The sequence below is a fragment of the Erpetoichthys calabaricus genome, chromosome 5 (assembly GCF_900747795.2).
Source record: "Erpetoichthys calabaricus chromosome 5, fErpCal1.3, whole genome shotgun sequence".
NCBI classification, from domain to species: Eukaryota; Metazoa; Chordata; class Cladistia; order Polypteriformes; family Polypteridae; genus Erpetoichthys; species Erpetoichthys calabaricus.
Window position 1 is genome coordinate 234,831,695 of NC_041398.2, and position 288,358 is coordinate 235,120,052.

General features: G+C 40.8%; 1 protein-coding gene across 1 annotated transcript; it reads right to left on the reverse strand.

Moving 5' to 3' along the window:
• Positions 1-50,332: 50,332 nt before the first annotated feature.
• glrbb (glycine receptor, beta b) lies at positions 50,333-184,420 on the reverse strand. Its single transcript, XM_028802666.2, has 10 exons — positions 184,093-184,420; positions 158,644-158,792; positions 154,650-154,756; positions 135,557-135,624; positions 126,872-127,098; positions 105,184-105,266; positions 101,212-101,352; positions 88,157-88,309; positions 78,603-78,892; positions 50,333-51,240 (listed from the first exon to the last, which is right to left on the reverse strand). The coding sequence occupies exons 2-10, from the start codon at positions 158,763-158,765 to the stop codon at positions 50,944-50,946; spliced, it is 1,488 nt and encodes a 495-aa protein (XP_028658499.2). The 5' UTR covers positions 158,766-158,792; positions 184,093-184,420; the 3' UTR covers positions 50,333-50,943.
• Positions 184,421-288,358: the final 103,938 nt, after the last annotated feature.

The following is a 288,358-nucleotide window of genomic DNA, read 5'->3' on the forward strand; positions in this document are numbered from 1 at the left end:
GGGCCAATTTAGAATCACCAATCCACCTAACCTGCATGTCTTTGGAATGTGGGAGGAAACCAGAGCGCCCGGAGGAAACCCACGCAGACATGGAGAGAACATGCAAACTCCACGCAGGGAGGACCCGGGAATCGAACCCAGGTCCCCAGGTCTCCCACCTGCGAGGCAGCAGTGCTACCCACTGCGCCACCATGCCGCCCATGATGACATACATTTTGAAATTTTTTCACCTTCTTGTGGGTATCATAAATTTTCCACCCATGAGCCTAAAATTTATTTTAAAATGGGAGACCCCCACTGCAGGAGCTGATGGTGGATTGGGGCACTGGTCAACGACAGTGGAATTTTTAGATACAGTTCACCCCAATGAGATATTTTTATTCTTATGCTAGGGGGCTTGCCCCCTGCATGCTTCGCTCACCAACCCCCCCAGCCTGCGCTACGTGCCAGCCACTTCATGTCACATTTTATAAACAGCTGAGTATAGACTGAAGAAAACATGTAAATTTCTATCTGATATGTTTATTTATGTAGATGTTTTAAATTGCAGATTGTCATTCATGAATAAAGGTTTGTGTGTTATTTATGAATTGTAAAATAAGTCTAACTAACTATCTTAACCTTCATACCAAATGGATGGAAATACAAGCATTATCAGCTTGCACTGACTACTGCCTAGTTTTCCTGGTTCCAGTATAATTTAGGCTAACTAGGGGGGTTTTGCCCTTTGTTTGCTTCACTCGCCAAAGGCCTGCGCTACGCACCAGCCACTTCATGTCTCTGCCGCTCGCGTAAGTGGATTTCACTTTCACCAAACAACAAATCTTTTAATTCTTGCAGATACGCCTCTTCATTGTGAAGAAACACTACTTTTCCCTGATAGCCACACGAATTAGGAAGATCTACAAGTCTCCGACTTAAAGTTTAAATCTGAACAATATATTCAATCTCTTTTCGCTGTTCCGTTATTTCACCGAGTAATAATTTCCATTTGTTTGCGCTAATGCAATCTTTACTATAATTTTTTTGAGACTTTTGAATTTTAGTACTATCATTATCTCTAACCTGCTCTGCATGTGTATAGTGCCAATGTTTTTGAATTCTTAACAACATTCTACTTTGTCATCTACTCTTTGTCTTTTATTTCCGGCCCCGGGTGTGGTTAAATCTCTTGGCACAAAGTCTTGTCTAGCAGGATGTGAAAGTATCTTTCTGAAAAAGTCACGTCCAGGGTAAAATGTCTCGTCTCATCCCTGGATTTTTTATTATAATAGAGAGACAACATTAAATCACAGATTACACGTTAATTTGGCTTATGATACCGATCAACGGAAAAAGACTTGTGATATCTTCCCTTGTTCTTAGGTTCCAAAAATAACCCACCTTCACCACATCTCTTTTAGAAAAGTTATCTAACTCAATTTTAATCTTTAAATCAATTTTATATAGAAAAAGACCTGCCAAAAATGAAGAAATTGATGAATAACTGTTTTTTTTTTTTAATTTTACAGTACGGGGGAGTGTCCTTATTCAATATACATTGCTTACTTATACTACAGAACAGTCAATTATTTTGCTGTTATTATTATTATTATTTTTATATCCTCCTCTCAGCACTCTACAGTGTGCTGGTGCATTTGCCAGAGGTCAACTAGACCTCTCAGGCATTTAATTCAGCTTGTCGTTCAGCTGAGGACTCATCAAAGAATGAGGGTCTTACCGAGGAGTGTGATCTTCTGGATCTGCTTCGCTCTGACTCTGCATGGGAGTTTGTCCAGACGCTGTTGGAACCAGGTCCTGATAGTTCCCAGTGCACCTACGACTACTGGAGCCACTCTTGCCCTCATGTTCAACATGTGTCTGACTTTGATCTCTAGGTTTTTAATACTAGACATTAAGCCCGTTACAATATTGGGCACTAGAACAGTAGTTTATAAACATTAGGAGGAACAGTCTATATTAAATGGCAAGGGACCGTGACCTCATTCTGTTTCTTGTCTTAATTTTTTTTTGTCAAAAATATTTTTGCAAGAAGCCTTAAGTAAAATAATAATAAAAAAAAAATAGAAAATGTATATGACAATACAGTAAGTATAATTAATATTACATTTATCCTCTCCTCTGTGGCTGTTGATTGATGTGTTGTGTCTGTTTGAAGATCTCCTATCCTGCCTCTCCTTATTTTAGCTTGCTGTGGCGTCACTCCAGCAAGTACTGTGCATTTGCCCAGCAAGTATTTTAATCCGTGCTGGTGTGCAGCTGATTATTGTATGTGTGGCGTCTCCCCAGCAACGGATTTTATGTGCGCGAAAATAAATCTACTTTTAAAAGTCATCCTATTATAATATCATGAAAATTCGTATATTTAGGAAAACCCCTTCAACGACTGACACTTTACACTTTACCGGGCCAAGTTTGTTAATCACAAATCTGACATCCTCCGAGTGAACACTTGCACAACAACACACACTAATCTCGCCTCTTTGGGGAAGCTGGTATCCGATTGGATTTTTCGTGCCTTATGTTTTAGGTGTTGCTTCATTTACCGAAATCCGATTGGATCGACCGTGCGATATTTTATAGTTCCCGCCCACTCTGTCTTGTGTGACGCGTCAGGCAGCCTTTGAAGCGTCGCACCATACCCCGCACATGCGCACTTCACCAGAAGACACATGGACGCACACAGGGATTTTATTAAAGAGGATTAATATCATTATTATGTTTCAAAGTTGATTGGTGGCAATTCAACAAGAGGAACACAATCTGGACAATGATCTGCTGCTGTCCCACAGAAATTAAAGGTCACAAAGACATGCAAAATTGGGTCGCAAGGAAAAAAACTTCAGGAACCACTGTCTTTGGGAAAGAGTGTATGCCGGCTCGTCCCATTGCCACCATTCCCACTAAAGACTTCTGTCTTAACTGAGATTCTGTCACCTCAAGTGCCTTGTCTGCCCTCCATTTTCTGCAAGTCCATACTTCTATGCCTGCTGAGGCCACCTTTGGATCTTTGGAACATCCGTATTGGAGACCTTCGCATGTATGTGACACCATGAATTCTGGCACAAGGTTGCTGAAGTGAAGTTGCAGAATTTTGCTGCTTCCATACAGAGCTGTGCTTCTGAGGCAGAGTGGCAGACAGAGCAGCCTATGGAGGAAGCTGCTAATCCTCCTCTGAAGGGACTCAAAGGGACTCGTATAACACCTCTCTCTGTGTGTCTGTCTGTGTGTGTGAGAGAGAGAGGGAGAGTTAAATACTGGAATTCTGTTTTATGTTATTCATGTTTTTGTGCTCGTAGGTAATTATCACTAAGACAAAATTGGCTTGATTTATTTATTCTATAATTCATTCATGAAATATTTGAATTTGCCTGTAAATAATTTTGGTAAAACTTTACATTGTGTCCATAATTACACTGTAACTACTATGTAATTACCTGTATAAGTACAGTGTAACTACAAGTTATTACTCCGTGCTTACTGTGTAATACAAAGTAACGCTATAGTTAAATGCTCAGTTGTCATTGTTATTCCACAGTTTATATAATTTCAGTAACAATCTATCACTAATCAAAAACAAGTGTACTTACATAGTTACATTGTATCTATACTTTCAAAATGTAATAAAAACATCAGGGTATGTAACTACAACTATGTAATTAGTTGATAAATTGTTACATTGTAATTATGTAAACTGTGGAATAACAATGACAACTGAGTAATTAACTATAGCGTTACTTTGTATTACAGAGTAAGTACGGAGTAATAACTCATAGTTACACTGTACTTATACAGGTTATTACATAGTAGTTACAGTGTAATTATGGACACTTAATGTAAAGTGTTACCAAAATGACCCAAAGACAATGTTTGTACTTTGACTGTGATCAGCATTCATGAAAATGCAATAGTTGATTTTTTTTTTTTTTTTTGTAGTGGTCGGGTCATTGCAGGAAAAAATCATCAAATTTCATGCTGAAAGAAAATCGTTTGGGTTCCTTTTACACTGTGTCATACACATGAGCATGGGAGGCAGCTGAAGGGCCTGAATGAGGGTAATTCCACACTAGACCAGGGGGTGGCAGAGGGTACTAACCCTTTCTCTCTTTCCACTGCAGAACTATTACGGGAAATTCTGCCTGGTCCCGATGACATCACTTCTGGTTTTGGGGCCAATGATGTCACTTCCGTTTCTGGGCCTAATCACCACATGTCCAGATCTGGGTCTAATTACGTCACGTCCGGTTTCAGCTCTGATGACATCATTTCCTAATCTCTGCCTTAAAATCTTTGACTCCCATCTTTGCCTCATCAAGTCAGTTCTGTTTTGGACTCCAATCTGTACACATATGTACTCCATATTCAACTCTTTTGCAGCCAGGACAAATTATACTGGTGGCTGCCCCAAACCTTTTTGTGACTCTTTTGTCTCAGAAATGGGTCAGTTTTGACCCTCCTAACAACAAAAAGGTTAATGTCGAAGGGAAAACAACACTCTGGAAAGTGGTCTAAATAATATACAAATAAAAAAAATAATTGATGTGTATGTGAGCACAGGTGTGACTTTCAAAATCGTGTTCTAGTGCTTTCCTTGGACACAATACACTGGCACCTGGCCATCATAATATGGAATAAGTGCTTGGAGAAAAAAATGAATGAATAAATGAATGAATGAATGAATGATTACAATTTCATTTCTCATTATCTTGTGCTGAAGTGCCACAAATCGATTCCCTGCAAGCCTAAAATTAGATTAAAAAGGTTCAATAAATGAATGGATAAACAAAAAAAGAGAAAAGAATCTGGGAGCCATTAGACTTAATACTTAATTGATGCAGGCTTATGGTGATGAGAGGTGGATCAGGTTTGAACTTTGGAATGACTTTGGCTTACCCTGCACAGGACATATCTTTTAATAGGAGCTTTCAGTGCCTGGAATCAATGAGAATATTTATGGAGACGTGTAGGAAACTATTATTAGCAAAATGGCGCCTACACTACTGCAGGAGTGACAGTGACATCATAAGGTATGGACGTGACTGGATGACCCTGCACAAAAAATAAAAAAATATAATGGTGAATTGTAAACTTTCATGGCTGAGTTTGTTTTCTTAGGGAAATGCTGATTGCTTTGTTTACTATTCCAAGTTTATTATGCTTTGTTGCATTGTTCAGGATATTTAATACATGCCTTTATTATTTTTGATTTGGATTATCCTAATATGATACATCATCACATGATGGTAAGTCAAGAAGTATTCACAATGTACATTGAATTCAGGAAGTATTCAGACCCCTTCATTTCCTGCACATTTTATTGTGTTGTCGATTTTTTTTTAACGATATGCTTTGTGAAAGAAGCAAGCAGAAGTGCTAAGAGATGTACAGATAGACATAAGAGAAAGTGCAATGGATTCAGAAAGTATTCAGACTCCTCCACTGTCTACACACTTTATTGGGTTGTACATTTAATTTTTAAAGAAGTGGTTTTCCATTTTTGCCTATCAATCTACACCAGGGGTCCCCAACTCCAGTCCTGGAGGGCTGCAGTGGCTGCAGGTTTTCATTCTAACCATTTTCTTAATTAGTGACCTGTTTTTGCTGCTAATTAACTCCTTTTAATTGACTTGTTTTTTTAAGATTTGCTCCTCTGAATTGCTTCATTTCTTTCCTAAAACGGCACCCAAACAGAAATGTGAAGTGAGCGAGCCAACAGAAGACCAGCTAAGTCAGGGCCTTAAACTCCAACCAATTTCACTCCAACCAGTTGCTTAATTCTTGTTGTTAATTAAACCCGTTCTTTAATTCCATAGCTTATTGCTGGACTCATTGTGCAATAGCAGACATTTCTGAAATTGTTGATTTTCTCTTAAAAGGGTGGAGTGCCCTCTCAGGGTTGGTAGCGAGATCCTGCCCCAAGTGGAGGAGTTCAAGTATCTCGGGATCTTGTTCACGAGTGAGGGTAGAATGGAGCGTGAGATCGACAGGCGGATCGGTGTGGCATTCTCAGTAATGCGGGCTCTGCATCGGTCTGTCGTGGTGAAAAAGGAGCTGAGCCGCAAGGCAAAGCTCTCAATTTACCAGTCAATCTATGTTCCTACCCTCACCTATGGTCATGAGCTATGGGTAGTGACCGAAAGAACGAGATCGCAAATACAAGCGGCTGAAATGAGTTTCCTCCGCAGGGTGTCTGGGCTTTCCCTTAAAGATAGGGTGAGAAGCTCAGTCATACGGGAGGGGCTCAGAGTAGAGCCGCTGCTCCTCCGTATCGAGAGGAGTCAGATGAGGTGGCTCGGGCATCTGATCAGGATGCCTCCTGGACGCCTCCCTGGTGAGGTGTTCCGGGCACGTCCAACTGGGACGAGGCCCCGGGGAAGACCCAGGACACGCTGCAGGGACTATGTCTCTCAGCTGGCCTGGGAACGCCTTGGGATTCCCCCGGAAGAGCTAGAAGAAGTGGCCGGGGAGAGGGAAGTCTGGGCATCTCTGCTCAAACTGCTGCCCCTGCGACCCGACCTCGGATAAGCGGAAGAGGATGGATGGAGGGATGGATGGATGGATGGATGGATGGATGGATGGATGATTTTCTCTTTTCTAAGAGCACTGGTCAAATATTTTGTGGACCTGAGCACTTAACATTCCTGAGACCTTCATATTTCCTTATTTTCAGATATTGTATGAAGGACTCAGTTTGCTGGTCACGGTTTGGCTCATTTTGTATCTCATTATTGTTTTGCTGCTATTTAAGGAAAGAGAAACAATTAAGGGGTCTGAGTCTTCTAGAGCAAGTTAAATGAAGTTAACTCTTTTAGGGCGGATGTCGACTTTTGTCAACAGGAGGGGTTAAGGGTGGTGATCAACTGTAAACGGTGACAAAACCCACTGTTACATTTTAGTTTGACGCTTTTTGCTAGAAGAAAAGTTAGCTTGGTTGGTCTGACTGAGATTCCTTGTGCTTGCACGAGTAGTGAAGAGCAAACAGCAAAAATGGTATCGTCATCTGGTGAGAGATCAAAACGAAAATACTCAGTGGATGACATTTGGATTCTTATCAGTGAATTGGACTCCGATTTTGATGCAAGTGATCTGGAGATCGAGATCAAAAATAAAAGTCAGGTATCCGCATCAGCTGACCAGTCCCCAGCTGATCATGGTGTTCAACACGTACCTGTAGCTAATGCACCAATGGCAACGTTCACCTGGGTAGACCGTCACTTACAGTATAATGACAAGAGGTACAAACCAGATTGCATTGCACTGTGACCGTGACTGCTGCTGCCACCCCTGCCACACAAAGACAACTTGGTAGCCAGCCTGCTGCACATCCCTGCCAGCCATCATACCGTCCATGAGTGGCTCAAGCCACAAGAGATGGCAAACTGGTGGCCATAGCACACAGCAACAGACATTTTATGTTGATTTACATGTGAAACTGTTGCTTTGTGTGCTTTTCAGAAAGCTGCATTTTTTGGAAAAAATATTCTGCCCTCAAAGAGTTAATTCAAAAGAAATTCATTAGGATCAAAAACAGGTCACTAATTAAGAAAAGTTAGAATGAAAACTTGCAACCACTGGGGACCTCCAGGACCGGAGTTGGGGACCCTTGATCTACACCCAGTAAATCACAATATCAAAGTAAAAATAAGCTTTCAAAAAGGTCTGAAAATGTATTAAAAATCAAACTCTGAAATCTGTCATTCATTGACAATGACACTGGACTCACACTTGGCGGTGCAGTCATGGGTGTATCCAGACCCTTTCCTTTGTCACTCCAAATTGTGTTCAGGTACTTTCCTGTTTGCTTTAATTCTTCTTGAGATGTTTCTAGAACTTGACTGGTGTCCACCTATGGAAAATTGAATTAATTGGAGTTTTAGTAAAGCACACATGCATCTGTGTATAGAAGATCTCACAATTCACACTGCATATCAGGACAAAAACCAAGCCATGAAGTCCAAGGAACTCTCTGTAGACCTCTGCAATCAAATTATGGTGAGTTATAGATCAGGGCAAGGGGATCAAATAATTTCTAAAATGTTGAATGTTCCCAGGAGCACAGTGGTCTCAATATTTGTGAACTGGAAGAAGTCTGGAACTACCAGGACACTTTCTAGTGTTGGCTGAACATAAAACCAGGCAAGAAGGGCTTTGGTCAGGGAGGTGACTAAGAACCTAATGGTCACTCTAACAGAGTTTCAGAAGTCCTTTGCTGCAATGGGAAAAACTGTAGGGAAGGACAAGCATGTCAACAGCACGCCAGTGGATAGAGGGAAGCCAATATTTACAGCACCCTGAGAATCTGATTCTCAAGTGTGATAAGAGAAAAATTTAATTTTACAGGCATAACTCCTTGTCTGGTGAAGACCAAGCACTTCTCATCACCTGACAAATACCATCCCTACCATGAAGCATGGGGTAGCCAAACTCATAATATGGGGATGCTTGTCAGCGACAGGGACAGCAAGACTACTCAGAACTGAGTGAAGGCTGAATGCAGCCTAATACAGAGAGTTCCTTGAAGAAAACCTGCTCCAGTGTACACACCACCTCATGCTGGAGTGACAATTCACCTTTCAGCAAGACGATGACCCAAAACATATGGCCAAGACAATGCTGGAGTTAAAACGAAAATTTGGGTGTAAGTCTCTGCCTTTCCTTGAGTGGCCCAGCCAAAGCCCAAACGTAAACTCTTTAGAACATCTGTGGAGAGATGTGTGGATGACCATTCACAAACGTTTCCCATTCAATCTAATGGAGCTTCATTGGATCTACCAAGAAGAATGGAATAAGCTGGGCAAATCCAGATGTGCAAAGCCTGTAGAGACTTACCTAAGAAGACTCTAGCTGGACTTGCTGCCAAAGAGGGGTCTACAAAGTACTGTATTAAACGTCTGAATGCTTTTATTGACGAGACTTCAGCTGATGATTTCTCTCTATTACAAAAAAAAAATCTTGGAAGGAGACGATGCGTGATCTTCTCGGAAGACAATTTGACATCCCGCGAGAGACACTTTAATGTCATGCAAGACAAGGCAGTGAGACAAAAGGACAGCTGCTGTAGAGACTTTTAAATGATCGACACGCAGCGTGACAAGCAGAACACGCAGCCCTGCAGCAGCAGCAGAAAGACAGCAGCTGATCAGACCGCATCTCCTTAGCGTGTGTTCATATTTCCCCCCACCCCCTTCACAACTTTAGCGGCAGAGACACGATATGTACGTAGCGTGCCCCGGGGGAGGGGGGGAGGAGGGGGTGGGCAAGCGAAGACAGCATGCCTAGTTTAATAAATCTGCAAACATTTCTGAAAACACATTTTCATTTGTCATTATGGGTTAATTGAGTGTAGATTAAATTTTATTTAAAATGAAATCTACGACAAAGTATGCAGAAAGCAAAGGGGTATGAATACATTCTGAATGTGCTGTACATCTGGAATCATAAGGGAAAAGTAACTTATTCATATAATTTTTTTTATTGACGTAGTCTTCAAGATGTCCTGATAATGCAGCCAGGTAGTCCTTTTTGTAGGAAATCAGAGACAGAAGGTTGCTGCAAAATCGAGGAGACTACAAGCAGACTATTGGTCAATAAAGCAGCCATTTTTATATTTTTCACTAGGACTGCAGACTTAAGTGACCTCCGGTGTCTGTCTTAGACAGTTCAGAGCGGTTTGTCAGCCATCTTCTGTACAGACTTCACTACACTCTGTAGGGCTAAGTAGGTGCCAAAGTGAGATTGAATGGAGTCAGCTGCAATGAACCCCACTGGACACCTTTCCTCTGGTATTATTTTGCCTTGTGGAGCCATATTTGTCTCCCTTTTGTTGTAGTGGACCCTTCATTATGTGAGTCAGGACGCCTCTTCTTTGGAAGGACTGGGGAAGCAAGTGTGGTGACTAGGAGTCCCACAGGGCATCATGGGAGATGGAGTTGGATACAGCCCGGTTGGGATCCGGGGGCACCGCCAGGGGTAACTGCAGCTACTCCAGAACTGGTGTGGATGGTTCTTCTGCCACACCTGGAAGTGCTGCCGGAAGTGGGGCAATCAACACCTGGAGCACTTCTGGGTGACTTATAGAAGTGGCCTACAGAGACTACTTGGTGAGCCAGAGTCAGGTGGTAGTGGAGAAGAGAAAGAAGAATTATTGTGTGGTTTTGTACTTGTGGGACTGTTTGGCCTTTAGGAAATGTGGAAGGTATTTCCCACGAAGAAAAGAAATAAAAACATCGGGTGCTTTTATCAGTGTACCTCTAGCATCTGTCTGTGTCAGGTTGAGTGGCTGCTACACCCTCTAGAGTGGTCACAACTGAAGCAATTGAGAAGTCTAATAGGATCTTTGGTTATGTAGTGCCTGATGTAGGGCATAGACTTCAAGGGAGAACATGTTTAAGTTGGAGTGCCCAGCGCAAATGAGTACAACTCGAAAGGTTTTCCAGAAAATTCTCCATCTCCCTTTAGAATGAATACTCTCTGCTGGATCCTATAACATAAAACAGTCCAGCAAATCTGGTTTATCGGTTGCTAATAAGAATTGCCAGAGAAAAAAGTGATACTGGAACTCCACCCCAACAAAGGTCTTAGGAATAACACTTGATCAAATATACAGTCGTGGTCAAAAGTTTTGAGAATGACACAAATATTAAATTTCACAATGTTTGCTTCCTCAGTTTTTATGATGCCAATTTGCATCTACTCCAGAATGTTATGACGAGTGAACAGACAGATTGAGGAGATCGTTCCTCCCCCAAACTATGCGACTCTTTAATTCCACCAGGGGGGGTAAACGTTAATATTTAACATTATACATAGTTATTGTCTGTTTTTTCACCTGTATTATTATCATTCTTTAATTTAATATTATTTATTGTATCAGTATACTGCTGCTGAAGAATGTGAATTTCCCATTGGGATTAATAAAGTATCTATCTATCTATCTATCTATCTATCTATCTATCTATCTATCTATCTATCTATCTATCTATCTATCTATCTATCTATCTATCTATCTATCTATCTATCTATCTATCTATCTATCTATCTATCTATCTATCTATCAGATGAATTGCAATTAATTGCAAAGCCCCTCTTTCCCATGAAAATGAACTTAATCCCAAAATACCCATTTCCACTGCATTTCAGCCCTGCCACAAAAGGACCTGCTGACATCATTTCAGTGATCCTCTCGTTAACACGGGTGAGAGTTTCGACAAGGACAAGGCTGGAGATCACTCTGTCATGCTGATTGAGTTACAATAGAGAGGTTCAATTGTTGTGAAGAAGGCTTCAGGGCACCCAAGAAAGTCCAGCAAGCACCAGGACCGTCTCCTAAAGTTGATTCATGGCTCGGGATCAGGGCATCACCAGTACAGAGCTTGCTAAGGAATGGCAGCAGGCAGGTATGAGTGCATCTGCACTCACAGTGAGGGAGGCTTTTTGGAGGATGGCCTGCTGTCAAGAAGAGTAGCAAAGAAGCCATGAAAAACATCAGGGACAGACTGATATTCTGCAAAAGGTGCAGGGACTGGACTGCTGAGGGCTGCTGGGGTCAAGTCATTTTCTCTGATGAATCCCCTTTCTGATTGATTGGGGGCATCCGGAAAAAATAAAAGGTGAGCGGGCGGTACCATCAGTCATGTGTCACTCCAACAGTAAAGCATCCTGAGACCATTCATGCCAGCCAAGGCAGTACAGGGCTCACTCACAATTTTGCCTAAGAACCCAGCCATGAATAAAGAATGGGACCAAAACATCCTGCGAGAGCAACTTCTGATAACCATCCCAGAACAGTTTGGTGACCAACAATGCCTTTTCCAGCATAATGGAGCACCGGGCCATAAGGCAAAAGTGATAACTAAAAATGGCTCAAGGAACAAAACATTGAAATTTTGGGTCCATGGCCAGGAAACTCCATAGACCTTAATCCCATTGAGAACTTAATAATACATTTTATTTATTTGTAGGTGCCTTTCTAAACACTCAAGGACAGCGAACGATAGATAAAACACCGATTATAAACAAAACTAAAATCCAAAAATTAAAATCAGACAGAACAATTGTAATCCAATAGAAAAGTAGGCTTAAACAAATGAGTTTTAATTTTAGATTTGAAAAGTGAAAATGATTCAGTATTTCTAAGCTCAGATGGTACTGAGTTCCAGAGGTGGGGAGCAGAGCAACTGAATGTTCTGCTCCCCATAGTGGTAAGACGGGCGAAGGGGACAGTCAAGTGGATGGAGGAAGAGGATCTAAGGGTGCAGGAGGGAATGGCAACATGGAGGAGATCAGACAGATACGGAGGGGCAAGGTTGTGGAGAGCCTTAGAAGTTAACAGAAGAATTTTGAATTGAATGCAGAACTTAACTGGAAGCCAGTGAAGCTGCTGCAAGATGGGAGTGATATGGTGAATAGAGGGGGTTCTAGTAATGATGCGGGCAGTTGTAAAGAGATTTGTGAGAAAGAACAAAGAAAAGGGAATTGCAATAATCTAGATGACAAGTGACGAGGCTATGAACGAGGGTAGCAGTGGTGTGGGGAGTGAGGGAGGGGCGAATACGAATAATGTTACGCAATTGGAAATATGCAGACCGGGAGATGTTATTGATGTGGGACTGAAAAGATAAAGTACTGTCAAGAATGACATCCAGACTCTTAACCTGTGGGGAAGGGGAGACAGAGGTATTATTAATAAAAAATTATCAGTTTTGGATAATGTTGATTTTGTACCAATGAGGAGAACCTCAGTTTTGTCACTATTTAATTTAAGATAATTTGAAGAAAACCAATGCAATCAATAAGCGAGGGGGGTGGAAAGGAAACAGTAGGTTTGCTAGTGAGATAGAGCTGGGAGTCATTAGCATAACAGTGGAAGCCATCCATCCATCCATCCATCCATTGTCTCCCGCTTATCCAAGGTCGGGTCGCGGGGGCAGCAGCTTGAGCAGAGATGCCCAGACTTCCCTCTCCCCGGCCACTTCTTCTAGCTCTTCCGGGAGAATCCCAAGGCGTTCCCAGGCCAGTCGAGAGACATAGTCCCTCCAGCGTGTCCTGGGTCTTCCCCAGGGCCTCCTCCCGGTTAGACGTGCCCGGAACACCTCACCAGGGAGGCGTCCAGGAGGTATCCTGATCAGATGCCCGAGCCACCTCATCTGACTCCTCTCACAGAGGAGCAGCGGCTCTACTCTGAGCCCCTCCCGGATGACTGAGCTTCTCACCCTATCTTTAAGGGAAAGCCCAGACACCCTGCGGAGGAAGCTCATTTCAGCCACTTGTATTCGCAATCTCGTTCTTTCGGTCACCACCCATAGTTCTTGACCATAGGTGAGGGTAGGAACATAGATCGACTGGTAAATTGAGAGCTTCGCCTTGCGGCTCAGCTCCTTTTCCACCACGACAGACCGATGCAGCGCCCGCATCACTGCGGACGCCGCACCGATCCGCCTGTCGATCTCACGCTCCATTCTTCCCTCACTCGTGAACAAGACCCCGAGATACTTGAACTCCTCCACTTGGGGCAGGATCTCGCTCCCAACCCTGAGAGGGCACTCCACCCTTTTCCGGCTGAGGACCATGGTCTCGGATTTGGAGGTGCTGATTCTCATCCCAGCCGCTTCACACTCGGCTGTGAACCGATCCAGAGAGAGCTGAAGATCACGGCCTGATGAAGCAAACAGGACAACATCATCTGCAAAAAGCAGTGACCCAATCCTGAGCCCACCAAACCGGACCCCCTCAACGCCCTGGCTGCGCCTAGAAATTCTGTCCATAAAAGTTATGAACAGAATCGGTGACAAAGGGCATCCCTGGCAGAGTCCAACTCTCACTGGAAACGGGTTTGACTTACTGCCGGTAATGCGGACCAAGCTCTGGCACCGATCGTACAGGGACCGAACCGACTTATCAGGGGGGCTGGTACCCCATACTCTCGGAGTACCCCCCACAGGATTCCCCGAGGGACACGGTCTAATGCCTTTTCCAAGTCCACAAAACACATGTAGACTGGTTAGGAAAACTCCCATGCACCCTCCAGGACCCTGCTAAGGGTATAGAGCTGGTCCACTGTTCCACGACCAGGACGAAAACCACACTGTTCCTCCTGAATCTGAGGCTCGACTATCCGACGGACCCTCCTCTCCAGGACCCCTAAATAGACTTTTCCAGGGAGGCTGAGGAGTGTGATCCCTCTGTAGTTGGAACACACCCTCCAATCCCCCTTCTTAAAGAGGGGGACCACCACCCCGGTCTGCCAATCCAGAGGCACTGTCCCTGATGTCCATGCAATGTTGCAGAGGCGTGTCAACCAAGACAGTCGTACAACATCCAGAGCCTTGAGGAACTCCGGGCGTATCTCATCCACCCCCGGGGCCCTGCCACCAAGGAGTTTTTTGACCACCTTGGTGACCTCAGTCCCAGAGATGGGGGAGCCCACCTCTGAGTCCCCAGGCTCTGTTTCCTCTTTGGAAGGCATGTTAATGGGATTGAGGAGGTCTTCGAAGTACTCCCCCCACCGACCCACAACGTCCCGAGTCGAGGTCAGCAGCGCACCATCCCCACCATATACAGTGTTGACACTGCACTGCTTCCCCTTCCTGAGACGCCGGATGGTGGACCAGAATCTCCTCGAAGCCATCCGAAAGTCGTTCTCCATAGCCTCCCCAAACTCCTCCCACGCCCGAGTTTTTGCCTCAGCAACCACCGAAGCCGCATTCCGCTTGGCCTGCCGGTACCTATCAGCTGCCTCCAGGGTCCCACAGGACAAAAGGGTCCTGTAGGACTCCTTCTTCAGCTTGACGGCATCCTTCACCGCCGGTGTCCACCAACGGGTTCAGGGATTGCCGCCACGACAGGCACCGACCACCTTACGGTCACAGCTCCGGTCAGCTGCCTCAACAATAGAGGCACGGAACATGGCCCATTCGGACTCAATGTCCCCCACCTCCCTCGGGATGTGGTCGAAGTTCTGCCGGAGGTGGGAGTTGAAGCTACTTCTGACAGGGGGCTCTGCCAGACGTTCCCAGCAGACCCTCACAACACGTTTGGGCCTACCACGCCTGACCGGTATCCTCCCCCACCATTGAAGCCAACTCACCACCAGGTGGTGATCAGTTGACAGCTCCGCTCCTCTCTTCACCCGAGTGTCCAAGACATGTGGCCGCAAGTCCGATGACACCACCACAAAGTCGATCATCGAACTGAGGCCTAGGGTGTCCTGGTGCCAAGTGCACATATGAACACCCCTATGCTTGAACATGGTGTTCGTTATGGACAATCCGTGACGAGCACAGAAGTCTAATAACAAAACACCGCTCGGGTTCAGATCGGGGGGGGCCATTCCTCCCAATCACGCCCTTCCAGGTCTCACCGTCATTGCCCACGTGAGCATTGAAGTCTCCCAGCAGAACGAGGGAGTCCCCAGAAGGTATGCCCTCTAGCACCCCCTCCAGGGACTCCAAAAAGGGTGGGTACTCCGAACTGCTGTTCGGTGCATACACACAAACAATAGTTAGGACCCATCCCCCCACCCGAAGGCGGAGGGAGGCTACCCTCTCGTCCACCGGGGTAAACCCCAATGTACAGGCTCCAAGTCGGGGGGCAATAAGTATACCCACACCCGCTCGGCGCCTCTCACCGGGGGCAACTCCAGAGTGGTACAGAGTCCAGCCCCTCTCAAGGAGATTGGTTCCAGAGTCCAAGCTGTGCGTCGAGGTGAGTCCGACTATATCTAGCCGGAACCTCTCAACCTCACGCACAAGCTCAGGCTCCTTCCCCTTCAGAGAGGTGACATTCCACGTCCCAAGAGCCAGCTTCTGTAGCCGAGGATCGGACTGCCAAGGTCCCCGCCTTCGTCCACCACCCAACTCACACTGCACCCGACCTCCTTGCCCCCTCCCATAGGTGGTAACCCCATGGGAAGGGGGACCCACGTTGCCTATTCGGGCTGTGCCTGGCCAAGCCCCATGGGTGCAGGCCCGGCCACCAGGCGCTCGCCATCGAGCCCCACCTCCAGGCCTGGCTCCAGAGTGGGGCCCCAGTGACCCGCGTCCGGGCAAGGGAAAACGCCGTCCAAAATTGTTTTTCATCATAGGAGGTTTGTTTAACCGCTCTTTGTCTCATCCCTCACCTAGGACCAGTTTGCCTTGGGTGGCCCTACCAGGGGCATAAAGCCCCGGACAACAGAGCTCCTAGGATCATTGGGACACGCAAACCCCTCAACCACGATAAGGTGGCGGTTAAAGGAGGGAGAAGCTAATGTTATATTTACGAAAGATATTACCAAGGGGAAGGAGGTAAATAATGAAAAGGAGGGGCCCCAGGACATAGCCCACCTGAAGTAACAGCAGTGGTTTGGGATGTGAAAGTTTTAAGCTGAACAAACTGAGTGTAGATCTGAACCAGTCTAGTGGAGTGTGGGTAATGCCAATCGAAGATAATCTATTGAGAAGAGTAGTGTGACAAATAGTGTCAAAGGCTGCACTCAGATCAAGAAGGATGAGAATAGTAATTAAACCAGAATCAGCTGCCATAAGGAGGTCATTAGTCATTTTTATAAGTGCCATTTCTGTACTGTGGAGGAGATGAAAACCAGACTGGAACTATTCATACCAATTATTTTGAGATAAATGAGAATGAGAAACTTGTGGTCAGACAAAAACTCACAAATTCTGACAAACTCCAAGATTATGCAAGAATGGGCTGCCATTAGTCGGGATTTGGCCCAGATGTTGATTGACAGCCTGCCAGGTTGAACTGCAGAGGTCTTGAAAAAGAAAGAAGGGCAAACACTTTGCATAAACTTCATGGAATTGTCAATAAAAGCCTTTGAAACTTGTGAAATGCTTGTAATTCTACTTCAGTGTACCATAGAAACATCTGACAGAAAGATTTAAAAACACAGAAGCAGCAAACTTTGGGAAAACCAATACTTGGGTCATTCTCAAAACATTTGGCCACGACTGTAATATTCAACAACAGATGAGTCCAATCAATCATCATGCAGGTGAATACCAGATAATTGACAATTAAGGGTGGTATTTACCAAGTAAAAACCCCTCTCATTCTATGCTGACAATAATGGCACCCCATGGTAGAGAAACATCATAAGAATTGAGAAAGAAAGTCATTCCTTTATACAAAAAGGTCAAGGCTTTACTAATCAGTCAGAATAGATTTCATAAAGAATGGACTTGAGGCAAGCTTTCTGAAACGTCCAGGCTGTCCATAGAAGCAAACACCTCGACAGTAGTGTTTTGTGATCAGAAGAATTGAGGAAAATCATCACACAAGTTCATCACAGTTAGCTAAAGCAGTGGAAAGACACACTAGGGTGACAGTTTCCTGTGACACAATATGACTATCACTTCAGAAGAGTGGCATGCAAGGGTGTCATCCACAAAGGAAGCCACTACTAAAACCCATGCACAAAATGACCCATTTAGCATTTTCCAAGGCCCATGTTGACAAAGGTGAAGACTATTTTGCATGATGAGACAAAGGTAAATCTTTCTGGAACTGATGGCATTCAAGGGCGAGGAGTACAATGAAAGATGCTTGGTACCCACAGTAGAGCTTGGTGGTGGCAGTGTTCTTCTATGAGGCTGTTTGACTGCTGTAGGTGTCAGGGAATCAACTTCATTGATGACATCATGAATTCACAGATGTACTGTGATTGAAAGAGAAGATACCACCATTTCTGCATGCCTTGGGTCGCCAGGCACTCTTTCAACATGATAATGACCCAAAACAAAGATCCAAGGGCCACTGCTACATTTCTGAGAAAGAACAGGGTATAAACGATTCAGTGGCCAAGCATGTCACCCGACCTCAACCCAAAAGAACACCAGTGGGGAGTTCTGAACAGACAAGTTGAGCATCAGTCTCCATCCAGCATTCAGGCTCTGAAAGAATGGAGAGAGACCGACGTGGCAGTATGTCGCCCACTTGTTCATTCCATGTCTAGAAGAGCTGGTGATGTTCTTAAAAAAACATGGAGGACATACAAAGTATCAGATTTGGTGGAATTTGTTGCAGAGTGCACTCAATTTTACAACAACTCATTGGAATAAGAATTGTAATTTTGTTATCCTAATGATGTTGGTGACCAAGCGTTTATGTTGTTAATAAAACAAATGTTTAATAAAACTCAAAATTCTGCTAATTGTTCTGGTGTTCACTGAGAAATTCATAAAAATCTTAATTTTCGTAAGGGCTGTTGCTCATTTATGCTGACTGTTGTATATAAAACACACATTTTTCACTTTATGAAAGAATCCAAACTCTTCCTAAAAGTAAATGTAGTGTTAGTAATTTCATTGTTATTTGATTATTTCAACAGTGTAAATACTTTAAATGTTTTCAAAAAAATGAAAGATCAGACTTTTAATGTACTTCTTAACATAAATGGCAGTCACATAGGGCAGGAGCCTGTATTGAAATAGACAAACATACAAAATCAGGTCAGGCTGGGGAGCATGCACTGATACAGCAGGTTGCCGCACCTACCACACAATGAAACAGCTCAGGGTCCTGGCTGGCAAACCCCCAGGCAGGCACAATCTATCTTCTGCAGTCAGGTGTTACGTGGGCGTCCCTTAGGCCTTGTCCAGCTGCTTAGGTCATCAGCAATGAGTGAGTCGGATCACCCCTTGAGAAATCGCGCCACCTGGCCGTAGTGCAGTAACTGACGCTCCTTCACAATGCAGGTAATGTGCCTCATTCAGTACTCCATGAGCAACACAAAGTCAGACCAATGGTACCCAAGGATTCTCCAGAGACACAGTACCAAAGGAGTGCAGTCTTTCTCTCAGGTCACTGTATAGCATCCATGTCTCGCAACCATATAGCAAGACAAGAGGCACCAGGACTCTAAAGACTTGGACCTTCGTCCTTTTGCAGAGATATTGGGAGCGCCACACACCCCTTTCCTGTAACTTCATGACCCACCTGTGCTCTTCCAATCCATCTACTGACTTCACAGGAAGAGTCACCAGAGACATGAATGTCACTGCCGAGGTAAGTAAACCTCTCGACAAGGTCTACACTCTCTCCGCAAACAGACACACTGCTGATGGCCGTGCCCAAGAGGTCATTAAAGGCCTGGATCTTTGGATTTTGTCAAGGACCCTCTTAAGCCCAGACACTCAGACTCCTCGCTCAGTCCCTCGAGAGTCCCAATCAGACATAATGCTTAGCATAATCTAAAAAGTGTTAAATTACACAAAATGAAAAGGTTTGTAAATTAGTGTGACTCATTTAGAGCATATTTAAAATAAATCCTGCAATGTTTGCTGCAGTGCTTGGGCTCATTAACAATTTTCTCAATGGAATTCACCTCCAGACCAGTATCATACATATTGGTCTACATTTTTTCCTAGCAAATGTTTTGTTTTGTTTTTTTTTCCCCACTATAGGGACCCAGCATTCCCAATTATGGTTAATGTGTCTTTGTTACATTACTGCAGACCATGAAAGACTTTTAATGTGTTTTCCTAAAAGGATGAGACTTGCCTTTCTGAAAACGTATTTTTCATGTGACGCGATTCCCCGAGGGTGATCCAGCTTATTGTTGAGGACCCAAGTGGCTCGACCAGACCAAGGGGATGCCTATGTAACACCTGGATGCGGCAAATAGAGAGCAATTTCTGGAGGTTTGGACTGGACCGTGTATCTATCAGGGGAGTTGCCAACCAGGACCCTGAGCTGTTTCGTTGTGTGGCTGTACCAGTGCATGCTCCCCAACTTGACCTGACCTGATACTTGTAAGCTTACAGGAAAAATGTGTTAACCAAGATTATGATAGTTAATGGAAAACTAAAATCAAAACAAACTATTATTAAAAAAATATTTTCGTAAACTGAAATAAAACAATTAACAAAAATGAAATGAAAAACTAAAACTAAACAAAACAAAGTAGCTGGAAAGACTAACTGAAATAAAATAATTTACTAAAAATATTTTTAGTTTTCGTTTTTGAATGAATATTCTTGCCATTAGTTTATAGCTCTTATAACTTTTAACTCTAAAACAGAAAGTCATCCCTCACGAGCCGTCGGCACGTATTCATCCAGTGAATGGCGGTTGGTGATGGAGGGAGGCTGTTCACACAGCATTTGTATTGACACAGAAAGCTGACTGCATCTGAAATAGAAAGCGATTTACTGTGCCACATTTCTTTGTGCTTGTTGTATATCAAGATGTAATTCAAATGCATGAAATTGGAATGTGCTGGTCAACAAAACCTTTACCATATGGACAGAAAAATCACGAGTGAGTAACGTTTCAGTTTACTTCTCAGGTGTGTGCATTTTGTTGACAATAATTCACCTGCCACTCTGCACAGGAGAAATCCTTTCTGAAAATAAAACAGCACCGATCAAGACACTGACTAGGTCATCATACAAGTTCAGTATATTGCTGCTGACCAATCGCTTTTGCTTTAAAAAAGTAGTTTAACAACGAAGCAATACAAACATTGTAAAATTCCAGAGTTGGCAATGTCTCCACTGAACTACAGGTAGGTAGGTGAAAAACTAAGCACACTAATGTGGTTTTGTATTTATTCTATATTTATTAATTTATCTTTTTTTAGTTTATATTCACAACTCAAAATACCTGATATTGTGAAAATAATTCAGTAGCAGAATTAAGTTTTAAAATATCTGTCCCCCTCTCTCAAAGTAGATAGTTGAAATATCATATTCTTTCTGTTCTTAATATCAGCCATATCATGCATATTCCATACCAGGGATTTTTCCTGCCTTGCATCCAAGCCTGCTGCTGTAGGCTCCAGGTTTCCTGCAGTTCTGCTCTAGATAAACAGGTTCATATAATGTATATATTTTTCTTAATCTCAGATGCTGTCTCTATCATTTTGTGCCCCTCCATATACCTTTTACCTGCTGTTACTCTGCTCATTATGGGTTTACTGTTCTTATGATGGAATATTCAAGTCTCAGCACCTCTAACCTTCATACTACATGCTTGTTTTTCTTTGTTTCCCTCAATACAGCTAAGTGGGGTCTGCACACTGATTTAAGCCTAAGAGCCCTGTTCTTCCTAAGCCCCCATGATTTTCACATCTGTCAGAACACAGTAGAATCGATTTTCTGATTTTTGATATCTTTTCAGGCCTGTAGGTGGCAAAATTCGGTCTATAAATTCTATGTGCCTGAGATGGAATCAGAGATCAATATTGCTGGTAGAAAATAACAAAGCGCAGTATGGGAGATTTTTGAATGCAATATTGAAGGCATTAATCGTAAGCATATTGTCTTGGAGCAGGATATGTTGTGTGAGTCTAGAGTAAAAGTCCCTCAAACCTTAAAATTCACTTAAATTTCATTACAGATTGGCCCGTTCTGGGCAATAAAAGGAAAAGATGAAAAGTGTCAACAGTCAGCATGCATTTGTTCAGCACAAATAATATAGAAAATATTTTTAAAATTGTTCATATTCAGTATCTGGTTTTGATTATGCTTGTTTTTAATCAGATAGTAAACCTTGTAGTTTGCTTCCGCAAACATTAAACTAATATTATATCCAAAACCATTAAGTGTACATTTCTGATTGTAACAGATGGAGAAAGAGAGAGAGAGAGAGAGGTTAGGAACACACACTGATACAGCGCATTGCCACACCCACCACTTGACAAACCAACTCAGGATCCAGATTAGGACTCGAGTGCAGCCATGTGGCGGGTGACACCTCAGCACTACACTACTTCAGATGGAATAGAACAGTGTGAGGTTTTTTATGGTGGCTGGAGTGCCAATTCTGCCACCAACCCCCAAGTTTTTCCCTGCAGGTTGAAGGGCAATACATGCATGGCTAGAAGCAGATTAACGTCATACCCAGGATGGAGCAATTGTAGGTTAAGGGTCTTGCTCAAGGGCCCAACAGAGCAGAGTCCCTTTTGGCATCTACGGGATTCGAACCAGCAATCTTCTGATTGCCAGTGCAGATCCCTAGCCTCAGAGCCACCACTCTGCCCAGTTCTGATTGTGAAACAAAGATAAACTCCATAGTTGCTCTTTAACCATTCCATAATTACTAAAACTAAAACTGAAACTAAAAGATATAAAAATAAAATAGAAATATCTTTGTGAAATAAAACCTAAATTAAAACTAAAAATATATGATGAAGGAAAACTAAAACTAAACTAAATTTCCAAGTAAGGTCACAAAAATTGTAGATATAAAAACTAATACGAAAAGACAAAACTATAATAACCTTGGTGTTAACTCATTCCAGTCTGGGTCAAGAGGGGGGACTGGAGTTAACCTTATTCTCTGTTTTCCTTCCACAGTACTGATTAAACATTGTCTGCCTCTTCCGGTCCCCCGCTACATATCCCACAGTTGCTAGAAAGAGTCATCACTTGTTGCAAAATACACACTGCCTGACAGAGCTCCTTCCCACCGTGACTATCAGGGGCTTTACCAGCCGGGAAAGCTTCCTGGTGCTAGGGCCCTGGTTTTTGTTTGGTTAGGGCCATTGTGTGCATGTTGTGTTTTTGAACAATTATTATAATTAAACAGGGACATCTGGGTTGGTACCTCAGCATTTTTAACTTGTGGAGTTCCTTCCAACGACCACACTCCATAATAAATTTTAATGTTATCTGACCTGACAGAGTACAATGAAACTCTTCCTTGCATACCCAATCAGCCTGTAACACGACAATGCTCTCAGCAAGAATGATTAAAAATACATAACTGCATTAGCACTTCAGTTTAGATTTTAACATTTGGAGCAATAACGGTGGCTTTTGCTGTCTCTCGTTGGACATTGATACAGTAGCAAGGAACACAGCCTCAGTCTGTTGGACACATGTGTAAGACTCTCAGTTCCATTTCAACATTCTGCATTTCTGGGGTAGTGAAAGTACACCGAGTCCAAATTCTTTAAAGTGAAAAGAGCTGCATCTGGAATGAGACACTTCATTAGTTAAAATGACTCATAAAACTACAAATAGCAGATTTTAATTCATGCTGCATGGTATGTAACCATCTCTCATCAGGAGAGACATTAAGTATTTCATAGAAAAAGTGCCAATGAGCATTCACAGAATCTCGCAATGTGAGAAGATGCTCTGCAATCGTGTCAGTTACTTCTTGATTATTGCATTTTAATGTGAAAAACACAGCAAATCTTTTCAAGTCACAGTCTCACAACTGCACACTGTGTTAAGGCTTATTATACCAGAAAGTGTCATTCAGTATTTGTGGAAATGTAAAAAAATAATCCACCCAATATAATTTCCTTTATTATTGCTTGTTTTTCTGATGCCTAAATTAATGCGATTTCACTACAATTGTATTCATTACAATTGTACATATGCTATTTATATTTTTCAAGTTGGAGCCCAAGCAGGTTAGGTGACTTGTTCAAGTCACCGAGTCAGAGAGAATGGGAGACATTGACATTTAAAGTACAACACATCTGATGCTCCACCACTCGGTTTCCTGGGCACTCTGGTTTTCCTCCCAAAGCTGTTGTCAATGCTGCCTCAAAGTTCTGGGTGCCTCTGCTTAAATGCCCGACTGGTCAACATCATGAGTTGGAGTCATAACCATAAAGAGAATGGGGACCCTAAAAGGCTTCACTGACCAGGTCAGGCCTCCTATGCCTGCCTGGAAAAGGCCTTACCCCAGTGGGCCTAATCCCAGCTCTACTGGCCTGCCTCATGCCTGGCAGGCCAAAACAGGATTTAAGCTTTAAAAATATACTTAAAATGTCCCAAAAATATATCAAAAAACCCCACAAGATGAGGATGATCAAAACCTGTGGATTGTGTCGATAAGGGCGACAAAGAATCTTTATAAATGAAAGAGTTAGTTTTCAAGCATTTCAAAAATGCAAAGTAAAACTCACAAGAGTAGAAAAGAGGCACCAAGGAGTTCCCAAAAAGCAATCTAAAGGCAATACTCAAATCCAGACACAGAATCCAATATATACAGTAGAGCAAAACGATTAAAAAAACAAAAAAACACACATTTAAATAAACACAGTACTCACTATAACTCCGTCAGACTTTAATACACCATGTCTGAGCTCTCCTTCTTCTTTGACTTAAATAGCCAGTGGGAGGGCTCAGGCGTGGTGATGTCAGAGTTGTCCCTGCCTCTCAGGGCTCCTCCCACAATGTACAGTGAACATAACTAAACTAATACCTGAGCACAATTGTATCCCCTTCCTACTCCTACTCCTACTGCGCTTAACCTCCTTAGCTTTACATTTTTCTCTCAAAAAAAACATTTAAAAAGTGTTGCATTTTTTGGCTTTGTACAGTAAAACATGTAGAACACTAAAATGACAAAGTCAGAGGTGTAAAAAGCATAATAATGATACAAATAATAATAATAATATACTTCTTCTTCTTCGGCTTTTGGCTGCTCCCGTTAAGGGTTGCCACAGCTGATCATCTTTTTCCATAAAATAATAATTATAATAATAATTAATAATAATAATAATAATATGGAATTAATAATACTATGAAATTATGATTAGTATTATTACAGTAATCCCTCACTACTTCGCGGTTCACTTTTCGTGGATTCACTTCGCAGATTTTATATGTAAGCATATCTAAATATATAACGTGGATTTTTCGCTGCTTCGCGGGTTTCTGCGGACAATGGGTCTTTTTACTTCTGGTACTTGCTTCCTCAGTTGGTTTGCCCAGTTGATTTCATACAAGAGATGCTATTGGCGGATGGCTGAGAAGCTACCCAATCAGAGCACGCAGTTAAGTTCCTGTGTGCTGCTGATTGGCTCAGCGACGGAGTGCTGCATTAACCAGGAAGTCTCATCTCACTCATTCATCATTAACGTGCTCCTGCTTCAGGGGCCGTGTCCAAGCGCCAACAGAAGATGCAAATGATTGCAGAACAGGTAAAAGTTTTGGATATGTTGAAGGAAGGGAACAGCTACACCACTGCAGTGTCCTTTAACCAGGGCGCAAAACGAGTTGCTAGTGGACGTGATAAGGCAGTAGTCTGGATGGAATCTGCTTTAGGAATCTTTGCAACAAGGTCGAAGACATCATGACCGCCTACAAGCTGCTACGTGTACTTCGCTATACAGTAAGTGTAAACTTATCTACTGATTTCATATTGCTTAGCAGTTGTCCCTGTTATTAATAGAGTAAAGGGTGGGTTGTAAACAATACAGGGAGGGTTTAAAAACGTCCAAATACACGTTAAATATTTAAATAAATATGGTGTCCCTACTTCGCGGAAATTCAGTTATCGCGGTCGGCCTTGGAACCTATCTCCTGCGATAAGTGAGGGATTACTGTAATAATAATAATCATCATCATAATAATGATGATGATGATGATGAAGCTAATACAAGATATCATCACCTGCTACCAGTTCTCCAGTGGGAAAACTGCTTAGGTGTACAGTCATATATCCGACACTGTTCAGCATAACAGTTCATTTCAAGAACCAGGGGTGCATTAACCAATGTCCTTCCACTGCTGCAGCGTAAATGGCAGACTCTACACATTGGGCCCCCACTCCCAAACTGGGTTTTTCCATTGGCTTCCTTCGTATGTTATGCAGCCTAAGCCGTCATTAAACAAAGCTGTTATTTATCCTATGTGATTTCTTACCGCCCTATCACTAAGGGAGGGATATCACCTTTTTATATGATATCTATATAGTTTCGGGTTATGTAACATGCCACAATTGCAAAAGAACTCATTCAAAAGGAACTAATGTCCCCTGTTGGATACAATCCATTAAAGGCTTTATAAATTAAACCTCTGAGCTCTGACTTGGCCTCTTCAGGACATCAACACTATTGTCTTTTAATCCATTCCTGTCTAGTTTTGGATTTATGCTTGGGGTGGTGGCCAAGGAGCAGGTTTCTTGCAAACTGCAACTAGTTTTTCTCCAGGAATTCCCTGAATTTTGCTGCAATCGCTTTACTCCCCACTCTTGCAAGACTCCCAGGGCCCGCTACAGAGAAGCACTCACACAACACCATAGTACCACCACCGTGCCTCAAGTTTTTGACAATCCCAAACATGGCTCTACTCTGATGGATCAAAAGCTCAGAGCATAGAAGGTCCTTCCAGCTGACTTAAGGGTCTCCCATGGGCATCCTAGTAAACTTTAGCACACATTTGTTCTTGGCACATTGTTCATCTAAAGACATCTGGCTGCACAAGTGAGGATTTAAGGATGTCATATTGAAGGCTGAATTCTTACACAGTTGATTATGTTGTGTTTTGTCTTCTATATAAACGTCTACGCATGGAAGTGTGTGTGTCTGTCTGTCCGGCCCCGGAAGTGTGAGGCTACAGCATAAAGCTCAACGAAAGTGACTCTGTCGCCAAAGTGAAATCGCCGAGAAAAGAGAAACTCGCTTAGCCATTAATATACAAGCGAGGCGAGCACATTGGCAAAACAAAACCTCCGAGGACAGAGAAACTCCCTTAGCCACTGATAGACAACAGAGGCGAGCACGTCTGCAAAATGAAACCACCGGGGAAAGAGAAACTCGCTTAGCCATTAATATAGAAGCGAGGCGAGCACATCAGCAAAACGAAACCTCAGAGGAGAGAGAAACTTGCTTAGCCACTGATAGACAACGGAGTCGAGTAGGTCGGCAAAACGAAACTTCAGATGAGAGAGAAAATCGCTTAGCCGCTGATACACAAGCGAGTTGAGCAAAATCGGCAAAACAAAGCCTCCAAGGAAAGAAAACCTCGCTTAGTCACTAATGCAAAACCGATGCGACTGATTCATTGAAATGCCAGAATCCATGGTCTCTAGGAGCCCAGGTGTTTTACAGCATGGGCTTACACAGCTAGTATTTATGTAATTAATTTTATAAAACTTTATTCTCACCTTCCCTTTCAAGAGTCTTTTACTGTTTATCAGGGTCAAAAAAACCCAAATTAAATCCACTGGGATTCAAGTGTTGCATAACAATGAAATGGGAAAACTTCTTCTTCTTGATCTTTTCCCACTTCTAAGTGGGGTTGAAGTGCCTGATCAGCCTTCTCCAATCAGCTTGGTGCTGAACCTCCTCTCCATTCAGGCTCCTTTCTCTCAGATCTTATTTCCTACACTTTATCCATCCACCTCCACTTTGGCCTTCCTCATTTTCTCCTCCCCTGGACTTTCTCTCCCATCACTCTTTTGCCCACATATTCACTGTCTCTCCTCATCATATGTCCAGACCACTTCAACGTTTCCTGTACTTTCTTAGCTATCTCTCCCATTTTTGTTTTACCTCCGATGGTCTCATGTCTTATTCTGTCCTTCTTTCTAACACCACACGTCCATCTCATTATTCTAATTTCTGACACATCTAACATTTTCTCCTGTGTCCCCTTTACCATGTCTCAGCTACCTCCATCATTGGTGGTCTTCCAATTGTCTTAAAAACCTTTAACCTTCACTTTAATTCTTCAATCACACAATATTCCTGAGACTTTCTTCCAATTGTTCCATCCACACTGCACTCTCCGTGTCATCTCTGCATCTAATTTTCCATCTTGGCCTACCACTCATTCTAGATATTTAAATATATCCATTCTTTTTAGTAGCTCTCTTTGCAAGCTAACTTCTCACTCCTGATCATCATTAAACCTCATACAGTATATTCTGTCTTCTTCTTCCTATTTATATTCAATTCTTTATCTTCCAAAGCCCTTCTCCATTCTTCCAACTTCCTCTCTAGTTCCTCTATTCTGGTGCTACACAACACAATGTCATCAGCAAGAAGCCTGCACCTGGGGGCCTGGTCTTTTATCTTACGAGTCAACACATCTCTAAACAGATCAACGAGGTAAGGACTCAAAAAAGATCCCTTGTGCAGACCAACTCGAACTGGGGTCTTATCTGTTACCCCAATACTGCTTTTCACTTCCTCATTCATATCACTACCATATTCCTGTCTTTAGAGTCCTGGTGTTTCTAGTCTTGCTATATAGTCAGATAGCCATGGACGCTATCTAGTGACTTGAGATGAAGAATGGACTCCTTCTGTACTGTGTCTCATCAGAGAGTCCTTGGGTAGAACATTAGAACATTAGAACACTCTAGACGAGAACAGGCCATTAAGCCCAATAAAGCTCGTCAGTCTTATCCACATATTTCTTCCAAAAAATATCAAATCGAGTTTTGAAAGTCCCTAAAGTCTTACTGTCTACCACACTACTTGGTAGCTTATTCCAAGTTTGGAATAGTTTGGGTACAGCTGCTTTGACTTTGTGTCAAGAAGTTGCTCACAGAGTCCTGAATGAGGCACATTACTTGCATTGTGAGGGAGCATCAGTTATGTCACTACAGCCATGAAGGTGATCTGACTGACATGATTGTTATTACTAAGGACCTGAGAGGCTGGACCAGGCTAAGGGGAGGCCCACGTAACACCTGAGACAGTGTCATTTCCAGAGGGTGGGACTGGACCATGTGTCTGTCTGGGGGGTTGCCAACAGGGATCCCGAGCTGTTTCGTCATGTGGTGGGTGTGGCAAGGCGCTGTACTAGAGCATGCTTCCCAACCTGACCTGACCTGATTCATATCATGGACAATCCTCACAAACTTCTCTGGTCCTCCTTTGTCTGTCTTGCACCTCCAGACCTCTTGACGTGGCACTCTATCATAAGTCGTCTCCAAATCAACAAACACCATGTGTAGATCTTTCTGTTTTCCTCGATGCTTTTTTATCAGCTGTCGCAGTCAGTCTGTTGTCTGTTACCCCAGCACTGCTTTTAAACTGAGTCCTCACTCCCTCATACATATAATGGACAATCCTCACATCTCTGGTACGCCCTTCTCTGTTGTGCACCTCCAGTCCTGTTTATGGATTGTGGTTACTGTTTTTATTTCCATCTGTCCGCCTTTTTTCTGAACTGTCAGAAAAGTTACCACAGGGATAACTGGCTTGTGGTGGCCAAGTGTCGCTTTTTGATCCTTCGATGTCGGCTCTTCCTATCATTGTGAAGCAGAATTCACCAAGCGTTGGATTGTTCACCCACTAATAGGGAACGTGAGCTGGGTTTAGACCATCATGAGACAGGTTAGATTTACCCTACTGATGATGGTGTTGTCGCAATAGCAATTATGCTCAGCACGAGAGGAACTGCAGGTTCAGACATTTGGTGTATGTGCTTGGCTGAGGAGCAAATGGTGCGAAGCATCTGCGGGATTATGACTGAACACCTCTAATTCAGAATCCCTCCTAAATGTAACGATACCCTAGCGCCACGGAGCCTTGGTGGGCCAGGGATAGCCGGAGGCCGCCCTCCCTGTGGGGGCGGACTGGCACGGAGGGCTGTTCGAGACGGGGCTGGGGAGTGGCCCGGATGAGTAGCCACTCCCTCCTCCTTCTTCCTCTGTGTTTTTCCCAGTTAATTCTGGAGTTCATCAGGGGTGTGTTCTGCTCCTTCTGTGTACAATGCTTGCATGGAATGGGTGTTGGGTAAGGTCATGGTCCAGTGGCTGTGGGGCATCTGTTGGTGAGTAAAGATTCACTCATCTTGACTTTGCTGACGATGCTGTGATCTTCGCGGAGTCAATGGAGGCTCTCGAGAGACTGAGTGAGGAGTCTTGTGAGTGTCCTGATAAAAACCAAAGAGCCAGGCCTTTAATGACCTCTTGCTCACGGCCATCAAGTGTGTCTGTCTGTGGAGAGAGTGTCAACCTCATCAAGAGGTTTACTTACCTGGACAGTGACATTCATGTCTCTGGTGACTCTTCCTATGTCAGTAGATGGATTTGGAGAGCATGGGGGGTCATGAGGTCACTGGAAAGGGGTGTGTGGTGCTCCTGATATCTTTGCAAAAGGATGAAGGTCCAAGTCTTTAGAGTCCTGGTGCTTCCTGTCTTGCTATATGGTTGCAAGACATGGATGCTATCCAGTGACCTGAGACGAAGACTGGACTCCTTTGGTACTGTGTCTCTCCAGAAAATCCTTGGGTACCGTTGGTTTGACTTTGTATCGAATGAGCGGTTGCTCATGGAGTCCTGAATGAAGCACATTACCTGCATTGTGAGGGAGCGTCATTTTCGGCACTACAGCCATATGGCGCATTTCCCAGAGGGTGATCCAGCTCGTAAGATCCTCATTGTTGAGAACCCGAGTGTCTGGACCAGGCCAAGGGGACACCCACGTAACACCTGGCTGCAGCACATAGAGGGTCATTTCTGGAGGGTGGAACTGGACCATGTGTCTGCCTGGGGGGTTGCCAACCGGGATCCCGAGCTGTTTCATCATGTTGTGGGTGCGGCAATGCATCCTCAACTCGACTTGACTTGACTTTCTTATCCAGCTATAAAGATTCAGGTCCTGATGTGGTTCTAGTCCATTGGAGGACACATTCATGTGCACACACACCCACAATCACACTAGTGAATAATGAAATGGAAAGAAAATTCATAGCCTTCAAACCACATTTGAATATCGTCTATAAAATCATTTCATATTCTGGAAGGCGTTAAACTTTTCTAAAGTAATATGCTTTTTCAAAATTACTATATTAAAGGACGTAGAATATTTTTTTATTAAGTAGTTTACATATAAATTCAATAAATACAAAAGTGTCAGCAAGATATTAGAGGGTTGCTTTATGAGTTTATAAAAATATGACTATATTACAGTTGGAGTGTTTGTTATTGGTATGCCTGGGATGTAAATTATTCATAATTCTTCATATAAATGCAAAACTCCCTGCATGGCAGGGTCACTCTGAGCTTTGCTTTCACTGTCCATGCCACTAGAGGACAGCAAAGTGTTAAAACACAATGCCTTTAATTATTTTTTATTCTGCGTCTCTCAAAGGGTATCCCTTTTGCACAGCACGGGCCTATCAGTATATCAGACGCCTCTTTTTTGTGGTTGTGTCTGTCCATTTTTCAGAACTGCTTTCTCTGCTTCAGAAGGTGAACCACTGAAGTCTCTTTTAACAGCATTGGATTCAAGGAAGGATGAACTGAAAGTGTATTGCAGTGAATATCATCAGTCAGTCATCATCCAACCCGCTATATCCTAACACAGGGTCACTGGGGGTTTGCTGGAGCCAATCCCAGCCAACACAGGGCACAAGGCAGGAACAAACACAGGCAGGGCACACACACACACACACACACACACCCACACACCAAACACACACTAGGGACAATTTAGAATTGCCAAAGCACCTAACCTGCATGTCTTTGGGCTGTGGGAGGAAACCAGAGCACTCAGAGGAAACCCGCACAGACACGGGGAGATCATGCAAACTCCACGCAGGTAGGACCCTGGAAGCGAACCCAGGTCTCCTTACCGTGAGGCAGCAGCGCTACCACTGTGCCACAGTGCCGCCCTGAAGTGAATATTCACTCACACATCCTCACTCATTCATAGTGGGTCACATTAATGCCACCATAGTGGATAACCCATGTACCTTTGGCATGGGGGAGAGAACCAGTGGACCTGCTGAGAAAAGAGGTCATTTGCAAAAAATACAGTGGACCCCATCAGTTCTGCGCACTTTATTGTGTTGTAGGGTTAATTATAAATGGATAAATTTGACATTTTTTCCCCATCAGTCTACACTGAACTACCCATAATGACAAAATGAAAACATGTCTCAGAAAGGTTTGCAAATTAATTTAAAAAACAAAAACTGAAATCTTTCAGTTATATAAGTATTCACACCCTGTGTTGAAGCCCCTTTTGGTAGCAATTCAAGGTTTTGGGTCTTCTTTTGTAAGTATCTACCAGCTTTGCACACCTGGCTTTGGGCTGTTTATCCCACTCTTCCAGGTAGATCCTCTTAAGCTCCATTAAACTGGATAGGAAGTGTCTGTAAACTGCCATTTTAAGGTTTTTCAACAGATATTCTACAGGGTTTAAGTCTAAGGTGTGGCTGGGCCACATCAGAACAGGCCTTTTCTTGGCTATTTGCTTTGGGTTATTCTCATATTGAAAGGTGATGGTTAATGGTTTCATGCTCTCTGGAGCAGGATTTTTTCTTGAACCTCTCGGAGAAGCTTCCCCTATAGCATGATGCTGTCACCACCATGGTTCACCAAAGACATTACGTTAAGCTGGTGATGAGCAGTGGTTGGATTTCACCAAACACAGTGCTTAGAGTTCTGCCCAAAGAGTTCATTTTTTTGTCTCTTCAGACCAGATATACTTTTTGCTCCTGCTTTAAGAGTCCTTTAGTCTGTCATATGCTTTTTTACTCAAGAGTGGCTTCTGTCTAGCCACCTTATTATAAACACCTGATTGATGGAGGACCTGCAGAGGTGCTCCACCTTCCAACATGTTCTCCCATCTCAGAGCTGTGTTAGAGTAACCACTGGGTTCTTCTTGTCCATTTACCAAGAATGGCCATCCAGCCAACTCTAGGAAGACTCCTGGTAGCTCCAATCTTTTTCCATTTCGCAATTATTGAGGCCACTTTGCCTCTGGGAACACTCAAAGCTTTAGAAATGGTTTTATCCCTTTGCCCTGATCACAACAATTTGATCATGGGGGTCACACACACTCAGAGACTTGGTTCAAATCCACTCTGCATTGCCTTAGCTGTATGCTTCAGGTTATTGTCATACTGAAAAGTGAACTGTTACCCCAGCCTAAGGTCACAGGTCTATAGAGAGTTCCTTGGACTTCATGGTTTGGTTTTTGTTCTTACATGCATTATGAATTGTGGGACCTTCTATATACAAGTGTGCGTTTACTAAATGATGGTCAGTCAATTCAGTTTGCCGTAGGTGGGCTCTAATCAAGTTCTAGACACATCTCAAGAAGAATTTTCCTTGAAAGAAATCCTGCGACCTCAGGCCGGGGTAACAGTTTCCCTTTTCACTATGACAATGACCTGAAGCATACAGCTTAGGCAATGCGCGAGTGACTTTAGGGGAAGTCTCTGAGGATCCTTGTGCGGCCAAGCCAAAGCCTCCTGGGTCCAGACTTAAATCCAGCAGGACATCTGTGGTGAGCTCGGAAAATGTCAGTTCACAGATGCTTCACATCCAATCTAATGGAGCTTAAAGGGATCTGCTAGAAAGATTGGGAGACATTGCTTAAATCCAGGTGTGCAAAGCCTATGGAGACTTACTCAAGAAGATGCAAAGCTGTTATTGCTGCCAAAGTGGCTTCTACAAAATACTGAATGAAGGGTCTGAATACTTTGTGAATATAGCAGTAGCAGTAGAGTGTTGTACCGTGTTAGTCATAGATTGATACGGGAGAAGGCTAACTAAACAGATTACAAATGCAAGCTTTCGAGGCAGCTAAGGCCCCTTCATCAGGCAAGGTTGTGAAGGTTCTGAACTTCCATGAATGATAGACTTCTGTTTTTAATTTTAATAAATCTTCAAACATTTCCCAAAGGCGGCACGGTGGCGTAGTGGGTAGCGCTGCTGCCTCGCAGTTGGGAGACCTGGGGACCTGGGTTCGCTTCCCGGGTCCTCCCTGCGTGGAGTTTGCATGTTCTCCCCGTGTCTGCGTGGGTTTCCTCCGGGCGCTCCGGTTTCCTCCCACAGTCCAAAGACATGCAGGTTAGGTGGATTGGCGATTCTAAATTGGCCCTAGTGTGTGCTTGGTGTGTTTGTGTGTGTCCTGCGGTGGGTTGGCACCCTGCCCGGGATTGGTTCCTGCCCTGTGCCCTGTGTTGGCTGGGATTGGCTCCAGCAGACCCCCGTGACCCTGTGTTCGGATTCAGCGGGTTGGAAAATGGTTGGATGGATGGACATTTCCCAAAATGCATTTTTCTTTGTCATTATGGGTTATTGAGTGTAGATGAATGGGAAAATCTTAAAAAAATCTTGTGACGAGACGAAACTTTTTCAAGAGAGATAATTTGGTGAAAGTGAAATCCACAGACACTACAGGCAAAATATCCGAATCGACAAAAATCTGTTCGAGTTCACATCATTCAATGCTCAAAACGTAGATTTACACGATTCAGGATCATACGCTATGAGAATCTGTGGTCCCGCAACAATTAAAGCTAATACAAGTTTAATTTCAAAGAAACCACAATTCGGTCAAGTTTATATTTATGATCACGAAGAAGCGATGCAACATAGAATCGAAATTCTACACTCAATAATGGATACAAATTCATACGTCCAAAAGTATCGCACTTTACACAAAATTTATCCGAAAAACACAGACAAAGAAGTTTTCTTGGATTTCTATATGAATCCGAAAGATCACACTCGCATATATAATAAACCAACATGTGCCGAATTGTCAGCGATAATAGTTTCGAAAGACGGAGATATCAAAGACAGAGTTGATATTCGTGTTTATCCAAAAGCACAGCACGGTTCGTCGCTGGCTGTAGATCCGGGAAATGACGAGCACGTATGGCCCACAGGGGAGTTGGCGAGCCAAGCGAGCAGGGGGGAAAGCCCCCTAGTCTATTTAAAAATTAAACCTACAGCGCAATAAAAGTTTGCAGAACGTGATCGCTTTAGAAATGATTGACTCCAGAATTCAACTGAGATCGCCGGAAATAAGCATCACTGGCAGTAACTTCTGCACCTCCATGCCATTCTCAATGGACCCTAATCCTTGGGTTTCTTATTATGCCGTGTCTTTTTTAACCTGTGTAATCCAGACCAGGGTCAGAGGAGCCTAACGCAGCTGACATAGGGTGCAAGGCAGGAACAAATCCTGGTGCCAGTCCATTGCAGGGCCCACACACCAAACACCCATAAGCGCCAATTTAGTGTCGCCAGTTCACCAAGCCTGATTGTATTTGGATAGTAGGAGGAAGCAGAAGCACCCGAGGGAAACTCACAAAGACATAATAATTCATTACATTTAGCGCTTTTCTCAGTACTCAAAGCGCTATCCACACAGGGAGGAACCGGGAAGCGAACCCACAATCTTCCACAGTCTCCTTACTGCAAAGCAGCAGCACTACCACTGCACCACCTGTGAGGGGAGAACAGGTAAAATGCACGCAGGGAGGACCCAGGAGGCAAACCCTGATGTCTGTACTGCGAGGCAACAGTGCTCCCACTATGCCACTGTGCCACCCTTTTTATCAACTTTACAAACACGTATTGTAACGGGACGCCTCCGTAATGGAAGGACCGGGGGAAGGAGCTTGCTTGGGACAATACCTCCCCCGGCGCAACAGAGGGCAGCCCCCTTGGCTTGCTACAGTGCAACAGGGTAGGGAAACTCAACCCTGCTGGGGACGCGGGCACCACCAGGGGGCATATGGAAAACGGCTAAGCCGTCCTCTACAGGGCTGCCATCACACCCGGAAGTGCAGCCGGAAGGAGATCATGGAACAGCTGGAGTGCTCTAAAAAAGGGGACAGCTGGCACAACTCGGAAAGGTGGAAGACGAAGACTGAGGGAGGAGTGGAGACAGAAGAGAAAGGAACCGTGTGCTGTGTGGTGGTTTATTGACCAAACTGGAAACTGCGAAATAAAGTCTGTGTAGTGCTGGAACTTGTGCCTCTGTGTCTAGTGAGTCGGGTGGCTTCACTCTTTATTGTGAACGCGTATTTTTAATGATATTCAAGCTATATGTAATTTACATGTCTATTCATAACTTAATCACTTCAGCAGTCTTAAATTCCTGAGTTGTGCCTAGAAGCACGCTGTACAGGACAACTCTGTGTTTCACTGGTGGCATGGGACAGATGCATTTCAGTTGGGGTCTCTCATTGTGAAGACATCCATTTCAAAGACTTTCAAAGGATATTAACTCTTTCAGGGCTGATGTTGACTTTTGTCGAAATTTAGTGGGTACAGGATGGTAATCGGCTGTAAACTGCAACAAAACTCACCCTTATGTTTTAGTTCTACTCTTCTTTGCTTGAAGGAAAGTTATGTATCTTTGTTGATTTGACATTGTGCATGAGTAGTGAAGAGCAATCAACCTCTAAAACAGCAGCAACATCTGGCAAGACTAAAGCAAATGTGCAAAGCAAAATACTCCATGAACATTTTACGTATTATATCCCATATCGCTTTTTCAGACTGTGAGTTTGATCCAAGTGATCTGGAGATGGAAAACGAAAGTGAGGTACCAGTATCAGTCTATCGGTCCCCAGCTAATTGTGGTGCTGAACACGTTCGTGTAGCGGATATACCTACAGCAGCATTCGCCTAGGACGACCACCACTTATGATGACAAGAGGTACAAACCACATTGTGTCACATTGCGACTGTCACTGTCACCCACCTGCTGTGTGAAGACAGAGAGGTAGCCAGCCTGCCGTGCATTCCTGCTGGCCATCGAGCAGCCACTGCTGCCAGAGATGCTGAACAGGCACTAATAGCTGTGGCCACAGCATGTAGCAACAGACGTTTTATGTTGATTTATGTGTGAAACCAGTGCATTGGGTGCTTTTCAGAAAACTGAGTTTTTTGGAAAAAATATTCAGCCCTCAAAGAGTTAATGCTAATCTGCCTTGTTGCACGTAGAGGCACATCTGAACCCAACAAATGATTTGTCTTTAAGCCTTATCTATAATATTTATTCTGGAAATGTATAGTACTCGTTTCATAGCAGGTGACTTGTAGATGTTAAACCTTTAATACTGGATATCTGATGCTACACAAGGATTCACTTTGTTGCTTTATTCAGAGTAACTGCCATCTTGTTGGTTGAAGATTTGCCTAGGCTCCTATTTGATCACTGGTGAATTTTTTACTGAGGTCATTCATGTAGATAACCAAGTTTTTAATTAACCACTTTTAGGTGACTTACACACCAGTGAATGAATGACTTAAAGGCTAGGAGGCAGGAGTTTGTCTTGTTTAATAGTTTCCCAGCTGAATAAGAATTAAGAGAGGAGACTGTGCTAAAAACAGGAGAAAAATACGAATAAGAGCAGCTTGTGCTTCGGCGGGTAATGGACAGGAATCTGAATTATAAGTAATGGCAGGAGACAATTAACCATATGGCAGGACTGCTAAGTTAAGTCATGCTATTATTTAATCATGCCATTCACATTATGAACATGGAGAGCAATTAGAGTCTTGCATGTGAAGAATGTAAAAAAGATGAATACATTTAAAATCACTATAAGGCAAAAAGGAATTGCCTAATACAGGGGTGTCGGACTCCATGGCCTGGTGGGCTGCAGTGACTGCAGGTTTTCATTCTAACCCTTTTCCTACTCAGTGACCAGTTTTCACTGCTAATTAACTCCTTTTCCCTTCATTTTAATAGCTCTGTTTTTAAGGATTCAGTCATCTGAATTTCTTTCTTTCTTTATTAAATGGCAGCCAAACAGAAATGAGATGTGAAATGAGCCAACAGATGACCAGCTAAACTGGGATTTTAAACTCCAACCAATTTCACTCCAACCAATCTCTTAATGAGGAGACGATTCTTGCTGGTAATTAAACCCGTTATTTAATCCCATGGCTTGTTGCTGCTCTCATTCTGCCACAGCAGACATTTCCAAAACTTTTTCGAAGAACATCGTCAAGATGTTTTGGTGACCTGAGGGATCAACCTTACTGAAACCAACACCTTTCTTTATTTCTACATATTGTGTGTGATGGGCACATTGTTACTGTTTGGCTGCTAATTAAGGAAAAAGAGACAACTAAGGGGCCTGAGTCAAGTGAATTAAAGTCAAGGCAAAAGAAGTTAATTAGCAGCAAAAACTGGTCACTAATGAAGAAGATGGTTAGAATGAAAACCTGCAGCCACTGTGGCCCTCCAGGACTGGATTTCGACACCCCTGGCCGAATAAGATCAATTTAGAAATTTCTTTAAGGTGTGGCATGTGTGTGCACCAAGGGGTAAGCTGAAGGGCTCTAGTGACAGCAATTCCACTCTAGTGGTGGGAGCTGGGCCATAATGGCATTTTTCGTCCCCCATCTGCAGACGGGATGATTGAAGGCTTCTGACATTACTTCCGGTATTTGTCTACCTGGACCCGCGTCTTAATGCCGTAAGGATTGAAAACAGTTTGATCCTGAACTGGCGTCTGAAAAGACATTTCCACAGTTATTGTGCATTTTTTCTTTTGCTTTGCAGTCTAGTTATACAGGTTTACCAGGCTGGTACCCCAACACTTTATCGTTGTCATCTCTTTTCTCTTACAATGGCGTAGTCGGCAGGAAGAGGCGAGTCCATGTCAACAGACACAGGAAGTGGTGACTTTACGCTGTAGGAAGATAAGTAAATAAATCAAGGTAAATAGGTAAATAAAATTCAATGTAGCTTTTACATAAGTAACATGTAAATATTTTCATATAAAGACCATCAGAAAACATAATCAAAAACAGGACTTCGCACCATACCTTGGCAAGCTCTGTAAGCCCTGCTGTTTCTTTGAAGGACATGTGTGTGGCACATTCACTGGCAGGATGACATCCGACCTCTTGCTGCATCCAAATGGTGCCATCTTTCGCCTTTACGCCTGGTGCAGCTGCATTGTTCTTATGTGTGAGTGGACGTTTCTTGCAGGGAGGGCTTAAATTCTCTTTCTCTGATGTAGAACCCTCATCCTCATCTGAGTTCACCTCTGTTATAGCATGTCTTTATTTGAAAACAGCAGTGTCAGATCGGGGGGAGCATGAATGCGACTGAGAGAATAAAACTGAATAAAAAAAACTAACTTTTACAAGTACCCTAAATTTACACCGGCTGTTACAGACTCAACTCAAATGTATGCTTTTATTGTATAGTAGTAACAATAAGAGCAGCTCACTACTCAAACCGAGCATGCTCAGAATGAAACTGGCGACCTTTTTATTACCAGTCAGCAGTTCTTAATGCTGCGCCAACAAAGCTATCGTGTCAGCGTTGTACCCTAAACCGAGTTCTTTTTCTATGATTATATTCTTGAATAAAAGTACACTTGTTTTGCAATACTTGTATCTTTTGTGAAACTGTTTATTTGATATTTGGACTTCAGTCTTCACACATTATAAACTTCATGAGTACATTTTGTCAATAATTACTAAAATAGGAAAAATGTTTCTTTTTTAGTTACGTGTTCAATGATTCCTGCCTTGCACTTCATCCTACAATTTACCCAGATCGTTGTAGACATGGAACACACATGAAATGTATGTATTCCAAATAACGATATATTTTTTAGCCTATACAACTCCAGGCACCACACGCAGATAAGGAGCTGTGAGCTGGGAGAGCTTTTTGCCCAAGATGAGCTCCGATGGTGGTTAGCAGGCTGCTTGCTGCTTGTGCTGATCGACACATTTACAAAGCAAAAGACGCTGGTGGAGAGGTGCAAAGGGATTTAAGGTGGGCTGGGATTATGAGTTTTTTCATAGGTTTCAGGAATTCTAGTGTTAAGTTACATTAAATGTGTGCCTATATATTAGTGCATAGTCTATGGGAGGTTCTTATAAGCCCCACAAGCTGAATTAAATTGGTATATACTAACGATTTCTTGACTCTCTGACTATAGAGAAGCCTCAGTTAGTGGCCTGCCTTGCCGAGAGTAGCGTGCCCAATAGTATGTAACGTAACAAGCTCTATTGAACATGCAGTGAACGTACCGAAGGCAAAATAAAACATCTTTAAGTATAGAAACAACTGAAGTTTGACAAGAAAAGGTTAAGTTCAGAGAAGAGACATTATTTCCAATTTTTTTGCCTTTTATTCTACGTGTGTCTGGCAAAGGCGCTATATAGGCGTCGACCCGACACAGACTGACATGGCATGTAAAAATGAAACAAAGGATTCATTTTTCTTCAGCCATGGGGCATGTCTTCCCCATGTACCACAGGCCCTACACAGTACCCAAAACACACACAAAAGAAAAAACACCCAAAAACACATTCTTCTTCCTTCACTCCTCCCAGGCAGCTTTGTCCTCCTCCTCCCGACTCTGGCGCCCTGAGTAGTGGCTGCAGGCTCCTCTTATAGAACCCCCAGAAGTGCTCCAGGTGTTTGTTGACCTACTTGAGGATGCACTTCCGGGTGTGGCTGCATCACAGCCCACACGGACTCAGGAAGCCGTGCAGCTCCCACAGGCGGTGACCACGGAGCCCAACAGGACTGACCTCCGGTGTTCCAGGATTGTGGCCCTGATGCAACCCAGGGGGACTGCCCTCAAGCATTCCGGGGAACGTAGTGTGCAGCCCATGGCTGTTCCCCCGGATTCAATGCCAAAGGGATGTCCCGGCTGGGCATGAGTCCCGTCCGTCCTTCACAGTGTGTAACAACCTTTTTTCTTTATTCTTGTGTGGACTGTTTGCTTTGAATTTTCACTAAATCTTTTGAAACAAACTTCTGAACTGAGAGATTTCTTTCAGCACACGTTTGACCCGGCCTTGATCCTGCCTTACTCACCCACAGCTACAAGAGCACTTGAGCTCTCCCCAATGCACACACACACATGACAGGTGCTGCGCTCTTTTGTTCTGCAAAATTTCATTGGTTTTAAATTATCAGAATAATATATTGATTAGAACCAGACATGGTTATGCATTGAAAGTTCCATCAAGGGGTGATTTTCAAATCCCCCTTTCCAGCAACGACTAAAAATAGGAGAGAGTACAGTCCATTAACCCTTTAACCGCCAACTCCCTAAATATTCCCCACGCCAGGCGAAATCTGAACAATTTTCGTTTTTTTACTTTTTTACATTTTTTTTACATTTTTTACATTTATTCAAGCAGTATTGACCACTAAATGTTGTGCAAGTTCTAGAAATGGGCAAACACATAATAAAGCACAAAATGTACCTTTTCTCAGGCTTCTGGATTTATTGTCAACTACAAAAACGGAACAGTCAAAAGTAATTCAAAAGTCAAAAGTAGTTCAGTCAATCATAGTTTCATTCCCAGTATTTGAGTTTGCTGTGCCACAGGCCAAAGCAGGGAACTGCACAAAGTCCTGGATTGCTGGGACACTTTGAGCAGAAGGTCTTGACGTCTCTACGCTGACCCTTCTTTGAACAGACATGACAGCGTTTTTCTGAAAGTCCAAAGTCCTTACATTCATCTGGCAACACTGCTGAAATACTACTCATAGGATCCTCTTTGCCAGTGTATACACGAAATCTATAAATGTAACCTGAATTCTCAGCTAAGCAAAACATCTTGATACCAAACCGTGCCCTTTTCAATGGTAGATACTGTCGAAACTGTAAGCGGCCCTTCCACGACAATAAACTTTCATCAACTGCAACTGACGGTCCTGGCATGTAGGGCAACTGAAATGCTTCAAATAAATGATCAATCAAAGGACGTAGCTTGAACAAGCGGTCGCGGTTTGGATCTTTCTTATCTGGCTCATTTCTGTTGTCATTCAAATGAAAGAATTTCAGCAGCAAAGAGAATCGGTTACGTGTCATGACAGCTGCAAAAACAGGTGTTGCATACATAGGATCTGTAGACCAGTACATCTCAATATCTGGTTTTCTGATTATTCCCATCAACATCAAAATCCCAATGAATTTTTTCATTTCGTTTTCATCAGTGTCAAACCAAGCACGAACACGGGAATGTGGAGGTAAATTGGGATTTTTCTCAATAAACTGTGCTGCATACAGATTTGTCTGATGAACAAAATGTCTGATCAAATCAGGTGACACAAACAGCTCATAAAACTGCTCAGCAGTGTAATTGTTTACATCAACAATAAAGCCACACGTTCCCTCAAATGAATGCAGAAAAGGTAGTTCACCTCGGGCAGCAGCCCAGTTGAGATGCTGGGGATACACCCACTCATCGCCATCATCCGATGCGTCTTCATTCACAGTATCATGCAGCGCACGTTGCTGCTCATCACTGTCGCTAAAATCTTCTTCAGAACTGCTAAAATCATGATCAGAACTGTCCAAAATCGCCTGCAAAGCCTCACTTGAAGTCAGTTTACGTTTCGCCATATTCACAGCTGTTACATGCGAATCACGTCACATGACTGGCCAAAACAACCACAGACTTGTCGAAATACAACGTAGTAATAATACCCACGCCAAACCGTCAGTTATACTACTTGCCAGGCATTCATATAACCACAGGCAAATGTGCCGGATAATTCCGGCAGTATGGCGCTAGCAATAAAACAACGGTGCCGGATATATCCGGCAGAGGGCGGTTAAGGGGTTAAAAAGTAACATAACTTTACCAAACCTGTTTAAGCCAGTTGAGGGCTGCAAAAAGGTTGCAAATTGTAGTCTAGAAAGGTGTAAGGAGTGGACACAGCCACAATACAATATGTGACAAAGAGTGATAAGCAAACCCTGCTGAATTCATTCACTTCACCTTGAGTTTGGCGAAAACATGAAAATGTTCAGGATTCTCAGGGAACTCAATGAAATGCATTGCAGTCAATGAGGAAGGAGAAGCTGAATTGTTTTTTAGTGCCATCACAAGAATAACACAAAGACATCAAAAAGGTTTGGGGGCAGCCACCCATATATTGTACCCAGGCTGCATGGAAAAGGGTTGTTTTTTGATGAGTTGTATTCAGGTTTGAGTCCAGAACAGAACTGATTAGAGAGTGAGAATATGGTGGCTTTAAAGGCTGGGACAGGAAGTGACATCATCAGGACCGGCACAGGAAGTGATGTTTTTCAGGACCAGAAGTAACACCATCAATAGCGCCAGTCCCGGAAGTGACGTCATCAATGGTGCTGGAAGTGATGTCTTCAGAATCAGAAGTGACGTGATCAATGGCACCGGAACCTAACGGGATTTCCCATGGATGGTCTGCAGAGGATTGAGAGAGAAAGTCAGTGCAGCTCGCCTCCCCCTGGTCTGGCATGGTACTACTATTATTCAGGCTCTTTAGCTATCTCTCAATCACATGTGCGTGACAGTGCATTATAATGTGACAATGCACATTTAATTGTTCCTGAAGGCTAGGGAAGTATCTGAAAACTATGCTGGACTGATTGCTGAGGCCAAAAATGTGGCCCAAGGTGTGAGGCAACAGTGCTAATCCCTAGACCACCATACCTCCCTGAGGTAAAATTATACTTTGAGTCCACAATACTCCGAGTCCTTTATCTCTCTGTGTGTTTCCTGAGCTCCTATTACTACAACTAACTAGCATATACTGAGTTAGAACATTAGAACAATCTGGATGAGAAAAGGCCATTCAGCCCAACAAAGTTCAATAGTCCTCTCCACTTAATTCTTTCAAAATAACATCAAGTCGAGTTTTGAAGGTCCCTGAAGTCCTAATGTCTATCAAACTACTTGGTAGCTAATTCCAGGTGCCTATGCTTCTCTGTGCGAAGAAAAACTTTTCAATGTTTGTATGAAATTCACCCTTAACAAAAACTGTATCCCCATGTTCTTGATGAACTCATTTTAAAGTCACAGTCTCGATCCACCGGACTGATTCCTTTCAGAATTGTGAACACTTCAGTCAAGTCTGCTCTTAATCTCCTTTTGCTTAAACTGAAAAGGCTCAGCTTTTAATTGAAGTAGATGATTATCTTTAAACACTTATGTATGAAACCTACAAACTAATCCATGTCTATGTATGCAAATAATCAGTATCACCATCCAATCAGTGCACAACACTAGTGAGTCTTTTCCTAATAAGAGGATATGGAAAACATTTAGTCCTGCCGGTGTCAAGCTTACGTTCTCTTCATGTCCATGTGGGGTTCTTCTGGGTGCTTCGGTTTTCTCCCACAGTCCAAAGACATGCAAGTTAGGTGGATTGGCGTTGCTAACCTGGCCCGTGTGTGTGTGTGTGTGTTCGCCCAATGATAGACTGGCACCTTGTCCTGCCTTGCATCTCATGCCTACTTAGGATGAGGTGAAATAGAAGATGGATGGATGGATTGGTTTATAAATCATCTGACAAAGCAACGTTATATTTAGGAGTAGATTAAGTGAAGAATGAGAGCAGGCATGCAAATGTTCTTGACGGGCTTCGTAACTTTCCTACAAGCCCCAAATGGGAAACACTAACTCTTCCTATCGCAGGCAGTTTGTATCAAATTAATTAAAAAAATCTTTTTGTTGTTCCTTGCTATCTAATTGAAGACATGGCCCTCTGTCACACATGGTAATGCATGGGTGGGTTATGTCATAAGTTCAGTCAACCAAAAATTCAAGGAATAAAAGTCAATTTTGAAAGGCAAATGACTGTGGTTAATCTCGACCGAAGGAGGATTTTTCTTTTTTTTTATTATTTTAATTTAAATTTCCAAAAATGTAATTAAAATGAAGGCAGAGACCATTTTGATTTATAAAGCCATCAGTAGCAAGCCAAGTAGCAGTTAGGAAAGTCATTTGTCTTGGCTGCCAAAAAGAGTTCTGTGGCAGCTGGCATCAAATTATTTAGTCTTGGATCTAAAGGTGGGCTGAATGAAATTGTCAGCTGGACATGAAAGCTTATTAAAGCAAAAATAAATAAGTAATAAAAAAAACTGTTATCTTTGTGGGCTTGGCGTGGTGTCACAGTGCTGAGTACTGATGTCTCACAGGTCCTAGACTGCTTTTGTGTTCAGATAAAGACAACCATTTAGTCTGCTAAGTGCCAGTTGAAGAATACTTTGACTAGGGAAATGTATTGGAGACCATGCCATTACAGGCTAGTTGAACATAATACTACTACTCTGATTATGAAAAAAACATTAAACAATACACTACTGGTCAAAAGTAGATCTCTTCTTATCAGAGTTTCTTCCAGTTTCCAATTGACTTTGGACTGTGTAGGACACTACTGTACTCACTGACACTTTGGTTTGCATCCATCCATCCATTATCCAGCCTGCTATATCCTAACACAGGGTCATGGGGGTCTGCTGGAGCCCATCCCAGCCAACACAGGGTGCAAGGCAGGAAACAAACCCCGGGCAGGGCGCCAGCCCACCATAGGACACACACACAAACTAAGCACAATTTAGGATCACCAATGCACCTAACCTGCATGTCTTTGGACAGTGGGAGGAAACCGGAGCACCCTGAGGAAACCCATGCAGACACGGGGAGAACATGCAAACTCCACGCAGCGAGGACCTGGAAAGCGAACCCAGGTCTCCTTACTGAGCAGCAGCAGCGCTACCACTGCACCACTAAATGAAATGTTTATACTTCTAAGGGTAATAGCGCTCTGTCTCATTTAATTTAATTGTTAATTGATGTTTTCTGGCCATTAGAGCAGGGCTCTCCAACACATCGCTCGCAACCCCTTTCCAAGTAGCTCGCAAAAGAGTTAATGAATCCTACATAAATTTGAAAACTTGATTAGTCAAATTAGGGGTGGGCGATCTTTCCAAAAAATCGTATCACGATCCTTTTAACACAAAATCACGATCCACAATCTGAATTGTAATCTATCTTTTCAATGTGGCATACACGGACTCAAACTCATCAAGACCTATGTAAGACTTTATTTTAAATATCAAACGAAGTTGAATTCAATTTTTCTCTCGTTCATTAGCTAAGCGGAGTTAATGTTAAAATTATACAAAGTTATTGTCTGTCTGTATACCTGCATTGTTATCACTCTTTAATTTAATATTATTCTTTATCAGTATGCTGCTGCTGGAGTATGTGAATTTCCCCTTGGGATTAATAAAGTATCTATCTATCTATCTATCTATCTATCTATCTATCTATCTATCTATCTATCTATCTATCTATCTATCTATCTATCTATCTATCTATCTATCTATCTATCTATCTATCTATCTATCTATCTATCTATCTATCTATCTATCTATCTTCTTTGTTTGGGTCTCCATACCTTGGTGAGTCTGACATGAATGTCATGAAATCAAACGAACATTTGAATGACCTCCATAAGAGTGACCCTGAGTGGCTGCACTCCACCAGACACCTGCCTCTCTTGTTGACTCCATGCAGTGCCAGTCATCTCACTAACTCAAAAACACATCACACATGCAACTGGACCTGTGAATAAAGTGAAACAGTGACATGTGACAAAATGATAAATGAATAAGTCATATCTGTGTATTTGGAATTGCATTGTTTTGTTTTGACAGCACTCATGTTTTAATTCAATAGTGTGAGACATATTGGAAAATGCATACAGACATACAAAATGCACTTGCAGGTGAACTAAATATTTTTTGTGATGTTTTAATGCAAAATGTGAGTTGTGGACACCAACATTTTGTAAATGTTGAGGCAAAACAAGCTTATTCAGTGTGTTTGGGTTGAAATAAGATATGAGAATAAACGTTAGAAAACACGAGTAGCTCTCGGCCTTTTCATTTTGTAAAAGTAGCTCTCAGGTGAAAAAAGGTTGGAGACTCCAGCACTAGAGTATTGTCCAAGTCGTACTTCTGAGGGTGTAGTAACACAGTCAGTTCCAACAATTCACATGGAGGGTTTTTAAGTAATCAACAGAAGGTGGGACACCTGCGCAAACTGTTTGCTTCAACTTGCAAGGCTTCATTTACTTTAATTGCTGCAGAACATCTGTAGATTGTAACCTATTAGTTGTTCCCTGGAGAAGGTCCATTTGCAATACAGTGAAATTCCCTTTTTTCCCAGTTTTGCTAACCTAAACTCTAAATTTAAACCTTTGGCAGTTTGTAGCACTGCCACATAAATAGAAGTAATGTGTTTTTCTGCTGTCAATCGGGTTTGCTTGTGTGGATAGTACTTACAGACTGTGATTGACAGTGGTGCCCCCAAAGGTGGGACATCCGGTTTTCCTTTTTTTTTTCTGGGAGCAATTTGCATAAAGTGCGTCATTTTAAAAGGAGAGGGAGACAGCCAAGAAGAAGAAGGAAAAAATTAGACTGAACAGATCAACATCTACCCGGGCCTTGAGTAGAGGTCCTGTAGCTCCTAAACACCTGACTGTTAGGTGGAAGTCGGTGATTCACAGTTGAGTTGTGAATTTGGTGTTCTGTAATTTCCCGCAGACTCAGGTGAGCTCACGAAGACCTTATTTTTCTTTATCATGGTGCAAACTGACTGTGGAACATTTTACAGTTAATACTTTCATTGTTTGGGGTCAGCATCCAATTATACTCTTCGTTTCACCTTCTGCCAACGGGGGCTGGAACTTTGGACTTACATGTGAACTTCAGAAGGGGAACTGGGGGAGTGATATTCCTACTGTATATATATATATTTTTTTGCATCGGCATGTATAAGGGTGATTTTTGGGTTGGATGGGGTGGATGAAAGGGATTGTTATTCTTCTTTTCTCTTCCTGTCTTTTCTTATTATAATACATTTCTCAGCGTTTATGGATATTGTCCTCTAGCTATTTTTCTTCTCTCGTACTGTAAATGGTCAGTGTGTACGGTGTAAGGTGTGTACGGTGGTGTGCAGCAGGGTGTGATATTGGCCTATCCTTTTTATCATCTGCCTTAAAGTAGGACAGGTTAGCAGTAATGATTGACCGGTTTCGGTGTGCCGGGGAGATTTGTTACAAGTTTACTACTTACCTTTTCCCGATTTTAAGTCATTCATCGTATTTCAACTGATTAAATTTGAAGAATAACTGAAAAAACCCATGACTGGTAGTAAACAGTCACCTGTACACCTGCATAGCCACGCAGTTATCTAATCTGCCAAACATGTGAAAGCAGCACAACGCATACAACCATGCAGGTACAGGTCAGGAGATTCAGTTAATATTCACATTAAACTCCAGAATGGGGAAAAATGTGATCTCAGTGATTTCAACCTTGGCACACTTGTTGGCACCAGATGGTTGGTTTGAGTTGGTATTGGCTGATTGCCTGGGATTTTCACACACAACAGTCTCCAGAGTTTACTCAGAATGGTGCAGAAAACATCAAGAGAGTGGCAGTTCTGTGGACAGAAATGCCTTGTTGATGAGAGAGGGTCAAAGGAGACTGGTTGGAGCTGACAGAAAGGCTATGCTGATGCAGACATCCATTCTGTACAACTATGCGGAGAAGAAAAGCATCTCAGACAACAGCAAGAAGACCACATTGGGTTCCATTCCAGTCAGCCAAGAACAGAAAGCTGAAGCTGCAGTTGGCACATAATCACCAAACCTGGACAGCTGAAGACTAGAAAATCATATCCTTGTCTGATGAATCTGTTTCTGCTATGGCACACAAATGGTAGGGTCAAAATTTGTCAGCAACTTATGAATCCGTACACACAGGGTGCCTTGTGTGGACAGTCCAGGCTGCTGGTGCTGGTGGTGGTGGTGTAATGATGTGGGGAATGTTTTCGTAGCAGATTTTAGACAATCCATCATCGTTTGAATACCATGGCTTATTTGAGTATTGTCGCTGACCATGTGCAACTCTTCATGGCCGCAATTTACCCATTTTCTAATGTCTACTTTAGAACAACTTATTGTCCAGGCTTTGGTCTTGCCATGACAGGATTACAGCAACTCTCAGCTGGCAGGAATACTGGCATGTGTTACCAAGCTGGAGCACATTATTCAAATTGCAACCGGATGTCTGGTGTTCAACCGACTGAGACGTGAACATCTAACTCGTCTTTTCAGATCAATACGTTGGCTCCCAGTAGCAGCACGAATTAAGTTCAAATCCTTGATGCTTGCCTACAGAATGGTCAATGGTGGTCAATGTGGAGACACATTAGAACACTCTAGACGAGAACAGGCCATTCAGCCCAACAAAGCTCGCCAGTCCTCTCCACTTATTTCTTCCAAAAATACATCAAGTTGAGTTTTGAAAGTCCCTAAAGTCTTACTGTCTACCACACTACTTGGTAGCTTATTCCAAGTGTCTATCGTTCTTTGTGTAAAGAAAAACTTCTTAATGTTTGTGCAAAATTTCCCCTTAACAAGTTTCCAACTGTGTCCCCGTGTTCTTGATGAACTCATTTTAAAATAACAGTCTCGATCCACTGAACTAATTCCCTTCATAATTTTAAACACTTCATTCATGTCACCTCTTAGTCTTCTTTTGCTCAGACTGTAAAGACTCAGCTCTTTTAATCTTTCCTCATAATTCATCCCCTGTAGCCCTGGAATCAGCGGAGTCGCTCTTCTCTGGACCTTTTCTAGTGCTGCTATGTCCGTCTTGTAGCCTGAAGACCAAAATGGCACACATGACTCCAGATGAGGCCTCACCAGTGTGTTATAAAGGATGAGCAGAACCTCCTGTGACTTGTACTCCACACATTAAGGCGCTATATAACCTGACATTCTGTGAGCCTTCTTAATGGCTTCTGAACACTGACTGAAGTTGATAGCTTAGAGTCCACTATGACTCCTAAATCCTTTTCATAAGGTGTACTCTCAATTTTCTGACTGCCCATTGTGTATTCAAACCTAACATTTTTACTTCCTATGTGTAATTCTTTACATTTACTGACATTAAATTTCATCTGTCACAAATCTGTCCAAGCCTGTATGCTATCCAAGTCCTTCTGTAATGATATAAAGGATTCCAAATTATCTGCTAATCCACCTATCTTGGTATCATCTGCAGACTTAACCAGCTTCTTACTTATACTCCTATCTAAATCATTTATAGATATTAAAAATATCAGCAGCCCCAGCACTGACCCCTGCTGGCCACACTCTTAACATCGGCCAATTCTGATGAGGTTCCTTGCACCATCACCCTCTGCTTCCTGTGTCTGAGCCAATTCTGCACCCATCTAAAAACATCACCCTGAACTCCCACTTCTTTTAGTTTGATGCCCACCCTCTCATGTGGCACCTTATCAAATGCTTTCTGAAAGTCAAAATAAATAATCTCATCTGCTCCACTTTGATCGTATCCTTTTGTTGCCTCCTTATAGAATTCCACATGTGAAGTCCTATGCTCCTTCTCACCCACCGAGGCCTGCTGATGAATGGAATCTGGTGATGCCACCAAATCACATTCCAGTCTCCTTTAAAGTGTAGCTCCTAGCAGGTGGAACAAGCTGCCCACCTCCATTCGAGATTTGGAACCCCTCATTACGTTTAAGAAGCATTATAAGACTCTCTTGCTCGGTTCATTTCTGTCTAACTGATAATAGTTTTGTTAGGATTTCTGTAACCAAGGAAGTGTAACAGGCTTGCAATTTGCTCCACGCTCCTCACTTGTGATGATTATTTTTGCAAACCTTGATGAGGCCTCACCAGTGTGTTATAAAGGTGTTATAAATGTGTTATATACACTTGTTCCCAAACGGTCCCCCCCTGTTTAGCGATTATGTTGATCCCTTTTGTAATTCGCTTTGGATAAAAGTAGCTGCTGAGCCAATAAATGTAAATATAAATATTGGTAGGTGTTTCCATTATGTTGTCCACCCTCTGTATGTTTTATTAAATTTATGATGTTGTCTTTATTCTTTATTTACAGAACAATAATCTAAAACATGAATCCAAGTAAGTGCAGGCAAGACAAACATTTATACTCCTCCATGGAAAGGAAAGGCATGGCCTGAAATTAAGAACGCAGACTTTACATTCAATGAAATATATGTGTATAAAAATGGGCCCTTGAAATTCAATTTCAGTGTTGCAATATGAACTTTATTTGTTTATTTTCAAGTTGTACATTGATAGAATAATGTAATACTTTTATTACAAATTCACATAAGATACAACTTGTGTTCATTCTAAGATATCTTTCATGGGGAGACAATGCCATCAACCATTAAAGAAAGAACAAGATGGTCCACCATTGCTTTAAAGATTTACTGTTTTTGAGAATATTACATAAAATGTATTAGACATTTCTTCATATATATTTATATATCTCTTATATATATATTTTTTCATTTGTTAAACGTGCATGTTATCAGAAACTGCATTTATTTTTAAATAGAACAAAAGAAAATCTTCTCTTTACATTACAAGTTGTATGCAATTTTCTACCCAATGTTCCCAAGCATGGGATCTGCTGTACATCTTTTTCTTTTTTTACAACAAATTCTGGCTTGAGCTTCGACATTGCAAAGTCATGCTGTCAACTCAAATACTGATGCTTCATGTTTTCCTTTGTACCCAACTGTACAGCACCTATAATATACATAACATGATGCTTTACAGATGCAGAACAAGTCACACCGGCCTTAGGGCAGAACATCATGAAAGCCAATATATCGTACATGAATGAAATGAAAAGAAAATTATCACAAGTATACTGACCAGTATATTACATTAAAGAAGAGAAAGGAAAAGGGAAACAAAGCCCTTGCATAAAGGTCAATTCGTTTAGCCTCAGAGGGTATGACAGGTTTCGGTGGAGGAGGCTTTTTATTGTTTTTTGCTTGAGACTTCCCCAGGCCATTGTTAACTTCTATTGGCTTCCCATAACAGTCATAATTTGAGAGTTCAAAATCTCTTGGCAAGGATCCAACTATACTAAAATCATTTGACCTCAGGTCAGACTTGGAAGTGCAAACCTTTTTGCATCTTGTCTCTGCGACCTGAAAGAAAGGAGAAAAACAAATAAAAATGACAGATATTTCACAAATGATTTCAGTCACTAAAACAAAAGAAAGAAAGAAAGAAAGAAAGAAAGAAAGAAAGAAAGAAAGAAAGAAAGAAAGAAAGAAAGAAAGAAAGAAAGAAAGAAAGAAAGAAAGAAAGAAAGAAAGAAAGACCTGGTGGCTTTGGGGACCATGGGAACAGAGCTTAGAAGCTCAGTGCTATAGGGGCCCGTGGTCACCGTAAGGGGGCACCCCAATGCCAGTGGAGCCCTGGCCCTCAGCACTTCTGCCATACCCGGAAGTAATGGGGGGAAGAAGACCAGGGACACCCGGAGTGCTTCCAGGTGCGCAGCCGGTACTTCCACCACACTTGGGAGTGCCGGCGGAAGCTAATCGGGAGGCACCTGGAGCACGTCCGGGTGAGCTTAAAAGGGGCCGCCTCCCTCCATTCATAGATAGATAGATAGATAGATAGATAGATAGATAGATAGATAGATAGATAGATAGATAGATAGATAGATAGATAGATAGATAGATAGATAGATAGATAGATAGATAGATAGATAGCAAACAATATCAAAACATTCATAAAAATATTGTATGTTACTTGTGTCACATAATCTACAAGTAAAGTCTCCCAATTGTAGTTTCATATCATCACAAACATGTGAATTTTTACTGAAGTCTTGTTAAATAAACTTCAGAAAATATTCTCATTGACGTAAATAGCATGTGCTAAAATATATGGGAGGTGGGTCTACAATTCAAATGCTCAGTCATGTATGAGTGTGTTCCACTTTCATTTGTCAGAGCACTTTCTGTATGTGGCTTCTTCAACAAACTGAATAACTTGACCTGTGGATTATACGACATGAGTAACGTGAGATCTTTTCACAGAAACGTTTGATGTTGTCTGCGGTTGTCAAGCATGGGTCTCCATAGCCACCTATTCTGTCAGAAAATTTGTTAGCTCTGTTTTTCATGAAAACATAAGAATACATTTTTATCTTGGCAACCACTACAAATTACATGGGGTTATGGTGATACATCTACTGATGCTAAGCTAAGGCACATCATAAGTTATATTACCTGGGGTCATTGAATGTTCCGTGTTTTAGAACATCAGACACTCTTAGCAGCACTAGAAATATAGAATGACTTGATTGGTCATTGAAGTCTGTTTATCAATAATCTGATTTATCAATCATTTGATGAACAGATAGATAGATAGATAGATAGATAGATAGATAGATAGATAGATAGATAGATAGATAGATAGATAGATAGATAGATAGATAGATAGATAGATAGATAGATAGATAGATAGATAGATAGATAGGCTGCAGTTGGAGGGCACAAGAGGAGGAAATCTGGCTTTTTACTGAAGTTCAATAAAATAAATAAATACATATTATAGGTCGAGTATCCCAAATTGGATATGCCTGGGATGAGAAGTGTTTCAGATTTTGGGTATTTTTTGGATTTTGGAATATTTACATATACATAACGTGAAATCTTGAGGATACCCTTGATCAAACAGGGAAATGTAGCCAAAGCAGCTAAATGACAACAAATGCATATAATCATTCTGTGTGTTGTGACAAACATATTAAACATTCTTTTTTCTGTCTAATGGTTATGAAGCTCCTTAGCTGTAGTCACTCTAGTCCTTCTGGGCAGTCGTCTTTTTATAGCCCAGGGACAGGAAGAGATGTGGTCAGTTGCCCTCACTTGACAGTTTCTCTGTACTGTGGAGGAAGAAAAAGACAAGACTGTTTGTGGCAGTGCCCCCTCTTGGCCCAGGGTGGCATCACATACTGGAGAAGAACTTGGATCCTATGACACGCATGTAAGACAATTCATAGATAGATAGAAAGGGTTTCAGTAAGAGATTATTACACATCAGGTCCCATATACATACTAACTTTGAATACATTGAAATTGTGCAAAAATTAAAACATTTGCATGCATTGCACAGGAGGTATTATCTGCAATGCATGCGAAACACAACTAAAGAGCTAGGAACCTGGCAGATCAATAGGCTGTTATTGCTGCTTGGTTCTAAACAGCTCCATAATATCTTGTATTTAAATACTAAAATTCTGATTACCTGACAACCTGTCTCCAGTACCCTCAGTTACAGATGATGCAGGTTACTGACTCTCATCGGAGAAGCAGGAAACAGCCTTTTAGAAGAAAGTCTACTCCAGATCTTTACATACGTCCAAGAGAGCTTGGAGGCAAGAGACCCCCATGGGGAAGGCTGCCTGATTAACGATGTAACGAACTGTGTAACTGAAATGTCGGCTGGCCTTTCAATTATTCAGCTGCATTACTAAAGCATGAAGTCTGCCTTTACTATCCGTTATTAACTTCTTGCAACTCTGCTGTCTTTTCTCACGTGCAGAAAAGCAGCAAGATGTACTACAAGGATGTAAGTATGACAGCATTTCTTGTTCTTTTACAATCCCCATTGAATTTATAAAAATGAGGCTCTTTGTTATGTCATTTCAAGGAGTAACGCATGCAATGAAAATGTTAATTTCTACTGCTGAAATGTGCATAACCTTTACTAATATAACTATGTAAACTGCTCAAAAAATTAAAGGAACACTTTTCAATGAGAGTATAGCATTAAGTCAATGAACCTTCTGGGCTATTGATCTGGTCAGTTAAGTAGCAGAAATTAACAACAGGTGCACTAGAGGGGCAACGATGAGACGACCCCCAAAACAGGAATGAATGGTTTAACAGGTGGAGGCCACTGACATTTTTCCCTCCTCATCTGTTTTGTTCACTAATTTTGCATTTGGCTACGGTCAGTGTCACTACTGGTAGCATGAGGCCATACCTGGACCCTAAAGAGGTGGCACAGGTAGTCCAGCTTCTTCAGGATGGCAGGCACATCAATACGTACCATTGCCAGAAGGTTTTCTGTGTCACCCAGTACAGTCTCAAGGGTTCTGGAGGAGACTCCAGGAGACAAGCAGTTACTCTAGGAGAGCTGGACAAGGCCCCTCGTAGAAGGTCCTTAACCCATCAGCAGGACTGACCGGTATCTACTCCATGAGAACTACCAGAGCCTACAAAATGACCTCCAGCAGGCAGGCCACTGGTGTGAATGTCTCTGACCAAACAATCAGACACAGACTTCATGAGGGTGGCCTGAAGGCCCGACGTCCTCTAGTGGGCCCTGTGCTCACTGCCCGGCACTGTGGCAACCCTAACTACAAAGAGGACTATTTCATTTATATTAGGTAGAATGCCCAGAGGGGACTGGGCGGTCTCGTGGCCTGGAACCCCTACAGATTTTATTTTTTTCTCCAGCTTTCTGGAGTTTTTTTTTTTGTTTTTTCTGTCCACCCTGGCCATTGGACCTTACTCCTTTTCTATGTTAACTAATGTTGCCTTATTTTAATTTCTTATTTTGTCTTTTATTTTTCTTTTCTTCATTATGTAAAGCACTTTGAGCTACTTTTTGTATGAAAATGTGCTATAGAAATAAATGTTGTTGTTGTTGTTGTTGTGGAGCTCGATTGGCATTTGCCATAGAATACCAGAATTGGAAGGTCTACCACTGGCGCCCTGTGCTGTACACAGATGAGAGCAGGTTCACCCTGAGCACATGTGACAGATGTGAAAGGGTCCGGAGAAGCCGTGGAGAACGTTATGCTTCCTGTAACATCGTTCAGCATGAGCGGTTTGGTGGTGGGTCAGTGATGGTCTGGGGAGGCATATCCATGGAGGAAGGCACAGACCTCTACAGGCTAGACAATGGCACCTTGACTGCCATTAGGTATCGGGATGAAATCCTTGGACCCATTGTCAGACCTTATGCTGGTGCAGTAGCTCCTGGGTTCCTCCTGGTGCACGACAATGCCCGGCCTCATGTGGCGAGAGTATGCAGGCAGTTCCTGGAGGATGAAGGAATTGATCCCATTGACTGGCCTCCACGCTCACTTGTCTGACCTAAATCCAATAGAACACCTCTGGGTGTGACATAATGTTTTGGTCCATCTGATGCCTCAGACTGTCCAGGAGCTCAGTGATGCCCTGGTCCAGATCTGGGAGGAGATCCCTCAGGATACCATCCATCATCTCAGGCATGCATACAAGCATGTGGGGGTCATACAAACTACTGAGTATGATTTGGAGTTGCTGCGATGACATTTTGGTAAAATGGACTAGCCTGCCTGCTGCATCATTTTTTCACTTTGATTTTCGGGGTGTCTTTGAATTCAGCCGTCTGTAGGTTGATAATTTTTATTTCCATCAAATGATGTTCCATCCTTTCGTTCCTAACACGTTACCCAGTACATATCAGTAGAGTTAGCCAGCAGGATTTTTTTCCCATTGAGATCTTTTTCAGAAGTGTTTTCAAAGTGTTCCTTTAATTTTTTTTAGCACTTTATTTTAATATACACTTTTATGGCCAAATGTCTGTAGCCATTACACAGCTTGTTGGACATCCCATTCTAAACCCATGAGCATCAATATGGAGTTGTCTCCCCTTTACGGCTATATCAGCCTCCACTCTTCTGTGAAGACTTTCACCAAGATTTTGGTGTTGGTCTGTGGGGAGTTGCACTCATTTATCCAAAAAAAACAAAAAAACACACACCTTTGAGGTCAGGTACTGATGTTGGACCAGAAGACCCAGAAAAAAAAAAAAAAAAACAGTTGCTGATGTAAAAGGATGCACAAAAAATATGTAAATAATCCTGTGACTAAACAAATCTAATTATGAAAAATGTGAAGATGAAAAATAGAAATTGCAAAACACAGAGGCTCTTACCCTAATATATATACAGTCACTTTTAGTCCATGTAAGGGCATCAGCTGCCTTAAAATAAAACAAAACTGGACTTTGTTTCAGCCCAGGTCATAAATAAAACTCCTCAATAAAACAATCTCAGGAGTCATTTTTGGTCCTCAGGAGCCTAAAGCACTCCTTAACATCAACCAGCTGCTCAGCCACCAGGCACCTCTTAGTCTGGCGTACAATGCACTACATAACCCTCCTTCTCAAATCTTTCTGAACGATCGTCACCCCCTTTTGCAGCCACAACTGTACTTATAAAGGCTTCTCAATTCCCAGGGTCGGCTTGCCTAAACACAGGGAGATACCATTTCGGGCCTGCCGGGGAAATCAGACACTTCAAGTAAAAATCAAAATATCTGACAGCCAAATAAACATAATAAAACACTAAATAAAATAACAACAAAAACATTTATATCTAACCTCGAGGATACTAAGATACAAACGGAAACATTATGGTACACCTACACTGCTAATCCAACATGGACTCCCCCTATAGCTGTCTTTTGACCTTCCCAGGCACCCGTGACTGCATTTAGATTTGGCGCCACCATTAAAACACCAGTCGGTACATGTGGAATGTTACGTGCAAGCCTTGCACCCAAAACAAATGGCGGAACATCCGAAAAAAAAAACAAAAGTAACAATGTGATGGTAAGTCCAAAGACCTCGTTAAAGTCATTTTTTTTTCCCCCATTATAAACTCGCTGGCATATTGCTCACTGCAGTTCATACCTAAAGCTTATTGAGAATCTTGCCCCAGTATCTGACTGTATTATACTGTATTAGCATCACGATGAGGCTTTAGCGTCACACGGATCGCCTCGGAAAGAGACTTGTTGTTTGCATTTGGCAGAGCAGCAATAAAGTTTCTATTTCTTGGAAATCCTCCTGTACGCTCCTGTGCAACTTTGTGACCCAAGCTTGACACAACGCTATGTTTGAAGTCACTGAGCTCTTCAGTACGACCCACCCTTCTGCCAATAGAGATCGCATGACTTCATTTTATGCACCTGCTAATAATGTAACTACCTGAACTCAATAATTTGGACTGGTCTCCATATACTTTTGGTTATTTAGTGTACATGTCCCCACGATAATAAATTAGATTAACTGAGTCTGAGAATATTATGTTATATCGTATAACATTTTTATAATTTCCATCAAGCATTAAGAACATATTATTTTTTGTTTTGATTGGTTACTGGGAGACATGGTGGTGCAGAATTACATCTCCTGTTGCAAGGATCCATTGTCCTGGATTTGGATCCTACACCTTGTTTCTGCTTGTGCCTGGGAAGCACCAGGACTCTAAAGACTTGGACCTTCGTCCTTTTGCATGGATATCGGGAGCACCACACACTCCTTTCCAGTGACCTCATGACCCATGTGCTCTCCCAATCACTCTACTGACTTCATAGGAAGAGTCTCCAGAGACATGAATGTCACTGCCAAGGTAAGTAAACCTCTCGACAAGGTTGACACTCTCTCCACAGACAGACACACTGCTGATGACTGTGCTTAAGAGGTCATTAAAGGCCTGGATCTTGGTTTTTATCCAGGACACTTGCAAGCCCAGACACTCAGACTCCTCGTTCAGTCTCTTGAGCACCCCGATCAGAACCTCCATTGACTCCGCGAAGATCATAACATCATCAGCAAAGTCAAGGTCCGTAAATCTTTCTTCACCAACAGATGCCCCACAGCTGCTGGACCCCACAACCCTGCACAACACCCAGTCCATACAAACATTGAACAGAGCAATAAATAATCCATAAATGGTAAAAATCCAAGTGTTTCAAACCAGGCTAAAACGAGACTAAAAACCTGCAGCAGTCATTGGGGCAAGTGAGCCAAGCACAACTCTTTCCACGTCTCCCCAGCTCACCCATGGCTTGCTCAGCTGGCGGAGCCTTCAGCAGCTGCGGCCCTCTCGCTACCAACCCCCATCTTGGTTGCCCTTGTCAGCGTCTGCCAGACTTCTCAGGGTTGGTTGTCCTCTCTTCTCCTTCTCGCACATGCAGTCCTCCCTTGGATTATAGGAGAGGATACCACCTTGATCGTTCCCACTCCTCAACACATTCACTGGGCGCGATCCAATCCCCTGACCGTGCTGACCTCTCCCTCTCTCTTCAGCCATCCGGTTTATCCTTGTTCATTGCTCCAGTGCTGCACTATCACTCTCCAAGCCTCTCTTGCGTTTTCTTTTTCCTTCCTTTTGTTTCCTATGCCGGCCCATACTTATACGGCCCCGTGGGTGCAGTGGCTCAATCACGCAATGAAGCAATTGAGAAAGATTGCATCTTCATGTGAAGGTGCGTCTCGCCCCAATTACCTCATCAACTCTCTGCGGCTGCATGAGGAAGTCCATGGAGACAGACACGGCCAAATAGACTTATTTAAAAAACTGGTCATTCATTCAGAGCCGCGGACCCGCTATATCACATGCCTCAATATTAAACCACTCAATTCATAATACCAAAAGCCCAAAGAAAACCTTAGATGTAAGATAATAAGAACATGCACAGGTGTGAACTACATAAAACTGACTTTAAGATGAGAGCCACTGCAAGGAATTTCTACCAAATCAATACATCTATGAAGGGCTAAAGTCGCAGCGGCTTCTTAATACTTTGAACTTGAGGTACGAGTTAACTTGTGTTGAGCCTGTTGAGGAGTGACATACAAGATAACTCATACCTCAGTGTACAGCCACTACAGACGCAACCAGCATGCTGGCCATCTATGCTGCTGCATCTCAGTTATTATCTACTACAGGGCTGCCATCTAGTGGATAGCCATAGATTTTTTTTCCCATTGGTACAGCTTGTGGAAAATACAGTGATCCCTCGCTATATCGCGCTTCGTCTTTCGCGGCTTCACTCCATCGCGGATTTTAAATGTAAGCATATGTGAATATATATCGCGGATTTTTCACTGCTTCGCGGATGTCTGCGGTCTACAGTACGTGTGCTTCCTCAGTTGATTTGCCCAGTTGATTTCATACAAGGGACGCTATTGGCGGATGGCCGAGAAGCTACCCAATCAGAGCACGCAGTTAAGTTCCTGTGTGCTGCTGATTGGCTCAGCAACGGAGTGCTGCATTAACCAGGAAGTCTCATCTCACTCATTCAGCATTAATGCACGCTATTGCTAATGCTTCAGGATTGCAGAAAAGGTAAAAGTTTTGGATATGTTGAAGGAAGGAAACAGCTACACCGCTGTAGGACACAATTACAGCATCAATGAGTCCACGATTCTTTTTATTTAAAAAGGAGGAAAAGCATATAAGATCTACGGCCGCAGTGTCCTTTAATCAGGGCGCAAAACAAGTTGCAAGGGGACGTGATAAGGCAGTAGTCTGGATGGAATCTGCTTTAGGGATTTGGATTGAAGAGTGATGGAAGAAGAACAACGGCGGTGCTAAACAGTCGCCTGAAGAGGCTCCTTTAGAAGAGCTGTAACGCTATCCTTTGTTGTGCAGTAAAATGAAACTCATCGTTATCGGACAAGTCGTCGTTTCATTGTTGGTGAGTAACCATAATTAATTATCTACGTACAGTACTTATTGCATTTACATAGTTTAGTGTCGCTGTACACACATTTTACTGTATACAATTTTTCTTGCATTGTACGTATTTATTGCTGGTGGCCTGTCTGTTGTAATGGCTGTAACGTATGATATCGGAGACGTTCGATATCTTTAAAATAATATTTAGGTTTTACTGTATGTAAACTGTGTTTACATACATAATTTCAACGAATCTTACCTAATATCTAAGAGAATACAAAGGGTTTATGCTGTATAACTGTGCGTGAAATGTTTATAATAGTGTGGGAGAGTTTGTAAGGGCTTAAAATATATAAAAATAACCATATAAACATATGGTTTCTACTTCGCGGATTTTCTTATTTCGCGGGTGTCTCTGGAACGCAACCCCCGCAATGGAGGAGGGATTACTGTAGTGTTATATATAAATAGTCTGTAGTTATGCTGTTGCGAACAAGGTATAAAGTTCCTGATGTTTTGAAACAACCAGATTTGCTGCAAGATGAATATTTTAATGACAACAACAGAGATCAAGATAGCGAGAAACAATTGAACGATATCTATCCTGTAGGCTCTGGCACCAATAGTTGACCCAAAGACATTTCTTCATCATAAGGCATCAAAACAACACTACATGGACATCCTGCTACCTACTGAGCAGCTATCAACTACCGAATGTGTTGCGTGTAATAAGAAATGTGTTATATTTGTGCTGCTAAGTCTGGACTCAGTGAGGTGCCATGCTTCAAGGACTCTCATTCAAATGCAGGATTCTAGTCACATTGAGTGTGAAAATAAGTAATTAACAGTTTCTTTTCATACTTTATTTATTTACATTTTTAGAGTTTTGACAGAATTACTATTGATAATAAAACCATTGTGGCCGTCTAATGCATTTCTTTACATTTTTTATGAGTTTTAATAGAGTTCAATATTTATATCTGCATAGACTTATACTGCAGCATTCTGGTAATAAATGGTTCAGCCGTCAATGTGTTATATAGAGCTTCAGGCGACTGCTATAATTGGCAGAGCACTCGAGGGACAAATAATAAATGAACCATAAGGACAAGCAGCAGGAAATATGTATAAAAAAGGCAAAATATGGGATGAGGCTACAATTAAATATGACAGGAAGGTTAGGTTTAGCAAAGCAAATCCTAGTGGGCCGTTCTTTGGAATACTGGTGAGATCCTTTTTATTTCTTCAGCTCTAAGGTTCAACATAGATTTTACATCATATGGTGGCCAATGGCCAATGCTAGAGCAGTACAGAGGAGTACTGCGGGTGCAACAACAGATGGAGTCCTCCAGGTGCACAGATGAGGCGGATAGATCAGGTAGCACTTGCATGGAGCTGCAGTGATCTACCCATGAAAGAAGCCTTTCCTGAACAAAAAGCTGAGTGGCATAGTTAGTCACGTATGGTGGAATATTTCAGACGGGCAAATAAAGAAGTGTATTATGAAATGTGACAATAAAAAACTGAAAACACAATGATATATGAGCCTCAATAATTAAACATTTCATTAAATATCTTTTCTGATACTTATTTCTTTACATATGTGTTTACAATATTGGTCAAAAGTTTTATAATATCTATATAATATAATATATCTCAGTTTATCCAGTTTTTCAAATTTAAGCAGTTGAAATGCAATGAATAATCTAAAATGGTTTAAAGGTAAGTAGTAAAATGCCAGAGGTTTAAATTTAAAGTTTAGGTTAGCAAAAACTGAAAAAAAAGACATTTTAGAATATTACGAATGGGCCTTTCATCAGCGAACAACTAATAGGTTACAACCTTCAGATGTTCTGCATCAATTCAAGTTAATTAAGCCTTGCAATTTGAAGCAAACAATTTGCACAGGTGTCCCAACTTCTGTTGATTACTTAAAAAATCTGTCTGTCTTAATAATAAACTGTGGTACTACTCCCTCTGCCGTACTACTTTGACCATATTCCAGTGATAATGGTATTAAAACGGCAAATAACAAAGGAAATGTGACAGAGCATTATTACCCTTAGAAGTGTACGTAGGCCTTTCATTTACAGAAATTGCAAAAGAAATCAATGTGTCATTGAGTACAGTGGTGTCCTACACAATCCAAAGGCAATTGGAAACTGGAAGGAGATCTGGCCGAGCCAAAGTCACCAGCCAATCAGAAGACAAGTTTCTGAGGGTCCGCAGCTTGCATGATTACAACACAACCACTTCAAGCACAGGTCGGAAAAAGTCAAGTGTCAGTTTGTACTGTGAAGAGGAGACTTTGTGCTGCAGGTTTAATAGTGCCAGGAAGAAAGCCATTCCTTAAAGGGAGAAAATAGGGCCTTGAAATACCAGCTGTTAACTACTGCAGAATGGAAGAAAGTCTTTGGGGCCGATGAATCAGAATTTGAAATCTTCAGTTCGTCATGCAGGGTGTTTGTACGCTGTCGAGTCGGTGATGGTGATGGTTCCTCAGTGTGTGACACCAACTGTCAAACATGGAGGAGGAGGTGTGATGGTCTGGGGTTCTTTTGCTGGAGGCAGAGTTGGTGACTTGCACAGAGTAACTGGCATTCTGAATCAAAAGGGTTACCACAGTTTGGCTGTTATATCAGCAAAAGGGGGATACTTAGATGAATTTGATGAATTAAAATTTTGTACACTTAATGATTCCTTGACTTATTTTTTATTTGCCATTGTTTATTTTTTCTATGCCTTGTTTTCATGAAACTTTAATACAGGGGTGTTGAACTCCGGGCCTGGAGGGCAGCAGTAGCTACAGATTTTCATTCTAACCCTTTTCCTAATCAGTGAGTAGTTTTTACTGCTAATTAATTCCTTTTCCCTTCATTTCAATAGCCCTGTTTTTAAGGATTCAGTCCTCTGAATTGATTCCTTTCTTCATTAAATGGCAGCCAAACAGAAATGAGACGTGAAATAAGCCAACAGATGACCAGCTAAACTGGGATTTCAAACTCCAACCAATTTCACTCCAAACAGTCTCTTAATGAGAAGCTGATTCTTGCTGTTAATTAAGCCCGTTGTTTAATTCAATGGCTTGTTGCTGCTCTCATTCTGCCACAGCAGACATTTCCAAATCTGTTGATTTTTCTGTTTTTTCTAAGAACATTGTCAAAATGTTTTGGTGACCTGAGAGATCAACCTTACTGAGACCTTCACCTTTCTTTATTTTCAGATATTGTGTGATGGGCACAGGAGAGCTGGTCATATGGTGGCTTGTTTGATGTCTCATTATTGTTTGGCTACTAATTAAGGAAAAAGAGACAATTCAGGGGCCTGAGTCAAGTTAATTAAAACTAAAGCAAAAGAAGTTAATTAATAGTAAAAACAGCTCACTAATGAAGAAGATGGTTAGAATGAAAACCTGCAACCACTGCAGCCCTCCAGGACTGGAGTTCGACACCTGTGCTTTAAGACATTAAACTGTGTGCATTTCCATAACAACTGAAAAAACTGAGGTGGTCCAAAACTTTTGACCGGCGGTGTAATTATTTCTTGATTGAAAATATAACATACCAGTAACGGCACACTGCACAATAACGTGCAGTGAATACACTTGACTTGAACACTCATAGTTTTCATCCTCTTTCTCTGTACGTTTAGCATTCGTTTGCTCAGAGGTTGATGCGCTTGCTGCTTCCTGAGCAGCTCTTCTTCTTTTCTCCACCCTAGCGGCCTGCTTCTTCTTTTCTCTCGTCAGCATCTTTTTGCGTTTAAACTGATTAAGTCAGTGTTTGTGTTGCAATTACTTAGTACGTTTTCCTTAATTTTTCACTTACACTGGCACTTAAGTCTTCAATCTGCCTCAAGAATGATTTAAGATATGAAGAGGTAGAGGAAGTGATGGCGAAGGAGGTAGGGATGAGAACAGTGCCCGTACGCATGTGCCCTGCTGGCTGCTGCCGACAGTTGATTCTACAATAAAATAAAATAAATATAATAAGAGCAATAACCTTGGAGGTCAATCATCACCCCAAAAGCGGATAGTAGATGTCATGTAGTATATGTGTACCAAATTTCAGGTCAATAGGTCAAATGGTTTGCGAGCTACAGGTGATTTAAAATCCTGGACAGACAAATGGACAGACATGGAAGCATATTATATAAGAAGAAAATGTGGCATGAAACTAAACCTGTTATTTCATATTGTGATGGTAGGCTCTAGAAAGTACTGTATTTTGATTGCTATGTTAAAAAAATCAGGTGTCATTGTTTCACTTCAATGTCACTGTACATAGCGCAATGAAATTGCTGTCTTCATGTGTGACCTTGCCTAGCTGCCTAAATCTTGGTCCACTGGTTATAATATTAACATAACAAAATATTAGGCAGTGGTGAGCAAAACAACCTTCTGAATACAGTTTTGCAAAAAATGATGCAAAACTTCATTTCACATACAATTTCACAACCAAGTAACTCAGTAAAAAGAGTGTTTCGAGTTCTAAAAGTGTCTTGATGGTGTTGAAAAGTAAGGAACGTTGCTTCTTAAGGATTTGGTAACACCACACACCTGTTTTGAAACCTTCTCAGAAAAGAGTCTAGATGAAAATAAATGGGGGAAAACTGTCTTTTGAAAATTCAACATAGATAACTAAAACTCACGCTAAGACAAAATGACGTTCTCTTAGACAAAAGCTGTAATCAGGTATGACAAGAAATTAGAGATTAGTTGGGAAGAAATCCCTGTATCTGTGAAATGAGATCTCGCTTTGACTGGTGGAAAACTTTGTGCGCACTGTCGATGACATCTCCTTCCCATCAACTCCATCACGCTCCTGCAGCCTGATGGGAACTGTAGTCCCCATGTCAGCACTAGTTTTTTGGGCTGTCTCCTTCATCACCTTCTCCGTGATAAGCCATATACACTTATATTTTAACTTGGACCAATGACAATGCACAAGCAAAATTTCATTAAAATTGGTTCAGACTATATGCAACCCAACAGATGGCAACCTGTGACCCGTACTGTGGACTAAAGCATTGGAGTGCTCCTACTTTGTGTTAACGTATCCTAGTTATGCCAGTGAGGGGTTGTCTCTTCTGGGGTCGGTGTATCTGCGGTATGATTGTGTACATACTCTCCTGAGATGGTTAGTTCTTTTTAAAAAGATACTTATTTTAAGAAGACGTATGGATGATTTATGATTTTAATACTTTCCTGGATTTTACCCATTTTAGTTTTTTTAAACTAATTTCAATATTTTAATGCTTTATTTATCGATCTGGTTATTTCATTTATTTGCCAATTTGCACAATAAACATTTTTGCACCTGATTTATAAAGAGTTGTGTTTATGTTTCTCAGTCGCCACTCTGCCCATTTTTGGTACATGAAGTGAAGTACTTGAGGATCAACCGTCCCCTGGCATGGTGACCCCTGACACCATATCTAAACAAAATGGAGGCAGGGACATTAGAAATTAGTTAACTCAATTAAAAAATATAAATTAAATGAAAAAACTAACAAAAAAAAAAAAACAATCTATGCCCCCCCCCCCCCCCCCAAGGGTTTGTTTTGATGACTACTGTTGTTATTAAACTAATTCTGTCAATTTTCATGTAGTGTTATTTGGACAAAAGTGGGACCAGGCTTTGGTCTAAGGAACACTTAAAAATGATTTCTCATTAAAATTATTTGTAATCAGGTTATGAAAATTAGGGTTAGGGACTTTGAAGAGGTCGCTCAGTTTAGATGGCCGGCCAGCTCTAGGAAGAGTCCTGGTGGTTTCGAATTTCTTCCACTTACGGATGATGGAGGCCACTGTGCTCATTGGGACCTACAAAGCAGCAGAAATTTTTCTGTAACCTTACCCAGATTTGTGCCTCGCGACAATCCTGTCTCGGAGGTCTACAGACAATTCCTTTGACTTCATGCTTGGTTTGTGCTCTGACATGAACTGTCAACTGTGGGACCTTATATAGACAGGTGTGTGCCTTTCCAAATCATGTCCAGTCAACTGAATCTACCATAGGTGGACTTCAGTTAAGCTGCAGAAACATCTCAAGGATGATCAGGGGAAACAGGATGCACCTGAGCTCAATTTTGAGCTTCATGGCAAAGGCTGTGAATACTTATGTACATGTGATTTCTCAGTTTTTTTATTTTTAATAAATTTGCAAAAACCTCAAGTAAACATTTTTCACGTTGTCATTATGGGGTGTTGTGTGTAGAATTCTGAGGATAAAAATGAATTTAATCCATTTTGGAATAAGGCTGTAACATAACAAAATGTGGAAAAAGTGATGCGCTGTGAATACTTTCTTGAGGCACTGTACATACAGCATAGAGAGATATTACATTTATTTGTATGTTTTAAACTTAAATACACTTAATATCAGATGCTTTAAAACTTCTGCTTGAGTAATTTTCTCAGGGGCAAATTTTACTTTTACTTGAAAGGTATCTCTGGTTTTACTAGAGTAGATTTGTTGGGTACTTTATATGGCACTTCACAGAAGGAAACAAGATGTTGGAAAACATTGCGTGAAAAAAGGCAAAGGAGGATACATGCCCTCTCCCCAAAACTCTTTTGTCACCCATTTGAAGGGAGGCTGTGCTGAAAAAAGCACAATGAAAAAATCGGTAGATTGAAAAGTGAATGGCTAGATGATTCAAAGGACTGACTTGTTTTTTTAAAACTCCATGTGCCTTTGCAGAAGTAGTACCATTTGTGTCTTGGTTTAAAAAAATGAAAATATAAATTTTCCATCAGCTCAGTGCTGCACATTACTGCCAACTACATTCTTGATTGCCACAAGACTTTGCTGCCAACTCTCTGATTAAAGATTTCAAAAACATATTTGAAGTGAAATTCTCATTCCATATCTGTGTAATGCTGTTTGCATTGTTGGTTTTCTGGTGAGACCAGATTGAGTATAAGTTTAGGATGTGGTCACGGGCCAGTGATCAGTCATTATGATCCCATTCGTGAATTATAGGCAGCTGTTTCCAAGATTTTGGGAGGATGCCATTTACTTAAAGAATATTATGAGATTGCTGCTATAGTACAATCTGCTGCATGTGTCTTCCATCATAGGTGTGCACTTTAATTTCCATACTCTATCCTTGGTAAGGGTTAGGATCACAACATGCTTAGGTGGACAAACCACCTCACCCCATTTCCAGCAATACTTTATAGTGCCTTTTGGAGAATTCCAAGGCTTGACCAAGTCAAGCAAAAGATATAATCATTTTTCCAGGATTTCCTTAGCATGGTCTAGTTCATCTCATAATGAGCCATGTCTGGTACCCCTGATCCATATTATTGACTTAGGCTACCACAGCATGAGGCTTAGTGACTTCCAAATTTCCCCTGACACAAACACGGACAGTTGCTGCATTGCAAACAGTGCAACATCTTTGTTGTCCTTATATCTGATCAAAATGATCACAATCATTTTTAATTTTTGCCATGTTGCACCATGGTGAACCTTCATGCAACTGACTTGAGCAGTCATATCAGTTGTACTATCTATGTCAACATATGATGACCGATTCACAGTCATCACTATCACTCTATTCAACTAATAGTTCAGTTTCAGTTTGTTCTAAAACTGGCTTTACAGCTTTTAGATTACATGTCATTGGGTATTTTGTTTAAAGATTCCACCTCACTCATGAACATTGATGAGTTACCATAGAGTGGCAGAACACACAGAAAAATCAGTGATATTTTTGAACTATGATGTTATTTCACCCACATGACTGCAGCAGAATATCGTCCAAAGTGTTATTCAGGCTCAACATTCCACAGAAGTTGGATGTGGCAGAAATGAAAATGTTGAGCTGGATGTGTAGAGTTACAAAAGAAGGACAGAATAAGAAATGAGACAATCAGACAGACAACAAAAGTGGGAGAGATATCTAAGAAAGTACAGGAATAGAGGTTGAAGTGGTATGAACATATGACAAGGAGACACAATGAATATGTGGGCAAAAGTGTGATGGGAAAGGAAGAGGAAGAGAAAGCGATGGAGGCCAAATCAGAGTGGTTGGATAAAGTCAAAGAAGATCTGAAGGAAAAGGGCCTGACTGGCGAGGAGGTGCAGGACCGAGCTGTTAGGAGAAGATTGATCAAACACATCAACCCCACATAGAAGTGGGAAAAGATGAAGAGAAAGAAGAAGAGTTTTGGTACAAAAAAACACTTGTAGGATTTACACCAGCTATCTTCCAGCTTCACATCCAGACATATCCTCCAAGCTGTTGTGCAGCTTTCTCTAATTCTCTTTCTTTCTCTCTGTCCTGCTCACTTTACTGGAAATCTGGTTAGAGCTCTAGCCATTCATCTTGACTCTCACCTTTTGAGCACTCACTCAATTCTCATTTTCCTTTCTCCCGATTTCTCTTTCTTCTTTCTTACCTGATCCCTTTTTATTTATGCGACTAACCTGAACTGATACTATGCAACCGCCACGCTGGTAAATATCAATAAACTTATTAAGTCGAGTGAAAATTCGTGCTGGCACTGGTTGACCAGTGGGGTAAATAAAACAAAAAACTAAAAGCAATTACTAAATGAAATCAAAAAAATCCCACGGACACGCACCATACTGCATTTAAAAGAGCTGAAGTATTATCTATGAATTTTCTTCCGCCCCTAACTTTTACCACTGGTTTCCCGAATGAGGCACATTACCTGCATTGTGAGCGTCAGTTACGGCACTACGGCCATGTGGCACAAATCCCTAAGGGTGATCTGGTGTGCAGGATCCTCATTGTTGAGGACCTGTGTGGCTGGACCAGGCCAAGGGGACATCCACGCAACACCTGGCTGCGGCAGAGAGATGGTCATTTCAGGAGGGTGGGACTGGACCACGTGTCTGCCTGGGGGGGTTACCAACCAGGATCCCGAGTTGTTTTGTTGTGTGGTGGGTGCAGCAACACACTGTACCAGTGCATGCCCCCTAACCTGACCCAACTTTTGCAAAAGTGAAAGGGTTACCTGGTACATACCTCACAATTTCCGTAGAGATAAAGGCTTGGCTGCTTATTTGGTCTTTCCACAAGTCATGGCTTAATGTGGTTTAGCTGTATCTTTGAGTCCACATTCATTATTTTGTCAAATCAGAAATTACAAAAAGGGCTCATTTAGCTTTTTTGAAGAACAGATCTGCATTTCTGTGAAACTAATTCTCTTTTTTGAAGTGACATGCTCTTATTTAATTTGAATTAATCCACACCTACAAAAACATTAGGATTCAAAAGGCCTTTCAGTTTTTCTTCTTTTTTTTTTTCTGCGCCCGCTCATATATTCTGTACTTTCACTAAGCTGTGGATGACTCAGTGCTCCTTTTTTCTGCCTGCTTTAGAGGCACAAAATCACTACATGAATTTTAAGTCAAAGCAACTGACTTATGTAACCTTCAGATATCCCTTCAAACCAGCAAGAGAACATAACCTTGAGCTAATGACCTGAGTCAGAGAGTGTCGCCAGGAGGCACATGCCATTACAGCGTGGGGCAAACCAGAGGGAATCCTAATCCTCAGCAGCAGGATTTCTACAAGTGGGAAGTGGACCTTCTTTGGATAGGCATTGCCCTGTGGCTATATGGGTAAGGGGCGCTATGAAGTGCTACGATCATTTGGGCTTTATAGAAAGCTTACAGGACACTGGGGAACTAGGAAATGGTCACCAGATCAGAAGCAGTAAGAGTGCTTGATGCTTTAAATTAAAAACATGCAGTACAAGACAATTAAAAAGCAGCCAAATAAATCTGACAAATACCAAGCACTACAGAAAGAAGTTTTTGAAAGGTCAAAAGAGAAAGTAAAAAAAAAATGCTAGTGAAGCAAAAACAAAACACCAAGCAATTGAGTGCTACTCTAGAAAAATGGTAATAAACAAGAATTTAAGGAACTCAGGGAGACAAAAGGAGAAATCATTGAAAATGAGAAAGTAACAGCAAATGAACTGAACAAAGATTTCACCCAAATGTTTGTAAAGAAAGAAACAAATGGAAAGTTTCATGTGGAAGTAAAAACAACTTCTGAGCTCATAGATTTCAAGATATCCTCTGCAAGTGTAATGTTTCAAAACCTTTCTTATTTCATGATGTTGTCGTATTCACTACTTACTGTGCATCTATAACAGTAGCAGCTACACTACATATCTGTTTTGGCACATTGCTCACGGAGTATAAGTAGCCTATTCTCAAGGAGAAAACTTGAATTCAATGGTAAACTAAAATAAAAAAAGGTTACATATGCTGATAAACATGTACTGGAGTTGCATATTTTACTAAAATCTCTTTGGAAAAAAATGTTTAATCATAACAATGTGAATTAGTAGGTGATTCATGATTCATAGGTGTAATGTGTGGTTCACGCTGTAATTAACGTAGATGGTGCTTAATTATATTTCTGCAAATCATGTCATCTATTAATTAAAACACTTGAACCAAGGTCACCACCACTCTTAAAAGGATTTATGATTGTACCCCTACTGACAAGATTTTTTTTAATCTCTGTAAATGTATAAAACAGAGATAGATAGATAGATAGATAGATAGATAGATAGATAGATAGATAGATAGATAGATAGATAGATAGATAGATAGATAGATAGATAGATAGATAGATAGATAGATAGATAGATAGATAGATAGATATGAAAGGTACTATATAGTAGATATATAAATATATATGAAAGACACTGTATAATAGATAGATAGATAGATAGATAGATAGATAGATAGATAGATAGATAGATAGATAGATAGTCTCATTTCTTATTCTGTCTTTTTTTGTAACTCCATACATCCATTTCAACATCTCGTTTCTGCCACATCCAACTTCTACTCCTCTGCTCGCTTTATAGCTCATGTTTCAGCTCCTTCCATCATTGCTGGTCTTACCACTGTCTTACCTTTAACCTTTGTCTTAATTCTTCAGTCATGCGATATTCCTAATACCTTCTTCTAATTGTTCCATCTACACTGCACTCAACGGGGCATCCCAGCATCTAGGTTTCCATCTTGGGCTACCATTGATCCTAGATATTTAAATACATGCACACTTTACAACCGATTTCTTTAATCCCCTAGGGGTAGACAATAAAAATACCAAATAAGGGTCTGAAAATTAGAAAATGGGTCTTACTGGTTTTATCTTATTGTCCGATGTTATATTTCGGCAACAGCAGCGTGGAAATGACTTTATTGCTCAGGCCACATGAACAAAGTTTAGAGCTGCAAAGCTAATGACTGATAAGTTTGTGTGGTGGGGATGTATGAGTGTAAATAACGCTAATCAATGCACACGTCGGAAATCCAAAGCCCCAACATGACTAGATTGGAGTAGCTAAACAAGACTAATGTGGTAGTGACCACCGTCACATTTTCCCAGCAAAACATTACAACTATAAGAGTGTGCAATACAACAAGCAACACCAAGAGGAAGGGGTGAAAAAAGGCAACTCTATATGAAGAGGAAAAGGCCACCATGATGGAAAGGGATCAGGTGCATATTATTATACCGGACCAAATGGACAACCAATGTATCAAAAAAAAAAGTAAGGTCTACATTAATTAATTAATTAATTGATTGATTTTAAAGCAAATAACAATTCATACAATCCAATGAAACCTAACCACACCAAAATTATCCCCGACCCAAAAGAAAGAGAGGAGAGCCAGCCAACAAGCAAATCTTTGAGGCAGCAAGCAACACAGAGTATCCTTTTACCAAACGCAGAAGCTTATTCTAAAATCTTATTGATTAGATCCTGCCATATTTTTAAAAAGTTTTGAACAGACTGAGTTAGAATTTGATTTTTTCCAGTTTCATATACTATAGAACATCACATACCCAATGACTTAAAAGTGGTGGGATGTATTCTTCCAGTTGAGCAAGACAAGTCTACGTGCTAACGGTGAGGTAAAGGCCGTTACAATTTGTTTGTCCTTCTCCTCCTTCTCCAAAGGTCTATGTTTATTAATTAGATTTCACACAACAATAACTATTTATTTCTTGTATTACCCAAAAGTACATAAGGAAGGCCTCAATGGGCTTTAACAGGCCTTGTTTTTTGACAGCCCCCCAACCTTGACTCTTTAAGAAGACACAATAAAAAACTCCTCCCCCCAAATAAAACCTTGTACGAAAAAAAATGACGAAATTTTGGGAAGGGCAATTCAGAAAGGTAGGTTGTACATGCAATGGTGTCAAAAAATGAGGTACATACAAATCATAAAACAGAACACAAGTAATAGTAGAATAATATCAAATACTTTGAGGGGTAACACAATTAGTATTCCTTTAAGATTTTTAATAAAGGTATATGAATGAGGCACTTGATATGTATGTTCACTCTTATGATTCACACAGTTTTTTTTAAGTGTCGTGTAATGTTAATGTTAAAAAAAAATGAAACTCTTGTATGAAAATGTCACCCTTTGCAAAGGTCCGCCAAAAGCGATTGCCTCGTTACCTGACCTCACGTGTCGGAGCTGGTGAGTTAGCATCATTTCTGCTCCTATTGGTACTAAAAAAGCATTGTGAATGGGATGGGAAGAATGGGGGGACACCACAAGGAGTTTTATTTCATTATTTTTACTTTCTCGTATACAATGTATAGGGAGAGAATAGTAATCGTCCAAAAATTCGACCTTGAGATAGTGAGGAATCTCGACGTTTTAGACTTCCCTGAGTCCAATTTACTTTCTTGTAGGGAAAATATTGTAATCGTCCAAAAATAAAACCTCAAGATTTTGATGAATCTCTATGTCTGAAAATACAATTTTTGGAATTATGTCTGTCTATGTGTGCGAACGTAAACACGATTTCAGGTCAACCAAATTTTGCATAACAGTATTAGGTACAAAACGTAGATTTCTATCAATTTTTGAGATATTTCTGCTAACCAGAAGTGGAACTGTTTTTATTCATTAAGCTGTTGAGTCCGATTTATTCAACTTTACTTTTATAATAATTGTTCAATATATTATTAATTTGATTTGATTTGTTGTTGATGTTTCTTTAATGTACATGATATAAAAGATCATTGATCTGTCGAAACACAGACTTCTCCAGTTTCCACAAACACGACGGGTTTTACTTATTCCTCTTTCCATCATAATGTTCACTTCTGCTGCTGAATGCCATTCTTTTACCACTATGCCACCACTGCCATGCTTTACAGGGAGGCAGGTGTGAACTGCTGGTGTGCAGACTCATCTGTCACTCACAATTCACCCCTAAAACTCACTATTTGGTCCTATCAGACCACAAGGCTTTCTAGTACATCTTAGCTATCCTCAACATGATGTTTGTGTCACCAGTTTGCTGACACAAGACTTTTTTTTTCTCTCCACTATCTTATTAAGGCTTTTTCATAGAATGCCTTTTAGGAAATTGATTAATGAGCAGTATCTTTAATGACATCTACTGTCTTAGAGCTATTCGAGATCCAAAATCCCCATGCAATGTTTCAGCAAAAAGGGACTTTATAAAGCTATCTGTCTTCATTTTGAAACCTTCATTTGAAAGTCTATTGGACAACAGAAAGAAGAAGTGGGGGATTTATCCTCATTGCTTTATATAAAAACTGGTCATCCACTTTCAAGAAGGGTGACAGATCTAAATGTGGAACTTACACTGGCATTGTCTTTCTTTAAAAAGCCTTATTAGGAGGGGATTGTTTTACACCAGGAGATGGGGTAAAGTAATTATTACCAGAGGACCTCCAAATCACTCAAATGATGGAAATTGAATGCCATTTTGATTCGTACGGAACAAGTTTAACTTGGGGACATTTTATAAAAGGCAAGAAGCTCCATGAACATGCAGACTATAAAAATGAATGATTCAGATGGGACTAAAATAATTACTTTACTTACTCCACCTCCTGCTGTAAAACTAATCCTGGCCGAGCAGAGCTTAAGTCTGGAAAAAATGTTTGCCTGTGTGTGCATAAACTTTCAAATCTCATTTTTCAAGGAAAACTTTCCTGTGTCCCACTGTAGCTTTGGACACTGCTGATATACAGTAATATAATATCATAAGCTGCACATACTGAGGCTTCCATTGACCTGAAAAAGGCCATCTCTCCATCTTGCGAAATCGTTGGTGTATGGGGGAGACCTGGGGTACCTAAAGGCCAAGATTTGAAATTACAACTTAAATTAACTTTGGGGTATTTACTAAATATACTAAAGTTCTTTTATTTTGACATGATGAAATTAGTTAATTCATATATACATTAATTCTGTAAAATTAATCAATGTGTTAAACACTCAAATACCCATTAACAATATATCAACCTAAACTATAAAGAATAAGAATCACTTGCTCATTTATTTTGGTTGATTGGACTTTCCACGTCATCATAACATTAGTTACCATGGGTGTATTTGAAGCAAAGATAAAGATGCTTATGTAGTGTAGGATGTGCCAGTGTACCAAAAAAGGGGTTATAAATCAATGCTCACAACTACACAAAACTCCAAAAAAAATCAACTTACAAAAAAGACTAATTTTTACAGCTGTACAAAGGTGTGGGGATCCACAATGCAACAAAAGGGGTGGGGCTTTATGCAAAACGTTATTCTTTATGCAATAACTAGCTGTATAAACCCATGCTGTAAAAAGCCTGAGCTCCTAGAAACCATTAATTCTGGCACTTCAATCAATCAATCGCATCGGTTGTGTGTTAGCGGCTCCTCGTCAGTTTCGTTTACCGACCTGCTCATTCTCCTTGTCTATGAGCGGCTACGTGGGTTTTTCTCTCCTTGGAGGTTTCGTTTTGTCGATGTGCTCACCTCGCTTTTCTATTAGCGCCATTGGTTTCACTTTAGCGAAAGAGTCGCTTTCTTTGTACTTCACACTGTAGCCTCGCACTTCCGGGCTGGACAGACAGACACACACACTTCCATGCGTACACGTTTATATATAAGACAGGATAGTCACTGACACAAAACGTGTTATTTTATGTTAAATCAACTTAATTCAACTGTGTATTGGGAAAACTGAGCTATGCTTTGAGTAAAATTAACATAAAATAGGTGAGTAATTACAACAGTCTCTAAGGCTTATTACGCTTCTGTTTAAAAAAAAAATCACTTAATGGCTTTGTTTCAACCTCAATCAATTACTGTATATTAATGTGACATCTGAGAAAGTTTTGTAACTAGAAAAAACAATGTAATAACAAGAAACAAGATTATTTTAAGTTAAATAACCTTACATTATATGCATAAAGTAAACTCCTTTGGTAAAAATTGTTTTCAGTTAGCGGTACCCAATGGGTGGAATGGTAACTGAGGCTAGGGATCTGCACTGGTAATTGGAAGGATGCCGATTCAAATCTTGTAAATGCCCTTGAGTAAGGCCCTTAGCATTGCAATTGCTCCGTCCTGGGTATGACGTTAATCTGCATCCAGCCCTTCATGTGGGCCCTTCAACCTGCAGGAAAAAACCTGGGGGTTCGTGGCAGAATTGGCACTCCAGCCACCATAAAAAGCATCACTCAGGTTCCATTCCATCTGAACTCGTGTGGTGCTGAGGTGTCACCCATCAGACGGCTGCACTCGGGTCCTAATCTGGGATGGTTTGTCAAGTGGTGGGTGCGGCAATGTCAGCGTGTGCTCCTAACCTCTCACTCTCTCTCTACCCAATGCAAAAAATGCATAATTTTCAGGCGTAATTTTAGGATGTGGAAATCAATTTTGATTGTCCATAGACACTGAAAAAGATGGCCAGCAGCCTAACCTGGCCAAGATGCTCAAGAAGTGGAAGGATTGGGGAAGGCAGCCTCTTTAGAATTTAGGGGTAACTATCGACTCTGACCTGAATTTGAAATCATATATTAATCAGATTACTAGGACAGCATTTTATCACTTAAGAAATATAGCAGAAGTTAGACCTCTTATAACACTGCAAGATGCTGAGAAATGAGTTCAAACTTTTGTTTTCAGTCGGCTAGATTATTGTAACACACTCCTCTCAGGACCACCCAAAAAATACATCAATCGACTGCAACAAGTGCAGAATGGAGCTGCTAGAATGTTAACTAGGAACAGAAAATCCAAGCACATCACACCAGTCTTAGCGCCGTTACACTGGTAACCTGTGCCATTTAGAACTGACTTTAAAATACTGCTTATGGTTTACAAAGCCTTAAATCATCTCACTCTATCCTATATTTCGGAATGTCTGACACCTTACACTCCAAATCGTAACTTTAGATCTTCAAATGAGTGTCTGCTTAGAATTCCAAGAGCTAAAGCCCGTTATCTACCACTGTCCTATTTGTAGGACAGCGACATATATGCCTATATCTGTCGCAACGAAGCAACCACGTGATCTGGGGTACATTCACAGCAGACTTGAGGTTGTGCGTCACAACACTTCCGCGAAAGCGGCCATGTGCCATATAGCGTGTGGGCGACAGGTTGTGTTTTGTGTCTTTGAAGGCAGCTTCTGACGTTCCCTACCTGTGACGGCGAGTCTGGACATTTTGTGCTAGTTTGCTGGGACGGAGAGATTGACGCAATGTAAGTAAACTAACTCTCCGTATTACTTGTATTCTAATCGCACTTACATAGACGTTATTCTGCGACATTTCCCACTGTCCTGTGAATAGGACATTGGGATGATCGCATGCATATAGTGCCTATATCTAAAACGCACCTTATTTATCTTTTTTTGCGTAGCGAGACATGGCAAAAAGGTGCATCACCCTAGATGAAGTGTCACAGCTTCTGGAAGACTGCGAGGAAAAATACTCGGAAGCTACTGTCTGTGTGCTACCGCCAAATACCAGTCAATTGTCAGACGAAGATGAAGGGGATGAGGACGTTGCCAATGCAGGAAATGTAACTGTTGCTGATGTTCCGGGAGAGCTAGAAGTCGAAATGGTTGGAGAAGACATGGAAGACGACACATTGTTTGAAAATGAGGGGGATGACGCTGAAACGGAAGAGAATCAACCATCAACAAGTTCTGCACCTCCAGCGAAACGGCCAAGGAAGAAGAAATGTCCTGCGCCGTCCTGGACAAAGCAGAAGAAGCCAGTCTTCCCAAAGACATCTGCTCTGAATGGACAGGCCGCCGGTGGTGCAGAAAATAATCTGAGACAAACTTTAGCCCAACATAATCCTGTGCAACTCTTTGAGGAGTTCTTTTCGCCAGAGATATATGACCTAATCTGTAAAGAAACAGTTCGCTATTCAACGGATTTTAGGAATGATCATGAATTTCATACATCAACTGAAGAAGTGAAGGTCTTCCTTGGGATTTTGATTATAACTGGATATCATAAAGTCCCGTCAGAAGCAGACTATTGGAGTGATGCAGAAGATCTTGTCGTACCTATTGTCAAGAATGCTATGTCCCGAAACTGATTTCAGAAATTGAAAAGTTATATTCATTTTGTGGACAATTCTACTGCAGACAGCAACATAGGTGACCGATCATTCAAGGTGATAATTGTGAGCAATAAATGTATATGTTCTCATATTGTACATAGAGCTTCTGTTATGTGAAGTCATCCCAGTGTCCTATTTAGAGGACAGGCTGTATCTACATAAGTAAACAAAAAGAAACATGATTACATGGTTTTTCTGTTCCAGGGACTCCAAATGACAATAACTTTACAACGGAAACAAAAAAATTTTTAAAAAATTAATTTGGGAGATAATGGGTTTTAAAAGAAGTGGTGAGGCGGCCTTCTGCTGTTATGCACTTAAAATCTGGAATAGCTTGCCAGTAGGAATTTGCCAGGCTAATACAGTGGAGCACTTTAAAAAAACTGCTAAAAACTAATTATTTTAACATGGATTTTTTATAGCTTTATTTTTGTTTAATCCTGATACACTGTGTAGGCATTTAATTATCGATCTCATTCCTGACGCCGCCGTAATCAGTACTAACCCCTACTTTCTCTGCTGTTCTTTTTCCGGTTTTCTCTGGTGGTGATCTGCGTCACCACCACCTAATCAAAGCACCGTGATGTCCCTACATTGATGGATTGAAGGCCAGAAGTCCACATGACCATCATCATCAAGTTCTTCCATGTGAACACTGAATACGATGAGGACTGATTGAGGTCATTAATGTTAGGTAGAATACCTATAGGGGGCTGGGTGGTCTTGTGGCCTTGGAACCCCTGCAGATTTTATTTTTTCCTCCAGCTGTCTGGAGTTTTTTTTTTTTTGTTTGTTTTTGCTGTCCTTTCTGGCCATCGGACCTTACTTTTATTCGATGTTAATTAGTATTGCCTAATTTTATTTTTATATTTTGTCTCTTTTCTCTTTCTTCATCGTGTAAAGCACTTTGAGCTACATCATTTGTATGAAAATGTGCTTTAGAAATAAATGTTGTTGTTGTTGTTTAGGGCACTGCTTACCCCAGAATTGCAGTGGTGCCCTGGATTCCCAAAGGGCACTATGGGACATGAAGTTCTATATCTCAGCCCTGTTGGGTACTATGGGCACCGCCAGGTGGTGCTGTAAAAATGGAGGAGCCACATAGCATGGGGTTTCCATCTCAACCGGAAGTGCTTACAGAGCACGTGTTCAGAAGAATAGTTGGACAGTATAAAAGGACTTGCCAGCCTCAAAGCGACGGAGTCGGGAGGTGGAGGATGAAGATTTCGAGAGGAGGAATAGAGAATTGAGAGAGAAAAGGAGTGTGTGTCATTATTTGGTGTTTTGTACTGCCTGTGTACTGTGCTGTGAAGAGGGGAGCAAAGAAGACGCTTCCCCACTGACGACTAAAATGTGTGCTGTATTGAACTTGTGTTTAAGCCTGTCTGTCTCGGGGTTTGGGGAGCGGTACCCCCCTGGTGGTCCACAACACACATAGAGTCACCATTTTCTGAATGTTTTGAACATCGTAGAATCACAATCTCAACTCAACAGTGAATTGTCCCTTCATATGGAAGTAAAAATGTATATAGCATTTGAAATGTATTCTATGTGTTAAACAAACAGACAATTTTTTCATACTGTTGGATTTTTGCATTAAAAACTATAAGCCTACCTGTAAAGTGCTGATATGAACTGGCGTGCCTCCGGTTCCATTAACCGTATTCTTCTTTGCAGGGGCTTTAGCTTCAGCTTTTTCCTTGCTTACCATTTTGGCTTTTTCAGCTTCAATTCTTTTAGGGCTGTTAAGAAACACTTGAACCACTGCATATTCGACCAGGGATGCAAAACCAAACAAGAGGCAGACGATGAGCCAAATATCAATGGCTTTTACGTAGGAAACTTTTGGCAACTCTGAAGCAAGAGATGTGCATTCTGATGACAAGCTCAGCACTGAGAAGATCCCTGAAAAAGCAAAATGCAATGCAAATTAAAACAAAAAGCCACACTGCCAAACAGAAGAAGTAGTAACTCCTTTCATTACACATTAAAAGCTAATGTTTTCCATCTATGCTCTCATTTTAATGACTCTATAAATGTGGCACAGGCTACAAAACACATGGTCACTACAATAAATCCTCATCTGAACAGATCATTCGATGCAGGACGGCGGGGAGCTGGGGCCAATCCCAGCAGTTATGGTTACAAAGCAGAACTGAACTCTGGGTGGGCCACCAGTCTAAGCAAAGCTCCATTCATAGCACATACTCAGAATCACTAATACTTGTCTATCTAATCAACATCAAACATTACTTCAGTATATGGGATGAAAGAGGTACCTGAACACAAACAGAACATGCAGATATTTGAACCGAGGAAGGGTTCGGTGCTACACTTTATGGTCAAAAGTATGTGGACACTTCTCCAAATTATTGAGTGCAGGTGTATAAACTCAAACACATAGCCATGCAATCTCCATTTGCAAATGTTAGCGGTAGAATTGGTCATAATAAAGAGCTCACTGACTATAAACGTGGCAAAAAGTTTGAGGAAACCCTGGAGAGGTGGAGATATGCTCTAGAGAGGAGAGGAATGAAGGTCAGTAGGAACAAGACAGAATACATGTGTGTGAATGAGAGGGAGGTCAGTGGAATGGTGAGGATGCAAGGTGTAGAGCTGGTGAGGTGGATGAGTTTAAATACCTGGGATCAACAGTACAGAGTAATGGGAATTGTGGAAGAGAGGTGAAAAAGGGAGTGCAGGCAGGGTGGAGTGGGTGGAGAAGAGTGTCAGGAGTGATTTGTGACAGACAGGTCTCAGCAAGAGTGAAAGGGAAGGTCTACAGGACGGTAGTGAGACCAGCTATGTTATATGGGTTGGAGACGGTGGCACTGACCAGAAAGCAGGAGACAGAGCTGGAGATGGCAGAGTTAAAGATGCTAAGATTTGCACTGGGTGTGACGAGGATGGACAGGATTAGAAATGAGGACATTAGAGGGTCAGCTCAACTTGGACGGTTGGGAGACAAAGTCAGAGAGGCGAGATTGCGTTGGTTTGGACATGTGCAGAGGAGAGATGCTGAGTATATTGAGAGAAGGATGCTAAGGATAGAGCTGCAAGAGGAAAACAGAAAGGCCTAAGAGAAGGTTTATGGATGTGGTGAGAGAGGACATGCAGGTGATGGGTGTAACAGAACAAGATGCAGAGGACAGGAAGATATGGAAGACGATGATCCGCTGTGGTGACCCCTAACGGGAGCAGCCGAAAGAAGAAGAAGAAGTGACTATAAACGTGGCACTGTCCTAGGATGTCACCTCTGCCACAGGTCAGTATGTGAAATTTTTGCTCTGTTAGATTTGTCATCTCTACATTAAGTGCCATTATTGTGAAGTGGAAGGGTCCAGGATCAACAAGAACTCCGCCGCAAAGTGGTAGACCGCACAAACTCATCCTTCAGCAGAGCACAGCATGTAAAAAATCGTCCATCTTACACTGCATTGCTCTCAACCGAGTTCCAAGCTGCCTTTGGAAGCAACATCAGCACAAGGACTGCATGTCGGAAGGTTCAAGAAATGGGTTTCCATAGCTGAATTCACCAAACCAAAGTGTTGGCTGGAGTCCACCATTGAACTCAGGACCACTGGAAACATGCAGTCTGGAGTGATGAATCACGCGTCACTATCTGGAGTCTGATTGAGAAATCTGGGTTTGGTGGACGTCAGGAGGACGCAAAGTGCCTACTGTAGGACGAATAATGGACTGGGGTTTTTCAGGGTTAGTGCTAGGCCCATTAGTTCCAGTAAAGGGTCCTGTTAATGTTGCAGCTTAAAAAGGCATTTTAGGCCAATTGTGCCCTTCCGACGTCGTGGCAACAGTTCAGGGAAGGCCCTTTACTGTACTACCATGACTGAGCCCCGTCCATAAAGACCTGAAAAGAGCCCTGAACTCAACCCTATTGAACTGTTCCAGAATGACCTAGAGCCAGGTCTTCTTGTTCCACATCAGTAACTGGCCTCACAAATGTTCTGTTACCTGAATGGGCAGAAAATCCCCCATACACACTGCTAATTTTCGTGAGAAGAAGTGTGGAGGCTGTAAATGGGGACCAATTCATTATTAACACCCTCAGTTTTGGAAGAGGATGTCCAACAAGGCCATAAAGATCTGACGGCCAGGTGTCCACAAACTTTTGACTATATAGTATATATTCTGAACAAAAATAAAATTAAATTATGGACACAATGCATCCTACTGATAAAAATTATAATGATGGATTAAAATAATCATTTGAAATAAAAAATGTTGCTAGTAAAATACTGATGAAAATGACAATCGTAACAATGCCAGTTTCTTCATATTTCTATCATTTAAAGCAGGGGTGTCCAACTCTGGTCCTGGTGGGCCGCAGATTTTCATTCTCTTTTCTCAATTAGTGACTGACTTTTGCTGCTGATTAACTTCTTTTGCCTTGCTAAGACTCCAACCCCTTATCTGTTTTTTCGTTTTCTTAATTATCAGCCATATCTTAATAATGAGATACTAAAGGAGTCATCACATGACCGGCTAACCTGTGTCCTTCTTACAATATTTGAAAAGAAAAAATGATGAAGATCTCGGTAAATGTTGATCTGCTCAGGTCCACGAAACATTTTGACGGTGCTCTTAGAAAAAAGACAAGCAACAGTTTTGGAAATGACTGCTGTGGCAGAATAAGAGCAGCAACAAGCCAAGAAATTAAATAACGAGTTTAATTAACAGCAAGAGTCAGCTTCTAATTGAGAAACTGGTTGGAGTGAAATTATTTGGAGTTTGAGGCCATGGCATAGCTGGATAATCTGTTGGCTCACTTCACATCCCATTTTTGTTTGATTTGATTAGATATACCTTATTAATCCCCAAGGGAAATTTAGTGGCTGCCTTTTAAAGAAAAAAGAAGCAATTCAAAGGACAAAGTTTTAAAAAACCAAAGGGAACGAAGGCAAAAGTAGGCAGTTAAAAGGAGTACTTGGTCACTGATTAAGAAAGCGGCTGGAAGGACACTCCTGATTTATAGTATTAAATTTTCAAGAGTCTTAACAGTGTTAGTAAAAATTAAATGACTGAATACATGAATTAACTTTACGGAATGAGATGTCGATTGAACTTAACGATTTTCAGCCACGTAAATGCTGCACTAGTACAACGATGCAGGAGTGCTGAAATCCGGTCCTGGAGGGCCGCAGTGGCTGCAAGTTTTCATTCTAACCGTTTTCTTAATTAGTGACCAGTTTTTGCTGCTAATTAACTTCTTTTGCCTTAGTTTCAATTAACGCGACTCAGGCCCCTTAGTTATTTCTGTTTCCTTAATTAGTAGCGTAATTATAACGAGACACAAAACAAGCCGCCTCATGACCAGCTCACCTATGCCCATCATACAATATCTGAACATAAAGTAAGGCCAAGGTCTCAGTAAGGATTACCTCCCAGGTCACCAAAACATTTTGACGATGTTGTTAGAAAGAAAATACAGAAAAATCAACACTTTGGCAAAATGAGAACAGCAACCAGCCACGGAATTAAATAATGTGTTTAATTAACAGCAAGAATCGGCTTCTCGTTAAGAAACTGGCTGGAGTGAAATTGGTTGGAGTTTGAAGCCCCAGTTTAGCTGATCATCTGTCAGCTCGTTTCATATCTCATTTTTGTTTGGCTGCCATTTAATGAAGAAAAGAATCAATTCAGAGGACTGAATCCTTAAAAACAGGGCTATTGAAATGAAGGGAAAAGAAGTTAATTAGCAGTGAAAACTGGTCACTGATTAGGAAAAGGGTTTGAATGAAAACCTGCTGCCACTGCGGCCCTCCAGGCCCGGAATTCAACACCCCTGATGTAATGGGATACAGAAGAAGGTGATCTCTTTAGAGCATTGTTGCAATCCATACTTATCAGTTCACTTTTTGTTACATACTGTATAAGCATTTGGTGGGTGGAGTGGTGGCACTGAAGCTAGAGATCTGCACTGAAATTCGGAAGGTTGCTGGTTTGAATCCTGTAAGTGACTCTACTTCATTTGCCCCTTGCTTCGTTCTGGGTATGGCATTAATCTGCATCCAGCCCTGCAAGCAGGTCCCCCAGCTTACAGGGGAAAAATCTGGAGATTGGTGGCAGGATTGGCACACCAGTCACCATAAAAAAACCTCAACACTGTTCCAGCTGAGGTGTCACCCGCAGCACCATCCATCCATCCATCCATCCATCCATCCATCCATCCATCCATCCATCCATTCACCCATCCTCTTCCGCTTATCCGAGGTCGGGTCGCGGGGGCAGCAGCTTGAGCAGAGATGCCCAGACTTCCCTCTCCCCGGCCACTTCTTCTAGCTCTTCCGGGAGAATCCCAAGGTGTTCCCAGGCCAGCCGAGAGACATAGTCCCTCCAACGTGTCCTGGGTCTTCCCCGGGGCCTCCTCCCGGTTAGACGTGCCCGGAACACCTCACCAGGGAGGCGTTCAGGAGGCATCCTGATCAGATGCCCGAGCCACCTCATCTGACTCCTCTCGATGCGGAGGAGCAGCGGGAATTAAGTTTATAACACAATAAAGTGTTGTGCATGGGGGACAGTTTACAGACTCAGATAGTGCTATTCATCAGCCAGGCCAGGAGTTGGCGCTCTCACCTGATCCTCTTTCCTCTTGTTCCTCTACAATTCAGCTGTAGGCCCTGCCTCTCAATGACATCACCACCACTCCACCCACTAACATCACTTCCAGTACCCAGAATTCACCTTCCTGCCACCTCAGTTCCTGTTCTGGCTGCCCTGACTCCACCTCTTCCTCCTATCCACCATATTTATAGAGCAGACTCACCCTGTTAGTTCAGTTCAGTTGTGAACTCTTTTCTGTAAAGGCAGGTCCCAATCCAGGTGGTCTGTTGTGTCAGCGCATGCTCCCACCCTAAGTATTTTGTAAACTGAGCTAACAGGCACCCAACCACTAGCTGACGTTATGGAAAAGCTTTTAGATTAAGGCCTTAACAGTTTAAGGGATATAATGAAAAATGTTAGGCCTGTCAGATAGCTATTTCTAATTTGCTCATTTTAGTTTCAAAATGGAACATTTAGAAAACACCAGGTCATGTCATTTTGTTTGCCATTTGCCATCTAGATTAAGTGTTCAGTTATAACAGACTGAGCAGACATGATGCTAGGGGCTTTGCTCCAGGCGCGAGTCCAAGTATGCTTATGCTGGCCAAGGTCTTCTTGATTTTTATGTGAACATTCTTTTATTGTCTCAGCCCGACAGATAAATCTGACAACTGCACTCCAAATCAGGACCACAAGGCTCCCAACAATGTAGCTCTAATGAAACCTTGGCACGTAAACCTGTCCACCATACCTTAGTCGTTACATCATTATATTTAACACAAAATATGGTTGATTCGTAACTCACTCTTTATATAAATGTGTATTGTAAAGATGTTAAATGTATTGGTATGTTTACTTGTGCGACAATATAAACTTTGTAACAATTTGCAATAAAACATTTTATATCGGGTGGCACGGTGGCGCAGTGGTAGCGCTGCTGCCTCGCAGTAAGGAGACCTGGGTTCGCTTCCCGGGTCCTCCCTGTGTGGAGTTTGCATGTTCTCCCCGTGTCTGCGTGGGTTTCCTCCCACAGTCCAAAGACATGCAGGTTAGGTGCATTGGCGATCCTAAATTGTCTCTAGTGTGTGCTTGGTGTATGTATGTGTGTGTGCCCAGCCCTGTGTTGGCTGGGATTGGCTCCAGAAGACCCCCGTGACCCTGTGTTAGGATATGACGGGTTGGATAATGACTGACTGATATTATTATATCAAGCTCACTAAATCCTACAGAATACCAGAGTCTACCCTAGCAGCATCTGATGGTAAGCAGAAATCAGCCTGGGACTGGGAAACAGTCCATCGGAGGTCCCACTCATGCATACACCCAAAGTTACACTCCCACTGGACAAATGTGAAGTCCCCAATTCACCTAATCTACTATACATGGAGTATAAGGGTGAAAGGAAGGGAGGCAAAGACACATAGAAATAAAAATATACAACCTACATGGGCGCTGGATTGGTAAGGCAGCAGGTGCTCTGCACCCTTCAACCCCTAGCATAACATGACATTCTCAGTTCTGCTCAGCTCATTTCAGGAAGCATCCCTCTATGCCACTGACGCACACACTCACACTAACAAATGGCCAGTCTACAGTCAGAAATTAATGTAATATTTTTGAGCCTGGAGATGTGGAAAGAAACTAAGAATACCTGGAGGATGATCTACACAGGCTTGGGGAGAACGTGCAAACTCCACACAAACAATGGTCGACATGTGAATCAACTACACACACACACATGCAGTATATATACATCGTCTGAGGTTCGATCCATGCAACGGGAAGCAAAAGTGCGCAAATAAGCAAAACAGCCACTGTGGCGCAAGGTTCTGAAGTCTGAAGTTCAATCCACGCAAGGGGAAGCTGAAGTGTGTACACCTGATAAGCCCCAAATAGGGTGAAACTCGTGTTGTGTACTCTTTGTATTATTTGGCAGGTACTATATATATAACTAAGAGGACATGATGGATGTCGGCTGGGTGGCCGACCCACCACACGTGTTACCTGGTAGGTACCCACCTAATAATCAGATTGCTATTAGACCTATGCATGTAATGCTCCAATCTACACCCTGTCAAATAAGCAAACCAGCCACCGTGGCGCATTGTCTGAGGTTTTGCCTCAGTGCTGAAGTCTGAGGTTCGATTCCCGCAAGAGGAAGCAAAACTGTGTACACCCGATGAGCCAAAATAGGGTGAAACACGTGTCATGTACTCTTTCTATTATTTGGCAGTTACTGTATAAAATGACTATGATCTGCTTCTCAAAACTGAGACGACGTGATGGATGCCAGCCCGGGTGCCCGAGCAACCACACACGTTACCTGGTAGGTAACCACCCAAATATCAGATTGCGATCAGACCTATGCAAGTAATACTCCAATCTACACCCTGTCAAATAAGCAAACCAGCCACCGTGGCGCATTGTCTGAGGTTTTGCCTCAGTGCTGAAGTCTGAGGTTCGATTCCCGCAAGAGGAAGCAAAAGTGTGTACGCCTGATGAGCCAAAATTGGGCGAAAAACGTATCATGTTCTCTTTGCATTATTTGGCAGGTCCTATATAACATGACTATGATCTGCTTCTCGAAACTGAAATGACGTGATGGATGCCAGCCTGGTGGCCAACCCACCACACGCGTTACCTGGTGGATAACCACCCAAATCTCAGATTGCGATCAGACCTATGCAAGTAAAACTCCAATCTACACCCAGTTAAATAAGCAAACCAGCCACCGTGGTGCATTGTCTGAGGCTTTGCCTCAGTGCTGAAGTCTGAGGTTCGATTCCCGCAAGAGGAAGCAAATCTGTGTACACCTGATGAGCCAAAATAGGGTGAAACACTTGTCGTGTACTCTTTGTATTCTTTGGCAGGTACTACAGCAGGGGTCCTCAATCACGTAATACTCCAATCTACACCCTGTCCAATAAGCAAACCAGCCACCGTGGCACAATGTCTGAGGCTTTGCCTCAGTGCTGAAGTCTGAGGTTCGATACTTGCAAGGGGAAGCAAAAGTGCGTACACCTGATGTGCCCCGAATAGAGGGAAACACGTGTCGTGTACTCTTTGTATTATTTGGCAGGTACTATATAACATGACTATGATCTGCTTCTCAAAACTGAGACGACGTGATGGATGTCAGCTGGGTGGACAGCCCACCACACACGTTACCTGGTAGGAAACCACCCAAACCTCAGATTGCGATCAAACCTATGCATGTAATACTCCAATCTACATCCTGTCAAATAAGCAAACCAACCACCGTGGCACAATGTCTGAGGCTTTGCCTCAGTGCTGAAGTCTGAGGTGCGATCACCGCAAAGGGAAGAAAAACTGCGTACACCTGATGAGCCCCAAATAGGGCGAAACACATGTTGTGTACTCTTTGTATTATTTTTCAGATACTATATAATGCCTCAGTGCTGAAGTCTGAGGTTCGATCCCCATAAGGTGAAGCAAAAGTGTTTACACCTGATGAGCCACAAAATAGGGCGAAGACACACATGTCATGTACTCTTTGTATTATTTGTCAAGTACTGCAGCATATAACATGTCTAAGATATGCCTCTGAGAGGACATGACGGACGTTCGCTGGGTGGCAGACCCACCACACACGTTACCTGGTAGGTACCCACCTAATAATCAGATTGCGATCAGACCTATGCATGTAATACTCCAATCTACACCCTGTCAAATAAGCAAACCAGCCACAGTGGCACAATGTCTGAGGCATTGCCTCAGTGCTGAAGTTTGAGGTGCGATCCCCGCAAAGGGAAGAAAAACTGCGTACACTTGATGAGCCCCAAATAGGGTGAAACACGTGTTGTGTACTCTTTGTATTATTTTTCAGATACTATATAACATGACTATAATCTGCTTCTCGAAACTGAGAGGACGTGATGGATGTCAGCTGGGTGGCCAACCCACCACACGTGTTACCTGGTGGGTAACCACCCAAATCTCAGATTGCTATCAGACCTATGCATGTAATACTCCAATCTATACCTTTTCAAATAAGCAAACCAGCTACCCTGGCCCAACATTTGAGGCTTTGCCTCAGGCACTGACATCTGTGCTTCGAACCCTGCAAGGGGAAGCCACCGTGCCACCCACATAACATTATTCAGTTATTGTTAAATGACCGATTTAAAAAACATTTGCTTCTTTCAAGCCAGTGCTTCTAAGATTGATCCTTCTTATACTTTAAAAAAACATTAAATAACTGTAGAAAGATTCCACTGACAACTTCCTTAAATTAAAAGAATTCTTCAAATTACTGCAAATGTAGATTTACTATACTTGTCACTTGTCATCTATAAACAGCAAATCAAACGATGCTGTAAAGACACATGGGTCAAGTTTAATATTTGAAAATGGAAAATGAAAAACTAACCTGATATGAAATCATTTCCTATGATGGCATGAAACAATGAAGGAAAGACAATGAAGTATGTTATCATGAGAAGACTGGAACACAGTTATGATAATGCAGACAGACAGGTAGTGCAAAAGATGAATTTCTCAAAAAATACATGGACAGTGCCTTCATGGTCCTAAGACTAGACTTGATATCCACGGTGGTCTTTGATGAAAATACAAGTTTCAATGTACCCAATGGAACTCTGGCGGCACTTGCATCAGGATTGATCCAGAAGGAAAGCCAGGAAAGAACAACAATTAAAAGAGTTGGAGCATAGACACCCATCATGTAAAATCCAACTTGTCGTCTTAAGGTGAAGATAACTTCTACACATGTATAATATCCTATAAAAGAAAGGAAAATTAAAGTTATAGTTCATAGCTGTAGCATCATAGAAAGAAGACCATATTAAATATTCACACATCTATCCATTTTCTGAACTCACTCAGTACATTTTAGGGTCATTTGGTGCTGGAGAAAGATGCAGCCCTGAATTGGGCTCCAGTCCGTTCCAAAGCACATCCGTGTATCCACCTCAAACAGCACTGATTAAAGGTTGGCAATTAACCAAAGCTACATGTATATTTGATGTGGATGGAAAAGAAGCATAATGTGAAGATCTACAAATTTTAAATATGCAATGAGAGATGTGTAATAAATGATATAAGGCAATTTATGATATATTACTAAAACAATCAGAAAATGGATACATAGAATTTTAAGAAGCATAGCTGTTTCTACACAGTAATACATCACTGGCTGACTACAAAGTTTCAAGCAAGCAGAACTGAGGAACATTAAGCAGTTTGAGAAAATGTGAACAGTGAATAATACTATTGATTAAAATACTGAATTACGTTTCAGGATTTTGCTAAAAACACTAAATTGTGCACGTTAAATAATATATGTATCAGTAGCAAAATACCTAAAATATGAGATTTCTTTTACCTTTTCAGTATTCTCACTTCCACCACACCACTTGATGAGTAGCTGTGATTAAATCAGGACATTCTTTCAGCTCTCGCTTTATTATCCACTTTGCTTTGAGTTGCGTGCTGCTCACTTTGGCTTCATGCGTCCCATTGTTATGTTTGTATAGCCGTCATTTTGTTTGCGTGCTGCTCCTTTTGCACTTGTTTCTGATTTGGATTTGAGTTTTCAATTCGATTTTACATATCTAATTTGTTCTTATATTTTCTGATTTGTTTTTCAGTATTCAAATTATTTTTGTATTTTCTGATTTGTTTTTGCGTATTTAATGTTTACATTTTCTGGTTTGTTTTTGCATTCCCAGTTAGGTTTTGTGTCTTGTAATTTGTTCTTGCGTTTGCATTTTCTGATTTGTTTTTTGTATTCCATTTGTTTTTTTGCATTTCCAATTTGTTTGTTATGTTTTCTGACTTAGCTTTGCATTCCCAATTTATTTTTGTGTATTAAGAATTGTTTTTATGTTTTACAGCTTGTTTTTTGTATTCAATTTGTTTTTGCATTTCCTAGTTGGTGTTACATTTTGGTCTGTGTACATTTTGGTATTTGAAATTTCATTTTAAAAGCAAAAACGAAAATGAAAGGAATTTTCAGATTTTGATTTTTGATTAAAGAATAAAATGAGGGAAAATAAGGTATTTTTTAATTCTATGGTAACAAATAGCAGTCATAAACTTAAAATTGGGCGGCACAGTGGCGCAGTGGGTAGCGCTGCTGCCTCGCAGTTAGGAGACCTGGGTTCGCTTCCCGGGTACTCCCTGCATGGAGTTTGCATGTTCTCCCCGTGTCTGCGTGGGTTTTCTCCGGGCGCTCCGGTTTCCTCCCACAGTCCAAAGACATGCAGGTTAGGTGGACTGGCGATTCTGAAATTGTCCCTAGTGTGTGCTTGGTGTGTGGGTGTGTTTGTGTGTGTCCTGTGGTGGGTTGGCACCGTGCCCGGGATTGGTTCCTGCCTTGTGCCCTGTGTTGGCTGGGATTGGCTCCAGCAGACCCCCGTGACCCTGTGTTCAGATTCAGCGGGTTGAATAATGGATGGATGGATGAAACGTAAAATTACACCTACTTTTCTGGATGCATTTGTGATTCAAATAATGAAACTGTTATAGCTCAAAAACAATAAAACAGACACATTTTCGTTGTCTGAAACTGGAGGTACTTCTTCTTCTGCACGATTTTTGACAACACGTGCGAACAGTCCTCCTCACAACACATCGACCGACGGCCTTGAAGTTACACTGCATGGCATCTGCAGAGGATGGACCATTACGTTGTTTTTCGGAACAGTAAAAGAGTGACACTCCGGGACGAGGACATGACTACAGAAAAACTGAGTCGCATCTTTCAGGTAAAAATACAATCTTTGCAAACTTTGCTTCATTGATGTAGCAGTTCTTTTAAGAAAGTTATTGTTATTACTTACTGTGAAACAGCTAACATTTGGTGATTTCATTTACTAACACTAAGTCTGGCAATTTTTATAGTGCTAGCATTTTGAAAGTGTGTAAATGTGTGAATGGTCGCTCACTGACAAGTGTGACACATGTTAAGAAAACTTTCTGTAAATCACGTTGCTCTCCTAACGTGTTACACTTTGTGCACTGTTAATACTCGAAATGTTTACTAGCTATAGTAGCCGGTAAAAGTCAATGAGCAACCATTCAAATTCTTGGCCCAAGAAGAATCGTTCTCAATTGCTTCATTGGCTTCCTGCGGCATGTGATTAAGGCGCTGTGCCCACGGAGACGTGTGTGAGTGTATATATATACAGACCGGCACAGTGGAAAAGGGGGATCAAAGAAAAGTAAAAAGACAGAAAGGAAAGAGAGGTTAAAAGATGTGAAAGGCAGTCTTGCCGAGGATCTGGCCACCTGAAAAGAAGAAGCAGTAAGAGCTGGGGTCCTGCAAAGGAACGCTGGCTGTGGTGCTCTAGGGGCTAGTTCGCCCCACTGAATATTTTGGTGGAGTGTGGCGAGCAAGGCAGGTGCCCTCCCTAGGCTTCTGAGGTGTGACCAAGTGAGCGTGAAGGAAGAAGATTGGAGAGCCGACCTCAGACGGTCTGGCTGCGGTGTCTGGAGGCAGCCAAGATGGGGGTCGGAAGAAAGGAGCTTGTGGCTGCTGAGTCTCCGCCGGCTACGCGAGTAATGGGTGAGCTGGGGAGAATGAGAAGGAGGTGGACTGAGATCAGGAGGAGTTAGTCTGCATTTTAACCTTGCATTTTTAATGGATTTATTTGTTGATTTTTATTCCCACTTTTCATTGGATTTTTATGGATTTATTTATGTACTTTTTTATAACACTGCACAATTGGCACTTGTTGGTTTTACTTTTGTGTTGACTGTTTTTTAATAAAAGCACTTTGGCACTTTTTCCACCGTCCTCTGGCTTTATCTGAGAATTGTCCTCATTTGTCAGCTCATCTCGGTCATAACTATCGATGGTGTTGGTTCAACAGACTCCCATGTGGGAAGAGGGAGTCTATAGGGGACTGGCATCGTCACACTTGTGCCAGTTTAAGACTGGTGTAAAGGTATTCACAAGATTAAAACTTTCGTTTACACAGAGACTTGTGTCCGTGTGTTTGTGTCTGGAGTTTGGAGTCCTGTAACGCCCCTTAGTGGTCACAACCCCTAATTACTCTTCACAGTGCGGCAACTGTCAGTGTTCGTGTCAGGGCAAATTTGGAAATCACTAAGCCTTGAGATGTGATAGCTTACAATAGAAGAAGGGGCACATCAATTTTGTGAATCAGGCACTGATATTTAACCCACTCATGCGCAAGCAACAGAAAAAAATATATAAGAAAAGTGTGCAAAGATACACACTTCTGCATTCCTGACTGCCATGTTGAGCAATGTGTTGGTGACTGTTCCAAAACACATCACACAAGGACATGCACGAAATCAGTACAGCAGTGGACACGAGACAGACCTTTCCTACTGCATTTGTATTGACGTTTTAGTATTTTCATATTTCCATTTTTTTTTATTTTTCCAGGGGTAAGCATAAAGCTATGGAGTTTAAAGGTAACACTTTTATATGTAAACTGTGCAATAAGTATGCCTACCTCTTTACGAATATTACCCAGAGTGGTGTGTGGTTCATCCTGATTGGTGAATGGATGCCAGCTTTCAGTGACTTTGGCAATATATAATATACATAATAAAAGTTAGTAGTCCTCACAGGTGGCGCAGTGGTAGTGCTGCTGCTTTGCAGTAAGGAGACTGTGGAAGATTGTGGGTTCGCTTCCCGGTTCCTCCTTGTGTGGATAGCGCTTTGAGTACTGAGAAAAGCGCTATATAAATGTAATGAATTATTATTATTATTATTTATTATTATTATTATTAGTTTGGAACAGGGAGAGAAGACAGGAAAAAGCAAGGTCTTGTCTCATGTTTTCTTGGCGATGGCGTGAGTGAGTGAGTGAGAGGTGAACATCTGCTATATTTGAGTAGCAGAACATTTAACAAGTATTTTGACAGATAAAAGGACTGTCTCTCAAATGCTGAAGATAAGCTTTCTAAAGTTAAAATAATTGATGCAATAAATAAACCAGATGTTCAACAGAAACTGTGTACTGTATCATTAATTTCCTGACTCAAAAATTAATGCTTACTTAAAACAAAACAAAAAAAAAATGTGTGATCTTTTCCTATTTACTGCAATTTCTTGTTTCCAATTTCTTGTTTATTGGGGTAATCACTTAACATGACAAAAAAGTGAAAAGATGAAAAAATATCACAAAAGTTTTCATAACATTTGTAGTGCAACTAGAGAATTGAGTTTTATTAGCCAAGTTCATAAATGTATGCCACACTATAAAAAAGCAGCACTGGAATCGTGGGGTAGAAGGGTCCTTTCATCTGATTGGCTGGCCCAGCACTGACTCAGCTGTAGAATGGCCAATGGGCTGAGATCTCCAGGACTGTGCCTGGCTTGTCTGACTCCTTTTCTACAATCTGTTCACAGTTCTACAATTAGCTGATGGACAGACATAAGGACTGTCTCTCAAATGCTGAAGATAAGCTTTCTAAATTGAAAATAATTGATGCAATAAATAAACCAGATGTTCAACAGAAACTGTGTACTGTATCATTAATTTCCTGACTCAAAAATCAATGCTTACTTAAAAAAAAAATGGTGTGATCTTTTCCTTTTTACTGCAATTTCTTGTTTATTGGGGTAATCACTTAACATGACAAAAAAGTGAAAAGATGAAAATAAATCACAAAAGTTTTCATTATATTTGTGGTGCAACTAGAGAATTGAGCTTTATTAGCCAAGTTCATAAGTGTGTGCCACACTATAAAAAAGGAACACTACAATCATGGGGTAGAAGGGTCCTTTCATCTGATTGGCTGGCCCAGCACTGACTCAGTTGTAGAATGGCCAATGAGGGAGGCTGAGGTTACCAGGACTTGGACTGTGCCTGGCTTGTCTGACTCCTTTTCTACATTCTGGCCGCAGTTCTACAATTAACTGATGGACAGACGTTCTTCTTCTTCAATTATGGTGATTAGTTTCTACTTTGTTTTTGATATGTTTGAACAAATCTGTGTCCTCATACAGTATGTGACATTTCAATATTTAGTGAGTGGTGTAATCTATTCTATTGTTGTCACATTGCTCTGTGCCTGCACTTAGTGTGTTTCACTGTACAAGAACAAAGCCGTTTGTACTGTAGTGTTGTATTTCTGAGGTGGCCATGATAGACTGGCTATCTAGCTCTGTGAAGAAGAATACTTGTGATGTGATCTGTTTTGTGTGTTGTATTTACCCCATTTTTTGACACCCATTTCACATCCAACCTACCTGGAAGGGGGTCTCTCTCAGAATTGTCTTTCCCAAGATTTCTTCCATTTTGTTTTTTTCCCCTAAAAGGTTTTGTTTTAGGAGTGTTTTCTTTCTTTAAATCATACAGACAATAGCAAACCAGACTTTAGCAGCTAAGAAGCAACTGTTTGCTGGATGCTGGAAAATATAACCAGATTTTTTTTTTTTTTACCAAAAGACACTTTAGGGTGTCTGTCACTAATATTATGTATAACATTATTTAAAAGACTAAGGTCAGTAAAATCGAGAATTGTTTACCAAAGAACAATTTAGACAGTTCCGTGTATTTGTCATAATTGTGATGTACGTTACTGTTTAAAAGACAAAGGTCAGTAATGAATGGCAGATCGCAGAAAGGATCCGACACATGCACTGTCAGTCTCCATGTGTGCTGATCACTGACCATGATGGCACATTACAAGCAGAAGAAAAACATTAAATACTCTGTAGAACTTGATAAGACCTTCACCATAATAAGGTGGTGAAAGTATCTGACAATTAGCCCAGTATGGCTATTGGCTTAACACATTAGTTGTGAGTAGTTACACAGACAGGAGTATAGATGTGCACACAGATTCATGGAGATGTAGTGACGGTCAAAAATGGTCTACATATCTTTAGTTTCCACAGTCTTAACCAGATACGATTGTGTGACAGTGTGTGAAGAACTGTCCTCCACCTCATCAACCACTGTCACTGTCACGTCCTGGTGCATCCTTAAGGATTTAAAAAACAAACATTCTTGCTATTTGGTTGTTCCTACATTAAACATAACATCAGAATTGGAAAATCCATTTTAAATTTGGGAACTTTGGCTTGTACAATTTTTCTCGTGAAGGTCAATGTTATAGAGTGTAATAATAATGATCGTATTAATTCAATGCAAACAAAATGATTAGTATATGGTAAATGCTCACTGTCTTCGGAATAACAGGTCTGTGATGCCCTTAGATGTCCGGTGCTGCATCAATATGTGTCAACCTGGTGCCAAGAGGCATGGGTAAGGCCTCCAACTCCATTCGTGATCAGGACTGTGGCCTGCAATTGTTTTCCACGAATGAGGAATTCCCAGTAAGTCAAGTCAAGTATGGGAGCATGCACTGGTACAGTGCGTTGCCACACCCACCGCGCGACACAGACACGCAGTCCAGATGTTACGTGGGCGACCCCTTGGCCTGGTCCAGCCACTCGGGTCCCCAACAATGAGGATCCTACGAGCAGGATCACCCTCAGGGAAACGCGCCACATGGCCATAGTGCTGCAACTAACGCTCCCTCATAATGCAGGTAATGTGCCTCATTCAGGACTCCATGAGCAACACAAAGTCAAACCAGCGGTACCCAAGGATTTTCCAGAGAGACACAGTATCAAAGTAGTCCAATCTTTGTCTCAGGTCACTGCATAGCGACCAAGTCTTGCAATCATATAGCAAGATAGGAAGCACCAGGACTCTAAAGTCTTGAACCTTCGCTCTTTTGCATAGATATCGGGAGCGCCACACACCCCTTTCCAGCAACCTCTTGACCCCAATGTCTCCCAGTCCGTCTACTGACTTCATAGGAAGAGTCACCAGAGACATGAATGTCACTGCCAAGGTAAGTAAACGTCTCGACGTGGTCGACACTCTCTCTGCAGACAAGACACACTGTTGATAGCTGTGACCAAGAGGTCATTAAAGGCCTGGCTCTTTGGTTTTTATCAGGACACTCGCAAGCCCAGACACTCAGACTCCTCACTCAGTCTCTCGAGAGCCCCGATCACAGCCTCCATTGACTCTGCGAGTAAGTGCAGGTCATAAGCTCACGCTGATTAAGTCCCTGCCTTTTATATATTCCTCCCATCTCTACTACCAATTAGATGGTTTAGTGAAGTCCTCTAATCGGCACCATGCTGTGGTCGATCATGGCCTCTGGTGGAGCGCCTAGAAGATGATGGAGCTTTACTTTAGAGGAACTAAAAATCATAAAAAGGTTTCCGTGGAGGAACCTGTGGGAGGATTATTACCAATCATCTGACCCTGTCTCCCTCTGATTCCCACCCCTGAGCCGGCTTCTTACCAGGACCTAACCCCAATTCTTCCACAGGATCAATGCTTCAGCATCTTCGGTTTCAGTAACTGTGGGTTTTTTTTCAGAAATGTCAGCCCTGTGAATAACAGGAATTGACTGGATTTGTAATCTTTATACTTATTTTCTCAAAACACTCGCACAGCTGTGTTAATTTTACAAAGTAATCTTAGGCACGTTATTGCTAAATAATTGGCCGACATCTTTCCCAAAGGCAACTTACAAGATCATGATTCATTACAATTGTTTTAAATTTTGATTTTTTCACCACTGGAACACTGGCATGTTAAGTGACTTGCTTACAAACAGTAAGTCATGTACAGTGGAACCTCGGTTCACGACCATAATTCGTTCCAAACCTCTGGTCGTAAACCGATTTGGTCGTGAACCAAAGCAATTTCCCCCATAGGATTGTATGTAAATACAATTAATCCGTTCCAGACCATATGAACTGTATGAAAATATTTTTTTTAAAGATTTTTAAGCACAAATATAGTTAATTACACCATAGAATGCACAGTGTAGTAGTAAACTAATGTAAAAACATTGAATAACACTGACACAAACACCCAGGCTCCCTGCTCAGCAGCATGCGAGCCCTCTCTCTCTCTGTAACATTGCAGCAGTTCACGCTATAGCCTTACAATCCGATCGCTGTATAAACACTTTTTTTAAATGAGTTTTAAGCACAGGGGGAAAAAAAAGGAACATTTGAACAAATCTGAACTTTATTTAAAAGCCAACCAAGAAAGTAACATTACAGGAGTTCACGCTAATAGCATTACAACCCAATTGCTGTAAACACTCTTTTTAAATGAGTTTTAAGCACAGGGAAAAAAATGAACATTTGAAAAAAGAGAAAAGTAACATTGCAACACTTTCTTCTCACCACTCTTCACTTGCTTAGAAGCCATGGTTAACTGCAAAAGCACACGAAATACTGTAGAGCACAAAGAGTTAACAGGTAAAGCACGCACGTCTGACTGAGAACAATGAACAGGGAGAGGCTGAACACGTGCTTAAATACAGTAATCGGCGCGTACGAACCGGAAGGGAAATGAAATAAAGCACAAAGACTTCACAGCGAAAGCACGCACACACGTGCAAGCACGCACGTCTGACCGAGAACAATGCAAGACGTGTGGAAATCATCGGCGCGCACAAACTGAAAGGGAAACTGGCTTGTTTGTATACCGAGTGTATGGTCGTGAACCGAGGCAAACGTTTGGCAAACTTTTTGGTCGTAAACCGAGTTGTACGTGTACCGAGACGTTCGTGAACCGAGTTTCCATTGTACAGGGAATGAAACAACAGCTCTGTGGGTTAAAGTCCAGTGTCTTAGCCACTACATTACAGTGCCTGGCATGTTAACTATGATACTGAACAAAAAATAATAAATTCAAAAGGCAAAATATAAGAATGCAGCAAAAATTAAAACAGTTCACTTTGATGAAACGTTTAAAAAAAACCAATGTCATGTTTTAGTGTAAAGATGCCGACAAATGGTATCAGCCTGGAGCTGAGTCACCATCATTCAAATGAGCAGCTGCAGGGGAGCCTATAAAAATGGGAAGCTGGCCAAAGTAGCAAGGACTTCCAAGTTGTGCTGCAGCAGAAACCTATCTTTCTAAGGATGAAAGTATTAGGATTCACTGGGTTGGGTGCAGGTAAGTCCCAGCATAGCATTACATTGGTTTCAGAAGTGGTGTGAAGAGCCCTAATATGTTGGTGAGTCTCAACATTTGGAATCTGGAATACTGTCTGAAACATCAGTACAGGACTGAACACAGCTGACAGACTGCAACCCTTGCATCTCTACCACTGCTTCACCAACTAGGCAGGGTGTGTAGCCACAGGTGGAACATCGGACTCACAGAGCTGAAGGAAAGTGTGGCAAATTGAGGACCTCAGGTGAGCAGTGTGAAGCAGGACCAGTAGTAAACTGCACAGGCAAAGCACGAGGCAGGTCATAAAAGCATTATGGCACAGTTGTGGTGGTAGGAGTCTCAAAACGCTGAGATCCGGAGTTGGAACACTGCTTGCAGCATCACTTCGGGAATGGATGACAACTGTTACATCTGCAGCCCCTCTTCTGCTCACTTGTAATCAACAGATCACCACACAAGAGTGCAGTGTTAAACACCCCTGCTGCATCACACATCAGCGCAACATCCCTGCTGTGCCACACAACAGTAAAGCACTGGGGGTGAGTCACTAACAGTATGAGCTGCCATTCCAACATATAAATGAGCAGTTTCAAAGACAGCTGCAGGGGAGCCTATAAAAATGGAAACTATGCCAGGGTCGAATATGAATTCCAATTAGTGCAGCAACAGCAAACCGGTCTTCTAGGTTCAAAAGAACGATGTAAGGGAGCAAGAATTCATTGGCACTATGTGCAGGCAAACACACTGTCAGCAGCACTACAATATATTTACAATAAGCATTTTAATAACAGCACTTAATACTATATACGGTATTTAGTATTATGTATTAAAATGCCTATTGTTATTTTTATTGTTTTTAAGTTATTATGTGTCAGGTTTTTACATATTTACCATGTATTTCTGTCTTTTCAAACATACCTCTGTTCATTTTTCTTTGTGGATGGAGCCCTAGGAGGCGGAGACACTCTGACATCACCACTCCTGAGCCCTCTCTTTGGCTCTTTAAGTCAGCTGAGAAGGCTCAGCAGCAGGAGATCATTTCATTCATTATGGAGCTTTGTATCTCTGCTTGGAATTGCTGGTTTTTGTGAACTTCTTGCCTTGTTTTCTTGAATTCTGGATTGTGATTTTAGACTTGTTTGCTTAGGGCTGCCTTGTGGGCATCTCCTTTTGCCTGTTTCCTTCTGTTTTGAGCATTTTTGCCTAATTTTTCTAATTTATTAATTTAAAAAAATCTTTTGTTGCCCTCTTTTCATTCAGTAGCCAGGGATTGAAGGTTATCTTCCCTCTTGTGGGACTTTTTAATAAATTATTGGACATTTTCTGTTGTTTTGCCAGCTGCCCATTTTTGGAGCCTGGATGAGTTAAGGTGAGACTGTTCTGGATAGTTAGTGAAGGTCCTGACCTGCTTCTCAGCTTATTTCTGGAGGGCTCCCTTTCTAAAGCTTTATTTCATGACATTTATTGAACACCTTTATGCAGGGCGACATATAAAAACAGTGTTGTGTGCCTGTTGTGAATAATCACTGGTGTTAATACAGAATATCATGTAAAGTTATGTTTTAAGCCATCAGTCAATGTGATTGAACATCGACTGATGGGCAAGTTACTTTGAAAGCAACAGGACATTTGGAAACATGACTATACACAAAGAAATGTAGTGTGGTGTGATTTCAGCTTGTAAACTGGTAGAGGTATATGATCTATCAGCTACGTCACAAAAACAGCACTGCACAGTACAACTCATGGTTGAAGAAGAGATGCTGGACCATCTGTCTCACACCCCAACCTAGCACCAAGCGACTTCTCTTTGGTCTTTTGAAAAAGCACTTGGATGCCTTTCCAACTTCTTCTTCTTCTTTCAGCTGCTCCCATTAGGTGTTGCCACAGCAGATCATCTTTTTTCATCGTCTTGTCCTCGCCATTTTACTTTGTCACACCCATCACCTTCATGTCCTCTCTCACCACATCCATAAACCTTCTCTTAGGCATTACTTTTTTCCTCTTGCTTGGCAGCTCTATTCTTAGCATCCTTCTCCCAACATACCCAGCATCTCTCCTCTGCATATGTCCAAACCAATGCAATCTCGCCTCTCTAGCTTTGTCTCCAAACTGTCCCACCTGAGCTGACCCTCTAATGTACTCGTTTCTAATCCTCGTCACACCCAATGCAAATCTTAGCATCGTTAACTCTGCCACCTCCAACTCTGCCTCCTGTTTTTTGGGTCAGTGCCACCATCTCCAGCCCAAATAACACAGCTGGTCTCACTACTGCCCTGTAGATCTTCACTAATTTTGTCACTAATCACTCCTGACACTCTTCTCCACCCATTCTACCCTGCCTGCACTCTATTTTCACCTCTCTTTCACAATCCCCAGTACTCTGTACTGTTGATCCCAAGTATTTAAACTCATCCACTTTCACCATCTCTACTCCCTTCATCCTCACCATTCATCTGACCTCCCTCTCATTTACACACATGTATTCTGCCTTGTTCATATTGACCTTCATTTCTCTTCTCTCTAGAGCATATCTCCACCTCTCCAGGGTCTCCTCAGCCTGTTCCCTACTCTCGCTACAGATCACAATGTCATCAGCAAACATCATAGTCCGTGGGCACTCCTGTCTAATCTCATTTGTCAATTACCATTGCAAATAAGAAAGTGCTCAGAACCGATCCATGATGTAATCCCACCTCCACCTTGAATGCATCCGTCACTTCTACCGCAGACCTCACCACTACCACACTTCCCTCGTACATATCCTGTACAACTCTTATGTACTTCTCTGCCACTCCCGACTTCCTCATACAATACCACAGCTCCTCTCGAGGCATCCTGTCATATGCTTTCTTCAGGTCCATAAAGACGCAATGCAACTCCTTCTGGCCTTCTCTAAACTTCTTCATCAACACCCTCAGAGCAATCATCGCATCTGTGGTGCTCTTTCCTGGCATGAAACCATACTGCTGCTCATTAATCATCACCTATTTTCTTAACTTAGCTTCCAATACTCTTTCCCATAACTTCATGCTGTGGCTCATCAATTTTATCCCCCTGTAGTTACTACAGTCCTGCACATCCCCCTTATTCTTAAAAATCGGTACCAGTACACTTCTTCTCCACTCCTCAGGCATCATCTCACATTCCAAGATTGTATTAAACTCCATTGCCATCTCTCCTAAACACCTTCATGCCTCCACAGGTATGTCATCTGGACCAACGGTCTTCCCATTCTTCATCCTCTTCATAGCTGTCCTTACTTCCTCCTTGCTAATCCATTGCACTTCCTGATTCACTGTCTCCACATCAACCTTCTCTCATTCTCATTCTCTTCATTCAGGTTGCCTTTGCGATTGATGACAGGATATTATGACCATCTGACTGCAGCAGCTTGTCCCTGATTTATCCTGGGTAAACATGGAATGGAGGAGCAAATGCAAAGACTACTTTTGGACTTTATGTGGAAAAATACTATGTGATTTTTTTGCTGGTATATCATACAAACCTTTGTACAAGAAGCAATTGTACAAAGTTGTGTTACTTCACTTTTTGAAATTTGCCTGTAAATGTTTTCTAATTGAATCAGCATCGCTGTGGATGTAAAGTCCATTGCCATAGCCAATACACCATACTCTGTCTAATTTATCAACAACGTTACTCCTGTATGTCACCTTTATCTTTGTTACTACTTACCTGTCCCTTTGTAGTACTTTGTGCAGTTTCCATACTCAATGTCTTCTTGTCTTATATCAAACTGGGGAAGTGCAATCTGTTCCATTTGAACAGGGTCTCCCGATTGCCATATGAAGCGCAAGTCATCTGTTGTATAGCCAACTGATAATGAATGCAAAAACGAGAAAACAACATTTCCATTATGGCGGCCAAGCATCTACTGATTGACAAAGATAAGGCTACGAGGAGAACGAAAATGGAAAAGGCTCAAACACGAATGATCTTTTTTAGATGTAGACCACCTCCTATGTCTACGTTTATATTCATAACCAAAACTGCCGTACCTCGGGGTTAACAACGATTTGTAAAACTGCACATGTGAACTGACCTCCTGCACGTTGAAGCACCTCAGATATGCACACGCCCGAGGCATATTCTCTTCTTGATAACATTTTCACTCACTCACTTTTCTTTAACTTTTATTCTTTAGCCGTATACATGTCTCAGTGAATTTCGCACTTTTTATACCATACAAAGTGCAATGGTAGCCAACAAATAAGCTGTTGATGGATCTGGAGTCATGACCAAGACCAATGAATCTGCTCAGGTCTTTAATTCAAATGCATGGTTGTGTTTGAGCGTGTTCCATTTTCGAAACAAAAGTCCTTTCTGGAAGACATTTATTTAACAATATCTTAAAAACTGGTGCTGTAACCTGTCTTAAAAAAACCTGGCTTAGATCCGTTACAGCTAAAATTTTATCGCCCAATCTCTAACCTTCTATTTATGGCTAAGATCTTAGAAAAGGTTGCTGTAAAGCTGTAAATGTATGGCATTTCTAAAAGTTAGCTTTTATTCATTTTTATTCTCTCAGTCACATTCACGTTCTGAAATGACTCTAGCTAACAGTGCCAGTATAAATTCACACCTGATCTGACGCTGTTCGCTTTCAAATAATTTTGCATTAGTGCGACAATATTTTCTGATTGGTATTATTCAGGTCATAAAATGATTTCTTCAAAATGTCACATATATTTGTCTCTTTCTTTTTTGCCCAGTGCTGCGTTGACATTGTGCACCAGAAGGCGTGAGCTTATTCACTGCGGCAGGAGCATGCAGGTGGCCGGTTGTTTGTGCTACAACAGGTTCGACTTGGCGGCGATGAACGCACATGTACTGTACAAGTCATGCACGGGGGCCACTGAGAAAAGAAGAGTGTTCATGGCTCACCTTGCAGAGGAGTTTCATCGTCGCTTCTTACAAGAAAAGGCGATGAATAAAGCAAAAGAGGATGCAACATCGACAAGCTTCTTTTCCAAGACCGCCTCTTCCCCAGCCAGTGTAATAGTAACCACAGTACAGACAGAAATGTGTACATTGCAACAGGTACGCATGTCGTAAATGTAGAAAGGACGGTCCTTGGGTGTGTGGGATCTGTTAACATTTGAATCTGATGATTGCATATAGCGCAGAACTGACCTCTCCGTACTATTCTTTCCTCTGCACGTCCTGGAGTACAAAAGAAACAGCACCGTGCACCCAAAAGTGGACACTGGCAAGATTGGAAAAAATACGCGGTCACTGATTACAAGTGCAAGAAGGCATGCGAATGAATATGAATACTATGAATAATATTGCATCAGTGCCACAATGTTTTACGAAATGTACTATACATGTCATAAAATGAGTTATTCCAAATATCATATACTGTATACCTATATCTCTGTTTTTTTTTGCCAGTGAGGCTTTGACATCATGGACCATAAGGTGCATACAAATTCAGCGTGAGCAGGAACACTCAATAAAACTGAATAAAAAAAAGAATTCAAGTGACGGTGAGATACGAAGCAGGCAGATTCACCAGCATTTGCGTGTCAGCTTTTATCCATCCAGATCAGAGAATTTCCAGTTCCATTGCCTCAAAACACCACTCATATCTACAGTTATTCCCAGTTTTAGATAAAACGTAACCACGTCAAATCTGGGGCAGGGGGATGGGTGTTGTATCGTGATCGTGACTGAGAGAATAAAAGTGAAAAAAAAAACGCTAACTTTTACAAGTTCAATAAATTTACACCGGCTGTTACAGACACAAATCAAATGTATGTTTTTATTGTATAATATTAACAATAAGAGTAGCTCACTACTCAAAATGGCAAATTTGCTGGGGAGCTGGTTTCGAACTGACGACCTCTGGATTATAAATTGGCAGTTCTAACCACAGCACTACGGAAGCTGTCATATTGTACGTGTACCTTTCGTGAAAGTGTTTCTTTGATATTTAGCCATCAGCCTTCACACATTATACAGTTTGTTATTTATTACTAAAACTTGAAAAATGTTTCTGTTTTAATGATGTGTTTACATAGATTGTTGTAGACACAAAACACACATACATCAAATTATTCCCCCTTACAATTCTGAGTAGCTCACTCCCAGTAATCAATCAAGGCAGGAACTAGGAGAACTTCTTGCCCATTCTGAGGCAGTGGGGGGGATGGTATAGAAGGCTGCTTGCTGCTTCATCTTATCGACACATTTACAAGACAAAAGACGCTGACGGAGAGGTGCGAAGGGATTTAAGGTGGGCCAGATTTACGAGTTTTTTCGTAGGCTCTGGTAATTCTAGTGTTAATCAGTTGTGGCGATTTATACTTTGGACTGGGATTCATGAAGGTGCTGTGCATCAACCTGTGACTATGTTGGGTGTAATTGTGTCTGGGGTTCTGGGCTCAGTGGCGCCCCCTTGTGGTCACAATTATGTATATGATTAAAATGTTTTAACATTCAGCTTTCTAACTGCATCTTGTATCTTTGAGTATCCACTGGGAATAAGGTCAAGTCCAGAGGGCAGGAAAGACTGACGTGTACCTTTGTATAGAAAGCCCCACAATTCCCACTGCATGTCAGGAGGGAATCAAAGCCATGAAGTCCAAGAAACTCTCTGTAGACCCCCTTGATCAAATTGTGGTGACAGTGTTGGATGTAATTGTGTCTGGAGTTTGGGGCTCAGCGGCACCGCCTTGTGGTCACAACACCTATTTTTCAAGAAACTTTATTTCTGTTTTGCATGAAAGCATGAGATTAAAAATACTTTCTAGGCTATCACTACAAAATATATGGTGAAAATAATTTATTTAAAAATATTTTTGGATGGAGTATTCCTTTCATATTGAAACAAACACTTTGAGTATAGCATATAAAATGGTATAAAATATTTGCAACACACAAAATATATACACATTTACAGATAGACTTTACTTACATTTAGATCTTAGAATCAAAGAAAAGCAATATATAATTAAAATGTTTTAACATTCAGCTTTCTAACTGTATCTTGTATCTTTGAGCATCCATTGGGAGTAGGGTCCAGTCCAGAGGGCAGGAAAGAGTGACATGTGTACCTGTGTATAGAAGGTCCAACAATTCCCACTGCATGTCAGGAGAGAAACCAAGCCATGAAGTCCAAGAAACTCTCTGTAGACCTCCTTGATCAAATTGTGGTGAAGCATCGATCAGGGCAAGGGCATACAGCCATTTTTAAAGCTTAGAGTTTCCCCAGGAGCACAGTGACCCCAATAATTGTGAAATGGAAGAAGTTTGGAGCCAAAAGGTTGCTGTGCATCAACCTGTGACTGTGTTGGGTGTAACTGTATCTGGGGTTTGGGGCTTAGTGGCACCCCCTTGTGGTCACAACACCTATTTTGTAAGAAACTTCCTTATCTGTTTTGCATGAAACCAAGAGATTAAAAATGCTTTCTAGGCTATCACTACAAAATACATGGTGTAAATAATTTGTTTAAAAATATCATTTTTGGAAGGAGTATTCCTTTCAGATTAAAACAAACACTTTGAGTATGGCATATAAAACTGTATAAAATATTTGCAACACACAAAATATATACACATTTACAGGTAGATTTCATTTACTGTTTTACATTTAGATCTATGAATCAAAGAAAAGCAATATATAATTAAAATGTTTTAACATACAGCTTTCTAACTGCATCTTGCATCTCTGAGTATCCATTGGGAATAAGGTCAAGTCCAGAGGGCAGGAAAGAGTGACAGATAACCTAAAAAAAATAAGAAAATATTATTAATCAAACATGCATCTGTATATTTATTGTCTAAGTTACATGTAATTATCAAAATCTCACATTTAGTCTTACATTTGTTTGGACAGGACCAGAAGATTTCAGTCATTCTCTAACCCGTTTGTTCCTGAACCGGATTGCTGGGGGTGCTGGAGCCTATCCGAGCTAGCACAGGGTACAAAGCAGGAACAAACCCTGAACAGGATGCCAGTCCATTTCAGGGCAAACACACACAACACACACACAGGCCAATTTAGTACCACCAATTCACCTAACCTGCATATCTTTGGACAGCGGAGGGAAACACACACAGACATGGGGAGAACATGCAAACTCCACACAGGGAGGACCCGGGAAGCGAACCCTGGTCTCCTTACTGCAAAACAGCAGCACTACCACTGTGCCTCACCTATACAGAAGATTTAAGATTATAAAATGTCCTTTTTAAATCTTACACCTAATAAGATAACGTAATCGAAGTCAGGGTCAAAGTTTGGGCCCAGCCTACCCTGGCAGGAAGCCCCCCTAGCAGTCCATCACAGGGCTCACTCATACACAATTAATTTGGAATCACCGATTGCCCTAACATGCACCTGTCTAGAAATGTGGGAATAAAACCAAGATACCAGGAAAAAATAAAAATGAGCAAATGCTAAAAGTGTAATGACTGGGACATTCAAACCAGGATGGTGTGAGACAGCACACTACCCCGTGCCACTTTGTTACACCAAATAATTGTATGTCGTTTACCCATCAATGCTTGAAATTTCATTCTGTGATGGACGACCGGCTATAGACTCCGGTCGCCACCCCCAGGCCGCTAGGAGGAGCCCTCCGGACAGCATGATGGTGCCCCGAGTTCCAGCAGGGCCTTATGGACTTTGTAGTTTATATACACAGCCCTGCTGGATACCTTGGGGACCACCGGGAGTCACTGTAGGGGGGCTAGTGGGCTCTTGTGTGCCCTATAACCCGGGGGTGCATCAGCATCACGTGACCAGAAGGAACGACGTTCTCCCAGGTTGAAGAAGAGGACTGTTTACCCTGACCCGGAAGGAAATGGACTTGTGGGTTTTGCCAGGAACCACTTTCGGGTCAGGGGATATAAAAGGACTATGGGAAAGCCCAGACACTGAGCTGAGCTGGGAGGTAGGAGGGCGAAGTGTCTGGGAGTGGGGGATTGTATTGGTTTATTGTTAGTATTAGTGGTTATATGAGAGTGGTGTGGAGAGTGCTTTGTGCACCGTATAATTATAAAATAAAGAATATTTATACGTTCACCTGGTCATCAGAGTGGTACCTGAGGGTTAGAGAGGTGGACAAAGCCTCGATCTGTTACAATTCTTAATTATATGCAGCGGATTCATACTCCAACAACACTTTTTGCACATTTTATTATTGTAGATTTAATTTTATATGGATTAATTTACCATATGTATCCATCAATCTACACTCAATTATCAATAATTATGAAATAAAATCATTTTCAGAAAAATTTGAAAAATTTATTAAAAATCCGAAACTGAAACCTCTCATTCACGTAAGCCTTCAGAGCTTTTGTTGTGGCACTCCAGATTGGGGTCAGGTCCATCCTGTTTGCTGTAATTATCTTTGAGATGCTTCTAGAACTTAACTGGAACTCACAAGTGGCAAATTGGAGTGACTGGACATCATTTACATAGAAAGGCGCATGTGTACCTGTGTATAGAAGGTCCCATCATTCACACGACTTGTGAGGACAAAAGCCAAGTCATGAAGTCCAAGAAACTCTCTGTAGACCTCCTTGATCAAATAGTGGCGAGGCATAGATCAGGGTAGGGGTATACAACCATTTTTAAAGCTTGGAGTGTTCCCAAGAGCACAGTGGTCCCAATAATTGTGAAATGGAAGAAGTTTGGAGCCAAAAGGACTCTTTCTAGAGCTTTCTGCTTGGTCAAACTGAGTAACCAGGCAAGAAGTGCCTTGGGTCATGGAGGTGATCAATAATCCAATGGCCTTTGTGTCACTATCCCTCCTAATCCATTAACAGCTGCATTTGGTGGACTCCCAGATGGGCTTAAAGTGGAGAAGGACAAACAAACTGGAATGGCCTTCACTACACTACTGGCACGTAGACTTATTTTGCTCAACTGGAAGAATCCTAACTCTCCTATTATAAGTCAGTGGGCAACTGATGTTACATAATATATGAAATTGGAAAAAATCTAATTTTCACTGTACAAAACTTTTTCAAAATCTGTCTGGATCTAATCAATAATATTTTAAAATAAGTATTTAAATTGAGGAAGAAGATTCTCCCCCCTCTGTTTTATTCTATTTATTTTTATTCATTTATTAATTTATCTATTTACTTATTTTTACTAGTTTAAAGTTTTACTCTGCTGGCCTAGCTCTCTTTTTCATGGGTGGGGCTTGATTTGTTTCAAACCTAATTTTTTAAAAGTTGAGTCGCTTGTATGGAACGTTATTTGATTTTAAAAAAAGCAATAAAATGCAAAAAAATAATAAACACATAATCCAATGGTCACTCTTATAGAGCTTCTGAAGTTCTCTGCTGTAATGGGAGAAGATGTCAGAAGGACGACTATCACAGCAGCACTTCATAAATTGGGCATTTTGGGTAGAAGGGCTAGACAGAATCCACTCTTAAGTAAAAGGCATTTGCTGGCATGAGGAAAAACATTATCTGGTGTGGGGAACAGCCTGGACACAGACAGGTAGACATGTTGGTTTCACCACACGCATGTTTATTTACATTATTTACAGCCATTGACGTGCACATCCCAGTGCCTCAGCACCAATCACCCCTTAAGTCCTTGGCCACACTCACAATGTCTTTACAGTCTCTGGTCCGCCTCCACTCCTCTCCATCAAGCTTCGTCCTCTTCCACCTGACTCTTGCCCTTGACTGGAGGGAGGCGGCCCCCTTTTATACACCCCAGAAGGACTCCAGGTGTATCCTAAGGGCTTCCGTAGCCACATACCTCTGTGGCGGAAGCTCTGTCAGTGTATCCGGAAGTCCTCCAGGTGTCCCCAATACTCTTCCCCCCAGCACTTCTGGGTGTGGCGGAAGTACTGAGGTCCAGGGCTCCCAAGGCATCGGGGCACCCCCTGGCGGCGACCACGGGCCCCTACAGGGTTGAGCTTCCAAGCTCTGTACCCGTGGCCCCCAAAGCAACCAGGGAGGACGCCCCCTCGTGTTCTGGAGGAGGCACAAGCCCTCCTCTGGTCCTCCTGGGTATCCCGGCCGGGCATGAACCCTCGCCGGGTACCACACTGGACTGATGAGACAAAAACTGAACTCTCTGGGCAGAACTCCAAGCACTGCTTATCACATACCTAATACCATCCCTATGGTGAAGCATGGTGGTGGCAGCATCATGCTGTCTGGGTGCTTCTCAGTGGCAGGTCAAGAATGAGTGAAGGATGAATGAAGCCAAATACAGAGAGTTCCTTGAAGAAGACCTGCTCCAGTCCAAAAGGCATTGTTTTCAGCACAACAATGACCTGGCAGACACATCCAAGACAATGCTGCAGTGGCTTTGGGGCAAATCTCTCAGTATTGCCAGGCCCAAACCAAGATTTAAACCGAAAGATAATGTGTGAACAGACCTGAAGATGGCAGTTTGCAGATGCTTCCCACCCAATCTAACAGAGCTTGCGATGATTTGCCACGAAGAATGGGATAAACTGCCCAAATATCAGGTATGCAAAGCTGTAGAAATCTAGCCAAGAAGACTCAAAGCTGTAATTGTTAAATTGGCTTCTACAAAGTACTAAATTAAGATAAATTAAGGGTCAGCATACTTGCATGAAGGAGAGATTTCAGGGTTTTTTTTTATTTTTAGTGAATTTGAAAAACATTCTTGAAACATGTTTTCACTTTATCATTACTAGGGGGCTGCGCCCCCTGCTCGCTTCGCTCGCCAACCCCCGGGTTTGGTCCTGTGGAAATACAATGTAAAGTGTTACATATGCGTTATGTTCACTTTTTATTTTAAAACTTCACAAAAAACAATATTTGGAATGAACTTTTCTTCTAGATCGCACTGAATTTTGATTCCTTGTTTGGTCTTACAGCGTGATAATGCAACGTATAACTGTCCGTGAGTGAACATTGCTTCTTTGTCTCTTATAAATAAACCGACTTTTTCAAATGTTTGTCCTTGTGATTTGTTAATTGTCATTGCAAAAGCTATTCTGATGGGAAACTGTAAACGTTGTAATACGAATGGCATATCAAGATCTCCTTTTTTGCTCGAACACCGTTTCAAGTTCATTCAATGAAAAAAAAGACTTTCTGATAAAACAATCTACTTACGAAAGTGGAAATATCCAGAGCTGATGTGGTGGCATTGTTCTCAAGAAGCTGCGGATGTCTGGCCATTGTGGATTGCACGTCATTGTAATAATAAATAAATCTGGCCGAGCGATAGTTCTGGATATTGCCATTGCATCATGAGATAACTGTTGCAATGCTCTTGGACTACCTTGATATGATGATGGTAATATTACTGTTTTACCTATTTTCAATTTGTCTTTGGATATACACGAATATCTACTCTGTCTTTGATATCTCCGTCTTTCGTTTGTATTATCACTGACAATTCATCACATGTGGGTTTATTATAAATGCGACTGTGATCTTTTGGATTCATATAGAAATCCAAGAAAATTTCTTTGTCTATGTTTTGCTGATAAATTTCGTTTAAAGTGCGATACTTTTGGATGTATGGATCTGTATCCATTATTGGCTGTATAATTTCTGTTATGTCGGATCGTGTATCTCTTACGATTCTATGTTGTATCGCGTCTCCATGATCATAAATATACACCTGAACAAATTGTGTTTTTTTCTAAATTAAACTTGTCATAGCTGTAATTGTTGCGAGAACACAGATTCTCATAGCGTATGGGACTTTTCCCTTATGGCAACATGAATTAGATGATCTACAAGTCTCCGACTTAAACTGCAAAGCCTTACACTATCTACATACTTCCGACATATCACCTATGTCCATATATTCAATCTCTTTTTTGCTGTTCTGTTATTTCACCTAGTAATAATTTCTGTTTGTACGAATGCGATCGGTACTCTCTTTTTTTGTTGACACCTTTGAATTTTAGTATTGTCATATTTTTTAACTTGCTCTGCGTGTGTATCGCGCCAAGGTTTTTTTGGGGCCTTTCGAATTCACCTACTACTGTTTTCATAATCTGTAACCTGCTCTGCATGTGTATGGTGCCAACATTTACGAACATCTTTATGAAGTCCTACTGTGTCTTTCACTCTTTGTCTTTTATTTCTGACCCCGTTTGGACATGCAAGGTTTTCAATTCCACTTGTTCCGGGCTGATTATTACTTTCGTTGCCTAAGTCACCGTCTCACGGGAACATGTTTCCAATGGATGTCAGTATGACATGACCTGACCATGTCACGGGAAGTGAAAGTGCCTCCGCCTCTCTGAAGTGTCTCTCTGTCTCTCTTCAGAAGATCACATCTCGTCGTATTTTTTTTATAATAGAGGGATAGGTTATTGAGTATAAATTAATAGGCAAAAATGTTACAGTTATCCATTTAAAATTAAATCTACAACACAATAAAATGTGCAGAAAGTGAAAGGGTCTAAATACTTTCTGAATCCACTGTATTCCAAAAACAACAACTCTCTCTGTCCACACCTAGAGCGAAGTCAAGGAAGTCACAGATTACAAAACTGTTAATTTTAAATAGTGAAGCACAAAAGACAAATGAGAAGCAAGGAGAATCACAAAAATTATAGAAGGTAATCAAAGCCCTGCTGCTCCTTAGGGACCACCATTCAGGTTCTTGAATCACCAAAGTCTAGATTATTCAAATTTTGCCTGTTATAACTGACAGAGAACACCCCACAAGCTTATTATCCTCCAGGAATGCTGACAACCACAGGATTTATTTTTCTCCTTTCTATTATAAACGGTGTGGAAAAAAAATTAGACTTACGGCGCTTAAAGTGTTTTGGTATGGTTTCCACACTACAATACAGAATCTATCTTAGAAGTAGTTTAAAAGGGTTAATAAATGTCAGAAACATGTTCAAGGATATCAGGAAAGAAGATAAAGGTCAAGTGAACAACAAAGAATAAGAATGTACTAGGAGACGGCTAATGTCATATACAGGATATTCTAACAGGATTAAGAAATCAGCAGATGTCCTGCACCCAGCAAAGACTGGCAGTTGGCACATAACACAGAAATTTCAGGGGTAAAGGCTGAACCTGAGAGATATGAGAAGAAAAAGAATGTAGCGTAAGAAGAATTATTTAGTGGAATTCAAGCTAGCTTAGCTCTCTCACAAAACATCTCATGTCTTTTAACCAATCAGATATGTGAGTAAGCCAACAAACCAATCAGAGTAAGTGTCAGGTAATGTGTATGTGTTAATTCAGCACTGTTATATAAATTGAGTTGTTTATAAACAAAGACCTTTGTGTTTATTTTTTGATCATCTGCTGCAAACCTCTGTCCATGGCAAAGTCCCTTTGTAGATGTTGTACACAGTGTTCCCATGTCAGCATTTGCTGAAGAGTAAATAAAAGACACAGTGGACAAGCTTCCTCCTGCCTGGTTCCTGACTCAAAGAGGTCCTACTTTAGGACAAGATATCTTTCTTTAAAATATTTCCAATTTAATTTCTACCACAACAGTTCATATCTCTATTCTTACATTATCAGGACCATTTTGTGCCATGATTGTGTTAAGTTTACCAGCTAATAATAATAATAATAATTACATTTATATAGCACTTTTCAAGGCTTTTCAAGCGCGTTACATTTCAACCACCACTAATGTGAAGTATCCACCTGGAAGATGCAATGGCAGCCATTTTTGTGCCAGTATGCTCCCGCGCATTAGCTGTTAGGTGGTGAAGGGGTGAGAGATACGTAGCCAATCAGAGAAGGGATGATTAGGGGGCCAGAATAAGCAAGCACTAGTGGGTAATTTATCCAGAACTTCAGGATACACCCTACTCTTTATAAAGGATGCCCAGGGATCTTTAATGATTACAAAGAGTCAGGACGTCAGTTTAATGTTTCATCTGAAGGACGGCGCCATTTTTACAGCACAGAATCCCTGTCACTTCACGGAGCATTGGGATCCACTTTCAGACTACAGGGTAAGCGGCCCCTGCTGGTCTCCCTAACACCTCTTCCAGCAGCAACCCAAGCTTGTCCTGGTTGGTCTACCATTCAAGTATTAGCTAGGCTCGAACATGCTTATCTTCGGGTGGAAGATCTCTTCTGAAGAGCAAGTGGTATAGCTGTTGGCCAGATGAAATGTGTATTTGTGCAAGCAGCTGTTGTGAGCCTCAGTAGCTTCTTATCAGTCCGAAAACATAATAACTCAAGTTGAGGATCATGAGGGGGTCAATCTTATGTCTGCAGCAAGGCAAGAACCCGTCCTGTGCGTTTGTGCAGTCAGTAGGTTTGCCCACACTTTGGTAACCCAGTTATTCACAGAAAGCTGGTTTCTAAAATGCCAAGTAAACCCTTAACTATAACCCGGGATTAAGAACAAAAGGAAACCAAAGCTAAAATGAGAAACAAGAGTTGAGGTCAAGAGAACAAGCAAGAGGTCATAACCATAAGTAACACGAGAGAAGTTTTTATTTTTGTTTTTTTGTACAAGATTTTTTGAGGTCTCTGTATCCACAGATTGGACTCCCAGTCGTGCTGATTAAGCAAAGGTCACAACCTCAGAGGCCACATAAATCCAGCAGGGAGCACTAGCTCCCTTGCTGGAATAAGTTCTTTTGTAATTGTGGTATGTTACATAACCCGAAACTATATAGATATAATATTAAAAGGCAATACCCCTCCCTTAGTGATACAGCGGTAAGAAATCCATCCATCCATCCATTTACCAACCCGCTGAATCCGAACACAGGGTCATGGGGGTCTGCTGGAGCCAATCCCAGCCAACACAGGGCACAAGGCAGGAACTAATCCCAGGCAGGGTGCCAACCCACCGCAGGACACACACAAACACACCCACACACCAAGCACACACCAGGGCCAATTTAGAATCGCCAATCCACCTAACCTGCATGTCTTTGGACTGTGGGAAGAAACCGGAGAACCCACAGGAAACCCACGCAGACACGGGGAGAACATGCAAACTCCACGCAGGGAGGACCCGGGAAGTGAACCCAGGTCCCCAGGTCTCCCAACTGCAAGGCAGCAGCGCTACCCACTGCGCCACCGTGCCGCCCGCGGTAAGAAAACACATAGGAGAAATAACTTAGCTTTCTTTAATGATGAATTACACGGCATAAGAGATGAGGAAGCCATGACAAGGCTTTTTGGGTAGTGGGAGCCCGATGTATAGAGTCTGCCATTTTTGTTGCTGCACTGGAAGGATTTTCAGGATTGGTTTCAAAGGTGTGCCGGGCAATGTTCCAAGGCTTTATACTCTTTCTCTATGTGCAGGCCCTCACTTAGGTAAATCATGCCATTCCAAACAAGGAAAAGAAGATCCAATGTCATGCTGACTCTGACACACAAAAATAGTACAATGCCTATTTCCCAGTTGTCCCTTTCTTGTCTTCTAATGCTTGCCTAGCAGTTCTAAATGATGAGCTTAATCTGGCCTTGTGTTATCTGTACATGTGAGTGGATTTATAAAATATTTTTTGTACAGAGCACAGCGACATATTAAACTTATATACTTATTATACCACACTGTTAGAAATTGGAGGAATTGGACATTAACATAATGGTGGTGATTTAGGACCTAAAATGGCATCCAAGACATTGCAAAATAAGACACAACATCTAAATCATTACGAAATACAAGCAAATAAAAAAAAGAACAGAATGCTGGACCTCATTAACCTCTAATCATGACACTTTCCTCTAAACTCCAAAGACATGAGACTCACATCAAGCCAATTCAGACTCACTGAATAATTTATGGATATAGGTGGTTGTTATAGTGTGCTCTGTGATGAAATCTGCCACTGCTCCCAGGGCTACTGCCTTGGTTAAACTCAATACTACCAAGACATGCTCCGGCCTCCCAACACAATAACTAGCTTAAGCAAGTTTAGCAAGTAGATGAATGGATGGATGGCTTTTTTATTTTTTTTTGTGACGATGCCGGCCCCCTACAGATTCCCTCTTCCCACCAACACCATCGATAGTTATGACCGAGATGAGCTGACAAATGAGGACAATTGGGGAGGATGGTGGAAAAAGTGCCCAAGTGTTTTAATTAAAAAAACAGTCAACACAAAAGTAAAACCAACAAGTCCCAATTGTGCAGTGTTCTAAAAACAGTACATATATAAATCCATAAAAATCCAGTGAAAAGTGAGGATAAAAATCAATAAATAAATCTGTTAAAAATCAGAGGTTAAAAATGCAGGCGCACTCCTCCTGATCTCAGCCCACCTCCTTCTCATTCTCCCCAGCTCACCCATTGCTCGCATAGCCGGCGGAGACTCAGCAGCCAGACTGTCCGAGGTCGGCTCTCCTCCCTTCTTCCTTCGTGCTCGCTTGGTCGCACCTCGGAAGTCTAGGGAGGGCACCTGCCTTGCTCGCCACACTCCACCCGAATATTCAGTGGGGCGAACTAACCCCTAGAGTGCCACAGCCAACGCTCCTTCACGGGGCCCCGGCTCGTTCTGCCTTCTCCTTCCAGGTGGCCAGGTCGTCCTTCCAAGACTTTGATTTCCCCCCTCTCCTTTTGTGCTGGCCAGTATATATATATATATATATATATATATATATATATATATATATATATATATATATATATCCATAACATACGGTGGTGTAAGAATAGGAACGGAAAACGGTGAGAAAAGAATTCAGAAATCAAGAAGAAATAAATACTTCAGGATTACATGTGAAAGTGATAAATAAATCAGGCTTTCCGTATTTACATACTATGGCCATGGCATCCTGATAGTTTTGTTGCATGTATCTTGGACTTCCTGGAAATGTGGACGGTAATATGATCATTTTGCCTATACGTACGTTGTTATTTTCAGTGTTTGCTTGCAGTGCAAAAGTCCTTTGTATTGTTCCACGCGCAGATCTTGTTGATGTAATCTGAGATAGTTGAGACGTGCGCCCTCTGTTTTAACATACGCATCTATGATGTACTGTTGGAATAGTTTGCCGCTGGAATGCAAAATACTAAATGTATTCCTCATTGCTAATCTGTACGCGTAAAATTGGAATTAAGTAAGCCTTATTCGCTTGGCAGTTCTTTTATCGGGAACATGTTGAAAATCTTTGTGCCAGCCAATGTCTCTGTAAGGGAATAAAAGTGGGTAAACCATAGGATCGCAATTCATATTGAGCATGGAAATCTGTTTACAGGAGTGGCCTATGGGATAGGCGCAAATGTCCCTTTCGGCAGGCTGTTCGCCATCTTCTCCGACGAAAATCGCTGCAACATCGGTGTGACATGTCGGGGCATTGTATCGTCGTAAATCCTGCCCAGGGATTTCCTTAAAAAACCATTCGTACAGATGCTGTTGGATTAGACTGAGCAATTTCACGCATGTGTTTGTATGATTGATAGAAGGGGTTGATGGTTCTGAGCATGGAATCTAGCTGGAGAAGTACATTTTCGCAGCATACAGAGTTTGTTTTATTTTGTATGTGTACTTCAGTAGCTTTCGCTGTGTCAAAAACATGCAACTGTCCATGTCCTGGAGAGGTAGAAGTGTTAGCGTATGATGGAGAGATTTGGTGATAAATTTGCCCGTGTATTTTAAAACAGTATGGTCCGTGGCCAGGAGGTTGAGTTATCTGTGCACCCATGGATGCAAATGCTAGAGAAGAGTTGTATTCTCGAATGTGTTCACGGTGATTTTTAGCTTCTGATGTTTGCTGTGTAAGAAGCTGTTGTAAAGAAACGGGTGGATCCCGCAAAGGTGGTAAAGCTACTTTACTGTTGTGGCAGCACCTCGAGTACTTGTTGGATGTATTATGCTCAGCAGGCCAGTATAGTGCATGACATGGAAGAGGACGAATAGGAATCGTGAAATGCCATGTCGGCTGCGTGTGAGCGGGACCAGTTTTGAAGTGGAAGCAGGACGAACCAGAAGAGAAATATATATAAGAGATATACACACACGTGCAGCACCTTATTCACACGCCGCAGGAAGCCAATGAAGCAATTGAGAACGATCACACCCACATGTGCAGGTGCGACTCGCACCAACTACCTCATTAACTCCCCGCAGTTGTGCAATCGCTCCCACGGAGAGTGACACAGCTTTATGGATTTAAAACCTGGCCCTTTTTTTTGAAGCCGCGGACACGCTATACCACAATTTTGTGAAGTAAAATTATTTCAGAGCAGTGTGTCCTGAAGTACTCTGACAGGCTTATGAGCACATTGTGGCAATCACTGGTGTCAGTTATAAACAGTTAGATAATAGTAATAATTAATTACATTTATATAGTGTTTTTCTTGCTACTCAAAGCACTTAGACAGAAGGGGATGACTTCAACCACTACCACTAATATGTAGCACCTACCTGGATGATTAACGGCAGCCATTATTGCACCAGTACACTCACCAGACATTAGCTATTAGGTAGTAATGGGGTGAGAGAGAGATAGCCAGTTAGAGACAGGGGGTGATTAGGGGGCCAGAATGACTAGGCCATGGACATTGAAGTAAACCCTACTCTTTTTTGAAAGATGCCCAGGGATCTTTAATGACCACAGAGAGTCAGGACCGCAGTTTTATGTTTCATTCAAAGGACGGTGTCATATTTACAGCCAAGTGTCCCTACCACTGCACTGCTGGGGCATTGTGATCCACACAGGGTAGGCTGGCCTCACAAACACCTCTTCCAGCAACAACCCACACTTTTTCCTAGATGGTCTTGCATCCAAGTCCTGGCTGGGCGCAAACATGCTTAGCTTCAGGTGGATGACCCGTTCTGAAGTGCATGTGGTATATGGGGGCTGATGCCACACAGTGGCCATTACGAAAGCCTGTGTTTATTTCTGAACCTAAGGAAGTCAAGCAGGACAAGAAACCTCATAAAAGGAAATTCAAACACATTTTTCTATGAAGAGGTCTTTATGCTGCTCCACAAGAAAAGGAAAAAATAAATGAGGGTGTGGGCAACTTTGCGTAATAAGATTAATTTAAAATGACTGGAAAGTCAGAGATGAGCAACAAAAACAACTGACTGTGCCTTACATTATAAATCCATCTCAAAGAAAGCACATGTGTCATAGACGTTCATGAAGGGTAAGATTGTGAAAACGCTTCTCAGCAGAGGCGTAGCTTTGAACAGACCATGCAAAGCATTATGCAAGAAATGTATTTTTATTTCACCCATGATGATGAAATGGATGTTACTTGAAATGAAGTTCTAGAATGTTTATCATCCATCTGTCCTTCATTTTTCACCAATGGATAGCCTTAAGCAGTGTGGAGCAGTGGTTAAGCCACTGAACTTAGCATACACACCCAAAGTTGGCAGTCTGATTGCTAAATTAAACTCACTGAGTGACTTTTTAACAACAACCCTGATCCTAATCCTCAACCATAACCCTAAACCTGTCTGTACTTCAGTTATTAAAACTGCACTGTAAATGTTTGCTAATGGAAATGTCAGCAGAAAAACATAATGCTTAATCCTTTATTACTTACATTACAGAAAAGTGTTTCAAATTTGGGATGTCACAAAATATCAGAATTTTTGTGTTCAATACCAGGTCAGGTCAGGTTGGGGAGCATGCACTGGTACAGCTCGTTGCCACACCCACCACATGACGCAGTCCAGCCACACCCTCCGGAAAATGACCCTCTATCTGCCGCTGCCAGGTGTTATATGGGCGACCCCCTTGGCCTGGTCCAGCTACTCAGGTCCTCAGCAATGAGGATCCTGTGAGCCAGATCACCCTCAGAGAATCGCGCCACATGGCCATAGTGCCGTAACTGACACTCCCTCACAATGCAGGTAATGTGCCTCATTTGGGACTCCATGAGCAACTGTTCATTTGACACAAAAATCAAACCAGCAGTACACAAGGATTCCCCAAAGAGACACAATACCCAAGGAGTCCAGTCTTCATCTCAGGTCACTGGATAGCATCCATGTCTCGCAACCATATAGCAAGACAGGAAGCACCAGGACTGTAAAGACTTGGACCTTCGTCCTTTTGCATAGATATTGGGAGTGCCACACACCCTTTTCCAGCAACCTCATAACCCCCCATGCTCTCCCAATCCGTCTACTGACTTGTAGGAAGAGTCACCAGAGACATGAATGTCAATGACAAGGTAAGTAAATCTCTCGATGAGGTTGACACTCTCTCCGCAAACAGACACATTGCTGATGGCTGTGCCTAAGAGGTCATTAAACGCCTAGATCTGGGTTTTTATCAGGATACTCGCAAGCCCTGACACTTGAGAGCCCCGATCAGAGCCTCTATCGACTCTGCGAAGATCACAGCATCGCCAGCAAAGTCAAGATCAGTGAATCTTTCTTCACCAACAGATGCCCCACAGTCGCTGGACTCCATGACCTTGCCCAACACCCAGTCCATACAAGCATTGAACAGAGTAGGAGCAGAACACACCGCTGACAAACCCCAGAATCAACTGAGGAAAACACAGAGGTTCTGCCTCCACTCTGCATAGCACTCACAGTACCAGTATACAGGCCGGCCATGATATCCAGCAACCTTGAGGGGATCCCGCAAACCCTCAGGATGTCCCACAGTGCAGCTCGATCAACTGAGTCGAACGCTTTACGAAAATCAACAAAGGCTGTAAAGAAACTCTGTCGATATTTGTGTTTGTGCTTCATGAGAACCCTCAGTGCCCTCATTCAATACTGATACCAGTGAATTAGCATTATACTCGATACCTATTCTATATCATGGGAACAACAAATCCCATTCAATGTCTTTTTATTTAAAGTCCTTTCATAACCCAAGTGAACAATATGGTGCTTTTTTTCTGTAATAAAATAAACAATATATAAATACTAACAGTAATAACAACTTTAAAATAGTGGTTACCCAGCTATCATTTAAGTAAGCTAATATGGGCATTCATAAATATCAAGAGAGCTTGAATTTTAATTTGTGATGGACTTGGGGATTCTGCCAATGTAACAACAAATTGGGAGAATTTTATTATCCTGGGGTGTGGAGTTCAGCATAGGGGTTATAAAAAATGTTATCATCATGGACTACCTGATTTATCTTAAAATGTGTAAATTCCAAATGTATTCCCTGTTTTGTAACTAAAAAATATACCTCTTAAAATTAATATTAAAAATTTTAATTCAATCATTATTATATATGTACTGTTGAGTGTAGTGCATTAAAAGACAATGCAGGATATTTTGAAATAAAAAAAAATCTTTGAAGCTATTTTTGTAACGGGAACTTTAAAATCATTCTGTTACGTTTATAACATTTTGTAACCAATCGCCACCCACTGTAAGATTTAGAAGATGTATATTTGCATCATTAGTTTGTTAGCTTACTGAAGAGTAATAGAGATATGCCAGGCTAATACTGTGGAAAATTTTAAAAAAGCGCTCAAAACCCTTTTTAATGTTTTTTTCGTAGCTACATTTAGTTGTACTCTTTGTAGACCTTCTAGGAATAAAATTATCATACCGTTCAGGGATTTGTAGCCTTCACTAATCTGTACTTTCTTCTGCTTTCTTTTCTGGTTCTTTGGTGGTGGCGATTTGTGCCACCACCACCTGTTCAAGGCACTGTGATGCCACCTGTGATGATGGAATGAAGGCGGGTACCCCAGCAGTCCACGAGACCCACTAAAACAAATCCTATCTGAGAAAACCTGGAAACAATGAGGAATGACTTAAGAACATTTATGTTAGGTAGAATGCCCAGTGGGGTCTGGGTTTTCTTTTGGCATTGGTTCCCCTGCAGATTTTGTTTTTTTTTCCTCCAGCTTCACTGGGGTTTTTAGATACTTACAATATAATTGTAATTGCAATTATACAATTAAATATAATTGTATATAATATTGTATATAAGGACGCTACTTTTCTACTAATTATATATCTGTGTTTTATAAGGCGATTCTAATGGACGGGGCCTCGAGCTATGATACATTACGTAATAATGAAGCAATAGAAACAAAATAAATACAGTGCATACCTTGATAGATGTGTAAATAATCCAATCACATTCGGTGTGGAAATAGTCGTCTTATTCTTGCATGGCGCTCCATATTGGCAAAGGTATCCGCAAGCATTGTTGGAGTGATGGCAGCAATTTCCTGTTCAATGTTTCATGGTAATTGTTCCAGTGTACGAGGCTTGTTCTTGTACACTTTTCCCTTCAGCACTCCCCAAAGGCAGAAATCCGAAAGTGACAAGTCCAGGGAATGAGGTGGCCATAGTCCCTTTGAAATGACTTGTTTGCCAAAAAAAACGATTCAATTTGTGCCATGCTGCAAGCTGATGTGTGACAGGTTACCCCATCTTGCTGGAAAAAACCTTCACTGATCTCACGGCCGTCTAGTTCTTTCACAAATAAGTCAAAAAGAGTGCCACTGCATCATTCATTCATACATTTATCCAGGCATACTGTGATCTTTATTTTGTTTGGATTGCTTCATTATTAAGAGTGTAATACATCATAACTTGGGGCCATTAGAATCACTCTATATAAGATCACATAGATTTACTTACCTTTTCATTGATACTTATTCATTAATAGTCTTACCTAATATTATCCTTTTCTTGTAACTTTCCCTTTGACATCTTGTAAAGCACTTTGAGCAACATTGTTTGTACAAAAATGTGCTATAGAAAGAAATTTTGTTTTTGCAGGGGCAGACTGGCCATTAGGGCATTTGGTCAATGCCCGACGGGCCGCAGACTCTGATCTGGTCATGGGCTGGCCGTTTCATGAAATAAATTTTATGTACTGGTTATTGTTTGACATTAAAATGAATTTTCTAAACTACTAAACATTATCTGTCCAGTACTGTGATTTACATAGTCCTATATAATATACCGTACTACATCTTCAAGCTGTTTTAGTTGTCAGTACACAACGTTACAGCGAAAAATTTGGTCAAAACTGCCTTTTGCTGATTTCTGTTTCAATACTTCATCTGAATATTGCCTTTTACTTACTACAACTGCTCTTACTGCTTGCAGTGTGAAGTTTCTCACGGTCTGTGCAGGCAGAGGTGTTGCTAGAGATTTTGGTCCCATGGAAGGATATCATATTGGGCCTCCCATGGTGACCAACGCAACCCTGTACAATGACTGTGTCACCACAACAACTAGCTTAAATCCAATCAGAGCTTTTATAACTTTACCTATGCAGGCTGATAGAGCTCTAGTTGAGTCCCATACTTACTAGGCCTGTCAAATTATAGTCAAAAAACAGGTTTGAATATTCAAATTAAAACTAAGCAATTATTAGCATATATTCAATAATGATGGCACATCTGCAACAAAAGCTGGCAAAAAACAAAAAGTAATACTCAGGCAACTGACATTTAAAATGTAAAAGCCACCAAAACCTTGCACATGTGAACTCCAAAGAAGAGCACAGCCATCTTGTCTTCAGTCTAGAACTGAAAGCTGCGTGAGCTTAAATCCTTGTGAGCCACGTGCACTCACACCACACCTCATTACATTATTATTCATATTTTGACTTTATTTTTTACTCCTGGTACATTACATCTTAAAAGCAGAAAGTATTTATCATACTGCTGCATAACAGTGCAGGCTTCAAATGTAAGAAGTGCTTGAAAACTGTGTGCACTAAGTGGTGTGATCAAAAAGAAATAGGCACATGTGTGCATTACTGCCTATAATGCACATATGAAACATAGAGGAATGCTTAAACAAGCTATCCATCCATCCATTTTCCAACCCACTGAATCCGAACACAGGGTCACGGGGGTCTGCTGGAGCCAATCCCAGCCAACACAGGGCGCAAGGCAGGGAACCAATCCCGGGCAGGGCGCCAACCCACCGCAGCTTAAACAAGCTAAATGATTATAATTTTATTTTTCCCTAGCTAAGTGGCTTTTTGCTGCTTGAAGCCAGAAGTTGATTTCTTTTATATAATTGGAGACCACCTGACTCAACTGAATAAGACGATGCCTGTGTTCATACCTCCCAATTTAAATAACTGAATACACTAAATGTTGCATTGTAATGATTGGTGCAGTTTCATTTAGCAGATAATACAATACAATACAATACAATTTATTTTTATATAGCCCAAAATCACACAGGAAGTGCCGCAATGGGCTTTAACAGGCCCTGCCTCTTGACAGCCCCCCAGCCTTGACTCTCTAAGAAGACAAGGAAAAACTCCCAAAAAAACCTAGTAGGGAAAAATGGAAGAAACCTTGGGAAAGGCAGTTCAAAGAGAGACCCCTTTCCAGGTAGATTCTGCAATTTTTTGATTTTTGTTTTTAATATTAAAGCTTTACATGCAATATTATACACAACTAGCATTGAGAAAAGCCCATTTAGTAAAACGTGATTAAGGGTACATTGGTAAGTCCGTCTGTTTCTATTGCATTCTACATTTATGAACCTCTGTTTTCCAGATATGCCATCCTTTACATCTCTTTTATTCATCTGACGTTCCAGTTGTGCCTCTGTTCATCAAGCTTTGCTGCCCTCTTGTGGATGGTGGACAAAATTACACCCGGCAAGGGCACACATTTGTGCGCCTTGGGGACAGCTTAAAGACTCTGGTGGTGGAAAGTCAACGGCAATACACATGATGGCGATGCATACTAATGCCTCTTCTCTTCCTTCCTTTACAGACCGGATAATTGACAACACAAACACCTCTAATGTCACTTCTGGTGTCAGTACCCACGGACCCGCCTCTTCCTGCATGACTGGTACTTAACATGAAGTGTCACCATCTCAGCCAGTCTAAACTGAGACTCGTGTTCCTAGAGACATACTTTTTTGCTGAAAAGCCTCAAAACATTTGCCTTGATAATATACAGGGTCACGGTATCACCCAAACGCTTCTGTCTTTTGTCTTGTCATCTTTTGCAATATATAGAGAGATATTTTAAAATATTTATAAGAATACAAATAAAGTAACATAAAGGAAGCAAAAAACACATCAATAATAATGCAAAAGGGTAGAAAATTTGCAGTAACAGACTGTAAGGCTTTAACAAACAGCTTTGTGGTTCATAATTAACGAAGAGATTCCCAAAAAAGATTAAAAATTGATCATGAATAAAGTCTTATAATGAATAGATTTGTTCTCATAAGAGAAAATAATATGCTGTAATTAAGAAAATAAACAAGCAATTTCTGAACAATATTAATACATGTTTCTTTCTATTGATTTCTGGAGAGAGTTTAACTTCTGTGCAATTCATATCTGTATCTGAAAACGTTTTGCTTAGAATTAGCTGGGTAAATTTAGTGAAATTTACATTGGATTTCAAAAACTTTTGGTAACAAAAGGATAAACTCTTCCACCTTCTTCCCTCTCTGACTGGCTGCAGGAAGTTAAATCATGGCTGTCTGCTAATTTTCTTAAATTAAATAGTGATAAAACAGAGGTTCTTCTGGTAGGAACTAAATCTGTTTTGGATAAATGTGATAATATTTAATTGACCATTGATAATTCTCTAATCTCTTCTTCCTCCCAGGTTAAGAGCTTAGGTATTATTCTCGATAGAACCTTAAAATTCGAGAAGCATGTTAATAATATTACTCAGTCTGCATATTTCCATCAATGTAATATCAGCCGTTTACATCCATCTCTTTCACCTACCAGCACTGCTATTCTTGTTCATGCTCCGGTTACATCTCATATTGCATTATATTACAAACTGCAATTGGCTCAGAATGCTGCAGTTCATATTATTACCAGAACCCCTTCCATAAAACATATTACTCCTGTCCTTCAGCAGCTTCACTGGCTCTCTATTAAATAACGCATTAATTATAAGATTCTGCTTATTACTTACAAGACCCTCCATAATCTGGCCCATCCTTATCTTTCTAATCATCTGCACATCTCCATTCTTTCTCATATCCTTAGATCTTCCTCTAGCAATCTTATTATACCTCGTGCTCGCTTGACTACCATGGGGTTTAGCTTGCAGTCGAGCATGATTTGGGAACAAATAAAGTTCTATCTATCTATCGTGGCCCACCAGGCTGGCACCGCCAGCTGAACCCAACACAGACAAGCACGGGACACAAGTTCATGGCCCACAAGGTTTATTTTTTCTTTTTCCCTTGTGGGAAACGTCTTCCCTGTTCCTCACAGTATAACACAGTCCCAGCACAAGCACAGCACAATACCACAAGTCTCTTCCTTCACTCTTTTCCTTCTCCTCCTTCAATCTTCGGGTCAAGCTTCATCGCTCCTCCTGCTGACTCTGGCTCCAGGTGCTTGATTACAAATTTGCGGCAGCACTTCCGCGTGTGGTGGAAGAACTGACCAACCCATTGGATCCCAACAGGGCTGCCCACACTCCAACTCCCATGAAACCCTCTGGGAGTCTGAGGCACCCCTGCAACCCAGCGGGATTACCATCTAGCGAACCCGGGGGAGGTAATGCTCTGGCCATGCTTGCTCCCCTGGTCCTCCCAGCATGGAGGCGTCCCAGCCAGGCAAGAGCACTGGCCACACGCTACACTATCTAGTATATAGTGCCTTTCATATCTACTGTAGATAGATAGATAAAGTGCATCCGGAAAGTATCACATGTACATAAGTATTCACAGCCTTTGCTCAATACTTTGTCAATGCACTTTTGGCAGCAATTACAGCCTCAAGTCTTGTTGAATATGATGCCACAAGCTTGGCACACCTATCCTTGGCCAGTTTCGCCCATTCCTCTTTGCAGCACCTCTCAAGCTCCATCAGGTTGGATGGGAAGCGTCTCCAGAGATGTTCAATCGGATTCAAGTCTGGGCTCTGGCTGGGCTACTCAAGGACATTCACAGAGTTGTCCTGAAGCCACTCCTTTGATATCTTGGCCGTGTGCTTAGGGTCGTTGTCCTGCTGAAAGATGAACCGTCGCCCCAGTCTGAGGTCAAGAGCGCTCTGGAGCAGGTTTTCATCCAGGATGTCTCTGTACATTGCTGCAGTCATCTTTCTCTTTATCCTGACTAGTCTCCCAGTCACTGCCACTGGAAAACATCCCCGCAGCATGATGCTGCCACCACCATGCTTCACTGTAGGGATGATATTGGCCTGGTGATGAGCGGTGCCTGGTTTCCTCCAAACGTGACGCCTGGCATTCACACCAAAGAGTTCAATCTTTGTCTCATTAAACCAGAAAATTTTCTTTCTCATGGTCTGAGAGTCCTTCAAGTGCCTTTGGGCAAACTCCAGGCGGGCTGCCATGTGCCTTTTACTAACGAGTGGCTTTTGTCTGGCCACTCTACCATACAGGCCTGATTGGTGGATTGCTGCAGTGATGGTTGTCCTTCTGGAAGGTTCCCCTCTCTCCACAGAGGACCTCTGGAGCTCTGACAGAGTGACCATCGGGTTCTTGGTCACCTCCCTGACTAAGGCCCTTCTCCCCCGATCGCTCAGTTTAGATGGCTGGCCAGCTCTAGGAAGAGTCCTGGTGGTTTCGAACTTCTTCCACTTATGGATGATGGAGGACACTGTGCTCATTGGGACCTTCAAAACAGCAGAAATTTTTCTGTAACCTTCCCCAGATTTGTGCCTCGAGACAATCCTGTCTCGGAGATCTACAGACAATTCCTTTGACTTCATGCTTGGTTTGTGCTCTGACATGAACTATCAACTGTGGGACCTTATATAGACAGGTGTGTGCCTTTCCAAATCATGTCCAACCAACTGAATTTACCACAGGTGGACTCCAATTAAGCTGCAGAAACTTCTCAAGGATGATCAGGGGAAACAGGATGGACCTGAGCTCAATTTTGAGCTTCATGGCAAAGGCTGTAAATACTTATGTACATGTGCTTTCACAATTATTTTATCTTTAATAAATTTGCAAAAATCTCAAATAAACTTTTTTCACATTGTCATTATGGGGTGTTGTGTGTAGAATTCTGAGGAAAAAAATAAATTTAATCCATTTTGGAATAAGGCTGTAACATAACAAAATGTGGAAAAAGTGATGCGCTGTGAATACTTTCTATCTATCTATCTATCTATCTATCTATCTATCTATCTATCTATCTATCTATCTATCTATCTATCTATCTAGTGTATATTATTTATGAATTCCCCTGTAAATATTCAAACAAAACATTTAACGCTAAGGAAGATCTCCAGTCATAAGCACAGAAAGATAACTGTGTAGAAATTACCAGTCCTATAAAATAAAATATTTGTTTTTCAAGTTTAATTGTTTAGAAAATAAACCTTCTGATGTAAATTGAGCATATTTCTAAATGAATAAACTTGTGGGTTGGTACTGAGTGCTGTGTGAAGTCACCTGCCTTCTATGACAAAGTTTAAGGCTAATTTTTTTTGTTTTTAATAATAAAAGAAAGGTTAAAATGGCAGTTCTGTCAGCATGAAGAGATTATTAATTTTTACATAACTGCAGTGAAAGAAAATTGGTCCTTACCTCATACTAAGAAGAACGTCCCCATTGCGGTATATGAAGAGAAGGATATTTTCTTGTGTAACATCATGGAAATTGGCATTTTTTTCATTGGCAAAGAACAAATCTGGTTTCCAAAGGCATTTGAACATTTTCGGATCTACAGTTAAGGCTTCTGATTTAAAATCAGTAGGGAGCCTGAGTCTGGGATCGTTCCATCTCTGTCTCAAGAAAATATTAACACGGTAGTCCTGAAAAAAAAAAATAACAAAGGAGTGTATCAGCCATTATTAAAAAACAGTACATGTAGATTTAGATTAGATTAGATTTAGATTTTATTTGTCACAGATACACACACAGGAGTTTACAGAGAAATGCAGCTCAGTGAGCAGACTGTATTGTGCAATATAATTAAAAAGTATACAATTAAAAATAAGTATTAAATAATAAAAGGAGCGGATTAAAAATACTCAAGTTAATTGTAATTGTGTAGCACTTATACACATCACAGGCATAGTAATTTTTGAATAATTATTAGAAGATCAAAACTAAATAAATATAAACAATAGATTACAATTTTGAGGAATGCCTGACAAGATGACTATGGGAAATGAAGTTCTTTCTCAGTCTTTCTGTTTTTAAATTGAAGCAACGCAGACACTTGCCAGATCGTAACCATTTAAACTGGCAGTAGAAAAGGTGAGAGGAGTCCTTCATGATCCTGGCTACCTTGGTAGTGCACCTTTTTGTAGACAGGTCCTGTAAGGACGATGTTGCTGATATCCCCATGATGTGCTCATCCGAGCGCACAGCTCTGTGCAGTGCCCTGTGTTCCTTGTCTGAGCCATTCCCATACCAGGCGGTGATGCACCCTGCCAGTATATGTTCAACAGCCTCAGGGTAGAAGGACTTCACGACTCTTTTTGTCACTCTGAATTTCTGCAGTTGTCTGAGATGATAAAAATGCTGCCTTGTCTTTCTCACCAAAATGTTTGTGTGTGTGGACCACGTTAAGTAACTCCTGATGTTGACTCCCAGTAATTTGAAACATTCAACCCTTTCCTCTGCAGTACAGTTTTTTAACACTAGAATCCCCTAAGCCTACGAAAAAAGTCATAATCCCCGGCCCCCTTAAATTCCTCCGCACATCTCCTCATCAGTGTCTTTTGTTTTGCAAATGTTTCAGTCAGCACAAGCAGCAAGCAGCCTGCTATCCCGTCTCTTACTGACACAGCTGATGTCACGCGTTAAATTCTCATCGCTCAAGTCTGTTTATCTGGGTGTGAGGTGTCTGGAGGTGTAGAGGGTAAATAATATATCGTACAGAAGATGGTATGTGAGACCTTTAAATGTATTACGATGGGGAATATGCGACGCTTGTACTGCCTATGCAAGAAATGGATGAAGAAATACTTTTGGATGTCAGCATTTAAGTCCGATGATTTGCTTCAACGCATCAAATCATTCATCATAAAGATGACGATAATTTCTAACCTGCTCTATCAGCACTTCAGCCATAATGATAGTAAACAACGATGCTGACGTCACGTACCAAAACCTGAACGTTATGACCACCCAAATTTTTGCTGGTACTGCAACATATGCACACATCATATTCATTTCTGACGATGTGCTTAGTGGACGCATCAAAAGTGCGCTGAGAAGGCGTGGCAGCCATGATGGGTGCGTGATAGGGTTCTGATTGGATTGTTTTATAAGATTGTGGATTTAATTTGCCTTTTTTTAATGGAAAAGTGATCTAATTTTCAATAACAAATACTCACAAATATTAAACACAAAATAATTGATTACATAAGTATTGACCCTTTAATCTCCTTAGCGTTAGACCTGAGTATCACTCAGGAAACTGTATAGATGCGTCTTGCGTAAGTTTTAGACCTGAGGATTAATCAGCCTGTAAAAAATGCTAACAGCATTAGTCCTGAGTGTCACTCGTGCAACTGTATAGACACGTCTCGTGTATGTTTTAGACCCAAGGATTAATCAGCCTGTAAAAATGCTAACTGCGTTAATCCTGTTAGCATTACTCGGGCAACAGTGTAGACGTGTCTTAGGTAAGAGTCAGGCCTGACCCCTTCCTGGGTAACAGTGTAGACATGTCTTCTTCTAGCCTCATAATGGCGTCTTGTAAGAAATGTTTTTCAGTAGCCCAGGTGTTGCCCGATCTTGACAGTGATACAAGCAGTGATGTTGAGGAGCCCCTCATCAGCAGTGATGATGAAGTGAATCTGTCTTCAGGCAGTGAAATTGAAATGGACAGTGAAACCGAAAGTGATTCTGATGAATCCGAAAGTCACACTCACGTTTGGGTCTTTGTTGACCCAGTTTCAAATAAACCAGCATCACCTTGTGTTGATTTTGTGGGGCAGCCACGAATAAAGGCGAACGTTGACAGCCCAGATCCACTTACTTACTTGAAGTTATTTCTTAATGATGACGTGATTGAAAGAATTGTTGTTGAGACAAACTGTTTTGCTGAAAAGTATCGAGAAAATGACCGTACACCACAGATGGGAACCGGTAGCTGCTGATGATATCTGGTATTAGCATTATCATCATCATCATCATTATTATTATTATTACTGCTGATTACCACAGTCCATTCAGGAAGCACTTCCGGGTAAGGCAGAACCTCCTGTGACAAGAAAGCCTGTCACCAGCAGCTCACCCTGATGACCCCAACCAGGCTTCCCACCAAAACTACAAATCCCATGCAGCCCCTGCAGGTGTCTGAACAGGAGGCACACCAGTGAGATGTCACCTTCCAGCACCACCCAGGCCCTGGGAAGCAGTCTCCCCTTGTAGTTCCATTATAACAGCCTCACGTTACTACTAACCAACCTGGTCCGGATGTCCATTCACCAACATCCTTTTATTCAAAAGGCCTTCCAGCCAAGTAAGGAGCCATCTTTCCCTGCCCAGATGCCAGCCAACCCATGTTGTCTATTACACAGCACAAACGCTTAATTATATTAAGTGTATACGATTATATTAAGTAATCATGCAGGAGACCATATGAGTGGCTTTGACTAACCTTATGACTTTTGTGGGCAGAACCAGTTCCTGAACTGAGTGGTGTAAGTGGCCACCAGAATAAATCTGCTTTATTTTTATAATTTGGCCTTTGTGGTGTTATTTCTTGGCAAAAGTGTCCATAACAGTGTCCCTCTTTGTGACAATATACGGTTTATACTATAAAGTCTGTTTTCAAGTGGGCTTTCAGTGGATATTGTAGAATACTTTTATTGTACTGTGTTTTTTCAAGGTTTTAAATGCTCAAAGGTAACATGAAATACTACACAGTGCCCATATTAAAATAAAAGCAACACAAACAGAAAGAAGGCTTTCATAATCTTTCAACACCACCTGCTTTCCCCTTTTGTTTGATTTATAACTTCAGTAAAGCATTTACCATTAACCTAGTAAAGAAAAGTTAATATTATGAGAGTCTTTGATGTGGTAAGTATGTTTTTAAACTTCAGATTAGGCGCTGTTAACTTTTATGAAGCCTCATAAGTCAAATCTGTGTCTAATGCAGGCATCAGGAAGTCAAATATTTGTAGAAATACTTTAATTCATATCTAGACTCGATCTAATCTGCCTCAGCAAAAGGCGACTGCTTGTGTTATTTTTCTCCAAAAGTACTGTAAATGATTTGCCTTTTCAAAACAATATATCAAGAGGAAGACTTTAGACTTTTAAATCTTGGTTTGTGCAATCCCTCTTCTGAAACAAGTTGCATGAAAATAAAGCAATTCTCCTGAAAGTGTGTGTTATCATGGATGCTTCGGCTTTCTTTAAAATAAATTCTACAATAAGAACATGAGCACAAATGGAAACCTGATAAGGAGAGATACTGCACAAACATTAACACACAGACAAAGCTCACATAGATGGAATAAGTAGTGTGGTGGAGAGCAGGACTTTAGGGACCCTCAAAACTCGACTTAATGGGAATGACAAGCTTGTTGGGCTGAATGGCTTGTTCTTGTCAAAACTGTTCTAATGTTACCTAATATTACTAACATCAGGAATTAAAAATGAATTCCTGCCTTTAATGTGAAGTCCATCTTTTTTGTTTGATTCATACTTTATGAATACAGTAATCCCTCGCTATATCGCGCTTCGCCTTTCGCGGCTTCACTCCATCGCAGATTTTATATGTAAGCATATTTAAATATATATTGCAGATTTTTCGCTGCTTCGCGGGTTTCTGCGGACAATGGGTCTTTTAATTTCTGGTACATGCTTCCTCAGTTGGTTTGCCCAGTTGATTTCATACAAGGGACGCTATTGGCAGATGGCTGAGAAGCTACCCAACTTACTTTTCTCTTTCTCTTGCGCTGACTTTCTCTGATCCTGACGTAGGGGGATTGAGCAGGGGGGCTGTTCGCACACCTAGACGATACGGACGCTCGTCTAAAAATGCTGAAAGATTATCTTCACGTTGCTATCTTTTGTGCAGCTGCTTCCTGAAACGACATGCTGCACGGTGCTTCACATACTTAAAAGCTCGAAGGGCACGTATTGATTTGTGCTTGAAAAACAAACTCTATCTCTCTCTATCTCTCTCCCTGCTCCTGACGGAGGGGGTGTGAGCTGCCGCCTTCAACAGCTTTGTGCCGCGGTGCTTCGCATACTTAAGCCAAACAGCTCTATTGATTTGTTTGCTTTTCTCTCTATCTCTGTGACATTCTCTGCTCCTGACACGCACTCCTTTGAAGAGGAAGATATGTTTGCATTCTTTTAATTGTGAGACGGAACTGTCATCTCTGTCTTGTCATGGAGCACAGTTTAAACTTTTGAAAAAGAGACAAATGTTTGTTTGCAGTGTTTGAATAACGTTCCTGTCTCTCTACAACCTCCTGTGTTTCTGCGCAAATCTGTGACCCAAGCATGACAATATAAAAATAACCATATAAACATATGGTTTCTACTTTGCGGATTTTCTTATTTCGCGGGTGGCTCTGGAACGCAACCCCCGCGATGGAGGAGGGATTACTGTATTATGAATAGCATAAGTATTATCATACTGAATGAACATTAAACATATAATTATTTTTCACTGCACTTGTAATAGCTTCATGAAGTTTCTTTTGGCATATTTATAATAATAATAATTATTATTATTATTAAGTTTTATTTATGTAGTGCCTTTCATACAATCAAAGACACCTTACAATTCAATAAACACATTAACAAGACAATAGAAATTACATACAAAAAAATGAATAATACTCATTGAAGAGATGTGTTTTTTACAGGAGTTTGAAAGGAATAATAGATTTTTCCTTGCGAAGGCTGAGAGGAAGAGCATTCCAAATTTTAGGGGCCATCACACTGAAAGATCTGCCACCCATAGTTACTAACCTGTATTTAGGTACAGTGAGTAAGTTAGCGTCCGATGATCTTAATGCACGAGCAGGAGTGTAAGGAAGCAGCAGCTCAGGCAGATAATGAGGGGCTAACCAGGGGTGGGCAGATTCAGTCCTGTAGGGCCACAGAGGCTGCAGATTTTTGTTCCAACCCAGTTGCTTAACTCTTTGAGGGCTGAATATTTTTTCCAAAAAACATAGTTTTCTGAAAAGCAATGGCGTCACACAGACATCAACATACAACGTGGCTGTGGCTGCCAGTTTGCCAAGAATGTGCGACAGGCTTGCTGCCAGACTGTCTTCGCATGGCTGGGGCATTGCAATCTGGTTTCTACCCCTTGTCATTGTTAAGTGGCAGTCCTCCTAGTGTCATAGGTGTGTCAGCTACTTGAACCTGTTCAGTACCACGAATAGCTGGGGACCAGTCAGCTGAAGCAGGAACCTCACAATCGTTTTCGATCGCTTGTATCAAAATCAGTCTGACAAGTCATAGTCCAGTTCAGAGAGAACAGGCAAAACGTCGTCCCCATAGTATTCTACTTTACACATCCACTTGGATCTCTCGCCAGGTGTCAGGGCCATTTTTGCTGTTGTTTGTGCCTTTCTACTCATGGGAGTACAAAACCAACAAAGCTAACTTTCTTTCTAGCAACAAGACACCAACTAGAACATAATGGTTGGTTTTGTCACAGTTGATAGTTGATTACTATCGTCAACTCCTCCTTTTGACAAAGTCGACATCAGCCCTGAAAGAGTTAATAAGAAGCTCTTATTGCTCAAGTAACACTTCTGCTTCACTTTAGTTGTCTCGCTCGTTAAGATTTTGAACCCTTATTGCTTGTTTTAGTTGTAAACAGCTGTAGTCTTGGTTTTTAATTGCTCTTTATTAGCAATCAGATGCAAATGACAAAAGAAACCAGCATTTCTCCATTTAGCTTGTTTCCATTTACACCTGTGTGTATTCATCATGCACTATTGGGGTTAATTAAATACTTGAAAGGAAAGTGAAGAGAAAAAAGTGAAGCACTGAGAATAACTTGTCTGTTTTAGACTTCAAATCATTTGGATGATATCCTTAGAAAGGAAAAACAATCTCGGATATGAGAATTACCTGATATAGCAGAGTTAAAGCACTAACAAGCAATGAAATTAAATAACTCACAAGGATTGTTTTTTAATTAAGCAACTGGGTTGGAACAAAAACCTGCAACCACTGCGGCCCTCCAGGACTGAATCTGCCCTCCCGTGGGTTAAACCATGAAGGGCTTTAAAGGTGACGAGAATAATTTTATATTTGATTCTTGAAAAGACTGGTAACCAATGCAAATCATAGAGGGCAGGAGTGATGTGAGCAGATTTTTTTAGTGTGTGTACGTAGACAAGCAGCAAAATAATAATAAATAATTGAATAATAATAATAAGAAGAAGAAGAATCAGAATAATAATAGTTAATCAATTCTAATATTTTGTATATCAATTCACCTAAAAACAAAGATTTGTCTGTGTGTTTCCATCTGGTTGCTGTGTCTCAGTCATTCTAAAACATGGGGCATCACAAACATTTTTAGAAATAAAATGCATTGCATTTGTTATTCCAGCAGAGGGTGCATCACAACCATTAACACTGCTTTTGCAAATCCCATACCAAATGTCATAAAGCAGACTTGTACATTACATTTGTCATTCCAAAAGGTGGCTCATCACAAACATTTTTAGCAATAAAATGTATTGCATTTGTCAATCCAACAGATGACATCGTAACCATTAACACTGCTTTTGTGAATCCCATGCCAAATGGCATATAACAGAGACATATGCATTACATGGTGCACTGCAAACCTCAATGCTTGGATCTATGTTAATTGTGCCTATATTGTATGAATATTATAAATAGTATGGATATTATTAAATTGAATTTAGATTAAAAATAAACAATTTTTCACTTCACTTTTAATAGCTTCATGAAGTTTCTTTAGGCACGTTTACAATAATATTTAGTTAATTTTATTATTTTGAATCTCATCTGAGTGTCTGTCCCATTGCTATGTCTCTGTCATTCAAAAGATGGCACGGCACAAATATTTTTATAAATAAAATGCACTGCATTTTTCATTTCAACAGATGGTGCACCATAACAATTAACACTGCTGTTATGAATCACATACCAAATGGCATATAATAGAGACATATGCATTGCATGTTGCACTACAAACGTAAATAATGAGGTCTAAGTTGATTGTGCCTATACTGTATGAATATTGTGAATAGTATGAATATTATTTTAATGAATTTACATTAAAAATCAATTATTTTTCACTTTCTTACAGTAAAAGTTAATTTTATTATTTTGTATCTCTATCCACCTTGATAAAAGGATGTCTGTGTGTCGGTCCAGGTGCCTTGTTTCTGTCATTCCAAAAGATTGCACACCACAAACATTTTTAGAAATAAAATGCATTGCTTTTTTATTCCAACAGACGGTGCATCACAACCATTAACACTACTTGCATCACTCCTATACCAGAGTGACCATCGGGTTCTTGGACACCTCTTACCATGGTCCTTCTCCCCCAATTGCTCAGTTTGGTTGGGTGGCCTGTGCTAGGAAGAGTCATAGCTGTTCCACACATGTGCCCATTTCAGACTTATGGAGGCCACTGTGTTCTTGGGAACCTTCAATGCTGCAGGAATTTTTTGTAGTCTTCCCCAGATCTGTGCCTCCACACAATCCTGTCTCTAAGCTCTGCAGGAAATTCCTTTAGCCTCACAGCTTGGTATTTGCTCACCTGTGGGACCTTCGACAGACAGCTGTGTGCCTTTCCTAATCATGTGCATCCAACTGAATTGACTACAGGTGGACTCCAGACATGGCGTAGAAACATCTCAGCAATGATCACTAGAATGGAAGGTACGTAAGCTAAACGTCCTAGCAAAGGGTCTGAATATTTGTGTCAATATCATATTTCAGCATTTTAGCTTTAAAAAATTAGCAAAAATGTCTAAAATCCTGCTTTCGCTTTGGCATTTATAGAGTTATTATGTGTTTCTTGATGAGCGCAAAAATGATGATTTCAGCGCAAGGGCACAACATAACAAAATGAAAAATAATGACGGGGGCCGAGTACTTTCTGAATGCACTACATGAAAGGTCTTCTTAAGGAACTGTTTTGAAGAACAGACAAAAAAAAAAAGAGAAAAAAAGCAGAACAAAAATGGAAGGACATGGCCTGGTTTGGGATCAAAGCGTTAACCACTAGGTGTCACCATGTTGTATTTTGTATCTGTAACATATCAGAAACTGGTTTGTACTCACCATTGTCGTTTCCTGTATTGAACCGAAACTGTTGATGAAAATGTTGACTTTATCATCGACTGGAATGCCTGTAAATAAACACATACAATGCATTAAAAAAACTTCATTCATCTGTTAATCAATGACATGCAGCACCATTATTATTATTAAATGTATTTTCTGGGATAGTCCCATTGCTGCTATTAATATCTTTTAATATTATTATTATTATTAATATTAAAGCCAAAGTGATTTACTCTAACACCTTTCTAATTATGTGTGCAGAGCCCATAAGTGCGATCTTTTGCACTTCACTAGCTGATGGATGGCCTGGGAGCATCTTCAAGTTGTCATTATGATCTTTTTTTAATGTACCTAATGCTCCAACAATAACTGGCACAGTTCTAGTTTTACAGTTCCACATCCTACTAATCTCAATTTCCAAATCCTTGTACTTGTTGATCTTCTTCTTATTATTATTGTTATTATTAAATGTATTTTTTCGGATAGCCCCATTGCTAGTGTTAATATCTGCTATTATTATTTTTAAAATTATTAAATGTATTTTCTAAGATAGTCCAATTGTTACTGTTAATATCTATTATCATTATTATTATTATTAAATGTATTTTCTGGAATAGTCCTATGGCTGTTGTTAATATCTGTTGTTATTATTATTATTATTACTAAAAAAAAATTTTAAAAATGTAATTCTGGCTCAGCGGAAGGTTGGTATGCTCCAATGTCAAACGCTGGCACTGTATCTGATTGCGTTCAGGTCTGATGGGAGAGTGTCCTCCACATGGGGAGAAAAGCACATGGCTGTGATATCTCTGCCAATCAGCAGCTTCTCTGCAAAAGCGTCAAACGTTACTTCTTAACAATCTGTAGAGGATAATGTCTGTTGAACAAACAGGTATCGCTAGCTAAGCGGAGGCAGGGTACGCTCCAACACATGGCGAGAGGTACAGCGACTCAAACAGAGGCTGACGCGTGAGTGAGGAGGGCCCCGCCCACCTTCTCCCTCCCCTCGGCCTGCAGTGTCTCCCTCAGATTCGCACAAATAAATCAGAACTGCAAACAAACTATGATACTTAATGTATCTGCATTAGGAGTGGGCAGGAGGAGGAGTATAGGAACTTAATCAAGGACTTTGTTAAATGGTGTGACTCAAACCACCTACTCCTGAACACCAGCAAAACCAAGGAGCTGGTGGTGGATTTTAGGAGGACCAGGCCCCTCATGGACCCCGTGATCATCAGAGGTGACTGTGTGCAGAGGGTACAGACCTATAAATACCTGGGAGTGCAGCTGGATGATAAATTGGACTGGACTGCCAATACTGATGCTCTGTGTAAGAAAGGACAGAGCTAGCTATACTTCCTTAGAAGGCTGGCGTCCTTCAACATCTGCAATAAGATGCTGCAGATGTTCTATCAGATGGTTGTGGCGAGCGCCCTCTTCTACGCGGTGGTGTGCTGGGGAGGCAGCATAAAGAAGAGGGACACCTCATGGCTGGACAAACTGGTGAGGAAGGCAGGCTCTATTGTAGGCAAGGAGCTGACAGTTTGACATCTGTGGTGGAGTGACGGGCGCTCAGCAGACTCCTATCAATCATTGGGGAATCCACCGCATCCACTGAACAGGATCATCTCCAGACAGAGGAGCAGCTTCAGTGACAGACTGCTGTCACCGTCCTGCTCCACTGACAGACTGAGGAGATCGTTCCTCCAACACACTATGCGACTCTTCAATTCCACCTAGGTGGGTAAACGTTAACATTATACAAAGTTATTGTCTGTTATACCTACATTGTTATCACTCTTTAATTTAATATTTCTTTATTAGTATGCTGCTGCTGGAGTATATGAATTTCCCATTGGGATTAATAAAGTATCTATCTATCTATCTATCTATCTATCTATCTATCTATCTATCTATCTATCTATCTATCTATCTATCTATCTATCTATCGCGATGGGAGAAGTCGCTAAATTAACCAGAATGTTCAAGCAAATTATAGATATACTAGCTTTGTAAGCCCGTGGTCCTGCAAACAATTGAAATCGTCAGAAAAAAATTGAAATGTTACCAATGTGCTCGCCTCGCCTTTGTCTTAGCGCTGGGAGGAAAAGTAAAAGGGATCCCGTTTTGCCGATGTTACCAGCTAAGCAACTTTGTCTTTCTTCTGAGGTTTTGCTGATGTACTTACCTTGATTGTGTTATTAGCGGCTAAGCGAGTTTTCTGTTTCCTTGGAGGCAGAGCCCTTACCCCGACTCCACCTCTCACTTCCGGGCCGGACAGACACACACACTTCCACATGTAGATGTTTATATATAAGATATATGTACAGATTTCTCACAGTAATACTTGGACACATAATGTGACTCAGAATGACCAGCATTCAGTATCACTGCTAACTAGTTATTGGTTTACGTGCTATGAGGTGGTCTGCTTTCTTTTTAGAGCTCATTGTTTTTTGACATGCATAATGTGCTGTCTACAGTGTACTAATAAAGTGCCAATAATGAAGCCCGTATGATCTGATTGACTGTCAAAGGCCTCCTTCTAGTTTTAGTGGAGCAGTGTTAATATGGGTGAAAAGGTAGGGTTTCATCCATCTAGCCATTTTCTAAACCCACTCTACTCTGAGCAAGGTCATAGGGCAGCTGGAACCCGTCCCAGACAGCATAGGGCACACAAGGCAGGAACACTCCTCGGACAGGGCATGCCAGTCCATCGCTGGATTGTGTAATCTAATTCCAGCACTGCAGCAGAGAATTCATAAATTGAAAAATGCAGCTACACATACAAATCATAATGAGCTGCACCTACCCATCCTATATTGCTTCTGAGAGACTCTGGTAATTTGAACATTACAACATTAGATAACTTTTGAAGAGAACATGCCATTCAGCAAAATAAAATTCACCAAACCCATCCACTTATTCCCCCAAAATAACATCAAGTGTAGTTTTGAACTTCCCTATTAGAGCAATGCTGTAATGCTGTTCCTCAAATCCACCATCTCGTTCACACGATTTTAAATTGTTATTTTCCAAAAACACAATTTTAAGATGATATACCTTTTTGATTGATAGCTTGGAGACTCTGCCATAAGAAACTAAAAGTTAATATCTTCTTTATTCATTCCGCAGAGAGTTTCACAGGTGAAACACTTTGTAAACTTCTATAATCAAGTTACCAACGTTATCGAAACCTTCATCTTCTCAAAGCCAACATTTTTTTTTTCAACAGCAAACAAGCAACAAAGTATTTGCGTTATGAGGAGATTCTTTATGATGTGACCCCCATTCCTGAAAAGCTTGATGTTACCAGATGCTGCTGGCCAAAAACTAATTCTGATTGGATAAAAATACACATGCTGTCCTCTGGGCTTTCTTGCAAGTAAGTCTAAAAATAATAAAGTAGCTGACATTTAGATAACTAGTTTAGGACAGCTCCACTGAGAATACGAGAAGCTGACAAATTCACGGCTGAATTTGGCCTCCACACTTTCAGAAAATGTTTAATCAAAAGAAAAGTACTGTGCCGTGGAAAAGTATTTGCTCCTTTCCCGATTTCCGCTATTTTTGCCTATTTATAACACTTAATCGTTTCTGATTTGCAAACACATTTAGTATAACAAAAAAGACCACCTGAGAAAACATGATACACAGTTTTTCAATGGTCAGTTCATTTATTGAGGTAATAAAGTTCATTAACACTTATATCACCCTTGTGAAAAAGTAATTGCCCCCTAAACTTAATACTTAATTGTTCCATCTTTAGCAGCAGCAACTGTAATCAAATGCTTCTGGTAGCAGGAGATGAGTCTTCAACAATGCTGTGGAGAACGTTTGGACCACTCTTCTTTACGGAATTGTTATTAATTCAGTCACACTGGAGGGTTTTCAACTATGAAATGCCCATTTTAAGGTCCCATTACAACATCTCAATGGAATTCAAATCAGGACTTTGATTTAGCCAGCAGCCATACCACATGCACTTCAGAACAGTAAGCTAAGCATGTTCGGCCCCAACCAGTACTTGGATGGGAGAACATCTAGGAAAAGCTTAGGTTGCTGCAGGAAGAGGTGTTGGTGAGGCCAGCAGGGGGAGCTTGCCCTGTGGTCTGAATGTGGATCCCAATGCCCCAGTGCAGTGATCTGGACACTGTAATGTAAAAATGGTGCAGTACCTCAGATGGGACGTGACACCGAAGTCCTGACTCCCAGTGGTCATTAAAGATTCCTGGGCATCCTTTGTAAATAGTGGGGTGTATCCTAATGTCCTGGCTAAATTTCCCACCACGGCCTAGTCATTCTGGGCCCCTAATCATCCCCAGTGTCTGATTGGCTAACCACCTGTCACCACTTCACCACCAAACAGCTAATGTGTGGTGAGTGTACTGACACAAAAATGGCTGCCATCGCATCATCCAGGTGGGTGCTACACATTAGTGCTAGTTCTCCACTCACTGAAGAGCTTTGAGTATTGAGTAAAGTGCTAAATAGATGTAAAAAATTATTATTATTATTAGCCACACAAAACCTTCTTTTTCCAGCCATTCAGCAGTGGACGCGTCCTTGTGTTTTGACTCATTGTCCTGCTGCATAACCCAACTGCGCTTGAGCTTCAGATCTACTATCTGGTAGGGAGCTAAATTAATGCCTCCCTCAAATTATGGCAAGTCACTCAGGCCCTGTAGCAGCAAAACATCCCCACACCATCACACTACCACCACCATGTTTATCTGTGGGCACAATGTTCTCACTGTGGGAAGCTACATTAGCTTTATACCAGATGTAACAGGACCCATGTCCTCCAAAACTTTCCACTGTTGATGTATCAGTCCACAGAACATCATCACAAAATTTTTGGGGGTAATCCAAGTATTTTTTTGGGCAAATGTTAGATAAGTCTTTATGTTCCTTTTGTTTAGCAGTGGTTTTCACCTTTTCAACTCTCCCATGGTTTCCTCTTTTACCCAGTAGCTTTCTAAAGGTGGAATCATAAATGCTGACATTAACTGAGCTGAAAGATAGATATTTACATGTTTCTCTGGGTTCTTCTCTGACTTCCCGGATATGTTTTCTTTATGCTCTTGGGGTAATTTTCCTAAGCCGGCCACTCCTGGGCAGATTTGGTGATAGATAGATAGATAGATAGATAGATAGATAGATAGATAGATAGATAGATAGATAGATAGATAGATAGATAGATAGATAGATAGATAGATAGATAGATAGATAGATAGATAGATAGATAGATAGATACTTTATTAATCCCAATGGGAAATTCACATTCTCCAGCAGCAGCATACTGATACAATAAACAATATTAATTAAAGATTGATAATAATTCAGGTAAAAAAACAGACAATAACTTTGTATAACAGTGGAGCAGGACAGTGACAGCAATCTGTCGCTGAAGCTGCTCTTCTGTCTGGAGATGATACTATTTAGTGGATACAGTGGATTCTCCATAATTGATAGGTGATCTTCACATTCAGCAACTCAAGTTTGGGTGTGTCTAGTCTAATTTAATTTATTATGATTTAAGTTTTGGTTCATTGGTTGATTGGGTGACTAAGGGGTGCAATTTCTTCTTCATACCGGTGATACGGGTGCCCTGCAATAAACCATTTAAAAACTGTGCATTATGTTTGCTCAGGTAGTCTTTTGAATTACAGTCGACCCTCAATATACGACTGACCTGACATGCGAACAACCTGGTTTACGACCCAAATTTTTGTTTATGACCAATGTCTTGAGTTATGATCCGAATGCAGTCACGTGTATCCGCTTGTGCGACTGTAAACAAACAGCCGAGGGCGTTCGTAAGCGTCAGTCGGAGCCCAGATACGAGTGTTTGTGGACGTAATTTTGGTCAGTGAAGTGATTTATATCATTTATTTCAATAATTGCTATCAAAGTGGCCCCAAAAAATCTAGAAAAAAAGTTAAGGAAGGAAGAGAAGGTAAAAGGTGAAGAAAGCAATCACAATCGAAACGAAGAAGGAAATTGTGTGGAAATATGAGAGTGGCGTTCGTGTGACCGATCTCGCTAATATGTACAGCATGTTGAAATCCACCATCTCAACAATTTTACAAAGAAAAGATTTGTCTGAAATAAAGGACATCCTAAAAAAATGGACAGAGCTGCAAACATTTGTTGAGAAGTTCCACCCAGACAGAAAAAAAGCTAATCGTTGCGTTAACTTTCTTAATGACAATGTCATGTCATACTACAGAACTGTGTTGAAGAAAAGACAGAAACAGACAACCTTAGACCAGTTTTTATTTCCGAAAAGGTTGCGACCTAGTGAGCCAGAAGCAGGTCCTAGTGGGCTACAGCCTCTACCAAGGAAAGGACACCAGAGAGCCAGAGTCTTAATGTTCTTATGGAAGGGGGCTCTCCTTCCAAACAATAACCACCTTCCATTTCATTCTCCTCCTCCTCCCTTCCTGCAAGCCAAAGATGTTAACTTAAATGGTGAGTACAGTATAAAATTGTTGTTTCTGGTAGGCTAGGCACTTTTTATAACTTTTTGGTTAGTACATTTGAAACATTATTGGTGTTTTTGGTAAATTATGCACATTATACAACCCTTTTTTATTATGAAAAGGTTAAGTAAGTGTTGCTGTGGGAGGTTCAGAATGCATTATGGGTATTTCCATTATTTCTTATGGGAAAAATAGTCTTGATTACAACCAACTTGAGTTATAACCAGCACTCGCGAACAAATTGAGTTCGTAAGTCAAGGGTCCACTGTATCTTTCTATTACAGTAATCCCTCACTATATCGCACTTCGACTTTCGCGGCTTCACTCTATCGCAGATTTTATATGTAAGCATATCTAAATATATAACGCAGATTTTTCGCTGCTTCACGGGTTTCTGCGGACAATGGGTCTTTTTACTTCTGGTACATGCTTCCTCAGTTGGTTTGCCCAGTTGATTTCATACAAGGGACGCTATTGGCGGATGACTGAGAAGCTACCCAATCAGAGTACACAGTTAAGTTCCTGTGTGCTGATTGGCTCAGCGACGGAGTGCTGCATTAATCAGGAAGTCTCGTCTCACTCATTCAGCATTAACGTGCTCCTGCTACTGCCGTGTCCAAGCGCCAACAGATGATGCAAACGATTGCAGAAAAGGTAAAAGTTTTGGATATGTTGAAGGAAGGGAACAGCTACACCGCTGCAGGACACCATTACAGCATCAATGAGTCCACGATTCTTTTTATTTAAAAAGAAGGAAAAGCATATAAGATCTACGGCCGCCGTGTCCTTTAACCAGGGCGCAAAACAAGTTGCAAGTGGACGTGATAAGGCAGTAGTCTAGATGGAATCTGCTTTAGGGATTTGGATTGAAGAGTGCTGGAAGAAGAACAACGGCGGTGCTACACAGTCGCCTGAAGAGGCTCCTTTAGAAGAGCTCTTTGTTGTGCAGTAAAATTAAACTCATCGTTATCGGACAAGTCATCGTGTCATTGTTGGTGAGTAACCATATTTAATTATCTACGTACAGTACTTATTACATGTACATAGTTTAGTGTCACTGCACACACATTTTACTGTATACAATTTTTCTTGCATTGTACGTATTTATTGCTGGTGGCCTGTCTGTCGTAATGGCTGTAACATATGTGATATCGGAGACACTCGATATCTTTAAAATGATATTTAGGTTTTACTTTATATAAACTGTGTTTACATACATAATTTCAACGAATCTTACCTAATATCTAAGAGAATACAAAGGGCTTATGCTGTATAATTGTGCGGGAAATGTTTATAATAGTGTGGGAGAGTTTATAAGGGCTTAAAATATATAAAAAGAACCATATGAACATATGGTTTCTACTTCGCAGATTTTCACCTTTCGCGGGGGGTTCTGGAACGTAAACCCCGCGATGGAGGAGGGATTACTGTATATAAAAAAATCTTGGGACAAGACTTTTTTCCGGCACAAGAGAGACGGAGAGACACTTTCACATCCCGCGAGACAGGCATGTCACGTCATACTTACAACCTTTGTAAGCGGGTCCAGTGATACACATGCAGAGCAGGTTAGAGATAATGGAAGTAGGAAAATTTGAAAGTCTCAAAAAAATGAGTGAAAAGATCACATTAGCACAAACAAACGGAAAAGCGAAAAGAGATCACTTAGTGCTGTACAGGCTTTTAAATGTTCGAAACGCCGCCCTAAATGCCGATCACCCAGAACGAAAGCAGCAGCAAGCTAGCAGCAAGCCAGTAGCTGATCAAGCAAAGAGGAGGTCAAAAAAACCCTGTTACTTGTTTCCCAATGTATCACCGTTTAAGAGGGGTTTCAGAGGAGTGACCACATCACCATGATGTGCATTGAGCCACACTCTTCACAATGGCGTGTGGCGCGTTAGGGGTTTAAGCAAGCGAAGTTCAGATCACACAGCATGGCAGCAGAAGCAAGCCAACAACTGATCGAGTAAAGAGGAGTTAAAAAAATTTTTTTTTGTATCACATTGTATCACCGTTTAGGCGTTTTTTCGGAGGAGCAGACGCATCTCCCTGGGGTGCGTTCAGCCCCCTCTTTACAACGGCGCGAAGCGCAGGCGGGGCGAAAGGGGTTGGCGAGCTAAGCGAGCAGGGGGTGAAGCCCTCTAGTACTAAATTAAACACTTAAATGAAAATAAATCAGAGGTCCTACCACATCTGCAGTTGAAATCGGCACTCAGTTAGGATCCTTGGCAGCAATGATTCGTAATGATGTCAGAAACCAAGGTATCATCTTTGAGTTGTCACTAAGTTTTGAAAAACAAATCTCCATGGTAGTAAAGTCCACTAAAATCCTTTATTTCACAGTCATCCATACCTTTATTACATCGTGGCTAGATTAATGTAATGATTACAACCTCTTGAGTGGTGCAGCGATAAAGACTGCTGACTCATAATCAAGAAGTACTGGGATCGAATCTGGGTGCCCTCCAGAATTACCATTTTGAGTAGTGAGGTGCTCTTATTGTTACTGCTATACAATAAAAGCTTTAATTTGATTTGATTCTGTAACAGCCGGTGTAAATGTATGGTACTTGTAAAGGTTAGCATTTTTTATTATTCAGTTTTATTATCTCCGTCGCATTCACACTCGCCCCGATCTGACACTGCTGTTTTCACATAAAGACGTGCTATAGCAGAGGTGAACTCAGATGAGGATGAGGGTTCTAGATCGGAGAAAGAGAACAGAAGCCCTCCCCACAAGAAATGTCCATTCACATAGAACAACGCAGCTGCACCAAGCGTAAAGGCGAAAAAAGGAACCTGTTGGGCATCATCCTGCCAGTCATTTTGCCACACGCATGTCCTTCAACGAAACAGCAGGATATGGCGATCTCGCCGACGTATCGTGCAAAGTTCCATTTGTGATTAGCTTTGTGATGGTCCTTCTATAATAAACATTTATATGTTACTTATATAAACGCCACATTGAATGTTGTTTACCTATATTTACTTCCTTATCTTCCTACATTGTAGAGTCAAGGTAGACTGCAGAGCTTCCTGTGTTTGATCGACACGGGCATACTGACTAAGGTGGACTGCTATTTTCAGGTCATTCTGAAGCTGTTAAATTGGGTTCAAGTTTGGTCTCCAGTTGCGCAACTCATAGAAATTCCCAGAGTTGTCCCTAAGCCACTCCTGTGTTGTTGCTGCTTTGTGCTTAGGGACATTGTCTTGTAGGAAGGTGAACCATCAACCCTGTCCGGACTCCTGAGCATTCCATAGCGGGTTTTCATAAAGGATATCTCTGCCTAGTCTCCCAGTGTCTGCTGTGAAAAAACAACCCCACAACATGATGCTACCGCCATCACGCTTCACCATGGCAATGGTACTGCACAAGTGATGAGTGGTGCCTGGTTTCCATCAGATATGACGCTAATCTTGGTTTCATCAGACCAGACAATCTTCTTTCTCACGGTATGAGAGTCCTTAGGGTGCCTGTTTGCTAACTACATGCAGGTTTCTATATGTCATTTACTGTGGAGAGTGCTATTGTAATAGTTATCCTGATGGTTAGGCCTCTGGAAGTTTCACATATCTCCACATTTTCATCTGGAGCTCAGTAAGAGTGATCATTGGGTTCTTGGTTATCTCTCTTACCATGGCCTTATTTCCCAAACAATATTATTTCAGTATGGCCGGTTGGCCAGCTCTTGGAAGAGTCATGGTTCTTCCAAACTCATTCTATTTAAGACAACAAGATCACTGTGCTCCTGGAAACCTTCAATTCTGCAGGAATTTTCTGTATCCTTCATCCAGCTCTGCAGCTAGAGACAGTCCTGCCTCCAAGCTCTGCGGGCTATTCCTTCCACCTCATGACTTGGTTTTTGCTCAGCTGTGGGTCCTTCTTAGAGAGGTGTGTGCCTTTCCAGATCATGTCCAGTCGTGTAAGCTCCAAACAAGGTGTAGAAACATCTCAAAAATCATCTACAGAATGCGATGCCCCTGAGCCAAAGTGGCATAGCAAAGGGTCTGAGTAGTTGTATCATGATATTTTAGTTTATTTTTACATAATTAGCAAAAATGTCTAAAATTCTTTATTTGCTTTGTCATTCTGAGGTGTTGAGTGTTGCTTGATGTGGGAAAAAATAATTTAAATGATTTTAGCATAAGGCTGCAACAAAATATTAAAAAAAGTGAAGGGGTCTGAAAATGTTCTGAGTCCACAGTACATATTACAATGGCTGACCCTGCACTCTGACCTCCAAAGGCCACAGGAAAAGACTATTTCCCCTTGGGGATTAATAAAGTGTACCAAATATCAAAAATACCAAAATATGTACAAAATATCTGAGTACCCATCAGCAGACAAGTTAGAAAAATATGAACTCCCAACAGTAAAGATGACATCATCATCATCAGGTAATTATCACATCTATGCTGAACTTGGTGCCTTATCACTTGCAGTCATGTGCTTTCAAAAAACTTTTTTCCCATCTACACTGTAAATTAAGACCAGGGGCCTCATGCATAACACCGTGCAAAGAATTCACATTAAAACATGGCGTATGGACAAAAGCGGAAATGTGCATACGCACAAACAAATCCAGATGCATGAATATGTGCATGAGAAAACTTCCACATTCTTCCGCTCCATAAATCCAGGTCAGCGTGAAAAGTAACACACGTGCACGCGCCTGCCGCCACTCCCCAACTCCTCCCAGAATTACGCCTCTTTAAATATGCAAATCAATATAAATACCCCTTAACCTCAGCGTTCTGTGAAAAGGCAATGGCAAAAGCACAGGTAGAAGAATTTCAGCAAATACCATGTAGAGGCAAAAAAAACCCCATTATTATTTGTTGGTTTAAACAGTGGTATAAACAACAAAAGGAATTTGATCGAGTGACATAGAGTGTCGGAGAAACTCAAAAGCTCAAGTTCACAAAGTCGCACAGTGCCCGAAACAATAAGGAAGTTGTCAGATATCAATGTTGCTGTGAAAAGGCGAGTTGTAGCCCAACGTCTGAGTGTCATATGAAAGCTTATTAGGGTACAGAGATAAGACAAAAAAATAGGGACACAGTGGGAAAAAAGCTTGAAATGTCAACTTTAATCTTGAAATTTCCACTTTAATCCCGTAGTTATTTTGTCATTAAAATAGGACATCATAAACTTAATCTTAAAATCGTTTAATTTACTAGTTTCTCAAATCCCATCGTAACTAAAGTAGCACGTTAAATGCTTTGTTTTGTATGTGTTCTTCTATGTGCTCTATGTGTGTGAATCACTACGTGCTTCTTAAACAGGCTTTCTCTTCCTCCAACAGGACACAGAATCCATTACATTCGTGATATTACAGCTCTCTGAATAATTAAAATACTGAGATGTATACTTGATATCATTTTCATGATGATAGGAGTTTAAGCATGTTATTAAACATGGGGACACATTGGAGCAGTGATAGTGGCAAACTGGTGACCCGTCCAGAGATTGTTCCTGCCTCATGCAAAATGCTTGCTGTGCAGTGCATGACCTTCGATGAAATAACTTATTGCAGCAGTACTGTATCTTTCAAATGAAACCCCCAATTCCTGTCCTTCCTTTTCTTTCTCCAAGTACCCAATCGCCACACAATCAGCTCTGTAATAGACGTTAAGCCATCTGTAAGCTTAGAATGCCGATTCTTCAAAACTTTTAAGGAACATTGAAATATCTTTGTAGTACATGTTTAATTATTCTATCCATCTATCCATCCAGTGTTACACCAGCCCCAGCAAGAATACAGCGCGAGACAGGAACAATCCACGAATGAGGCGTCAGCTCATTGCTAGCGCTGTGACACTGTGTCCTCACATGTTTAATTATTAACAATATAGATTATTTAAATGATATTAATATTTTATCTGTATAATGTAATAAACATATTTTGCTGCATTTCATCTTAAAAATGATATTGTCATCATATGTAAATACACGCTTTATAAAATGGCTCAGGTTGTGCAATATTATAACTGTATCACAAGTTTACAGTGAGGTGATTGAGTGCATTTATAGTTCTTGGGATGAAACTGTTTTTGAACCGCGAGGTCAGTACAGGAAAGGCTCTGAAGTGTTTGCCGTATGAGAGCAGTTCAAATAGACAGCATGGCTGAGGCAGCGTGTGCTTGATGCTGTATACCGATAATTCTCTTTCCGATCAGCTACTGTACAGCTGTGATTCCACACTCAGGTACAGTGATATAAATACTCCGAGTGGTCCAGTGAGAGTAATATGTAAAAAGATGATCCACTGTGGCAACCCCTAACAGGAGCAGCTGAAAGAAGATGAAGAAGAAGGTACAGTGAGAGTAACAACGCTAAAGCAGGTATGGTATTTGGAATAGTTTGACCATTCCGTGGACCTTTATATTGTTACAGGTTAATTACAATCAGATGCCTTAAACTAATAAACAATATGTGGTTAATTTCAGTGTATTTGATAAAGCTGTGTCAGGGATGTGGATCTAAAAAAGAAAGGGAAACCACACAGGAACAGTAGCACTGCTTTGACGCTGGGTGCCGCCACTTTGCAAAACCGAGCAGAGAACTTGCGTACTCCAGGGTTTGAGCTAGCGTGAAAATGCGCGAGGCTTTAGGCCAAGTTTAGTTTTTATGTGAGCATGGAAATGGGTATACGCAATGTGCATATGCACCGTTTATACATGAGGCCCCAGGTGTTTTCAAATGTATAGACTTTGAAGAGTGCTTCTAAATAGATTAATTTTCAGAGCTCAAAACCATTTTAGTCTGGATGGAAAGACTAAATGAATTAAAATTTTGTTTTCAAATGTTTCCATGTTAGTGTTGATTCAAGATGCCCTGTGGGATATCCTGAGACTTCACTGGATCCCCCGAAAGCTACTGGATGTCATGGCCGGCCTGTACACTGCTACTATGAGTGCTGTGCAGAGTGGAGGCAGGACCTCTGCGTTTTTCCCCGTTGATTCTGGGGTTCATCAGCAGTCTGTTCTGCTCCTACTCTGTTCAATGCTTGTATGGACTGGGTGTTGGGCAAGGTCGTGGGGTCCAGCGGCTGTGGGGCATCTGTTGGTGAAGAAAGATTCACTGATTTTGACTTTGCTGACGATTCTGTGATCTTCACGGAGTCAATGGAGGCTCTGATTGGGGCACTCGAGAGACTGAGTGAGGAGTCTGAATGTCTGGGCTTGCAAGTGTCCTGGATAAAAACCAAGAGCCAGGCCTTTAATGACCTCTTGGGCACAGCCATCAGCAGTGTGTCTGTTTGCGGAGAGAGTGTCGACCTCGTCGAGAGATTTACTTACCTTGGCAGTGACATTCATGAAGTCAGCAGATGGATTGGGAGAGCATGGGGGGGTCATGAGGTTGCTGGAAAGGGGTGTGTGGCGCTCCCAATATCTATGCAAAAGGATGAAGGTCTAAGTCTTCAGAGTCCTGGTGCTTTCTGTTTTGCTATATGGTTGTGAGACATGGGCGCTATCCAGTGACCTGAGATGAAGACTGGACTCCTTTGGTACTGTGTCTCTTCACAGAATCCTTGGGTACCGCTGGTTTGACTTTGTGTCGAATGAGCGGTTACGCATGGAGTCTCGGATGAGTCACATTACCTGCATTGTGAGGGAGCATCAGTTACGGCACTACGGCTATGTGGCGCAATTCCCCGAGGATGATTCGGCTTGCAGGATCCTCAATGTTGAGGACCCAAGAGGCTGGACCAGGCCAAGGGGATGTCCACGTAACACCTGGGTGTGGCAGATAGACGGTCATTTCCGAAGTGTGGGACTGGACTGTATGTCTGCCTGGGGGGTTGCCAACTGGGATCCTGAGCAGTTTCAGTCATGTGGTGGGTGTGGCAATGTGCTGTACCAGTGAATGCTCCCCAACCAGACCTGACAAGACATGTTGGTGTGGAGTAGGTCTGAAAGACTGCCAGACTATCTATATTTCAATGAGCAAATAAACCCCAAAGGGAAAGTGAGACTCGTCATCAAAGAGGGAAATGGAGGCTGATATTATAATGGATAATGTGAGATCACTCCCACTTCTTCGAGTCATCTGCCTGTAGACATTACCATATGGGGGATTTAATGCACTGGTACAGCCAAGGATATGATCTGATGATTCTACAATGATGCTGTTTCTCTGAACTGTCCAGGTCCTACCAAATTGGCTAAACAGGCCCACTGCAGCCATGAGCACTGTCACACTGTCACATCTTACACATGCCACCCGACATAGAGCCAACCACACAATTTCAAAGAGGTGGCTCACACCCTTTTAAACTCACTCAGTTTTTCATACAACTGATGAATACATCAGAATGGCCTGGCCATGCAAGCAGCCAAGTTCATCATGATCCAAATTATTTGGAGTTTAATTTTTTTACAGCCCACCCAATATGCAGAACAAACATGCAAACCCAATCTTTCACATTACTATTAATGGATGCGCCTGATTTCAGTGCAAACTGGACAACTGCATCTGCGACAAATATATTTATTTATTTTTAGATGACGATTCAAGGTATTCCTTCTCTTAAAATTGTAATTCAGAATAAAATGATCTTTCCTTTCATCCCTTATTAAAGGAAAGCAGGCACGAAAATATTGTGAACAGAATAAATAAGTACGACCCCAAAAGATTTTTCAGAAAAATCCTCTGTTTCCCTTTAGAATGAATACTTCCTATGGGATCCTGTACTATAAAATTGTCTGGCTTATTGGTTGCAGATTAAATATGTCAATACAAAAAAAACAAACTGGATTATTTTTAAAGAGATGATTTAAGACCACGGACGGTGCAAAAATGAGTCTACCCCAGTGAAGGTATCAGGAATAACACTTGATAAAATGAATAGAAATTCAACAACAGGTGATTCTAATCAATCATCACACAGGTGACCACCAGCTAACTCACAATTAAAGGGGGTATTTACCAAGTACAATCCCCTCCGATTAAATGCTGACAATAATGGCTACACATGGAAGAGAGACGTCACAAAAAGTCACTTCTTTACACAAAAAAAAGGAAAAGGCTACAAAAAGATTAGTATGGCATTGTCGGAATAAAGCAGCAGAAGTGATTCAGAAATTCAAAAAAGACTTTTGTTAAGCTCTCAGAGACATCCAGGCTGTCCGCGGAAACATGACTGATAAGGGAAATCACCCCGCATGTTCATCACAGTTAGCTACAGCAGTAGAAAACCAAACTGGGGTGACAGTTTCCTGTGACACAAATAACATATACTGCAGAAAAGGGGTATGTAAGGGTATTATCCACAAAAGAAACCATTGCTAAAGCCCAAGCTCAAAAATAGCCCATTTAGCATTTGCAACGGCCAAGGTGAAGACTACTGGGACTCTATACTGTGGAGAGATGAGATAAGGTGAATCTTTTTACTTTCTTGCATACGAAGTATAGGTAAAGTATTGTAATCATCCAAAAATTCAATTTTGATGAATCTCCATGTTTTACACCTCCCTGAGTCCGATTTACTTTCTCATAGGGAAAGTATTGTAATCGTCCAAAAATTCGACCTTGAAATTTTGATGAATCTCGACGTTTTACACATCCCTGAGTCCAATTTACTTTCTCATAGGGAAAGTATTGTAATCATCCAAAAATTCGACCTCGAGATTTTGATGAATCTCGACGTTTTACACATCCCAGAGTCTGATTTACTTTCTCGTAGGGAAAGTATTATAATCATCCAAAAATTCGACCTCAAGATTTTGATAAATCTCGACGTTTTACACATCCCTGAGTCCAATATACTTTCTCATAGGGAAAGTATTATAATCATCCAAAAATTCGACCTCGAGATTTTGATGAATCTCGACGTTTTACACATCCCGGAGTCTGATTTACTTTCTTGAAGGGAAAGTATTGTTCTCATCCAAAAAATTCAACCTCGAGATTTTGATGAATCTCGATGTTTTACACATCCCAGAGTCTGATTTACTTTCTCGTAGGGAAAGTATTGTAATCATCCAAAAATTCGACCTCGAGATTTTGATGAATCTCGACGTTTTACACATCCCTGAGTCTGATTTACTTTCTCATAGGGAAAGTATTGTAATCATCCAAAAATTCGACCTCGAGATTTTGATGAATCTTGATGTTTTACACATCCCAGAGTCTGATTTACTTTCTCGTAGGGAAAGTATTATAATCATCCAAAAATTCGACCTCAAGATTTTGATAAATCTCGACATTTTACACATCCCTGAGTCCAATATACTTTCTCATAGGGAAAGTATTATAATCATCCAAAAATTCGACCTCGAGATTTTGATGAATCTCGACGTTTTACACATCCCGGAGTCTGATTTACTTTCTTGTAGGGAAAGTATTGTTCTCATCCAAAAAATTCAACCTCGAGATTTTGATGAATCTCGATGTTTTACACATCCCAGAGTCTGATTTACTTTCTCGTAGGGAAAGTATTGTAATCATCCAAAAATTCGACCTCGAGATTTTGATGAATCTCGACGTTTTACACATCCCTGAGTCTGATTTACTTCTCATAGGGAAAGTATTGTAATCATCCAAAAATTCGACCTCGAGATTTTGATGAATCTCAACGTTTTACACCTCCCTGAGTCCAACTTATTTTCTCGTAGGGAAAGTATTGTAATTGTCCAAAAATTTGATTTTGAGATTTTGATGAATCTCGATGTTTTAGACCTCTGAATGTCTGAAAAGTCAGAAAATTACATTTTTGGAATTATGTCTGTGTGTGTGTCTGCATGTCTGTGTGTTTGTATGTAAACATGATAACCTGAGTATGCTTTCAGTTAGGTCAACCAAATTTTGCATACAAGTATTAGGTTCAAAATATAGATTTCTTCCAACTTCTGAGCTGTTTCCACTAACCAGAAGAGGTACTTTTTTATTCATGCAGCTGTACAGTCCAATTTATTCAACTTTACTTTTATAACAATTGTTCAATATATTATTAATTTGATTTGTTGTTGATGGTTCTTTAATGTACATAATATAAAGATATAATCATTCTCTTGCGGTTTACTCCTCAAATATCCATCCCCATATCTGAGTATATGAGAAAGTCTAAGGGAGACCACTTCCAATTTTTTGAACTGATGGCATCCAAACTGCATTACGAGGAGTACAATGAAAAATGCCTGGTACCCACAGTAGAGCATAGCAGTGTCAGTGTTTTTCTATGGGGTTGTATGAGTGCTGTAAGTGTTGGAGAATCACACTTCATTGATGGTTTAATGAATTTGTAGATATACTGCAAAATACTGAGGGTGAAGATGCCATCATATCTCCATACCCTGTGTCACCAGGCACTCTTTCATATGATAATGACCCAAAGCAAGCATCCAAGGGCCACTGCTCCATTTCTGAGGAAGAATAAAGTGAAAGTGATTGAGTGGCCAAGCATGTCACCTGACCTCAACCCAATAGAACATCTGTGGGAAGTTTTGAACAGACAGGTTGAGCATCAGTCTCCATCCAGCATTCAGGCTCTGAAATCTGAAACCAATAGGAATTCGCCAGGCTAATACAGTGGAGCACTTTAAAAAACTCCTGAAAATACATTATTTTAACATGGCCTTCTCATAACTTCACTGTAATTTAAATCCTGATACTCTGTATATCCAATTCATTATAATAACTATTCATGGTGGCTCTAAAATCTGTACTAACCCCTACTCTCTCTTCTGTTTCCTTTTCCGGTGCTTGCGCCACCACCATCTACTCAAAGCACCGTGATGTTCCAACAGTGATGGATTAAAAGCCAGAAATCTGCATGACCATCATCATCAAGCCCTTCCGTGAGAACCCTAATTACAAAGAGGACTATTTCATTTATGTTAGGTAGAATACCCAGAGGGGACTGGTGGTCTCGTGGCCTGGGACCCCTGCAGATTTTATTTTTTTCTCCAGCCGTCTGGAGTTTTTTTTTTTTTTGTTTTTTCTGTCCCCCCATGGCAATCGGACCTTACTCTTTTTTTATGTTAACTAATGTTGTCTTATTTTAATTTCTTATTTTGGCTTTTATTTTTCTTTTCTTCATTATATAAAGCACTTTGAGCTACTTTTTGTATGAAAATGTGCTACAGAAATAAATGTTGTTGTTGTTGTTGTTGAAAGAATGCAGAAAGACAGACGGGACAGTATGTCACCCACTTGTTCATTCCATGTCTTGAACAGTTGGTGCTGTTCTTAAAAAACATGGAGGCCATACAAAGTATTACATTTGGTGGAATTTGTTGTAGGGTGTATTCAATTGTACAACACCTCATTGGAATAAGAATTGTTATTTTGTTATCCTAATGATGTTGCTGACCAAGCATTTATGTTGTTAATAAAACAAATGTTTAATAAAACTCAGTTTTATCAAAATTCTGCTAATTGTTCTGGTAATGACTGACAAATTCATAAAAATCTTAACTTTCAAAGCAGTTGCAATCATTTAGGCTGAGTAGCATATGTATGGGCAATATTGTACTAGCATTCAGTACAAATAGGAAACTGCCAAACACATTAATATATTTATATCAACATACACAATATACGATTAAAAATAACACTGCCTTACATTGCTTGATGTAAAAAAAAACACTTAAAGACTGACCTTTAAAATTAGGTCTAATTCTTGGGTCATAGCTGACTAGCAGTCTGTTCAAAATGTTGCTGGTAGAGTTAGCTGGCACTCGGGCGAGATCTTCCACTGACAGTTGTCTGATGAAGAAAGAAGCAAATAACCGAAAAGCATTTTTCCATATCATTGACTAACCAAGCATTTGAAAAGGTTTCTTTAAAATAATTTACTTCCTTTATCTTAACCCTTTCGGCCCTGGATTTTCTGTTTTTATGGGAAAAATTACTTTGTGAGATATTCTACCATTGGGATGTCTAGGAAGCTCAAAAATGAAAAAAAAACAAAAAACAATCACTATTATTATACAATAGTTGACAAATTCTGCTGCTTAATTTCACTTCTGTGTTTCACGGACTATATGCCAGTCTCTCCAGTCTGCGCTAATAGTAGCATGTCCAGGTCCAACGGCTGCAAACGCGCCTGTGCTTTACAAAAACGGCTGCATATATATGTATTAATACAAAGATGTCAGGGCCAAAAGGGTTAATATTTAAATAATAGTAAATTAAAAAATATAATTAATACAATTAATACATTAATATTAATAATAATAATAACAATAATAGTAGCAGTAGTATTGTTAATAATACACTATATTTCACCTATTAAATGCAACTCAAAGTGCTTTACAAAAACACAATTTTGACTTTAAGTAAAATATAATTATAAAAATAAAACTGCTGCTGAAATTATTTATGAAAAATGATAAATAATAATAGTTATGAAAACTAAGGTCAGTAAATTACTAAAGTTACCACATTAATAAACGTTTATCACTTTCATAAGTCATGAATTCCTATAACCCAAGCAGAAAGGTCCTTACATAAAGTACAGTAGATTCACTAAGTATTCAGACCGCTTCACTTTCAACACACTTTATTGTGCGGTAGATTTAATTTTAAATGGATACATTTACCATTTTTGACCATCAATCTACACTCAATAACCCATAATGACAAAGGGAAAACAAGTTTTGAGAATGGTTTTCAAATTTATTAAAGCTCAAACAGTGAAAGCTCTCATTCATCTAAGATTTGGACCCTTTTCTGTGACACTCCAAATTGTGCTCAGGTGCATTCTGTTTGCTTTAATTCTCCTGGAGATGTGGACTACAACTTGACTGGAGTCCATCTGTGGCAAACCGAATTGATTTGGCATCCTTTAGAAAGGCCCCACAATTCACGCTGCACATCAGGACAAAAACCAAGTCATGAAGTCCAAGAAACTCTCTGAAAACTTCAGTGATAAAATTGAGGTGGGTAACGGAGCAGGGCAAGGGAATAACACCCTTTGTAAGGCGTTGAAAGAGCCAAGGGGTGCAGTGGCCTCAATAACTATGAAGTGGAAGAAGTCCGTAATCACCAGAACCCAGTAAAGCAGGGCCTTGACATGACTAAAAACCTGCTAGTCACTCTAACAGAGCATCGGAAGTCTTCTGCTGAGAGTGGAGAACCTGTTGAAAGGACAGCCATCTAAGCAACACTCCATTAGTCAGAAGCCCTAGTCTGATGAGACAAAAATCAAAGTTTTTGGGCAGAACTCCAAGCATTACCTCCGTTGAAGATCAGGCTCACTACCTGCCTAGTACCAACCCTACGATCAGGTATGGTGGTAGCAGCATTATGCTATGGAGGTGCTTCTCAATGGCAGGAACAAGAATTAAGACAAGGATAAATGCAGACGAATACAGAGAGGTCCATGAAGAAAGCCTGCTTCACCACCTCAGACTGGTTCACCTTTAAGCACGGCAACAACCCAAAGCATACAAATAAGACAACACTGAAGTTACTTCTAGGCAAGTCTCTGACTGTCCTTGAGTGGCCAGGTCAAAGCCCAGAATTATTATCCATCCATCCATTATCCAACCCACCATATCCCAACTACAGGTTCACTGGGGTCTGCTGGAGCCATTCCCAGCCAACACAGGGCACAAGGCAGGAAACAAACCCCAGGCACGGTGCCAGCCCACCGCAGGGTGCGCACACACACACACACACACACCCAAGCACACACTAGGGACAATTTAGGATCGCCAATACACCTAACCTGCATGTCTTTGGACTGTTGGAGGAAACCCACGCAGACACGGGGAGAACATGCAAACTCCACGCAGAGAGGACCCGGGAAGTGAACCCTGGTCTCCTAACAGCAAGGCAGCAGCGCTACCACTGGGCCACCATGCTGCCCAGAATTATTTTTATTTTTATTTTATTAAAAATAAATAGCATTCCATACAAATAACTCAAGTTTTACAAAAATAGGTTTGAAACAAATCCACCCCCACCCCTGAGAAAGAGAGCTAGGCCAGCAGATTAAAACTTTAAGCTATAGAAATAAGTAAATAGATAAATTAATGCACAAATAAAGATAAACAGCGTAAAAGAGGGGAGAGAACCTGCTTCCTTAATTTAAATGCTTATTCTAAAATGTTATTGCTCAGAAAATGTTTTGTACAGGTCCTCTAAAGTGCGAATTTGATTTTTTCCAGTATAATATAGTATATAACATCAGTTACCCCTGACTTAGAATAGGAGAGTTAGGATCCTTCCAGTTGAGCAAGATAAGTCTATGTGCTAGTAGTGAAGTAAAGACCATTACAGTCTGCTTGTCCTTCTCCACTTTAAGCCCCTCTGTGAGCCCACCAAACACAGCTGTTAGTGGGTTAAGAGGGATTGTGACACCAAGGCTGTCTGATAGGCATTTAAAGATTTTGGTCCAGAATGATGTTAATTTGGTGCCGGCCCAAAACATGTGACCCAGTGAGGCTGGAGCTCGATTGCATCGTTCACAGGATGGCTCTTGCCCTGGAAACATTTTGGACAATTTTAAACGAGAGAGATGTGCTCGATATATAATTTTGAGTTGAATAATTCTATGCTTTGCGTATATGGAGCTCGATTTAATTCTCTGCTTTGCTACTTTCCACTCCTTTTCTGAGATGTTGAGTGAGAGATCCTTTTCCCATTGTCCTCTTGGATCTTTGATTTAATCCCAAATGTTTTCCAGACATTAAAAACTGCATACGTTTGAGAGGGTGGGAAAAGCTGGTTCTCGTGCAGAGGTGCCACAGATAAAAGCTTCTCTGTCTTAAATTACTTCCTACATTGGTTCCATATTCTGAATGAGTGAAGCACAATTGGGTTGTTAGTATATTGGCGATGACTTGTATTTATTGGGGTGCAAAGCAAGGAATATAAAGAAGTACTGCAGGATTTTATTTCTATTGCAGACCAAGCCTGTGTATGTTCATCTATTTGTGTCCATGTCCATGTTTTTATAGCTTTTATATTTGCTGCCCAGTAATAAAATTTAAAGTTAGGTAGAGCCATGCCACCTTCCATATTAGGTCTTTGTAGGGTCGCCCGTTGGATACGTCCCTAGAATTAAACCCCATAGAACATCTGTAGAGACACCTGAAGATGGCAGTTCACAGACACTTCCATCCAATTTAATGGAGCCTGACAGGATCTCCCAGGAAGAATGAGACAAACTTCCCAAACCCAGGTGAGCAAAGCTTGTAGATACACAGCCAACAAGACCGAAAGCTGTAACTGCTGCCAAAATGCCTCCTAAAAAGTACTGAATTAAGGGTCTGAATCCTTATATGAATGAGAGATACTTATATAAATCAGAGAGTTCAGTTGTTGATTTTAAATACATTTGCAAACCTTTCTGAAAACATGTAATCATGGGTTATTGAGTGTAGACTGAAGGGAAACAATATATCAAATTTATTCATTTAAAATTAAATTTACAACACATAGTAAAGTGTGCAGAACATGAAGGTGCCTGAATACTTTCTGAATCCTGTGTCTGACGTCAGCAATAATGATATGGCCTGTTTACTTGCCACATGTGATTCTCTTGTTTTCCCAATTCAATCACTTTTATGACAACGATTTTCATACATTTTAAAACAAGATAGCATTGAACTTTTTAAATTTAATATAATAAAGGTGATACGTACGATGGGCAAAGATATTGCTTCCTTTTCACCTTCCCTTTCTTTGAAGACTTCTCTTTAGAAGAGCACTCCCATACAAATAAGGTCAGGACAAGGAGAAGATAGGACAACTTTACTGCCTTCATCTTAGGCGCGAACCATGAAAATGCAACCTGTGGGCAAGAAAAATACACACTTTACAAAAAATGAAACTTCACTTCCTTATACACACATAACAGAACGTAAACTGTATATAAATATTGAATACACACATACTGTGCATACATCCTCCAACCCACTCAATCCAGTTTATGTCAGGAATTTGTCTTACAGCTTCTCTGAGGTTTTTCAATTCATATTTAAAATATTTAGTTGAGTATTTCCCATTATTTTCAGTGTTGTGGTGTTGTCCCCCTTTGTGAATTTAGCGCAACACACTAAAAACAAACTAGTGTTAGGATTTCTGGCTTCTGATCATTTTTGTTTTGACTGTGTACTTGCCTTCTGCTTCTTGTTTCGGTTGCTAAAGTAAAAGCCGAAGACAACTTTGCCTGCCCCCTTGACCACATTTGTGTCTGCTCCATAATGGTTCTTTTTCATTCCCTAATACAGTTCTTAAAGATTCATTTCTGCTCCTCTGTTTTTGTACATAGTGTCACAAATCGTTACATTTTAGTGTCATAAACCTGGAGTAAAATGAGAGTTTAGAGATTATTGTGTAAATGGCTAAGATCGATTAATGTACATTTTTAAGGGTGAATACTTTGGAGCAATCAGAGACACCAGCAAAAGTGTCGTCAGACTAGACATCCATCCATTATCCAACCCGCTATATCCTAATTACAGGGTCATGGAGGTCTGCTGGAGCCAATCCCAGCCAACACAGGTCGCAAGGCAGGAAACAAACCCTGGGCAGGGTGCCAGCCCACCGCCGAACACACACACACACAAACATCCACACACACTAGGGACAATTTAGAATCGCCAATGCACCTAACCTGCATGTCTTTGGACTGTGGGAGGGAACCCATGCAGACACGGGGAGAACATGCAAACTACACGCAGGGAGGACCCGGGAAGCAAACCCAGGTCACCTAACTGCGAGGCAGCAGCGCTACCCACTGGGCCACCGTGCCGCCCACAGACTAGACAGTAGATGAAAAGTAACAGATCAAAGCACAGCAGAAAAACAAAACCAAGAACGTTTCACCAAATGTATTTGTTCCTAAGCAAGTCTTTTCTGGAATTGTTCTTTTTAAAAGCACTGTTTTAAAATTAGGATGCAACTTAATATGCAAACATGAGGACACCACACATAACACTATGTAAGCCTTACAAATACAGCGATGAGACATATCCTTAAACCACACACAGCAGTGCCCATGAAAATCAATAACACAAAACAGTAATGCGATGATGTTAACAAAACGATGGCAATATACTATATTAACAACATGTTCTTGACATTCAGGGCAGCTTCTGGCCATAGCTTGTCCCAGCAGCACCGATTACAAGGCAGGAATTAGCCTGGATAAGGTAATGGTCTTATGCAGTATGATTAGACCAATAGACGAAGAATAATCACCCACTAATATAACATATAACTTGCTGAGAAACTGCAAAGTGCATTCAGACGCAGAATATTGTTATACACAAATAATCTATGTCAAATAAATTCTAATAAATGAATTTAATTCTAATAAATTCTAATAAATGAATACTTTTTGCTATTTAACAAAGAATATAACACAAAAGAAAGGCAAAGTCCATGTGTTTAGAGTCCTCAAACAATATCCCAGAGCTAGACGTGTAATCTTTAGAAATCAATAAAAAAAATGTTTTAAAATGTAATAATTTGTATTGCGAAATATTTATATTAATAGCTTTCGTATCCTAGGGCATCTTGATATACAATATTTTTCATTTCGCTATCTGGTGCGAGAATATAGCTGTGATCTCTTTGCCAAAAATATAAAAAGTTGGCAAGGTATCTCTGGCTAAGCGGAAGGTTGGTATGCTCCAAAATGAACCGTTACCACTGTATCTGATAGTGTTCAGCTCTGACGGGAGATCCAATGAGCAGGTACCCTCTAAAACACACGTAGCTGTGATCTTTCTCTCAAAAAAGTCAAATGTTACACCTGAACACCAGCAAAACCAAAGAGCTGGTGGCGGATTTTAGGAGGCCCAGGCCCCTCATGGACCCCGTGATCATCAGAGGTGACTGTGTGCAGAGGGTGCAGACCTATAAATACCTGGGAGTGCAGCTGGATGATAAATTAGACTGGACTGCCAATACTGATGCTCTGTGCAAGAGAGGACAGAGCCGACTATTCTTCCTTAGAAGGCTGGCGTCCTTCAACGTCTGCAATGAGATGCTGCAGATGTTCTATCAGACGGTTGTGGCGAGCACCCTCTTCTACGTGGTGGTGTGCTGGGGAGGCAGCATAAAGAAGAGAGACACCGCACGCCTGGACAAACTGGTGAGAAAGGCAGGCTCTATTGTAGGCACGGAGTTAGACAGTTTGACATCTGTGGCGGAGCGACAGGCGCTGAGCAGACTCCTGTCAATCATGGAGAATCCACTGTATCCACTAAACAGGATCATCTCCAGACACAGGAGCAGCTTCAGCGACAGACTGCTGTCACCGTCCTGCTCCACTGACAGAATGAGGAGATCGTTCCTCCCCCACACTATGCAACTCTTCAATTCCACCCGGGGGGGTAAACGTTAACATTATTCAAAGATAGTCTGTTTTTACCTGCATTTTTATTACTCTTTAATTTAATATTGTTTTTTGTATCAGTATGCTGCTGCTGGAGTATGTGAATTTCCCCTTGGGATTAATAAAGTATCTACAGTATCTATCTATCTATCTATCTATCTATCTATCTATCTATCTATCTATCTATCTATCTATCTATCTATCTATCTATCTATCTATCTATCTATCTATCTATCTATCTATCTATCTATTTCATCTTCAACTGGTTCAAAATGCAGTTGCCATTGTCACCAGGTTTCAGCAAGAGGTAACATATTATTCCTATCTTGGCCTCCCTTCATTGGCTGCCCATCAGGTTTAGAAAAATGTTTAAAGTGCTTCCTTTTGTTTTTAAAGCACTAACTAATTTAGCTTCTCCATATATTTCAGATCTTCTCATATAGTGTTCTTCCTCCAGGGAACTCAGATCATCTTTCCAATTTGTCTTATCAATGCCACGTTCTCACCTCATAAGGAAAGGTGATCCAGCTTTTTCAGTGGAAGATCCAAAACTTTGGAATGAGCTACATTTATTTGTCAGAACTTTTTCCATGACCCTACCATTACACAAAGACACAGCTTTTGGAGACATTTGTGGACATCAGAGGAGGCTCCAGCTCCCCAAGCACAGAACACAAGCAGGCACGGACACAAGTTAAAAGCAGAAAGTTCTTTTATTGTGGGAAACTCTTCCACAATATGCATTTCTTGCTACAACAGCCACAAGTACAAATAAGCGCAAGAGAGTGCACTCTTTGCCTTCTTTCTCTCTCTCGGTCACTGGCTCCTCAACTCCTCCTCTCAAGCATTGGCCACCTTCCTCCCAACTCTAGTTCGTCCATCTGAGGCAGGGAGCTCCATTCCTTCCACCCGGGAGTACTCCTGGTGTTCTGTACACATGGTCCGAAAGCAATTCTGGGTGCACCAGACACCGGACCTGGCAGCACCCACACAACCCAACAGGACTGAGTCGAAGAACTCCATGTCCCATGCTGCCCTGTGGGAATCGGAGACACCGCTGCAATCCGGGGGGCTGCCATCTAGCGCTCTGGAGATGATAATGTCCTGTGCACACCCTCTCCCCTGATCCTTTCATTCTGAGGATGTCTCGGCTAGGTATGGACACGGGCCATCCCTCACATGTTGAATAATGTTTTTACTTTGCTACACCTTTTAAGCTTTTTGGTTTGCAGACCCAATTGCATTGTCTTTGTAAAGTTTTATTCAGTATTTTTATATATCAGAGTTATTTTTTTTTAATTTGTACAACACTTTGGTGCAGCCATTTGCTGTTTTAAATGTACTTAATAAATAAATTTGATTTGACTTAAATCACCAACTACAGCCACATACTTAGTCATGTCCAGATTCTCAATAGAGAGTCAACCCCTTAATCACCAAGAAAGAGTAAAATTCTGTAGATTATTTACAACCGACCCCTCTGAATAAATCCTGAAAGTTAGGCTCTACATAAGAGCTGTCAATAGAAGAGCAGACCACTCCGTTTCACTCAAGGCTTTTGGTGTAATTCTTGCTTCCCCAAGGCTTCATGAGATATTCTCCCTTCCAGGACTTTGATATAATAATGTACTCAAAAGAAAAGGTTTGACAAGGTAAGTGTTATCGTGATGCCATAATTCACGTTTGTTTGGTAAGTTTGACTTTATTTCTGTTAAACACGACTGATGGCACACTCTTGCAGCCTGGCTCACAATCATGAATCTCCTGCTACATCGAAGGTTGACCAGTCACACAAACATGAACATTATTGAAATAACAGACAAGAGCCACTTGAAAACATTAAAAGTGTAGATCAATGCACATTGGGTTTTTTTGTCATTATCCTTAAACACTTATCAAGCAGTAATAGACAACATATGTGGATTTGGAGTTTAGTGGAAAAACAGTCACGGTGGATAATCGGAAACTTGATATGAAATAAGGTTTTTCAAGCCTGTTGCGACATTTTGTTTTCCTGATGGCAAAAACATTCCCTGTCTGACACTTCAACACCGAGTACTTTCAGCCAATGAATTATTCAGCTGAAATGGGTCAAGAAATGCAACGGGTGCTCCACGACGCCTGCATAATGCCTCCCTGTGACCGTGACAGCCAAGTCAGAACTTTATCTTTCCTTTCACATTTCTTCCTTTTTAGTCATTCTTGTGTGTGTTCAGACCAAAACGTGTGTGTAAATTTGTGCATTTATTGACTTACTTATCTATCTATTTATGTATTTATTTATTTAAAGACCTTTTGTGAAAAGTCAAATTTCCCCCATGAACAAATACAGTTCTATCTAAAGAGTACAGGCCCATCTTAGAGAGTAACCTGGGGAATCTGACACCTGAAGGACACTTAGCACATACTGTAATGTATGACAACTATGTGTTAAGGGTTCAATTGTGACGAACATGACACAGTTTTGATTAAGCCAGGGGTGTCAAACTCTGGTCCTGGAAGGCCGTAGTGGCTGCAGGTTTTAATTCTAAACATCTTCTTCATTAGTTACCAGTTTTTGCTGCTAATTAATTTCTTTTGCCTTAATTTTAATTAACTTGACTCAGATCCCTTAGTTTTTTCTTTTTCTTTAATTATCACCCAAACAATAATGAGACACAGAACAAGCCACCTCATGATCAGCATACGTGTGCCCATCACACACAATATCTTAATACATAATTCGCCTGCCTCCTCACTCACTCACTCACTCACTCACTCACGTCCGTCCGAAGCTGAATGCGCAGTAGCCTTCTGCGCACGTCCGAAGCCGAATGCGCAGCCGCCGAATGCGCAGCTGCCCGAAAAACCTTACGAGGCCGACATTCAACCCCAACATTGCGGCAGGCGGCGGATTTACGGCCGCAAAAATTGAAAGAGAAAGGCGACTTCGATTAAAGCTCTAGAGCAGAGGTTCTCAAACTTATTTTGTCTACCGCCCACTTTGAGAATCAATTATTTTCTAGCGCCCCCCAAAATTTTTAACTTTACCACATCTTAAAAATCACAAACGCAATCGTTACTTTAATTATAGCGTGCCATATGTGTCTTATCCTGTTTCTGAGTTCAAACTTACATTTTAAATGAGACTTTCTAACTAACGGGAGCAATAAAAACGCAACTTTATAATATTTAAAAAGACTTTTATTCAAATTAAAACAAACATTTCAATTAAAATTTTAAAACTTATCTAATGTGAAGGATGAATCTGATGATTTTTAACAAGTTTGTTAATATCAGGTTCGAATTTACTCAAAAACAGCCGTAAGTCACCGCGTTCGGTAACATGCAAACGATTCCTCTTTTTAGTTAGCAGCGTTGCCACAGCACTAAATCCACTTTCACACAAATATGACGATGGGAATGCTACCAAAAATCGTTGAACAATCGACCACAATCCAGGGTACAATTGTGGGATTGGCTTTTGTAGCCAAAATTCTTGGTAGCCATTTTTGAATTTGATTTTTATTTCCTCGTTCGTTGTCAGTTCTATAAGTTCTTCCTCAAGCTGGGATGATCCTGCTGTGTTGACATTTGAAAAAGGATCCAACACCCAGTCCGGTATTTCCAATTTTACAATGTCCTGGAACCGTTCTTTGAAATCACTGTGGAGGTTCTCCAAATGTTGGCAGTAAACAAGCAAGTGATTGTTGATGAAGGGTACTGCTGATAAATTAGGGAAATTGTGAAACTCACGTCTGCCGATGTTTTTCTTGTGTAAGAGCAGTTTGGCTACGAAAGCAGCAACGATATTTTTTGTTTTAATCAAGTTCAAGTCGTCACCTTGAAGTTGGAGATTGATATCATTAAACAATTTATACAGGTCTGTCAAGTACGCAATATCATTCTTTGATGTGATGAGGTTGTTGCGCAATTCTGTGTCTTTGTTTTCCAAGAACTCTGTCACAGAGTCAAACAGATTATAAAATCGAGTCAGACAAGTACCTCTTGATAGCCAACACACTTCTGTGTAAAACAGCAATTGGTTGAAATCTTCATCATTAACAGCACAAAGCTGATTAAATAATCTGTCATTTAAAGAGCTCTTTCGGATTTTATTGACTGCTTTGATGACATGTTGCAGTGATTGAAACAGCCGTTCACTCAAATTTCTCGCAACCAAATGTTGTCAATGAATGACGCAATGAACAGCGAGCACATCTGGAATTTTATTTTTTAAGTACGCTATGAAGCCTTTGTGACTCCCTGTCATAGCCGGAGCGCCATCCGTAGCAGCTGATATAATATTCTTCAAGGGAATTTCTTTCTCATTACAAAACTTTTCCAGTGTATTAAATATGGTTTCTCTGGTTGTATCTGTCTCTAAATTTCTAACAAATAATAGTTCTTGACATATTTTCTCATCTTTAATAAACCTCATGTATGACAACAATAGTGCTTCATTAGTTGGTAAAGTGGACTCATCCAACTGAATTGAGAATTGACTAGTCTTCAGATGATTGCACAATGAGTCTGCAATATTTTCAGCCATCTCATCAATTTGTCTTTGGACAGAACTATTGCTCAAAGGAATTTTTCGAATAATATCTGCCGCTGGTTTATGGATCACAGCAGTTATTACTTCTTTTATTGCCGGTAAAATGAACTCTTCTCCAATAGTGTGTGGTTTGCCTGTTTGAGCAATTAACAAAGAGATATTGTACGAGGCTCGAAGTCTGTCATCGTCTTGCTTTGAAGCCGCTGAAAAAAGTTTTGATACAGTTGGCTGAGCTATGTACTTCTTTTCCAGGTCTTGAAAATAGGCCACATCTTTTTCTTTCTTATCTGGATGCATTTTATTCAAATGATCTTGTAGCCTAGAAGGCTTCATCACTTCATTCGAAAATGTTTTTTGACAAAGAAGGCACATAGGTGAAGATGGATTTGTGGGATTTTCAACAAATCCGTATTTAATATATTCCGCACTGTATTGCCATCTCTTCTTTTTTGCTTCCGACATGGTTTTGTCTTTACAAATACGTGAGTCAAGTATTGAGCTTAAAAAACTTTCTAACGATTGCGCACGAAAACGCTAATGAAAATAAAAGAAGTATTACGTACTCTTATATAGGATTAAAATACAGCACACACCGACAGGAATAAGACAAACATGCACAAACTTGTTTACCTTATTCGACGGAAATCGTACTGAGCAAGTTAGAACGGTAACCGTCATTTTTATCGAAAATAAAAAATATAGAAAATAAAAAATATCGAATTAAAAAATGTCGAAATTTTAGTATAAATAAAAAATTGGTTTAGGGGTTAAGGCTAGGGCTAAGATTATTTTTTTATTTATACGAAAATTTCGACATTCTTTAATTCGATATTTTTTATTTTCTATATTTTTTATTTTCGATAAAAACGACCGGAATCAGTTAGAACAAGTATCGATGATCCGGCCGCTTGATACAGGATTGCACAAATCGCGTTGTTTAATAAAAACTTGTTAAAACTTGATTGCTCATGGGCTACCTACGAAAGACATGATAAATTATTTATATTTATACAATCAAACAGGACAGGAATAAGAACAAAATAATCGATGTACAGTAATCCCTCCTCCATCGCGGGGGTTGCGTTCCAGAGCCACCCGAGAAATAAGAAAATCCGCAAAGTAGAAACCATATGTTTATATGGTTATTTTTATATTGTCATGCTTGGGTCACAGATTTGCGCAGAAACACAGGAGGTTGTAGAGAGACAGGAACGTTATTCAAACACTGCAAACAAACATTTGTCTCTTTTTCAAAAGTTTAAACTGTGCTCCATGACAAGACAGAGATGACAGTTCCGTCTCACAATTAAAAGAATGCAAACATATCTTCCTCTTCAAAGGAGTGCGTGTCAGGAGCACAGGCTGTCAGAGAGATAGAGAGAAAAGCAAACAAATCAATAGGGCTGTTTGGCTTAAGTATGCGAAGCACCGTGGCACAAAGCTGTTGAAGGCAGCAGCTCACACCCCCTCCGTCAGGAGCAGACAAAGAGAGAGAGAGAGAGAGACAGACTTTGTTTTTCAATCAAAAATCAATACGTGCCCTTCGAGCTTTTAAGTATGCGAAGCACCGTGCAGCATGTCGTTTAAGGAAGCAGCTGCACAAAAGATCACAAAGTGAAGATAATCTTTCAGCATTTTTAGACAAGCGTCCATATCGTCTAGGTGTGCAAACAGCCCCCCTGCTCAATCCCCCTACATCAGGATCAGAGAAAGTCAGCGCAAAAGAAAGAGAAAAGTAAGCCGGGTAGCTTCTCAGCCATCTGCCAATAGCGTCCCTTGTATGAAATCAACTGGGCAAACCAACTGAGGAAGCATGTACCAGAAATTAAAAGACCCATTGTCCGCAGAAACCCACGAAGCAACGAAAAATCCGCGATATATATTTAAATATGCTTACATATAAAATCCGCGATGGAGTGAAGCTGCGAAAGGCGAAGCGCGATATAGCGAGGGATTACTGTAGTATAGTAGGTAGGTTTTGATTTTAGTTTACAATTTTAAAATATTAGAAAAAAAAACACAAATCAGCCATCGCCCCCCTAAACCGCTTCAACACCCCCCAATTTTCTCTGGGCCCTTTAACGCCCCCCTGTAGGCCTCCAGCGCCCACAAGGGGGCGTTATCGCCCACTTTGAGAAAGACTGCTCTAGAGGCCTGAAAGGCGATTTCGACTACAGCTCGAGGCCTAATTACGCATTCTGATTCAATTACACATTCATTCAATACACCTACTGTATATCAGGTTTGTGGTGCTTATACTTATTACAGTACTATTCCATATTGTACTGGAACATTCATCATTCAATATTATACTATAGGCCTGGCAAATTCATCAACTAACAGTACAAGCCTGTACAGTAATGAGTAAAGCGGACTACAATCGTTACAAAACAACTTCTTCGTTACTTATCATTTGTTCTTCATACACTGCTGACACAAACTCGTGCCCGTTTAATCTTACGTTGTCGAAACAGGCTCTTTGTCTACTGTAGAAATAAAAAGAGGTGAAGGTCTCAGTAAGGTTGATCTCTCAGGTTACCAAAACATCTTGACGGTGTTCTTAGAAAAAGAAGAAAAATCAACAGTTTTAGAAATGTCTGCTGTTGCAGAATGAGAGCAGCAACAAGCCATGGGATTAAATAATGGGTTTAATTAACAGTAAGAACCAGCTTCTCATTAAGAGATTGGTTGGAGTTTCAAGCCCCAGTTTAGCTGGTCATCTGTCGGCTCGTTTCACATCTCATTTCTGATTGGCTGCCATTAAATGAAGAAAAGAATCAATTCAGAGGACTGAATCCTTAAAAACAGGGCTATTAAAATGAAAGGAAAATAAGCTAATTAGCAGTGAAAAGCACTCACTGATTAGGAAAAGGATTAGAATGAAAACCTGCAGCCACTGTAGCCCTCAAGACTCGGAGTGTTCAACACATCTGGATTAAGCGCAACACTTTGTAAAGTTCAAATTATAATAACATTACATTCTCAAAGCTGTTTAAGCTAAATAATAGTCATATAAAAATACCAAATAATAGGAAAAATAAAACATGGTGGCACAGTGGTTAGAGCTACTGGCTTACAGAACCAGAATCCTGGATTTAAAATGTCCTACTCAGTCATTGCCCATGAGGCATCTACATGGGCTTGCTTACTACATTCTTAAAGATGTGTGTGTTATGTTATATATCATCAGTCAGTCATTTTCAGTACTGCTTATTCACACAGAGTGATGGAGCCAATCCTAGCTAGCATGGGGTGCAAGGCAGGAACAAACCCCGGACAGGTCGCCACACACACACACATACATCAACCACACACTAAGGCCAAAATAATGTCACCAATCCACCTAATTTGCATGTCTTTGGACTGTGGGAGGAAACCCACACAGACATGGGGAGAACATGCAAACTCCACACAGGGAGGACCCGGGATGCAAACCCAGGTCTCCTTACTGTGAAGCAGCAGCACTACCCCTGTGCCACCCTGTTATATTAAATGGGGACACTAACTAGATGTTCAGCCTCAGGCAGACAGACCGTTCTTTTAGTAAGGAGCAGAAGCCTCATGAATTAAGCTGTGCTTAGATTCTATACTAAAATTTTGTTTACCCTTGAAAGACAAAAATGGCATATACACACACACACACACACAAACAAAAATCAGATTTCTAAAAATGAATACATGTGTTTTGTGCCACTCCAAGTTCCTTTACACATCTCACATCAGCTTCCAGCTCATGCCTGCACTTTTCACTCCCTGTCAACCATCCATTCATCCATCCATTTTCCAACCCGCTGAATCCGAGCACAGGGTCACGGGGGTCTGCTGGAGCCAATCCCAGCCAACACAGGGCACAAGGCAGGAACCAATCCCAAGCAGGGTGCCAACCCACCGCAGGACACACACAAACACACCCACACACCAAGCACACACTAGGGCCAATTTAGAATCACCAATCCACCTAACACTGCATGTCTTTGGACTGTGGGAGAAAACCGGAGCGCCCGGAGGAAACCCACGCAGACACGGGGAGAACATGCAAACTCCACGCAGGGAGGACCCGGGAAGCGAACCCAGGTCCCCAGGTCTCCCAACTGCGAGGCAGCAGCACTACCCACTGCGCCACCATGCCGCCCGTCAGCAACCATTTATGGCTCATAAAAACTCATTTTTTTAATATTTATGATATAATCAGCATATAAATTTGCCCATGTTCCTGGGTTACCTCTTTCCTAAAAACCATTGGAGAACAACAAAAAAAAAAGCTCGAAAGAATGTGAACTTGAGGTATTGCTGACTAAGTGGAGAACTGAAGAAACACTCAGAAACAACAGAAAAAAAACAAAAGTGGGGGCAGCTGAGTGGAAGTAGCAATAGAAATGGGCCATCATACTGTGTCCAGATGCCACCACTACAAAGTGTGAATTGACAATGGCTCTATGCACAGGACTGCAAGATATTAAGACATTAAATATTAAGAACAAGATATTAAGAACATTCTTGTTGAACATGTTGAACATACAAAAAAATGAGTCAAATATGTGCATTCACAGTACTAGGATGCTGGCCTTTACCAGGCAAAAACACATTTTCTTGCAATACTGAGCCATATTTAACTTTAATTGGGCAGATTTTAGTGACACCTCTGAACAAGAAAATTACAATAGTCCTTCGTGGGTTGTCACTGATTGGTTTAATAAGGTACTCCGCTTAAAACAGATAAAAAAAAGTCAGCCTATATTTCATGGTGGTCTCCAGTTTTAACCTCTCCACATAGTTAGTTTTTCTTTTCCTTCTAATTTTCTTTTGATCTATCTATCTATCTATCTATCTATCTATCTATCTATCTATCTATCTATCTATCTATCTATCTATCTATCTATCTATCTATATCCCAACTACAGGGTCATGGGGGTCTTCTGGAGCCAATCCCAGCCAACACAGGGCGCAAGGCAGGAAACAAACCCCAGGCAGGGCGCCAGCCCACCGCAGGGCACACACACACACACACCCACACACCAAGCTCACACCAGGGACAATTTAGAATCGCCAATGCACATAACCTGCATGTCTTTGAACTGTGGGAGGAAACCCACACAGACACGGGGAGAACATGCAAACTCCACACAGGGAGGACCCAGGAAGCGAACCCAGGTCTTCTAACTGTGAGGCAGCAGCGCTACCCACTGCGCCACCGTGCCGCCCTCTGTCTAATGCCTATTTATCTATTATATAGTGCCTTTCACATCTATCTATCTATCTATCTGTTATATAGTGCCTTTCATATCTATCTATTGTGGCGGACGGCTAGGGAGCCTACATAGGCAGGACGCCTGGAAGGTGGAAGTACCAGGAGAGGGAGAATACCTCCCCCGGGACACGAGAGGGCAGCTGCCCTGGTTTGCATGGGGGCCACGGGATCGGAGCTTAGAAGCTAAGCCCTGTTGGGGACTGTGGCCACTGCCACCGGATAGTCCCGGAGACATGGACTGCAGCACTTCCACCACAATAGGAAATGCTGCCAGACCAGGAAGCAGGTACACCCGGAGTGCTTCTGGGTGCCCATGCAGCTCTTCTGCCACACCAGGAAGTGCTCTGGGAAGGTCATCAGGGCACACATCCAGGTGCATTATAAATGGGGCCGCCTCACTCCATTCAGGGAGCCAGAGTCGGGAGGTAGAAGACAGAGCTTGCAAGGAGAGGAGAGGAGAGGAGAGGAGAAGAGAAACAAAGCAAAGGACTGAGCTGAGCATTGTGGTGATTGGTGCACTGTACTGTGCAGAGAAGAAATTAAACATGTGTCTATCTATCTATCTATCTATCTATCTATCTATCTATCTATCTATCTATCTATCTATCTATCTATCTATCTATCTATCTATCTATCTATCATATAGTACTTTTCATATATACAGAAATTACAGTGTCTGTAATATCCATCTATTGACCTTTTGTGCTCCCTTTTTGATCATATTTACCTTTCCATGGTGACAAAATATCATATAACACATTAGTAACAGACTGTATTATTATTATTATATTTCAATTCTTTGGATCTCCTAGCCTTTCATTATGCTCGCTCAGGAGACCTCTTGAGAGAAGGCTTAGTTGAAAGTCTTAGGTAGGGGTAAATTCCAGAATTGAGGCCTAGTCAGGGTCAGGGTGCTTAGTCAGGGTCATTACAAAGGAAAATGTCTCGCATTAATTACTGCTAACCATGCCAAGGACTCTGCTGACAATGTACACCATGCATATGGCCACTTGTTTTTAAGAACAGAGATGTTGATATTGGGCAATATGATTTCAGTATATCGCTTGATGGATTTAGCGATAACCTCAGTAGCACATATGATGATAGGGCCTACTTCGGCGTCTGTTTCCCAAAGCCTTTTTAAAGTCTTGTTTTGGAGCTTATGGTAGTGCTTTAGTTTATGCTCTTCTTTTGGACTGATGTCACCAAGATATCTATTAAAAAAGTTTTATTGGTGGATAGCTTCATATAAATGATGTCTGGTTGGTTGGCATTATTATTATTATTATTTTATTACTAGTGATGGTATCATTATTGGTGTAGATGTTCTGAACAAATCCATCCATCCATCTATTTTCCAACCCGCTGAATCCGAACACAGGGTCACGGGGGTCTGCTGGAGCCAATCCCAGCCAACACAGGGCACAAGGTAGGAACCAATCCCGGGCAGGGTGCCAACCCACCGCAGGACACACACAAACACACCAAGCACATACTAGGGCCAATTTAGAATCGCCAATCCACCTAACCAGCATGTCTTTGGACTGTGGGAGGAAACCGGAGCGCCCGGAGGAAACCCACGCAGACACGGGGAGAACATGCAAACTCCACGCAGGGAGGACCCAGGAAGCGAACCCAGGTCCCCCAACTGCGAGGCAGCAGCGCTACCCACTGCATCACCGTGCCGCCCTTCTGAACAAATAGGTTAGAGAATTAAAGAAATATAATACATAATTTTAGCCATGTTTTTAGAATTCACTTTGAGCAAAATTATGTCTTTTATTGGCTAACTAAAAAGATTACAATATGCAAGCTTTCAAAGCAACTCAGACCCCTTCTTCAGGTAATCATCTTGCCAGAAGAAGAGGCCTGAGTTGCCTTGAAAACTTGCATATTGTAATCTTTTTAGTTAGCCAATAAAAGGCGTCATTTAGCTTGACTTGTCACTACATTCATAATGGCTAACACGGTACAACACCCTAGTACTATAATTCATGTTCAAAGTGAGTCCAGCTATGTCAGTGAAAATGCATGAATACAAGTTGCCTGCTTGTACCAAATGTACAATTCTTAAAGGCTAATAAAAACAAGAGGACTAATCTTCTTATATAATATGCTACCGTGGCTGTCCATTTGTCTGTCCAGGACTTTAAATCACCTGTAGCTCGCAAAACCGTTTGACCTATTGACCTGAAATTTGGTACACATATACTACGTGACGTCTACTGTCTGCTTTCGGGGTGACAATTGACCTCCAAGGTCAAAGATCAACCCAGGAAGGTCAAGGTCAAAAATCAAATAAACTGTAGCATGAAATTTGGTGCACATATACTATGCTGAAACTCTGCACTACAGCTTTATATTAAAAGCAAAAAGTTTTAGAATTATTACTCTTTTTTATTTTTATTTTATTTTATTGTAGAATCAACTCTCGGCAGCGGCCAGCAGGGCGGTGGTACGGTGGATGCGTAAGGGCGCGGAGTACGGTCAAGTCAAGTGTAGTCGCTGCATGTTATTGTGCAGTACGCCGTTACTGGTGGTCCATATAAGTTGTCAACAGTAAGAAAAACATTCCAATCATGTCAGCTCTGAAACCATAGTACTATGATTATTATGATTATGATGCTGTATAGAGTGCAAAAAATTTGTATTTCAGTTAAGAGTCCTCAAGATCAAGAGTTTTGACAATCACGAATGACATGCAATCCAAACTGATTAAACAATAAATTCCTCAACACGTATGGGATACAATGCCTGATTATTATTGATGATGGCTAGATCTCAAATAAATTAAGAACCTAAATATGCAACACTAGTAATGGCGGACTGCATGATAACGTGCAGTGAATACACTTGACCTGAGCATTCCTAGTTTTCATCCTCTTTCTCTGTTCGTTTAGCATTCGTTTGCTCAGAGGTTGATGCGCTTGCTGCTTCCTGAGCAGCTCTTCTTGTCTCCACCCTAGCGGCCCGCTTCTTCTCTTCTTTCGTCGGGAATCTTTTTGTGTTAAAACTGATTTAGTCAGTTTTTGTGTTGCAATTACTTAGTACATTTACCTTAATTTTTCACTTAAGCTGGCACTTAAGTGTTCAATCTGCCTCAGGAATGATTTAAGATATGAAGAGGTTGGGGAAGTGACGCCGAAGGTGGTAGGGAAGAGATCGGCACTTGTATACAAGCGCCACACGACCGCCCTGCTGCTGAGAGTTGATTCTACAATAAAATAAAATAAAAATATAAAAAGGAATAAAAATGATCACCCAGAAAGTGGATAGTAGACATCACGTAGTATACGTGTACTAAATTTCAGGTCAATAGGTCAAACGGTTTGCGAGCTACAGGTGATTTAAAATCTTGGACAGACAAACGAACAGCCACGGTAGCGTATTATATAAGAAGATACTAGTTGCACATAAAACACAAAGCAGTGAAACAAGCAGCCATTTTGGACAGGGGTGCCAGCTATTAGGTATCACGGCTCTCTGTGGACCGAACGATTCTTCCATTCGTTAGACAGTGCCAGATGAATGTATACCCTCACAGCAATGATTAAGACAGCACTCCATATCTATAGAATAATACAGAAAAGTAATGTGACAAAACTGACCAAATACTAAAACTTTACAAACCATGAAAAGCTTTAAAAAGAATTCAGTGTATTTTTATAATACAAACTTTTCCTTTTATGGCTATCAGGCTATACACCGTTACAAATACAATGCTGTTTAAGCTCAAATTCAGCACAAAAATAATAATGAATATAAAACACCATGGAATACATGCCACTTGCACATGTATATTTTTTAACACATAATCCAACTAATTTTAACTCTGAACTGGAAAAGAGATGGATGTACATAGGGAGCTGATATATGTCAAGTGCCTATAAAAAGTATTGACCTCCTTGGAAGTTTCCACATTTTATCGTTATACAGTACAGCGTTTAAATCACATTGGATTTAATTTGGCTGTTTTGACACTGATTAACAGAAAAAGACTTTTTAATGTCAAAGTGAAAACAGATCTCTGCAAAGTGATCTAAATTAATTACAATTATAAACCCCAAATTAAGTGATCATATTAAGTATTCACCCCCTTTACTTCAGTTCTGAGTAGATGAACCTGTGGCAGCCATGACAGGCTTGAGTCTGTGTGCACAGGCCTCTCCCTATCACTTTTACAAATTTTTTTTCTTTATTCTTCTTTATAAACCTTCTCAGTAATCCTCTGGTCACCTTCTTGGCCAACATATTCACATGTGTTTCCAGTGATTCATAACACAGTCACCTAAATTCACATACAGTATCATGGTGGCAATTTTAATTTTTATTTAGTGAAAGAAAAACTGTGTTTCTTTCATTAAAATAGTAAACTTTATATTACATTCTTATTTTTTTAAACTTCACTGAATCTAATTGAAGAGTCATGAGGGTTGGAGTCTGTCCCAGCAGTATCAGGTGAGAACAGGAATCAACCCCGAGTGGAAGTCCATTCCATGGCAGGGCAAGATGGAAAAGAATTATTTTATTATTTTAAAAATAACCATGCATTGGCAAATGTAGACTGGCTATACAATATGGATTAATGTTCTCATAGCCCTAAAAAAAAAGTATCATTATGATCAGAATACTACCCAAAAACTAAAGTAAATCTAGCAATAACTAAAAAAAATTCGGTTTCATCTGTAACGTAAATACAAGGCAAATATGGCAGCTTATTCCAGCCACTCAAAAAAAATAAATCTACTCTCTCTATATATATATAAAATCCTAAGCCTAAAAGTGCAACGATTTTGTGCAGTGATTTTATGTGACTTTTTAATGTCACTTTTTTGTCACGCTTTAAATTGGGCTTATTTTAAAACCCACATATATATGTTTGGTATCATTCTTTTCAGAATTTATCAAACTGTAATGTGATGTTGTTAGATTTTCAGAATCTTATTTCATTTTTAAATTATAAACTAAAAAATATCAAAAATTCACGTCCCGCGAGACAAGACTTTGTGGCAAAAGATTTAACCACGCCCGGGGCCGGAAATAAATGACAAAGAGTAGGACAGCTGCTGTACAGGCTTTTAAATGTTCTAAGCATTGCGTGAGATGCAGATCATGCGGCACGTCAGCAGCAGCAAGCCAGCAGCTGATCGAGCAAAGAGGAGGTAAAAAAAAAACTGAATTTGTTTCCCATTGTCTCACCGTTTAAGAGGGGGTTTCGGAGGAGCGACCGCATCTCCTTGGGGTGCGTTGAGCCCCCCTCTTCACAACGTGAGCAGCAGAGATGCGAAGTGGCTGGTGTGTAGAGCAGAAAAAGGGGGTTGGTGAGCGAAGCAAGCAGTGGGTAAGCCCCTTAGTAAATAATAAATTTATTGCATTATTTTACAAAAGCATTGCATTATTTCACAAAGATATTGTCTGCTGCTGCTGGTAACATCATGCCTGAGTGTGCTTTGGACTTCTGCTGAAGGCAATAAAGCTGAGATTAAGGAAGACATTGCATGCAATCAAGTGACAAGAAGTGACCAAGGCTTATTAGTGTACATTTAGTTTAAATCTGGTTAAATTTTAGTACGTGTATATTACTGGAAGTAAATGCCAGCTTGCGACTCAATCCTCTGCCGCCTCCCCCACCCCACCTTCCATCAACACTGACTATTGCAGTCGTGGAAAAATGTCCATTTTGTAGACTTCACAAAGCTGAAGTACATTCTTCTACACCCATTACCCATTATTATTGCTTGGTCACAATCTGGTCTTCATGGGAGACCATTATTGATTCAATGCTTTTGGGACTTAAGAGGGACCACCCCTCCCCTAAAATAGGAAAACTGGCTTTAGAATTCAAAAGGCTCTTTAAAAGTCAGAAAAATATCAAAATGCCTCACAAAAAGGAAAAAAAACGTGAAAAGCCCCAGGTTGTAACCAAAAGGCAATGATCTTTAAAAAGGAATATATGTATTTACAAAAATTAGAGAATAAGGCAAAATGTTCAACAAAGCCAAAAAGGCAAATCTCAAGCAAGCAACTCCCAAAATACAATCCAAGTGCCGTTACTCTAGAAATAAAGAAAAATAAACAGTAAATCTAATGGAGCAACAATGCTTACAAAAGACTCCATACAACTTTGACAAACCACTACTGGATCTCTCTGGTTCTCAGCCTCTTATAGCTACATAGAGAGGATCCGGCAGCAGTGACATCAGGGTGGACCCGCCTCTTGGAGCTCTGCCCACCTTAGAACATTTAAAGGAGCAATATATCAATGACTTTAACAAGGCACCATGCAGGCCCTACATTGATGGATTGAAGGTCAGATGTCCATGTGACCATCATCATCATATTCTTTCACGTGAAACCTAAAAACCATGAGGACTGATTAAGATCATTTATGTTAGGTAGAGCTGTGGTATTGTATGAGGAAGTCGGGAGTGGCAGAGAAGTACGTAAAAGTTGTACAGGATATGTATGAGGGAAGTGTGACCATGGTGAGGAATGCGGTAGGAGTGACGGATGCACTCAAGTTGGAGGTGGGATTACATCAGGGATCAGCTCAGAGCCCTATCGTATTTGCAATGGTGATGGACAGGTTAACATAAGAGATTAGACAGGAGTCCCCGTGGACTATGGTGTTTGCTGATGATATTGTGATCTGTAGCGATAGTAGGGAGCAGGTTGAGGAGACCCTGGAGAGGTGGAGATATGCTCTAGAGAGGAGAGGAATGAAGGTCAGTAGGAACAAGACAGAATACATGTGTGTGAATGAGACGGAGGTCAGTGGAATGGTGAGGAAGCAGGGAGAAGAGTTGGCGAAGGTGGATGAATTTAAATACTTGGGATCAACAGTACAAAGTAACAGGGATTGTGTAAGAGAGTTGAAGAAGAGAGTGCAGGCAGAGTGGAATGGAGAAGAAGAGTGTCAGGAGTAATTTGTGACAGACGGGTATCAGCAAGAGTGAAAGGGAAGGTCTACAGGACGGTAGTGAGACCAGCTATGTTATATGGGTTGGAGACGGCGGCACTGACCAAAAAGTAGGAGACAGAGCTGGAGGTGGCAGAGTTAAAGATGCTAAGATTTGCACTGGGTGTGACGAGGATGGACTGGATTAGAAATGAGGACATTAGAGGGTCAGCTCAAGTTGGATGGTTAGGAGACAAAGTCAGAGAGGCAAGATTGCGTTGGTTTGGACATGTGCAGAAGAGAGACGCTGAGTATATTGGGAGAAGGATGCTAAGGATAGAGCTGCTAGGGAAGACGAAAAGAGGAAGGCCTAAGAGGAGGTTTATGGATGTGGTGAGAGAGGACATGCAGGTGACGGGTGTAACAGAACAAGATGCAGAGGACAGAAAGATATGGAAGAAGATGATCCGCTGTGGCAAACCCTAACGGGAGCAGCCGAAAGAAGAAGAAGAAGATGTTAGGTAGAATGCCCGGGGGGGTCTGAGCAGTCTCATGGCTGCGGAACCCCTGCAGATTTTGCTTCTTTTTTTTTTTTCTCCAGCCCTCTGTGTTTTTTTGTGTGTTTTTTTCCGTCCTCCCAACCATCAGACCTTAATTTATTCTTTGTTATTTAGTATTGCTTAATCTTATTTTTGTATTCCTATATTTTATAAACTTTTTTATCCTCATCCTGTAAAGCATTTTCAGCTACATCATTTGTATGAAAATGTGCTATAGAAAAAAATGTTGCTGTTGTTGTTAAAAAAACATAAAATACATGAAAGTATAATGTGACACCTAATATTATTATAAAACAGTAGCAAGTCAGGAATCATACGTTCAAGAGTAAATCAGAACGGGATCGGGAGAAGAACCACACTTTTATATTACCAGAGAAGGATTTAAAATCTGTTCTTAGAACCAAATATAGCAGCAACGTAGAAACATTTCTCCCAAAATGCTTTGTGAGGGGGCATGGCTATCCATTTTGCTGCGGACTATAAATGCCAGAGGTCAGTACAGAACTGATTTTTCAATCCTGCTTACAACCGGACAAAGTTTCTTTCCACTCCCAACTGCACCAAACAAAATTTCCTCCCACTTCCACCCACAACATCAAAAATTTCTGTTGTATTTGTGAAGATGTTCTCCTTTTCCCATCTAAAAAGCACTTCAACTTGAGTACAAAGCCAAAGTGGATTCTTAAACCAGCACGTTCATTTAGAGATGACAACTAGACATTAAACTGTGTAAATATCAATAAAAACTCAAAGAAATTGGGGATGTTCTCAAACTTCTGACCATTTTGCAATGGCTTTCTTTCTGCCCCTTGGCCTGTCAAACCTGCAGTTTCTCTTTGAGAAGACCACTGTTAAGCTGTGCTTGAAGTCGTTGTCCTGTGGAGTGCCTTTAACACAAGTCTTTGACTCTCAACACCTTGTCTTCTGATTCTGTTGTGGTATTGGGTCTGTCAGACCTGTTCCTGTCAGAACTTCCAAGTTCTTTTTGATGGTGTACGAAACTGAGCTCACGGACACCTTGAATTTGCAATTTCTCTAAAAGGACAGACCTACACTTTTAAGGGCTGGAATGGTCTCTCTGTCTTCCTTTATTAATTGCTTTTATCTTACCACTACGATAGCAAAAGACAAAGCAGTATTGTTCAAATAATGCTTCACAGGGTGTAGTAACACAGTTTGTTCCCACACTGCTTCAATACAGACAGAGGCTTTGTAAGTAATCAACAAAAGTTGGGACACCTGTAGGAATTGCTCCCATCCACTTTAAAGGCTTAATTTGCTTCTATGGCTGCAGAAAAGCTGATGGTGTTAACTCTTTACTTGTTCCCTGAAAATATCTTTTTGTATAACATAATGTTTCAAGTTTTGGACACCTACATTTTTTTATTTTATTTTAAGCACTGGCAGTTTACTGCTTACCGTTGTACCTGCCTCAACCCCTCATTCACTGGTCAAGAGTCCTGTCTTAAATTCAGAAGCCCAAAACTATGGTAATGCTCCTTTAATGTTTACAAGCTATGCTGATGAATAATATTTTATCACAAAGTGCATGTATTTTACACATTCTAAGCATCTGACTGGATAACGGACACGTGGATTACGGGACACGGGTAACGTGAGAATTGATTTTTCTTTTTTCACATTGTTTGCCATTACACAGAATGGTTTGCCATTATGTTCCAATACATCATAAACTGTTTTCCCTCATTCTGCATGAAAAAAATGAGGTTACAATTTTTTTCTTGGATATCTCCACAAACTACACAGTGTAAGTAACATATTCAAAAAATATATTATTTTTGGGTGGAGTATGCCTATAAAGTCAAAAGGTTAAAGAGCAGGCAGTTCAAACCATAAAGAGTTGGTCTTTCACTCAACTACATCTAATCTTGTGATTCAACTTTATGTAGTTTAATATCCAAAAGCCGGGATGTTGCTTGTTACGTGCTGTCATCCTAAGTAGCCCCCTGTATGATGACATCATAGACCAGGCCACATGATGTCACCACACTAGCCATGAGCAACTTCGCTAACAACAAAATGGCGGTGCCCGTTACAAAATAATCCAAAATCGCAAAAGAACAACTAAAAACAAAACACAAAATGGCAACACAATGATGTCGCAAGTGAGCTAATTACAAATAACTATATTTTCAAAGGTCAGAGCATGTCCATGACATTAAACCGTTTTTGTCACAAAATGGTCCAAAATGGCAAAAAAAGAACACCAAATGGCACTGCAATAATGTCACAAGCAAGCTAATTACAAATACATATATTTTCAAATATAAGAGTGTCACAAAATAATCCAAAATGGCAAAAGATATATATATTTGTTTTTTTCAAATATCAAAGCACGTTCATGACATTAAGCCATTTCGTCACAAAATAATTCAAAATGGCAAAAAAAAAAAAAAAAAACACAAAATGGTACAGTAATGACGTCACAAGCAAGCTAATTACAAATACATTTACTTTCAAATATTAGAGTACGTTCATGATATTCAGCCATTTTGTCACAAAATAATCCAAAACGGCAAAAGATATATACACGTTGAGAAGTTTTATTTATTTGTCCACGTGACTTTCGTGGAATCTGACACATTGTAACTTTTTTTTAGTTGGCAGTACTTGATAGTTGTAGAAGAGATGAGGAAAGCAGCTTTGCATCTTTCTATTTTTTAACTGTGCCGAGCTGTAAACAACGGGTCAGGCAGCGTCCTCTCTTCTCGCACTGTTTGTGACACTTCAAGTGCCCCGTCGGCTCTTGGGAGAATGGAAATCTTTGCGAATGAGAGTAATCGGCGCCATCGAAGCAGGACTCTGTTTGTCCCTTAAGGTAAGTTCTGGTTACTAAAACCCCACAATATTCAAGGTTGCTGTTGTGATCAATTATTTTAAGAAGATGGAGAGTTTACATCTAATAAGATGTACAGACCTTTTCATGTAAAGTGTTGGACTTGGGAATTGTTTGGACCTTCTGCCCGTTAAGCACGGAAGGGCAGCGTCCACATTTATCAGAATTATTTTTCTTTTAAATCACAGGCACATAGTGCAAGGTTGTCAGACAGAAGTTTGGATGATCACATAGAAAATGTAATTTCTATACCACAGCAGTCGTGTAGCGCCTTTCAAAACGGATCTACTACCGACAGATGATCCAAATACATTTTAGCTGCTGTTAGTAATACTCACCTGTTGTGTTATAGCGCCTTTAAAATGTAGTTTACCTGAAACCACTCCAATGTATCTTTACTTCTTAAAATGTTAATGTTTTACTGTTTAATAACTTATAGACTACATTTTATTTTTTTCCCTTGCACTCAGTGAGTGAAGCCACTGGGTAATTAACTAGTTACAAATAAATTTATTTTCAAATGTTCATGACATTAAGCCATTTTTGTCACAAAAGAGTCCAAAATGGCAAAAAAAAAAACACAAAATGGCACTGCCATGATGTCACAAACAGGCTAATTACAAATAAGTTTATTTTCAAATAGTAGAGTATGTTCATGATATTAAGCCATTTTGTCACAAAAATAATCCAAACTGGCAAAAAAACATAAAATGGGAACTGCAATAATGTCACAAGCAAGCTAATTACAAATAAATCTATTTTCAAGTGTCAGAACATGTTCATGGCATTGAACCATTTTTGTCACAAAATAATCCAAAACGGCAAAAGATATATAGATATATATATTTTTTTCAAATATGAAAGCACGTTCAGGGCGGCACGGTGGCGCAGTGATAGCGCTGCTGCCTCGCAGTTAGGAGACCTGGGTTCGCTTCCCGGGTCCTCCCTGCGTGGAGTTTGCATGTTCTCCCCGTGTCTGCCTGGGTTTCCTCCGGGTACTCCGGTTTCCTCCCACAGTCCAAAGACATGCAGGTTAGGTGGATTGGCGATTCTAAATTGGCCCTAGTGTGTGCTTGGTGTGTGGGTGTGTTTGTGTGTGTCCTGCGGTGGGTTGGCACCCTGCCCGGGATTGGTTCCTGCCTTGTGCCCTGTGTTGGCTGGGATTGGCTCCAGCAGACCCCCGTGACCCTGTGTTCGGATTCAGCGGGTTGGACAATGGATGGATGGATGGAAAGCACGTTCATGACATTAAGCCATTTTTGTCACAAAATAATCCAAAATGGCAAAAAAGAAAACCAAATAACACTGTAATGACATCACAAGCACGCTAATTACAAATAAATTTTTTTTTCAAATAGTAGAGTACGTTCATGATATTAAGCCATTTTGTCACAAAAACAATCCAAACTGGCAAAAAAGCACAAAATGGGAACTGCAATAATGTCACAAGCAAGCTAATTACAAATAGATCTATTTTCAAGTGTCAGAGCATGTTCATGACATTAAACCGTTTTTGTCACAAAATTGTCCAAAATGGCAAAAAATGAAAACCAAATGACACTGCAATAATGTCACAAGCAAGCTAATTACAAATAAAGTAATATATTTTCAAATATCAGAGCAGGTTCATGACATTAAGTCATTTTGTCATTTTAACTTTTTGGAGGGACATTACCATCCAGCTGTATTTTGGGTTTCTGTTGTTAGAGCGTAATCACGTGTACAGAATGCATGTGTAGAGTGGCATGACGGTGGACATCTTTAAAACACCAAGTCTGCATTCTGTTTTCTTAAAGAAAATGACTCGTTAGAACAAGGTTACTGTTGTGAACTCATTAGAGTTTGCCCCGATTCATTTTATGTAAACATTTCTGTTATTATATTTTAATACACGAAACAATACGATTTGCTTTTTAAAAACATGATCATGAGGGGGACAAGGCCGCTTGTCCAAAATGTGGACACTGGCCTAAATCTGTGATAGGTTTGCATTAACAGCACTACATGAAAAGCATGAATATTTTAACTTTATAATGCGGATATTTAAACATAAATCTCATTCTGTAGCTAATCCCGCTCACAGCAAACTGACAATCACGCCTGTTTATTTATTTATTAACATGAATAATGTTTCCTTTTTTTCTCCTGGTGATGTTAAATGAAGCTGGGCATTTTAGTTATCAATACACTCACACGGTGCTGGGCTTTTGCACCGATTTAAACACAAGATGCTTAAACGTGGGCCTGAAACAGGAAAGCAGGCTGACAGTCATCTTCTATTAAATTACGTGCACACTCACACACTTTCTCTCTCACACACACACACACTACACAGCCTCACACACACGTTGACATGCCTGAAATCAAAAGCCCCGCAGCCCTGCAGCATCACCTCGATAGGCCACCCGAGTGCAGTTTGAAAACCCCAAACAGTGAGCGCATCGTCAGGCCCCAATATACGGACAGCGCCACGACGATTGCAAGGACGCAAGGACGATAAGATAAAATGAAGAAGTCCAGTCGATAACGGGACGGCGCCACGTTCCTATATCACTCTCACACACACATTCAAATAAAATACAAGTGTGCACACATCGCAGCTTAAAATGGCCAGGCACAGCGCATTACCGATCCGTACTGATCTTACCGTGCTGTTTTGTATTCTCTCCCGCAACAGCAGGCTCGGTTACCCCGATCAATCGTGCATTCTATCTAGCGGAGCCGAGACTGCAGACGGCGAGCCATCTTCATAAATGACTTTAACTGGCCTCGCAGCAAATCATCACGCAGCTGTCAGAGCTTCTGGATGGCGTTCCTGACTTGTCTTACCTAACAACACATCTCTCTGTCGCTCAGGCTTAAATCGGCTATCTTTAATTCTTGCAGTCTACTTAGCATCAGGATGCTCAAGATGGAGGCTGCATTTGCACCTGCAGCATGCGCAGTAGCATCAAAGCGGTTGAATTAATCACTGGATCAGCAGCCCTCCCTTGAAATCGACTCGGTGTGCTGGAGGGCAGCCTGGACCCTCCACTGCAGGAAGAGAGCGTGTCGAGAGAAAATGCCAGAGAGAGAGTGCTAGTGTTGGGACAGCTTTAAAATATAATAACGACGACTCATCGCTGACGTTATTATTATTATTATTATTATTATTATTATTATTATTATTATTATTATTATTGTCGCTGTTGTTGTGGTTCACGTAACACACGTGTCCGATTTGCCAGCTCGTTACAGCGTAGTGACAGCGCTTCCCTTCACAGAAAAGTGACGCTACAGTAATTGCCCAGACCACTAGGGCGCTTGTTTGCCTTGTCACATGTGGCACTAAGGCTCGGTCACTAATGACAAACCCGATCACAATATTTATACTATGCACTTCACAGAGCTAACAAGTGCATTATGACAAAAATAAGGAGGTGGGGATGGTGAATGAATATGCAGAGCAGCTAGCAAACTGTCATAGTGCTATGAAGAATAAAGTGTGATCTCCTTAATATTTTTAAGGCGTTATGTTGACAGTCCATCCGTTTTAAAATCCCTTCTTTTCCGTTATCACGTTGTTGGGAGATGAAACCCATCCAGGCTGAAATGAGCTTCTGATCAATTGGAAAGTAATCCATCACGAGTCTTATGTGCACATCCATACCAAGGTAGTTTACAGCCAGCAGTTCATCAAAACACCCCATATACAGTTACACAGAAGTTACAACATGCAAATTCTGCACATATGTAAGTGTGTCTTTACATATTGCTCAAAACAATTAAAGGAACACTTTTTAATCCGAGTATAGCATCAAGTCAGTGAAACTTGTGGGCTATTGATCTGGTCAGTTAAGTAGCAGAGGGGCTTGTTAATCAGTTTCAGCTGCTTTGGTGTTAATGAAATTAACAACAGGGGCACTAGAGGGGCAACAATGAGACGACCCCCAAACCAGGAATGGTTTAACAGATGGAGGGAAGCCACTGACATCTGTTTTGTCAATAGTTTTGCATTTGGCAACGGTCAGTGTCACTACTGGTAGCATGAGGTGACACCTGGACCCTACAGAGGTGGCACAGGTAGTCCAACTTCTCCAGGATGGCAGGCACATCAATACGTGCCATTGCCAGAAGGTTTGCTGTGTCTCCCAGCACAGTCTCAATGGCATTGAGGAGATTCCAGGAGACAGGCAGTTACTCTAGGAGAGCTGGACAGGGTAATTCATAGAAGGTCCTTAACCCATCAGTAGGACCCACTGGTATCTGTTCCTTTGGGCAAGGAGGAACAGGATGAGCACTGCCAGAGCCTACAAAATGACCTCCAGCAGGCAGGCCACTGGTGTGAATGTCTCTGACCAAACAATAAGAAACTGACTTCTTGAGGGTGGCCTGAGGGCCTGACATCCTCTACTGTGCCCTGTGCTCACTGCCTGGCACCATGGAGCTCGATTGGCATTTGCCATAGAATACCAGAATTGGAAGGTCTACCGCTGGCACCCTGTGCTTTTCACAGATGAGAGCAGGTTCACCCTGAGCACACGTGACAGACGTGAAAGGGTCTGGAGAAGCCGTGGAGAACGTTATGCTGCCTGTAACATCGTTCAGCCTGACCAGTTTGGTGGAGGGTCAGTGATGGTCTGGGGAGGCATATCCATAGAGGGACACACAGACCTCTACAGACTAGACAACAGCACCTTGACTGCCATTAGGTATCGGGATAAAATCCTTGGACCCATTGTCAGACCCTATGCTGGTGCAGTGGCTCATGGGTTCCTCCTGGTGCACAACAATGCCCGGCCTCATGTGGCGAGAGTATGCAGGCAGTTCCTGGAGGATGAAGGAATTTTTACCATTGACTGGTCCCCACGCTCACTCGCCTGACCTCAATCCAATAGAACACCTCTGGGACATTATGTTTTGGTGGATCCGATGCCACCAGGTTGCACCTCAGACTGTCCAGGAGCTCAGTGATGCCCTAGTCCAGTTCTGGGAGATCCTCCAGGACACCATCCGTCGTCTCATTAGGAGCATGCCCCCCCCCCCCCCCCACGATGTTGTCAGGCATGCATAAAAGCACATGGGGGCCATACAAACTACTAAGTACAATTTGAAGTTGCTGCAATTAAATTTCATCAAAATGGACGAGCCTGCCTGCCACATCATTTTTTCACTTTGATTTCCTGGGTGTCTTTGAATTCAGCCCTCTGTAGGTTGATCAATTTTATTTCCATCAAACAATGTGGCATCCTTTCGTTCCTAACTCATTACCATATCAGTCCATATCAGTATAGATAGCCAGGAAGATTTTTTTCCCCATTGAGATCTGTTGTGTTCTCAAAGTGTTCCTTTAATTTTTTTGAGCAGCTTACATACATGGTAAAATATTTTAATGTAACTCACAAGGCTCTTGTTTGTACCCATGATGAAAAGTTAAACTGATGGGAGAGCATAGGCATTATTCAAAACCGGAGTCATGTTCGCCCTGCACTATGCCGTCAGTTGAAAGCTAAAATTGCCCAATTGTTCAGCATGAATAACAAGCTTGGAAAACAAAAATTGCCAGTCAGTTAAAACATGATGATCTCAAGTAGAGGCAGAGACAAATTACTACAGTGGCTACAGGAAGCAAAAACGAGAAGATGTAAATGTTTTCACTTAAAGGATCTTTTGAAAGATTGTTGTAAGAGCCAGTAGCAAAGAAGAAATGGACACAGGTGGTGACCTTGACAGTGGGGATGCTTGTGAGACACCTGAATGTATCGATAGCATTAGCAACAATACCTGCACCAGCAGGTTAGATATTTCTTCAACTCACCGCTACATCCCTTGCTGCCACCAGTCCACCCAAGAATCCCATACCAGTCATCCTACGACAACACCCAACATGATGTCAACCCTCTTCCCTAATACCATGACAGCAATCCATCTTGGGCCCCAGGATGCCAGTTGGCATCCCTTTTCTAAACTCATTACTTTCAGTACAAGGCCATGGCTTCTATCTGGAAACCATCTTTGTAGAATCAAATGTAAAGCAGAAATCAACCCCTGGTGGGGATCTCAGTAATTTCCAGGCAGAACTGATTGTAACTATTTTGAAGACTTCCATCCTTCTTCACCCCATTTCTCCATGATGTTCAGGTCCTCCCATTGACCACGGGGGGGGGGGGGGGGGGGGGGGGGGGGGGGGTGGGGGGGGTGGGTGGGGAACGGGGGGGCTCATGTGGTTACTGAGCTTGCTAATACCAGGAAATTATCCCATTTGACATTTCCACATCCTGGCCAGTTATCTAACATGACATCTACTCTCACATCACAAAGAGGTGCTTTTATCAATTTTCATGAATTAATAATAATCAAAAGTAAGTTTTATTGACAAAAATAATAATTCTTCATTGCTTAGATGTCTTCACCAATACCTTCTGTACCCATGTGTGCAGGGATGTGCACAGAGGGGTGGCTATGCTGGCTCAGGCCTCTGCCCCATTTGCTCTTGTTGGTCTAACAGCCCCTTTTTTCTTGTTAGGACCTCATTGATTGCTCCTGGGCACAAGAGCCTTCTGGGCCTTCTTTTCATTAGAAGAAATGGAAAAAAAGCAAAGTGCCATTTTAAAGCTAGATAGGGTAGCAGTGCATCTTCATATGTTTGACTATTTCTGTGTATACTAGGGGGCTTCACTCGCCAACCCCTGGTCGTGGGTAACGCGAAATACATTTGAAAGAGATTATTGTCCTTCTTGGTAATAGATAGATAGATAGATAGATAGATAGATAGATAGATAGATAGATAGATAGATAGATAGATAGATAGATAGATACTTTATTAATCCCAATGGGAAATTCACATTGTTACATATGTGTCATGTTCGCTGTCACGATATCTGTAGGTCTATGTAATATATGTAAATGACAATAGCAGTATAATTGTTATGTTATGTAAGTACTAATGCATGTGAAAGAGATTATTGTCTTTCTTGGTAATTGTTACTTATGTATCATAGGTCTATGTAATATATGTAAATGACAATAGCAGTTTAATTGTTATGTAATGTAAGTATAGATGTGCAGATCTATGTATGAGATATATTGGAGTGTAAAGGTGTAGATGACGTACATAGGAAGTAAAGATATACACAACATTTGTAGTATGGATGGCGTGTTGTCCTTGAATTAGTGTTCCTTGGTATGGAGTTATTATAATCTTAACGTTAACGTCACATGAATGCCGAACTCTTGAGAAGGCTACATAAAGTTGTCCATGTCTAAATACAGGCTCAGAGTGGTAAAGGCCGACTCTGTCCATGGTCTGTCCTTGGGATGTGTTGATTGTTATGTAATGTGCATCACATATGCTGTGTAGTTTGGACGTTTGGTTAATGCAGTCTATACAGTTTTTACTTTTGGGTACATTGTTAGTTAGAAGCTTCTGTAAATATTCAGGATATTCATCTAAAGGAGGCAGTGTAACCTGACCCTTTTGACAACAACGTGTACACTCATTAGTTGTATTGGCAGTTGTTTATTCAGGGAAGTTAAGTGAATGACAATGACTGCAAATGACATTCATTAATCCCAATGAATTTTCATTAATAGTGGAGTCATTATAGAATGCGTTGTCAGCTAATTGGCGGAATTGTTGTATCTCCGTCAGTCGAGCACTGTCGTTTTGAGTCCGTGCCTGCTTTGCTTCCCAGGCGGGCTCGTGTTTGTATCTCTGTCAGTTGCGCAATGTCATTTTGAACCCGTGCCTGCTTTGCTTCTGCGGTTTGAGACGCGCGTTGTAGGCGTCCACGTTCATTGTATCTGTCCATGCGGGCTCGTTTCTGTAGCTCCGTTAGTGGAGCTGTTTGGTTTTGGAGCCGAGACAGTTATGCTTCCGCGGTTTCAGACGCACGTTGTAGGCACCTACGTTTATTGTTTTTATCCATGCGGGCTCGTTTTTGTAGCTCCGTTAGTTCCTGCGTCTATGGGCATGTGGCGCCTGCGCACTATGTCTCCTGCGTCCATGGGCATGGGCATGTACCTGCGTCCATATCCGGTTCACAGTTCTCGGTTAGTAATATGGATTTCTGGGTGTGCATTTCCTGTGTGACTAAGATGTTCTGTGCCTATCATGTCCCGAACAGTAACCAAGGGAGCAATGAGATAATCATAATTTTAGTAATAAATAATATTAGTTTTTAGTTAATGTGAGTGTCGTATAACTGGGAAAATGTTAACTATTTCTGGACCTATTATTTTTTAGAAGAATGTACCATTTATCTGTATGTCGATTGGTGTAAACTCAAATGCTTCTTGACTGTGTTATGCAAAAGAAACTAACTTTTGTAAAAATGCTGCTTTGTTAGATTAGCAAGTATAGTCGCAGTGAACTGATGCGTGCATGTGGTTGACTCCCTCAAGCTTGCTGTAATAAAACATGTCCATATTGGATTGATTTACCAATGGTGACTCTTGACTATTCTTTATTTACAGAGTGACTTTCCCTAACAGTAGGCTACAGTTTAATATTCAAAAATAAAATAAACTAAGGTGTACGATAATAATTGCTATTAATTCCACAAAAAATGTATAATAAATATTTGCATGTGGGTCGTGTTGGTTTGTATGATGTTATATGATGCAGAAGATAGCTATAATGTCAGTGCACACACCACACATATTCACTTTGCTTGTAACGCCAGTTCTTCCAGTCATCTTGTTAAGGGTTCTCCAGTTTCAAAAAGTGTCGGGAGGTTTACAAAATTACTGTTTATCACAGCACACCACATTTTCTGTGTATCAGCTCAAACATTGGAGCCAAACAAAGCATCGTAAAACACCGGGCGTCTCTTCAAATGTGACTCTGACAGGAAAATCAAAGGACAGTGTCAGGTTTGGATTTCAGCTTTGGCAGGACCAGTCAAGCTTAGTCACTGACAGAGCAGAAAAAGAATTCATTCTGCTTATACCTGCACAAAGATCTGAAAGTGTATTCTGAACAGAATATCTCAGATTTACAGTTGATTGGGTTATAATTTTGGCATTTAACTGATATTTTGAAACCCATTAAATTCCTACATTGTGCCCAGTGTTGCCAGGATAGGCCCTTGACACCTGCAATGCTGAACTGGATTAAGTAGGTGTAGGGGAATGTGATTTCATTATGTTTTATTTAGATTAGATTTGATTAGATCAGAATACATAATGTTTATTAATTCCATGAGGGATTTTCAAATGCAAAAAAGCAGCAGAAACCTAAAAAACAGATAAAAACAATGATTACAGGGAGATGTCAAAGGGTTAGGGACAGGCCAAGACCCTGTTTAATGTTTACAAAAGTTAAAAAGAAGAACTGAAAAAGAAGAACTGAAAAATTATCACGGAAATGGATGTCCTTCAGTGCCTCTCTTAGGTTAGTGCTCACTGCAGTAATAATAATAATAATAATAATAATAATAATAATAATAATAATAATACATTTATTTATATAGCACCTTTCCCATGCAAAAGGCACTTAAAGCTCCGTTCAGTTTCATCTTTAGTCCAGAAATGAACTCTGACTTCCAGTGACATTGTTAGTTCATGGTGCAGAAGAGCCGAGTAGTGACTTAATATTTAAATGTAATTTATTATCTCTCTTAATGCTAAGTCAGTCAGTCAGTCATTGTCCAACCCGCTATATCCTAACTACAGGGTCACGGGGGTCTGCTGGAGCTAATCCCAGCCAACACAGGGCACAAGGCAAGAACAAACTCCAGGCAGGGCACCAGCCCACCACAGGGGACACACACACACACAAGGGACAATCCAGGACTGCCAATACACCTAACCTGCATGTCTTTGGACTGTGGGAGGAAACCGGAGCACCCGGAGGAAACCCACGCAGACACGGGGAGAACATGCAAACTCCACACAGGGAGGACCTGGGAAGCGAACCCAGGTCTCCTTACTGCAAGGCAGCAGCGCTACCACGGATCCACCGTGCCGCCCATGCTAAGTCATATACTAAATTATTATTATTGTTATATAATTTCTCATTAAAGAAGCCAGAACTTTTTTCAGTATACTGTACATCATACCCTTTCAGAGGGTCAGGTGAGAGGCCATTCTCTGTTTCATTTGCTTCCAATACTTTGAGGATTATGCAGACATTATAATTTGCTTTTAAATTATATACTTATATAAAAATGATTTTTTACAGACTGGAGATTTTTTTTTTTATTTATTTTTAAATGACAGATCACATAGTGCAATCAGTTTAGTTCAGATTTATTGTCATGTCCACAAAGTACAATGAAACTCTTATGTACACCCTTCACCAACACACACTGCACTGCTGCTCGGAGTGAATTTTGTTCCGTAATCTATGTGAAATAACAACACAAAATATAACAGGTGAAAAATATGTGACTATTAGGAAAAAAAATAATCATATGATTTGAATGTGCATCTGTCATTAAGCCACTGTGTCTATATGTAACTCTGCATGTGTGCCAGCATTGCCTATAAAACAATGTTATTTGAGTGCACATGGCATAACATCATTTGAGTACATATGTACCAAGGTTATTGTAGATAACGAAAACTAAAATCAAAACTGAAACTATTATTAAAAAAACATTTTTATAAACTGAAATAAAATAATTAACAAAACTGAAATGAAAAAGTATAACTAAACAAAACTAACTAACTGAAACAAAATAATAATTTACTAAAATAATTTTAGTTTTGTTTTTGAATGAATATTCTTGCTGTTAGATTTTAACCCTTATAACTTTTAACTCTAAAACTGAAAAACATCCACCACGAGCCGCCCACATATATTCATCCAGTGAACGGTGGGTGGTGATGGAGAGCGGCTGTTCACACAGCATTTGCGGTGACAGGGCGAGCTGAATATACGCGTAAAGCGTGTGGAATAGAAAGTGATTTACGTGCCGCCTTTTCTTTGCACGTGTTGTATATCAAGATGTAATTCAAACACCTGAAATCGGAATGTGCTGCTCAACAAAAACTTTACCGTATGGACAGAAAAATCACAAGTCAGGTGCCTGCTTTTTGTTGACAGTAATTCACCTGCCATTTTGCACACAAAGTATAGAGAAAGCATAGTAATCATGAAAAAAATACAACCTCGACATTTTGATGAATCTTGACGTTTTAGACCTCCCTGAGTCCGAAAATACTGTTATTTGGAACTATGTCTGTATGTGTGTGTAAACACAATAACTCAAAAACGCAACTAGATAGATGGATGAAATTTGCCATGTGGTTGTTACACCAGAATTGTAGATCTGTATTAACTTTTGGGCCAAATCCATTAACCGGAAGTGGTACTTTACCTGCACACATACTCAATTTTTTTTTTATTCATGCAGCTACAGAGTCTGATTTATTCAAGTTTACTTTTATAATAATTGTTCAATATATTATTAATTTGATTAGTTGTTGATGGTTCTTTAATGTACATTATATAATCATTGTCTTCCGGTTTACTCCTCAAATATTCGTCTCCATATCTGAGTACATGAGAAAGTCAATGCAATATTGAAGGCATTCATTATAAGTACATTGTTGTTGGAGCAGGATATGTTGTGTGCTGTAGACATTTAGAGTAAAAAACCCTCACACCTTAAAATTCACCTAAATTTCATCACAAACTGGCCCATTCTGGGCAATAAAAGGAAAAGAAAAAAAGTGCCAACAATCAGTGCAGATTTGTTCAGCACAAATGACATAGAAAATATTTTAAAAATTATAAAATTGTTCATATTCAGTATCTGGTTTTGATTATGCTTGTTTTTGTCAGACAAAAACAAAACCAAATAGTAAAGTGTGTTGTGTGGCATAGAAAGCTCCCACTAACATTAAACTCATATCCAAACCTGTTAAGTGTACAGTTCTGTCTCATTGTAATACAAAAACTAATCTCCATAGTAGCTCTTTAACCATACTATAATTACTAAAACTAAAACTGAAACTAATATATATAAAAATAAAATAGAAATGTCTTTGTAAAATAAAAAGTCAATTAAAACTAAAAATACATTGTGAAGGAAAACTAAAACTAATCTGAATTTCCAAGTAAGATCAGAAAAAATATAAAAATAAAAACTAATATAAAAAGGCAAAACTATAATAACTTTCATATGTACTGCCTGCACTGGCATGGCATAGGAAAATAATTTCATTTGAGTACACATGTACCAGCATCCCTGGTACAAAAAATTCAAGGTAGATGCAAACTCAGCAAACTGACCTGTGCTTGCAGGTTTCTTATGGCAAAGGGATGGGCAACCAAAGTGACAATATCAGTAAGTAAAGGAATACCAGTGACATCTGTTGAGCATCAAGCAAATTGCTGAAGCCAATGACAGAAAAAAGAACACAATAAGAGAAGAAGGAGAAAAAGAGGAGCAGCACCATCAGCTGAGTGTTATATGTGGGATACAGAATGCAAGAACGACAAAGACAAAGAAATTCATGAAGCCAGAGGTCCGCATATTCCATCCATCCATTTTCCAACCCGCTGAATCTGAACACAGGGTCACAGGGGTCTGCTGGAGCCAATTCCAATCAACATAGGGCACAAGGCAGGAACCAATCCTGGGCAGGGTGCCAACCCACCGCAGGGTCCGCATATTTCATTAGTAATTCTCTTATAATTCCAATACAGACATTATTGTGTTTCAGCCAGGGTTCCACCTTGGCTGGGGTTCAAATTCATAATTTATGTCCATTTTGTTCATTTTTGTTTATTTTATTTATGTTAATATTACTTTTGTTGATTGTTTGCATTATTTTTTCTTCTTGATTATGTCTAGGCATGTAAGCTGCCTGGGTTATGTTTTGTGGGTGGTCCCCCAAGAGGTGGGACCACCTGCCAATCTCCACCACGAACTGCACTCCGCCACATAAATCCAGAAGCTCTCTTGTAGTGCCTGGCCGTTCATTTTGTGTTATTTCTGTGCTTGTGCTTGTTGATATCTCTGGATTTTTGACCTCTGTGCTGTTTTTTTTAACTTCATGTTGTGATTTCTGTATTTGGACTGTGTTTGCCTTGGATTGCCTTGTGCTTTTAGGGAACTCAGTTTTGCTATTGTGCTCTATAATGCTTCATTCTGTAACAGAGGACATCTGTGAAGAATAAAAGCTTTTTAGCTTTTATGAAGTTTTTGTGTTTGCCCATTTACTCAACCGGCAATTAACGGTACACTATTGGAAGTGCCTTTGCAACCCTTTTAGATTTATGTGCTTTGGAACTCCTAGTTCACAACAGAGTTAGTGTGCATAAAATGTATAATAATGCAATCATTTAATAATCCATAACATAATAATGTATATTATGAGGAAAACATTGGCCATTATCATTCAATGATAATTGCGCACTGAAGTGTGATTGCTCTCACATCTCATGTTTTTACTTTTAAGTATTTTACTTTGTAAATAAAACAGAAGAGCACAGAAAAGGTTTGGGGTAGCCACCCCGTATAGTTGAAGATTCTGGTGGAATTCAAGGCCTAAAAGACAACAATATGTCTTTACAGACGTGAGTCCAAAACAGAACTGTCTTAATGGTAGAGTGATGGCAGTTTTATAGTTAGTTGGTGGAAGTGATGTCACTGGGACTGAAACCCAAAGTGATGTCATTGTGAATTGAACCAGAAGTGATGTTGACGGGCCCAGACAGGATTTCCCTTGAATGGTGTGCAGGAGGAAGAGAGAAAGGGTTACAGCACACTGCCCCCTCCTGGTCTGGCATGGAATTGGCATCTTTCAAGCCCTTAAGCTGCATCTCACTCCCACATCTGTGACACAGTCTATTAATATTTGTTTAGAGACTGCTGTCCATGTGGCATTTGCACATTCTCCCCATGTCTGTGTGAATGTTTATATAGGTACTCTGGTTTTCCATTTAGATTTGCAAAAGATGGCCTTGTTAGGTGAATTAACAATATAAAACAACCTGTGAGAGTGTTCGTGTGTGAGAGTGGGCCCTGTGGTGCTCAATCCCAGGTTTCTTACTGAAAATAAAGAAAAACACACAAAAAGAAGAAGGTGTTCTTTGTGCCTTCTTTATACCTTTTGTGTACCCATTTTGATTCACTGGGGCTGTTTTGGCATTACCCTGAATGAGGAGAGATGCCCCTCCTTGTTATAATACACATCTCCACAAATCCTCTTAATTTCTGTATTTTGGATGCCCAAGAGGACGTAAATCATTGTTTTAACTTGTAAACCTAATAAGCATCCCCTTTCATTTCAGAATCTCTTGAAGCAAGGACTATATCCAGACACAAGTTATAAAAAAAAGAAGAATTTGGAACAAACTCAAGGTCTTAAAAATTTTCGATAAAGACTTCAAAATCCAGCATTCGACTCCTTGCACAAGCTGAATAAAATGATAATTGTTCTCTGTGTGAGAGAAAATGAATGGGAGGACATTTAATAGAGAGAGAGAGTGCCGCTGAAGTCTAAGCTGCAATTACTGACCTTAACTATTATCTCATGTGGTTGACAGCCTTAATTCCTCCATGTCCTAAAAATAAACTTCAGATACAGGGCAGACATTCCAGGCTTGCTTGGGTTTGCTAATTGTTACATTGTACAGGGCATTAAAGATTTCTTGCTTTTTTGCATTTAACTTTAAAAGGTAGGCTTTAACTTCAGAAAAGCTATAAAGTGGACCTGTTCAATCTTTACATTTAACTGCACACATTCACAAGTACGAGTTTGGTTTTGTCAAAGGTTTCTTCACATTATGAATAATTTCAAAAAACTTAAGTTCCCTTGTCTCTTTCATGACCTTACAGATTATACCACTCTTTCATTGTCAGACTTGCTTATTCCAGTTTGGGGTCAAATTAGATGGATTGACACATGGGTCGAAACCATCAGTTGACAGTCACCAGGTTAACCAGACACACATGCACCTGGTTAAGAAACTCAGTGTCCTGTAGCCAGCCCGTGCCAGGCCTCGCCAAACCTAAGAAAATGCACTTTTATAAGTAAACACTAGGTGTGACAGACAGTGGGGCTTTAGCCTAGCCAGAACGGCTTTACGGAAGGACCTGGACAGAGACGACACGTGAGGGCAGCCCCGCTGGTTTGTATCAGGACCATGGGATTGGAGTTTAGAAGCTCAACCTTCCTGGGGCCTGTGGTCGCCACCATGGGGGCGCCTGGTCAATAGCGGAGCCCTGGACTGCAGCACTTCCACCACTACCCTTAATTGATTCAACAGATGTCTGACTATGTGCCCCTAGGATTTCACACACTACTCTTTTCACATGCAGAAGTTATGCGCAGAAATAGGTACAAAAATTTGGGTTTTCAAAAGACTGCCTTTTTGAAAGTGTGGAGGTGGGGTCAAATTTTCTGACTGAAAATATTAAACATTTTTTAATCAAAATATTGAGTTCACAACTCCAAAAATGAAAGCACCTATTCCAGACAAATATCCTTCTCCATCCATCCATTTTCCAACCTGCTGAATCCGAACACAGGGTCACGGGGGTCTGCTGGAGCCAATCCCAGCCAACACAGGGCACAAGGCAGGAACCAATCCCGGGCAGGGTGCCAACCCACCGCAGGACACACACACAAACACACCCACACACCAAGGCCAATTTAGAATCGCCAATCCACCTAACCTGCATGTCTTTGGACTGTGGGAGGAAACCGGAGCGCCCGGAGGAAACCCACGCAGACACGGGGAGAACATGCAAACTCCACGCAGGGAGGACCCGGGAAGCGAACCCAGGTCTCCCAACTGCGAGGCAGCAGCGCTACCCACTGCGCCACCGTGCCACTCAATATCCTTCTCTTGCCCTTTTATTATACAGACATTTTAAGGATGATTTCTGTGAGTAGACAATCTGAGTACACCTTGCTTTGGAAGAAAGTCGTATCTTTGGCTAGCTGGCTCTAGGACCCATTGAAGTTTGCATATCATAAAGATTGGAGTAGAAGATGCAATTATCTGTCTGCTCCACGTGGCTGGCACTCTATCTATCTATCTATCTATCTATCTATCTATCTATCTATCTATCTATCTCTTTTGTTATTTCTGTACTTGTGCTTGTTGATATCTCTGGATTGTTGACCTCTGTGCTGTTTCTTTTTAACTTTGCGTTGTGATTTCTGTATTTGGACTGTGTTTGCCTTGGAATGCCTTGTGCTGTTTAGGGAACTCAATTTTGCCGTTGTGCTCTATAATGCTTCATTGTGTGACAGAGCATTTCTGTGATGAATAAAAGCTTTTTAGTTTTTATGAAGTTGTTGTGTTTGCCCATTTACTCAACTGACAATTAGCGGTACACTATTAGAAGTGCCTTTGCAACCCTTTTATCTATCTATCTATTAACTTGTGCCTTTATGTCTATCTCTCTGTTAAACAATGTATTTAATATCTGTCTCTGTGTCATGTACCACCATTTCATTATCATCATTATAATAATAATAATAATATTTCTTCCATTGAAAATCTATCTATCTATCTATCTATCTATCTATCTATCTATCTATCTATCTATCTATCTATCTATCTATCTATCTATCTATCTATCTAAGAATTTAGGGGTAATCATCAGCTTTGACATAAACTTTAAATCGTACATTAACCAGATAACTGGACTGCTTTCTTTGACTAAAGGAACATAGCAAAAGTTAGACCCCTAATAACTTTACAAGACATTGAACAATTAGTTCACACTTTCGTTTTAAGTCGATCAGATTATTGTAATGCTCTTCTAACAGGACCACTGAAGAAAGATGTCAGTCGGTTAGTTAGTGCAAATGTATCAGCCAGAATCTTCACTAGAAAAAGAAAATTTGAGCACATCTCTTTAGTTTTAGCATCATTATATTGGTTGCCTGTGTCATTCAGAATTGACTTTAAAATGCCATTAATGGTTTATAAAGCCTTAAATAATCTTGCTTCATCATATGTTTTGGAATGCCTGTCTCCCTACACCAAAATTTTAAGTTAAGTTTAATGAGTATTTTCATTGGAAGACTCTCCCTGTAAGGATCGGTGTTACTTTTGACACTTCCCAAACCTAAAAACTTGAGCAAATCTAATCAGCTTTAGATCCTCGAATGGAGGTCTGCTTATTATTCCTAGAGCCCAGCTTAAAAGAGGTGGTGAGGCGGCGAGGCAGCCATTTGCTGTTATACACTTAAAATCTGGCAAAATCTCATTATTTTAATATGGCTTTTTTGTAGCTACATTTTAGTTGTATTCCCAGTAGACTATATGGGCAGAGAATTATCATATTCTTCTTCTTATACTAATCCCCACTATTCTCTGTTGCTTTCTTCGTTTCTTCTGTGGTGATCAAGGCACCATGCAGCCCCCTGAGATGATGGAATGAAGCCAGGTGTCTCAGCTGTCCATGAGACCAAACACCATTAAATCCCATTATGTGAATCATGAAATCTACAATGTTTATTTCAGGAATAATTACAGTATGTTAGGTAGAATGCCCATTAGGGGCTCAGCAGACTATTGGCCTTGGAACCCTTGCAGATTTTTTTCTCCTGCCTAACTGGAGTTTGTTTGTTTTGTTTTTGTTTGTTTTTTCTGTCCTCCCAGCCATTTGACCCTACCTTGTCGTGTAAGTATTTATTCTTCAATATCATTGCATATTTTTACATTTTTTTCTCTTCTTTAAATTTTCTTTTTATCGTCTTGTGAAGCATTTTGGGCTACATTGTTGTCTGAAAATGTGTTATATAAATAAATGCTGTTGCCATTTCTAAAGTAGTGAAGCAAAAATATGAATTCATCTATCCTTCCATTTTGTAAATCTTCTCACTTAATAATAATAATAAAAATAGTACATTTTACTTATATGGCACCTTGCCTGTCTGAATGACCAAAACAGAAAGCAGTTCCATCACTAACCTACATTATGGTTAAGGTTAGGGTTAGGGTCCACACTCACATCCACACTCACTCAATCATTCTGGGCCCATTTTTCAGTAGCCAGTTCACTGGGAAGAGGACAAAACTCCAGGTGAACATGGAAGAATCCACAAAATTCAAGCAGACAGCATGTGGTCAGTCCAGGAATTGAACCCAGACCCTTAGAGCTTTGAGGCAGAAGCATTAATCATTCCTCGCTCAAATGAAAATGAATATTACAAAGTGAAAGCCATGGAGACACGCCAGTCTGGAGGGTGATAACAATACAAAATGCGAATTGAATGCTTGTAGCTTACGTAAATGAAATAAAGTTGAAGTTTAAAGAGCATTTTCATGAGAAGACTCTCTCTTTTGCCACTTCCCAAACCTGAGAGTTTGATCAACGGCAGCTATGCTAAAGCAGCGGCCTTTTTCAGAGGATCTGAAATAAAATATTGCAGTAAGTGTTCATAAAGCATTTTAATGAAAGCATAATCTGTTTTACCCGGGTGTCTGCCAAAGAATATCTGAATATGTGCCCATATTCAAAAAAATAAATAAATAAATACAAGCAGCAAAGATAAAATTCCCCTTCTTTTTGTATGCTACAGGCATTTGGCACATTATTACTTTCTCTGCATATTCGGCATTTTATTAAAGATAGTGGGAGACAGCATTGCTTTGTACTCAGCAGCTACTCCTCATTTTTTTAGTTTATTTAAATGAAATCCTCAGGCTTTCAATTGTCAGAGGTGATTTTATTTATTTATTTTACTTAAAGACAAAAAAAAATTCCTACATTAACTTTAGGGCATTTGTTTATTGCAATTATGAACTGACAGGTCTTGCAGCTTTACGGCTTTGTAGTCAGATCCCATCAGATTTTTGGAGAATGAATGAGGCCAGGTGCAGCCAAGAGTTCGGTGGAAAGCCTCCAGACTGCACCAGGTGCTGCTGGAAGCGCTATTGGAAACCGTGCTGGGTGCTCACTTTAATCTGCATCCAGACGTCATTTCAGCTCTAATACAAATCCCAAGGGGGTGGCATCTCCAAATCTCTTGTGGAATCTTGTCGTCTATCTTTGGGATTGTACAAACCACATTTACTTTAGCAGGAGAACATGTCATTTTATTTACTTGTAAACTTCATCAGCAATGCAGTGGACTTTCTTTGGGTTATTTTTAAACATATACACCCACTGGCCACTTTATTAGGTACACCTGTTCAACTGCTTGTTAATGCAAATATCTAATCAGCAGATAACATGGCAGCATCTCAATGCATTTCAGCCTGTAGTCAAGGCGACCTGCTAAAGTTAAAACCGAGCATCAGAATAGTAAACAAAAGTGACTGAAGTGACTTTGAACGTGGGCCTGGTTGTTGGTGATAGACAGGCTGGTTTGAGTATTTCAGAAACTGCTGATCTACTGGCATTTTCACAAACAACCAACTCTAGGGCTTAGAGAGAATGGTCTGATAAAGGGAAAATATCCAGTGAGCATCAGTTCTCTGGGTGAAAGTGCCATGTTGATGCCAGAGTTCAGAGGAGAATGGTCAGACTGGTTTGAGCTAATAGAAAGGCAATGGTAAGTCAAACAAGCACTCATTACAACTGAGGTATGCAGAAGAACATCTCTGAACGCACAACACATTGAATCTTGAAGCAGGTGGGCTACAGCAGCAGGATACCACACCGGGTGCCACTCTTGTCACCTAAGAACCAGCAACTTAGGCTACAATTCTCACAGGCGCACCAAAATTGGACAATATAAGGCTGGAAAAACATTGTCTGGTCTGATGAGTCTTAATTTCTGCTGTGACATTCAGACCGTAGGGTCAGAATTTGGTGTCAAAAACATGAAAGCATGGATCCATCCTGCCTTGTGTCAACAGTTCAGGCTGGTGGTGGTGGTGGTGTAAAGGTGTGGAGTACATTTTCTTGGCACACTTTGGGCCCCTTAGCACCAATTGCCACAGCTTACCTGAATATTGTTGCTGACCATGTCCATCCCTTTATGACCGCAGTGTACCCATCTTCAGATGGCTACTTCCAGCAGGATAACCTGCCATGTCAGAAAGCTCAAATCATCTCAAACTGGCTTCTTGAACATGACAATGAGTTCACTGCACTCAAATGGCCTCCACAGTCACCAGATCTCAATCCAACAGAGCACCTTTGGGATGTGGTGGAATGGGAGATTTGCATCATGAAGATGTACCCGACAAATCTGCAACAATTGTGTGATGCTAGCATGTCAATATGGACCAAAATCCCTGAGCAATGTTTCCAGAACCATGCTGAACCAATACTATGAAGAATTAAGGCACTTCTGAAGGCAAAAGGGGGTACAACCTGGTACTAGCAAGGTGTACGTAATAAAGTGGCCTGTTAGTGTCTGCGTGTGTGTATGTGTTTATTGTCACGCATAAGGACTCGACAAGCAACGTAACATATCGTGCCAGGGGACAAAGGTGGGGTACTAACCTTTCTTTCTTTTATTCCCAAAGAAAGACAGAAACAGTGCCACCATAACTTTGCCTGGATCCCTACACCACGCGCTACCACTTCCACATTCCATCCCTTCCTCTGGTCCCCTCCTGATGATGTCATGACTCCCATACAGCACCTCGGTTCCTTCCCAGTATTCCATTCATCAGTTTCCGGTCCCACTCCATAAATGGTCCATCATCATATGCATCTCTGTCTGTTGTAATGAAAGGAACTCATATCACTGATCGTATATTTTGTTTTGTTGCAGAAACTGTAAAGTATACGGGGCTGGAAACCCCAAACCTTTATACGACTTTTGTGTCTTTATTACAATATATATATATATATATATATATATATATATATATATATATATATATATATATATACTGTATATATATATATATATATATATATATATATATATATATATATATATATATATATATACTGTATATATATATATATATATATATATATATATATAATCTTGCTGGATATTTCTACTGATATGGACTGGGTAATGTGTTAGGAATGAAAGGATGCCACATCGTTTGATAGAAATGAAAGTTATCGACCTACAGAGGGCTGAATTCAAAGACACCCCAAAAATCAAAGTGAAAAAATGATGCGGCAGGCAGGCTAGTCCATTTTGCTGACATTTCATTGCAGCAACTCCAAATCGTACTCAGTAGTTTGTATGCCCCTGACAATGTTTCGGGTTACATGATCCTAATGAGACGACGGATGGTGTCCTGGGGGATCTCCTCCCAGATCTGGACCAGGGCATCACTGATCTCCTGGACAGTCTGAAGTGCAACCTGGCGGCGTTGGATGGACAGAAACATAATGTCCCAGTGGTGTTCTATTGGATTTAGGTCAGACGAGTAAGCGTGGAGGCCAGTCAATGGAGGCCTGCATACTCTCGTCACATGAGGCCAGGCATTGTTGTGCACCAGGAGGAACCCAGGACCCACTGCACGAGCATAGGGTCTGACAATGGGTCCAAGGATTTCATTCCGATACCTAATGGCAGTTAAGGTGTCGTCTAGTCTGTAGAGGTCTGTGTGTCCCTCCATGGATATACCTCCCCAGACCATCACTGACCCACCACCAAACTGCTCATGCTGAATGATGTTACATGCAGCATAAAGTTCTTTCACGTCTGTCACATGTGCTCAGGGTGAATCTGCTCTCATCTGTGAACAGCACAGGGCACCAGTGGTGGATCTGCCAATTCTGGCATTCTATGGCAAATACCAATCGAGCTCCACAGTGCCGGGCAGTGAGCACAGGGCCCACTAGAGGATGTCAGGCCTTCAGTCCACCCTTATGAAGTCTGTGTCTGATTGTTTGGTCAAAGACATTTATACCAGTGGCCTGCCTGCTGGAGGACATTCTGTAGGCTCTGGCAGTGCTCATCATGTTCCTCCTTGCCCAAAGGAGGGAAAAATGTCATTGGCCTCCATCTGTTAAACCATTCCTGTTTTGGGGGTCGTCTCATTGTTGCCCCTCTAGTGCCCTTGTTGTTAATTTCATTAACACCAAAGCAGCTGAAACTGATTAACAACCCCCTCTGCTACTTAACTGACCAGATCAATAGCCCACAAGTTTCATTGACTTGATGCTATACTCTGATTAAAAAGTGTTCCTTTAATTTAGTTAGTGTGAGTGCCCCCTCTTGTGTTGGAGTTGTACCACTTACCTCAGAAGTTTTTTTTTTTTTAAGCAAAGGCTAATATTATCGGGAGGCAGTGTAGAGGTTAAGGGTCTGGACCTAAGACTTCAAACTCTAAGTTTTCAAACTCTAAGTTTTCAAACCCTGGTTGTGGGTTCAAATCTTACTAATGACACTGTGTGACCTGCCTGTGCTTCACTTGGAAAATCAAAATAAATGTTACCAGTTGTATCTCAAATGTTGTAAACTACCTTGGATTAAACTTGCTGGGGTGTTGAACTCCGGGCCTGGAGGGCCGCAGTGGCTACAGGTTTTCATTCTAACCCTTTTCCTAATCAGTGAGTAGTTTTTACTGCTAATTAACTCCTTTTCCCTTCATTTCAGTAGCCCTCTTTTTAAAGATTCAGTCCTCTGAATTGATTCCTTTCTTCATTAAATGGCAGCCAAACAGAAATGAGATGTGAAACGAGCCAACAGATGACCAGCTAAACTGGGATTTCAAACTCCAACTAATTTCACTCCAAACAGTCTCTTAATGAGAAGCTGATTCTTGCTGTTAATTAAACCCGTTGTTTAATTCAATGGCTTGTTGCTGCTCTCAGTCTGCCACAGCAGACATTTCCAAATCTGTTGATTTTTCTGTTTTTTCTAAGAACACCGTCAAAATGTTTTGGTGACCTGAGAGATCAACCTTACTGAGACCTTCACCTTTCTTTATTTTCAGATATTGTGTGATGGGCACAGGTGAGCTGGTCATATGGTGGCTTGTTTGATGTCTCATTATTGTTTGGCTACTAATTAAGGAAAAAGAGACAATTAAGGGGCCTGAGTCAAGTTAATTAAAACTAAAGCAAAAGAAGTTAATTAGCAGTAAAAATGGCTCACTAATGAAGAAAATGGTTAGAATGAAAACCTGCAGCCATTGCGGCCCTCCAGGACCGGAGTTCGACACCTGTGGATTAAGGTGTCGGTCAAATAATAAGTAATAATAATATTATTATAAAGTCACTGGTGCTGCTTACTCTTGAACATGCTACACACAGTTGTTCAGAAGTAAAACATTTCTGCGTTACTTCAGTTCCTGCTTTTGCTAGTGACTTGGCTTTGTTGATGGTCATTGCAAACCACAGTTTTACTTTTGATTGGAAATGGTCGATAGGTTGGAATAACGAGAAATAAGAGTATATGTTAATGTCAGTATTAGATGTTTTGCTATTTTCATTTGTTTATGCCATTTACTCAGGTGCAGTATTTCATTTTTTGCTTTTCATCAATTGTTTTTAATTCCTTTATAAAATCTGAAGTTGTGAATGTATATGGAAGCAGTGCTTGAAGTGGGTAAACAGAAATGCTGGTGCCATTATTCATAACACTGATGTATAAATGTGAACAGTGAGGAGCGCAAAGTATCTTTGAGAGTTGTAACACAATTTCTGTTGCTTCCCAATTAGAAATATTAATCCATGTAATCTAAGGCTAGGGCCATTGTACGATTTAAGTGCTGCGATTAAAGGGAGTCAGGGTTGTCCCCTTTGGACTTATCAGTGCCGTGTTCAGGGGCTGGAGTTAGACGAATCAGAATGGAAAACCTTGACGTGAGCCAGTATGCTGGAGAACGCTGCCGGTACGCATCTCAGAGTGCCAGTAATTAAAAACAAAAATTGAGAAATGCCGACCTTCAAGCTTTGATGCAAAGAACTTCGGTGAGTTTTGGGGGGGTTGGGGAAGGGGGTAGGACATCCCAAATCAATGTAAGCAGATACACATATAAATGCTTTCGGAGGTCAGCGGTGGTGGTGTCCCTTCAAAGTCTGTAGATGTGAATGTGTATAACAATGAAGTAGTTTGTGAGGGGACCCTTTATGTTTAAATTGACACTGTAGGTCCAGGGTTGTTTCTGTAATTTGAAGGCATCAGGGTCTTAGCTACCTCTGTGACTGTCACATGCAGTTTTACATGTATATAAAGTCGAAGAGTGGGAATGGTCCCTTTGGGCTTTCGTGTACATTTATATAATGGTATAACATTGATGAGGGGCTATATTGTATTTGATGGCAAAAGATCAGGGGGTTACCACTACTGTCATATATATAAAATCAGTAAAAAGATCACTGTCTGGGTGCAATATATCAGGAACCTGAGCCCCTAATATCCCTACTTACCTCCCAGGGCCATTGAGTTACTCCTGGGTGGTCTTAGATCAGAGGACACCACTTCCACCTCTGCTTCTCTCTCATGCCCTTGATGCTTCTAGCAAAGCTACACCTATTCACAGCCGCAACACCTGACACCAGTACTCGAGCTTTATACTGCACTTGCTACCCATTAACCTTTGCATCTTCCTTGACTTCCTTCACTTTTTTCTTTCATTTCATACCTGATGATAAATGTGATCATGTCTCTTTTTCTTGTCCAGGATAACACCTCTTCTTTAGTTGTTTGCCTACCCTTCTGGGGCCTCATGTATAAATGGTGCGTACACACAAAAAAGTAGCGTAAGCCCGTTTCCACGCTCAAATCGCGATGTATAATACCTAAACTTGGTGTAAAGCCATGCACATTTTCACAGTAGCTCCAACCCTGGCGTACGCATGTTCTCTGCTCGGTTTTGCAAACTGCCGGCACCCAGCGTCTTTTTTATATGCACAATGCCGACTTTATCAAATACACTGAAATTAACCGCATATTGTTCATTAGTTTAAGGCATTTGATTGTAATTAACCTGTAACAATATAATGGCCAAATTATTCCAAATACCATAGCTGCTTTAGCATTGTTACTCTCACTGCACCTTCTTCTTCTACTTTCAGCTGCTCTTGTTAGGGGTTGCCACAGCGGATCATCTTTTTCCATATTACTCACTGCACAACTCGGAGTAGCTGATTGGAAAGAGAATTACCGGTATACAGAATCAAGGACACACTGCCTCAGCCATTCGCTATTTGAACTGCTTTCATCCGACAAATGCTTCAGAGCCTTTCCTGTACGGACCTCGCGGTTCAGAAACAGTTTCATCCCAAGAACTATAAACGCACTCAATCAGTCCATCAAGTGCTCCTTGTAGAATTGTGTATATTTAGAAGTACAATTACCTCACTGTAAACTTGCGATACAGTTATAATATTGCACAATCTGCACCACTTTATAAAGCACGTATTTACACATGATGACGATATCATTTTTAAGATGAAATATGTTTATTACATTATACAGATAAAATGTTAACGTCATTTAAATAAATCTATATTGTTAATAATTAAACATGTGAGGACACAGTGTCGCAGCGCTAGCTAGTTCAGGGATTGTTCCTGCCTCGCGCTGTATTCTTGCTGGGACTGCAGGCGTGACACTGGAAAGACAGATGGATAGAATAATTAAACATGTACTACCAAGATATTTCAATGTTCCTTAAAAGTTTTGAAGAATCAGCATTCTCAGCTTACAGATGGCTTAACATCTATTACAGAGCTGATTGTGTGGCAATTGGTTACTTGGAGAAAGAAAAGGAAGGACCGGAATTGGGGATTAGTACGTTTGAAAGAGACAGTACTGCTGCAATAAATTATTTCATCGAAGGTCATGCACAGCACAGCAAGCATCTTGCGGGAGGCAGGAACAATCTGTGGATGAGGAGCCTGGTCATCACTACCACTGCGCCACCATGTTCCCATATTAAATAACATGCTTTAACTCCTATCATCATGAAAATGATATCAGGTATACATGTCAGTATTTTAATTATTCAGAAAGCTGTAATATCATGAATATAATGGTTTCTGTGTCCTGTCGGAGGAAGAGAAAGTCAGTTCAAGAAGCACGTAATGATTCACACACATAGAGCACAGAGAAGAACACATACAAAACAAAGCATTTAACATGCTACTTTAGTTATGATGGTATTTGAGAAACTAGTAAATTAAACGATTTAAAGATGAAGTTTATGATGTTCTATTTTGACGACAAAATAAACTATGTGAGTGAAATGGAAATTTCAAGATTAAAGTTGCCATTTCAAGCTTTTTTCTCACTGTGTCCCTATTTTGTTTTTCTTTTCTCTGTACCCTAATAAGCTTTCATATGACACTCAGACGGTGGGCTACGACTCACCTTTTCACGGCAACTTTGATATCTGACCGCTTCTTTTTTATTTCGGGCACTGCGTGACTTTGTTTCTCCGACACTCTGTCACTCGATCAACTTCCTTTTGCTGATTATATCACTGTTTAAACCAACAAATAGTAAGTTTTTCTTTGCCTCCACTTGTTATTAACTGAAATTCTTCTATTTTCCCCCGTGCTTTTGCCATTGTCTTTTCACAGAAGGCCGAGCTTAATGGCTATTTATATTGATTTGCATATTCAAAGAGGCATAATTCTGGGAGGAGTTGGGGCGGGACAGCAGGCGTGTGCATGTGCGTTACTTTTCACACTGACTGGGATTTATGAAGCGGAAGAACGTGGAAGTTGCCGTTCGCACAGATTTATGCATCTGAATTTTTTTGCGTGTACGAACATTTCTGCTTTTGTCCATACGCCATGTTATAGTGTGAATTCTACGCACAGCATTGTACATGATGCCCCTGGTGAGTGCTGCTGTTTGAAATGTGAATCATTTCTGCTCTGTCCTTTATTTGCATAAAGAATACTTTCAACGCAGCACAGAGCATGCAAATTAGCATAATACTAATTCAAATTGACAAATAAAAATTTATTGACAAAAAAAGGGTTTTTCTAATTTTCCTTTTTCTAAAATGTTTAATCAAACCTATACTACTCCTGAATATTGAAATATCAAAAACGTCTTTTCCTAGCTGTGTTATGCATGCATGTCAGATGGTCATCTTCCAGGTTCCACCATGTAATACCCCCGTAACTGAAAGGGGGCGCTGCTGCTAACTGTGTCATCTTTCTTTGTCTCCACTTTTCAGAGAAACTGCCCAGTGACACCAACTGACTCTGCTTTTTTCTGGTTTCTGGAACTTAAAAGCCCAACTGCTTAGAGGGAAGCATCACATGGTGACAAGACAGCTGGAAAGACAGAGTTCTTTCAAGCCACAACAAGAAAGCCTCAAATGGCAGCAGTTTTCTGTTAGAATGCCAGACGATGATATTTTATCTTTGTAATCACGTCATCAGGCGCTAGTTTGTTTTTCCTTTCAAAGTACCCCAATAGGTACATGTGTGCCTTTTCTATAATGTCCCATCAATTCAGTTTGTCAAGTTCTCGACACATCTCAAGGAGAACTAAAGAAAACAGGAACCACGTGAGAACAATATGGAGTGCCACAGCAAAGGGGCTGAATACTTGTAAGTATAGATACATTTCAGGCTTTGGTTTTTAATTAATTTCCAAACTTTTCTGAAGACATGTTCTCACTTTGTCATTATGGCTTATTGAGTGTAGACTGATGGGCAGAAATGGCAAGTTTATCCATTTAAGATTAAACCCCCAACACAATAAAGTGCACAAAAAGTGAGGGATTTTCTGACTCCACTGCAAATACTTTATTTTATACCAGAACTTGCCATTCCCCACAGCTCCGCTCATGTAGTAGTGAAACAGGACAGTGAGGAGGCTCCCTACTCCTGACGTCACGCTTCCCCCTCCCCTCGGCCCGCAGCCACTGTCACAGATTAGCACAAATATATTGCTCCTGCCAGCGAACTATGATTCTTAATGCGATGAGAGAAGTCGCAAAATCAACCAGAATGTTCAAGCAAATTATAGAAAAAACCCGATCTAAATCCGTGAAGTAGTTCTCGCGTTTGCTAGCTAAGTGGAGGTAAAGAACGCCCCAAGGCTGGCGCGTGAATGAGGAGGACCCTGCCCCCCACTCCTCGGCCTGCTGCATCTCTCTCAGATTCGCCCAAATAAATCGGTACCACAAGCAAACTATGATACTTAGCACAATGATATATAGAGCTAAAATATAGAAAAAAAACCCAATCTTAATCTGTGAAGTAGTTCTCTCGTTCGCTAGCTAAGTGGAGGTAAGGTACTCCCCAAGGATGGTGCGTGAGTGACGAGGGCCCAGCCCCCCAAAGGCCCGTTGCATCTCTCTCGGATTCATGCAAATAAATTGGTACCGTAAATGAAGTATAATACATAGTGCAATGAGAGAAGTTGCAAAATTAACCGGAATGTTCAACAGCAACAACAGCATTTATTTATATAGCACATTTTCATACAAAAAGTAGCTCAAAGTGCTTTACATAATGAAGAAAAGAAAAATAAAAGACAAAATAAGAAATTAAAATAAGACAACATTAGTTAACATAGAAAAAGAGTAAGGTCTGATGGCCAGGGGGGACAGAAAAAACAAAAAAAAACTCCAGAAAGCTGGAGAAAAAAAAAAAAAAATCTGTAGGGGTTCCAGGCCACGAGACCGCCCAGCAAATTCTAGAAAAAAAAAACAGATCTAAATCCGTGAAGTAGTTCTTTCGTTTGCTAGCTAAGTGGAGGTAAGGAACGCCCCAAGGCTGGCGCGTGAATGAGGAGGACCCTGCCCCCCTCTCCTCGGCCTGCTGCATCTCTCTCAGATTCGCCCAAATAAATCGGTACCGCAAGCGAACTATGATACTTAGCAGAATGTTATATAGCGCTAAAATATAGAAAAAAACCCGATCTTAATCCGTGAAGTAGTTCTCTCGTTCGCTAGCTAAGTGGAGGTAAGGTACTCCCCAAGGATGGTGCGTGAGTGAGGAGGGCCCAGCCCCAAGGCCCGTTGCATCTCTCTCGGATTCATGCAAATAAATTTGTACAGTAAATGAAGTATAATACATAGCGCAATGAGAGAAGTTGCAAAATTAACCGGAATGTTCAACAACAACAACAACATTTATTTATACAGTATAGCACATTTTCATACAAAAAGTAGCTCAAAGTGCCTTACGTAATGAAGAAAAGAAAAATAAAAGACAAAATAAGAAATTACAATAAGACAACATTAGTTAACATAGAAAAGGAGTAAGGTCCGATGGCCAGGGTGGACAGAAAAAACAAAAAAAAACTCCAAAATCTGTAGGGGTTCCAGGCCACGAGACCGCCCAGCATATTCTAGAAAATTCTAGAAAAAAAAACAGATCTAAATACGTTAAGTAGTTCTCTTGTTTGCTAGCTAAGTGGAGGTAAGGAACGCCCCAAGGTTGGCATGTGAGTGAGGAGGTCCCCGACCCCTCTCCTCGGCCCACTGCATCTCTCTCAGATTTGCGCAAATAAATGGGTACTGCAAGTGAACTATGATACTTAGCACAATGATATATAGCGCAAAATATAGAAAAAAAAAAAACGATCTAAATCCGTTAAGTAGTTCTCTCATTCGCAGACAGACAGACAGATGCTGGATTTTATATATATATAGAGAGAGAAGGATTATTTCTTTGCTTATTTTTATTTATTTTTTCAATTAAGTTGATTTAAGAATGTTACATTATATTTTCTGACCTGCTTATTGCAATTTAGGTTTGTGTTTTGGAGCCTCTCCTTGCAATATCAAGGACAAGGTGTTTTTATTATTACTGCTTATCATTTGGCTGATGCATTAATCCAAGACTGATGAGCAAAAATTGAAAATGCATCTATTTAATCTGCAATGCAATAAAGTGTGCAGAAAGTGAAGGGGTTTGATACTCTATAAATGTATTTACTGTTAAATTTCCTGTGGAGTCTTATCAGCTTTCTTTGATGTTAGAAAAAATAATATACATTTTAATATGAACAGATGTAATTTTATTTATTTATGAATTTCATGTGGAATCTTATTGACTTTCTTTGAGTACAGTATATAAAAAACATTGTACAGTTTAATACAAGTCTTTGTAAATGTAACCATTTTGGAACTTCGCGTACAATCTTGTTGACTTTCTTTGGCATTATACACATACTACAGTATACATTGGAATAGGAACAAATGCAAGCTTATTTATTCATGAATGTCAAATGGTATTTTGTTGACCGTCTTTGAGATTAAAAAAATGTATACCTTTTTATCTAGAACAATGGCAAACTGATGAATTTTCCCAATTTCATTGTGTTTCAGCACGTCATAGTGCGGATTACTCCTGCACGCTGTATATTTGTGCTGCCATATATTTATGCTTTGACTTGTCATCCCTTTTTTATGCCAGTGCCATGTAAAAGACACTCAAGGGGCCAGGAAGCAACTGTGGTAAGTGTGTGTTTGTGTGACGGATGGCATTTCCTCTGAGGCCTGCCACACAGAGGCTGACTCATCTAATCTCGTCCTGTTCAGTCTTGGAATGTGTGCGTCCCTGTGGCTGCTACTGCATACTCTGCGGTTAGAAGGAAACATTCCCATTTATTGCATCTTTTTTCAGTAGAAGGTGGCACTGAATTAGTCTTACACTTGAGGAGAGCAAACTGAGTAGAAAAATAGCATTTGTAATTTATCAATATGTTACACCACTGGGAGAAGGTTCAAAATTTCTTCTGTTATTTGTATTATGCATTTGAATGCAACTGGAAGAAATAACATAGCATAATAGAAGTGCTTAGTCCAATTCAGGGATGCTGCCGAGTAAAAGTTATTCTGCATAGCATTGGGCATGAGACATCAACAATAACAACATTTATTTCTGTAACATGTTTTCATACACAGGATGTGGCTCAAAATGTTTTACAAAACGTCAAAGACATAGCTACATGCAAGAAAAATGAAAATTAGATGAGAATAATAATTAATAAATAACAATAAATAAATGAATACAAGCTGACATAAAATAGATATGTAATTAATAGAAAGGTAGAGTCCTTATTAGAACAATCTACACCAGAGCAGGCCATTCAACCCAACAAAGCTTTCCAGTCCTATCCACTTAATTCTTCTAAAATAACAATCTAAGTCCCTAAAGTCTTACTGTCTACCATACTACTTGGTCACTTATTCCAAGTGTCTGTGGTGCTCTGTGTAAAGAAAAGCATCCTAATATTTGTGTGAAATTTACCCTTAACAAGCTTCCAACTGTGTGTCCGTGTTCTTGATAGATAGATAGATAGATAGATAGATAGATAGATAGATAGATAGATAGATAGATAGATAGATAGATAGATAGATAGATAGATAGATAGATAGTGTGATATTTGCCCAGACACCACCAGTCGGAGACCACATCTTTATCAAACTGCTTCTTTATTTTTCTTCCAGTTAACACAACACACAGTCCCACACAACAACACAGTGCCTCTAGCCCCAGTCTGCCTTCTCCTGGGCCTTCTCTCTCCTTATCCTTGGGCCACCTGCACTCTCTCTCCAGAAGCTTCGTCCTGCTCCTGCTCCCGACTCCAGCCCATTGATTGGAGGGAGGCGGCCCCTCTTATCCTCACCCGGATGAGCTCCAGCTGCTCTACATGACGTCACGTCCTGCTGTAGCGGAAGCATTAGGAGAGCACCCAGAAGCACTCCGGGTGTCCCTGGAAGGGACATCCTCCATATGTGTGGCGGAAGTAAATAAGTCCCGGGCTCCATGAGGTTCGGGGCGCTCCCTGGCGGTGACCAGAGGCCCCAACGGTCTTGAGCCTCCGTGCTCCCCTTCCGTGGGCCTCTTCTACTCCAGGCCGGTTGCCCCCTCGTGGCCCGGAGGACAAATATGCCACGACCCAGTCCTTCCAGGCGTCCCGGCCGGGTCTGACCCCCAGCCATGTATGACAATAGATAGATAGATAGATAGATAGATAGATAGATAGATAGATAGATAGATAGATAGATAGATAGATAGATAGATAGATAGATAGATACTTTATTAATCCCCAAGGGGAAATTCACATACTCCAGAAGCAGCAGCATACTGATAAAAACAATATTAATTAAGGAGTGATAAAAACACAGTGCAAGTTAAAGAATGCAAGGTGGAGAGTGCGAGGAAGGTATAACAGTCCATAACATTGTATAATGTTAACATTTACCCAACCGGATGGAATTGAAGAGTCGCATAGAGTCGGGGAGGAATGATCTCCTCAGTCTGTCAGTGGAGCAGGACAGTGACAGCAGTCTGTCGCTGAAGCTGCTCCTCTGTCTGGAGATGATCCTGTTCAGTGGATGCAGTGGATTCTCCATAATTGACAGGAGCCTGCTCAGCACCCATCGCTCTGCCACAGATGTCAAACTGTCCAGCTCCATGCCTACAATAGAGTCTGCTTTCCTCACCAGTTTGTCCAGGCGTGAAGCGTCCCTCTTCTTTATACTGCTTCCCTAGCACACCAACGCGTAGAAGATGGCGCTCACCACAACCGTCTGATAGAACATCTGCAGCATCTTATTGCAGATGTTGAAGGACACCAGCCTTCTAAGGAAGTATAGTCGGCTCTGTCCTCTCTTGCATAGAGCATCAGTATCAGCATCAGCATCTCGATCCACTGGACTAATTCCCTTAATAAATTTAAACACGTCAATCTTGTCTCCTCTTAATCCCAAATGAGGTGGAGGAGCTAGATAACCTAAAATCAGCTAAAATTGTTTCAGGGGGCCTTGGACAGCATGCAGGCCAGGACAGATTTGTGGCAGATCAAACTGAATGTAAGTGAATATCAAGTATTACATGTAGGATGTAAAAATGTTAGATTTGAAATCACAATGGGAGTTCTGAAACTTGAAAGTGCACTGCTTTGTTCTCGATGCCTGTGTTATGTTCCACGTGCTACATGTCCATCACATTAAGGGATGGGCCTCAATCCACAGCTCCTTACGGTTCACCTTCAGTGATAGGGAGTGGTAAAAGTTTGTTGAGATTTCGCCGAACCTTGTGCTCATTGTGTTCTCTTGATTTTTGGCATTTTTGCTTTGTCTTTGAGCACCATTTGGAATTTTGTACAGGTTGGTGCAGAGAAACGGGAAATTTTGGTGACCCTGGGGCATCAGCAGTTTTTTGGGACCAATGCGACCTTCGTTTAGAACCCCTTAGTTATAATGGAGCAGTGGAGTGGTGCACAACGAGCGTTCACTGTGAAAGCCTTTTATAAGAATGGTGTTAGTGAGACTGCTGCGCAAAGGGAATTTCAGCATCATTACCAGATAGGACATCAAGATCATGTCCCGTCTGCTCATGCGATTACAACATGGGTGCATAATTTCGAAGTAATGGGTTCAACCTTAAAAAAGAAGTCCCCAAGTGGAGCCACTTCGCATACTGCCTGACAATCGATGGCAGCTACTCGACGATTGTTTGGGAGGCGCGTCATTTCACGCAATGGTGACATTTCATGGCCTGTGAGATCCCCAGATCTCACTGTTTGTGATTTTTTTTCTGTTGGGACATCTTAAAAGCCAAACGTACTGCACATGTCCCGCGACCATCGCTGGCATTCCTCTTGACATGTTACGTCGAGCAATGCAGAATTTCCACACCAGGCTGTCAGAATGTGTATGGAGAAAGGGACAACACCTTCAGGATGTTTTCTTCAAAACATAAAATGAATATTGAATGAATATTGATTACCATCATTAATTGCATATCCTATACAATACATTTCATCATTAAATGTATTTTATAATATGTTTATTCGTGCTGTGGTACCCGGCTGGGGTTCATGCCCAGCCAGGATGCCCAGGATTACTGGAGGAGGGTTTGTGCCTCCTCCAGAACATGAGGGGGCATCCTCCCTGGTTGCTGTGGGGGCCACTGGTACAGAGCTTGGAAGCTCTACCCTGTAGGGGCCCGTGGTCACCACCAGGGGGCACCCCGATGCCTTGGGAGCCCTGGACCTCAGCACTTCCACCACACCCGGAAGTGCTGGGGGGAAGAGGATTGGGGACACCCGGAGGACTTCTGGATACACCGCCAGAGCTTCCGCCATACACGGGTGTGGCTACAGAAGCTCCTTGGGATGCACCTGGAGTCCATCCGGGGTGGATAAAAGGGGCCGGCTCCCTCCAGTCATTGGCAAGAGTCGGGTGGAAGTGGATGAAGCTTGGTGGAGAGGAGTGGAGGCGGACCAGAGACTGTGAGAAGGCATTGTGTTGTGGCCAAGGACTTGAGGGGTGATTGGTGCTGCGGCACTGGGTCTGTGCATTGTAAATATGAATAATAAACGTGTGTTGGGTGAATCCACCGTGTCTACCTGTCTGTGTCCATGCTGTTCCCCACAGTGCATTGAATGTCAATTGAAAATTTCCGTTTCCCTGCGCCACCCTGTATTATTAACACTTGGCTGCTTTTGGAATTGCCTTTTGCAGGCCTTGCATTCCTTTTGTGCTCTTTGGAGCATCACAATGTAACAGATTTGTTAAATACATCTCTTATTTTATGAAGATCCTGCGTTTGCCCTTATATCCACCATAGGTTTGATGGTGGAACTATTTAATACTTTGAACTCCAAGTTCATAGTACCATAGTCTTCACATTCACATGCCCTTTTTCCACAATGGCAAGGATGCTTATATTGATTTGAAGTGCTTTTGTGCTAACGTCTGTTGACAACCCACCAGACATTTTCCTTTGTAGAGTTACCCAGCTTCAGCCAAACTGTCCACACTAGAACTATTCAGTTGCATTCAACTGTACTTAAAGAAATCCATCCCTTCCCTAAAACCTTTCTTAAATTATTCTGTACCACCAAACAGGACATCTCTGTGTGGGTTCCCAAAGTACATACTGTAGACTTCCTTTTTATGGTTTCTCAATAAAATAAAGAGTAAGAGTAAACACTGAAAAGGCTGTAAAAATATGAATTTATAAATACAGATAAAATATTATAAAGACCAATGAAATTGTTTTGTCAGTTTTAATTTTAAAATCTAAGACTAAATAAACTATTCTAACCAATAAATCTGTCAAAAATAGATTCAACAACTTTTTACCACTGAAAGTTAAACAAGGCGTCTGAATAACCTGGGATGACTTCATGTGGTCTCATCTGATATAACATGTGTGGTTTAGACTGTGTAAATTATTCCTCCAGGGTTTTAGTTTCAGAGCTTCAGAATGTCAGTAAGAAGCATTATCCTGAAAACACCAGTAATGTTAAGCCTTCTCCAGGTTTATATGCTCATCAGCACTGGTTTGTGGTAAAAAACACAGCAGCCTAAGAATGGCTGTTAAGGATGGATCACAAAGTTGAAAAATATTTGTAACTAGCTGTCTCTCACGGCTCCACCCATGTAGTAGTGAAACTTTAGAAAATCAATCATTTTTTTTTTAAAATGTATAATAATTTGTATTGAGAAATATTTATATTGATAGCTTTTGTATCCAAGGGCCACTTTATATACAATATGTTTGGTTTTGCTTTCAGGGGCGAGAATGATACCTGTGATCTCTTTGCCAAAAATGTAAAAAGTTGGCAAGGTATCTCTGGCCAAGCGGAAGGCAGGTACGCTCCAACATCAAATGTAGCCACTGTATCTGATCATGTTCAGCTCTGATAGGAGAATGTCCCCCGTGTAGGGAGAAGAGCAAATGGCTGTGATATCTTTGCCAATGTGCAGGTACCCTCTAAAACACATGTAGCTGTGATCTCTCTCTCAAAAACATCAAACATTACCCTTTAACAATCCGTCAATGATAATGTCTGCTGAACAAACAGTTATCGCTAGCTAAGAGGAGGCAAGGTGCACTCCAACACATGGCAACAGGTAGAGCGACTTGAACGGAGGCTGGCACCTGAGTGAGGAGGGTCCCACCCGGCTCCCTACTCCTGAGGTTCCACCTCCCCCTCCCCTTTGCCCGCAGCCTGTCTCTCGGATTCGAGCAAACAAATCGATGGCGCAACCGAACTATAATACAATGAGAGAAGTCACAAAATCAACCAGAATGTTTAAGCAAATTATAGAAAAAAAACAAATGAAATCAGTTCTCTCGTGAAAAGCAGGCAGACAGGCATATTATATTCTTAAATGAAAGAAGTTTAGGGTAACCACGACTCTTCTTGCTTTTCTTGGAATTGGCCACCCAGCCAAACTGAACAATCAGGGGAGAAGGGCCTTGGTAAGAGAGGTAACCAAGAATTTGATGGTCATGCTGGTTGAGGTAGAGAGAACATGTATAGAAATGGGAGAAACTTCCAGAAGTCACAAAACCAATCGGAATGTTCAAGCAAATTATAGAAAATAACCCGATCTAAATCTGTTAAGTAGAAAAGCAGATAGACATACAAACAGACAGACGTTGGATTTTTTTATTTTTAATAAATTTGCAAAAACCTCAAGTAAACTTTTTTCAAGTTGTCATTATGGGGTGTTGTGTGTAGAATTCTGAGGAATAAAATGAATTTAATCCATTTTGGAATAAGGCTGTAACATAACAAAATGTGGAAAAAGTAATGCGCTGTGAATACTTTCTGGATGCACTGTATATACAGTAGAGATGTCACAGTCAAGAGAAATGCATCATGGGTGGCGCGGTAGTTTATTCCAAATCTTAATATGCGTTTTGTGCAGCAGATCATTCTCTTATTAGTAGAGTCATACCGAAATTAATGAGCCAAGCCTCATTACACATACTGCATACAGTAGCTTCACAAAGTATTCGGACCCCTACACATTTTTCACATTTTGTTATGTTTCATCCTTATCCTGAAATCATTTAAATGTTTTTTCCTCATCAAACCACACTCAGTACCCCAGAATGACAGGAATAATTTTGGGATTTTTAACTTATTGAAAATAAAAAAAAAACTGAAATATTATATTGACATAAGTATTCAGACCCTTTACTCAACACTTTGTTAAAGCTCCTTTGGCCAGCCTGGAGTCTCCTTGGGTACGCTGTGAGAAGCTTCACACTCCTGGATTTGAGGATGCTCTGCCATTCTTCTCTGTAGATCTTCTCAAGCTCTGTCAGGTTGGGTATATAGACAAGTAGTGGACAGCTATTGTCAGGTCTCTCCAGATGTGTTTGTCTGAGTCTCTGGCTGGGCCACTTTAAGAACACTTATAGAGTGTTGTACTTATTTTGTGCTTAGGGTCATTGTCCCGTTGGAGGTCTAGAAAGCTCACTTGAAATATGGCTCAGGTGCCTCCCATTCTATTGATCATTTTTGAGATGTTTCTACACCTTGTTTGGTGTCCATGTTTGGTTCAATTCCATTATTTGTACATGGCTACTAAAGGCACACAACTGCCTATAGAAGGCCGCACATTTGAGCAAAAATCGAGCAATGAGGTCAAAGGAATTGTCTGAAGAGCTTAGAGGCAGGATTGTGCCAAGGCACAAATCTTCAGAAGGCTACAAAAAATCCTGCAACCCTAAAAGTTCCCAACAGCACAGTGGCATCCTTTATTCTTAAATGAAAGAAGTTTAGAGTAACCGTGACTCTTCTTGGTCTTCTTGGAGTTGGCCACCCAGCCAAACTGAACAATCGGCGGAGAAAGGCCTTGGTAAGAGAGGTAACCAAGAACTTGATGGTCATGCTGGTTAAGGTCCAGAGAATATGTATGGAAATGGGAGAAACTTCCAGAAAGACAGCCACCACTGCAACACTCCATTAATCTGGTCTTAATGGAAGAGTGGATAGGTGACGCATTAAAGCCCACTTGGAGTTTGCAAAAAGGCACCTGAAGGACTCTCAGCCTAAGAGAAACTGGTATGAATTGTTTAGTCTTAGTTCTAGGCACCACATCTGGAAGAAATCAGCCAAAACTCATCATTTACAGAATTCAACAGTGAAGAGTGATGATGGTGATGGCAAGAGCATGTTGTGGGATTGTTTGTCAGCAGCAGAAACTGGGAGGCTGGTCACAGTTGAGGGAAAGCTGAACATAGGAAAGTATAGCGATATCTGAAATGAGCACTCTGGACCTCAGAATGGGCTGAAGGTTTACTTTCCAACAGGACAATGACCCTCAGCACAAAGTTAAGACAACACACAAGTAGCTTAGAGTCAACTCTTGAGTGGCCAAGCCAGATCACGGACTTGATCCCAATCAAACGTTTCTGGAGAGAACTGAAAATAACTGTTGCATATATAATGAGGTGATTCCTCTATGGACCCTCTGCTTTAGTACAATCATCCTTCAGTGTCAATTACAGATATGCTTCTAATCCAGGTCTGACTTTCTGTATTGGTTCTCCTTAGATGAGGCTACAACCCCTATGATGCCCTCTGTATTTTGGATCATGATCCTCCATTTCCTTCCAGCGGATAAAAGGAGACGGGGTCTTAGGTTTTCCATGTTTTCCAGCCCCTTTTATTGTTCTTCCCTTTGAAACTTGTTTGAAGAAGCAAGCTCTGACTGTGACAGGGACACATCTTTGTGCTACTTTTAAGCCAATGTCACATTTAGACTCCTAGTCATAGGGTATGTCAGACTTGCTTACTGAGTTTGTTGATCTCAGTCCCGGACCTTGTCAATTTACATGACTAAAAATCGTTGGGCCCAGTCATGCTTGCCTCTTTTTCTGACAGCCTGAGGCATACTACCTGATGGATTTGGTGGTGTATGAAGGGTTAACAGGTACAGCAAGTTAATCTTATCAATTCCTCTTTATTCGTTTTTCCATTATGTCTTCTTCTTCTTCCTCTTCATCCTTTCCCACTTCTATGTGAGGTTGATAGGTTTGATCAACCTTCTTCATACAGCTCGGCCCTGCACCTCCTCCCAAGTCAGACTCTTTTCTTTTAAATCTTCTTCTTCAAATCTTTTGGTTTCCCTCACTTTCTGTTACACCATAATTCCATTCTGCCACTCTTTTGCCCGCATATTCATTGTTTCTCCTCATCGCATGTCCATACCACTTCAATATCCTTCCCTGTCCTTTCTTAGCTATCTCTCCCACTTTTGTTGTGCCTCATTTCTTACTCTGTCCTTCTTTGTAACTCCACACATCCATCTAAACATTCTCATGTTTGTTACATCTAACTTCTCCTGCGCACCCTTTACTGCCCATGTCTCAGCTCCATCCATCATTGCTGGTCTTACCACTGTCTTAACAAACCTTAACCTTTAACCTTTGCCTTAATTCTCCAATCACACAATACTTCTGATGACTTCTTCTAATTGATCCATCCACACTGCTATACCAATGGGTATCTCTGCATCTAATTTTTTCATCAAGGGCTGCCACTGATCATAGAAATTTAAGTTAATCCATTCTTTTTAGTAGCTGTTCCTGCAGGCTAACTTCTGAATTCTGATCATCATTAAACCTCAGATATTCTGTCTTCTTCCTATTTATATTCAGTCCTCTATTTTCCAAAGCCCTTTTTCATTCTTCTAACTTCCTTTCCACTTCTTCTTTTCTGATGCTACACAACACAATGTCATCAGCAAAAAGTCAGTCCCAGAGGGACTGGTCTTTATTCCCACAAGTCAACATATCCATAACCAGATCAAAGAGGTAAGGACTTACAGAAGATTCCTGGTGCAGACCATTCAAACTGGGATATTGTCTGTTACCCCAACACTACTTTAAAACCATGTCCTCAACTCTCATTCATATCCTGGACAATCCTCACATACTTCTCTGGTCCTCCTTTGTCTCTCATGCACCACCAGACTGTATTAGAAGTTTTCCCCAAACCAATAAACACCATATGCAGACCCTTCTGTTGTTCTCAAAGCTTTTCTATAGCCTTTCTCAATGCTTAGACTGCCTTAGTTGTTCTGCTCTCTCTGGCATACAACAGAAGTTCTCCTCCCCTATGGTGGCCTCTTCCCTAAGCCTTTGCTCTGTAATCCTTTCCCAAATTTTCATTGTGTGTGACATCAGCTTCATCCCCTCTATAGTTTCCACAATCCTGAATATCATCCATCTCCTTATAAATGGGTACAGTCACACTGTTCCCCCACTCCTCTGGTGTTTTCTCCTGTTCAAAGATCTGCATTAGATCTCCCAACACATTGACTACCTCGAGACATCAGATGGACGAGTTTCTCTTCTGTTTGTGAACTCCAAAGCACCCGGGTTTCTTATTTCCAATACTTGCATTATATGCTTTGTACTTCCAGATCAGCATCCATTAGTTGTCAGCTCTCATGCACACAAGCCCACCTCTATGACTTTGATTTTATTGGAATGAATTGCAAAGTACTTGAAGTGAGTTGCTGGATATGTCACATTATGTGATGGGCCTTCACAGGAATGTGTGGCTTACTGCCTCTGTCTTGCTAAGATTATATAAATGAAGGTTACAACTACAAATAGCTGGTAAAGATGTCAAATGTGAAATGTCCTTTAACTTGAGCAAATGGGCCAAACCAAAAACTTCTTTTATCCCATGACCCAACACATCCATAACCAGGTCAAAGAGGTAAGACCCCTGGTGCAGACATACTTGAACTGGGATCTTGTCTGTTACCCGAACACTGCTTTTCACTCCCTCATTTATATCCTGGACAATCCTGACACGCTTCTCTGGTCCTCCTTTCTCTCTCGTACACCTCCAGACCTCGTGGCACTCTATCATAAGTCTTCTCCAAATCAATAATCACCATATGTAGACCTTTCTGTTTTTCTCGATGATTCTCTAGGAGCTGTCTCAATGCAAAGACTGCATCAGTTATTCTTCTCCCTGGCATAAAACCTTGCCTATGCTGGTCTAATCCCTAAGCCTTCTTTCTGTACCCCTTCCCCAAATGTTAATTGTGTGTAACATCAGCTTTTTCAACTCTATAGTTTCCAGACCAGCACAGGAGAAATGCAACTAAGACTCCACCCACTTCCACCACTTCTACACCCCTCCTGCAGACCTGAGATCCCACCCCACCCTGAGCTGTCTCAATGCAAAGACTGCATCAGTTGTTCCTCTCCTTGGCATAAAACCTTTGGCAAAAGAGCCGAACTAAAAATGTCTTAATCAAAATATGAGGACTAACAAAAACACAGAAGACACACAATGTAAAAGAGGTAGAGAAATTCTCTATTATCTTGCATTTGGAAAAAAACAAAAAGGAAAAACTCATTCTACAGCAAAATCTAGAAAACTAGAAAGATGATAAACCCGGGGGTTGAGCAATAAATCAAGTGTCTGCAGAGAGAGACAGAATATGGAATTGAACAGAAGGTCCAAAAGGCTGAGTAAGCTGAAGAATGAAAACAGTTTAAAAAAGAAAAACATTTACACTCTGCTATAGTTCCTTAATTTTATTAAAAATATTTCCTTCCACAACTTGTTTTACTTCTTTCATAAACTGCTTTATCTTCTAAAACACCCAAACTCCTCAATGTGCTTTATGAAGAATTTATTTTCTGTTCTTCCATCCATTCGTTTCTTTACCCAGTTATTTATATATCAGGCTCTCCAGGTCACTTCACAATGATGACTCTAGTGAAAAAAAAGAAAGAAAAAAAGAATATAAATATTTCTGTGACTGCTGTTGTGTACACAAACAATACACCAATTGATATTTTTGAATATAAAAAGAACAGTGACAAAAGAACACTTTTAAGGGTCTTACTCATATTATAAAGAATGTATTGTATAGGAAACGAGTTTGAAGCCAGAAGCCTTTGGCAAAATGCCCTGTATATGCTGACAGACATGACCAGAGCATTCCACAAATATCTTAGTTGCAAGTTTTTTTTTAAACCTAAAACAATAAAACATAAAGAGTTACTATTGGGGCAAAGCAGCCTTGTATGTTCATAACATAAGAGTGGAAAATATGTCTTTCTTTATAACTATTTAACTTTGTATTATATTGATAATATGGCAGACTTTACATTACTTTCAAAGGATGTAAATTGTTTCCTGCCTTATGCCCTATACTTGCTAAGATAGGCTCCAGCATCCCCACAACCCTCGTCACAATGCAATGGGTTTAGAAAATGGATGGATGAGTGGCAAGTAGATTTATATATACTCATTTCAAAGATTAGTTTAAACTTTTGTTTCAATTACTCTCATTTCATGCCACACCTCTGTATTGTCTTGAAATCACACCGGAATCCATCCTATGTTGAACCATTTTGCATTGTGGTAACTGCTAGTATTTCAAGTGTGAATATGTGAAGTTTGGATCACAAGGGTCCTCAGAAGCACCTTTTCAAAAGCGTAAGCTAAAAGAGAATTTCCCCTGGGATTGGCTGTAAGCAACACAAAAGCAGAGGACCTCCCAGTAATATCACTTGAGCACTGTCTTACACTCAGACCCCACCTTACTGCTCAACACTGCCTCCATACTTCACCTGTACACTGTGCAAGTCCTGACGACTATGCCAAATGTAGCGTCAAGGAATCATTGCACAATCCATCTCAGGTTGCACATTTTGCATTGTGGTAACTGCTAGTAGTTCAGCTGTGCACTTGCGAAGTCTGGATCACAAGGGTCCTCAGTAGCACCTTTTCTAAAGCATAAGCTAAAAGAGAATTTCCCAGGGATTGACTGTAAGTAACACAAAGCAGAATCACTTCCAATTAGTGTCTTACACTCAGACCCCACCTTACTGCTCAACACTGCCTCCATACTTCACCTGTACACTGTGCAAGTCCTGACGACTATGCCAAATGTAGTATCAAGGAATCATAGCACAATCCACCTCAGGTTGCACATTTTCTATTGTGGTAACTGCTAGTAGTTTAGCCGTGCACTTGCGAAGTCTGGATCACAAATGTCTTCAGTAGCACCTTTTCTAAAGCATAAGCTAAAAGAGAATTTCCCTGTGATTGACTGTAAGCAACACAAAGCAGAATCACTTCCAATTAGTGTCTTACACTCAGACCCCACCTTACTGCTCAACACTGCCTCCATACTTCACCTGTACACTGTGCAAATCCTGACGACTATGCCAAATGTATCATCAAAGAATCATAGCACAATCCACCTCAGGTTGCACTTTTTGCACTGTGGTAACTGCTAGTAGTTCAGCTGTGCACTTGCGAAGTCTGGATCACAAGGGTCCTCAGAAACACCTTCTCTGAAATGTAAGTCAAAAGAGAATTCCCCTGGGATTGACTGTAAGTAACGCAAAGCAGAGCACTTCCCAGTAATGTCTTTCACTCAGAACCCACCTTACTGCTCAGCACTGCCTCCGTACTTTGCCTGTCCAAAGTGCAAGCCCTGACAACTATGCCAAGTGTACTGTTGTGGAATCACTAACACAATCCATCTTAGGTCGCACAATTTGCACTGTGGTAATTGCCAGTGGCTCAAGTGAACCTATGATGTCTGGATCACAAGGGTCCTCAGAAGCACCTTCTCTGAAGTGTAAGCTAAAAGAGAATTTTCCTGTGATTGACTGTATGCAACACAAAGCAGAGTGCTTCCTAGTAATGTCAGTTGAGCTCTGTCTTTTACTCAGCCCCCACCTTACTGCTCAGCACTGCCTCCATACTTCACCTGTCCAAAGTGTAATTCCTGACGACTATGCCAAGTGTATTGTCATGGAATCGCACCACAATCCATCTCAGGTTGCACATTTTGCATTGTGTTATCTGCCACATGTTCAGCTGTGAAACTATGATGCCTGGATCACAAGGGTATTCAGAAGTATCTTTTCTAAAGAGTAAGCTAAAAGTGAATTCCCCCGGGATTGACTCTACACAATGCCAAGCTGAGCACTTCCTGGTGATGTCGGCTGAGCTGTCTGTCTTTTACTTAACTCCCTCTTTAATGGGCAGCACTGCCCTCTATATGTCACCTGTCCAAAGTGCAAATCCTGATGACTACGCCTAGTGCATTGTTATGGAATCATACCACAATCTCCATCCATTTTGCACTGTGGTAACTGCCAGTGGTCAGCCGTGAGCCTGCATCCATCTTAGGTCGCACAATTTGCACTGTGGTAACTGCCAGTGGCTCAAGTGAACCTATGATGTCTGGATCACAAGGGTCCTCAGAAGCACCTTCTCTAAAGTGTAAAGCTAAAAGAGAATTCCCCTGGGACTGACTGTAAGCAAAGCAAAGCAGAGCACTTCCCAGTGATGGCAACTAAGCTCGGTCTCTCACTCAGCCCTGCTCTTACATCCGTACTCCGTACTACACCTCTTCACAGTGCAAATCCTGCCGACTATGCCAAGTATATTGTCTTGGAATAACACCACAATCCATCCCAAGTCACACATTTTACACAATGCCAGTGATCAGCCATGAACCTGCAATGTCTGGATTATAAGGGACCTAAAAGCACTGTTCTTTGAATATCTGTCATATTGTTAATGTATGTTTTTTGTTCTGTGGATATCTGATATATTGTTAATTGCTAATTATTTTTTTTGTTTGTTAAGCTAGCTAGCTCTATAGCACTTCATGTGTGGTGATCAGCTTTAGTAACCTGTCCTGCTACACTTGTTCAAAACAGTCCCTAGACTGATTTTACTCGATTATGCTGACCTACTTTGTCAGTTTTTTTGGATAAATGTAAATGTAAGCTAAAGTAGAACTCTCTTTGCTGTATGCACGGTGACTGACCATATGCAGTTTCTAAGCCACGGAGAATTGCCTAAAACAACTTTGAGGCCGTATAGGTTATTCTTGTGGGGTCTGTGAAAGGCCTTTTAGGACAGTTATATACTGAGAGTTATGTATTTTCATGCAATGGAATCTCAAACATGGCAAAATGGATGCAAGAAGATACTAAACCAGGCCAGGAGCTTTACTGGTCAGTCCAGAAGCGATTCGCCCAGTCCAGCTTACTCCAACTGCTAACTACAGGCTTCAGCAAAACAAGGCCTAAAAATGAAGAAAACTGTTATAAAATTAAAAAGAAAAAAGATCTAAAATGCCTCACGAAAGGGAGAACAGTGGAAAACTCTGACTTGTGATCCAAAAGGCAACACAAATCCTTCATAAATTAAAATATTATTTAAAGCAAAAAGAGAATAACAAAAAGCATTTAAAGGAGAACAGAGGTTTCTAAAAAGACCAGCCTAAAGCAAACATGTCCAATAGCACAAATCCAGAAAAATAATCCAAAGACAGAGCAAAATAGTCAGAGAAAGCAAAAATGTCCAAAAAGAATACTTACAACATACCTCCAAATAGACTTCAAAATGAAATACTGCCTGAGCTCCCCCTTCTCTGGGCTAAATAGCTAGATGGAGACATCAAAGTGGCCCTGCCTCCTGGGGTTTCACACCTAAAGAACATTTGTAAACTTAAAGGGACAGTACCCTGTTAACGAATAATAAACAAAATTAACAGAAATAACATAAGAATATTAGAAATAATACTTCAAAACTAACTAAAACAACATTGAAACGTAAAACTCACATGAATACAGATTGTTATATAATATGTATCAGCAAAGAACAGGTGAATAAACATACCTATTGTAATAAAATATGGAATGGCTATACCCTGAGTTCTTTTTCTGGTTGTCAGAGTGAGATGTAGAGGCCAAAATAGAGAAATTAAAAAATAGAGAGAGTAAGAAAACTCACAAATAGTCACCCGTGACTAATTGTCATCTAATAGTGTGTAAATCTTCCATGAAACTGAAGAACAGCAGCAATTCTGTCTGTCATGGACATCACCCTTTCGTGGATGACGTCATCCACTCTTCTAGCACCAAATTCAGCAACTCAGTTAGATTGGTTGCTGGCGTTTCACTCCAAATCATCTCACTGATTTTCGATGGGCTTGAAATCTGTGGATTTTACAGGGTAGTCGAGAATGCTTCAAAATGTTTTTCATGCCAATCACTCACAGTTCTAACCGTCTCCGTGCAACAAGTGTCATCTTGGAAGAATGGGGTTGCTGTTCTGTGTTCTGGAGATGAAGCACAGCTGGCAGCACAAATTGTTCCAACACTGCTCTCACACAAGCAGAGGGTTTGGAAGTAATCCACTAAAGTCGGGACACCTGTAGGAATTGTTAGCTGTCACATGTTGTCACATGATCACCATCTTTCAGCCACAGATCTGGTGTCCTTTAGTGTTTGACTGCACTGTACGCTACTGCGGGAAGATCCATTGGACAATATGCTTTGATACACCCGCAATGTCCGCAGCCTGCCATTTGAAATGTGTTCCCCAAGATCAGGAGGAGAGTTTCAAGCAGAACATTATTATAGTGGAAAGTGGAGTGAGTCTTTGTTAGCAGACATTTGTTGGTCTTACTAACAAGAAACACCTTCAGAAAGTGATGAGGAAGAAAAACTACCAAGTTAAAAATACTTTCTGCAAGTAATAATTATACAGTGGAACCTCGGTTTGCGAGTACTGTAACTTGGTTTACGAGTGTTTTGCAAGACGTGCAAAAATTTTTAATAAATTTTGACTTGATAAACGAGCGCGGTCTTGCAGTACGAGTAGTATGTATACTCTTTGTCTGCTGAGCGTCATGTGATCACAACTGAGCTGATGGTTCTTCTCTCTCTCACTGCGGGATTGTGGGCAATCGTCTCCTATTCTCTGTCTGAGTCAGTGTGCCTCACTTATAGTAAACATCCGTACGAGCGTATACTGTTAACTACAGCATTAGCATTGTGACTGTGTGTGTGCGCGTGCACGCGCTTATGTGTGTGTGCTCGCTCGTGCACCCACATGTGTGTATGTGTGTGTGTGTATGTGCGCTCGCGTGCGCGTGTGTGCTGTGACATGCGAGTCCCTGTCTTGCACACTAAAACACAAAGCTGAGTCTCAGTAAACACCAGCTTTATTCAGCTTTAAACAGACACAGCAGTCAGGCAGGGCCCTACGCATTTATAATGTTCCTTGTTCCTTGTATCACCCATCGACAGCAGGCGCTTATAGCATGTCTGCGATCTTTTTGGATACACTTTTACGGCAAACTGCTACAGCGCTGGGAGACTGCTATTGTTTTGGGATACTCTTCCGCATGTCGTCCCGTTGGGTGGAATCCCACAAGAGTTTAGAAACTCACTCACACCAGCCATGATTATTTTCAAAGGTAAAGTGCAGGTTAATTTGTTTTATGTATTTTTACTTTATATTTTGGATTAATCATTTTTATATGGATAGTTTTGGGTTGTGGAACAAATCATCTGAGTTTCCATTATTTCTTATGGGGAAATTTACTTTGATATATGAGTGCTTTGGACTGCAAGCACGTTTTCGGAACGAATTATGATCGCAAGCCAAGGTTCCACTGTATTTAAAACAACTTATATGTGGAATGTATAATTTTTGCAAGTCTAAATACCATACCATATCATTTTCAATGCCTGCTTAATCTTGAGAAGGGCCATGGTGGGCTGAAGCCATTTCCAGGAAGCACAGGGCACAAGTCAGGAACAATCCCTGGACAGGACACCAGTCCATTGCAACGTGAAGTGTAAATAATTAATTAAAAAAAAAAATTAGATTAATTTTCCTCTAAAATAGTGTTTTTTTTTTATTCATTTATACCTTCATCTCTGTTTGGCACAGTGGTAGTCCTGCTGCATCCCAGTAATGAGACCAGGGTTTGCATTCTGGGTCCTCACTGTGTGGTTGCCATGTTCTCCCCATGTCTGGGTGGGTTTCCTCTGGGTGCTCCGGTTTCCACTCATAGTCCAAAGAATGCACATTAGGTGAATTGGCAATGCTCAATTAGATTTTACAGGTTTAGGTTTTATTTATTTACTAGCTGTGTAAGCCAGTGCTTTAAAAATCCTGGGGTACTAGAAACTGTTGAAATTGTCACAAAAAAAATGAAATGTAGACATGTCAGGTAATTGAAAGGAACTACTCTGGGCATCTCTCTCCTGGGAGGATTCATTTTGCTGATGTGCTCACCTCGCTTGTGTATTAGTGGCGGGAGAAAAAGTAAAAGGGATACCGTTTTGCCGATGTGTTCGCCTTTGTTTTGTCTTGGTAGAGTAATATATATTGCTCTACTTTCCCCTATTGTTTTATTAATATGTAGCCTTAGAATGCCTAATCTCCCAGACTTACCACTGTTTATAAGGTATTATTGTATATAACTTATCCCCACCTTCCCTTCTATATCTATAACCTCAGGCAATTAGATGTAGGAAAAAGACAAGCAGAAATTAAGTTACAGATAAAATAATGTATTACTGATAATATTCATAAATAATAACAAAATGCAAAGTACATTTGAATATTGGCAACCATACAACCTGATAAATGGTGATATGTAGTTCAGGCGGCACACAGACTTGTAGTTACTTAAATGTCTCTAGTTAAGGCATCATTGGTGCTCGGCTTTCAGCCACAATGGCTGCTAAACTGTGCTCTTCAATGTGTTGTCTTCATCATCACAGGTTAGCAAGAGAGATGCTTCTTTCAGATGTTGGTTAGTAAGAGAGAGATACTTGTACATCATCACAGGTTAGCAAGAGAGCGATTGTGAGGTTAAACACTTACATTTATAAATGTTCTGTCCAACCCCTACAGCCAATAGGACATCATGGTACTTAAAGGCCTCTGAGACAAGCCAATTCCAAACAGCCATACCTCAGACCAATGGGGGAATAGAACATCTTGACACCTGCCCCCAAACCATATGTTAAAGTACACCTTAGCATACTTGCGGGGGGGTAGAAATGACTTTAGCAAAGAAACACTCGCCAAACTGGTTTAAGACACATCCCCCGAATCCTGTCGTAAAATTCAAACAGACCCATTCTTCTCTTCTACGGGGGGGAAGGGGTAAACACTAAATTACATTTCTTTGCCTAAATTACAAATAAAGACATACAAAATATTATCAAGTTATATGTAAAATCTCATATCACAACAGCCTTGATTCTGTATTAGCGGCTAAGTGAGTGACTCTTTCTTTGGAGATTTTGTTTTGCCGACATGCTGGCCTCGCTTGTGTATCCTCGGACGTGGAAACCTTACCCTGACTCCACCTCTCACTTCCGGGCCGGAACAGACAGACACACACACTTCCACGCATAGACGTTTATTATTTATTTATATAGCACATTTAAAACAACTAGAAGTTGACCAAAGTGCTTTACATATAAAAGGTAACAGTTTGAAATAAATGCCAGATAAAGAATTATTAAAAACAAAAACAAAAACAAAACATTATACATTGTAACAAAGTCGCTTTATAACCGCCTGACCCGACACAGATGGACACGGAGGCACATATAAAAACCAACAAACTTTTATTGTTCTCCACCTGTGGGGTACGTCTCCCCCATAATCTCCACAGGCACAACACAGTCCCAAGTGTACAAATAAGCACTTCAAAACACACCACACACTTCTCTCTTCCGGCACCACCACTCCTCCTCTAAGCTTCGTCCTGACCCACCCGACTCTGGCCAATGAGTTTGTGGTTGCTGGCTCCTTTTATTAGGCACCCGGAAGTGCTCCAGGTGCTTGATTGCCAACATCCGGCTGCACTTCCGGGTGTGGTGAAACTAGTGCCCAAAAGGGGCTAGCAGCTCCTGCTGCAGCACCCCCTGGTGGCACCTGAGGAACCCAACAGGGCTGCTTCCAACTCCAACTCCCATGAAGCCCTGCGGGAATCTGAGGCACAGCTGCAACCCAGGGAGACTGCCATCTGGCGACCAGGGTGAAATATTGTGTTTCCCATGCTTGCTCCCCTGGAACATATGCTGTAGGGGCGTCCCGGCCGGGCATGGGCCCCGGCCATCGGTCACAACATACATGAACACACATATACCAACACAAAGATATAAATAGCTTATAAAAAATTATGTACAATAAAAATGATGAGCACAGTATAAACAATATAAATAGAAAAGATTTCACCACTCAACCTGCAAGTGATTAAAAGTGTTTTTTTAGCAAAAACTTAAAACAATGAAGTGTGGGAGCCGACCTTATTATGAGGGGTAGACTGTTCCACAATTTAGGCCTAGCTACTGCAAAAGTGTGGTCGCCCCTCAGCTTCAACCGTGTGTGTGGGACAATAAGCAATAGCTGATCTGAAGACCTCAGCTGTCTGGCTGATGAATAAGGAACAATAAGATCAGCTAAGTATGGTGGAGCAGACCCATGTAGGGCTTTAAAAACAAACACTAATTCTGTACCATTTGCAGGTGAGACAGTTTTGTATGGGATATCCCAGCATACAGAGCATTACAGTAATCCAAATGAGGCATAACAAAGGCATGAATGAACTTTTGTAGGTTATTGAATGACAATAATGGCTTGGCTTTATTGATCACACTGAGGTAGAAAAAAACTCCTCTTTACCACAGCGTTTATCTGTTTGTTGAATTTTAAATTTGAATCCGAGATCACCCCGAGATTTTTAGCACATGGCTTTAAGACAAGTGGACCCTAAATGTTAACAATGTTTCGGTTTACAGTAGGTTGACCAAATAGAGTGACTTCAGTTTTTGACTCATTTAACTTCAGGCCGTTAAGTGCCGTCCAGTGTTTTATATCATCTAAGCAGTTAAAAAGCTTTGTCACAGACTCCATTTCACCTGATTTCATAAATTTGGGCATCATCAATGTAGCAAAGATACTGGATGTTATACTTGTTTAGTATAGAGCAGAAAAGTAACATATATAAAGAGAGGAGGACTGGACCTAAAACAGACCCCTGGGGTACCTCACAGGTTACCGAAGCAGTAGGAGATGTTGAACAGAAAACGTCCGGCCTTTGAGATAACCTGCAAACCACTTAAGAGCAGTACCCCGAATACCAACCCACCGCTCGAGCCTGTTAATCAGAATGTCATGATCAACTGTGTCAAATGCAGCACTCAAATCCAATAAAGTTAGCACTGAGCACTTCGCCGAATCAGCTGCCAGCAGCAGATACTTCGTCACCCTTAGCAGCGCCAATTCTGTGCTGTGAAATGTTCTGAATCTCGACTGAAATTTATCAAGAATACAAGGTGAGACACAAAAATAAAAAATATAAAAAAAATATATTGTAGAGTCCCAGTCAGGTTGAAGCCTTTTCTTTGACTGATTGTTAGGTCCAATTGAGGGAGGACGGAGTACAGCACGGAAGACTGACAGCAGGGGGTATTGATAGTGGTGGGGGGGGGGGGGGGGGGGGGGGGGGTTTGGGATTTTTCCGGGATGGAAGGAGGGGTTGGAAAGGGTGCTTAAAATGGGGTGTGTTTGGGGTTACGAGTTCAGCATTCTTTTTCTTGATTGTTCAAGTAAAAACTTTTTGGTGAGACTTTACTACGTCTGTCTGTTTTTTTACTTCTTCTCTTTTTGAGCCTGACGTGGAGGTCGCTACAATATATTTATTGATGAATTAGAAGATCCTAAACATTGTCACCTTCTATGTACTCCCCCTCCCAATCTCTACACTGCTCCATACATATTTTTCATTGATTGAAACAGTGCTGGAAGACTTCTTGCTTGAGGCTCTTCAACAGGCTTGCCATTTTTATCTTCACTTCATTCATTGAAGAAAAATGTGTTCCCTTCAGGTCACTTTTGATTTTCGGGAACAAGTAAAAATCACAGGGAGCTAAATCAGGCAAATATGCAGGGATGAATGAGGACAGGAATGCTTTTGTCAGTCAAAAACTGCTTTATGGAAAAAGCATTGTGTGTGGGAGCGTTGTCTTGTCTTGTCTCGCTGTTCGATTTTTTCACCCGACATTGTCGCGGCAGCTCGTGTTGTTGTGCAAATACTGACTGGCCCATTCACAGGATATTCCTAGCTGGTCGGTGGTTTGAGAGGGTGTGTAGTGGGGGATATATAGTTCTATGATTCACATCCGGCCGACCTCCAGAAGGCCCAGTCCGGTTATTTTTGTGTCTCACCTCGTATTATTGTGCTCTAAAAAAGCCTGTAGCTGGTTTTGATGTGTTGGTTGGTGTGTGTGTGCATGTGTCTGCCTTGAGATGGACTGGCACCCTGTCCAGAATTTGTTCCTGCCTTGTACCCTATGCTAGCTGGAATAGGCTCCAGGAATCCCTGCAACCCTGGTTGGGATTAAACGGGTTTGAAAATGACATGACCATCTCTTATCAACTGGATGTGATTGAGCAATTCTGTTGACACATTTGGATTCAACATTTTTTAACAAGGGTGACATTTTTTGTGTTTTATTAAATAATTATATTAATTTATATTATTATATTATATTTGATTGAAACATAAAAGAAATTATTCAACTCTAGACCAGTTCTTTATGACAGAATATTGATACAGAGGTGAATATACTGTAAGTTTGCCCTGTGATTGATAAGGAACCAGGGAAGGATTAGCTCACGCCTTGTTCCTGCTTCTTCCAATAACTGTTGTGAAAAGCAGATTCAAAATATGAAAGGACTGGTGGATTTACAATTTGGTTTATTTACCACCTTGTATTTATGCGAAAATGAACATAGGGAATTCAGAAATGTTAATATTCAGACGTTTTATGGATCCAGCTTGTGGAATTCAAATTCTGTGCCAAGCTGCTGCCTGTTCTTCCCACTTCTATCTATCTATCTATCTATCTATCTATCTATCTATCTATCTATCTATCTATCTATCTATCTATCTATCTATCTATCTATCTATCTATCTATGTTTTCTTCCAGGTGCTCCGGTCTCTGTTCATATCACTAAATAATTTATGTTAGGGGTGAATGAAAATTAAAAATTAGCCCGAATGTATATGAGTGATCCTTGTGACGGACCAGCACCTTGTCCAGGTTGTTGTTTCTGCACCTTCCTTCTTCTGTAGCCAGGACTGGCCTACCAGCCTTCCATAATCCTGAATCGGGTGAAATGGCTTTTATAATGCTACATTAATTTATTATGAAAGGCAAGATAGAGAAGCAGAAAATCCCGGCACAGGTGTGTTAGCCGACTGCCAACGAGGATTTAGATGGGGTCCACTAATATGTCGAGAGATTTAAGACGAAGCAACAAAGAATTTGATTCTAGTGAAGTGTATGACATAATTTACCTTTCAACACACTTTTGAATTGCAACCTCATGACAGGCCAGTGTTGGGACTTCAGGACGGAGGGGTGTAGGGTGTAAGGCACAAATGAATGATGAAATACAGTAGGTGTGGTGGAAGTTCAAGGTAAGATCTTACAGGGCTCAGTGCTGGGGGCTACTGCTCTTTTAAATGACATCAGTTTGGATACAAATGGAGCTAACAAAGTAGTTATATTTGAATGTGATGCAAAATTAATTGGATTAGTGGATACTGTAACAAAAGCACAATGACACAGACAAAATTTTGGGGAGTCTACCCCGTATAGTGTAGAAATAACTAAAAAAAAAACCTCAAACAGAGTAATCATAAAGGACTGAGTCAAGTATTGACTGCTAACATAGTGAAGGTTTAGGTTCTTATAGCTGAAGGAAGGGAAAGGGTGGGATTTCAACCAGAAATGAGGTCTGCAGGAGGGTGTGTAAAAGTGGTGGAAGTGGGCGGAGTCCTAGTTGTAGTTCTCCTGTGGTGGTCTGCGGAAGACGTAAGAAAAGGCATTAGTACCATTCATCAAACCCTCTGTAGCTTACTCTCAGTTAAGCCCTTAGCTTGCCTCCCATGTGCACGTGTGTGACAATACACTAGTTACCAAAATAAATATGGAATAAAATAGCTTGTGGAAACTATAGAGGTGAAAAAGCTGATGTTACACACAATTAACATTTGGGAAAGGGCTACAGAGAGAAGGCATAGGGAGGAGACCACCATATGCAAGGTTTTATGCCAGGGAGAAGAATAACTGATACAGTCTTTGCATTGAGACAGCTCATATGGAAGCATCGAGAAAAACAGAAAGGTCTACATATGGTGATTATTGATTTGGAGAAGACTTATGATAGAGTGTCACGTCAAGAGGTCTGGAGGTGTACAAGAGAGAAAGGAGGACCACAGAAGTACGTGAGGATTGTCCAGGATATAAATGAGGGAGTGAAAACCACTGTTGGGGTAACAGACAAGATCCCAGTTCGAGTATGTCTGCACCAGGGGTCTTACCTCTTTGACCTGGTTATGGATGTGTTGGGTCATGGGATAAAAGAAGATTTTGGTTTGGCTCGTTTGCTAAAAGACATGTCAGATTTAATGACTTTACTAGCAATTTTAAGTTGTATCCTTCATTTACATGATTTTAACAAGTCAGCCAGGCACTCCTGCGAAGGTCCGTCACGTAATGTGACATACCCAGCGACTCACTTCAGCTCGTTTGTCACTTGTTCTACTCAAATCAAAGTCATAGAGGTGGGCTTGTGTTCATGAGAGCTGACAACTAATGAATGCTGATCTGGGAGTACAGGGCATATAATGCAAATTTTGGAAATAAGAAACGCAGATGCTTTGGACCTCAAAAACAGAAGAGAAACTCATTTGTCTGATGACTCTCATTTTGTATACAATACAGGAAGAGGGGAGTAGACATGTTGTGGGATTTACTGCAGAAGATCTTTGAACAGGAGAAAACACCAGAGGAGTGGGGGAACAGTGTAACTGTACCCAATTCTAAGGAGATGGATGATATTCTGGATTGTGGAAATTGAAGAGGGGATAAAGGTCATGTCACACACAATGAAAATTTGGGAAAGGGTTACAGAAAGAAGGTTTAGGGAAGAGACCACCATAGAGGAGGAGCAGTTTGGTTTTATGCCAGAGAGTGTTGCAGTCTTAGCATTGAGACAGCGCATACACAAGCTTTGAGAATAACAGAAAAAGGTCTTCATTATGATGTTTATTGATTTGGGGAAGACTTATGAGAGGGCGTGGAGGTGCATGAGAGAGAAAGGAGGACCAGAGAAGTATGTGAAGAATATGAATGAGGGTTGAGGACTCGGGTTAAAAGCAGTGTTGGGGTAACAGAGAAGATACCAGTTAAGTCCTTCACTCTTTGGTTTATGGATGTGTTGAGTCATTGGACAAAAAAAATAACATTTCACCTGCTGCAGGCTTTTTGCTGATGACAATGTGTTGTGTAGCACCAGAAAAGAGGAAATGGAGAGGAAGTTTAAAGAATGAAGAAGGGCTTTGGAGGATAGAGGACTGAAGATAAATAGGAAGGAGACTGAAAATCTGAGATTTAATAATGATCAGGATTCAGATGTTAGCCTGTAGGGAGAGCTACTGACAAGAGTGGATACATTTAAATATCTAGGATCAGTGGTAGCCCTAGATTGAGAATTAGAGGCAGAGATACCTGATAGAGTGCAGTGTGGATGGAAGGTATCACGAGTGTTGTGTGATCAAAGAATTAAGGTGAAGGTTAAAGATAAGGTTTTTAAGAGATCCTCTGTGGACCTCCGTGAAGGTTTGAGTGTCAAAAAAGCTACAACACATGATCGTGGACTGGGAATGAGGTTCCCCGTGAAACAGCAAGCTCCACAAAGAACCATCACTCGATCAACTATTTGGTCCCTCATGGAGCACTGGGGCAAGGAATAGATGCTTTGTAGGGGGAAGGAGTTGGCTTGGGCTTGGGGGATAAATGATAACATCTATATGGTGGTTTAAAAGGGCTGTGTGCCACCCATTAAAAAAATAAAACAAGATATATAAAACTGAAAGTTTCATGATAAGTTGTGTATGCACACTTCAGTCCTTCAGGGCAAATACCACAACAGTGGCCTTCTTAAAACAGAACTAAAATAGAGTCTATACATCACTTTCATCACTTTTGAAGTTTTTAAAATGTTTGTCACATCATCGCTCACATGCTAGCTGTCATTTAGCAGGTATGGCTGCATTTCCCTGATAGATAAATGGTGTCTTCAAGAGATCTCAGTATGTATGTGCAAACATTCCAATATCCAAAAACTTTCAAAATCTGAGATATACCTGCTCCTGGGCAGGTTGGATTTGGGATACTCAGCCTGTAATATCCATCTGTCTATCTATTATATAGTGCCTTTCATATCTATCTATCTATCTATCTATCTATCTATCTATCTATCTATCTATCTATCTATCTATCTATCTATCTATCTATCTATCTATCTATCTCTTTCTTACTGAGGATTCTAAACAGTCCCCATGTGAATATGTGTGTGTGGGTGGGTGTATGTATGTGAGTAGCCCCTAAAACAGGCAGGCACCTTGTCCAGCTCACTTTTCCATCTTGCAAAACGATGTTGCAATGTTAAGCTAATGTCCCCTGCAACCCTGAATCACCTTAGGTGGGTTTGTAAATCTTCTGTTTACATTGTTTCGCCAAAACTTACGGAACAAAAGAAATAATGTTAGATGAGGAATAATCCTACTGTGCTGGTACCACACAATGCTGAATAAAAAAAAAACAAAAACTCATTATTGCCACACTATCTTTACATTGTTCTAGATTTTTCTAAAGAAAAGCCTTTGTTTTTTATAGTCAAGGGTATCTTTTGTGGATATTAAGCGTGCAGTAGATTGATGGTGTTTGCTTTCGTGTTGTAGCAAATTAAACTTGCCATTTGGAAGCTGGGTTTCTGGCCAGAATTAAATTATTTTCATTATAGTGTACACTCAAAGCTGCATACAGTTTGCTGAATAATTGCTCACTTGGGACTAAAAACCCTGTCTGCTGTATGTCATGTTTTCTGTCATTAGAGGTAGGAACAGTCAAAGAGGTACTGGTTTAATTGTTTCACAATTTCTACTTTAAAAGCAATCCTGCATGTATTATTATTTGGAATAAAGTTTACTGTATAAATTTACTTTCTACTAGGAATATTTTTATATCAGTAAATCAAACAATCCCATAACACCTTCAAAAATGGTCTTCATTTCAGACAGCTTTATTATATATGAGTAGCAGATCTATCTAACTTTTGGACCCATCTGCTAAGAATACCAGCTCACCACAGAGCACACTCACTTCTATACTTACTGTATATTTACTCATTAGCTGTTTGCTGTGCTACTTGACTTGGCCCAGGATATTTCATAAGACAGGGGGAATCAGTTATAGTGTCATCAGTTAATTCAGTGTATCCTATTCAACTAAGTGCTTTTCTGTGCACAATATTTGAATTTTTATTTTACCAAGGGCTAATATTACTAGCAGGTAGTTGTTAAGGCTTTGGACTGAGAACTTCAAACCATGAGGGCAAATCCCACTACTGACACCATGCAACCATCAGCAAGTCACTTCATCTGCCTCCACTAAGATTGGAATAATAAGAGAAATGTCACTAGTTGCATCTCAGATATTCTAAGTCACTTTGGATAAAAAGTATCAGTGAAACAATTTTTAATAATATAATCCTTTCACTGGAGCTGCTTACTCTTGAACATCCATCCACAATTGTCCATTGAGTGAGTCTGCTTTGGCTCTTTCTGTCCAGCACCATTGTGTTGTCAGGACCAGTCCAGTTTGTTGAACCTCCAGGTACTTGTAGCTCTGCACCATTTCCAATTCCTTCCCGTTGAATGGTGACTGGTTCCAGCGGCTCCTTGGCACGCTGGAAGTCCACCACCAGCACTTTTGTCTTGCTGATGTTGACTTGCACCACAACATGAAGTTGTCCACAACATTCCGGTAATCTGACTTGTCTCTGTTATTAATACAGCCTATGATGGACGAGTCATCTGGAGATTTCTGTAGATGTGCTGGTATTGTGCCAAATGTCTGTTGTGTAGACGGTGAACAGGATGAGAGACAGGAGAGTTCTCTGAGGTGCTCCAGTATTACACACCACCATTTCTAATACTCAGTGCATGAGCCACTGCTGTCTGTTGGTCAGGTAGTCTTTTGCATATGTCCGTATAGTGGTGCACCATTGATCAGGGGCTATATTGTACAAGATGGGCAAAAGGATCAGGGTTTTACCATTAATGCTATGCATATAATGAAGACCAAGATCAGGAACTGGGCGTAACAAATACCATACATAAGACGACATTGCATCGCTTCAGGCCACAACTTCTGCCTTTTCTTCTCGCTCACTCCCTTTATGCTGCTAGCAGAACAACATTTACTCACAGCCACAGTGACTGGCACCGGACACTTAATTAAGATGGTAACTATTGAACTTTGCCTGTGGTGGGCTGGCGCCCTGCCCAGGGTTTGTTTCCTGCCTTGCACCCTGTGTTGGCTGGGATTGGCTCCAGCAGATCCCCGTGACCCTGTAGTTAGGATATAGCGGGTTGGATAATGGATGGATGGATGAACTTTTCATCGTCCTTCAGCTTCACTGAACTTTCTCCATCCACTTCATACCTGACTATAGACACCAAACGTCATCACATCTCTTTTTTTCCTGTGCAGGACGCTGCCTTTTCCTCAGTTGTTTGTCTGCCCAGTAGGTCAACAACTGCTATTCGTCCCGTCGATCACTCCTGCCCTGTTCATTTTTTGCATAAAGCACACTTCCAGTGCAGCACAGAGCATGTAAGTTAACATAATATGAACAAATATCAATAAATAAAAATTCACAGGTTGGCTGATTTTCTTTTTTCTATAACGTCACCAAATTTCAAACAGATTCATCAAAGCATTTCTGAGATTTTGGGGTATTTTGTTTTTCTATTGCAGGGAGCGGTTAACTCCTAAATACTGATATATCAGAATGTCTTTACTCAAACAAGTCTGAATACAATATGCTAAATCATGATCCTAACAGAGAAGCAAAAAGAGTCCAAAAAATGCAATGAAAATAGCAATACACACATCCTAAAATTCTAACTACAACAAAGCACATTTAATGAACCGCAAGGGACTCCACTTCAACAGCCTTTCTTTTATGGGCTGGAGGCATTCCCTAGTAGTGATGCAAAATGGGGAACATAAAGACATTTATAGAAAGGATATATAACATAGCACAAACATTACTAGATGAAACTTAATGACTAAATAATAAATGAACAGAAGCATAGTAATAAAAATAATTATAATAAGTTATTTAAACTGAAAAAGAATGAAGAAACAAGGAAGAGAAATATAAACCTGAGCCAGAAAAAGAGCCCTGACTTAAACATAACAATTTCAGGTCACATAACACATCCACACAGTGACACAACAAAATAAATAAAACAAGACATGAGTCAAAATAAACTGTCGATTTTCATCAAAATAAAAATTAAACAATTAAAATAGAATCCTTAGGGGTAAAATATAACATACAAAAAATTATATGTGTTAATATAGCACATAAATAGATCACGTTGAATTTTTAACCTGTAAATCTCTCAGAAACACCAACGCACTTAAATTTACTATTCATAATCTCAGTTGCAAAAAGATCTATTTATAACGTTCTGTGTCAATGACATCACACAATATAAGGTCCAACACCACGCCCCCTAAAAACTGTGAGTTGTGTCTTGACAACAGGACCACCAAGATGGTAGCATGTAATAAGAAGACAAAACAATGTCAATGTTTTGTGGCATCTTGCAGCCAACCCATTTAATTGAAAGATCTAAAATGAAAAAAAAAGTATATAAAACATTAAAAATGAGGGTTCCTCCAACTTTCATTCTCTCCAGATGACTGACCAAGATGGCGGCTCTTCCGGCTTTGAAACATTCTGGGAGGAAGAGGCAGGTCCCAGTGGACAGACCCCAAAAGGTATGTCAGAGGTGGAAAAAACATCAGCCTTCCTGTCTGCAGAGAAAGAAAAAGAGAGTCTGTTAATACACAGCGCCATCTCCTGTCTCAGTGAGGAATTACCATCACTCAAGTCTTTAAAATCTCTGCCACACTCATGTGCGAGACAGCATACAAACAAATCAAAATGTTATCATAATGGAGCAAAAATATAACAATAACCAAATACAGTAAATTCCAGAACTTCCAAATGAAAAAAACACACATCCAGAAATGATCTCTGATATTCAGAACCTCCTAAACAACTAAAGAGAGTCTCACCTAATAGATTTTTTAAAATCATCAACCACACAATGCCCTCGAGTTGTTTCTCTGGTTTAGAAAATTTAAGATTTTGTTATAAGTGAACTTCCTATAAGAAAGACCCCAGACAGTCCACATCGGAAACCCCATCTCTAGTACAATCACACCGCGCGAAGGTGCCCCCCGGGGTTGTGCACTCAGCCCACTTCTGTTCACTCTGCAGACTCATGATAGAACAGCTCATAGTACAACTTTAAAACATTGTTACGTATGTAGATGACACAATGGAGGGAGGTCTCATCAGCGATGGAATAGAGATACTACAATTGTTGGAGAGGGGCAAATGTAACAATCTGTTTCTCAATGTGGACAAAACAAAAAAGATGACCATTGAGTTCATGAAGGTCCCCTGCACATCAAAGGACTCTGCTGTGGAGCAGGTCAACAGCAGCAAATTCCTTGGTGCACACCTGCTAACTGACCTTACTTGGTAAATTAACACCACCTCCAAAGCCAAATAGGCATTGAGAAATAAAAAACACTGGCATTAAAGGAACCATTCGGAAATTTTCCATTCATAAGAGCCATGTTGTTAAATTGAAATGGTCATTAAAAATAAGGCCATTATGAATTAAACCTGTAATAATAAAATAATGACTTTGTATTTCTTAATAATTTGATTACTATTCATAATATTCATTTTGTTAATCCAAAATGCTGCTGCAATGATTATTACAAGAACAAGAAAATACGAACACATAACTCCAGTTCTTAAATCCTTACACTGGCTCCTGGTTAAGTTTAGGGCAAATTTCAAAATCCTCCTTTTAACATATAAAGCCTAAAATGTCCAATGTCCAGCTTACTTATTTGAAATTTTCATTGCTTACAAACCAGAGCACACATTAACATCTCAAGCTGCCGTTCTGCTTATGATTCCAAGAATTAATAAAATAGCAGTGCGAGGTTGCGCTTTTAGTTACAGGGCCTCTAAACTGTGGAATGGTCTGCCTACTACTATAAGAGATGACCCCCTCAGTCTCAGCTTTTAAATCCCAGCATGAAGACTCACTACTTCAGTTTAGCACACCCTGACTAGAGCTGCTGATTAACTGTCCAGACTGCATCTCTTTTGTTAGTCATTAGCCACTAAAACATAAGTAATATGATAGTTATAATTTGTTACTAACCCTCACCTATTCTGTTTCTCTTCTCGGTACTCAAATGTGGCACTTGGTGCCACGGCCCACCTGCTAAGTTGTTTTGCCTGCCTAAGGTAAAATCATCCCTGATGGAGGATCACAGGAATCGTGGGGTAGAGGGGTCCTTTCATTGGATTGGCCGGCCCAGCACTGACTCAGCTGTGGTATGGCCAAGTTGGGAGGTAGCTTCATGGTTGAGGTCTCCAGGACTCTAAACAAATCCAAATTGTATTATGTGATACCAGTAAACCCCCGATTCTCTAAAGAATCGCAAATCCAAGAATGGCAATTACTTTCTGTTCCCTCAGATCTTTGTAGGGATGAAAAATCATGGAGAGTGGGAGCATCCTGGGAAAGTTTTCATTTAATTAAATAAATATATTTGTACTCCTTTGGTTCTGGTGTTTCAGAAGCGCGTTGTAGGCGCCTTTGTTCATTGTTTTTATCCATGCGGTCTCGTTTTTGTTTTTTTATGGGTGTGTTGTTAGCTAGAAGTCGTTTGCTGTTAGGAATCATAATTGAACTTACTTTTAACACTGAATTACCTTAATGTGATTCAAATAAGCCACACTGAGTGCTGGCACAGTGGATTAAAGCACACTGACTGCTGGCACTGTGTAGTGGAGTACTGCTGGCACTGTTGAGGCACACTGACTATTGGCACTGTGTAGTGGAGTAGCTGCTGGCACTGTGGAGTGGAGCACTGGTGGCACTGTGGAGTGGAGTACTGCTGACACTGTGGAGTGGAGAACACTGACCGCTGGCACTGTGGAGTAGCTGACTGCTGGCACTGTCAGTAGTCACCACTACCTGAAGTTTAAATACATAGACATATATAGATAGACGCCGCATTCACTGTGTTTCCCAGTCGACACGATACGTCAGCGCGTCAGCCTTATTGTGAGTGGGAAAAGTGCCATTTAAACTAATACAGGTAGATGTGCAAACCGGGTTTTCTGATGAAAAAACAATAACGTTTAAAACAGTATCGTTTACATACAACAGATTTTGGCGAATCATTTAAATGCAATTATTTATATCCATTTATACACTAATAATGGCAATTATTAAATAATAATAATTATAACTATTGTTATTAAATAATTCCTCCCATATAAGTAACATTTCACGGACTGCCTTCTTCTATATTCGAAACATTTGTAGACTCGTCCTGTTCTTATGCAACACAGTACTGAAGTATTGGTTAATGCCCGAGTCACCTCACGTATAGATTACTGTAATGCTATTCTATCTGACATCCCACAAAAATGTATCCATCGCTTACAACTTCTTCAAAATTCTGCTTTCCAGGATAATATCCTGCTGTTCTAAATCCACTGAACATATTACACCGATTCTCTCTCAGCTTCACTGGCTCCCTGTTAACTACAGAATACAATACTAAATACCGCTCTTAACATTTAAAGCTCTCCACAACCTCACTGATCTCCTACAGACTTAAACTACATCTCACTCACTCAGATCCTGTAATTTGAGAGTATTCAGTCTGGCAATATGGTGCAGCCTTAGTTTGTGGAAGACAGACACAACTAAAGACATGAGCATAAAATGATGGTTGTCAATTTCAAACTGTGTTTCCTCAATGTGCTCCTTGAGAAAAAACATGATCAAGTTTGAGAGATGTCAACAGCTAACAACAATCTACATAGGTAGTAACTAAATACTGTGGGGAACAGCCCAGACACAGACAGGTAGACATGTTGGTTTCTCCACACACACATTTATTGTACATAATATACAAGTTTGAAGTGCACAAACCCAGTGCCGCAACACCAATCACCCCTTAAGTCCTTGGCCACACATACAATGCCTTCTCAGTCTCTGGTCCGCCTCCACTCCTCTCCACCAAGCTTCTGTCCACTTCCACCCAACTCTTGGCAATCACTGGAGGGAGGCGGCCCCCTTTTATACACCCCGGATGGACTCCAGGTGCATCTCAAGGAGCTTCTGTAGCCACACCCCTGTGTGGCAGAAGCTCTGGCGGTGTATCCGGAAGTCCCTCCGGGTGTCCCCAATCCTCTTCCCTCCAGCACTTCCGGGTGTGACGGAAATGCTGAGGTCCAGGGCTCCCAGGCATCGGGGCGCCCCCTGGCGGTGACCACGGGCCCCTACAGGGTAGAGCTTCCAAGCTCTGTACCCATGGCCCCAAAAACAACCAGGGGCGGATGCCCCTCCTCGTGTTCTGGGAGGAGGCCACAAGCCCTCCTCCGGTCCTCCTGGGCATCCCGGCTGGGGGTTCCAAAATACGTTTAACCAAAACGTTGTTGGAGGCTCACTTGAGCGCATAAGTGCATAGCTTTGCTAGCTTAGCCTGGCTTATCTAAAGTAAAGATTATAAAATGGATTTTCTAACGGCCAGATATAACCAAAACAATTGTTCAGCCCTTACCTATGAAACATAATCCCCCGGGATCTGGTTTGTAGTGTACAGCGGTTTGTACAATCCCAAGCAGCACATTATTCATTAATTTACTCCACAGCAGTGCCACTCGCAATATGGCGGCGATGTTGACGTATGATTCTGCTGGTCATGAGGCGTCTAGTTATTCTATGCCACCATGGCAGCTTGTTGGCGTGCACGCTTTACCTCAAGTTTAGTTTACAGGTTGTGATGTGTTGTTTGGACGCCACCTACTGAGTCTGGGAAGCTGGTGGATTTGACTCTGGGGCGCTGAGGCGCAGTGCACGTGCACTTTCGGTACATCTGGCCTCTGGCATCCGTGCATATATACAACCTTCATTTAGTAATATAGATCATCTACTGTTAAATTCTGCTCTGTACTTGTAATATTTCTATTGCACTATTATACTGTATTGATGATTACTTGTGTTCTGTTCTGTGTATTGTATTGTATTGACCCCCTTCTCTTAGACACCCACTGCATGCCCAGCCTCCCTGGAAAGGGGTCTCTCTTCGAACTGCCTTTCCCAAGGTTTCTTCCACTTTTTCCCTACAAGGGTTATTTTGGGAGTTTTTCCTTGTCTTCTTAGAGAGTCAAGGCTGGGGGCTGTCAAGAGGTAGGGCCTGTTAAAGCCCATTGCGGCAATCCTTGTATGATTTTAGGCTATACAAAAATAACTTGTATTGTATTGTATAATAAATAAATTACTTTTATTTAATTATGTGTTTTTTTCACAATTTTTTGACTCATTTATACATATTGCTGTACTTTTGCATGCAATTTTTTATTTCATAATTGCCAACTTATGTACTTTATTTTGGCACAAAAAGTATTCCATATACAGTGGAAACTCAGGTCACGACCGTAATTCATTCCAAAATTCTGGTTGCAACCCGATTTGGTTGTGACCCGAACTAATTTCCCCCTTAGGATTATATGTAAATACAATTTATCCATTCCAGACCATACAAACTGTATGTAAATATTTTTTTAAAAGATTTTTAAGCACAAAAATAGTTAATTATACCATATAATGCACAGTCTAATAGTAAACTAAATGTAAAAACATTGAATAACACTGAGAAAACCTTGAACAACAGAGAAAACTAACATTGCAAGTTCACGCTACAGCCTTACGAACTGCTCGCTGTAAACACTTTTTTTTAATGAGTTTTAAGCACTGGGAAAAGAAAATTTGAAAAAACTTAATTTATACAAAAACTAACCATAAACAACCAAGAAAACTAACCTTGCATGAGTCGAGTTCTGGCATGAAGAAAGTGAGGAGGAAGCTGGGTGGAGAGGAGGTTACAGTTTTGAGGCAGAGTCCCTCTGTGAGATGGAGGGATGTTCTCCAGCAGGTGTTTTCTCTCTTGTGAATTTTTGGGTTTCTGGTGTTTTTTGCTGTTTAGCTGGTGATCAGACTTGAGAAATAGCAGTCTAATGTGACTTGCCTTTTCCTACGCATTAAAATTTTTCAGAAATGCAAGACGACATGGTCGTTCATCATGTTTATCACTCTGTTTGCCACCGCTTTGTCAGGGTGGTTCTTCTCGAAAAAATCCTGGCACTCGTGCCATTTTTCCATGACGGCTTTTATTGCATCACTTTTTATAACCACCCTTTCCTCTTCTTCCCCTGAGTTCTGCTCCTCAGTGAGCAACTTATGCTGCTCCTGCTGGATTTCAGCGAGTTCCTCTATCGTCAGCTCCTCCTTGTGATCCAGGACCAGCTCCTCGATGTCCTCATTGTTCACTTCAAAACCCATGCTCTTACCCATGGACTCAATCTCATCCACAACAGGAGGCTCAAATCTTTCTAAATCCTGTTCAGGAACGCATTCAGGCCAATGTTTCTTCCAGGCCGAGTTCAAGGTCTGGTATGTGACGTCTTCCCAGGCTTGATGCAATGAACGATATTAAAATACTATCCCCTGCAAGTTGCTTCTCGTTCAACCACACTAGCAACAGTTTTTCTGCCTCTTCCAGCACTTGAGGCCTCTGCTTGGTTAGCACTGTAACTCCTTTTGCAACATCAGCTGCTTTAATGGCCTCTTTCTGCTTTAGAATACTCAAAATCATAGATTTTGACTTCTTGTACTCGGCGGCAAGATCAGTAACACAAACGTCACACCCATACTTTTCAATAATTTCTTTTTTTAATTCGATTTTAATTTTCTTCTAACCTTTCTTCTCACCAACACTACCACTCTTCACTTGCTTAAAGGCCATGGTTAATTGCAAAATTAATGCAAAAGCACAAGAAATAGAGCACAAAGAGGTTACAGCGAATGCACGCACGTCTGACCCAGAACAATGTACAGGGAGAGACTGAAGATGTGCGGAAATCATCGGCGCGTACAAACCGGAAGGGAAACTGGCCTGTTCGTCACCCGAGTGTGTGGTCGTGAACAGATGCAAAAGTTTGGCGAACGTTTTGGTCATAACCCGATTTGTATGTGTTCCGAGACGTTCGTGACCCGAGGTTCCACTGTAGTCTTTCCCTTCTCCTGTGTTTATGTTGTGATATTTGCCCGGCCACCATCAGACCGACACTGCATCTTTATCAATCAATACCTTTTATTGTCGTCCACACAACACAAGTCTATTCACAGTCCCGCACAACTCACAGTGCTTCAGCCCCAGTCTCCCTTCTCTTGGGCCTTCTCTCGCCTTGTCCCTTGGCCTCCTCTACTCTCTCTCCAGGAGCTTCGTCCTGCTCCTTCTCCCGACTCCAGCTCATTGATAGGAGGGAGGCGGCCCCATTTATCCTCACCCGGATGAGTTCCAGGTGCTCTGCCTGACGTCACTTCCTGGTGTGGCGGAAGCGTCAGGAGATCCCCCAGAAGCACTCCGGGTGACCCTGGAAGGATCGTCCTCCATCTGTGTGGCGGAAGTACACAAGTCCCGGACTCCATGATGCTCGGGGCGTCCCCTGACGGTGAAGAGAGGCCCCAACGGTCCTGAGCCTTCCTGCTCCCCTTCCGTGGGCCTCTTCTACTCCAGGACAAATGTACCCCGTCTTGGGCCTTCCAGGCGTCCCAGCCGGGTCTGACCCCCAACCATATACGACAATGTACATGCTGCACTGCGGTCCTGAGAGCGTTATTTCGTGCCACTGCCTGCTACAATACAGTGTATGGATGGTATGACAGTAAAACCACTTAACTTGAAACTTGACACTTGATGAAAACTGTTCAAGCCTATCATTGGCTTTTGACCCATTTATAGCTTTGGATTTTTGTTTTGAGTTTAGTCATTTTAATGTTTTCTTTGTTTTTATAAGCTCTACTTGAACGAGATTAGTTTTAGAAGGTTGGGTAAAGTAATTATTATCTAAGGACCTCTATAATTTTAATCCAGTCTGGCCAGTTCCCCCTAGAACCCTGGTCTGGATTAAGCGGGTTAGAAAATGACTGACTGACATTAATAAAGGGACAAGCGTCAGTGTATCTGTGTGTCCGTCCTGTTGCTGAGTCTCTGTCATCCCAACGGATGGTGCATCACAACCATTTGCAGTAATAAAAATGCATTGCATTTGTCACTCCAAAAGATGGTGCATCACAAACATTTGTAATAATGCATTTTATGATATGGCATCTGTTGGAATGACAAATGCGGTGCATTTTATTACTACAAGCATTACAAAATACATTCCAATACATGGTGCTCTGCACCAATAACACTGAGGTCTACATTGATTACTTAGATTTCAACCCACCTTAGATGGATAAAACAGGTAGTACAGTATATAAAAAAGACACACTTACTATCAGAAAATATAATAGTCATGTGAGTAAGCCCACTAAACCAATTACTGTTTTCAAATGATCAAGAAAAGCTAACCCAAATGATTCCGGCCTAAACGTTTTACAAAAGGTTCAGGAAATAATGCATCCATGGTGTGACTCTCTTATCCTGTTTAAACTACAATCATTATTCTTTATTTAAAGATGCTGTAGTCATTTGGCTTTGTGTTTTATGCTCCCATTCAATATTTCATGAAGTTGCAGATAAATATTTAAGCAGATCAAAATGATGCAACGAGTAGTTAATCAAACTGAAAAGCTCTTCTAAATTTTTAATGCAGGAGTTGAAGAGCACAGATTAAGGTGCTTTAAATGTTCAAGTCAAACAGCAGCTCACCGAGACATTTTGGGCACTAAGGAAGCGCATTTAGAAAATGTCTTTAAGAATCATGATTTATTATTAAAAACACGCCGTGTACTACAGTGTTTGTCATTGCTGCTTTGCATTGAGCATGAGCTCAGTCTCCATCCATGTGGGAACTGCATGGCCTTCTTTTGTTTACAGGGATTTTTACCCAGGTATTCCTGTTTTCACCCACATGCACTATATGGATAAATACAAGTGGACACCATCCAAGTTATTCAGTTCAGGTGTTTCAATGTCAATGTGCATACAATCAAGAACATAGTTATGCAATCTCTAATGGCAGTAGGACTGGCTGAGCTAAAGAGCTTAGTGAGTTTAAATGTTACACTGTCACTGGATGCCACCATTGGCACAAGTCAATATGTGAAGATTCTGCTCTGCTAGATCTGCTCCGGTCAACTGTAAGTGCAATTATTGTCAAGTGAAAGTGCCAAGGAGCAACAACAGATCAGCCATGAAGCGTCAGACCACACAGACTCTCAGAGCATGTCAATGTTGTTTCTCCTAAGTGGCATCCAAACTGACTCTGAAAAGCAACGTCAGCACATGAACTGAGCACCGAGAGCTTCATGAAATGGGTTTCCATGGCCAAGCGGCTTCACCTAAGCCTAAGATTACTATGCACAGTACAAACATTGGCTGGAGTGGTGTAAAGCATGCTGCCATTGGACTTTGGAGCAGTGGAGATGTGTGTTTCACTGTCTGGCAATATGATGGACAAATCTGGACTTGGCAGATGCCAAGAGAATAAAAATGGATTGGCAAATTTCCTGCTGGGGACAAATAAAGATCTATCTATCTATCTATCTATCTATCTATCTATCTATCTATCTATCTATCTATCTATCTATCTATCTATCTATCTATCTATCTATCTATCTATCTATCTATTGTAAGCCACTAGGGGGCGTACTGCCACCCTAACCCCCGGACGCAGACAGGCAGGGCACAGGTTCACTCAACACCCATGTTTATTTACAGTTTATGCACACATTACCACAACGCAATATACACTCCATTCCCTTCTTTGTCGCCAGTCCATCTGCCTCCACTCCTCCTCAGGCTTTGACTCCTTCCTCCCGACTCTGGGCCCCAGTGGAGTGAGGCGGCTCCTCTTATTCAGGTGGCTCATCACTATTACCTGGAATCACTCCCAGGTGTGCTGGAGATACTCTACAGGGCTCTGCAGCTCCCCTTGGCGGCCCCCACAGAACCCAACAGAGCTTCACCGAACTCCAATTCCCAACATGCCTTGCAGGAATCCTTGGTGCCACAGCCACCCAGGAGGGCTGCCCTCTAGTGTCCCAGGGGAGGTATTGCCTCATCAATGCCCTTTACCCTGGTCCTTCCACCATGCTGGCATCTATCTATCTATCTATCTATCTATCTATCTATCTATCTATCTATCTATCTATCTATCTATCTATCTATCTATCTATCTATCTATCTATCTATCTATCTATCTATCTATCACATAGTGCCCTTCATATCTATCTATCTATTAAATAGTGCCTTTAACATCTATCTATCTATCTATCTATCTATCTATCTATCTATCTATCTATCTATCTATCTATCTATCTATCTATCTATCTATCTATCAGTTAAGTTCAATGTAGGTGGAGTAGTGGTCTGAGACTGCTTGGTGGGTTTGGGCTTGGACCCTTGGTTCCAGTGAAGAGTACTGGTGATGTTACAGCAAACAGAGACATTTTAGACAACTGAACACTTCCAACTTTGTGGCAACCATTTGAAGAAGGCCCCTTTTCTATTCCTGCATGACTGTGCACCTTTACACAAAGGGTGGAGTGTATAGGTCTCAGTTAACAGTTTGGTCATTCAGCGTAATGACTACCAAAACAACCCCTTTTACACACACAAAAACACATTTGTCTCGATGCACCATTCCATAAAGAATTTCAATGATGCTATTCGATTTATGTCCTTTCAGTCTCTGACTCGAAGAACAGTGAACTCAGAAAGTATTAAGACCCCTTCACCTTCTGTAAAATGTATTGTGTTATAGGTTTTATTTTAAATGACTACATTTGCCATTTTACCTATCAATCTAAACTTAGTAACACAGAATGACAAAGTGACAACATGCTTTAAGAAAAGCTAATCTTCTTCTTCTTTCAGCTGCTCCAGTTAGGAGTTGCCACAGCAGATCATCTTTTTCCACATTGTGACTCTTGCTAAAGGGAGACGCGGTGGCCCTTCAGAAACCCCCTCTTAAACAGTTTTTCAATGGAAAAAAGCACACTCTTTCAGTATCTCTTTGATGACGGCTTGCTGGCTTGTCCGCACGATGTCCTCCTCACGCGGGGCTACAAACGTTTAAAAGATCGAGCCATCCTGAGGTCTCTCGCTCTCCTGTCTCTCTTCCCCCCAGACTCCCACCACTGGCCTGCTGGATCTCCTTGATGAAGAAGACTTTGTATTCTTTTGAGCAGGAGTTGGGGCCGATGTGTCAAGTTTGATACCCATTCCTTGTGAGGCTGGATCCCCTCTGTAAGAGACTTGTAACTGACAGAACAGCAATAAAGTTTCTACTCCTTGGGAAACCTGCTGAACTGTCCTGTGCAACTTTGTGACCCAAGCTTGACAATATCTTCCTGTCCTCTTCATCTTGCATCGTCACACTCATCACCTGCATGTCCCCTCTCACATCCATAAACCTTCTCTATCAGCTCTATCCTTAGTACCTTTCTCCCAATATACTCAGTATCTCTGTGGTATAGCGGGTCTGCGGCTTCAAAAAAAAAAAAAGAAGGCCAGTTTTAAATCCATAGAGCCGTGTCGCTCTCCGTGGACACGACTGCACAATTGCGGGGAGTTAATGAGGTAGTTGGGGCGAATCACACCTGCACATGTGGGTGCGATCATTCTCGATTGCTTCATTGGCTTCCTGCGGTGTGTGATTTAGGCGCTGCGCCCATGGAGACGTGAGGGTATAAATACAGGTTGGCACAAGAAAAAGGGAGATGAATCAAAGAGAAAAATCAAAGATGGAAGAATCAAAGAAAAGAAAAAAGACAGAAAGAGATTAAAAAACGTTAAAGGCAGTCTTGGCTATTGATCTGGCCACCTGGAAAGAGGAAGTAGTATGAGCTGGGGCCCCGCGAAAGAGCATTAGCTGTGGTGCTCTAGGGGCTTGTTCACCCCACTGAACACCCACACAGGTGAGTGTGGCGAGCAAGGCAGGTGTCCTCCGTAGCCTTCCGAGGTGCGACCACATGAGCGCGAAGGAACAAGGGAGGAGAGTCAACCTCGGACAGTCTGGCCGTGATGCCTGGAGGCAGCCAAGATGGAGGTCGGCTGAAAGGAGCTTGTGGCTGCTGAGTCTCCGCCGGCTGTGTGAGTAATGGGTGAGCCGGGGAGAATGAAAAGGAGGTGGGCTGAGATCAGGAGGAGTTAGTCTGCATTTTAACCTAAGGTTTTAACAGATTTATTTATTGATTATTTTTTTTTATTCCCACTTTTTACTGATTTTTATGGATTTATTTATTTACTTATTTTTATAACACTTGTTGGTTTTGCTTTTGTTTTGACTGGTTTTTAATAAAAGCACTTTTTCCACCATTCTCTGGCTTCATCAGTGAATTGTCCTCATATGTCAGCTCACCTCGGTCATAACTATCGATGGTGTTGGTTCAGCAGACTCTCATGTGGGAAGATGGAGTCTGTAAGGGGCCGGCATCATCACAATCTCTCCTCTGCACATGTCCAAACCAACGCAATCTTGCCTCTCTGACTTTGTCTTCCAACCGTCCAGCCTGAGCTGATCCTCTAATGTCCTCATTTCTAATCCTGTCCATCCTCGTCATACCCAATGCAAATCTTAGCATCTTTAACTCTGCCACTTCCAGCTCTCTCTCCTGCTTTCTGGTCAGTGCCACCATCTCCAACCCATAGAACATAGCTGGTCTCACTACCGTCCTGTAGACCTTCCCTTTCACTCTTGCTGATACCTGTCTGTCACAAATCACTCCTGACACTCTTCTCCACCCACTCCACCCTGCCCGCACTCTCTTTTTCACCTCTCTTCCACAATCGCCATTACTCTGTACTGTTGATCCCAGGTATTTAAACTCATCAACCTTCGCCAACTCTACTCCCTGTATCCTCACCATTCCACTGACCTCCCTCTCATTTACACACATGTATTCTGTCTTGTTCCTACTGACCTTCATTCCTCTTCTCTCTAGAGCATATCTCCAACTCTTCAGGATTTGGCCCAGGAGTTGATTGCCAGCATGCCAGGGTGAATTGCAGAGGTCTTGAAAAAGAAAGAAGGGTGTGGAATATGGCTGGCAGCTTCTCCTGGCCAATACCCCCAAGCCACCAGATGGAGCCCTCCCTGCAATATGGAGGTGCCCCAAATGCCAGCAGTGCATCATGGACATTGGAGTCTTTATTCACAGCCCTGCTGGATACCATGGGGGCCGCCAGAGGACGCCGCAGGAAGGCCCAAAGACTTGTATTTTCTGTGTAGTCCGAAGTACGTCCCAGTCATGGGGACAGAAGGAATGACGTACTTCCGGGCTGAAGAAGAAAAGAAGTTTTCACCCAACCTGGAAGTGTTATAAAGTCACATGGACTGAGGGACAGAAACACTTCCGGGTCACAAGCTATAAAAGGACTGTGGGAGATCCCAACAGAGAGCCGAGTTGGGAGGAAGGGTGACTGAGCATCTGGGAGGTGTGGAGGATTGTGATTATTGTTGTGATTATTGTTATTATTATTGATTTATTATTAAGTATAGTGGAGGTGGAGGTTCTTGCGCATATTATTATTATAATAAAGTCAACATTTGGATTTTTATCTGGTGTCTGGCGTCTGATCTGAGGGTTCAAGGGGACGACAGCGCCCCCTATCTGTCACAAATACTGACTTTGCGCATGAATCTTCATGTAATTGTCAATTTAAGCCTTTGAAACGTATGAAATGCTTGTAATTATACTTCAGTATATCATAAAAACATCTGACAAAATGATCTAAAAACACAGAAGCAGCAAATGTTATGAAAAACAATACTTGTGTCATTCTCAAAACATTTGGCCACGACTGTATAGAAAGACTTTAGCTAATACCCTCAAGCTGACAGAAACAGGCTTTAACAATGGAGTTAATCTGTTTATCAGATTTGAGGGCATTATTAAATATCACACCAAGATTTTTTACGGTAGGTTGTCAAAGGGCCAAATTACTTGGAGGACTACAATTATAATCAGAAGGTCCAAAACACAGTCTCTGTTTTTTTTGTCATTTCAACTAAGAACATTTTGTGACATCCATATTTTAAAGTCTTCTGGACATTCCAATAAAAGTCCAAGAGAATTTCATTTGATCTGTTACAGTGGAAGATGTAACTATGTGTCATCTGCGTAGCAATGAAAAGAAATATTTTGTTTTTAAAAAATGGATCCTATGGGCAATATCTAGAGAAAAAAAAAAGAGAATAAGCCCCAGAAGAGAGCCTTGAGGGACCCCACAGGTGAGATGTTAAACAGGTTGAGGACATGCTGAAGAGGTAGAGGAGAACATCATCAGCATAAAAAGAAATAACTGTGGAATAACAATGGAAAAATAACAGGTTATTGAATAAAGCTGGAGTAGTTTATTAGTAATTCATCTCATACCCTGTGGTCTCTGTAGCCCTCCAGAAAGAAGCTGGCCCTTCTTGTTTTTATTAGTTGTTCTCAATTAACCTCCCACCGTAACGTCCCACGAGTTTCCATAAGCTCTGACTACTCTGTCTATTTACACACTAAAGTAGCGTACAATGCCCCCTCCATTTCAAGTGCAGCCCATCACGCCTTTATGTGAGCCTCTTGTCAATGAGAGATTTACAATGCCCCCTAAATCAGCCTGTTCTCCTACACCAGTGATTAATTATGTTAATCCGCTTTTATTTTTGTCGTATTTGTCCGTGGAGACAAATTGAGGCAGCGTTACCTAAGGCTTTTATGAAAGGGAAATATGGACGTCTCGAATTCTTTATCTTTGGCATTCACCTCATGCGTTGGCCTTGTTCAGAGCACTGAGATGCTGTTGTCGGAGCTTCCTAAGTGGACTGACCTCATTTCTTGTTTGTTCTTCTGCTCAGACCCAAAACGCAGTTTGCCATGGAAACTAGCTTCGAGCTCAAATCGTACAATGCAAGAGTACCACTTTTTTAGTCACTTTACAAGTGATGACTCAAAGCCTTTTGTTAAAATAATTGGATATTTATGGCATTTTTAATTTTTTGAGAAAGACATTCTGATAAAAAGCTACAAATTTAAGGTATCTTGCACATTTCAAAACTGAAATTCGAATCTCCTTTCAGGTGCTGTTAGTGCTTTAAACAGTGTGAGCCAATATTTAAAGTATATGAGTTGACAAAATTCCCCTTTGGGAACATTTAACACGATTTTAACTTATTTTGCCTTAGCATGTCTTGGGAACTAATATGGTATTGTATATTTAAAAGGATTAAGGCGAATGTCCACAACTGTCTGTCTGAATTAAGATCCTGGATGGCTAATAATGGCTAATAATTTTCTTGATCTAAATCAAAATAAAACGGAAGTGCTTATAGTGGGTCCATCAGTTAAAGTCCAAATTGGTCTTGGTCTTCTCGGATCTTTCTCTGTCTTTTCCAAACCTCAAGTCCGCAATCTTGGTGTTACCTTTGACAGTAACCTCTCTTTTGAGAAACAAATAAATTCTGTAGTCAAGAGTTGCTTTTTCCAACTTCGTCTATTAGGTAAGATAAAGCCTTTTTTATCTTCTAGGGATCTTGAGATAGCTACTCATATGTTTATTTTTTCTCGCCTCTATTACTGCAACTCGCTGTATTCTGGGATTAACAAATCCTTGATACACAGGTTACAGTTGGTACAAAATGCTGCCGCTCGCTTTCTGGTTGGGGCAAGAAAGTATGACTCTGTCTCTGCTATTTTAGCTTCTTTACACTGGCTGCCTGTCATTTTCGAATTGATTTTAAAATCCTGCTGCTAGTTTTTAAATCTTTCCATGGGCTTGCTCCTGCCTATTTATCTGAACTGTGTGTTTTACATCAGCCATCTAGAGTGCTTAGATCTTCTGGTCAGCTGTCTCTGGTTGTCCCTCGTACCAAGTGTAAAACCAAGGGGGACAGGTCTTTTGCAGCTGTCGCACCTCACCTGTGGAACTCTTTACCTCGTCATATAAAGGAGTCGTCTACAATTGAACTGTTTAAAACAAGATTAAAGATTCATTTCTACTCACTTGCATTCAGTGACCTTCAGTAATACTGATGGCTTCCTCTTTGTGATTATATTACATTACTTCTGTAAGAGCCATTTTCAATTCAATTCAATTCAATTCAATTTTATTTGTCATTCAGCAGAACATCCAAGATGTGCTGCAGAACGAAAATACGATGCACAAGACATTAATAAAAACACATAGTTAAAATCAGCCTACAATAAAATACTAAAATGCTTCATTTAAAAGACGAACGGCAGTAGTAAAAAAACTGTTTTTAAACCTGGTAATTCTACATTTCAGGCTGTTGTACCTTCTGCTTGAGGGCATGAGGGAAAAGAGTTCAGAGGCAGGATAAGTTGGGTCTCTAGAAATCCGCACAGCTCTGGCCAGACAGCGTTGTTTTGCCAAATCTTGTACATTTGGCAACGGGGCTCCAATGATCCTCTCCGCAGCCCTCACCACTTTCCTCAGTGCTTTCCAGTCCGAAGCGCTGCAGCTCTCCTGCCACAGAGAGCTGCTGCTGGTTAGCACGCTCTCTATGGTCCATCTGTAAAAAGTGGTGAGGACTGACTTACTGAGATGGGCCCTCTTTAGCCTCCGCAGAAAGATCAAGCGCTGTTCTATAAGATTCATGAATGTTTATTAGATGACAATACATAAACTATGGTAGGTTCCTATAACCCCCGTGAACAGAATCGTTTTGGTATGTTCTTGCCATTTCTAATAGCTTGGAGTAAACACTATTCTACAGTGAGTTAGTGTCAGCCTTGCCTTGTATAAGGTGTAGAGGCATACGGTTTTTAATCGTGATTGCACGTCACCGTGCCTGGGCACTTGCCTATGTGCCAACCGGCTTACGAGCCTTTAGAGTGTGTGAAGTAAATATGCACCTAACAGCACTTAATTTATGTGTTGTGCCGTACGTAAAGTGTACAGAAGAAGAACCTTTAAGTAGGAAAGAAGAAATTAAGAACCTTTAAGTAGGAAAGAAGAAATTAAGAACCTTTAAGTATAAAAATACTAAAGTCTTTCAAGAAAAGCTAAGTTTATAGAAGATTAATTTTCCCTTTTTTTGCCTTTTATTCTACGTGTGTAAATATTTTTTCTTTTATTCTTGTTTCGCTTTTAACTTTCACTAAAAACCTTTAAAACGAACTCTCGGACTCTGTGAATTCTTTTGACACGCGTCTTACCCGTGCCTGATGACACCTTATATTTTTGCAGCTACAACTTCTATTTTTTATGTATATAACATTACTTCTGTTTATTATGTATTTTATTTTATGTTCATATATTTTATTTCTATTTATGTTTTATGTTAATTTGTTCTATTTTTGTAAAGCACTTTGGCCACAGCATTACTATGTTTGTTTAAATGTGCTATATAAATAAATTGACATTGACATTGACATTGAATGAGCTAATTGTAATTATTCAATAGATTTTACACTTGGTGTGCTTTTCAAGTTCACTGTTCTTCCATATTGCAATCATATTCAAATGTCACAAATTTGTCAGATTTAAATCATACCATATTGTAGAGTGCTGTTTGTCAAAGTGACATTTTTCTACAAATCTTTGTTTTTCTTTTATGAACTAGATGTGACGATGCGGGTTCTGCTCCATGCTCTCACTTCCTTTTTTAGGAGCTCTTGAATCCAACACCGCTGGTAATGTAACCGGATGACCTGGACAATGAGGAGAGCAAACGAAGAAAGGGGAAGGTGCAAAGTGCAAAAAGTGCTTTTATTAAATAACCAACAAAACAAATCCAAAGTCTTCAAATAAATAGTGCAGTGCAATCAAAAGTCAATCTATATATATAAAGGCCAAATACCACTGATTCACTCATCATGAAATCTCCCAAACCATGAGGACTTGTGACTTGAAATTTGGAATGTAGGTTACCCCTGGCCCATAGGTGCTCGCTAAGCAATGATTTTAAAAATTTGTTTATGTCTGTATGTCTGTCCACTTTTCACGAGAGAACTACTTAACGGATTTAGATCGGGCTTCTTTCAATAATTTGCTTGAACATTCCGTTGATTTTGTGACTTTCTCATCACGCTAAGTATCATAGTTCTCTTACGGTACCGACTTATTAGCGCGAATCTGAGAGAGACGCATCAGGTTGCAGGGAGGGGGGGCGTGGCCCTCCTCACTCACGCATCTGCCTCGGGGCGTAACCTGAACTCCGCTTAGTAAGCGAACGAGAGATATATAATTTGCTTGAACATTCCGGTTAATTTTGCGACTTCTCTCATTGCACTAAGAATCATAGTTTGCTTGCAGGAGCGATATATTCACACTAATCCAAAACAGAGGCTGTGGGCCGAGGGGTGGGGGAAGAGTGACATCAGGAGTGAAGAGCTGGGCCGGGCCCTCTTAACTGTCCTGTTTCAGACTTTAAGAACTCAACCGCCCAGAAGGAGGCATCACTTCTACCCAGAACGAGCAGAGCTAAGGAGCTCTGTGAATTTCAGAAGGCAGACAAGAAACCCTGATGGATTCCAGCCACTTTATTCCTGTGGCGATAGTTTTTTTTTTCGTTCTACGTCCCTGAGTTTGTTTTAGTGTGGACTTAGAGGTAAACGGGGATGGCTGGGTTGGCACCAGGGCCAGATTTACACATTTCTATGCCCTAGGCCAAAGCACATAATTCTGCGCCCCCCTCCACCTCAAAAAGTTTATTTATAATTTTCAATTTAATATGTAATATTAGCACATATAAGCGCTTAATACAATCTATACTCTTTGAACCACATTATATTTTTAATTCAAAACTACACAACTTATGTAATTGCATAACATTAACACCTACAAAAGAACTTTCCATCAAATTTCTTCAAGTCATCTTAAATACCTACTAGAATTTCTTCCTTCGTGCTTTTGTCCATGAAAAGGCTTCAATTGTTTCATTGAAGTCAACAAATCTTGTTAAATCTGCTTCAAAGCTAGCTAGAAGACCCTCACCATCTTCTAAAATGCTACATGTTTCAAAAGTGGACACTTCACTTTAAAACTGACCAGCTCTCTGATGAGGTTAACAAAAGACAGCTATGGAAGGAGGGAGAATAATAATAATAATATTTTTATTTACATATATATATATATAGCACTCTTCTCACTAGTCAATGCACTCTCCATGCACAGAGGAGCTGGGAAGCAAACCCACAATTTCCATACCATAAAGCAGCAGTACTACCACTGTGTCACCTGCGTGGATAAGAACCCAGATTTATGGAAACGGCTCCCTAATGGAATCTGTGTGCATTAGTAGGTCCTGTGGAAAACTTTAACACTGATGACGACTCATTCCTGGCTTGTGCTCAACGCTGCCTTTCCAGAACATTCAGCTGAATTAAGTGGGGTTAAAATGTTATGTCATTGACATGTTGAGATGCTCCACAGAAAGTTTAACAGGCCAGTAGAGGGCACCCTCTACAAACCCATTTAATGTATGTTAATTGTTATGTGCCCCAAGATAGAAGATTTCAATAGAATAAGGAGAAGACACATTCCAATAGTCAGCCATGCTGTTGTCTGGTGGGACATCCTATATGAAAAATACAAATCTTTTTATTTTTTAAAATACAAATAAAATAATGGACAAAGACTAATACAGTGGATTTAGAAAGTATTCAGACCCCTTCACTTTCTATACACTTTATTGTATTGTACATTTAATTTTAAATTGCTAAGTTTGAAATCTGCACTCAGCAACCCATAATGACTAAGTAGGCAGTGTGGTGTGGTGGCTAAGGCTTTAGACTTCAAAGCCTGAGGTTTTGGGTTCAAATCCCACTTGTGACACTGAGCAAGTCACTTGACGTGCCTGTGCTCCAATTGGAAAACCAAAATAAATGTAACCAACTGTATCATAAGTGTTGTAAGTCACCTTGGATGAAGTTTTAAGCTAAATAAATACATGTTTTCCAACAAGCTTCCAGATTGATTCAAAATCAAAAACTGAAATCTCTCATAAGTATTCAGTCCCTTAATTTACTACTTTGTAGAAGCGCCTTTGACAGCAATTACAGCTTTGAGTTTGCTTGGATAAACCTCGATAAACTTTGCACACCTGGATTTAGCTCTTCCTCACAGATCCTCTCAAGCCCCAGGTAGATTGGATTGGAAGTGTCTGTAAACTGCCATCTTTAGGTCTCTCCAGAGATGTTCTATGGGGTTTAAGTCTGGACTGTTCCTGGGACACTTAAGGACACTCAGAGACTTGTCCATAAGCCACTCCAGTGTTGTCTTGGCTGCATGCTTCAGGTCATTGTCATGCTGAAAGGTAAACCATCTTCCCAATCTGAGGTGGCATGGTTTTCTTCAAGGACCTATTTGTATTTGGCTTCATTCATCCTTCCCTCAGTTTTAACCAGTCTTCCTAACCCAGTCGCTGAGAAGCAGCCCTATGGCATGATGCTGCCACCAACATGCTTCACTGTAGGGATGGTATTAGGCAGATGATGAGCACTGTCTGGTCTTTGCCTGACACAGTGCTTGGATGTCTGCCCAAAGAGTTACATTTTTGTCTCGTCAGACCAGACAGTATTTTTCCTCATACTCTTGGAGTCTTTCAACTTGTCATAAGCCTTTTACTCAAGAGTAGCTCCCATCTTGTCACTCTATCATAAATACCTGCTTGATGAAGCGGTGCTGAAATTGTTTTTCTTCCGACAGGTTCTCTCGTCTAAGCAGAGTACTTCTGTAGCTCTCTTAGAGTGACCATTGCATTCTTGGTCAACTCCTTGACCTAGATCCTTCTTGCTCTTTTACTCAGTCCTTTGGTTCCAAAATTCTTTCATTTCATTTCACAATTATGTCACAGTTGCCTTGATAATTGTGAAATATAGCAAGTTTGGAACCACCAGGACTTTTCTTTGAGTTGGCCATCCAGCCAAAAACTGAGTATCCAGGAAAGAAGAGCTTTGACAACAAACCCAATGGGCGCCCTAAAAGAACTTCAGAGCAACAGAGTCATCTGCTGAGATGGGAGACTGCTCAGACTGGGGTGATGGTTCACCTTTCAGCATGACAATGGCCTGAAGCTCACAACCAAAACAACTGTGGAGTAGCCTTGGGACATTTCTCTAAATTTACTTGAGTGGTCGAGCCAAAGGTACAGACGTAAAACCCATAGAATATCTGTGGAGGGACCCAAAGATGGCAGTTTACAGACATTTCCCATTCAACCTAATGGAGGTTGAGAGGATCTGCCAGGAAGAATGGGATAATCTAATAAACTGAGAACAACGTAGAGACTGATTAAACATAAATGGAAACCAACAATACCTGTCCATTAATTAATTTATGGACTATGGCAAGTTGACAATGGAGGACATTAAAATTGTAAAAGAGAAAGAGTCAAAAACAAAGTTGGACACAGTGACAGTACATGATGGACGGTCTCAAACTTGGTGGCACTGCTTATCTATCTATCTATCTATCTATCTATCTATCTATCTATCTATCTATCTATCTATCTATCTATCTCTCTATCTATCTATCTATCTATCTATCTATCTATCTATCTATCTATCTATCTATCTATCTATCTATCTATCTAGTGTGGCAGACAGCTGGATCCCTTATCCAGCCGGGACACCCTGAGTATGGAAGGACTGGTGGAGAGACTATTTTCAAGACCCTTTCTCCCCTGAACTGACAGAGGGCATCCCTGTTGGTTACCAGCATGGAGAATGGAAGCCCGTGGCCACCACTAGGTGGTGCATGGACTTTTACAGTGCCGTATTTTGCAGCACATCTGAAAGTGCTGGAAGATGATCGTTGGGCAACTGGAGTCCTTCCGGGTGCCCTACGAAAGGAGCCAGTCACTGCCACTCAATGGTCAGAGTCGGGAGGAAGAGGACAAAGCCTGAGGAGGAGTAAAGGGAGAAGGACTGGTGGCAAGAGGGACTGTGTTGGGCTCTGTGCTTTGCATTGTGTGCTGTGTTGTGTGTGGCAATTGGTGTCCCGCCTCTTTGTGTTAGGGTTAGGGTGGCTGTACGTGCCCTGGGCATCACTATATCTATCTATCTATCTATCTATCTATCTATCTATCTATCTATCTATCTATCTATCTATCTATCTATCTATCTATCTATCTATCTATCTATCTATCTATCTATCTATCTATCTATCTATCTATCTATCTATCTATCTATCTATCTATTATATGCTAATGCAGACTTTTTCAAATTTAAAATTGTGGCAGCCCCGGCCTGAACCCTGAGTGTACTCTCTTTTAATGCCACCTAATCTGGGAATAGCCCCTCTCTCCATAACCCTTTACTTTCTCTGCTTAAACCAATTTTTCACGCATTTCAAACTTAGAATTCCTGACTCTTTTAGTATTACTGGAAATATGACTTTCGTTTCATATTCAATCTCAGTACAGTCCCTGCAAGTATTCACTGACCTCCTCGGTTCATCAGACACTGTTCCTGCCGCTCCCTATGGTGACTAAAAATTACCAGGCAATGCGGTAAGTGTGAGTTATACTGAGTATTTATAGTTCACAACATGTGCTTGTTGAGGGCTCTTGTACATAAATTGTAAGGAAATGTTAGGAAACGTCCCAGACGCACACAACAAAACGGGTGCCTCTGACATCCTGCCTGTTCTGTGCCACCCTCACCTGTGGCTCCTCATTGCAGATTGATGTCTTATTAAAATGCAAAGGAAGTGAGCAAAAGGTGGAGGATGAATGCTCCCCTGCTGACTAAATGCCACAGCAATAACATGCATCTTTTGAATGTTTGGGTACAGTGAGCCGAGAGTGTCAAAACAGGAAAACAAGAAGTGTGATTAAGCAGAAAGCTGAAGAAAAACAGGAATTAGACCTAGACAATGGTTGGAATGAAAATATGCAGCAGTGGGGCACTTCCAGCAGCACAGATTTAGAAGGTGTAGTCAACCAATATTTGAACATTAGAACAATCTACTTCAGTCCAACAAAGCTCTCGAGTCCTATCCACATAATTCTCCCAAAATAATATCAAGTCGAGTTTTGAAAGTCCCTAAAGTCCTACTGTCTATCACACTACTTGATAGCTCATTCCAAGTGTCTGTTGTTCACTTTTTGAAGAAAAACCTTCTAATGTTTCTGTGAAATTTACTCTTAACAAGTTTCCAACTGTGTCCCTGTGCTCTAGAAGAATTTACTTAAAAGTCACTGTCTTGATCCACTTAATTATTTCCTTTCAAAATTTGAAACACTTCAGTCATGTCACCTCTTAATCTTCTTTTGCTTAAACTGTAAAGGCTCAGCTCTTTTAATCTGACCTCATAATTCATCCCCTGTAGCCCTGGTATCAGCCGAGTCGCTCTTCTTTGGACCTTTTCTAGTGCTTTTTGTTGCCTGGAGATCAAAACTGCACACAGGACTCCAGATGAGGCCTCACCAGTGTGTTATAAAGCTTGAGCGGAACCTCCTGTGACTTGTACTTCACACATCAAGGCACTATATAACCTGACATTCTGTTACCCTTCTTAATGGCTTCTGAACAATGCCTGGCAGTTGATAGTGTAGAGTCAACTATGACTCCTAAATACTTCTACTAAGGTGTACTTTCAATTTTCAGAAACTGAAATTTTCATACCCCCCATTATGTATTCAAATCTAACATTTTTACTTCCTATATGTAATACTTACATTTACTGACATTAAATTTAATCTGCCACAAATCTGCCCAAGTCTGAATGCTGTCCAGGTTACTCTGTAATGAATGAACAGACTCTCAATTATCTGCTAATCCACCTATTTTGGTATCATCTGCAAACTTAACCAGCTTGTTACTTTTATTCCTATATAAATCATTTCTATACAGTGTGAGTCAAAATTATGTTAACACTAATGGATTATTTTTACCATGACCACACCATTCCAGGTCGATGGATAGGTTGTTGTGGACCATTGTCATGGCTTCCACACTTCCCTGATTTGACACCCTGTGATTTCTGGTTATGGGGTATGGTGAAGGAGCGCGTGTATAGCAGGAAAGTTTGTGATATCAATGACGTGAAGGACAGAATACGGACTGTGGTATCATCTATTCCATGTGTGTCCGGGCTTTAAATGGTACTGTTGCTCGTTGGTTTTTGTGTGTTAAACATGATGGCAAACAGGTTGAGACATTCCTGTAAATCATCTTGCACATATGAAGTATGTTTTGTGAATAAATTGTTTCCACCATTCAAATGTTAACATCATTTTGACTCAGCCTTTATATTAAAAATAGCAGTGGCCTCAGCACTGACCACCTAGTGTCTCCACTCTTAACATCGGCCAATTCTGATGAGGCTCCTCGCACCATCACCCTCTGCTTCCTGTGTCTGAGCCAATTCTGCACCCATCTAAAAACATCACCCTGAACTGCCAATTCTTTTAGTTTGATGCCCAACCTCTCATGTGGCACCTTATCAAATGAAAGTCAAGATAAATAATATCAGATGCTCCACTTTGATCGTATCCTTTTGTTGCTTCCCAGCATGTTGGTAAAACACGACCTCCCTCTTCTGAAACCATGCAAACTGTTCAGCAAACCTCATGTTCTTACCATGTGTCCCTCAGTATTTTCTTTAATATATGTATTTATCTATTTATTTATCTATTTATTCATTTAAAGAGCTTCTATAAAAAGCCACACTTCCTCCTGGATGCAAATAAAGTTCTATCTATTAGTCCCATTAATTTACCTGTGATGTACATTAATCTTACTGGCCTATAGTTGCTTGGATCTGCCTGGTCACCCTTTTCATATTACGGGATAATATTTGTCATGTTCCAGTCCTTCAGAATCTCCCCAGTGTGCAGTGACTTCCTCAAAAGGGTTTAAATACGGTACATATAAAAGTCAAAGTCCTCACTGACTCTTCACTAATTCTCCCACTTTCCACATAGATGGGAAGCTGAAATTCCGTGTGCTCAATCCTTGCAGTGTACTTACAAAAGTTAGGTATGTTTCATGTCCTATTGCAACACCCAAGGGGCGGAAATGGGTGGACCCCCTAAACTGTATATATAGATAAGGGAAACCCCTCCTCACTATTTTTGCGACTTCCAGTATACGCAGGAAGCCCAAATTTCCCATGCTCATCCTTTACACTGCACTTACAGATGTTAAGCATGTTTCATTTCCCGCCAGGCCTGTAACAAACTTTTGAAAATAACGTCTTCTTTTTGGCAGTTCTCACCATTATGTCATAAGGAACTTTTGGAACTGACCTGTCCTTTTTGGCGGTTTCATTCCTTATTTCCGTTAACAGACGATTTATTTCACGGCAGAGACACACAAGGGCCGCCCCTGGTCCCCCTTCATTTTTTTGCACCTTCCACGTGGTTGGCTCCCTGCTTATATACATTAACGACATCCTGCGCTCATGTGCCTCCTCACTCGCTTCCTTACTTTCCTCAGCTGTTTGTCGTGCTTACTGCTCCCTTTACTCCACCACTTCAAGCCTGTTATTCTTCGCCTTCCTTCACATCTTCCTGCTGGTTACTCCTGCCTTTTCATTTACTTCACTGCTTCAAGGCTGTCATTGTTGGGCTTCCTTTCTTGCTCACGTACGTCTTCGTGATGCTGACTTCTGCTTTTCATTCCCTGCTCCACCGCTTCTCGCCTTCGCTCATACTTTCTTTCTCAACAGGTGCAAGTTTACCCTGAATAACATGTCTATTCTAGTGATCACCGTCGATCACAATTTCACCGACCCGTACCCAATGGTTTCCATGCCCCGAGATTGCACCTGCCTCTTACTGCAAACGTCGTTTACAAAGAGATTCTTACATCCTAAACACGTGCATTTCTCATACACAACATTTACATTCATAAATTAAACTCTGTACAATCATCAAATTCATTCTCAGTACTAAAATAAGCCTATGAGAATTACATTGACAATCATGTTACGTTATTTTTAAAATGTTTCCTTTTCTTTTTCATAACTTCTTTAACACACTACTTCTCCGATGTGATGCGCGGGTATTTTGCTAGTACTGTATATACTCGCCAGTCTCCTTAAAAACCCGAGGATAAACATTATCTGGTCCTAGTGATTTATGTGCTTTCAGCCTATTTAATCTGCACAGCACTTCTCCCTCTATAATTTCCAGATCAATATAATGATAAAGCTAATTATAAATTCTGGAAGTTCTAATATGTTTTTAGTGTTTTTTTTGTAGATAATTATTGGCCATGACTTGTACACAGTACTGTGTGTTATATCAGCATTGGCATTGTGTAAAAGTAGGCAAAAAGCACATTGTAACTTCTTGAACAAGTGTGTTTCTGCGTACGACTGCGGTGTTTGTGCTGCTTCTCTTTGCCACCTATCTGTAAACGCTCAGGTGTAAGGGCTGTTTAACTTCATGAAATCTTGTACTTTTTGAAACAAACAAGGACAGATGTCTGTAGTGGGATTATCAATAGAGGGTCCCATGGGATCTCACTGGACTGAGTTTTTCGTAGTCGTGAAGTTTTATGTTTCGCCCGTGGCTCTGTTGTGTTTTTGTGCTGTTATGTCAGCCTGAGCCATGTGGCCACCCTCCTGTCTGCAATGTGGTTCACGGAGGTGCTCGTAAAACTGTAAAGATGTCTGATGTTGCGTATTCAGTAGCCCATGTGAGTGTGTGGTATAGCGGGTCCATGGCTCAGATGAAAAGGCCAGCTTTTTAAATAAATAAATGGCGCACTCGCGGTTTATAGAGGGGGTGTGGTAGTGTGGCCGGAGAAGTTCTCAGATGCGATGTGCTGCGGGTGTTTCCTCGCTTATGTGCACAGGTGAGGAATCGTCCGCATCTGTAATTGATGCCGGGAGCTGCTAATCGCCACACTTATGCCATGTCCCCATTATAAATAGGAGAAGCACGAGTGCAGAAGGAAGAAAAAAAAGATCGAAAGAAAGAACGGAGGTTAGAGGAGGAAAATGGTAAAGCTGGAAGCTGAAAGTCGGTGCGTGAGTGAGTGAGCAAGCGAGAGCCGGCTCGCTGTAAGGACAGGCAGCTGGGAGAAGTAAGCCCTAGCAGGGTGTTAGGCCGACACTTGGGGGCATCAAGTAGTGGTCGCTCCTGCTGAGCGCTTGTGAGGAGCAGGAGTGACCGGAAGGTGGTTGTCTCACCGCATAAGGCCACGGAAGGGCAGCGAGCGGGAGTCGGAGGCTCGGGAAGTGGAAGCCCCAGCGTGAGCACCCTGGTCACTGGGGATCCCAAGTCTGAGTCTGGGGAGAGCTGAACAAAGCCAGGGATCGGGAAGTTTCCAGACCAGTAGCGGAAGAAGGTCAGCTGCAGGGAGGGCGACTCCCCTGGTGCATAGCCTGGATGGGAGAAGCAGGGGAGCCACCAGCAGAAGAAGGCACCAGGTCTTACTTTTAAATGATTGCTTCTAGCCAGTATTTTTACATTTTTAATTGAACTTTTTGTTGGAATTATTTTATCCTCCACATTTACACTGTTTTTTTTTTATGGGTTATTTATTTATGAACATTTTGACTCACTGAACTATTTATTTGAACATTTTTTGCTTTTGACTGTTTTTAAATAAAAACACTTCTGCACTTTTGCACCTCTTCCCCTTGCTTTGTTTGCTGTCCTCATTGTCCAGCTCATCTGGTTACATTATCAACGGTGTTGGGTTCAAAAGATCCCAGAAAGGAAGTGGGAGCATGGAGCAGAGCCAGCATCGTCACAGAGTGATGAAGAAGATCAACATAGGTCGCCGTCAGCACCTGTTGACGTGTTTCTTATCCCGTCCGGTATGAGGCCTGAACACAAGTTGGAACAAATGGTGCATTCACCACTCATGAAAGCAAACCCTCCTAGTCACATTTATTATTGTAAGAGTCTCCAGTTGGTGAAGTAGTTTTCTTGTCAAACCAGCAACGTGACTTCTCGACCATGGTTGATGTGTCAACAATGTAACATGGTGCACACTGGTGGGCTTACCTCTCAGTGCTGTGTGGGGGTGTATATGTTGTGTTGAAGGCCTGAATAGCGGTGGTTGTGGGGTGTACGTGCAATTCAAAGATTGTGTTTGTGTCAAACCAGTGTGGGATTAAATGACTGCTCTTGTCATATCAATGCACTCTAGACCCTCTGGAGGTCGTAGAGAAGGAGAGAATGAAAAGAAAACTGGGTGCCATTATGAACAATGTTGCACATCCTCTCTCTGAACCACTAACACTAAGGACTTTCAGACAATGAATCATTCAGCAGAAGTGTGTGAAGAAACACTATGGGGGTCCCTTATGTCAACAGCAATGTGCCTGCATAACGTCTCACTATGAATGTGATAGCCAAGTCACAAGTTTTCTTTCCCCTTAAATTTTCTTTCTTTTTAGTCATTCAATACTGCTCGAGACCATATTGTGTGTGTATATATTTATTCATTTATCTATATATGTATTTAGCCAGTAACGGTGCACTGCTATAACGATAACGTGCAGTGAATACACTTGGCTTATAGTTTTCATCCTCTTTCTCTGTACGTTTACCATTCATTTGCTCAGAGGTTGATGCGTTTGCTGCTTCCTGAGCAGCTCTTCTTTTCTCCACCCTAGCGGCCCACATCTTCTCTTCTTTCGTCGGCATCTTTTTGCGTTAAATCTGATTAAGTCAGTTTTTGTTTTGCAATTACTTACTACATTTTCCTTAATTTTTCACTTAAGCTGGCACTTAGGTCTTCAATCGGCCTCAAGAATGTTTAAGATATGAAGAGGTAAGGGAAGTGACGGCAAAGGTGGTAGGGATGAGAACGACACTCGTACACATGCGCTGCACGGCTGCCCTGCTTCCGAGAGTTGATTCTACAATAAAATAAAATGAAAATAAAAAGAGGAATAATCTTGGAGGTCAATCATCACCTCAAAAGCGGACAGAAGATGTCATGTAGTATATGTGTACCAAATTTCAGGTCAATAGGTCAAATGGTTTGCGAGCTACAGGTTTCATTCCCACCTATTATATAGTGCCTTTCATATCAATCCATCTGTGTATCTATTTGTTACATGATGCCTTTAAATTCTCTGTCTTTTTGCCTATTATGCAGTGCCTTTCACATCTTTTCATTATATAGTGCCTTTTATATCTATCTAATGCAAAGTGCTTTTAATTTCTGTTTATCTGTTTTTCTTGTATAGTGCCTTTCATATATGTTAAATGTTCGCTTCATATATGTCTTTCTATTCATCTATCTCTCTATTATGTAGTGCCTTTCATCTCCATCTGTCCTTTATATAGTGTGTTTCACAGCTGTCTGTCTATCATAGTAACATATTTCTTTTTGTCCAATTGCCTTTTGTATAGTACCTGTCATATCTGTCTGTTTATTACATAGTGGCTTTAATTTTTCTATTCATCTCTCAGTTTCATGGTGCCTTTCATATTTCCTAGTTTTTATATTGTGTCTTTCATATTCTATCTTTTGTATATCACCTTTCCGATCTATCTATCTATCTATCTATCTATCTATCTATCTATCTATCTATCTATCTATCTATCTATCTATCTATCTATCTATCTATCTATCTATCTATCTATCTATCTATTATATAGTGCCTTTCATATCTATCTATCTATCTATCTATCTATCTATCTATCTATCTATCTATCTATCTATCTATCTATCTATCTATCTATTATATAGTGCCTTTCATATCTATCTATCTATCTATCTATCTATCTATCTATCTATCTATCTATCTATCTATCTATCTATCTATCTATCTATCTATCTATCTATCTATCTATCTATTATATAGTGCCTTTCATATCTATCTATCTATCTATCTATCTATCTATCTATCTATCTATCTATCTATCTATCTATCTATCTATCTATTATATAGTGCCTTTCATATCTATCTATCTATCTATCTATCTATCTATCTATCTATCTATCTATCTATCTATCTATCTATCTATCTATCTAGTATATAGTGCCTTTCATATCTATCTATCTATCTATCTATCTATCTATCTATCTATCTATCTATCTATTATATAGTGCCTTTCATATCTATCTATCTATCTATCTATCTATCTATCTATCTATCTATCTATCTATCTATCTATCTATCTATCTATCTATCTATCTATCTATCTATCTATCTATTCAAAATCCTGGACAGACAAATGAACAACCATGGTAGCATATTATATATAAAGATTATTTAAAGAGCTTCTGTAAAACACCAAATTTCACCCTGGCACAAATATCTATCTACCTGACATGATGACACCTGCCATCCAGGGGGCTGCTAAGTGCCATAAAGGATAAGCCCCTGGTGACTTTTTTACTTTGTGTCTTCTCACAACCTACAGCCCCCAAGCACAACTGTGCCCCCCACCACCACCTTATCTAACAATCTCTGTTACTTGATTGTTTCCTGATGTAGTTTGGCTGATCTTTTTCTTTTGTTTCTGTCAACAGCCTTACATCAGAACACGAAGCGTGTGGCCAGTAACTGAAGTCATTTCTTTACTTTCAGACGGCGTGATTTCATAAAGTAAATCAATTACTTTACAAGCTGAAACAAAAATAAGAGCAGCATTTGATAACTAGACATTTAGAGACAGCAGGTCATTAGCAAATATGTTGAGCTAGCCAGCAGACCTCCATGTTGTGTGGTGACCTAAAACTGGGAGCTCATTAAAATAACAAAATGATTACAGTCAGAACCTTCATCTTAATAAAACACCTCAAGAGCATTTTCATTTTTGGAACTGGGCTTTGTGGAGATTCATGTCCCCAGCTCTGTCTTTTTGTGGGAACACAAGTGGAATAAAGTCTGATCATGTCTGTACTGGCTTGACTTTAACAGAAATAAGAAAATGCGAAAGGTTGATTACACGGGACCCTGTTTAAAGGTCAATTGACCTGATTACATTATTAGGTTAGGCCAATGAAAACCAGAAGAGAAGTGGCGGAGGTATGTTAATGTAGAAACACTCCCTTGGAGTAATGACTGCTCAGGTTCACTTCCATCATGCTTTAGTAGACAGAGTAAGAAAGAAGGGTGGTCTTATTGTGAACCCCCCACACACACACACTACCCAGAGCAAGGAATGTACTGTTTAAAATGAAAATGTGCTTTAATAATAAAGGAGAAGAACAAAGAACACCCTTCATCTACTCTGGTCCTCTTTCTTTCTTTCTTTCTTTCTTTCTTTCTTTCTTTCTTTCTTTCTTTCTTTCTCTCAGTTACATAGATATGTATGAAAGGCACTATATAATAAGATAGATAGATAGATAGATAGATAGATAGATAGATAGATAGATAGATAGATAGATAGATAGATAGATAGATAGATAGATAGATAGATAGATAGATATGTATGAAAGGCACTATATAATAAGAGATAGATAGATAGATAGATAGATAGATAGATAGATAGATAGATAGATAGATAGATAGATAGATAGATAGATAGATAGATAGATAGATAGATATGAAAGGCACTATACAATAGATAGATAGATAGATAGATAGATAGATAGATAGATAGATAGATAGATAGATAGATAGATAGATAGATAGATAGATATGAAAGGCACTATATAATAAGATAGATAGATAGATAGATAGATAGATAGATAGATAGATAGATAGATAGATAGATAGATAGATAGATAGATAGATAGATAGATATGAAAGGCACTATATGATAGATAGATAGATAGATAGATAGATAGATAGATAGATAGATAGATAGATAGATAGATAGATAGATAGATATGTATGAAAGGCACTATATAATAAGATAGATAGATAGATAGATAGATAGATAGATAGATAGATAGATAGATAGATAGATAGATAGATAGATAGATAGATATGTATGAAAGGCACTATATAGATAGATAGATAGATAGATAGATAGATAGATAGATAGATAGATAGATAGATAGATAGATAGATAGATATGAAAGGCACTATACAATAGATAGATAGATAGATAGATAGATAGATAGATAGATAGATAGATAGATAGATAGATAGATAGATAGATATGTATGAAAGGCACTATATAATAAGATAGATAGATAGATAGATAGATAGATAGATAGATAGATAGATAGATAGATAGATAGATAGATATGTATGAAAGGCACTATATAATAAGATAGATAGATAGATAGATAGATAGATAGATAGATAGATAGATAGATAGATAGATAGATAGATAGATAGATATGAAAGGCACTATATTATAGATAGATAGATAGATAGATAGATAGATAGATAGATAGATAGATAGATAGATAGATGTGAAAGGCACTATATTATAGATAGATAGATAGATAGATAGATAGATAGATAGATAGATAGATAGATAGATAGATAGATAGATAGATAGATAGATAGATAGATAGATAGATATGAAAGGCACTATATCAAGGTTGTGCGTCTATATGTCTGTGTGTTTACAATTCCTTAATGTCATAAATCTACTTCATTCAAATACCTGCTTTGATCAAATAAAAAATTACAGAAGATTAAAACGTCTTTTTTCTGTAACAAAAATCTCCCATAAAATCTCCCCCTGGTGGTATTAAGTCTGTAACCTGCTTTTTAGAGTGGCCCTTTTTAACATCATTTATGTTTAGTGTGTTATTTTAAAAGTGGTGGGAGGCTATTTGATTCCCAGGACCACCAGGGAAGCAGTCATGGGTCTGGCAGCCAGTCAAAGAAGGAGAAGAGCAAGAAGACAAAACACTGGGTGCAAAAAGGAAAAAAGAAAAACATTTTGTTCTAAAGGTGCTGACATCTGACATAACATTTTTCTTCACAGAAAACTAATGGACGTCTAGTCTTTACAAATATATAGATTTTTTTGGGGGATATATACTCACTCCTTAAAAAGAACAAAACATTTATTATCAAATACAGAATGAGCTATTTTGATTTCCAGATGTACAAAAAGGTGGAAAATGTACAGTGAATTTTATAAGTTAAGTGCAATGAAAAAAGTTGGTTTATGTTTTATTTACATATTAAAACGATATGTATTTCTGCACATTCTTTTTATTTGAACAAACAGTAAAAAAATATAGATCTCTTATTTCATAAAGAGTTTACAGAGATATAACAACATTCATAATTACTTTGAAATTAGCGATTTATACTCTCTCATTTAGTAAAGAGACAACAAGACCCTCAGTACTAATGTCCCTAATACGACACTCACATGTGTGATCTTTGCACCCTGTAACTGTCCTTAATGGGGAAGAGTAAACTGATCCACTCTTAGTGGTTTTCACTGTTATTAAAAAATACAATTTAGTCAATCTGCCAAAAAATAATACACAAAAAATGATCACTGCAACACTGTGCTGTGGAAGAAAATATCAAGGAACTAATTTAACGTAATGTGCTTGATATGGCTTGGCAATAGAAATAAACTATTTGTGCAGCTTTAAACTACACCAGCGCATCAGTGTCTTTCATAACTAGAAGCTGATGAGTTTTTTTCACCAGTATTGGAGAAACCTGAATAATGGCTGTTTTAAAACATTGAAAGGGAATGTGAAAGAAAAAAAAACATGTTTTACTTGTCAGTGCAGTTTGTAAATGGGTATTGTACTCCTGTTTAAATTAAGCAGAACATTTTACTTGAAATGTTTTCCTAAGGAATCTGTCATCTTCAAAATGGGTATGCCATTATGTGGCCTGCAGAACATTCTAGAGTCAAGTGTAATGTTAAACAGCTTGTCTTTTTAAAAAATGGTGTGTCTCAGCTCTAGTTCAGCATCACGTCCGATTAATGCAATGTCTATCTATCTATCTATCTATCTATCTATCTATCTATCTATCTATCTATCTATCTATCTATCTATCTATCTATCTATCTATCTATCTATCTATCTATCTATCTATCTATCTATCTATCTATCTGTTAAATAGTTAAATAATCACATTATACTGTATTTATCCATCTATCTTTGTCTTTCATTCCCACCTATTATATAGTGCCTTTCATATCAATCCATCTGTGTATCTATTTGTTACATGATGCCTTTAAATTCTCTGTCTTTTTGCCTATTATGCAGTGCCTTTCACATCTTTTCATTATATAGTGCCTTTTATATCTATCTAATGCAAAGTGCTTTTAATTTCTGTTTATCTGTCTTTCTTGTATAGTGCCTTTCATATATGTTAAATGTTCCTTTCCTATATGTCTCTCTATTCATCTATCTCTCTATTATGTAGTGCCTTTCATCTCCATTTGTCCTTTATCGAGTGTGTTTCACAGCTGTCTGTCTATCACAGTAACATATTTCTTTTTGTCCAATTGCCTTTTGTATAGTACCTGTCATATCTGTCTGTTTATTACATAGTGGCTTTAATTTTTCTATTCATCTCTCAGTTTCATGGTGCCTTTCATATTTCCTAGTTTTTATATTGTGTCTTTCATATTCTATCTTTTGTATAGCACCTTTCCTATCTATCTATCTATCTATCTATCTATCTATCTATCTATCTATCTATCTATCTATCTATCTATCTATCTATCTATCTATCTATCTATCTATCTATCTATCTATCTATTATATAGTGCCTTTCCTATCTATCTATCTATCTATCTATCTATCTATCTATCTATCTATCTATCTATCTATCTATTATATAGTGCCTTTCCTATCTATCTATCTATCTATCTATCTATCTATCTATCTATCTATCTATCTATCTATCTATCTATCTATTATATAGTGCCTTTCATATCTATCTATCTATCTATCTATCTATCTATCTATCTATCTATCTATCTATCTATCTATCTATCTATCTATCTATCTATTATATAGTGCCTTTCATATCTATCTATCTATCTATCTATCTATCTATCTATCTATCTATCTATCTATCTATCTATCTATCTATCTATCTATCTATCTATTATATAGTGCCTTTCCTATCTATCTATCTATCTATCTATCTATCTATCTATCTATCTATCTATCTATCTATCTATCTATCTATCTATCTATTATATAGTGCCTTTCCTATCTATCTATCTATCTATCTATCTATCTATCTATCTATCTATCTATCTATCTATCTATTATATAGTGCCTTTCATATCTATCTATCTATCTATCTATCTATCTATCTATCTATCTATCTATCTATCTATCTATCTATCTATCTATCTATCTATTATATAGTGCCTTTCATATCTATCTATCTATCTATCTATCTATCTATCTATCTATCTATCTATCTATCTATCTATCTATCTATCTATTATATAGTGCCTTTCATATCTATCTATCTATCTATCTATCTATCTATCTGTCTGTCTGTCTGTCTGTCTGTCTGTCTGTCTGTCTGTCTGTCACAGAATGCCTTTCATTTCAATTTACTGGCCTGCCTTTTGCATTGTGCCTTTCATAGATACAGTATCTATTATAAATTGCCTTTCTTATACATCTATTGCATAGTCACTTTCATTTCTATTTATCCATCTGTCTTTTTAATATTTCCTTTCATATCCCTTTGTTATATAGTGCCTTTAACTTCACTCTATTTATCTATATATGTTACATGGTGCCATTTAATTCCTCTCTACCTGCTTATTATGCAGTGCCTTTCACATCTATTTGCTATATATTTGCAATTACAAATTGCCTTTCATTTCTGTTTATTTGTCAGTCTGTTAATTTATTACTCTATACTGTTCAAGAGCCAGCATTAGACATATGAAGGAAAACAACTCTGGAAGGGATACCAGTCCACTGACAGGTGATTTTTTAAGTTAGTTTATGTGACCTAATGCAATAAATAAATAAATTTTCAAAACGTAAGTAAAATATTTACAAGCTGGAAATTTGCGTAATTTTAGACAAGTGTCGTATATATTTATCGCGCCGTTGTTCAGCACTTATCCTTGCTTCAATGAGTTAAAGAAAGTTTAAAAATCTGTAATACGTGAACGTAATATGTGAATGTAAACCGTAAGCAGTGTATATCTCCGTACGTGATCGCATTCACCACCGATCCTTGAAGTTCTTGTAAGCCGTGTAACAGAGTGCGCACACCGGCTGAAGATTAATCCCCCTCTCGCTCTTGTTCTTACTTTTGATTCCAAGTCACTGCTGTCCTTCCTGAGCTGGCACGCTCCGCCGCACCCCCCAAGTCGAGGAAAGGGAAAGGGAACACACCACAGCGAGTCGTCGTCTGCTCCAGTGCACGAATGGTTAAGACTGAGCTTCCCTGGGGGAGTTTCCAGCGTCGAGAAACTTTGACTTGATGTTGTAGCACCTGTTGTGTCGCCAGTTGGCAGTCTGCATTCAGCCAGGAGTCAGTCGGCCGGCCCGGGCCGTCTCAGCTCGGCAGCGCTATCCCATCTGGTGCACTGGGGGATCAGACTTCACTCGACTCGACTCAACTCCTCTATCTGCCTGTTTTTTTTTTCCTTTCTTTCTGCCCTTTTTTTTGTCTTGCAAGGATCATAGAGGATTTTTTTTTCCGGCTGCGTAACTGATAAGTCTGAGCTCACGGCTCAAGATTGATCTTAGATTGGAATGCTCGTCTGTTTCAAAGCACTTTAAGTACTTTTAGATGGTTAGCGAAACTAGTTTTGACACGCACGTGCCTACTGACTGGAAGCGAGCCTGCGATTTTCATTGAAAGGGATGAATGTGCGCTGATTCGTTTTAATCAGTATCTTCTAGCCAACTTGCACTTGTAATACCAGATTGACGTGAACAGATCCAGGATCTCACTTTGGATCAGCAAGAAGGGATCCTCGGATATATGCTGCTGGTGGCTTTTTTTTTTCTTTAAAAGTTTGACAGGTGGTCTGGCCCCACTTCTCAAGCCCGCTTTGCTCCTGGTGCCGCGGAGCGTGCCTGCCCTAAGCGAGCACATTTTGCGGACGCTCTCGTTTAGCCACTGGGCGCTTCCGCAGGTCCCGTTTGTTTGATCTGGGGTGGGGGGAGGCAGAGCCTTTTGGATGGGATAATGTGGAAAATACTTGCCGCTTATCAGCTACAAATGTTGCCAGATCTGGACCGGGACTCTCTTTATGCCGAAGCAGCAGCGTGGTAATCCAAATCTCCCAACTCCCAACTACTCGGCACGGCCAGCTATACTTGTGGGCTTCTCCACTTGACTCGGAACCAAGAGATCGGAAGAGTTCTATAGACAGAGCTGCTCACCACAGATCCAAATGATCCTGCCATTTCTCATCCTTCTAACAACTTCGATCCAGCATCATGGATCGAATGCGGATTCCAGCTTCAGCAACAAGTTTCAGCTGTCCAGTATGAAAGAGCACAACGGTAAGAATGACGCCTGCAAAACCTTTCTTTTAAGTTTACGTCTTCGAAGGGAATCCGCCGATGCATCGACTTATCCAAATGAGAAAAAAAGTGCATTACATATTTTTTATTAAGCTCATGCTTGTAAAATCATTCAAAATATCCACTTCTGTATTCTTCCCGTTTTCTCCCCATTTTCCTTTGAAGGCGCTAGCAGTGAATAGTCACTTTTCATGTGCCATGTAAATACTCTAATTCTGCAGAGGAAGTGGAAATTACATTTTAGCTTTTAAGTGTACCAGAAGTGTGTTTACACGACTTCCCAAATCCTAACTCCCATGGGAGCAAGTTCCTCCAAAAAAACTAAAGGGAAGAAAAAGATCTTTTATGCCGAGAGAGCTGCGGCAGGGTGTGTAGTTTGCTTACCCTCTGAACCTTTCCTAGTTTACACTGTTTATTTTCTTCTACATCTGTTCAGTCTCACACTAAAGTTAATAATTTACTTTTATCAAAGAGCTGTTTAATTTCTCGAGGAGAAACAGTCGTATAAAAAAAAAAAAACAAGGACAAAATTTCAAATGAAACAACGGCGCTTTGAAACGTCAGCACAACACTTGCGGATAGCGATGAAGAACGGCGTGTGATAAAAACTCGGACTTGTCCTCGTTTTAACCACAGGCAGTGGGAGCGCAGCCACGGAGGGCAGGGTGCGTGTGCGAGCAGCGCCGCCGCCGTGAACAGCAGTGGTGGGGTTGGATTCGTAAGGTGAAGGAGGCGCACGGCACCAGTGGGAGGTTTCACTCTTAGCCTCCTGTGGAGAAAAGGGCGGGTGGTACCGGCATTGTCGACTCGAACTGCGCGTAATCTTTAGGACTATTGTTAGATTAATACGGCGGGATATGCCCTCTTCACCCCACTGTCATAGGCCGGAGCCCCGTTCGGGGATGGTTCCTGTTCTGTTCCGTTATCTTACCCGTTTTGTTACGTTGTTTTAATTCGTGGTGTGTTCTAATATTCTGAATTATGTTAAACTGTGTAATCTGGTGGTGCATTGCGTTTTGGCATGTCACGTGTTAGAAGGTGTATTATGTGGTTTATTGCTATTTTTTGCCTTATTGTGTAGTTATACTGTCTTATATGTGTGACGTTGCAATTTGTAAAGTTGTGCTGTGTTTTCTTGTCATGATTGTTTTATGCTACGTTTTGGTATGTTGCAGTTTGTAATATGTTGTGTTATGTCATAGTTGTAATACATCATGTTGGCCTTTGTATTATTGTGTATGTTGTGTTGAGGTATGTCAAGGTTGCTTTCTGTTATGGTCTGTTATGTTGTGCTGTGTTATAGTTGTGATGTGTTATGTTGTGGTTTGTTCTGGTAACTTATATTGTGTTGTGTCATGTTGTGTTACTTTGTGTTATGTTATGTCACCTTGTGCTTTTCTGCATTATGTTGTATATGTTGTGTGTTGTAATGTGATGTGTTGTGTTGTGCTTGGTTGTGTTGAGTTTTGTTAAGTTGTCTTGCATTATTTTGTATTGTGTTATGTCATGTTGTGTTGTTTTATCTTATGTTGCAGTGTGTTTTTGTGTTCTGTTATGCTGTGCTTTTGAATGTAATGTTGTGCAGTATTGTGTTCTGTAATGTTGTGCCATGTTGTGTTGTTCTACTGAACGTCGTGGTTGTAATATTTTATGTTGTGTTACACTGTGTTGCAATGTGTTTTGTTATGCCATCTTGTGTTAGATTGTGTTTGTGTTATTTTCTGTTGTTTTATGTTTAGTTATGTAGTGCTTTTGCATATTATGTTGTGTTTTGTAATGCTTTGCTATCTTGTGTTGTCTTGTGTCATGGTTCTATGCTGTGTTGTGGTATGTTGTGCTGCATTGCTGTGTGTTTTGTTAGGTTATGTTTGTGCTATTTTGTTTTTTTATGTCATGTTGTGTTGTTTCAAGTTCTGTTATGCAGTGATTTTGCATATTATATTGTGCCGTGTTGTGTTTTGTAATGCTGTGCTGTGTTGTGTTCTCTTATGTTATGTCATGTTGTGCTATAATATAGTGTGTTTTTTATGTTATCTTGTGTTGTTTTTTGTTGTGTTATCTTGTGGTGTGTTACGTTATGTTGTGCTTTTGCATATTATGTTGTGTTTTGTAATGTCCTGGTGTGTTGTGTTTTCTTACATCTTGTTGTGCTATAATATGGTGTGTTTTGTTATGTTATCTTGTGCTGTTTTATGTTGTGTTATCTTGTGGTGTGTTACGTTATGTTGTGCTTTTGCATATTATGTTGTGTTTTGTAATGTCCTAGTGTGTTGTGTTTTCTTACATCTTGTTGTGCTATAATATGGTGTGTTTTGTTATGTTATCTTGTGCTGTTTTTTGTTGTGTTATCTTGTGGTGTGTTACGTTATGTTGTGCTTTTGCATATTATGTTGTGTTTTGTAATGTCCTAGTGTGTTGTGTTTTCTTACATCTTGTTGTGCTATAATATGGTGTGTTTTGTTATGTTATCTTGTGCTGTTTTTTTGTTGTGTTATCTTGTGGTGTGTTACGTTATGTTGTTCTTTTGCATATTATGTTGTGTTTTGTAATGTCCTGGTGTGTTGTGTTTTCTTACATCTTGTTGTGCTATAATATGCTGTGTTTTGTTATGTTATCATGTGTTATTTTATGTTGTGGTGTATTACCTTAAGCTCTGTTATGTTGTAGTTTTGTATATTATTTTGTGTTTTGTAATGCCGCGATGTGTTGTGTTGTCTTATGTTATGTCACGTTGTGTTATATTGTGTTGTGTTTTGATATGTTACTATGTGTTATGTCATGTTGTGTTACTTTATGCTATGTTGTGCAGTGTTGTGTTCTCTCGTGTTGTGTCATAGTTGTAATATGCTATGTTTTTTTTATTATGTCATCTTGTTTTTCTTTATGTTATTTTATGTTGTGTTATATTGTGGTATGTTAGGTTCTGTTTTGTTTGTTACATTGTACAGAGTTGTGCTTTGCAATGTTGTGTTTTCTCATGTTATGTCCTGGCTGTAACATGTTAATGTTGTGTTATGCTGCATTTTGTGGTTGTGTTATTTTATGTTGTGTTATATTGTGGTATGTTTGTTCTGTTTTGTTGTGCTTTCGTATGTTATGTTGTGAAGTGTTGGGTTTGGTAATTTTTTTATATTGTGTTATGTTATTGTTCTAACAAGTCGTGTTATGTTCTGTTTTGTTTTCTTGTGTAATTTTGCGCGTTTGTTATTTTACGTTATACTGAGATATATTGTGTTTTCGTATTTTATGTTGTGTTTTGTAATGCCATGATGTGTTGTGTTGTTTTATGTCATGTTGTGCTGTAATATGTTGTGTTTCATTATGTTTTTTTGTGGTGTGTTATGTTATATTGTGCTTTTGCATATTATGTCATGTTTTATAATTCCATGCTCTGTTGTGTTGTCTTATGTTATGTCATGTTGTGTTTTGATATGTTACCGTGTGTTATTTTGTGTTATGTTGTGGTGTGTTAACTTATGCTCCTTATGTTGTGCTTTTGTATATTACATTGTGTTTTGTAATGCCATGATGTGTTGTGTTGCTTTATATCACGTTGTGCTGTAACATGTTGTATTTTGTTATGTTATCTTGTGTTATTTTATGTAATGTTATGCTGTGGTGTGTTACCTTATGCTCTGTTATGTTGTGCTTTTATATATTATGTTGTGGTTTGTAATGCCGTGATTTGTTGTTTTACATCACGTTGTGCTACATTGTGTTGCATTTTGTTATGTTATGCTATTTTATGGTGTGTTATGTTATGCTTTTGCATATTATGTCGTGTTTTATAATTCCGTGATGTGCTGTGTTGTCTTATGTTATGTCATATTGTGTTTTGATATGTTACTGTGTGTTATTTTGTGTTATGTTGAGCAGTGTTGAGTTGTCTTGTGTTAGGTCATAGTTATAATATGTTATTGTTGTATTTTGTTTTGTTATGTCATCTTGTGTTGCCTTATGTCGTGTTGCAGTACTTTGTGTTATTTTATGTTGTGTTATATTGTGGTACGTCAGGTTCTGTTTTGTTTGTTACGTTGCGCTTTTCAATGTTGTGTTTTCTCATGTTATGTCCTGGCTGTAACATTTTAATGTTGTGCTATGTTACATTTTGTGTTTGTGTTAATTTATGTTGTGTTATATTGTGAGATATGTTCTGTTCTGTTTTGTTGTGCTTTCGTATGTTACGTTGTGAAGTTTTGGGTTTGGTAATGTTTTGCTATGTTATGTGGTGTTATGTAAGATGTTGTATTTTGTTCTGTTGCATTTTCTTGTGTAATTTTGCGTTTTGTTATGTTGTGTTATGTTACCTCAGAGGATTTAGCTTAAGAGCTTAAATAGAAAATTGCACTGATGAATTTCCCCATTGACGATAATGCTATGAAATTAAACATTTGCGCTCTTGTCCTTCTTCTTTAAACTTTTATCAGTTTCATGAATCACATTCCAGCGACTTAAGCCAAGAACAAACAACAATACAATTGATGCCTGTGCCATGTGTTTATCAGCACTCCTGTCTGGCAGTTCCAAAGCCCACCACACAAGGGAGCCCCCTGTATATGCCGAGATATCCAAAGAGGGCCACAGAAGCCTGTCTGTTTACCTGCTAGCCCACCATACAGATGCCGGGGGTCTTCACTCCTACCAAGTGTGCAAACTAAGAATTTGAACAATATTTGCACAGTCAAGGCTTTAACAGACACACAAACAGCATGCCTAACTGCCATCACATCTTTCAAAGCTGACTTTAAACTGTGAACAATTCACTTTTATGTCGGATGCCCACCCATACATGGATGGCGTGGTGTTTGCCTCTTTTTGTTTAAAACTTACTTGGGTCAGATTTAGAATGGCGTTAGATGTTTGTCTTTTTATGTCCTTTTACGTGAAGGAACAATAGACATGTCATAAATCCGTGTATAGCGCCTTGAAGTATGAGGAGACTTGCTTAGACTAAATTCAGGGTCACAGGGTGGGCTCGAGCCTGTCCCAGCAGCACTGGGCACAAGGCAAGAAACTGCCCCGGACCGGACACACTCATTCACAAGCCCACATGGGTACAATTTAGGATTGCCAGTTGACTTAATCTGCAGATATTTGCAGATTTTAATGAAAAACCAAAATTAAAATCATTTAGTTACTCAGAGAAGATGGAAACTGCACACCGGGGACAACCACTCATAGGATTTAAACCCAAAGACACTGGGCAAGCAGAAATATAAGCTCACATACGAAAAACATAATGTGAAGAGAGAAATAAGCATTCTTTAACTAGACAAGGAACAAGGATTTCAATGAGGGACTTAGAATAGGTGCCCGTTTTGGAGTGGGCACGTCTACCTTTAATGTAAGTGTGATGCCAAAGCGTTAGCAACACAGTAGGGACTGGCAACAGATAACAAGAATCTGGAATGGCTCTTTGTTTCACAGTGCTGGTCTGATGATTTCCCATTTGGTGTGTGCCACCTCTGCCTACTGTTTCCAGCACAGCCTGTGCCAAGCGCATTCACACACACACTGGACTGCCATAACTGGTCCACAGGCGGATTCGTTTTCCATGAATCTTATGAGGTCACTGTTAAGAATGAAATATTCTTTATATGGGGAACCCTGCATTGTGATCTATGCCTTAGTAGAATTAAGCTGCAGTGGAGATGCTGTATGTAGAAATCATATCATTTGAGAGAATGTCTGGGTTTTAGGAAACATTGAAGAATGGTGGGCCATAAGGGGCTGAATAATGCTATCATGTCGGGCACTTGCAAAGTATTAGAAACACAATACAATTTTTAAATCCATTTAATCACATTTAGGGTTGCAGTTGATGAGAGCCTATCCTGACAAACTGGGCACAGAAAAAGTAATCATGACATAACAAAACATAAAAAACACCTCCTCAGACCTGCTTAATCCAGTTCAGGCTAGTGGGGAGCTGCAGCCAACCATGGCAGCACCAAGCACAAGATATGGGCCAACCTTGGATCAGCTGTCAATCTGTGACAGCAAAGGCAATCATAATATAACAGAACATTCTTAACCCTGTGTTGGTGTCACAGGAGGCTGGAGCCTGTCACAGCAGCATCAAGTGGAAGGCAGGAACCATCACTGGACAGGATGTCAGTTCACCGCAGAAAAAGAAATCATAACATAACAAAATATAATATAACATTCTCAAATATGCATAATCCAATGCGGAGGTCTGTTGGGGGGCAGGGGGGTGCAGAGCAAATTCGGGAAGCACTGAGAACAAGATAAGCATAGACTCTGTGTCAGATGACAGTCCATCAAAGTGTATGCAATTATAATGTAACAGAACATTCATAAAATGTCTTGATCCAAATCAGGGTTACAGGAGGCTGAGGTATACTGCAGTAACAGTAACAGAGGGTGCAAGGCAGGAACCAACAGTGGGCAGGATGCCAGTCCACGTCAGAAAAAGCAGTCATGATAGATAGATAGATAGATAGATAGATAGATAGATAGATAGATAGATAGATAGATAGATAGATAGATAGATAGATAGATAGATAGATAGATAGATAGATAGATAGATAGATAGATAGATAGATGTGAAAGGCACTATATGATAGATAGATAGATAGATAGATAGATGTGAAAGGCACTATATGATAGATAGATAGATAGATAGATAGATAGATAGATAGATAGATAGATAGATAGATAGATAGATAGATAGATAGATAGATAGATAGATAGATAGATAGATAGATAGATAGATATGAAAAAGACTTTATAATAGATAGAGACCATTTTATTTGTTCCCCGGGAGAAATGTGGCAACATAACATCCATCCAGCTATATCCCAACTACAGGGTCACAGTGGTCTGCTGGAGCCAATCCCAGCCAGCACAGGGCAGGAAACAAACCCCGGGCAGGGCGCCAGCCCACCGCAGGGCATGCGCGCACACACACACACACACACACACACACCCCAAGCACACACTAGGGGCAATTTAGGATCGCCAATGCACCTAACCTGCATGTCTTTGGACTGTGGGAGGAAATCGGAGCACCCAGAGGAGACCCACGCAGAGAACATGCAAACTCCACACAGGGTGGACCCGGGAAGCGAACCCGGGTCTCCTAACTGTGAGGCAGCAGCGCTACCCACTGCGCCACCGTGCCGACCACAACATTACATAATATTCTCAAACCTGCTGAATCTAATTCGGGGTTTTGTTTTTTGAGGTCAGAACCAATTCTGGCAGCACTGAGCACAAGATAGGACCCAGCCTTGGATCAAATGTCAATCCATTGCATAAAAGGCAATTTGTCATATACTGTAACAGAACTTCCTTAAACCCATGTTTGTGTCACATGAGGCTGGAATCTATCACATCAGCATTGGATGCAAGGCAGACACCATCACTGGAGAGGATGTCAGTCTATTGTAGAAAAAGCAATTATACATAACACAACATGACATTCTCAACCCTGCTTAATCCAATTCAGGGTCTTTGGGAGCCAGAGCAAATACTGGCACTAATTATTAGGTGGGAACAAACCTTGGATCAGTGTCCAATCCATCATAGAAAAGGCAATCATAATATATCCATCCATCCATTTTCCAACCCGCTGAATCCGAACACAGGGTCACGGGGGTCTGCTGGAGCCAATCCCAGGGCACAAGGCAGGAACCAATCCCGGGCAGGGTGCCAACCCACCACAGGACACACACAAACACACCAAGCACACACTAGGGCCAATTTAGAATCGCTAATCTACCTAACCTGCATGTCTTTGGACTGTGGGAGGAAACCCACGCAGACACGGGGAGAACATGCAAACTCCACGCAGGGAGGACCCGGGAAGCGAACCACAGGTCCACATGTCTCCCAACTGCAAGGCAGCAGCGCTACCCACTGCGCCACCGTGCTGCCCTAATCATAATATAACAGAACATCATTAACTCTGTCGCCCATAGTACTGGTTGAAAGTCAGGAACCAACAGTGGCGAGGATTGCCAGTTCATCACAGAAAATAAAAAAAAAGTTATAACATAATATTACCAGCTTAACCCAGTTCAGGGTCTCGGAGGGTCCAGAGCCTGTCAGAGCAGTATCTGATGTATGGCAGGAATTAAGCCTGGACACAACGACAGTGCATTGCAGAAAAAGCAATCACAACATAACATAACGTAACGTAACATAATGTAACGTAACATAACATTCTCAAACCTCCTTTATGAAATCCAAAGCCTTGGGGGGGCCCAGAGCCAATCCTGGCAGCACTGAGCAAAAATACAAGAGCCAACCCTTCATTGTAAAGGGCATCACACACACACACACACACACACACACACACACACACACACACGCACGCACACCAGGCCCAAACCCACCCCCACAAGTGCACACATCCTGGGAATGTACACAACTGCCTGTTTGTTTCTACTTTTGAAGGAAACGTTTTCCAGTTAATAGGATTTAGCTTGAAAATTGACAGTTGGTTGACAAGCATGCATTAACATGTAATTTGCATATGATGCATTTAACAAAATCAAATTGGCCACTCATACTGAAGCTAATAACCTTAACGTTGCAGCCGCTTCCTCCAAATGTCGTTGTTTCGTTTCCCAGCTGCTGTCGAAATTCTCTGATAAAAGTTGGACACGACTGTAAAAAGTATCCCAACTCTTTTAAGATCATGTAAATCCGCCCTTCCAGGTGACTTTAAAAGTCATGCGATGAAGCCAACCTTAGAATCCAATGGACAAATTCTAAAATGAAGTGTTGCAAAGCAGACAATCGCAGAGGCCAATAACAGGAGTGAGCTGGAGCAAACCGAAGGCTCCCGCTGCGCGCTGTTGGTTAAGGTGGTGACATGTGACACCTGCAGACTTGCTGGCTTGCTGATCAAAGACGTGCCCCGGGATCAAGCTCTAATCAGGCCGGCTTGGGAAAAGCTGGGTGGTGAAAGCAATCAAAAGAGGTTGGAAACCAGCTACTCTGGAAGGGAAAAACCAGCCGGGGTGTAACCTTTGACATGAACTTGCACAGTGGTGCTTTTTTCACAGGCTTGATATAAGATGCTAATGGAAGCCTCGCTATTGATCTGCACTAAAAGGCAGAACGGTGTATGGCAGTGCCCCGTAGCCTTGGAGATACACAGTAACCATGGTTTTGAGTCATGCAGCAGTGTGTGATGACTTTATCATTTTCTCCCCCTTGTTCATTAATATGCATCATATAAATGAGGAAAAGGAAACAATTGTGTTATTCTGTTAGTCCGAGAACTTTTTAATGTGAAAAGCGGTCCTTTCTCTTCAACTGTGCGATGTTAATCAGCATTTGGATCTCCCGACTAGCAAGATTTACTTCATAGAAATTCTATCTCAAGATGTTTTATAAGCATAAATCTGTTTTGCATCTGGTGGCAGAGTGATTAGTGCATGGGATCTGGATTTAGTTCCTGACCTGATTACTTCACGTCCAGGGTTTCCCCTTTGACTCCGAATACTCAAATACATGCTTATTTGGTTAACTTGTAAATCTAATATGCGTGAGCATCACTAAATAAGGAATGCAACGAATCGGCATCTACATCTTCGGTTATTTTCTGCTCAGCACTTAATGCTGCTGGTCGAATTTCTGACTTTGCAAAGCCTTTACTTTAAGGATTTACTAGATTAGGATTGAGATGCTGAAATAGATGGTCATGTGACTCACTAGAAGCAGCGATGGTGGCTCAGTGGCTAGCGTGCTGACTCACAGCTCCCGGGTCCTGCCCTGTTTTAATTTACCACTGGGGTGGGTTCATTTCCAGTCTTCATGACTGTCTACGTAAAGTTCAACTTGGTTTTCTCTGGATGCTTACATACCTGCCTGTGTGGTGAGTCTAGTATACTTTATATTAGGGAGACTGAATACGGAATGATTGGCTTCGGCAGACCCCCGTGACCCTATAGTTAGGATATAGCAGGTTAGATAATGGATGGATGGATGGATATAGAATGCAATCAATAGGCGATATGCACACTCTCTTCTGGATTCCATGCCAGCTGACTGCTGCACTTCCGGCGCGGATTTCAAAATGGACTAACTGTGGCGTTTTTCACCTGATGCGCTTCAAGAGGTGCCCACACTTATGGTAAATGACACAAGTTGCATTATTCAAACATCGTGCCAAACGTCAGGAGCTAAAAAGGAGAAGGGCTTCAAACTATACATTTCAAGCTATGTATTATAAACTTGTGTCTACTATGAACTTCCATGGGACAAATATATGATTACATTAGGTTTCTTTAAAAAAAATCCGAATTTCAATAAAAAAGTCATTAAAGTTAATTCAGGGACTGGTGAATATAATAATAAAAATAATAATTCATTACATTTATATAGCGCTTTTCTCAGTACTCAAAGCGCTATCCACACAGGGAGGAACCGGGAAGCGATCCCACAGTCTTCCACAGTTTCCTTACTGCAAAGCAGCAGCACTACCACTGCGATTTTCCAACCCGCTATATCCTAACTACAGGGTCACAGGGGCCTGCTGGAGCCAATCCCAGCCAACACAGGGCACAAGGCAGGAACAAACCCCGGGCAGGGTGCCAGCCCACCAGAGGGCACACACACACACACACACACACGCACACACACACACACACACACACACATACACCAAGCACACACTAGGGACAATTTAGAATCGCCAATGCACCTAACCTGCATGTCTTTGGACTGTGGGAGGAAACCCACTCAGGGGGACACGGGGAGAACATGCAAACTGCACTCAGGGAGGACCTGGGAAACAAACCCAGGTCTCCTTACTGCGAGGCTGGTGAATACGTAAGTAAGCTTAATTCTGCAATGCCAATCGACGAGTTATATGAGCCAGGGATGAGTCACCCAAAGAACAAGCTGGCATGACATCATCAATAGCGGGAGCGCCTTTAAAAATGGCAGCTCTGCACAGTCGCACACACCTTTTCCAATGAGCGCGGCAGAATGCAAGCAGTCCTTTTAAAGATAACAAGCCACCTCAAAGAGCTGTGTAAAATA

What these genes read in the sequence shown, in the direction of transcription:
- glrbb (XM_028802666.2), bottom strand. Translation starts at nt 158,765, where the DNA reads ATGAAGGCAGTAAAGTTGTCCTATCTTCTCCTTGTCCTGACCTTATTT. An exon ending in AAGCAATATCTTTGCCCATC is followed by an intron (nt 154,757 to 158,643) that starts GTACGTATCACC and finishes TTTCTTCATCAG; the next exon opens with ACAACTGTCAGTGGAAGATC. An exon ending in GACGTTCTTCTTAGTATGAG is followed by an intron (nt 105,267 to 126,871) that starts GTAAGGACCAAT and finishes TATTTTTTTTAG; the next exon opens with GTTATCTGTCACTCTTTCCT.